General features: G+C 42.8%; 3 protein-coding genes, 2 long non-coding RNA genes, 1 other non-coding gene and 2 pseudogenes across 25 annotated transcripts; 1 reads left to right on the top strand and 7 right to left on the bottom strand.

Annotated features, from left to right (window-relative positions):
• The first annotated feature begins 10,485 nt into the window (after positions 1–10,485).
• On the top strand, positions 10,486–28,716 carry LOC135967618 (galectin-9B-like). Of its 6 annotated transcripts, none has more exons than XM_065531165.2 (11): positions 10,486–10,581; positions 17,679–17,770; positions 19,726–19,927; positions 21,374–21,484; positions 22,658–22,753; positions 24,439–24,474; positions 24,990–25,040; positions 25,675–25,716; positions 26,172–26,260; positions 26,412–26,574; positions 28,017–28,716. In XM_065531165.2, exons 1-11 carry the CDS (start codon positions 10,543–10,545, stop codon positions 28,161–28,163), a joined length of 1,068 nt encoding a protein of 355 aa, XP_065387237.1. In that variant the 5' UTR covers positions 10,486–10,542; the 3' UTR covers positions 28,164–28,716. The 6 variants fall into 6 exon arrangements, with proteins under 6 accessions (XP_065387237.1, XP_065387239.1, XP_065387240.1 ...); XM_065531167.1 differs by lacking the exon at positions 28,017–28,716 and adding an exon at positions 26,942–27,932; XM_065531168.2 differs by lacking the exon at positions 17,679–17,770.
• Positions 28,717–28,742: 26 nt separating this feature from the next.
• On the bottom strand, positions 28,743–43,412 carry LOC135967813 (nitric oxide synthase, inducible-like; annotated as a pseudogene).
• Positions 43,413–46,114: 2,702 nt separating this feature from the next.
• On the bottom strand, positions 46,115–49,927 carry LOC102136545 (TBC1 domain family member 3B-like; annotated as a pseudogene).
• Positions 49,928–60,421: 10,494 nt separating this feature from the next.
• On the bottom strand, positions 60,422–62,191 carry LOC141408774 (uncharacterized). Its single transcript, XR_012425487.1, has 2 exons — positions 62,063–62,191; positions 60,422–61,661 (listed from the first exon to the last, which is right to left on the bottom strand). It is a non-coding gene; the product is annotated as an uncharacterized lncRNA (long non-coding RNA).
• A 12,391-nt stretch (positions 62,192–74,582) lies between these two features.
• LOC135967617 (uncharacterized) lies at positions 74,583–81,894 on the bottom strand. 2 transcript variants are annotated; one of them, XR_010581767.2, is made up of 4 exons: positions 80,185–80,722; positions 79,961–80,104; positions 75,585–76,002; positions 74,583–74,701 (listed from the first exon to the last, which is right to left on the bottom strand). It is a non-coding gene; the product is annotated as an uncharacterized lncRNA (long non-coding RNA). The 2 variants fall into 2 exon arrangements; XR_012425486.1 differs by lacking the exon at positions 74,583–74,701 and having other exon boundaries at positions 75,420–76,002; positions 80,185–81,894.
• A 1,693-nt stretch (positions 81,895–83,587) lies between these two features.
• On the bottom strand, positions 83,588–136,372 carry GOSR1 (golgi SNAP receptor complex member 1). Of its 14 annotated transcripts, none has more exons than XM_065531163.1 (9): positions 136,288–136,372; positions 132,492–132,612; positions 129,460–129,547; positions 129,013–129,120; positions 123,830–123,921; positions 120,636–120,710; positions 99,225–99,254; positions 90,122–90,204; positions 83,588–87,868 (listed from the first exon to the last, which is right to left on the bottom strand). In XM_065531163.1, the coding sequence occupies exons 3-9, from the start codon at positions 129,502–129,504 to the stop codon at positions 87,744–87,746; spliced, it is 558 nt and encodes a 185-aa protein (XP_065387235.1). In that variant the 5' UTR covers positions 129,505–129,547; positions 132,492–132,612; positions 136,288–136,372; the 3' UTR covers positions 83,588–87,743. The 14 variants fall into 14 exon arrangements, with proteins under 14 accessions (XP_065387235.1, XP_065387236.1, XP_015293623.1 ...); XM_065531164.1 differs by having other exon boundaries at positions 132,498–132,612; XM_015438137.3 differs by having other exon boundaries at positions 136,303–136,372.
• Positions 136,373–145,590: 9,218 nt separating this feature from the next.
• Positions 145,591–242,965, bottom strand: CPD (carboxypeptidase D). Its single transcript, XM_005583339.4, has 21 exons — positions 242,155–242,965; positions 236,389–236,636; positions 193,997–194,139; positions 193,146–193,315; positions 191,959–192,308; positions 191,285–191,476; positions 187,106–187,273; positions 182,762–182,871; positions 175,635–175,737; positions 175,004–175,146; positions 173,662–173,831; positions 171,643–171,966; positions 169,135–169,330; positions 166,746–166,881; positions 162,789–162,920; positions 161,889–161,984; positions 161,717–161,781; positions 157,273–157,404; positions 156,516–156,701; positions 156,110–156,209; positions 145,591–149,665 (listed from the first exon to the last, which is right to left on the bottom strand). The coding sequence occupies exons 1-21, from the start codon at positions 242,898–242,900 to the stop codon at positions 149,439–149,441; spliced, it is 4,137 nt and encodes a 1,378-aa protein (XP_005583396.2). The 5' UTR covers positions 242,901–242,965; the 3' UTR covers positions 145,591–149,438.
• An 18,748-nt stretch (positions 242,966–261,713) lies between these two features.
• LOC123569581 (U6 spliceosomal RNA) lies at positions 261,714–261,817 on the bottom strand. The gene has a single exon (XR_006693403.1). It is a non-coding gene; the product is annotated as a U6 spliceosomal RNA (small nuclear RNA).
• Between the last annotated feature and the right edge of the window lie 4,903 nt (positions 261,818–266,720).

Here is a 266,720-nt window from a genome sequence, read left to right as displayed (position 1 = left end):
ATAACTCAGAGAGCGCCCACTCTGTGCCGGTCACTGACTTAAGTGCCTCACAAGCATTAGCTCTTTTAATCCTCACAACAACGTTATGAAATAGGCTCTGTGATGAGCTCCATTTTACAGATGAGGAAACTGAGGCTTGGAGATTTAAAGTAACTTGCCTGATTTCACTCAGCTGCCGTCCCTCTTTTCTCCCCCCAGAACACTGACTACATTTCCTTCATAGCGTGTTAGTGTATTTAATAATTTTCATAACCACCAGCTCTAATGATGTATGGTGGGAAAGGTCAATGCCCTCTTGGTCTGTGGTCCCCACAGCCAAGCTCAAGGCGTGGCACCCAGCAGGTACTCAGTAAATGCTGTGACTAAAGCACTGGTCTGTGTTTCTTCAAAGAAGCTCTTTCTTCTTGCATTAAAATCTTCTTGGCTCAGAAGTGGACTCATGGAAAGGGCTACGAGGCGTGGGCCGCAGCGTCCTCCCCTTGTGTGGGGCCCCTCTAGCAATGCGCACAGATGGTCATCTAGTTTTGTAAAGTAAGATATTATTTTTTGACTAGGCACGGTGGCTCATGCCTGTAATCCAAGCCTTTGGCAGGCCAAAGTGGGAGGATCGTTTGAGCCCAGGAGTTTGAGACCAGCCTGGACAACATGAGGAAACCCTGTCTCTACAAAAAATACAAAACTTAATTGGGCGTGGTGGTGTGCACCTGTAGTACCAGCTATTCAGGAGGCTGACGTGGGAGTCCTGGAGGTGGAGGCTGCAGTAAGCAGAGATCATGCCACTGCTCTCCAGCCTGGGTGACAGAGCGAGCCTCTGTTTCAAAAAAAAAAAAAAAAAAAAAAAAGAAATTATTTTTCTTAAAGATGCCCCCTATATTTGTAATCTTTAGGGCCCACAAACCCAAGATCTGTGTGATAGGCTTGTTGAAAATGCAGATTTCAGCTGGGCATGGTTCACGTTTATAATCTCAGCACTTTAAGAGGCCAAGGTAGGAGGATCACTTGATCCCAGGGGTTTAAGACCAGCCTGAGCAACATAGCAAGACTCTGTCTCTACAAAAAAGTAAAAAATTAGCTGGGCATGGTGGTGCATGTCGCTGGTCCCAGCTACTTGGGAGGCCAAGGTGGGAGCATCACTTGAGCATGGGAGGTCCAGGCTGCAGTGAGCCATGATTGAGCCACTGCACTCCAGCCTGGGCAACAGACCCAGACCCTGTCTCAAAGAAAGAAAAAGAGAATGCACATTTCTAGCCCTACCCCCAAACACCCATATCTTGGAAGATTCTTGTCTTACCAAAGTCTGAGCACCACTATGCTAAATGTTTCTTCCCTACCCCAGTGATTTTTCTATTTGCTTTAGGGTTCAAAAGAGAGTCATCGCAGTGGTGGGGTCTCTCTTTGCCTGGAAACCAGCTGATGGTTTCATCTCTCTCTTTGCCTGGAAACCAGCTGATGCTGTAAGAGGGGTTTCCTGAGCTCTCTGAATAACTTCAATTTGTTCTTTTTGGGCCAAGCCCTGTGCTGCCTGGTCCTGCTGATGAGAGTTTGGCTAGAGGGAGGGGTGGGGAAGGGCCTGGGTTGGGGGGCCAGCTGGGGGTAGCCTGCGGCCCTGAACCCTAATCCTCCTCACTGTCCCTTCTCTGCTTCATGGAGGTGTTCTTGCTCTTTCTCCTTTCTAGCCAAGCCTCCTCCCTCCTCTTATGTGTTCTCATCCAGATCAGTTTCCATTCCCGCTGGTGGAAAGCAGCCTCGGGCAGGGCCACTGCGCAAGAAAGGCGGGCCTGGGTGTGAAAGGAGCTGGGCACATTCCTCAGCCCCGGGCTCAAAACTCCCTGAGCCTAGTACAAACACATCCCATCCTCCCATCCCACCACATACCACCATATATCTCTCCAACTCCCTGAGCCCAGTACAAACACCACGTGGAAAGTCTCCGATAAGGGGACAGCCGTTCAAGGTTACTGAAAGCGCGGGAGCCAAAAGAATTTCTTTGTTCCCCTGCAACTTTCGGGCTATAAAAAGCAAACACTCGCATTGTTCGGGGCCCTCTTATATACTGTGGAATGGAGGGACCAAGTTCAAACTTGTAGTAAAGATCCTTGCCGCTTGGCTTTGACACTGGACTCTGGTGGTCTTCTTTGGGAAACAAACGGTCTGGGCATAACAGGTGCAGGCGGGGCTCCGGGAGTCACCCCCCAACGCCCGGCTGCCCTTCATTGTCCTCTGCATGAGGCTGCTGCCGCAGCCCACGTGAGCCTTTGCCAAGGAGGGATTTAGAGACGTGGGCAGAAGAGCTGGAAGAGGGACTTCTTCAGTAAGGCAGCGGGCCGGTTTGGCTGATGGAAGATGTTTCCCGGAAGCCTGTTCACGCTCCACCCTGAAGGTCCCAGGGCCGTGAGAGTCGGCCGGGCCGCCCAGGCGGTCCCCTCCAGGCTGCAGGATGATCCAGGAACTTGTTTTCCTCAGCACTGTGTAGTTTTCAGCTTAAAAGTTCTGTGCATGTTTTGTGAGATTTATAGCTAAGTATTTAATTTTTCGAGTGATTATATAAACCACATAGTAGTTTTAATTTTAGTGTCTACTTGTTTGTTGTTACTATATAGAAATACAATCGATTTTCATATATTGTTGTTACATTCTGTGCGCTTCGAAACTCACTAGTTTTGGAAGCTGTTTTTTGTTTTTAGATTCCTTAAAATTTTATATATGGGCAATCATGTCATTTAAAAATAGGAACAGTTTGCTAATAATCAACCTGTATGCCTTTTATGTTAAGAAAATCCCTAAATACTGGGATTACAGGCGGTGAGCCACCACGCCCAACCAGAAACTTTCTTTTTGGTTATTTCAAATGAACTTGACTTTTACTGTAATTATACCTAATCTAAAGTATTTGTAAACAATTGTTTAGAACTTCTCTTTGTCATGGACCTTTGAGTTTATTCTTTGGATCACATAATAAAACTTTTTTTTTGTCTTTAAAGTTCTAAATCTCTGTATGCACTTTGCCTTTCTTAATTAAACATAATCCAAAGTAAGCTGTGACTTATTTATTTATTTATTTATTTAAGACAGGGTCTCACTTTGTCACCCAAACTGTGGCATGATCTCGGCTGACTGCAGCCCCAACCTCCCAGGCTCAAGAAATCTTCCCACCCCACTAGGCCTCCCGCGTAGCTGGGACTACAGGCATGCACCACCACACCTAGCTAGTTTTTGTATTTTCTGTAGAGACAGGGTTTCTCCATGTTGCTCATGCTGGTCTCGAACTCCTGGCCTCAATCTGTTCTCCTGCATCGGCCTCTCACAGTGTTGGGATCACAGGTGTGATTTTGCCACCATCCCCGGTTTATTTTTTTTTCAACAGGCAGAGTTTGTCACGGAAGCCTCCCGCCTCAGCTTCCCAAAGTGCTGGGAATACAGGTGGAAGCCACTGCACCCGTCCAGCTAGGATTCTTTGGTAGTGTACAGGATTATACACTAACACCAGAATGGATCTGATTTTCAGTTTTGCTTGAAATGTGATGCAAAGGTGTCAGCCTGCTGATAAGTTAACACTGTCAGGATGAATCTTCTACAGAAATAATTGCTTTTTTCTCCAGTATTTAGTGCTGAAAGATATTAATGGTAATATATTTCTGGTTTAATATAAATTAAGCATGTTTTCTAGTTGTGCATGAATGCTGGCTGGCAACTTATAAGTTTTGACAGTTGTTTAAATATGTAATGTTAATCTTAGGTTTTAAAAAAGTAAAACTTATAAAGGAAAATAAAAAGAATCTCAAGATCCCCAAACTCCTTATGCTAAAGAGAAAGTTAAGCCTAGAAGTTGTGCCACACAACACTGCCATCCTTTTGCCAAGTGCAAAGCTGCCACTTCACAGCCTTATGTGAAAGCACGAAGCATTAACCAGACCCCTACAGGATGCAAAACGCCTCAGGCAGCTCCAGATGTCTGCCCCACAAATCAGTCACACTTAAGTTTTTGACTGCCTCAAAAACTTTCAAGATGTATATCCGCCCATAAAATGAGGGCATGTTGATTGTAACTTTAGGTCTGCAATCTAAATATAGCTCCTAAAACCAACGTTGCTCCTTTCTACACAGATAATGTTGATTCCAAGCTTATCTTTCCAGGTGCAGAACAAAGCAAAGATGAGATTAATCATTATTCCACCTACCCGGAGACATCTGCACAATTAATTCTTTCTTTACTCCCTTTTTTTCCTTCAGAAGTTCACCTTATCTTATGTAAAATGCAGATCTACTGGGTACTAACTAATGTCTCACAAGACTGTAACTATTCCTTGTCTCACTACCTACCTGCCCCTCATTCTACATGCCTTCCCCATGCCACTCCCCTCACCTTTTTTTTTTTTTTTTTTTTCCGAAATAGAGTTTCTCTCTTGTTGTCCAAGCTGGAGTGCAATGGTGTGATCTTGCCTTACTGCAACCTCCGCCTCCTGGGTTCAAGTGATTCTCCTGCCTCAGCCTCCCGAGCAGCTGGGATTATAGGCATGCACCACCACGCCCATCTAATTTTGTATTTTTATCAGACACGAGGTTTCTTCATGTTGGTCAGGCTGGTCTCCAACTCCCGACCTCAGGTGATCTGCCTGCCTCGGCCTCCCAAAGTGCTGGGATTACAGGCGTGAGCCACCGCTCCTGGCCATGCCTTCCCCTTTTTAAGGATATGTATAAATACTAAATCTCCTTAAAACCTCTTCAGAGAATCCCTGCCACACACTCTTTCTGTGCCTTGTGTATTTCCTGGGCACTTCCTCAAGCTTGGACTCAATACACTTTGGCTGATGGAGACTCTTACCTCAGCCTGTCATTTTTTTTTGTTGAGCAAGCTGATAAACTGCTGTTTATTATTTACTTTAAAGAAAAAGAAAACAAATATGAATGTGTTTGGCACATTCAAAAAAATTTAAGAACTGCTTTTGAAAGACACTGTTGAAAAAATGAAAAGATAGTCACAGGCTGAGAGAAAATATATGAAAATCAGATTTCTGATAAAGTGCTTGCATCTGTCAAGTCTTGTTAAATACCGACAAAAAGAAAAAAGAAAAAAAGAAAAGTACTCTCATCCAAAATATGTAAATTACTCTCAAAACCAAATAATGAGAAAACCATCTAAGTTTATAAATGGGCAACATGTTGGAACAGACAATGCAAAAAAAAAAGAAGAGACACAGGCATAAATAACCAACTGAATAGATGTTCAACATCATCACTCTTTAAGGAAATGCAAATTAAAACCATTAATGAGACACCACTACACAACTATTAGAATGTCTAAAATGAAGACATTTCACTCTGGCTTGAGAGGCTGATAATGAGGTTCTGCCTAAGTCCTGTCACCCAGAATTATCTGATATACCTTAGGGATGCACCCTGAGACTGGGTGATTTACAAAGAAAAGAGTTTTATTTTGGTTCACAGTTCCAGAGGCTGGGAAGTCCAAGATTGGGCAGCACATCTGGTCAGCTTCTGGTGAGGGCCTTTGACCCGTGTCCTAACATGGCAGAGAAGCAGAAGGGAAAGCAAGCGTGTGCCAGAGAGAGAGGACGAAATAGGCTCACCTACTTTATAACAACCCACTCTCAGGAGAGCTAATCCATTCTCTCGATAACTCACCCAGAGGAAGTCATTCATCCATCCTAACAACCCAGTCACCTCTTAAATGACCCTGCCTCCAAACACCATCATGTTGGCAAGTAAATTTCAACATGAGTTTTGGTGGCACAAACCACATTCAAATCATAGCACATGTCCAGCAGAGAGACCAGCCTGTCCTGAACACCCTGAAGGAAGTGCCTGGGGTAAGGCCCTGTGGGGCAGCAGGGAACAGAACAAACCTGGCAGTGGCAGATTCTCAGTCTGGTTCATAGAGACCATCATACTTACATTAAATTTTTTTTTCTTTTTATTGAGACGAAGTCTCACTCTTGTTCCCCAGGCTGGAGTACAACGGCATGATCTCGGCTCACTGAAACCTCCACCTCCCAGGTTCAAATGATTCTCCTGCATCAGTCTCCCAAGTAACTGGGATTATAGGCACTTACCACCATGCCCGGCTAATTTTTGTACTTTTAGTAGAGACTGGGTTTCACCATGTTGGCCAGGCTGGTCTCGAACTCCTGACCTCAGGTGATTTGCCTGCCTCGGCCTCCCAAAGTGCTGGAATTACAGGCATGAGCCACCGTGCCCAGTCACCTTTTTAAAAGTTTTAAGTGCAGGCAGGTGCAGTGGTTCATGCCTGTAAATCCTAGCATTTTGGGAGGCCAAGGTGGGCAGATCACTTGAGCTCAGGAGTTTGAAACCAGCCTGGGCAAGAGGGCGAAACCCTATCTCTATCAGAAGTACAAAAAATTAGCCAAACGTGGTGGCATGCGCCTGTGGTCACAGCTACTCAGGAGGCTGAGGTGGGAGGATGGTTTGAGCCCAAGGGTGGTGAGAAGGGGTGGGGGGGCGTGGAGGTTTCAGTGAGCTGAGATTGCACTACTACACTCTGGCCTGGGTGACAGACTCCATCTAAAAAAAAAAATTAATTGTGGTAAAACACACATAATATAAAATGTACCACATTAACCAGTTTTAGGTACACAGTTCAGTGGTATTAAGTACATTCACGCTGTTATACAATTATCACTACCATCCATCCACAAAACTCTTTTCATCTTGTGAAACCAGAACTCTATACGCTTTAAACGGTAAGTCTTCATTTCCCCTCCTACCAGCCGATAGCCACCATTCTACTTTCTTCTGTTGATTATGGCCACTCTAGGTATCTCAGACAAGTGAAATCATACAGTGCTTGTTCTTTTTTTTTTTTTTTTTTTTTTTTTTTTTGTGGAACAGAGTCTCACTTTGTTGCCCAAGCTGGAGTGCAGTGGTGCGATCTTGGTTCACTGCAACCTCTGCCTCCCAGGTTCAAGCGGTTCTCCTGCCACAGTCTCCCGAGTAGCTGGGACTACAGACATGTGTCACCATGCCCGGCTACTTTTTGCATTTTTAATAGAGATGGGGTTTCACCATGTTGGCCAGGCTGGTCTCGAACACCTGACTTCAGGTGATTTTCCCACCTTGGCCTCCCAAAGTGCTGAGATTACAGGCATGAGCCACCACACCCGGCCTACAGTGCTTGTTCTTTTATGACTGTTTTATTTCACTTAATGTTCTCAAGGACCATCCATGTTGTGGCATGTGCCAGAATTTCCGTCCTTTTAGGGCTGAATCGTATGTCTGGCCCACGTTTTTTTGACCACTCATCTGTTGACGGAGACGTGTTGCTTTCACCTCTTGGCTGTTGTGGATGGTGCTGCTACAAATACGGGTGTTCACACGTCTCTTTGAGTTCCTGCATTTGGTTATTTGGGGGAGATACCCAGAAGTGGAATTGCTGGATCATACAGTAATTCTATGATGAGGTTTTTGAGGAACAGTCATGCTGTTTTCACAGGGCTCCAGTTTACTCACATTCTAGCGAACAGTTGTTGTTTTCTGGATTTTTTTTTTTAATCATAGGCATCCTAATGAGTGTGAGGTGACAGACTCCCTCAGTCTACAGGGCAGAGAACAGAGAGCCGCCGAGAAGGGTCTGCGACTTCAAATGCTAGAGCTCTGAGAAGGAACATTCCCAAGGGCTGCTTCTGGTCTCCTGAAGACCAGAGCTAACCACTGGGAATGGACTGTGGTGACTGAAGGGAGCCAGCACTGTGCCTCGAAGTGCCTCCCTACTGTGTTGATTAGTCTAAAAACACGTCAGCCTTTGGGTATGACCGCGGCCCCTCCAGACAGGGCGTGGAGCACAGGGCCCTCCTTTATGGGCTGGACTCCCTAGTGGGCTGCTTACCTGTGACTCACCTCCCAGGCTCAAGCTAATGCTAAGGTGCTGATTTGCTGGAACGCTGAGCTGTGCCTGTGTCTCCTTGGGCTCTGGGAGAGTTTTTCTTTTAGCAGTATTGTACGGAGATATTGTCTAGGTAGAGGAAAATGTAGATCCTGGTATTCTGTGTGAGTTTTGTTTTGTTTTATTTTGTTTTGAGACAGGATCTTGCTCTGTCACTCAACCTGCAGTGCAGTGGTGCCATCATAGCTCACTGTGGCCTCAACCTCCCAGGCTTAAGCAATTCTCCTGCCTCAGCCTCCCTGTAGCTGGGACTACATGCACCACCATGCCTCACTAATTTTTTTGATTTTTAGTAGAGAGAAGGTCTTGGGATATGGAACAACTGCAACTGTCATTCATAGCAGACTTGAGTGTAAAATAATCCAAGCTGGTCTCAAACTCCTGGGCTCAAGCAATCCTCCTGCCTCAGCCTCCCAATGTGCTGAATTACAGGTGTCAGCCACTGCACCTGCCTCAGCCTGTTGTTAATGGATGTAAACACCTGTGCGACCACCACCCAGAACCAGATCCAGTACATTTCCCGCCTCTCGAAGACTCCTTCGTGCCCCTCCCAGTCAGAGACCCCCAAGGGTGACGCCATTCTGGCCTGTTGTTCAACTTGACTCGAATGGAATTCTCACAGTGCGTGTCTGTTTGGATCTGGCTGCTTCTGCTCAGTTGCGAGGCCCATTGATGTTTCCTGTGGCCTGGCTCCTTATTATTACTGAGGGCCACTCTGTTGTGTGAAAACCACAATTCATTTCTCCCTTCTCCTTTGGTGAACAATTTGCATTGTTTCCAGCCTGGGGCTACGGTGAGTAAAGCTTTTAAAAACAGACAAATATGTTTTCCTTTCTCTTAGCTAACTTTTTAGAAGTAGAAAAGCCAAAACCTAGAAGTAGATATTTGACTGTATTACAACTCGCCAAGCAGTTTTTCTTTCTTTTTATTTTTTTATTTTTTGAGACAGAGTCTTGCTGTCTTACCCAGGCTAGAGTGCAGTGGCATGATGAGGGTTCACTGCAGCCTTGACCTCCTGGACTCAAGTGAGCCTCCCACCTCAGCCTCCCACATAGCTGGGACCACAGGTGAGCACCACCACACCTGGCTAATTTGCGTTTTAAATTATATGTACAGACAGGGTCTTCCTATCTTGACCAGGCTGGTATCAACCTCCTGGACTCAAGTGATCCTCCCACTTCAGCCTCCCAAAGTGCTGGGATTACAGGCGTGAGCCACCACGCCCTGCCTGGTTTTCTAAGTTGGATTATTTTACACACCAGTCTGCTATGAATGAGAGTCCAGTTGTTCCATATCCCAAGCAATTGGCAATTGCCTACAAATGATGTGGCATGATGAAATTGTTCCTGGTGTCCATGGCATCCGAGAGGACTGCAAAGAATTTCCCTTCCTTTCTCTCCTTTCTGTTCCCCCTGTATTATCTACTCCTTAAATTGGTCAAATTCTATTTAATCCAGAACATAATGGAGATGGAAAGTGCAGATGACACACATGGCCTCAGTCTATGGAAGCATCTCAAAGGAATTCGTCTGCAAATTCTAGTGCATCTAGGCAGAGCACAGGAAGGGAGGCGCAGACTCACGTGTGGCCCTGGGGCACCTGCCATCCCCTTCAGCCTGTACAGCCCTTACCCGCCCAGCCCCAGCTTGAGTTCTAGGCCTTCTCACCAGCACATCACTGGGACCTGGTGAACTTCAGGTCAGTTTATTTCATGGCTCCCTCCCCCCTCTGCAGCCTATCCTGTTATTCTCTGTTTCGGCCAATTATTTCCCCTAACTAGGTGCTGAAGCCAAATAAAGGCAGTTCATGCCATATGTCCCTTTCCAGCCCCATGTCACTTGAAATGTTCTCTTATGTCCAAGACTTCTCTCCCCATCCTAAAGTGCAGAAAATAAAGATAGAGAAGAGCAGGAGAAGAAAGAGGGATTCACTGAGAGGGAGGATCAGAAGCTCCTGGGCACCCCATACTCTAGAATAAAAATCTTCATTATGGTGTTTTTCTTGCAAAATATTCCCCTCTACGTAATTATGTTTTTACATGAATAATATAAATTTAAAGAGGAGAAACACTTTTTGAAGAGTCTGAGAATCTTCATATAGCTCAGGCTACCACGAATTAGCTGTGCGACCTGGGGCATGCCCTTTAGACTCTGAGCCTCAGCTTCTCTATATGTAAAATGGGTTGCAGCCGCCCTTCCCCACCAGCACCCCGTGCACAGGCAACGCCCAGCCCCATTATTTTCTGGACTCCGTGGCCAAGCGTGCTCAGGACACACAGCCACATTCTTCTGGGCAGTGTCATCTGGCAACTCGCTGTCATGTCAGTGTGGTCAAGCACTGTAGACCTCTATGAACCAAATATGCTTCAGGCTCGGATTGAGCACAGGAGAGGGAGGAGGGAAAGGTCACTGGGACTGGGAGTGCCCACTTCCCTCTGTGAGCGTCACTGCAGTTCACCCAGCACCCTACCTTGCTCTCTCTGGACCCGCTTCCTCTTGCTGCTGGCTCCTCCCTGTTGAATAACAGCCAAGTTGCTTTGGTTTCTATTTCTGCATCAAGTCATTCCCACTGCAAAGGACTTCCTGGCAGGTGTGAAAGGCAGCGGTGGCCACAGAGGCGGTGGAGAGATGGCCTTCAGCTGTTCCCAGGCTCCCTACCTGAACCCAGTGAGTTCCGGGGCCGTGGGCACAGGGCTGCCTCAGCCAGGGGGACAGAGCCTTGGGGCTCTGAGGAAGCAACTCCTGGGTGGCAGGGGATGGGGTGGGGGCAGGCCAAAGAGAACACAAGCAGGGCAGAAATGTCAGCGGAGGTCATCCTGGCACACCTGTGCCACGCTGAGCTCGCTCATGCCTGGAGGGATGCTCGTCCCCACGAGTCATGAGGTTGACAGTGTTGACTGAGCTGTCCCGTCCTGTCCTGTGTGCTCAGGGGGAGACATGTAGAGCGGGATGGTTCATGTAAAGAGGAAGCAAGCATGTTTCTGGGACAGTAAGGACACTATCCGGCATGGTAGTTAAGGGTGCTTACTGAGAAGATGGCCTCCCTGGGTCCAACCATTTACTGGCTAGTGGTCTCTGGGCCTCAGTTTCCATATCTGTAAAGTGGGAATAATACTTGAGCCCCCCATTCCCAGGGTTGGGCTATGGATTAAGGAGGTAGTGTGTCTAGTGTGTTTGAATGGTGCCTGGAACACTGTCAGAGCTTTGGGAGTGTTTCGTGTTATTGGGAGTCCGGGGGCAGCAGGGAAGGCCTCCTGAGGAGGTGTCTGTGCTCTGAAGGGTGAGGCAGAGTTAACCAGGCATGGGCATGTGAGGGCATCAGCAGAGGGGCAGTGTCAGAGGTGAGAGGGGCGAGGACTGTCCCTGCAGTGTGGGGTCAGAGGGCTGCAGGTGCCTTGCTGAAAGCCTGTGAGATTTATGAGTCCCCTTCATACAGAGAAAATGTCAGGCTCAGGGAGGCGAAGGCCAGTTGCCAAATGTCCCCAGATGGGAGTGGCAGCGCCAAGAGCCCAGGAACCTTCAGGGGTCACTGTGTCCTCGGCCGGGTCCTGTCATAGGATCTCACCCCGCCTTGGCAAAGAGCTTCCCGAGGGGCTGGAGAGGGTGGGCTGATGGGCCCTTCCTGGGTGGGGAGGCAGGGTGCTGAGGGCAGGGAAGCTGCCAGGGCCCACCTCAGCAGAGGTCAGGGTCGAGCTTGGGTGCCCTCTGGTGACATTGAATCCAGAATGAGGCTGCCTAGGTTCTGGTCTGCAGGGCTCGGCTCTGCTTTCTAAACTCCAGAGGAAGAGTGGAGAAAGGAGGCCTGTTTCCTCCTGGCTGTCACCAATGACCCCTCAGCCACCCTGTGGAGGCCCCTGAGGTAGGACCTGCACGGAGAGAGTGGGGGAAGCCGGAACAGGCTGCCGGTGCTGCGCGGGCCTCAGGGTCAGCGTGTGCCACCTTGGACTTGTCACCCCATCTCTGGTTTTCTGTCAGAGAGGGGATCCCAGAGTTTCTTCCAGGTTCTGACATATCATTCTGGTAACTGGTTTTTACTTTCTAGTCTTTGGATTCAGAAGGAAAATCCTCCTATGGACATTAGAGAGTTTCCGAGAGTTAAAGCAGGGCCTTGGAGCCCAGACAAGAAAGACGGTCAGTGCAGCCCCCGTGGGTGTCCAGAGCACCCCTCTACCCCACAGGGCTCCCCTGGGTTAGGACACTTAAGCCTCACTCGGTGACCCCTCTGGCAATCGGAGCCACGCTTCCTCCACGTGCCGACAGTGGGGGAAGGTCACGGGGTTCGCTGTCCTGCTGAGGAGGGCTGAGTGCCAATGAGGGCCTGGCTTGGAAGCCTCACTCCCACTTCTTTTCTGGTCTCATGTAGCTCAGCCTCTTTGGAGGGCCGTGGGGAAGCTAGAACCACCTGCTGTGTGGCCCAGGAAGCACTGGGAGAGCCAGGAATAAGGACGTTCCCAGCTTCCTCATGAGAGGAAGCCTGTGTGGTGGTTAGAAGTGTGGGTGCTGGGGTTCAAATCCCAGCTCTGTTGCTGACCAGCTGTGTAGCTTTAGGCAAGTGACTGAACTTTTCTATGCCTCAGTTTCCTCATCTGTAAAAGTGGCCGGGGTTGCCGTGAGGATAAATGTTCCTGGTCGCGCCCAGAGCCCTCACGGACACACATGGATCCAGATGCCACAGCTGCCTTAGCTGGCCAACCTCAAAACAACACATTTGTTCTTACAGTGTTGGAGGTCAGAAGGCTAAAATCAAAGAGTCATGAAAGGTGGCCAGCAGGACAGTGGAGCCTTTGAGACCACGGGGCACCTTCGCTAACAGCCACGTACTGGCTCCTGCTGGCGGGCAGTCTTGGCCAGCCAGGCTGAGCTCCCTACTGGCGGGGCCGAGCCTGGGTGTCCTCTGGTGATGCAGAGTACAGAACAAAGCTGCCCACATTCTGGTCCACAGGACTCAGTTCTGCTTTCTAGACTTCCAGATAAGAAGAAGAGGGAAAGTCCCCGGTCTCTGGGCACAACCAGGAACAGAGAGCAAGTTCTGACTCAGCAGAGGAATCGATTCATTCCATGCAAAGAGCTGCACTGTTAAAGGCTGGCACGAGCCGGGGCTCAGCACACGGCATCGCACCCAGTCCTCTCAGAACTCTGCCAGGTAGTGTTACTGTCCTACCATTCAGAGGAGGGAACTGGGGCACAGGCAGGTTAAGCGACTTGGCCAATGTCAGAATTGCCAGTGTACAGAGCTGGGAGGCGAGCCCAGGCCTGTGGGACCATAAATCCAGTGTGAAAATCCATCCTCCTGCACCCTATGGAACAAAAGTAGGTCCAGTTGTTTTCCTGGGTTTCCTGGACACACAGATCTAAATTCCACAGCAGCCTTGGCTGGCCAATCTTAAAACAACAAATTTATACTCTTAATGATTCTGGAGGTCAGATGTTAAAATCAGCGTGTCAGCAAGGTTGTTTCCTTCTGGAGGCTCCAGGGGAGAATCTGTTTCTTTTCCTTTTCCAGCTTCTAGAGGCTGCCTGCATGCCTTGGCTTATGGCCCCTTCTGCCATCTTTAAAACCAGGAGCTTTGTCCAGGCGCAGTGGCTCATGCCTGTAATCCCAGCACTTTGGGAAGCCGAGGCAGGAGGATCTCTAGCCCAGGACCTGGAGACCAGCCTGGGCAGCAAAGTGAGACCATGACTCTACAAAGAATAGACAAAAATTAGCCAGGCGTGGTGGTGCATGCCTGTAGTCCCAGCTACCTGGGAGGCTGAGGTGGGAGGATCATGTGAGCCTGGGGAAGTGGAGGCTACAGTGAGCTGAGACCAGCCACTGTACTCCAGCCTGCATAACAGAATGAGATCCTGTCTCAAAAAAAAAAAAACACAAAACAAACAAACAAAAAAAACCCAAAACCAGCTTCTTGCTTCTGTTGTCACATCTCCTACCTCTGACTTTGCACTCCAGCCTGCATAACAGAATGCACTGCAATCCAGCCTGCATAACAGAATGAGATCCTGTCTCAAAAAAAAAAACACAAAACAAACAAACAAAAAAAACCACTGCACTCCAGCCTGCATAACAGAATGAGATCCTGTCTCAAAAAAAAAAAAAACACAAAACAAACAACCAAAAAAACCCCAATACCAGCTTCTTGCTTCTGTTGTCACATCTCCTACCTCTGACTTTGATCCTCCTGCTCCTTTTTATAGGACCTTTGTGATTACATTGGGACCACCTGTAAAATCAGGACAATCTCCCCATGTCAAAATTATTAATTTAATCACATCTGCAAAGGTCCTTCTACAACATATTCACAGTTTCCGGGGATTCAAATGGGGATGTTTCTGGGGGGAGGCCCACTGATAACCAGTGTTACAAGTTTCTTGTAAAATCTTCCAGAGATATTTTATCTATAAATAAATAAATCCAAGTCCATAGCCTTCCCCCACCCACTTTTTATACAAATGGCATCATTCCATATCGGTGCTCAGTTTTCCTCTTTTTCTTTTTCTTTTCTGTCCTCTTTTTCTTTTCTTTTGAAGGCTACACAGAACCTGTTATATTATATGGAAATACCCCAATTTATTTCACCTTTTTACTGTTGAAAGGCTTTTTGGCTCTTTCCAATGCTTTGCTTTATAATCCTTTGTGTTATAATGCTGCAATGAATAACCTTGTTTGTAGGATAATATTCAATTTAAAATCTCATTTTTCAGGCCAGGCATGGTGGTTCATGCCTGAAAATCCTGGCCCTTTGGGAGGCCAAGACAGAAGGTTCACTTGAGACCAGGTGTTCAAGACCAGCCCTGGCAACGTATCGAGATCCGCTCTTTTCACAAAAATTTGAAAATTAGTGGGGCATGGCATGGTGGCATGTACTTATTTGGTCTCACGTATTTGGGTGGCTGAGGTGGGAGGATTACTTGAGCACAGGAGGCAGAGGCTGCAGTGAACCGTGATCAACCCCTCACCGCACTCCAGCCTGGGCAACAGAGTGAGAACCATCTCAAAATAAAATAAAATTTTAAAAAAGTCTTGTTTTTCAGAATTTGGGGGTGCCATTTAAGACATTTTGAAACCTCACAGAACTTTTTTGGGGAACTTGTTGCCTTGGAGATTAACCTGCCCTGTCCCGCCCCCATGATCTATACTTGCTCTTTCTCCCTCCTGGCTTCCTTAGTTAAGCCTTGTGTGTACTTGCGAGCCCGTGTCCATCACACTCTGCCTTCAATTCTAGACGCTGTGGTGTGAATACGCTTAAGTGGAGGCCGCATGCTTCCCAGGAGGGTATTTTCAGCGTTGTCTCTCATGATAGTATGAAAGGCTCTGGAGAGAATCACAGGCCTCCACAAACAGACAAGGGGAAAAATCTTCCACAGACATGTTTCAGGGACAACAGGCTTCCCGATCCTAGGTCATGCTGGTCCATACCTGGATCAGGCTGACTCTCCTTCCCCCACACTGCGGGTGTAGACAGGGACAAGAAAGAGAAGTCAGAGACACAGAGAAGCTGTGCTTTGCTTGAGGTCACTAAAGTACTTAATGGCAGAGTTCAGAGCTGACCTGAGGGGCAACAAAAGACACCCCCTCAAATCCATGGGGAGCAGAGTCTGTCTGAGTCAGATCCCAGATTTCCTGGGGCTTTCACGGAGCCAGGTGTGTACACTGAGCGAGGACGGGTTTCCCAGGGTTCTGTGTGGTCACACAACTCAACAATACAGACCAGAAAGCAGTGGCCAGTAGGCTGAATTTGGCTGGTGGGTGTTTTCTGTTTGGCCTTCACAGTGTTTCTTCTAACTTGTTATTATAGGAAATTCAAACATGCAGAGGGAATTGTACCATCAACAACACACACCCATCACTCTGCTCCAACAACGATCAACTCAGGCCTATCTTGCTTCATCCTATACCCTCCCTCACTTACTTCCCTTCCCACCTTCAGATATGTGGAAGCAAATCCAGAGATACCATTCCATTGCAAATATTTCACTGTGTATCTCTATAATATGGGAATTTGGGGAGTTTCATTTGAGACAGGGTCTCCCTTTGTTGCGCAGGCTGGAGTGCAGTGGTGCAATCGTGGTTCACTGCAGCCTCGACCTCCCAGGCTCAAGTGATCCTCCCACCTCAGCCTCCCAAGTAACTGTGGTTAAAGGTGTTCACCACCACATCTGGCTAAATTTTTAAATTTTTGTAGAGATGGGGGTCCCACTATGTTGCCCAGGCTGGCCTCAAACTCCTGGGCTCAAATGATTGTTTTGCCTTGGGATTATGGATGTGAGTCACTGTGCCCAGCCAGGAACTTTTACATAATCCTTTTTGACAAAAATTTTCCCCCAAGAAATTAGAAAGTTTTACAAAAAAAAAAAAAAATCCAGGTTTCTGTCTTCTCTTAAAAATTTGGAAGCTCTGCCAATCCTGGGCCCGGATGATAATCATTGGTTAGCGCTGAGTAGATGTTGACTTTTCAGGCGAGGGGTGTGACGTCTACTTTGCCACAGTTCCCACCACTCCCTACCTGGCCATCTGACTCATAACACGTCACCTGCCTGGCTCCTTTAGGCATTTAATTTGGGTAGGAAATTGACCTAAAGGAGATATTAGAGAAGACATTAAAAACTTGAAGAATGTGAAAATCAGCCAGGAGATAGAACTGTGCTTTAATGCGGGTTATAGAACCACACTGGATATGAGGCATTTCGGAATAAACTTTGAAAACTGGAAGTACCAGTTTGTGAATTTTGCTCAGAGAGATCAAGGTGGGGGGTGGGTGACAGTGGAGAAGCATCTCCTATGTGCCAGTCTCTTCCATCACAGGCCTTTTCTCACGAAATCATCAGTCACATGCAGTAGGAGAAATACCTTCCCATTTTACAGATGAGGAAACTGAGGCAAAGACAGGTGAAGTAGGCTTCCCAAGGCCACTCAGGTCATGAGCAGCAGAGCTAGGATTCAGACCTGACTCTGAAGTGATGCATCCTCACCATGGCCCATCGCTCCTTTAAAGAACCCCGGAAGAGAGAATTTGACAAAGTGGTAGCCCGTGGGGCCTGGGATGGGTGGGGAAACTACACTAGAGCTTGGGACTGCTGAGGGCCTGAGGGAAGGAATGGGGAGCCCGGGGGCAGAAGTAGAGGAGGCGGCTGCCCCATGGCTGCAGAGGGCATCTGGGAACAGACTCTGCTGAAGGTGGCCAGGAGGGCAAAGGTGATGGTGGCCATCGTTATATGGTGGTGGTGGGGAGAGGGACATGCCTTCTTCTTGTCCCTCTCAGGTGACCCTCTCGGTGGAACCTGCGGACCCTTGATGGGTCCCTTTGGCCCCTTGAGCCTCCTGAGTCCCCAGCCAAGGCCCTGGGCACTTTGCTGGGAGCTTGGCAGGAGGTCCGGCAGCCCCCATTACTACCTAGTTCCTTACCAGCCCGGGGTGTCCGCCTGCCTCTTCCCTGCCTGGAAGGAAGGCCTTCAGCCTGGTGCGTTCCTGATGCAGCCTCCACCGCCTCTCAGACTCTCACACAAGCTCAGCTCCCTGTCGCGTCCTCTCAGGGCCAGGCTTCTCCTTATCACAAGCTTAGACTGTCTGAGTAACTAATTGGATTTGTGTCTGCCTCCACACAGGACCCTAAGACCCCTGGGGGTGAGACTCCGTATATACTGGTCATAGCCGCACCCCATCCCCTTGCATGGCGCTGTCACACCCAGGCCGGCCACTGACTAGAGCTGGAGGGGAGAAAATGGGAGGCCGGCCACCTGACTGATGGCCCCACACCTTCTCCCTGCAGGCCGTCCCCTTTTCTGGGACTATCCAAGGGGGTCTCCAGGACGGACTTCAGATCACTGTCAATGGAACTGTTCTCAGCTCCAGTGGAAGCAGGTGTGTGTGTGTAATGGATGGAAACGTTTCACTCCAGCCTCGTCCCTTAGTAAACCACTGGGCCTGTGAGCCTGGGTTAGTTCAGACAACAACATCCAAGCTCACGTGCCTGGCTCAGGGGAGGCCCAATGCGTCCCTAACCCATGCTGCCGGGCACCACTCCGCAGGCACAACCTGCAGCCAGGGGTGCCATTAACCTGGACTCCGGGATGAATGGGGCCCTGGGAGCTGGCGGTCTAAGGAGGGAGTGGGATGGTCAGAGTTGGAGGATTATGTTCTAGGTTGAACCTTGCACACTGTGACTAAGAGTTACAAAAATCAAACCTCTTCCATTTCCCATACTGCTCTCATCCACTCTGAAGCTCTCCTTCTGCTAACGTGAAAATACTGAAAACTGACATTCAAAGTAATTTGGTCTCTTTTGATTTCAAGGCCTTTTCTGGAAACTACTAAGTCAATTCAAAATACTAACATTGTATCAGGGCAGTTTCCCACCCCCTCCTCCCTCCCAAGGTGGGCTGTCTGGGAACAGAGACGAGCTCACATGGCTTCTCAGGGGCTGGGAAGGCTCTAGACCCTCACGCAGGCCTCGCTGACCCCTGCCGAGGAACCCCGACCAGGGGGCACAGGGGTGTGCAGCTCTCTCCTGTCTTGGTGGGACACCACGGGTGGCTGCCTGCTGAAGTCTGCAGGGCCCACAGAAGAGCCTCTGGTCTCATGGCTCGCTCTCCGAGGTCCCAGGGGACCTCTCCTTAAGACCTTCTGGGCCTCACAGATCTCAGTTCAACCTCAGCTCGGCCACCTAGATTCTTGGTGACCTCCTCTGCCATTGCCATGCTGCTGTGGGACTTCTCTGAGAGCCTGCAGTGCCCCCAGGAGATGCCAAGGGCAGGGAGACCCCGATCCCCATGAACCCTGCAACGAGGGGAATCAGGACCATACCTCTGATCTTCCACCCCTTCCTCTCTCCCTCTCCCTCCGCCTCCCCCACCTCCCAGCACCAGGAGGGCTTCCCACTCCCATCCTGTGGAACAGAGACAGATCCTACCTCAGAGGGCGCTCTCCTCTCAGGAGCTTTCTGCCTCTCCTTTCCTTGGGGCAGGAATTTCCAAAGGACTACAGGGGTGAAGCTGAAGGACTCCAAAGGAAAAATGCATGCAGAGATATTTCTAATGCAATCTTCTCCATTTATTCATTTAATTAATTAATTGTTTTCTTTTGAGACAAGGACTCTTTTCTTTCACCCAGGCTGGAGTGCAGTGGTACGATCATAGCTCACTGCAGCCTCGAATTCCTGGGCTCAAGAGATCCTCGCATCTCAGCGCCCCAAGCAGCTGGGACTATAGGCATGCATCATGATGCCTAGCTAATTTTATATATATATATTTTATATATATTTTTTTAAGTAGAGATGAGATCTCACTCTGTTGCTCAGGCTGGTCTTCCACTCCTGGGCTCAAGTGATCTGCCTGCCTCAGCCTCCCAAAGTGTGGTGATTACAGGCGTAAGCCACTGCGCCCGGACCCAATTTCACATGCTCTTTACATTTGTTCTCTTCTTTTCTACTTAGTCAGGCAAGTGCTGGCCTCCAACAAGTGTCCACTGGCACGGAAGGCTGTCTCTTCTAGGAGTGCTTAACAACTTCCATCTTTGGTACCAATTGGTAATCACTTTCCAAGACCTATGCTTCTTGTTTGCTGATGCCAGCACTTTTCCTTAACCATTTTCTACTTATTTTTAGAAAATCATGCTGTAAAGGCAAAATGCAATAATTGCACAAAAACACATTGGATCCAAATTAGAGAAACAAAAAGGATGCCAACCAAGCAGTCTCTGCCAGGCAGGTTCTATGCAAGATCCCAGACAAATGCAGGGCAGAGGCACCGAGGCCCTCCTGTGCCTATCCCTGGCAATAAACCATGCCACAGAAGACTATTTGCTTTCCCTGGGCCTAGGTTTGCTGTGAACTTTCAGACCGGCTTCAGTGGAAACGACATTGCCTTCCACTTCAACCCTCGGTTTGAAGACGGAGGGTACGTGGTGTGCAACACGAGGCAGAAAAGAAGATGGGGGCCTGAGGAGAGGAAGATGCACATGCCCCTCCAGAAGGGGATGCCCTTTGACCTCTGCTTCCTGGTGCAGAGCTCGGATTTCAAGGTGAGCAGGAATCCCCTCCCCACCTCTCACCCACAGGACTCCCAGCCCTATCAGGTGAATGACCTTTAAGTAATCACTTTGACATTCAGCCAGAGTGACACCATTACACAGATAACAAGACCATTTCCTTGTAAGGTGTTACCCATGGCTGCGTAGTCTCCTTCTGCACCTTCACCTGAATCTACAGGTGCGCCTGCTGCTTCTTTTACTCTGAAAATAAGAACTAGGGGAGTCATCACGTTGCTGTTTGGTGTTGTGTGTCTTTGAATTCCAAGCTCATTCCATTCCTCTGCTGTCACCATTCCTCCTCTCCAGATCCCTGGTAACATTTATTTTTCAGCGACATTGTTCCAGCCTTTATCCAGGGTCTATTAAGGGTATAGTTTTGTAAGCACATTGCAAATTACCTTTGCAAGCAGAGTAGGTCTCTGGGCTTGAGAAGCTGGTGGGTCAGTCAGTCTGAGTATGCTTATCTGAGATAAGGATGTTCCCATCCACTCAGTATGCAACCTGAGGTCACTTCTCCTCTGTTCCCCATGAGTATTTTATGCATATTTAAATAATACCCCTGCAGTCATAAAAAGGAATGAGATCATGTCCTTTGCAGGAACATGGAAGGAGCTGGAAGCCATTGCAGGAGCAGAAAACCAAACACCGCATGTTCTCACTGATAAGTAGGAGCTGAATGACGAGAACACATGGACACAACGGGGGAAACAACACACACTGGGGCCTGGTCAGGGAAGGAGAGCATCAGGAAGATTAGCTAATGGATGCTGGGCTTGATACCTAGGTGATGGGTTGATCTGTGCAGCAAACCACCATGGCACCCGTTTACCTAGTTAGCAAACCTGCATATCCTATACTCGTACCCTGGAACTTAAAATAAAAGTTGAAGGGGCTGGGCATGGCAGCTCACCCCTATGATCCAAGCACTTTGGGAGCCTGAGGAGGATGGATCACTTGAGGTCAGGAGTTCAAGACCATCCTGGCCAACATGGTGAAACCCTGTCTCTACTAAAAATACAAAAATTAGCTGGGCATGGTGGTGGGCGCCTGTAATCCCAGCTACTCGGGAGGCTGAGGCAGGAGAATTACTTGAACCACTGCACTCCAGCCTGGGTGACAGAGTGACATTCTGTCTCAAAAAAAAAAAAGAAAAAGTTGAAGGATAAATAAATAATAAATAAATGAAGCCCCAGGTGAGCTAAGACTAGAAAGACAAACCTACTGCAGTAAATGACCAGAAGAACGAAAACCCAACCACTGGAGCCCAGTAGAGACTCGGGTTGATGCCCTTCGGGTCACACACGTTCCTGTAACTGGCCCCACAGTGAGGCCCAGACTCAGGTCTTCATTTTCTAGAAGGAGGGTCCAGGAATGCAGGGGGGGGTCCCCATCCCGGTCTGGGGCGCCTGCCCCGGAACACGTGCTCTCCTGTGGCAGGTGATGGTGAACGGGAGCCTCTTCGTGCAGTACTTCCACCGCGTGCCCTTCCACCGTGTGGACACCATCTCCGTCAATGGCGCTGTGCAGCTGTCCTACATCAGCTTCCAGGTCAGACTGTCCACCTGTACCGGTCCCCGGGGCTGGGATGCAGGGCCCACGTAGCTGTGCCTAGGCCCTGCTGGGTGGACCCAAGCCAGTCTCCTACCCAGGTGACTCTGGGGACAACCTCTGCTTCCCTGTCCCAGTGCCTGCCCGCCCCTTCTCCTCTGTCACTCTGCCCCTCCTTCTGTGTCACTGTCTCTGTCCAGAACATCTGCCTTGGTCTCCCAGGCTCCTCGGCTGCCCCTTTCTCTTCATCCCTCAATTTCCATCCTGGTTAGGAGGCCATGTTGTTCTAGAAAGAGCCCAGGCTCAGGAACCAAACTGAATCCAGTTCAGATTCCCAGCTCTGCCATTCATCCTCTGTGGGATCTTAGACAAGCGACTTTGCCTCTCTCAGCCTCGGTTTCCTCATCTGTAGAATGAGCATGGTCATTGCCTGCCCCCCGTGGGTGGTTGTGTGGTTCAGTGAGGAGACAGATATCAGAGGTCACACAATGGCCCCCTGGGCCCACACCAGGGTCTGTTTGACCTCTGTGTTTTAAAGACTTTGAATGTGTTGCCAACATCTGAAAGGTCAGGAGAGCCGGGTACCGTGGTGGAGGTCTGCAATCCTGGCTACCCAAGAGGCTGAGGCGGGAGAATCGCTTGAGCCCAGGAATTAGTTCTGCCTGGGCAACACAGCAAGACCCCATCTCTAAAAACTTCTAGTTTGAATAACAAAATAAAATAAATAAAACTAAAGAAGGTCAGGAGATACCAATACCACATGAAAAACGGGAAGATGAGGGTATGCTGGGCCCACATTCCCACAGGGCACCAGCAGCTGGATGGGAGCTGCTGTTACCCTTTTGGCATTCAAGGGAGCTCCCTGAGATGAGCGAAGTGTGCACTAGGCCCTCAGCAAATCTGGGCTCCTCACCCTTTGGTCTTCATCTCTCATTCCCTCCTTCCCTGACTTTCTCCCTTACTGGTGGGAGGGAAGAGCTGGAGGGAGACTGCCCCCCTGTGCTGCTCACGGGAGCCTGGCCTTTTCCCCTCCCGCCTCGGCATGGCCCTAACCCCCTTGCCACATCCCCCTGCCTGCCTGGTCTCTCCCTCTTGCCCCTGCCTCTGCCTTTCAGCTTCTCCTTGGCTCTATTAATGCTTTTCCTCACCAGCCGGTGCCTTTTGTTTTAACAGAACCCCCGCACAGTCCCTGTTCAGCCCGCCTTCTCCATGGTGCCGTTCTCCCAGCCTGTCTGTTTCCCACCCAGGCCCAGGGGGCGCAGACAAAAAGTGAGTTCGACACAGAGGCCCTGGGTGGCTGAGCAGACAGCAGGAAGGACCCAGGGTCTGAGAGGCCGGCCCCAGCCAGCAGGACACCAGGGCCTACGGGCACCATCGTGCCCACTCAAGAGTTCCCTGTCTCTGTCCGCTGGGCACCCAGAGCTGGGGCCCTGGGAGTCACCCTGGATTCTTCACTCCCCCTTCTTTATGTCTCTCCAAGGCACCAATGTCTCTCCCTCCCAAAGTCACCAACGTGGCCCAGGCCTCTGGGATTCCTCACCATGACGACAGGGGTCCAGTTCCCCACCCCCCACATCCAACCACTGCCACAGTGACCTTCTTATAAGCAAATCTGATCACACCCTCTCCCTGCTTAAAAATCTTAACAGCCCCAAGCCCTTCAAATAAAGCCCAAATTCCCCAGCAGGGCATACAGATTCCTCCCGAGTCTGGCCCCAGTCAACCTCCCTGCCTCACCCCCAACCCACGAAGCTCACGCAGCCTCCACGGCTCACGCGAGGCCCTCTCGGGCCACCATGCTTTTGCATATGCTGTCCCTGGTCCCGGAAGCACCCTCTGCCAGCCTGTCCCCAGCACACGCCTAATTGCCCTTCCATGCTCTGCCTAAGTGTCTCTCCTCTGGGAGTCCTCCCTGCCCAGAATATTGTTGGACGCTCCTGCCATGTCCCCATGGAGTCTGTACATATCTGTGCCATGCCAGTTCACAGCACCCCATTGTAACTGTGTTTGTGTGTCTGTCCCCGTCACTCCACCCCCATCTCCCTATGTCCATGAGGCCCCAGAGGGCTAGGACCATGGCTTATTCATTTGCAGAGTGCCTGGCACTCAGTAGGGGCTCAGTGAATGAATGAATATGGAATGTGGTTCGCACAGCCAGGAAGAATGGGATACCAGCCAGGGCAAGAACAGTCTACTGGGTGGGGCAGGATCCAGGACAAGTAGGCGAGCAGCCCTTCCTCTGGCCACTCAAGCAGTGGGGACTGGGAGGAGGGGCGCTTTGTCTACGCAGTCTTCCTATGGCCCATCACGGTACAGACAGGGCACTTGCCTCCTGCCACGCTGACTTCAGGACTGGTCGAGCCCCGGGGAACTTTTGCAGGGCAGCCCAACTTCGGCCCTGGTCCTGGCGCTGGGGAGGATAGAAAGTGTGCTGGATACAGTCAGACAGAACTGGCTGCCGTTTTGGATTTGGTCCCTTCCACCTGGGTGAGCTTGGGCAAGTTGCTTAATCTTTCTGAGCCTCACTGCCTCACCAGGAACACAGGAGCTGAGGCTGCTTCCCTCATTGGAAAGCACTGAAGCCCAGGAATCGACCCACAGCAGGCCTTCAACAAATACCCCTTCTCACCTTACGGGTGAGATATGGCACTGGAAGTAACGCTCTTAGCTGTGGGAGCTACAGAAAGCAGTGAGGTCTCTATCAAACCCAGCCTCCTCTCTCTCGGGAGGAACCAATGGGGATACCCTACCCCCCAACCCCAAAGCCCTGTGCACCTGGGGGTAAAAATCTGGGGGCCACGGGCTCAGGAAGGCTTGCTTGGGAGCAAGAGGGAGGCGGGTGTGTCTGGGGAGGCATTTCTGAGCACAAGAGCCTCCCTGGAGTTCTGCCATTGTCTCTTCCCGTTCTCTGGTGCCCGCCATAACCACCGTTCTGACTCTCCTCACCCCTCCAGCCTCCCGGCGTGCGGCCCGCCAACCCGGCTCCCATTGTAAGTCTCTTGCTTTCTTTTTGGATCCTCTTCATTTTGGCTCTTCTGGGCTCATGGAGGAGGCGGGGCCAGGCATTGGGCCTCTCCCATTGGGAGTGGGGAGGGCAGAGGCCAGGCCCTTGACCGTCTGCCCGGCCTGGCGAGGTGGGGGGTTGGATGTGGTTGGCTGGCCGTGATGAAACAACCTGAGTTGCCAGCCTGTGGGCAGCCACGGAAGACCGTGTCCCACATTCCCTTCTCCCACCTGCAAAGGGAGGCTAGGCTGAGAGACGTTTCCCTGAGAGGAAAGATGGGCCAGAGCCACCAGCGTCCCCATCTGTCTTCTCCAGGGTTCTAACCTTTGCCCTCCCTCATCCCCTTGAGAGAAGAAACAGCTGGACCCACCCTCTGTGGGGTCTGTGGGGCCATTGGGCTGATTACGCCCCCTGGAGGTGCCTGCCGTGTGGCGCCCTCTGGTGGGAGCTGGTGGTCTTCACATGGGAGAGCCTGGGTGAGACCTGGTTTCTTTCCTCCAGACCCAGACAGTCATCCACACGGTGCAGAGCGCCCCTGGACAGATGTTCTCTGTAAGTCTACAAGTTCTGGCCAGTTCACAGCTGCACAGTGTCCTCCTTCACCAAGAACTAAACTCCCTAGAGCCCCAGAGTCAGGAAGAAAGCGGTTTAGCAAGGAGGATGGGGACATCTGGGGCTGAGTCCTTGGCTCAGGTGACATGTGGCTAAAGCTGTTCTTGGGACAGCAGAGATTCTGCAAGAAGCAGGATTTATCCAGTGGTGGAAAAGGCAGGTCCCCTAGAGACCGGGAGGGAAACTGGTCCACCTGTCACCAAGTGGGGAGTGCAGTGGCCCCAGCACCCGGATGTGAGGTTCCTGGCCCTGCATCCTACGTTCCCCGGATGTCACTCCTGATCAAAGGCTTAAGCTCTTCTCCTGCTGGTGCAAATCAGGCCGGGAGTTTAGCGTTAGTGGGGCTGCCTGTGGAGAGGTTGAGGGGCAGGTGACCGTGGTGGGGTCCGGGAACACGGCAGGAAGTTCCAGGAAGGCTAACATGAAAAGGGAGGTGGATGGGAGAGTCCAAGGGCCAAAGCCTCACGAGGTCAGCCTCACAGTGGAGGCCCCTCTGGAATGCGTGGGTGCGCGTGGGTGAGTGCTCGTGCACACATGTGCTCTCCCATTGAATTTCCTGGTTTCTTTTCAACAGACTCCCGCCCTCCCACCTGTGATGTACCCCCACCCCGCCTATGTAAGTGGCTTCTCAGGGAGGGCGAAGGTTCTGTTTGTGGTGGGCAGGCTGGGGGTGAAGAGCCGCTGCAGGGGTATCCACTGGCCTTGAAAAATGAAAAGCGGTCCTTTGGTAAGCTGAAGGGCTTCAAAGCATCCCAGCGAAGTAGAAGACTGTAGAGAGGAGCTTTCAACCTTAAAACTGTCATGTCAATGTGAGCACATTGCATGGCCCTCCCTTTTCATCCCACGAGTCTTGTTGTGTTTGGCCAAAGTTCCTTTTGTGACACTAATCTAAGCCCATGAATTTGAGGAGCGCTGGAAAGTTTTCCTTTGGCTTTTAGGGAACCAAGTAAAGCTATTGCGGGCTTCCTCTCAGCTGACAGCCCAGAGTCATGGGAACTGGTACAGTCCTCCCCTTCCGTGTGGCAGCTGCCCTGGCTGCCACTGGCTGCTCTGTCCCCCTTCTTCCCACAGCCAATGCCTTTTGTCACCACCATTCCGGGAGGACTGTATCCATCCAAGTCCATCATCCTGTCGGGCACTGTCCTGCCCAGTGCTCAGAGGTAAGGCAAGGGCTCCAGTGACCTCTGGGAAGAGAGAGCCTTTCAAGGTCATTCCAGCCATTCCCCTGGCTTCGGGCAGGCTGCAGATGACAGGGAGGAAATGGGGCTCAGAACTCAGAGGATAAAGCTTCAGGTGGGCCGCCCACCCCAGGTTCCACATCAACCTGTGCTCTGGGAGCCACATCGCCTTCCACCTGAACCCCCGTTTTGATGAGAACGCTGTGGTCCGCAACACCCAGATCAACAACTGTTGGGGGTCTGAGGAGCGAAGTCTGCCCCGAAAAATGCCCTTCGTCCGAGGCCAGAGCTTCTCGGTGAGGCACCGCAGTCTGGAGCTCGGAGAGGCTCCTGTGGGTGCACAGGGGGAGGGGTAAAGGAGGTCTGGGGTGCCTTGAACAGGATGGGGGCAGATGCCTCTGGGATGAGGGCCCAGAAGAAGAGAAGGTGGCCAACAAATTATTATTATTATTATTATTATCATTATTATTATTATTATTACTATCCCACATGAAGGAAGTGTTGGGATCTGCTTTTTCAGATGAGGAAAGAAACTCACAAGTGCAGGTTACTTGCTTGTGGTCACACAGCCAGTAAGTGTCAAATCAGATCCAAGAAGGAGGTGTTTTTCATTTCTTCACTTATTCATTCAACAATGATTTTCCTGTGGCCCGCTTTGTGCAGGAAGCAGCCCGCGTGCTGGGGACGCAGTCATGAAGCAGGCAGACCGGGTCCTGCCTCCAGGGGGTTTACAGTTTAGGTGGGGAAGGAACGAGGAAAGTAAAGCATGGACAGATTGTCACAGATAACGACAGTGCCACACACAAAGCAAAACAGAGCGATGAGATAGAGCGAGCCTGGGAGGGGCAGCGAGGGCCAACGTGCAGAGGCACGGGTGTGGCCTGTCCAGGAACAGCAGGCAGGCGTGTCCGCCCTGACTACACATTCAAACCACCCAGGGAGCTTACAAAGGAAATATCAGCGCTGGGGCCCCAGCCCAGGCCAGCGAGGCGGTCAGCTGGGCATTCGCATTTTAAAAATATGCCTTAAGTGATTATACTCTGCAATCAGGGTTGAAAACGGCTGATGTAGGGCTTTGCAGCCATGGAAAGGAGCTTGGATTTTAACACAGTGAAAAGCCACAAAGGAGTGTTTCAAGCCAGGGAGCAACATTCTTTGATTTGTGGACAGCTGTGTGACCTCGGGCAAGTGACTTAACTACTCTGTGCTTCAGTTTCCTCATCTGCAAAACGGAGCTAAAAATCATGAATTTCCTAGAGTTGTAAGAATGGAATGAGACAGTATCTGTAGCATGCGTAGGACAGCGCCTGGCACATGGCGTGTGTGATAGGAGTGTTAGCTATTGCGAAGGGAAGGAGGTTTTAACATTTGTACGCTGACTGCCTCATGGAGAAGGCATTGGGGTGGAAAAGACCAGTTAGGAGGCTGATGCTGCAGGAGCCCAGGCCCGGAGCACTCCTGTGTGCTGGGCCCGAGGGATGCAGACAGCACAGGCCACCGCTCCTGTCCCTGATGGGGTGGGAACAGTATTGTAGGCCAGGGAACAGTACAAGGGAAGGAGCACGCACAGCCTGTTTAGTGAAGCGTCGTCACTCAGTGGGGATGGAGCGCAGGTGAGGGGCTTATTAACATCTGAGGAGGGAAGGAGGGAGGGAGGGAAGGAGGGAGGGAAACAGGGGGCTGCAGTGTGAGTGGAGGACTTCCCAAGTGTAGTGCAAACGGCATGATCTCTGCACAGGTGTGGATCTTGTGTGACACGCACTGCCTCAAGGTGGCCGTGGATGGTCAGCACCTGTTTGAATATTACCATCGCCTGAGGAACCTGCCCGCCATCAACAAACTGGAAGTGGGGGGCGACATCCAGCTGACCCACGTGCAGACATAGGCGGCTCCCTGGCCCTGGGGCTGGGGCTGGGGTGGGGGGCAGTCTGGGTCTTCTCATCATCCTCACGTCCCAGGCCCAGCCTTTCCAACGCTGCCTGGGATCTGGGCTTTAATGCAGAGGCCATGTCCTCGTCTGGTCCTGCTTCTGGCTACGGCCACCCTGGAACGGAGAAGGCAGCTGACCGGGATTGCCTTCCTCAGCCGCGGCAGCACCTGGGGCTCCAGCTGCCCAAATCCTACCATCCCAGGAGGCAGGCACAGCCAGGGAGAGGGAGGAGTGGGCAGTGAAGATGAAGGCCCATGCTCAGTCCCCTCCCATCCCCCACGCGGCTCCACCCCAGTCCCAAGCCACCAGCTGTCTACTCCTGGTGGGAGGTGGCCTCCTCAGCCCCTCCTCTCTGACCTTTAACCTCACTCTCACCTTGCACCCTGCACCAACCCTTCACCCCCTCCTGGAAAGCAGGCCTGATGGCATCCCACTGGCCTCCACCAACTGACCAGAGTGTTCTCTTCAGGGGACTGGCTCCTTTCCCAGTGTCCTTAAAATAAAGAAATGAAAATGCTTGTTGGCACATTTATGTGGGTTGACCGTGGCTTCTTTAATTCATTTGGAGACATTTTGGAGTCTGTGGAATTGGGCAGGGGTGCTGCTGAGAGGAGTGGGACGGGAGAGCATGGACTCCCTTTGGGCAGGGGGTCCTGACCTCCCACCTCCTCCCAGAGGGTCCCTCACAAATCCCACGAGGGTGTTGGAGAAAGCAGGCTGGGGCTCCAGACTTTTAGGCAGGAGTCTCGGACACAGGAAAGGCGGTAACGAGGGACCCCAGGAAACAGCTCCATGCTTCCGAGATTGGGGAGGGGCTGGGGCAGAGCCTGTGAGGGCCACAGCAGGGCCAGAGCTGGCTCCTCAGACCTGGCATCCCAGTGGGAGGAGGTGGCTTGGGGGAAGGGTGTTAGGAGAAGCCAACCCAAAGCACCGTCTGGGTGTGTGTTCCACTGTGGGTCTCCCTGGCATTAGGGGTTAGGGCTTGCGTGGGAAAAGTGGTTCTGTGTCCATGTGTGGGGTTCTGTCAGCCACTGGGCCACCGCCAGGCAGCCCAGCTCTGCGTCCACGTGATGCCAACACATCCTGCTCAGCCCAGCAAGAATCCAGTTCCTCAGGCCCCAGCGTAGTCCTCAGAGCAGTGGCACCAGCAGCACCCAGGAGCTTGTTGGAAACGCAGCATCCTGCACCCCGCCCAGCCTGCGAGATCAGAGTCTCCGTTTTCACAGGACTCCAGACGAGGCGCGCACATTAAAGCTGGGAAGCCCTGGTCCGGAGTGGACTCCTGGCCGTGTTGCTGAGATGCACGGCTGTCACGCAGGGCACGTCTGGAGCCTGAAGTTGGCACTGCACCTTCTCCTGCCACCTGAGACGCTGCTGCTAGAAGGAGGAGGGGAGAGGGAGGGTCCCGGGCGAGGGCGCCCCGGAGGCACAGGCCAAACCCCAGCTGGGAGCCACACGTTGCCAGGACCCCAGCAGCCACCGCTGAGCTCCTTCCTTGGTTCTGACCAGGAGAGGGAAATGGGCCCAGTCTCTTGAGAAGCTTTCCCTGGCTGTCTCCAAACCCAGGAGGGTCCCTAGTCCCTCAGGCGAGAATGCTGTGACCCACACTTGCCTCAATACCCTGCCTTCCCAGGGGCCACATCTGTACTGGCCAAAGTTGCATGAGACAGATGGCCCCAGAGCAAAACGCTTTCTAAGACAGTGTCCAGAAAGAATCTCAAGACCTTCCCTGAAGCTCTGGCCTCACACGAGATTCCCACTCTCACCAGACCCCATGTCAGATTCTTTGTGTGGGAGACAGGCCTGTGCCCTCCACCCTACCACAGGTCTTTGGACCAGCACGAAGCTCCATCTGCTGCTGTCACACCTGGCAGCCATTTCAGAGGAGCCATGGCCTGCCTGGGGTGTCCCTCTGTGGGGGATCTGTCCAGGCTGTGACACCCACCAGCTCCCCACTCTATATAACTCAGGGCCACGTTCCCTACAAAACATCCCACCCCACACACACACATACAGTGTGATTAAAGTAAAATTCCATCATATAAATATCTCCATCAAGGAACCATACAGGGAAGGCCCAAGTAGCCGTTGGGAACAGACTAGGGTGTTAGTTTTTTAAACAGAGGCATAAATAATTGTACCCAAGGCAGTTAAACACACAGTGGCACAACAGCACCTCCTGGTGGTCACTTGAAGTGGTGCACTCAGCAGCGGGTTCCATCTTTCACCCACTTGCCAGGTCTAGCATTGAAGATTTCGTCTCCAAGGGACCAGGGAGGCCCCAGCTTGAGAGAGGAGGCTCCGATCAATCCAGGGTGCTACTTGGTAGGAGGTCAAGTAAAGGGCTTGATGGGGAACGAGATGAGAAATAAGACATGACGCTGGGGGATATCACTTTCCTCCATCTCCCCAGGCCCTGTGACCTCAGATAATGCAGAGCTGGCTCCTTGGTTAAGTTCTGTGCCGGCAGTTTTAACCCCTCCTGTGGGCCGTCAGAGGGCTGACATCTGCAGGCTCCAGGGCTGCGCTGCCGCCTTGTCCGCTTGTAGGTAAATACAGCACCAAAGGTATCTTCATGAAAGCACTTCTGGCTCTTTTAGGTGGAAACAGAGACCAACGTGTCAAGTCCAGGCTGGGATGAGCCCCTGGGGCTGCCCAGCTTCCCTGTCACATGGACCTTCATGAGCCATCTGTCTTCCCAACTGTCATACTTAGATTGTGCTGGAATCTGGTTTAGAGCCTAACCCCGCTCAGCACCTGCTCTGGAGCGGGCCCTCTAACCATCTCCAAAGCTTTACTTGGCATTCCCATGTCCTGCCCAGCGCTCACCCCCCACCCAAGAAGTGTGAACTCCAGGAAGTGTGAGCTCTGAGATAAATACGTTTGGGAAACGCTATGTCCTTGCTTTGCTCCGAGCCTTGAAGGGTCCCGACGCACAGCAGCAGGTTGAAGCCTCCCAGAAGCCTTGTAGTAAAGCAACGTGCTTGCCTTGGCTTAACTAAGCCTGTCCCAGGCTATTGGACCTTGGAACTTTTTGATGCCAAATATCTACTGACCCATTCAACCCATTTGGGGAAATGCCTGTTATCTCCTCACTGTCCTTCCAACACGCCAGCTTAACTCCTACCCCTGGGCCTTTGTACCTGCTGCCCCCTCCAGAACAGCCCCGAGTGTTTCCTTCAGTGTCCACGGGGCTCCTACTTGCTATCTCGGGTTTATTCTCAGACGCCGCCTTCCAGCTCTGCCTTCCCTGACCACCCTATTTACAATTACACTCCCCAGCGTTTCCTGGGCTGTTTCCTGCTGTTTTTCTCTGAAGCACTACACCTTTTCCTTGTTTGGGTTTGTCAGCCCCAGAAGAATGTAAAGAATTTTTGCCTGTTTCATTTACTGCTCTATCCCTGCCACATAGTAGGTGCTCAATAAACGTTCAGTTGAACATATGAATGTGTCTTAGGGAGAGTATGGAAGTGACAGTCACAGGCTTTGGAACCACAGAGAGGCAGACTGAACTCTAGGCTCTCACTGCTGTGGACCCCGTAGGCCTCCTTCCCTCTGTAAAACAGGGTGCTTCCCTCATAAAGTCCTCGGCAGGACTGAATGAAATGTCACATGAAAATCCCTGGCAAGCAGCATGCCCCGTGGAAACCCTTGATAAATATCACTATTATCTTCATCAGTGAAATGCAAGCCCTTGCTGCCGCGGGGATGAAGGTGAGCAGACGCCGGCCTGGGTGTGAATAAGAAGTGTGAGGTTCACAGGAGGCTGACGGGGGGCAGCCTTGCTCTCCCCTGTGCTCACAGCCTTGCTTTGGCCACACAGATACTTTCTGAAAGGGGGTTTGGGGAGAGGCCAAGGAGACTCTCCTGCCCCCATTCCACAGACGGCAAAATGGAACCCATTCTCCTGACTTCCCAAAGCTGCGACCAGTCCGGGATGTGCAGCGGGGCCTTCTGACAGCCCACCCAGCTCAGATCTCAGCCACTGCTAAGATTCTCTTGGGGTCCAGAACTTTTCTAGGCCTGACTGCCCTGGGTCTACCGGCCACCCCTGGTCCTGGCTCCAATGGCCTGTGCCCTTGGCCAGGACCCTCAGCCCACACACCCCCTATTAAACCTTGAGCTGAAAGAAATAGTCCTTGATCTGCTCCTCACTCAAGTTCAGCTTGGCAGCCACCAGCTGCTTCAGGGTGTGGGCCACATCCCAGGCCATGCGCACATCCCCACAAACATAGAGGTGGCCCGGCTCCTCATGGAGCACACGGAGCACCTCGCTGGCCAGCTGCTGCCGCAGGCTGTCCTGAACATAGACCTGAAACCAGAGGAAGTGGTGGGTCCAGTCCCCAGCTGCTGGGGACAAGGCTTGCAGACAGGCCTGCTGGCCTCAGGGAGGCGGGGAGAGGGCACTCAGGGCTGTGGAGTGAGTCCCCTCCCAGCCAGGACCTTGCACGGGGCCAGGCTCAGGATGAGGAGGAGCACAGATGCCCAGGGGGCTGGGCTGGGAGTAGAGAGATAAATGCTGGACACAGTCCTGCCCTTAAGGGGCTGACCATCCAGTAGGGCTCCCAGACTGTCTCTGAATTTGCTTCAAAGAGGCATTAATAAAGGCAGTCCCCCTGCCCAGGGCTCTGCCTACACCCTGGAAAAGGGAGCCTCTCAATACAGATTGTCCATCAGGTCCCTGCAGGGTACAGATCCTGGGCTCCCCAGTGAGAAGATCCAGGAGTCAGTCGGGAACTCTCTGCTCCGGCTCCACACAGGATGCCCACTGGCCCCAGCACTGGGCACAGAGCACTGGGCCCGGGAAGTGCCCTGATGGGACAGATGTGTGAGGGCTGAGAGTCTATTCTGACTACCCCAGGCTCAGGGGGCAACGCGGCCTGGGGGCAGCAGAGCCCGTCTGAGGGCCATGGTGGAAGCATCCGCCGCCCTCCAGCCTTGCTGGGTTTGAGCGTAGCCAACCTGGACCACCTCTCCCCAGGCAGTCGCGTGTCCCAGGGGGCCTGCTGACCACCTTCAGCAGGCTGAGCTATGGGCTTAACCCGCGTGTGACCTAGGTTAGTCCTGAACCTCTCCGGCCTTGTCGCTTCTACTGGAAGAGAGAGCATAATGCTCTTCACAGCATCACTCTGATGGTTGTGAACTACCCGCACTTCAGAGCTCAGGAGCTCAAGGCTCAGGGAGGCGAGGGGCCTGTGGGGACCCAGGGCTCACCCTGGAGCCTGTGTGTGTAACGCTTCACCTGCTTCGAGGCTGCATTTACCTTGGGCTTGCCAGGCAGGCGGGAGTAGGCTGTGTGCACCGCATGCAGCACCCCTTCTGGGCAATCTCCAGCATCTCCTCGCGGGAGAGCGGTCCTCATCTGGGCGGCGGCACCGGAACACCAGGGTCATGCGGCCTCCCCGCACTCCTGCAGGAGTCCCGGGCTGTTGTTATCATGTCGGCCACCAGAGGGCGACACGGCTCCAAGCCGAACTGGAATTCGCGCTTCACTCCCACAAGTATCCCAGCTAGTTAACAGCATTGTCCCCACTTTACAGATGAGGAAACTGAGGCCCAGGGCATTCCGATCACTCATCCATAGTCACAAAACTCAAAGCACAGATGCAGGATTCCCTCAGCCCATCGGAGGTCAAAAGCAGGGACTTTCCCGTTACTTCCACTCCCGGGAGAAGGAGCCGCGGCTGCAATGCCTGAGACGGGAAGGCGGCCATTCTAACCCACAGAGGCCTGCACAGGGAGACAAACTTGGGAGTCCTTCCCTCCAGAAAGGTCCAGGGGCCGTTTATGGGGCTGCGGTTCTGCCCCTAGGCAGGCGCTGCCCCCTGGTGCCCCTCCCACCTGGGAAGCCTCCAGCCTTATCCTTGTGCTGGGAGTCATGGAGCTGCTGCTGCCAGAAACTGCGGAAGGGGGCGATGCCTGTGCCAGGCCCGACGAGGATGCAAGGATGGGAGGGGTCCTCGGGGAGGTGGAAGCCGCGAGTGCTGAAGAGGACAGGAGAAGAGGGGGCCAGCCCTCAGACGCTCCGGGCCCACACACACACAGGATGGCTGGGGAGCTGGGCCTGTGGGGGGCGGTCGTGAGCTGGTGGAGAGGACAAGCAGCTGCTATTTGATTTCCCACGTCCTGCAGGCTGCTTCACCTCTGTCCAGCCACCAGCACCTCCCCCAGGTCCTTCTGAAAAAGGGCCAAGCTCACTGGACTCTGGGCCCCTCCATCACTGCTGTCATCGCTGTCCCTGCTAGAGACAGCCACAGCGGTGTGACCCCAGTGTCTTCTTTATGGGCCAAGGGACCCTGAGCAGCACCTAAACCCCAGATCTCCCCCTTTCCTCCCGGAACCCCAGGGATCGGCGGCCCCACAGGGGACAGAGCGGAAGCGGTGCTTACTTCCGCAGAAAGCAGGGCACTGGGTCTCGGGGCTTCAGTCTGTTGAGCCATGTGCTGCAGACGCCGTGGTGCAGGGGACCCTGGCCATCCGCAACGATAACACAAAGTGACCAACGTCCCCCACTGCCCATGCGCAAACTGTACCAGCTGCTCCGCCCACACCACGGCCTCCTTGGACGCCCCCACTCAGGCACTCTCAGGACCCAATGAGCGGCTGTTTGTCCTCCTGGTTCTGAGCGCCACCCTCTGAGAGCACAGAGCTGAGGAAGGTTGAAAGGGACTTAGAGAGGCTGCAAGCTGCTCCTTCTGCCAATGCGGAAACCGAGTCCCGGAGAGGAAAAGTGACTTGGACAAGGTCACTCAGGTCGTGGTGGAATCAGGTGGACAGCTCAGGTTTCCTGACTCCTACTCCAGTGCTCCTTCCAAAGACTTTCTCCAGGAACACCCGCAGCTCACCTCTGAGCTCCACTGACAGCAGCATGAAGTGACCCCTCGGGGTGGCCACTGCTGTGTGCGCTCATGAGCGTGGCCCTTGCTGGCAGCAACCCTGGGTGGTGGATGAGCTCCGTGCATTTCAGCCTGCTCTGGGCCTCGCTTTCCTCCTCAGTGGCCCCTCCTGGGTTTGTAGAAACCCAGGAGGTTTCTCTGGGTTCTGTTCCCCTTACAGTGGCCCAGCACTTGAAGGAGGCCTCCCACCAACTGCAGAGGTCCCCCTGGTTTTCCTCGGGATTGAATCTTGCTCTCACAGGACATGTCGGCCTCTCCTCTCCTGGTCTGGGTGGGTGTTCTCTAGCAGGGCAAACAGTCTCTGGCCAGTTTTTAGAAACCATGTTCTTGCTTCCTAGAGGACAGAGGACTCAGAAGTGTGGGCAGCTCCCAGCTTTGCCAACCCAGGCAACTCTCAGTTACAGAGGGCAGGGCAGGGGGCAGAGGCCAGTGGTGGAGCCGAGACCACCTGGATGAGATGTTTGCCTCCCCCTCTATGGCAGCATCACCCCCCCTTCGCTGCCCTCTGTGACCCTGACCTTTCTTCTTGGCTTCTGCACAATGAGAATCATCTAATTATTCCTAAACCCATCTCTCCACTGCTGCCTCTAGATGCTCCCTGAGGGCAGGGCTGATGTCTGTTGTATTTCCACACCTGCCCCAGTGCCGGGCATGAGGAGGTGTGAAATAAACCATCACTGAATGAGCTCAGTGAGGGAATGAACAATCAATACAGAATCTCCCCTGCGTTCAGGCTGCACGATCAGGAAGACTGAGGACCACTGGGCTCTCACCAAGGGTTGGGTGCTCTCCACGTCTGATCTCATTAAATTGTCCCGAGTAGTGGGACAGTGGAGTGGTAGAGGACTTGGACTCAGCAGTTGGACTACCCAGGTCCGAATCTCAGCTCTCCACTTACTAACAGTGTGACTTTCTGTGCCACCTGTAAAATGCACACAGTGCCTACCCCACATGGTAACTGATCATATATGCACAAAAGGCTTGGTTTAGTGCCTGGGTCCTAGAGATCTCTCCCACACACCTATTACTGTTGACAACTCCGGGCTGTGGGTGTTCCCTCCCTCCTTGAACTGATGAGGGAGCTGAAGCTGAGTGGCTGCTCCAGAGCCTCTGCCCCGGGCTCTCCTCGGGTGTGGGACATGAGCACGGCCACAGTCAGGTGGATCTCCGTGGGCATGTGATCCCGGGAGGAGCTGATGGAGTAGAACCTGGGCTTCAGAATGGGGAGCTGGGAGACCAGGAAGCCAGCAGACACCCGCAGGGAGGGGAACTCCTCCAGCACCTCCAGGAACGTGGGGCTGTTGGTGAACTTCCACTTGCTGTACTCTGAGGGCTGAAAGCCAAGGGTGATGTGAGTGACTCGGGGCGCCTGCCCCATTTTGGGGGAAAGGCTGTCACAACCCAGTATTCATTCACTCACTCAACAAACAAGTCCATGTGCCAGGCACTGTCCAGGGTGCTGAGACTACCAAGCTTGCGAAGAAATAGTTCCTGTCCTGGTGAAACTCAGTCCAGTACATTTATCTAACTTGTGTTACCTCCACTCTCAGCAACTCATGGGGAGGGGTCAAATATGTAATGTAATTTATTTGGGGCAAGGCTATGGAACCAATCAGACCTGGGTTCAAATCTTTGCTGGATGCTCTCACTAGCTATGGAATCTCATCCCAATTACTTACCTTTTGTGAAACAAGGATAGTATTGCCTACCTCGTGGGGATGTTATGGGAATTAAACCAGAAAACATGTACCAAGTTAGTACAATGCAGCCACAAAATAATGGTGATGGAGGTAGTTGGAATCAAGATAATTAGCTATAATGATGATGATAATAATGACAAGCAGTGCCTTTTGCAAAGACCTGGAACCAGATAGTTACAGGAGAGTTAATGCATTCTCTCATTAACTTATTAATTCAGCTGTCCGTCTGTCACTCTGTTCATAATGCCCATTTATCCATTCATCCACACCATCCATCCCCCAATACATCTTAAGTGACAACTTTATTCCAGTTTTGGGGAAAGCAAAGACAGATAACGATGGCTCCCCTTTCTAGCTAATATTCAAGGCAGTGCACTCTGGCTGCATCCTGCAGACACTTGGAAAAACTCAGTTCACTCAACACAACTGTGTCCTAGACATGGGCCAGCGGATGATGCCTGGCTTCCCACCAGCCTTTGACAGGTCTCACTTTGGGAAACTGGGTGGATCCCTCTTGGAAGTTAAAGCCCAGCTCTGAGCTCCAGCCCCCCACATGCTGGGACCCCCCACATACCCCCACTGCCCACCAGCCCTGATCTTCACCTGGCACAGGGCCTCCAGCCTCTGTCTCTCAGTCGCTTCTGTGGCCACCTGGGCCAGCTTTTGGAGCAGCAGCTGGGTTGGGGGGGTGGTGATATCCAGGAAGTAGGTGAGGGCCTGGCTGAGTGAGCAGGGGGGGCAGCCTCTTGTCACTGAACCGGTAGCTGCCTGGACGGGGAAGGAAGGTGTCAGGATGGAAAAGAGGCCCCATTCGGGATTCTCGGTAGGTAGTGAGGCCCCCAGGGCAGACACCCCCTGTTCTCCAGCTGCAGGGGAAAGGAGGCTCTGAAGTCCTGGCTCTATGAGCAAAAGGCAAGAAGGAGGTGGCGCATGGAGAAAGGACTGCCAGGGAAGGCTGAACACCAGCCCCCCAAGGGGCACTAAGTTGGCATGGTCCTGATGAACTAACCATGTCCTTCCCTGGCCCAGACCTGAACTTTAGCAAGACACCCACTGGCGATATCTACAGACTCACAGTGACTAAATCCACCAAAGACTAATGGATACCTCACAGGCCAGTTGTTCACTCAAAGAAAAGCCCATGACTACAGTCCCCTGGGTGCTGTACCAGGAGGTGCTGGGTGAGCAGAAGATGAGCCCAAAGGGAAGTCCCAGGGGGCAGCATGCAGGGCAGTCACAGCACAGACCCTGGGGCCAGCAGACACGGGTTCAAACCCTGGCTCCCCACTTCCTAGGCGACTGAAGCCTCTGGGCCTTGGGTTCCCTCCGTGTGAAACAGATCTGATACCAAAACCTATCTTGCTGGGTTGGCATGAGCACTGAATCAAACCGTGCACATAATAGCTGGTGCTGTGCCTGGTACACAGATGCTTTCTAAATATTAGGTAAAAATATGAGCATGACATTATCTCCTCTGGAACAGAGGCATAATGAACCACATCCATCACCCTACAGTCACAAGGACATCTGTCTCATTGTCCCCATGTCTCAGGTTCTCTCAATTTCTCCTGGACAGTGGGGAGCACTGCCAGGCTCTGCCTCTCTGATCCCACTTTCTTTTTTATTTTTTGAGACAGAGTCTCTGTTGCCCAGGCTGGAGTGCAGTGGTGCAATCTCAGCTCAGTGTAACCTCTGCCCCCCGGCTTCAAGCAATTCTCCTGCCTCAGCCTCCCGAGGGGCAGGGATTACAGGCGTGCACCCCATGCCTGACTAATTTATTTTGTATTTTTAGTAGAGATGGGGTTTTGCCCTGTTGGCTAGGCTTGTCTCGAACTCCTAACCTCAAGTGATCCACCTGTCTCGGCCTCCCAAAGTGCTGGGATTACAAGTGTGAGCCACCATGCCTGGCTTATCCCACTTTCTGACTTTGGCCACTGTATTTAAGGGGATACACTGGCGGTGTCATTATCACTGGGGAAACTAAGGCCAGGGAGTCATGCCTTAAGGGCTGGGACTGTTTCCTCGGCTGCTTTCTCATAAGCTTTCGCGGCCCACCCTCTCAGCATGAAGGACAGGGATGGCTGTCGCTGGCAGGCCCAGGCCCAGGCCCAGCCCCTCAGCCAGGTGGGGTGGCCGGAGGATGCCACGCAGCACTGGCTCCCTGGCCCAGGGCTCACCGCTCTCATCCAGGGCCTCCAGGCGCACTGTCTGGTGGGGTGCGGGGCCGTCCACCACTCGCTCCAGGATGCCTTGGACCAGGGTGGGCTGGTTGCCTGGGCAAACCCCGAGGTGCTCACCCAGCCGTAGTTCAGGCCTTGGCCATCCCCACAAGAAAGTTCCACCAGGGGAAGGAAAATGAAGCCTCAGGTGGATTGGGCACCATGGCTCACACCTGTAATCCCAGCACTTTGGGAGGCCGAGGCGGACAGATCACCTGAGGTCAGCAGTTCAAGACCAGCCTGGTCAACAAAGTGAAACCCCTTCTGTAATAAAAATATAAAAATTAGCCGGGCGTGGAGGCGGGCGCCTGTAATCACAGCTACTCGGGAAGCTGAGGCAGGAGAATGGCTTGAGCCCAGGAGGCAGAGGTTGCAGTGAGCCAAGATCATACCATTGCACTCCAGCCTGGGCGACTGAGTGAGACTCTGTGTCCAAAAAAAAAAAAAAAAGAAGAAGAAGAGGAAGCCACCTCAGGTGACTGCAGGATTTCCTCCAGGGCTCCCTGATGGGCAGGTGAGATTCCCCAGGAAATGTGCCCTCCTTTCATTTTCCTGGCTGGTTCCACAAGCCTGGGCCACCACCCTGAGCATGCGATGAGGGATCCCCACAGGCAGGGGTGCTTAAGGGGCCCCAGGAGCTTCCCTCTGGGGAGGAGAGGGGCCCACCCCTTCCCAGCAGCCCTCTGAGCCCCCGAGTGCTTGGCCACAGCCTCTGCCTAAAGAAAGCATCCCCCTTGGAGACACGTGGACATCAGAAGAAACCTTTCCTTGTTGCCAGGACAAACCCTGTTCTTATTAGAACCAAGGCCAGTTTTCCTAATGCATGCAGGGAGGACCGCACAGATCAATGAAACCTGCAGATAATACACAAGGCTCGTTTCCCAGAGCTGGGAAATTTCCTTCCCTGCCAACACTTTTCCTGAAAGTTCTTCAGAATGAGTCAAACAGTTTAAGTCTGTCTTGCACTCTCCTTTTAGTGAAAGAGTTCAATGAGGAAGGAGAGGAAGTGGAGCAGGTGCTTAGTGTCCAAGCTGGAAAAGTGGCCGTGGTTAACCAAGAGTAGATGTAGAAGCACAGGCGGCCGCGGGTCCAGGTGAGCCCGTTCTACGATGGCATGGCTGCTGATGCCAGCAGAGGCTCCTCTCCTCTCCCTTCAAAGACTGACTTCTTCTGGTCTTTCATTCATTAGAATAAAATCGACAGAGCACCACCTGAGAAGCCCTGCACTTTCCCTTACCTGGATGGCGGACTCTGTAGATTCCCCCGAGATTTGAGCCTCATGGTGAACACGTTCTTGGCGTGCATGCTGCTGAGGGCTGCGAAGAACACAGAGACGGTCAACTGGCAAAGTGGCTCTTGAGCGTGGGTGGGAGAAGCCCCCACATGTCTGAGTCAGTGACACCTGGACACTACACTTGCGGCATCCTGCTGAGGTGGCTATTGGGGGTTTCTTTCCTTTCCTTTTATTCCACTGTTTCTGAATCACAAATAAAGATCCGTGATCTGATACAGGGCAGCCGTGTTGCTTCTAGGTGTTGGGAAATTCAATTTAGGAACCTAAAAATGGAGAGTCCCAGGACATCTCCATGGCTTGGGACCCACAGGAGAGCATCGTTGACATTGGGGATATCTTAAACATGTAGAAACCTTCAGGACTATCTTAGTCAGGGCACAGGGCACAGCACCCCGGGGTGCAGAGCGGAGAGTTCACCACTACAGCCTGGAATCACCTCTGTGACGCCTTCTTCACGACCCTTGGCTGCCTTTGCGGCTGGAAGACTGGGGCTCAGACCCCAACATGGCCATAGCCTAGCAACAAGCTTCACCTCCCTGAACTGCAATTTCTCCATCTGTGCCTTTCTCCCAGGAGTGTCCAGGCTCATGAACACTCCTCTCCTTGACATAGGTCTCCTTGACCATGGGCTCAGGGCTCAAACCACAACATGAACAAGCCCTATGTCCTGAAATAAGCAGGTCCCTTTGCTGAGGTCCAAAGGCTGTGAGTCCTGCACGAGCCTGAAGTGGTGCAGGTCCCTGGTCACACTGGAGGTGTAGAGCTTGGGGATCTGAATGTGCTGTTTGCCTTGGACATCAAACATCTCATGGGCTGCCTGGAAGAAGCTAGAGCAGATGGGGGTTAATGGTTCCCTAAATGATGGGGCCAACCGAGTCACTAAAGAGCTAAGGAGACACTGAGTGGATCCAAAGTGGACCCACCACTGTGTGGTGCCTATTCCCAGGCTCTCTATGGCTGAAACACACAGTAGTTAAGAGGTGTCCTAGGTAGTCAGTGGGGGATAGACTTTAACCAGAAGCTCCCTAAGGGCATGGGGGTACCTGTGCCACCTTCTCCCCCAGAGTTGTGTGCACAGGCTGGGGGGCTGAGGGAGAGCAGCAGTGACCTGAGCCCTCAGGCCCATGGCCCTGGCCCATGTCTGGGACCACATCTACAGGACCAGGGGCAGAGGTCGTGGCACCCAGGATGCCCAGCACAGATGTCCTAGGCATGAATGCACCCTGTCATGTCCCTGCTGTGGGGCAGCTCTGGCTGGGAACTGACCTTGAAGGTTTGCACGGCCCAGCTGCAGAAGGCATCCTCCTGCCCACTGAGCTCATCCTCTTCCCCCGTCGGGGTGAGCTGAGAGGCCCCCAGGTGGGAGCTTCTGGTTGAGGTCAGGAGTAAAGGCTCAGAACTGAGGGCACTTGCTGGAGCTGAAGTCAAACACAGCATACCTGCCCCAGGACACACAGAGACTGGTGTCCCACGTAAGCAGCACCTGGCACCCAGCACCCAGCACCCAGCACCAACAGCCTGGAGGGCCAGCCCCAGACTCTTCCTCTCCAGCTGGAGCATGGAGCTGGACCTCCTTCTGGTCCTCTTGATCCCCCAGCCTTGTCACCAACTCCTATGACCACCTCATGCTTGGCCTGCAGACCTGTGAGAGGGACTGGGTTTCTGTGGCTTGACCCGTGATACACTCCGAGGGCAAAGCTCTGAGCCAGGATCCCTCTGTGCCTGGTCAGCTCTGAGGAGACCCCGTATGCACACCCAGTTCCATCCCCTGAATTTGGGTACACAGGGAAGGGCTAGGACGTGTAGGAGGAAGGAAGAAGCTTTACCTGAATTTGTTGGTGAGCAGTTTTAACACGAAGAGGGATTTCTTCAGTTTCTAGATAGAAAGGGAACGACAGTGTTCTCAGACCAGGATGAAAAAACAAAATAACAACCGAAAAAACACTGCTTTTTCCCTTCTTCTGGAAAACTGGCCACAGCAGGCAGGAGATGGCTCCTGGCCCACAATGAAAGTTGGTTTACATATGGGGCCACCTGGCCAAGAACCTGGTTGTCAGCTGACAAGTTTAGCTTGTCTCTCACCCCAGCTAAACTATAGCAACTCGTGTGGGCCCTGCCCCTTGGTGGGAGACCAAGAACAGCCTGGCCTCCTCCCATCCAGCCCTGGCAGAGGGGTCCTGCCTTATAGCAGGGCATCTCCAGAGGGCCTCCTAATGGGCCGTGATTCTCTTCTGGTTTGGAACCTGGTAGAAGCAACAGCAATTGGTCCTATAGTCTCTGAAATAAGGCTGGCTCTCCAGGAACCCAAGACAATCCCAGGAGGTGTGTGACCCAGCAGAACTAGCGTCAAATCCCATGGTGAGTATTACTCCCTTTTCATAATTTATTTTTTAGTTATTCCCCTTCAATTACATTTTCATTCTTCTGAGCACTGGAGAGACAGTCTTGAATTGGTGCTAATAGACCTTTAATACCTCTCTTATTGCCTGTCACTCTTTTTAAAAAACAAAGAAAGAGCAGGCCTTGGTTAGGGAATAGCATCTAACTACAATTCATTAATTTCATGTTGTTTTCATTGAATTTATATTTTGCTGGCTTTCCATTTGTGAGAGTGATACAAGTTTCCTTTAAACATGAATTCATAAATACAAACAGGTAGGCCATTCAGAGAAATATATAAAATATGTCATAGGAAAGATGATACTCCCATATGGCAATAATTATGACAAATGACCTGAGTGACCCAGAGTGACCTGAGCACTGACTCCCAAACGCCCTCCGTAGGACGTCCTGCATCCCCCAGACCCTTTCCTGGGTCCTCCTGCACCATAACACTCCCTAGACCATCCAGACCTCAGGCCACTCACCTCTCTGTTGCCAGAGCAGTCTCCGTTCCCGAACGTGCTGGTCACCACCAACAGCAGCTGCTCCTCCTCCAGGCAGCTCAGCCCGTACTCATCCATGCAGAGAATCTGGACTGTACCCAGGTGGACACAAGCCCTCAGCTCCCAGTAGACACTCTGGGCTTCCTCCCACACCTCCCCCCGGCCGGGGCTCCTGTGCTCATCTGTCTCTCCCAGTGCCCAGCACAGGCGTGGCACAGAGGAAGTGAATGGACCGATTTGAACACATCATCCTCGATTCTCCTTCCCCGCTCAAGCCCTGCAGCTAACCCATCAGCGAGTCCTGGAGACTCTGCCTCCAAAATACTGCCTATCCCATGTCCAAACGCCTCTCACCACGTCCACTGCTACTTGCAATTGTGTGTGTAGAAACATTTCCACAAAATTGGAATGAGCAGGTCACAGCGGCGCCTGGAGGGAATGGCCGGGGAAATGTGCCCTCGCCTTGCTGTTCTATCCGGGCACACCCAGCTGAGGATGGGGGACCTGCCACCACTCTCCTGGCAGTTCCGGACTCCTGGGAGCCGGCAGGGGAGGACCCAAGAGTGTTTTCAACGACCTGGCTGACCTGGTCATCAGTCACTCCCACCTTGGCCTAGGCCTCTACATGGCACAGATCACAGCTCATTCCAACCTGGCATTACACTGGCCTGTGCCGTGTCCTCAGGGTCACATCCATCTCCCAGAAGCCGTGCAACCCTGGAAAACCCATCAACCTGTCTAACAGTCAGGTTCCTCCTCTGTGCATTAACAATGACATTGACGCCTGCTTTGCAGGGCGCTGGGAGGGTAGAGGGAGGTGTACGCTGGGGAGCTCCCCAAGGGCAAGGCCCTGCGTCACTCACTGTCAGAGCCTCAGAGCCTCAGATCCTGGCACTGGCCCAGAATGTGGCCACCATTCGGTAAGAGTTGGATTTGATCCATTAGTGCTGAAGGCAGGGGCTAGAGCTTAGACAGACCCCCTGTGTCCTGTCTTCTTTATCTGCAGCTTACACATCCTTGTCCCTTTCACATGCACCCTGCAGAGCAGGTGTTCACTGAGCTTCAACGAAATGCAGTAAGAGCAGCTAATGGATATTGAGGCCTGGATCCACTGTCAAAGTGTTTCTCAAACTGTGCTCTGTGGAACACCATGGAAAACATTTACTGTATAAGTTTGAAAATCCCAAGAGCTGGGCATGGTGGCTCATGCCTGTAATCCCAGCACTTTGGGAGGCTAAGGTGGGCAGATCATAAGGTCAGGAGATGGAGACCATCCTGGCCAAACTGATGAAACCCCATCTCTACTAAAATACAAAAATTCAAAAATTAGCCAGGCGTGGTGGCAAGCGCCTGTAGTCCCAGCTACTCCGGAGGCTGAGGCAGGACAATTGCTTGAACCCGGGAGGCAGAAGTTGCAGTGAGCCGAGATCCTGCCACTGTACTCTAGCCTAGGCTAGAGCAAAACTTCCGTCTAAAAAATAAAGAAAGAAAAGAAAATCCATGCCCACAGGTCTCTCCTTGTGTACGAGCAATCAGCTCTACCATTCAGCCCAGGTGTGTGTTTGCTGGACCATCTGGAGGAAGCTGAGGAGACATGAGCTGAAGGCAAAGGGTGAGTCCGAGGTGGGATCTTGGGACAGACATGAGAAGTTAGGCAAAAATGGGTGAAATCAAATACATTTCACCATATTAATATAATTACAGCCTTAATAACCTTAGATAACAGTTCACATTATTATTTAGTTAATAGGATTGTACCCACGTTAAATTTCTTAATTTTTTTAAGAGATAAAGTCTCACTCTGTCACACAGGCTGGAGTGCAGTGGTGCAGTCATGGCTCACCGCTTCCTGGAACTCAGGGGCTCCAGCAGTCCTGCCTCAGCCTCCTCACTAGGTGGGACCACAGGCACACGCCACCATGCCTGGCTAATTTCTTTGACTTTTCTCTAGAGCCAGGGTCCACCTGTGTTTCCCAGGCTGGTCTCAGACTTCTAGGCTCAAGTGAACCTGAACCTCCTGCCTCGACCTCTCAGATTGCTGGGATTACAGGTGTGAGCTACCACACCTGGCCTAAATTTCTTATGTGCCATGGTACTACAAAACGTCATTATTAGGGGCAGCTGGATGGAAGGTGTAGGAGGTCACTATGGTGCCTTTTCAAATTTTCTGTATATCTAAAACCATTTCAACAGGAAACATTTATTTAAAACATGGAGGTGGTTATCCTTCCATGAGTGTGAAGTACAAAGGCAGGCTCATGGTGTCGTCAGAATTCAGAACTCTGGTAGCGGGACTTGGGGTGCTGCGAGGGGCTGGGCATGGTTGGCTTTGTGATCTGTGTGTTCCATCTGTGAATGTCTTTTGAGCTGCACACATTCAGAAGAGCCACGGACCCAGCAGCTCTGTTTGAAATAGTGGGGGAACCAAGGGCCCCCTACATCCACGTCCGTCGGGAGCCGGGGCATCGAGTTCCACTCCAGGAATCTCCAGGAACCCTGAGGTCCTCCCTGAGCCAGGGCCGGGCTGGGCACACCCTGAGTGCCCACAGGGTAGGTGTCTTCCCGGACAGCCCCACCAGGACAGGGTGTCGAAGGACCAGGTGCCCGTGGCGGGGAAGCTGACCAAATGTGCCGCTGGAACCGGGCTGGTGGGCCAGGAAGGGTCTGCCTGTCCCCTTGCAGAGGGTCTTCCTGCCATGTGAAGCCTGCACAGGCCTGGCTGCTGAGGACCCTTGCTCGGGTTTGGCTGAAAGGAAAACAGACGTGGTCAGGGTGAGCCTGACCCCCGGGCTGGGGAAGCAGGGCACTGCAGGGCAAGGAGGGTCCCTGAGCCGGGGTCTCCCTGTGCCCCCTTACCTGGTCATTCAACATCTGGAGAAGCCAGCCGAATGAGGAACCCTGTGCGCATAGACCTTCCTTGTTGTGAAAGGAGGAACAGAGGTGCTCAGGGACCCCTGGGCTGCCCTAAAAACCTCCCTCCCTCTTCCACAGTCAGCCCTTCTGGAAGGAAGGAAAGAAGGAAAGTTTCCTTCTGCAGAAAGCTGCTTTTTGACTTGTTTCTGAAGCTGGGGAGGGTCACCAGAGCCGAGCTCACCTGTGGTGCCTATGTCACCGTCCATGCTCAGGATGTGCACCTGTCCACCTCACCCACCCGCCAAAGCGGGGCTTGACGTTCCCTCCAGCTGGAGACCTGGGCCACTGACATGGCCTGGCCTGTTTGTTGTACTCTGGCTGAGCGTACCTGGAATTTTCTGGGGTTTTTCGCCTTGATTTCCTGAATGTTCAGGAGGACTGACCACACCTGCGTCCGGACGTTCATGGGAATGCCCTAATACACTCGCTTCATCAGCTGTGGGCAGAAAATGATCTGGTGTCACAGGCCCTGCGACAACCCCAGTGAGAACCAGAGCCTGAGGATTCTGGAAATCTTTGGTTTTGGCCCCATGATTCCTCAGTAGAGGTGACGTCAAGCTGGGACAGGGTCTCCCTTCCCAGGATTGAAAGAGTGGATGGGCACTCAGAGTCGGAACTCTGACCCGGATTCCTTCGGGTCACCAGGAGGCTTCCCTAACCCTGAGCTCCGGGTGGCCCTAGCCCTAGATACAGATTCCCTTCCAGCAAGGTGATGCTTGCATGAACAGGCAGCAAAGCTGGCGACCAGGCCTGTAGTCCTCTGGGTGAGGACAGTGTGCCACCCACCCTCTGAGAGGCTGACGGTGCCAGGCCACAGCCATGGGTGCCTGTCCCCTGTCTGCAGAGAGTGATTCTGGGGGCCTCTCCCTCCACACATGACCTTTTTACTGTTCTTATATGTCTCCCATTGTCCCAGCATTTTCATCCACTTGCTCACGCGTCTCATCTCCCGCCTCATTTGCTGTCAAATGAGGAATGTTGGAGTTAGCGGAGCTGCCAGGCTTCCCAGAGCCGCCCGTGGGTGCTGGGTCTTGGGCTCTGAAGTCCCGGTGGGACCCAGCTGGAGGGAGCCGGGGAAGGGCAGACCCTAAGGGCTGAGAGCCTTTGAGCAAATGAGCGCCAGTGGGCTGGCTTTGGGTGCCCTGGACATGCCATCCTCAGGCCACAGACATACCAGTCGTAAGTCAGACCCCAGCCTCTAGGTGGTGACCTGACACAAGTGGGCAGCCACCCCCAAGCCACAAATGTGATTCTCACTTTGGAATTTCATCAAACTGCAAGAGATACAGCAACCTGGGGTCAGGTCCAGCAGGGACTGCTGCCCCTCCCAGTGACAGCGTGTTGCCCTCACCCGCCGCTGCCTAGGCCAGCTGCCTCCTCCGCCTCATCAATGACCCCCTGGGTCCCCCTGTCACTGGACCAGTCCCCCAAGCATCAGGCTCTTACCTTCACCTCCCGGGCGCTGACAGGGGGCAGCTTTGTCTCACTGTAAGGCAACCCAGGCAGAGCTGAGGATCTGCACAGAGCCTGGAGCCATCCAGGTCAGGGAGCCGACCCCCAGAAAGGACTGGCTCTGTCCCCATCCAGCTCAGGGCTCAGCCCGGGAGAAGGCACAGGGAAGGGAGGACAAGGGTCTTCCTGTGGGGCTGACTCCCAGGAGGGGTCAGGACCTGGGAGTAGAGGAAGTGCAGGGCCAGCCTGGGCGGGGTTACTGGGGCCCCTGGTGTGGGGGTCAGTCAGGCTGCACAATGGGGCTGCCCGTCCTGGACTGGAGGTGGTGCTTTCTGCTGGAGCTGAGAAAAGTCAGCCCTGAGATGGGATGGGGGCCGCCCAGGGTGGGTGACCGGGCCCTGACAGGAGTCCCTCAGGGAGTGACCATGTGATGTTGACCCACCAGGTTCTAGGGAGGCTACCCTGAGACCTGCCAAGTGCACCCAGGGTGCACCCGGGGCCCATCCCACCTGACATTCCCAAGGCCCTCGCAGGGTATGACCTCCCAGCGTCCACCTGCCTCTCCCTGCACCTGAGCCACACACCTTACATTTCAGAAGTGGCACGGCTCATAAGCTTCCTCCCACCCTACCTCCCTGGGATCCTCTGTCTCCCCATCCTATAATCCCTGAGGGATGGGCTCTAGGCTGGGCTTCTTTTTGGTTTTTATTTTTTATTTTATTTTATTTTTATTTTTTTGAAATGGAGTCTCCCTCTGTCACCCAGGCTGGAGTGCAGTAGCATGATCTCGGTTCACTGTAAGCTCCGCCTCCAGGGTTCACGGCATTCCCCTGCCTCATCCTCCTGAGTAGCTGGGACTACAGGTGCCCGCCACCACACCCGGCTAATTTTTTGTATTTTTAGTAGAGACAGAGTTTCACCATGTTAGCCAGGATGGTCTCGATCTCCTGACCTTGTGATCTGCCTGCCTCGGCCTCCCAAAGTGCTGAGATTACAGGCATGAGCGACCACAGCCGGCCCTAGGCTCTTCTTACCTGGCCCCAGATCCCTTCCCAGCACCAGACCCAGGGTCATTAGCCTCAAGATCTGCTGCCTCCCTGGCCTCTCAGTGAAATGCCCAGAACGAGGGCCCTGCCCATCTTCTCCCCCATTTCCCTAAGGCCACAGCCCCCACTGTCCCCATGCCTTTCCTGCTTCCCCATGGGGACAGTGAGGGCTGTAGCTGTAGGGAAATGGGGGAGAACAGGGGCAGGTGGGCCCTCAGAGACCAGAGACCTGCTGGACAATAGGCCCGAGGCTGGGCCAGGCATCCCCTCACCCTGTGGCCACAACCCTTGGATCTCACTGGGGTTGTCTCCAAGTAGACATGGCCAGACCCTCAGGCTGCCCCGCTCCTCTTGTGCTGACTTGGAGACAGAACTGCTGAGAGTCCAGGGGCCTGACCTAGCCCAGTCTCCATTCCCACCCGCTCCCTAGATGGGCCCGGCAATGCTGGCCTAACAGCAACCTCAGGCTGGACCTGCAGGGGAGCCAGGGAGGAGTTCTGACCCTGGAAAGGAGGTTGGCCCGACCTGGGGAGACATGTCCTGCCTCAGAATGGCCTTCCTAAAAGCAAACCCATCCCTGCGCTGAGGCAGGTGATTTAGGGGCTGAGGGGAGCACAGAGGACTCACTGCAGAATCCCAAAGTGATCAATATTGTTGTAGATTCCAACAGGCTCAGGCCCCATGTCCTCTGGCAGCCCAGCTCGGTGTCCCTGTAACCCAGAGGCAACCTTGGTGAGTGGTCCAAGGTAAAGGGTGCAAGGGCCTGTGGGTAGTGGCCACCCGTGCCCACCCTGTGCTCCTAGGGAGTCCAGGACCCTTTGACCAGGGTGCATTGGAAGAGGCCTCCTTCCAAGGAGCAGACTGACCTGTACCTTCTCATAGTTCATAATGATGTCCTCTCGCTCCTCCAAAGTATCTGCGTCCTCTACCATGTCCATCCCGTGAGACAAAAACGTCTAAAGGTTACACTGTACCTGAGAACTTCGGCGAACACCTGAATTGCTCCTGCCCAGCTCCCAGATGCTGCCTGGCTGTGTAACCGCCATTCCACCACTGCCCTCAGGTGAAAAGGGGCCAGACCCAGTGGCCCACACCTGCACAGGTCTCTGGAGTCTCAAGCCCCAGCAGGGGTGGGCATCTTCCCAAGGACTTGAGGACAGTGCGACCTGGACAGAGAGTCCTGTTGTCCCCAAATGCCATGAAATGGGCACACACCTGCCCTGGCAGTTTCAATGGTGTCCACCTGCCAAGGGTGAAGGGTCCGTGATGGGCTATTCCAGGGATGTGGAGGGAGACTGGGGAGAGGGCCCAGAGGTCTCTGTACGATCGGCCTCCTGGGATGCTCAGGGACCACAGAGATGTCCAGTTTCCTACGGGGAACAAGATCTGTCCTGAGTACTCCGTTCTGCTCCACTCATCACTTGGGCTACCGTGGCCCTTCAGTCTGAACAGTGAAGCCACTTTAGGAACAACACGTTTAGGGGATGAAAATAAGCTACTGTCTCCAAAGCACTCTCTGTGCTCGTGGAAACCACATCTCTCGGGGAGGGTCTGTGGACTCCACCATTCTGAGCTGTCCCTACAGGAGGGGGCCTCATTGTCCTGGGTCACTGAGGAAGAACAGTGGGTCCTTGGTCCTGGGGAACACCTAGATACATCGTCCCTCCTGGGAACACTTGGGGCAAAAGGATGGCAAGGCCTGGATAGGACCAGACAGAGAAAGAAATACTTGGGGACAACCCCAGTTCCTGGACCCCTTTGAACAGGATGGAAGATAGTCTCCCTTCAGCCAGCTCTCCAGGGCTCCTTCATTTTCCACAGCTGCTCAAAGGCAGAAGGCTCCCCATGCCACTCCCAGACAGGCGACCATGTGTGTCCAGTGGGTCTCACAGGGACCATCAGGACCCAGCTTAGGCCCCAGACGTGTTCTGAGGACCCTCCCCTCATTCCCACCCACAGTGGATCCATCCCAGTGGCTCCGCCAGGGCCAGGCTCTGCCCCCTCGGGATCAGAAACCTTGGACAGATTTGGGATCTAGGGCAGGGAGACCACAGAGTTCACGCCTTAAGTCCAGCCCTGCACAGGGCAGGGCTGAGAGCAAAACCCAGGGTCATGTCAGGATTCCCGGGTCGATACCGCCTCTGACACCAGATGTCTCAGTTGTCAAATGGGTACATTTGGGAACAGCATCTACCCTATGGAGGCACCATGAGGACGAAAGAGACAATCGTCTACACAGGCAGTGCAGAATGGGTGCCCGGTGAGTGCTCGGGATGACGCTCCTCAGCAGGTGCCCAGAAGCCAACACAGCCCACCCCGTAGCCATTGTCCCCAAGTCAGCATGGAGGGAAGAGAGCAGGTCACACTCACCTGATTCTGATGAATCAGCTGGCCTGTGTTACGCCTCTCAGGGAGAAAACCTTTGAGTCCACAGAGCTGCTCCAGATACCACTGTGTGTGTGTAGCTGCTGTAGAACACAGAGGCAGGCCGGAGATCGGACGGGTGCTAAGCACCAGAGACATTCTGAGGTCGTGGCATGCATCACAATGGGGCCTTGGCTGGGTCAGCAGGGCCCAGAGTCAGCATCCTCCACTGCCTGAGGCATCAACATGCCTGCCTACAGTGTGTATGTGCACACATGTATGTGGGTAAACACGTCTGTGCATGCGTGTATTGCTTCTCTTGCCATGCTTGGCTGCCCCACTCATGTGCACCCAGTTCCTCATCACTGTCGCCCCCAGGGCCCAGGGCCAGAATCAGATCATCCATGGGTGCTCCCTGACCTCAGCCCTCCCCGCCCAGGGTGGTCCTGAGACACACGTCTGCTGCTGTTGAATCTCAGAATAAAAGTGCTAATACTATTACCTAATGCTCTTTTTAGTATCTCTAATGGTCTTTTCAAAATACTATCACTAGTGGTATCTCTTTTTCTATTTCTGATATTTTAACTGGGTATTTCTCTCCATGACCCTTGGTTATTCCAGCTAGAGGATCCTGCGGGGAAAGTGCCCGGCACACAGTAGGGCCTCACTCTTCTAGACATGTTTTCTAAAGTCTGGCTCATCTGTCCTTCTACCCAGGGCCTAGGGGCTGCCAAATTCCAGGGAACAGAAAAAGCTTGGGATGAAAAGAACATTTAAGGGGAGGGCTTTGACCTGGGCTGAGTCTGCCTGTGCCATCCAATCCTACAGCCTCAAATCCTAAGACAGAGCGTCCAGATGCCCCAGTCTAGGGCCCTCCTGATCAACACCTGTTTCCCTGTACTCATTAGCAACCTCACCCACCCTACTCTCAAAGCACACTTGGCCCTCATATCCGGAAGCTCTGCATCTGTGGATTTAGCTAAAAGCAGATGGAAAATATTCAGAAACGAAATTGGATGCTTATGATTCCACTGAACATGTGCAGACTTTGTTCTTGTCATCATTCCCTAAACAATACAATATCACAACAATTTATGTAGCATCTGCATTGTATTACATATCATCAATAATCTAGAAATGGTCTAATGTATACGGGAGGATGTGCATAGGTTATATGTAATTACTCAGCCATGTTATATCAGAGACTTGAGCATCCATGGATTTTGGCATCCCAGGCGACCCTAGAACTAATCATCCATGGATACCAAGGGACAATTGTATAAACTCACTCAGGAAGGCTGCTCATTGGAGGAAGGGCCCCGTTCAGGACAGACAGGGGCATCCTCCCTAGACTACTGTCCATTCATCCACCCATTCACCCATTGGCCCCCCACTCTAGGACTGTCCCAATGACAGCCCGAGCAAGTGGAGACAAGAAAAAATACCAGCTCACGTTGTTCAGCTTTGAGGTCTTGGAAGAAGTTGCACCAGTGTGAGAATAGGGGGTCAGTATGAGAATAGGGGGTCAGTTTCCTACAGGATCCAGAGAGCATATCAGGCAGCCTCGGGGTGAGGAAAGGAGCGCGGCCTCTCCAGCAGCCGCACAGGCCTGCAGTAGGATGGGGCTGGGGTTGACCATGTGGATCACTTGGGCCTCATGAGGGGAAATGAAAGACCAGGGGCAGAGGAGAAGCATGGGGGCAGTTGGTGGCCTAAGGAGAAGGTGCTTCAGGGAAGGGGTCTGTATTAGTTTGTTTTCACACTGCGATAAAGAAATACTTGAGACTGGGTAATTTATAAAGGAAAGAGGTTTAATTCACTCGCAGTTCAGGGAACTTACAATCGTGGCAGAAGGCAAAGGGGAAGCGGTACCTTCTTCACAAGGCGGCAGGAGGGAGTGAGTGGAGAACCCCTTCTCAAAGAGAATAAAACCTTTGACCACTGCTCTTCCTTAGTGGATTTTGTTTGTCTTCTGATGAACTGTGATGTCTTGTATATCATTTTCCTAGGCTCAAGGATCCAACAAAAGCTGATGCTTCTTTTGGGGAGGCTCTGCAGTGTCTTCTTCTCACCTGGCTCCCCGGGAAGCTTGTAAACTTGGTTTGCACCTTAAGCAGCCAGGTACACGCTGGGGCTCTGCTTCTCTCTTTCACTAAGAGAGAGAGCCAAGAAAGGGACTGAAGCGTGCTCTGTAGAGAAGACACGGGTGCAAATGCCAGGAGAACGAGGGGCCTGAGTTGTCTTCATTCCCCTTAAAAACACGCATTCCCTCCCATGCCACCTTAGTGAGGACATGAAGCACAGTGAGTGTGTGTGTCTGTGAGTGTATGTGTGCAGGTATATGCACGTGTATACATTTATGTGTATGTGTGTGCATGTGTATGTGTGTATGCATGTGTACATGTCTGTATGCATATGTGCATGTGTGTGTGGTGCAGGGATATGAGGTGGACCAGATGTGGGAGCGCAGCTCCAGCTCCAAGCTGCATGTCTCTCTGTTAGAATGGTTTAGATTCCCTGGACCACAGCAAGATAATGTTTTCATGTGAATCCATTTTTCTTAGCATTGAAACCCATATTTTTAGCAGCATGTAAACCTTAAGTTGCTTAACTATTCTTAGAAGCATTTACACCAGTGGTCCCCAACCTTTCTGGTCCCAGAGACCAGTTTCATGGAAGACAACTTTTCCACGAACCAGGGAGAAGGGGAAGGGATGATGCGGAGATGATTCAAGCCCATTACATTTATTGTGTGCTTTATTTCTATTATTATTTCACTGTAACATATAACGAAACAATTACACAACTCACCATAATATAGAATCAGTGGAAGCCCTGAGCTTGTTTTCCTGTAACTACATGGTCCCATCTGGGGGTGACGGGAGACAGTCACAGATCATCAGGCATGAGGTTCTCATAAGGAGCATGCAGTCTAGATCCCTCGCATGTGCAGTTCACAGTAGGGTTCATGCTCCTATGAGAATCTAACGGCACCGCTCATCTCACACGAGGCAGAGCTCATGCCATAATGGAGCTCAATGTGAGGGATGGGGAGCAGCTGTTTCTACAGATGAAGCTTTGCTTGCTGGCTGGCTGCTCACCTCCTGCTGTGCAGCCTGGTTCCAAACAGGAGGGAACCCCTGATTTATCCAGTAAGATAAATCCATTATGTAAGTTGACATTATTCACCCTGCACCACCCAAATTATCTTGCATACCTACACCCCATACCTACGCCCACCCAAGGGTCCCGTAGTGCACTTTGGGAGCTGGAGACAGTCAGCCTGGAGCTCCATTGCACACTCCATCTCTCCACCATCTGTGGGCTAACAGGCTGCGTTAGTTTCCTAGGGCTGTTTCACAGGACCACAGACTGGGTACCCTCAACAACAGAATGTTACTGTCTCACAGTCCTGGAGGCCATGAGTCCAAGATCAAGGTGTCAGCAGGGTGGGTCCCTCTGAGGCTGTGCAGGAAGGCTCTGTTCCAGGCCCATCTCCTAGCATGTTGGTGGCCGTCTTCTCCTTATGACTCTTCATTAAGGGTGATTACATTGAGGGCTCAGAAGAGAAGGGCTGGACAGAATGTTGGAGCATATGGAGGGGGTCGGGCATGGTGACTCACACCTGAAATCTTAGCACTTTGGGAGGCCGAGGCGGGAGGACTGCTTGAGGCCAAGAGTTCAAGACCAACCTGGCCAAGATAGCAAGACCAAGTCTCAAAAAAAAAAAAAAAAAAAAAAAAAAAAAAAAAAAAAGAATATGGAAAGGAAAGGTCATTCTGATGAAGTCTCAGACTCAGATGGAAATAAAGAAGAGGTAAATGGAAACTGGAGGAAAGGTGAGTGATGCTTGCCATAAAGTGGCAAAGCACTAGTGTTTAGTGGCAGGCAAAACTTGTGAGTGATGAAACTGAAATTTGTCAGAAGAAATATCTAAGCAAACAAAGTACTGAAGGAGCAGTTTGATTCTTTTGAAGGTTTATAGGAAAATGAAAGAAAAGAGGAATGATTTAGAGACAGAACTTATAATCAAAAGAGAAGCAGAACTTACAAGATTCGGGAAATTTTTAGCCTTCTCAGTCTGTCCATATTGAACAGATAAGAAAGTGTGTTTGGGAGAGAACACGTGGATGTGGGTCAGGAGGCCTGTGTAGATCAGGGCTGGGCTCCTCACAAGGACAATGGAAGAGCGACCCTGAAGGTATTTTGTAGATCACTCAGGCTTCACTCTCATCACAGGTCCATGGTGCCAGGGCACTGACGGGAGTACGGTTTCCAAGGTGGGCCCTGGGGAACTTGGGACTTGCTGCCCAGCACTCCCTGAAGCCACTGGTTCCCACATTGTGCTGTGGTGCTTTCCTTGGCTGCTCCAACTGTTGCTCAATGGGCCCTGGTGGAGTGGGGAACATGATGTCACCCCTCCAGAGGGTACAGACAGAAAACTCTTCAGCAGCATCCACATGGTGCTCATTCTGCAGGTGCGCAGAGTGCAATAGCTGTGGGACATGGCTGCCTCCACCTACATTTCAAAGTATGTCCCAGAAAGCCTTGGGGTCAGGCAGAGAACTGCCACAGGGGAGGGACACCACAGAATGTCCCTACTAGGGCAATGCCCAGCAGAGCCGTGGGGAGGAGGCTAGCCCCAAGATTCCAGGATGGTAGAGCCAGCAGTGTGCAAGGCCACCCTGGGAGAGCCTCAGGCATCAAACTCCAACATGTAAGAGCTGCTGCCTGGGCTGCACCCAGCAAAGCCATGGAGGAAGGGCCACCTGAAGCCCTGGGCCGCCCAACCACATCCTAGTATATCTGGAACATGGGCCATGGAGTCAAGGAAGGTTCTCAAGTTTTAAGATTAAATGTTCTTTTCCCTGTTGGATTTTGGACTCACTTGGGACAACCACCACCAAAACCACCAAAAGCTGAAAGCAAAAAACACAAAATAAACACCTTAACCCTATCCCTCCATTTAATGCAATTCAGGACTCCCACCAAGAAGAATTTCTCCATTTCTCAGCAAAGCTATAGGGCTGGTATTCAAACCCACCTATAAGCGATGCTATTTCCTTTCCTTAGGTAATTATTTTCCCAGAACTCTTTGAAAAACAATTAAAATATTTTTGACCAAAAAATTAAACACACAAAGAAGACCATCTAGGCCTTTGCAGCATGTACCTCCAAACTCTTCCAGCCTCTACTCATCCACTTCCACATTTTTGCATATTTTTTAGAGCAGCATTCCACTTCCTGGTATCAAAAATCTATACGAGTTTGCTAGGGCTACCGTAACAATATACCACAGATGGAGGTCTCAAATAACAGAAATATTCTTTCTCACAGTTCCGGATCCCAGAAGTCCAAGACGAAGGTATCAGCAGAATTGGCTTCTTCTAAGGCCTGGCTCCTTGGCTTGTAAGTGGCCACCCTCCTGTCTGTGCCTCCATGCGGTCTTCGGTCGGCGTCTGGGTCCTCATCTCCTCTCTTTATAAGAACACCAGACAGATTGGATGAGGGCTCACCCATATGACCTCATTTCCCCTTAATTACACCTTTAAAGGCCCCATCTCCAAACACAATCCTATTCTGAGGCACTTGGGGTTAGGACTTCAACATATCAGTTTGGGGGTGGGGGACACAATTCAGCCCGTAACACCCGACTTCTGTGCCTCCAAAACTGCTGAGGCAGAAGAAACGATGGGGTGGTTCGCCACGGTCCCTTCAAAGCTTCTGCCCAGAAATGGCACCTGTGACTTCTGCTCCACTTCACTGCTAACAGCAGGTAACATGGTTCATTTCAAAGGGACAGGGAGGTGCTCTCCTACCATGGATTTAAATATAAGACCTCAAACTATAAAAATCCTAGAAGAAAACCTAGGAAATATCCTTCTCTACATCAGCCTTGCCAAAGAATTTTTGGCTAAGTCTCCAAAAGCAACTGCAACAAAAATAAAAAGTGACAAGTGGGACCTAAGTAAATTATGTTGTAAATCAATAAATGTGTTTGACTTATTGAATCAGTAAATGTGTATTTATTGATTATAAATTTTATACACTTTATATCTATAATAAAGAGTGTCTGCATAGCAAAAGAAACCATCAACAGAGTAAACAGACAGCCTACACCACAGTAGAAAATATTCACAAGCTAGGCACCCAACAAAGGTCTAATATCCAAATCTATAAAAAACTTAAACAAATCCAAAGGCAAAAAAAAAAACTCCAAATAACCCCACTACAAAATGGGCAAAAGACATGAAAAGACACTTCTCTAAAGAAGACATACAAGTGGACAACAAGCATATGAAAAAATGCTCATCATCACTAATCATTAGACAAATGCAAATCAAAACCACATGAGATACCATCTCACACTAGACAGAATGGCTGCTATTGAAAAGCCAAAAAACAACAGGCACTGGTGAAACCATGGAGCAAAGGCAATGCTTACACACTGCTGGTGGGAATGTAAATTAGTTCAGCCACTGTGGAAAGCAGTTTGGAGCTTTCTCAAAGAACAGAGCTAACATTTCACCCAGAAGTACTATTACTGGGTATATAACCAAAGGAATATAGATCATTATACCAAAAAGATGCATGCACTCATACATTTATCGCCACACTATTCTCTATAGGGAAGACATGGAACCAACCTAGGTGTCCATCAATGATTGAGTAGATGAGAAAAATGTGGTACATATACGCTGTGGAATACTACATCACCACAGAAAATAATGAAGTCATGTCCTTCTCAGCAACATGGATGCAGCGGGAGGCCATAATGCTACATGAATTAAGACAAGAACATAATACTAAATACCACATGTTCTCAAGTGGGAGAGTGAGAGCTAAACACTGAGCCCATGTGGTCAAAAACATGGGAAAATTGGACACTGCAGACTACTGGAAGGGGGAGGCTACGGGATGAAAATCTACTGGGTACTAGGCTCACTACCTAGATCCAATATACTCATGTAACAATCCTACACCTGTACCCCCCTCTATCTAAAATAAAAGCCGAAATTTAAAACAATATTGCTAAAAACGCTAAAAAATTTTTCAGCGAGTTGTAATCTTTTTGTTGGCAGAGGGTCTTGCCTCAATGTTTATGGCTGTTGACAGGTCAGAATGATGACTGCTGAAGGTGGGTGTGTGCTGTGGCAATTTCTTAAAATAAAACAACAATGAAGTCTGCTGCATCCATTGACTCTTCCTTTGATGAAAGATTTCCCTGTAGCATGTGACGCTATTTGATAGCATTTTTCCTACAGTAGAACACCTTTCAAAAGTGGAGTCAATCCTTCCAAACTCTGCCACTGCTTTATCAACTAAGTTCATGTAATATTCTAAGTCTATGGTTATCATGTGGACAGTGTTCACAGCATCTTCACCACAACTAGTTTCTATCTCAAGAAACCACTTTCTTTGCTCATCTGTAAGAGGCAACTCCTCATCAGTTCCAGTTTTCTCATGAGATTGCAGCAATACAGTCACATCTTCAGGCTCCACATCTAATTCTAGTTCTCTTGCTATTTCCATCACATTTGCAGTTACTTCTTCTACTGATGTCTTGAATCCTTTGTCATCCATGAGAATTGGAATCAACTTCTTCCAAACTACTGTTAATGTTGACATTTTGACCTCTTCCTACGAATCCTGAACGTCATGAATGCCATCTAGAATACTGCTTCTTTCCAGAAGATTTCAATTTACTTTGCTCAGGTCCATCAGAGAAACCACTATCTATGGCAATATCAGCTTCCTTGTGTACCTTTATCAGAGTTCTTCGGTAACCAGGTGGATTATCAATGAGCAGGAATATTTTGAAAGGTATAACTACATCTCCCAAGCAGTGGGTCCCAACAGTGAGCTTAAACTATTCTGCAAACCATGCTGTTAACAGAAATGCTGTCATTCCAGGCTTTGTTGTTGCAAACAGCACAGACAGAGTAGATTCAGCTTCATTCCTAAGGGCCCCGGTAGTTTTAGAATGGTAAGTGAACACTGGATTCCAATTCTAGTCACCAGCTGCGTGCACTCCTGAAACGAGGGTCAGCTTGTCCTTTGAAGTTCTGAAGCCAGGGCTTGACTTCTCCTATCCAGTTGTGGGAATCCTAGACGGCAGCTTCTCCCAGTAGAAGGCTGTTTGGTTTACATAAAAATCTGTTGCTTAGTGTAGTGCCACCTTCATCAGTGATCCTAGCTAGATCTTCTGGATAAGTTGCTGCAGCTTCTGCATCAGCACTTGCTGCTTCTCCTTGCACTTTTATGTTATGGAGACAGCTTCTTTCCTTAAACCCCATGAACCAAAATCTGCTAGCTTTAGACTTTTCTTCTGAAGCTTCCTCACCTCTCTCCGTCTTCATAGAATTGAATAGAGGTAGGGTCTTTCTCTGGATTAGGCTTTGGCTTAAGGAAATGTTGTAGATTGGTTAATCTTCTATCTAGACCACTCAAACGTCCTCCAATATTAGCAATAAGGTGGTTTCACTTTCTTGTCATTTATGGGTTCACCAGGGTGGCATTTGTAATTTCCTTCAAGAGCTTTCCCTTTACATTCACAACTTAGTGACCTGGTACAAGGGGCCCAACTTTTGGCCTATCTCGGCTATAGACATGCCTTCCTCACTATCCTTAGTCATTTCTAGTTTTTGATTTAAAGTGAGGTATGTTGGCCGGGCGCGGTGGCTCAAGCCTGTAATCCCAGCACTTTGGGAGGCCGAGACGGGCGGATCACGAGGTCAGGAGATCGAGACCATCCTGGCTAACACCGTGAAACCCCATCTCTACTAAAAATACAAAAAACTAGCCGGGCGAGGTGGCGGGCGCCTGTAGTCCCAGCTACTCCGGAGGCTGAGGCAGGAGAATGGCGTAAACCCAGGAGGCGGAGCTTGCAGTGAGCTGAGATCCGGCCACTGCACTCCAGCCCGGGCTACAGAGCAAGACTCCGTCTCAAAAAAAAAAAAAAAAAAAAAAAAAAATAAAGTGAGGTATGTGCAACTCTTTCTTTCATTTGAACACTGAGTGGCCATTGCAGGTTGTTAAGTGACCAGATTTCAATATTGTTGTGTCTCAAGGAAGAGGGAGGGCCAAGGAAAATGGGAGAGATGGGGGAATGGCTGGTTGGAGGGGCAATCAGACACAACATTTATCAATGAAGTTTGCTATCTTAGATGGGCACAGTTCATGGAGCTCCAAAGCAGAGACAACTGTAACATCAAAGGTCATCAATCAATCACAGATCACCATAACAGATAGAACAACAATGAAAATGCCTGAAATATCGTGAGAAGATCCAAAATGTGACTCAGAGGCACGCAGCACATGCTGTTGGAAAAATGGCGTTGATGAACTTGCTCGAGGCAGGGTTGCTACACTATCAATTTGCAAATTGTGTTTTTAATATTTGGAAAGCACAAGAGATCACAGCACAATATAACAAGGCATGCCAGGAATTGTTAAACTGCATTGTTAGGGACCAATGACAAGAAAAAATGGTCTTACATGTTCAGTACAAATGCAACCATTATTTTAAAAAATATTCTCCATCCACGATAGGTTGAATCCAGGGATGTGGACCCCCAACTGTACATGATTTCGGCAAATGCATTTGAGTCTCTAGCGACAGAATTCTGTATTTTGTTCTTTCTTATTATTTTAATGACTCATTTTAGCAGAGTTCCTAATATTGCCTCTCTGCAAGTCTATAACCCTTCATAGGCCAATCTTACCCAGGAACCCAGATGCAATACAGGCAAACAAATAAACAAACAAACAAAAAACAAATGGAATCACAATGCAGAAAAGGACCCACTTGGATATAGCTCAAAAATGCAAACTTGGCTGAAGTAGACATTTTTGTAATGCAAAAATGTTGTATTAAAATGTCTATACATACAATGTGATTCCAATAAAAATCATGTGTTATTTCTGAAACTTAACACAATAACTGTAATATTTATATGTTGAAGAAAAGCCAAAGCACCTGAAAAGAACAAATTGGATGAGTATGTCTTATCAAATAGTAGGCTGTGTTAGGTATAAATTAATGAATGGAGTAGAATGGACAGTTCCAATAGTAACATTTGTATACAGGAATTTGATTAACATCAACATTGTAGATTAGTGGGAAAGAATGAGTTTTTCCATAAACTGTGCTGGCATAACTGATTATCCAGATGGAAAGAAATGAAATTGCACCTCTACAACATGCTACATAATGACTCCTAAACATTCCACGATGAATGGAGAAGGTAAATTTCCAGGGCCAAGGGAAAGCGACAGGAGTACATGGGTGATTTCTCTAAGGAATGTGACTGCAGTGTACAGATCATTCTCATAGGGTCCCTAAAGGTAAGGACAGTGCCTCAGGCTAATGAGATACTCAGGTAGAAAACTCAGAGGCAAAAAGAAAAACACAGCAACTGAGATCCAAAAAAAGGCAAGACTCAGGAGGAAAATGTTCATAGTAATGATGGCCTAAGGTCTTCGAGGACCAGCATAATTGAGCTCAGAGAGTGATATTGTTCTCTATGCAGCCAGGCTTCAGATAGTCATAGGGAAGGTCTAGCTTCTCATTTCGGGCACGATTTCCCTTTCCAGGTTGTCCAGATCTGTTTGAAATTGTCTCAGCACAGCTTTGGGCTCAGGGCCTAAGACATATTCTTCTTTCTGATGCTCAAGGGGGTACCTGGGGCAGAAAGAGGATGAATGAGCTCCTAGTTCCAAGACACAGGGACCCAGAATCCAGCCCTGCACCCTGACATCTCCTTTGTAGTCTCAGAGGTCCCCTTTCACCACGTCCACCTGCCGCCAGCTCAGAAGCCACATGATGCCCATTTGAACATAGGACTGCCAGACATCAGGGAGTGACCTCATCACTGTGGGCCTTGTCACATCTTCCTTGGTGGTGGGTGAGGGCATCCTCACTGAGCATGGGCCATTAGGGATCAAGGCATACCAGTCAAGCTACAAGAGGAACCTGAATTCACCCTGAACCTTGATGTGTGGACACTAGTCTCCAGCTGTCTCTTCCAGAACCCCCAGTCCAGACACCTGCCCTGACGGATGCAGGCTTTTGTTTATCCACACCTGGCCCTCGTTGATGGCTGCATGCTGGGCAGTGCACATGAAGATGCACACGGCGAGGAAATGGCAGAGCTGAGCCCGAGACTGGAAGGAGGCAGGGAAACCTAGGAGACAAATGAGCCAACTTTACAGTCCACAGCCCCAGAAGGGATATGAAAATAAATCCTCATGTCCTGGGACATCCAAGCCTTAGAATTAATGAGTGTTTAGGCCAGGTACGGTAGCTCACGCCTGTAATCCCAGCACTTTGGGAGGCTGAGGCAGGCAGATCACGAGGTCAGGAGATAGACACCATCCTGGCCAACATGGTGAACACCGTCTCTACTAAAAACAAAAATACAAAAAATTAATTGGGCGTGGTGGTGGGCACCTGCAGTCCCAGCTACTCGGGAGGCTGAGACAGGAGAATGGCGTGAACCTGGGAGGCGGAGCTTGCAGTGAGTCGACATCGCGCCACTGCACTCCAGCCTGGGCGACAGAGCGAGAAAAAAAAAAAAAGAATTAACGTGTGTTTATTCATGCATTCAAAAAGTATACAACTGCTATGTACCAGGCACTCTCCAGGCATTGGGAATATGTTGGTATATAAAAGTAACAAAACTTCCTGCCCTCTCAGAATTTAGATTCTAATAGAGAAGAAAGAGCATACATAGAATCATTAAAAATTAAAATTACACATAGTATGTTAGGGATAAGAATAGAAATAAAGCAGCAAAAGGAGGTATGAACAGTCAGAGAGGATCGCTGGTAATTTCATTAAGGGAGCAAGCCTCAATGACAATCATCTGCAAAGCAGGGAGTGCTGTGGTTGGAGCACAGGCTGTGGCATCAGCTCTGGGTACAGTCCTGGCCCTGCTGCTGCCCAGCTGCATCCTCTTGGACCTGTTGCTCACTCTTTGTGAGCCTCAACATTTGCCTCTGAAAGTGGGGATAATATTAATTACCTTATACATCAGATGATGATATAAAGCCCCTTAGTACATTATAGCTATGATTATTATGGTAGATTTTGAAGGATGAGGAAATCTGAGAGGCTGTGTGGTGGTCAAATGTTCCCTGTTAAAAAATAGTTTAAAATGAGGGAATAATAGGAGACAAAAGGAAAATGGGCAAAATGATTTTAAAAGGGTCCGCACAAAAGAAAACGTCCATGTGGCTACTCAGCCTAGGAAAAGGTGCTCAGATCATAGAGAGAATGCCAGTTCAACTCACAACATGATAATGCAGCATATTCACCACAACAGCTAAAATGAAAAAGACAGAAAATGCCAAATATGGTTGGGCGCAGTGGCTTACGCCTTTAATCCTAGCACTTTGGGAGGCTGAGATGGGTGGATCACTTGAGGTCAGGAGTTCAAAACCAGCCTGGCCAACGTGGTGAAACCCCATCTCTACTAAAAATACAAAACAATTAGCCAGGCATGGTGGCGGGCACCTGTTATCCCAGCTACTCAGGAGGCTGAGGGAGGAGAATTGGTTGAACCTGGAAGGTGGAGGTTGCAGTGAGCTGAGTTCATGCCACCGCACTCTAGCCTGGGTGACAGGGTGAGTCTCCGCCTCAAAAAACAAAACAAAACAAAACAAAACAAAAAACAAGAACAGAAAAGAAAATGCCAAGTATTTGTGAAGCAACTGTAACTCATACTCTTCTGGAAAAAGTGGAAATTGCTGGAACTACTGAAACTTGTCAGTAACTACTAACAGTGTATATGCACATAACCTATAATCTACCAATTCCACTTCTAAGTATATACCCAACAGAAATGCACATACAGCAGTGTTCATAGCTGCACTGACGTTGTTAGCCTCCAACTGGAAACAACCTAAATGTCCATCAATAGCAGGAAAAAAAATAAATTGTGCCATATTTACATAATGGGATACTTTACAAAATGAAAATGAAGAACTGTCTGCAACAATGTAGGTAAATCTTAAACATACTGCTTAGAAAATGAAATCAGGCACAGGTAAGTGCTTTTATTTGCATTTATGTGAAATTAAAAAGTAACCTACACTGTTAGAAATCAGGACAGTGGTTACCGTTGGATCCAAAAGACTAGGAGAAAATACAAGGAGCTTCCTGGAAAGCTGGTAATACTGTGTTGCTCGATATGAGTGCTAATCACATAGGTTTGTAACCTTAGGAAAAATATATCAAGTTGTACACTTAGATTTACACAAGTTTTCTGTAAGTTTGTTTTATTTCAGTGAAATCTGTCTCTGACACCCAAAGTAATTAAGAACACATAAGTGAGGGCGGTTCCAAGACGGCCGAATAGGAACAGCCCCAGCCTCCAGCTACCAGCATTAGTGACACAGAACACGGGTGATTTCTGCCTTTTCAACTGAGGTACCGGGTTCATCTCACTGGCGCGTGTCAGACAGTGGGTGCACGACAGTGGGTGCAGCCCACTGAGCGAGAGATGAAGCAGGGTGAGGCATTGCCTCACTTGGGAAGCACAAGGGGGAAGGGAATTCCCTTTCCTAGACAAGGGAAACCATGACACACAACACCTGGAAAATCGGGTCACTCCTACCCTAATACTGCGCTTTACCAAGGGTCTTAGCAAATGGCACACCAAGAGATTATATACTGCGCCTGGCTCAGAAGGTCCCACACCCACGGAGCCTCCCTCATTGCTAGCACAGCAGTGTGAAATCTAACTGCAAGGTGGTAGCGAGGTTGGGGGAGGGGCGCCTGCCGTTGCTGAGGCTTGAGTAGGTAAACAAAGCGGCTGCAAAGCTAGAACTGGGTGGAGCCCACCACAGCTCAAGGAGGCCTGCCTGCCTCTGTAGACTCCACCTCTGGGGGCAGGGCATAGCCAAACAAAAGGCAGCAGAAACCTCTGCAGATTTAAATGTCCCTGTCTGACAGCTTTGAAGAGAGGAGTGGTTCTCCCAGCACGGAGTTTGAGATCTAAGAACGGACAGACTGTCTGCTCAAGTGGGTCCCTGACCCCGGAATAGCCTAACTGGGAGACACCCTCACTAGGGGCAGACTGACACCTCACACCTCACGCGGCCGGGTACCCCTCTAAGACGAAGCTTCCAGAGGACCGATCAGGCAGCAACATTTGCTGCTCAGCAATATTCACTCTTCTGCAGCCTCTACTGCTGATACCCAGGCAAACAGGGTCTGGAGTGGACCTCCAGCAAACTCCAACAGACCTGCAGCTGAAGGTCCTGACTGTTAGAAGGAAAACTAACAAACAGAAAGGACATCCACACCAAAAACCCATCTGTACGTCACCATCATCAAAGACCAAAGATAGATAAAACCACAAAGATGGGGAAAAAACAGAGCAGAAAAGCTGAAAATTCTAAAAATCAGAGCACCTCTCCCCCTCCAAAGGAACGCAGCTTTTCACCAGCAAAGGAACAAAGCTGGATGGAGAATGACTTTGACGAGTTGAGAGAAGAAGTCTTCAGACGATCAAACTGCTTCGAGCTAAAGCAGGAAGTTCGAACCCATTGCAAAGAAGCTAAAAACCTTGAAAAAAGATTAGACGAATGGCTAACTAGAATAACCAATGTAGAGAAGTCCTTAAACGACCTGATAGAGCTAAAAACCATGGCACGAGAACTACATGACAAACGCACAAGCTTCAGTAACCGATTCAATCAACTGGAAGAAAGGGTATCAGTGATTGAAGATCAAATGAATGAAACGAAGCAAGAAGAGAAGTTTAAAGAAAAAAGAGTAAAAAGAAACGAACAAAGCCTCCAAGAAATATGGGATTATGTGAAAACACCAAATCTGCGTCTGATTGGTGTACCTGAAAGTGACGGGGAGAATGGTACCAACTTGGAAAACACTCTTCAGGATATTATCCAGGAGAACTTCCCCAACCTAGCAAGGCAGGGCAACATTCAAATTCAGGAAATACAGAGAACACCACAAAGATACTCCTCGAGAAGAGAAACTCCAAGACACATAATTGTCAGATTCACCAAAGTTGAAATGAAGGAAAAAAATGTTAAGGGCAGCCAGACAGAAAGGTCGGATTACCCACAAAGAGAAGCCCATCAGACTAACAGCAGATCTCTCGGCAGAAACTCTACAAGCCAGAAGACAGTGGGGGACAATATTCAACATTCTTAAAAAAAAGAATTTTCATCCCAGAATTTCATATCCAGCCAAACTAAGTTTCATAAGTGAAGGACAAATAAAATCCTTTACAGACAAGTAAATGCTGAGAGATTTTGTCACCACCAGGCCTGCCCTGCAAGAGCTCCTGAAGGAAGCACTAAAGGAACAACCGGTACTAGCCATTGCAAAACATGCCAAAATGTAAGACCATTGATGTTAGGAAGAAACTGCATCCACCAACGAGCAAAATAACCAGCTAACATCATAATGACAGGATCAAGTTCACACATAACAATATTAACCTTAAATGTAAATGGGCTAAATGCTCCAATTAAAAGACACAGACTGGCGGGGCGCGGTGGCTCAAGCCTGTAATCCCAGCACTTTGGGAGGCCGAGACGGGCGGATCACAAGGTCAGGAGATCAAGACCATCCTGGCTAACATGGTGAACCCCGTCTCTACTAAAAAAATACGAAAAATTAGCTGGGCGTGGTGGCGGGCACCTGTAGTCCCAGCTATTCCGGAGGCTGAGCCAGGAGCATGGAATGAACCTGGGAGGCGGAGCTTGCAGTGAGCCGAGATCACGCCACTGCACTCCAGACTGGGCGACAGAGCAAGACTCCTTCTCAAAAAAAAAAAAAAAAAAAAAAAAAGACACAGACTGGCAAATTGGATAAAGAGTCAAGACCCAAGTGTGCTGTATTCAGGAGACCCATCTCATGTGCACAGACACACATAGGCTCAAAACAAAGAGAATGAGGAAGATCTACCAAGCAAATGGAAAACAAAAAAAGGCAGGGGTTGCAATCCTAGTCTCTGATAAAACAGACTTTAAACCACCAAGATCAAAAGAGACAAAGAAGGCCATTACATAATGGTAAAGGGATCAATTCAACAAGAAGAGTTAACTATCCTAAATATACATGCACCCAATACAGGAGCACTCAGATTCATAAAGCAAGTCTTTAGAGACCTAGAAAGAGACTTAGACTCCCACACAATAATAATGGGTGACTTTAACATCCCAATATCAACATTAGATAGATCAACGAGACAGAAAGTTAACAAGGATATCCAGGAATTGAACTCAGCTCTGCACCAAGCAGACCTAGCAGACATCTACAGAGCTCTCCACTCCAAAAAAACAAAATATACATTCTTCTCAGCACCACATCTCACTTATTCCAAAATTGACCACATAGTTGGAAGTAAAGCATTCCTCAGCAAATGTAAAAGAAGAGAAATTATTACAAACTGTCTCTCAGACCACAGTGCAATCAAACTAGAACTCAGGATTAAGAAACTGAATCAAAACCGCACAAATACATGGAAACTGAAGAACTTGCTCCTGAATGACTACTGGGCACATAACAAAATGAAGGCAGAAATAAAGATGGTCTTTGAAACCAATGAGAAAAAAGACACAACATACCAGAATCTCTGGGACACATTTAAAGCAGTGTGTAGAGGGAAATTTATATAGCACTAAATGCCCACAAGAGAAAGTGGGAAAGATCTAAAATTAACACCCTAACATCACAATTAAAAGAACTAGAGAAGCAAGAGCAAACACATTCAAAAGCTAGCAGAAGGCAAGAAATAACTAAGATCAGAGCAGAACTGAAGGAGATAGAGACACAAAAAAACCCTTCAAAAAATCAATGAATCCAGGAGTTGGTTTTTTGAAAAGATCAACAAAATTGATAGACCGCTAGCAAGACTAATAAAGAAGAAAAGAGAGAAGAATCAAATAGATTCAATAAAAAATGATAAAGGGGATATCACTACCAACCCCACAGAAATACAAACTACCATCAGAGAATACTATAAACACCTCTACGCAAATAAACCAGAAAACCTAGAAGAATTGGATAAATTCCTGGACACATACACTCTCCCAAGACTAAACCATGAAGAAGTTGAATACCTGAATAGACCAATAACAGGCTCTGAAATTGAGGCAATAATTAATAGCCTACCAACCAAAAAAAGTCCAGGACTAGATGAATCCACAGTCAAATTCTACCAAAGGTACAAGGAGGAGCTGGTACCATTCCTCCTGAAACTACTACAATCAATAGAAAAAGAGGGAATCCTCCCTACCTCATTTTGAGGGCAACATCATCCTGATACTAAAGCCTGGCAGAGACACAACAAAAAAAAGAGAATTTTAGACCAATATCCCTGATGAACATCTATGCAAAAATCCTCAATAAAATACCGGCAAACAATTCAGCAGCACATCAAAAAGCTTATCCACCATGATCAAGTAGGCTTCATCCCTGGGATGCAAGGCTGGTTCAATATACACAAATCAATAAATGTAATCCAGCATATAAATAGAACCAAAGACAAAAACCACATGATTATCTCAACAGATGCAGAAAAGGCCTTTGACAAAATTCAACAGCCCTTCATGCTAAAAATTCTCAATAAATTCGGTATTGATAGAACGTATCTGAAAATAATAAGAGCTATTTATGACAAACCCACAGCCAATATCATACTGAATGGACAAAAACTGGAAGCATTCCCTTTGAAAACTGGCACAAGACAGGGATGCCCTCTCTCACCACTCCTATTCAACATAGTGTTGGAAGTTCTGGCCAGGACAAACAGGCAGGAGAAAGAAATAAATAAAGTGTATTCAATTAGGAAAAGAGGAAGTCAAATTGTCCCTATTTGCAGATGACATGATTGTACATTTAGAAAACCCCATCGTCTCAGCCCAAAATCTCCTTAAGCTGATAAGCAACTTCAGCAGTCTTGTCTCAGCCCAAAATCTCCTTAAGCTGATAAGCAACTTCAGCAAAGTCTCAGGATACAAAATCAATGTGCAAAAATCACAAACATTCTTATACACTAATAACAGATAAACAGAGAGCCAAATCATGAGTGAACTCCCATTCACAATTGCTTCAAAGGGAATAAAATACCTAGGAATCCAACTTACAAGGGATGTGAAGGACTTCTTCAAGGAGAACTACAAACCACTGCTCAAGGAAATAAAAGAGGACACAAACAAATGGAAGAACATTCCATGCTCATGGACAGGAAGAATCAATATTGTGAAAATGGCCATACTGCCCATGGTAATTTATAGATTTAATGCCATCCCCATTAAGCTACCAATGACTTTCTTCACAGACTTGGAGAAAACTAAAGTTCATACGGAACCAAAAAAGAGCCCGCATTTCCAAGTCAATCCTAAGCCAAAAGAACAAAGCTGGAGGCATCACGCTACCTGACTTCAAACTATACTACAAGGCTACAGTAACCAAAACAGCATGATACTGGTACCAAAACAGAGATATAGACCAATGGAACAGAACAGAGCCCTCAGAAATAATACCACACATCTACAACCATCTGATCTTTGACAAACCTGACAAAAACAAGAAATGGGAAAAGGATTCCCTATTTAATAAGTGGTGTTGGGAAAACTGGCTAGCCATAAGTAGAAAGCTGAAACTGGAACCCTTCCTTACACCTTATACAAAAATTAATTCAAGATGGATTAGAGACTAATGTTAGACCTAAAACCATAAAAACCCTAGAAGAAAACCTAGGCAATACCATTCAGGCCATAGGCATGGGCCAGGACTTCATGTCTAAAATACCAAAAGCAATGGCAACAAAAGCCAAAATGGACAAATGGGATCTAATTAAACTAAAGAGCCTCTGCACAGCAAAAAAAAACCACCATCAGAGTGAACAGGCAACCTACAGAATGGGAGAAAATTTTTGCAATCTATGCATCTGACAAAGGGCTAATATCCAGAATCTACAAAGAACTCAAATTTACAAGAAAAAAACAACCCCATCAAAAAGTGGGCAAAGGATATGAACAGACACTTCTCAAAAGAAGACATTTATGCAGCCAACAAACACATGAAAAAATGCTCATCATCACTGACCATCAGAGAAATGCAAATCAAAACCACAATGCGATACCATCTCACACCAGTTAGAATGGCAATCATTAAAAAGTCAGGAAACAACAGGTGCTGGAGAGGATGTGGAGAAATAGGAACACTTTTACACTGTTGGTGGGACTGTAAACTAGTTCAACTATTGTGGAAGATAGTGTGGCGATTCCTCAAGGATTTAGAACTAGAAATACCATTTGACCCAGCCATCCCATTACTGGGTATATACCCAAAGGATTATAAATCATGCTGCTGTAAAGACACATGCACACATATGTTTATTGAAGCACTATTCACAATAGCAAAGACTTGGAACCAACCCAAATGTCCATCAATGACAGACTGGATTAAGAAAATGTGGCACATATACACCATAGAATACTGTGCAGCCATAAAAAAGGATGAGCTCATGTCCTTTGTAGGGACACAGATGCAGCTGGAAACCATCATTCTCAGCAAACTATCGCAAGAACAGAAATCCAAACACCGCATGTTCTCACTCATAGATGGGAATTGAACAATGAGAACATTTGGACACAGGAAGTGGAACATCACTTCCTGTGGGTGCAGGGAAGGGGTGCAGGGAAGGGGAGGGATTGCATTAGGAGATATACCTAATGTAAATGATGAGTTAATGGGTGTAGCACACCAACATGGCACATGTATACCTACGTAACAAACCTGCACGTTGTGCACATGTACCCTAGAACATAACATAAAGTATAATAAATTTAAAAAAAAAAATACAAAAGCATGCCTCCTATTCCCAGGAGGTTTTAGGCAGTGGTTTTAGGTATCTGGATTATAATGTAGAGAAATAGAGAGGTCCTAGACTCATGTCAAAGACAGTAAGGAAACTGGAAATCAGCTATTCCATTCCCCTCAATTTACATGTGAGATTTGCCTCAGAGAATTTAATGACTTCCATCATGTGGCAGGGCCTGGGCTCTGCTATTCCACATGCTTATTGGGGAGGTAGTTTTTGTAGAGTGGGGCATATGATAGCAATCATCTTACGCCGACTGTACTACCCACACTTCAACAATGTCACGTTCATTATTTATTTGGTCTCAAAAATCTGAATGTGTGTGGTGGGGGCATGTATTACATCCATTTTAGATATAAGGAAACCAGAACTCAGAGATTAAATAGCTTGCTCAAGGTCACTTAGTCAAAAAGAGGACCATCCTAGTCCTTAAAAGAAAAATTTTAAATCTCAATAAACAACACTCATTCCTAGTTGAAAATGAACAATGTAGAGAAAGATAAGTCCTATAGAACGCGCATGAACCAAGATCCCTCAAGTGATAAGTGAGAAATATTAGCCACTTTGCTCTTTACTATTCAAAACACTGATCCTTGCCGTTATAGACTGGAAGGTCTACCTTATTAATCATATGTATATTGTAGTGGCTTATATTGGTTTGTATTTTAGATGATAGACACAAAGGAAAGAAATCTGAGTAAAATATAGTAAAATTGGGTAGCAATTTTTCATTTAAAGGATCATCACCTAAGTGCTACCATTTGAAATCCCATGCAATTTTGTAATTCATGTGTCAGGACTGTGCCATTACTGTTACCTAGATTTCATTGGAATTGCTGGTTTCACAGATACTTTCTAAGTGTCTTTGATATCATTTACTTCCTTCTTCTACCCCTATCAATGGAAGCTGAGAGACGTACATATGTATTTGCTTTCAAATTTCCTCGAATAAGTCTGACATGCATGCTCTGTTAAATACTCCTTTTAAATGACAGTATTTGTTTAGTAAAATATTACAGTAAAATAAAAATAATTGTTCCATGGTTAAATACATTTGGATTGAATATAGCAGGGATGAAAAAACCACTTGGCTGATGCTGGGACAATTTGCCAGCCATAGGCAGAAGATTGAAACTGATCTCTTCCTTATACCATATACAAAAATTTACTCAAGACGAATTAAAGACTTAAATGTAAAATCCCAAACTATAACAACCCTGGAAGATAACCTAGGCAATACCATTCTGGACATAGGAATGGGCAAAGATTTCATGATGAAGACACCAAAGCAATTGCAACAAAAGTAAAAATTGACAAACAGGATCTAATTAAACTAAAGAGCCTCTGCATGGCAAAAGAAACTATTAATAGAGTGAACAGACAACCTACAGAATGGGAGAAAATTTTTGCAAACTACGCATCTGACAAAGATCTAATGCCTAGCATCTACAAGGAACTTAAATTTATAAGTAAAAAGCAACCCCATTAAAAAGTGGGCAAAGGACATGAACAGACACTTTTCAAAATAAGACAAAACATGCAGCCAACAATCATATGAAAAAAAGCTCAACATCAATGATCATTAGAGTAATGCAAATCGAAACTACAATGAGATACCATCTCACACCAGTCAGAATGGCTATTATTAAAAAGTCAAAAAATAACAGATGGTGGCAAGGTTGTGGAGAAAAAAAGAAAGCTTATACACTGTGGAAGACAGTGCAGCAATTCCTCAAAGACCTAACAAAAGAAATACCATTTGACCCAGCAACCCCATTGCTGGGTATATACCCAAAGGAATATAAATCTTTCCATCATAAAGACACATGCATGCCTATGTTCACTGCAGCTCTATTCACAATAGCAAAGACATGGAATCATCCTAAATGCGTATCAATGGTAGACTGAATAAAGAAAATGTGGTACAGATACACCACGGACTACTATGCAGCTGTAAAAAAGAACAAGATCACGTCCTTTCCAGGAACATGAATGGAGATGGAGGCCACAATCCTTAGCAAACTAATGCAGGAACAAAAAAAACAAATACTTATAAGTGGGAGCTAAATGACAAGAACACATGGACACATAGAGGGGAACAATAGACACTGGGGCCTACAGGAAGGCAGAGGGTGGGAGGAGGGAGAGGATCAGGAAAAATAACTAATGGGCGCTAGACTTAATACCTGGGTGACAAAATCATCTGTACAACAAACCCCTGTGACAAAAGTTTACCTATATAACAAACCTGCATGTGTACCCCTGAACTTAAAATGAAAGTTAAATTTCATCACATTGCTTTTTCCTCAGGTGATGAGAGAATGGTGAGGTAAAAAGAGTATTAAATATGGCACAAGAGAAATGAGGAATGAGAGGTTAAAGCTTATATGTAAATATGTATTGTACATTCTCTAATGTGGCTATTTCATGAGGAGATGAGAGCCAAGGAGAGAAATAATGTTCTTTTGGGGCACGGGTTGCCTAAAAGAAAGAACCTAGAAAACTCGAGAAAGTGGCTGGACGCGGTGGCACATGCCTGTAACTTCTAGCACTTGGGAAGCCAAGGCGGGTGGATCACGAGGTCAGGAGTTCCAGACCAGCCTGGCCAAGATGGTGAAACCCCATCTCTACTAAAAATATAAAAATTACAGGCGGATGCCTGTAATCCCAGCTACTCGGAAGGCTGAGGCAGAAGAATCGCTTGAACCCGGGTGGAGGTTGCAGTGAGCCAAGATCATGCCATGCCACTCTAGCCTGGGCAACAGAGCAAGACTCTATCTCAGAAATAAATAAAAATAATAAAATTTTAAAAAATCTGGAGAAAGTTTGGTTCTTGAAGGACCCAAAGGGTGGGGTGGGATAGGTAGGGTGGTGTAGCCCCAGGTCCTCCAGGGCGAGACTCCCCTTTAAGGCAGGGGGTTTATTGATATGGGTATCCCCAGGGCCTGGCCAGTGGGTGTTTGCATTTTTCCACAGAGGCAAAGGGTGGGACTCAAGGTGTTGCTCTGAAGGATGAAGGGAGAGGAGCTGAAGGATGACTTGAAACAATCCCGGCTGGCCCATGTGTGTGAGAGAGAGGAAAACAAACCTGGGAAGGGCCCAAGAAGGGCTAGTTCTTCTGCATCAATAAAAATGCAGTGGGCAGGGACAAAAGGTAGCAACTAGATCCTAGGGAAGGGGCTGACCCAAAGAAACTGACCCAAGCATCAGGGCATTGAGTTCAGGTTGAAGCCAAAGCATATACAGCTGGCCCTGCACTGCCGTGGGGGTGCAGCAGGCCTGGGCCCTTCATGTGTGCTGGACAGTAGCAGGCAGGAGGCGAAGGGAGGGAAAGCCAAGGTGGGTCACTCTGGGCTTTGGAAGGGAAAATCTCCCTGTTTGCATCCTTAGGTAAAAAGCAAACGTGAAGTGAGAACATGAGCTCCAGCAGGGACTGGCAGACCCTCTCATGGCTGTGGCTCCAGCCTTGTTGGGCCCGAGGATATGGCAGCTCAGGGGCATCTGTGACTGGGGTGGGGTGGGGGTAGGGGTTGATGGCCAGGGTCTCCGAGGAGGACGGTCCTCAGGTCTCTAGAACTATCCTGAGTCTGGGGAGGTGGGAATGGGATGCAGATGCTTTCCTGGGTGGAGGGAGGGGGGTGTGATGAGAGGCTGGGGTCCTGTCCCCAGAAGGGCAGCACTGGGAAGGGTCCCTGGCAGAGTCTCCTAGGAGCTCCAGTCTCTGAGACGGATCTTAACTCAGTCCTGGTCCTGGCACAGCCCCACCTCCATGATCTCCTGATGCCAGGCCTGCAGCTCAGCATCCACCCTCACCATATCATCCCTTTGGTAGAAGAGGTGGACGATCTCCACACACCTGCCCAGGGGAGAAGGCACCTGAGCCTCAGAGAGCAGGAGGCCCGGCTTCTGACCTGTCCTCCTCTTTCTGTGACATCTGCCCAACGCTTTCAGTGTATCTGGAGAGACCTCACAAGACATGCCTTCAGGACATCCCCAACCCTCTAAACACATTAGTGTCTCGTGGAAGGAGATGTGGGTCCTTAGTTCCAGGAATTCCCACAGTTGCTGCCATGCTTCCTCACAAAATCCTGTTTTGTCCCAGACCTCTGTCTCCCCCGACAGCTCCCCTCACCTCCTCTCTCTGCCCCATCCCAGTCTCCTCATTTTCAGAACCACCCACTGTGTCCTCACTCTTCCTCGTCTCTCCCCATGATTGAGTTCTCTGCTCCTCCTGTCTGGACCTTCTCATTTTCACTTTGCTTTTTGCCCCATGCTGGCCTCAGGCCAGAGCTCCCCTCCTCCCCACCATGCCCCACTTCTCAGCTCCCCCTCACCCACCGGGCAATAATCTCCCAGGGCCTAAAGCATCATGGTCATGGAGAGCACATGGGAGTCCCAGCAGGCCATGGGCAGCCAGGTCATCAGGACGACAGAGGGAGCAGCAGGTCAGCTGAGCCGCTGCCTGATGGAACAACTGCACATGGCCCCCTCCACCTGTGCTCACTGCCTGGGACACAAGAGATGACAGGTCTTGAGGGACGGAGGCACAGCTGGAGAATGAGGACATATATAAAGGGGGTTCACAGATGGGGTTTTCATATTTAAAGTCATGGCTATAAAAGGGATAGGGCTCAGGGGCTTAAGGTTCAGGACGTTCACACAGGTTGGTCTGGGAGATCTTGAAGCTGGCAGGACAGAGATTGTTGGATGATTAGGTGGCCTCGTAGCAAATACTCCACCTTCGGAGATACGTTGGGGTCAGGTCCAGGTGTTGGTTTCCATGATGTAGTAGATAAGGGGGATCAGGAGCTGGCAAGGAGGAGATTGGAGGGGTGGTTGGTGGAGACCATGCTTGGCTCTTTCCTGGTAGGGCCCGTCACATAGCACGGAGTCTTCTCCTCTCGATGCTTTCCTCACTGCTGTTGCCTTGACAGGCTGGTCTCCTGCTGCCCTGACACTCACGCTCCCGCTCGCTCACGCTCTCCGACTTCCCTGTGCGTCGTGCCCTGGAGTCAGACTGACCTGGATTTGAGTCCATGCTCACCTCTAGCTTTGATATTGGCAATGTAATAAACTCTCTGAATGTTGATCTCCTTATCTGTCAGTGGGAGGTGATAACCAGGTCTCTTATTTCAGGCACTGTGGTGATGTTTATGTCTGTGATGTAGAGAGAGCATTTTTAGCACAGTGCCTCAGGTACACAAGTCCTCAAATAGCAGCTGTCATCATTACCTCTATTATTTCCACCTTGAGTACAGGTGCCCTTTAAGAATCAGCCCCTCAACTTTTGATTTTTTTTATACCTCCTCTATCATTCACACCCTTATAGCTTAAACTAGCCTCTGCTTATTTTCAAAGCTGTTCCTCCAATCTCTGATCATCCCACTCTTATTGTTTATATTGAAGTGGTGTTGAGTATGGTGCCTTCAGTCAGAATTCGTGGAGCAAAGCCAAGCTATTCTCACCAAATCTTCCCTGGCCCCAGTTAGATACTATTAGGTTTCCTCTTTCCTGCTTTTCTTTGACCTTTAAAAAAGGGGTCCCTGATTCTCATATTCATTTCTTTTATTCCTAACCTATTTGGTGCCAAACATGGTGGCTCACACCTATAATCCCAGTACTTTGGGAAGCCAAGGCAGAGGATCACTTGAGGCCAGAAGTTCGAGACCAGCCTAGGGAACACAGCAAGCCTCTGTCCCTAATTAAAGTTAAAAATTAGCCAGGTACACAGGTGTAGTGGTGTATGCCTATAGACTAAGCTACTCAGGAGACTGAGGCAGGAGGATCCCTTGAGCCCAGGAAACTGAAGCTGCAGTGAGCTGTGATTGTGCCACTTCACTCCAGCCTAGGTGACAGAGCAATACCCTGTCTCTAAAAATACAAAAAAAGAACTATTTTGTCTTCATTTTCAACTGGTTCATATGCAGGGTTTATGCTGTTGGCATCTATCTAAGGTCTTTAATGCCAGACACACGGGACCGGCCCAAAGAATACTCTTGAGGCAAAGATATCAAAGCAGCTCGCATTGGCTTGAACCTGGAAAACTCCATGGAAAGATGGTGAATGTCACAGAAAACCCAAAGTCCAGATGAGGTGGGCAGATACCCAAGGAAAGCAACTAATAAAAACAACATGGAGTGAGTTGGCTGAAGGTAAAAAAAATAAATAAAAAATAACAACAACATACCCAAGGATAAACAATAACAACATATTGCTACATAGTAATAGGAAGAACTCACACATCTCTCCAACTCATCCTGAGTCACGCTGTCTGTCCTGTCATTTAATCCCTTAACAACCTCACAATGTAAATTCTGTTATCTCCATTCAGAGATGAGGACCCTGAAACACATACCTGTTAAGGACTGAGGACTCGGACTCCAACAGTCTGAGTCCACAGCCTGCACAGGTAACTTATATTTGCAGGCTTAGCCCTCCTTTGTGTCTTGACAACAACTCAGCTGTCTGCCATGGGAGGAAATGGTTATGTGAGGGAGACGGGTGTACAGGGGGCTGAACTAGTGAAGAGGGATTCTGAGCTGTGAGGGTGGCCTTAACCTATTCAACCTGGGCATCGGATGGTGAGGCAAAGACAGCATGAAGGCAATCAAATCTAAGATTCCATATTACTGCCTGTCTTATCTATGTTCTCTCAGACCCAGAGGCACCACAACTAGTAACAGCCAGATTTGGGGGTGGAGGTGGTGACCAGCAGCAGAAACACAATCCAGCTGTCCTGCCTGCCAGGCGCTCACTTGCATCTCTTGCCAACTCTTCGAACTCCATGCCTCTAAAACAGAACACCTCATCTTTGTCCCCCAAACTGCCTCCCTCTCCTGACTTTACTGTTTCTGACAACTGCTCTGGTTCATAAGCTTATATCATTTTGCTCCCTTTTCCTATATATAAAATGTCATAAAGATTTTGAAAACATGTTTAAGCAAGCCCAAGTTTTATTATGCTGCTTTCTGCCTGGCAATAGATACTAGACTCACTGTTTTATAAAATGTCAGTATTTCTAGGGAAGTACAACATGCCCCCTGTAGGCTCCTAGGTGATAAGGAGCTTCCATCTCCAACAGAAGTTCTCCATTCCATCTTGGACACAGGCATGCTGCAGCTACTCTTCCCCCATCACCACGTATTTGATTTTTCTCTTCCATCCACCTGTCACTGCCATGCTAATGTCTTTATCTACCTCTCTCCTTGGTCAGGTATGAGAAACCCGCTGGGCTGCTCGCCTTGCCCTTTGGTCTTCTACCTAAAGACTCCCCACTAGTGGTGGAACATTCTCCATAGATACTATAGTGATTACAGCTATTTCTCTTCATCTCAAACTCTGTTTCCAGATTGTGTTAGTCTGTTCTGCATCACTACGGAGGGATTATCTGAGACTGAATAATTTACTAAGAAAAGAGGTTTAAGTGCCTCCTGGTTCTGCAGACTGTATAGGAAGCATGTTGGCATCTGCTTAGCTTCTAGTGAGGCTTCAGGAAACTTTCAATCATGGTGGAGGGTGAAGGGGGAGTACAGCAGGCATGTCACATGGAGAGAGGGAGCAGGAGAGCAGGAGCAAGAGAGAGAGGGGAGGCACCATACTCGAACAACCAGATCTTGTGTGAACTCAGAGTGAGAACTCACTCGTTATTGGGAGGACAGCATGAAGCCATGATCCAAACACCTTCCACCAGGCCCCACATCCAACATTAGGGATTACACTTCAACAAGAGAATGGGAGGGACAGACATCCAAACCGTGTCACAGATACTGTTTTCTGGTTTTTTCTCACATGTACTGCCTGTCTTTCATGATAAATGATAAATCTCCCAGTGCAGACGCAACACTTTTGCTTATTATTTTTGTTTTCCTACTCTACTCGAGACCCATTGCTAGAGAATTTCAGAGAACCACCCTACAACATGTACTGGATAAATGCTAAGTGACTTGACCTAATGGGATACCTGGGATCTCTTTAATATTTCTAACAACTGCCTGTGAGTCTATAATTAGTTTACATTAAATTAATTTAGACATTAAAAATACAATCATAAGGCTGAAGGCCCTGGCTCAATTATCTGTCTCCTCCTCTTGCCTCCATTTACAAATTGCCATGAAGATTCTTTGCTGCAATATCATATGGATGTTTGTGAAATTTCAAGCAGCTCTGTTTACATGTTGTCCCAGGTGCCTTAGATTTCTTAAAAACTAGGCAGCTGTTGGGTTGTTGCTTTGGGACATGGAGAGTGGTAGAGCTTGTACCTTGAAGACAGGGTGCAAACGTGGGAGGCACATTATGGTGACGACAGCAATGACTTCAGCTACCAGATGAGTGTTCAGCAAATAGTATCGGAGCTTGTGCAGTTGGAATCTGAGTTTCAGATCCAGGATTTGGCCAGGAGCCAGGCAAGCAGAGGATCTGAGGGCAGGAACAGTATTGGGGTGGGAGAGCTGAAGCTGGGAGGCGGGAGCCAGAAGGAGGAAGAATTAAGCATTTATTCACCTCTCCCCCATATGGATGACGCTATGCTGGTGTTCTGGGGGAAACATATGGCTAATGTAAGATTATTGCCTTCCAAGTAGTAGGAAGAATGAAGACCCCTCCAACCTGCCTCTCACTATCTGTGGTGCCCTGTGAATGCAATGATAGGTTAAGTGCAGGAGAGAATGGTAGAAGGAAGCCAAGTAAGGTTAACAGTGCTTTGGGAGAAATGTCATGAGGGTCTGAGTCAGGACAGCAGAATGAGAAGGAGAAGCTGGATGTATGAGAACTGACAATTCCTGTCCACTCACTGTGTGAACAATAGGAGTGAAAAAAAATCATAAAAACCAAAAGGAGAAAACATGTTCAAGAGGGAATATTCAGTAGATTCAAAGGTCACAAAGAGGTTGAGTAGCCTCAGGATGAGAACAAAGAGATGCCGTTATGACTCTCAGAAGGTAGTTCCAGGTGAGGAAGGTCAGGAAAAGACAGCAAGCAATCACTGGGTGACTGAACACAAGGTAGACCCGCTCAGTGGGGGTAGCTTTGGGAGCCAAGAGCCAGGAGGCTGGGTCCCTGGGAGCAGAGGTTAAAATGAACAGAGCAAAGAGTTGGCAGGGAGGTCCAGGGCCCTCACCTGGATGACCATGGGTAGCAGCTTCCCAGAAGGCTCCATCTTCACCATGACGAGGGCTGCAGCCTGGTACTGCTTCCCTCTTTGGATCACATTGGCTGGAATTCCATCCAGCAGGATGAAGTTAGCCTGAAACAGGGACCTGTTCTGTGGAAAGGAAGAATGCATGGATGGTTAGAGTTCAAAGACTACACCTGGAGGGACAGGGCAAAGGGCAAGACACTTACACTCAATCTAGCTTCTTGCCATCATCTTCCATCAGTACCTGTGTTCTAGTGGCAGAGCTGAAGGAAGCATCCAGAGCATCAGGTCCAAGTCCTCTCATTTCACGGTGAGGAAAGAGGCCCAATGAGGGGAATCTTCTCCAGGGGCATGCAGCTTTTTTGTGATGAAGGGAGTTTTAGGACCAGTCCTGTCCAATCCACACATACTAAGCTCTCCTCTTGCCAAAGTGTCCAGGCTTCTTTCTCCTTTACATCCCATTGTCTGCTACCCAGTATGACTGTAACCAGCCTTGTGATTTTTTCCTTACATACTTAATCATCTCCAGCACAGGACCCTGTACCAAGGTGCAGTGGGTTACTGCAGCCTCCCTTCCTCTGACTCCTATTTGGTCTCTTCCCTTCACCACCTCTCCTTGCCACAGTCAAGGAGAGAACCATGGAGGGTAGGAGGTGACATCTGGAGTTCTTTCTCCAAGTGTACCCAAAGTTCGTCCATCCCAGAGGCCAGCACCAGCCTGGAGGGCAGACAGGTGGAGCAGTACTAAAATATTAACAGGACTGAAATAAGTGGAGGGAAATATCATGACATGAACCGAAAGAGTCAACATTGTTAATGATGTTCATTCTCCTCCAATTGATCTACATATTTAGTATAATACCAATCAAAATCTGGCAAGTTTTTCTTGGAAGCTGACAAAGTAATTCTGTAATTTATATAAAAATGCAAAAGACCAAGAATAGCCAAGACAACCTTGAGGAAACAGAACAAACCCGCAGGACCTGTACTACCTGGTATCAGGACTTATTGTAAAATTACAGTAATTAAGATAGAGTGGTATTTTCTCAAGGGTAGAGAAACAGACCAATGGAAAAGAAATGAAACATCCAGAAAAAGACTCCCACCTAGACAATTGCTTCACTCATGACAAAGCTGGTGCTCCAGTGCAGTGAAGAAAGGATGACCTTGTCAAATGGTGCTGGATCAACTGCATATCCATATAGAAAAATGAATCTTGACCCCTGCCTCAAATCATATATAGCAATCAGTTGCAGAATATTTGTAGCTCTAAATTGAAAAGCAAAATAATACAGCTTCTAGGAAAAAACAAAAAACTTGGGAGAATATCTTCATGGCATTGGAGGCAGGCAGATTCCTTAACAAGATATAAAAACACTAGCCACGAAGGAAAAAAATGGATAAATTGAGTTACATTAAAATTAAGAACTTCATCAAAACCACCATTAAAAAGTAGAATAAGGCAGGGCATGGTGGCTCATGCCTGTAATCCCAGCACTTTGGAAAGCCGAGGTGGGCGGGACCAGCCTGACCAACATGGTAAAATCCCATCTCTACCAAAAATACAAAAATCAGCTGGGTGTGGTGGCCCGCACCTGTAATTCCAGCTACTTGGGAGGCTGAGGCATGAGAATCGCTTGAACCCAGGAGATAGAGGTTGCAGTAAGCTGAGATCACGCCACTGCACTCCAGCCTGGGTGACAGAGCAAGACTCCATCTCAAAAAAAAAAAGAAAAAAGAAAGTATGGCTGGGTGCAGTGGCTCATGCTTGTAATCCCAACACTTTGGGAGGCTGAGGCAGGCGGATCATTTGAGGTCAGGAGTTCGAAAGCAGCCTGGCCAACATGGTGAAAACCAATCTCTGCTGAAAACACAAAAAAATTAGCTGGACGAGGTGGCACACGCCTGTAATCCCAGCTACTGGGGAGGCTGAAGCAGGAAAAATTGCTTGAATTCGGGAGGCGGAGGTTGCAGTGAGCCAAGATCACACCACTGTACTCCAGCCTGGGTGATAGAGTGAGACTGTCTCAAAAAAAAAAAAAAAAAAGAGGAAAGAAAGTAAACGACAAGTCACAGAATGGGATGGTATATTTGCAACGTATTTATCCAACAAAGGAAAAATTAACTGGAAAAACAGTCCGATTAATCAATATGCAAACATCTGAAGGGATATTACATAAAGAAAGATATCCTAATAGCTAGTGAGTATGTAAAAATGCCCAACTTCATTAGCCATCAGGGAAATGCAAATTTCGACTGGCATCATTAAGTGTTGCTGAGGATGTGAAGGAAATGGAATATTCACACATTACTGGTAGGCATAGGCATTGGCACAATTGCTTTGGAAAACTGTCTTGACAACGTATCTTAAAACTGAGTATGTGCATCACCTACAATCCAACAATCTTATTCCTAGGTATAATCAACAGAAAAGTGTACATGTGTGTCCCAAAACCCATGTTTGAGAATGTCCAGAGCAGCACAATTTGTAACAGTTCCCAACTAAAAATAAAAGCAATCGGTCTAGAATGGAATGACTAAATAGAATGTGTGTACCTGTAGAGCGTGACACTCAAGGATAGTGGTTCTCCACCTTTGGTGTGCATCAGAGCCGCTTGGAGGCTGGTTAAACTGATTGCTGGGTTCCATCTGTCTATCTACAGAGAACCTAACTTACATTTCCCCTCTTAGTTGCCTTTATCAAAGGTAAGGATGTCTGCTGATCACCTCTTGAATGTTCTCCTCTACCACATCAGCAAGAGGGAACGAAAGAGGCTAAAGAGGCCCGGTTTCTCACTATTAGGACAAACCCAAAGATCTCTCTTATGTCAGGTCAGTCCTGCACCCCTGGCTTTGCTGAGATGCTTATGAGCATTTCCTCACATAACCCTGACAATATAATCAGGGTACAATTATGGTAGCCATCCTTATCACCATTTTATAGAGGAGGAATTGACACACTGGCTGGATTAATCGCAAAGTTCTAAAATTAGACAGTGGTGCTGGTTGCACAACTAATGTACTAAAGCCCAGCAGTATACTATTTTTTAAAAATTAATTTATTTTTGAGACAGGGTCTCTGTCACCCAGGCTGGAGTACAGTGGCACAATCATTGCTTACTGCAGCCTTCACCTCCTGGGCTCATGATCCTCCCACCTCAGCCTCCCGAGTAGCTGGGACTATAGGTGCACACCACCATGAATGGCTAATTTTAGTTTTTGTAGAGACAAGTTCTTTGCTATGTTGCCCAGGCTGGTCTTGAACTCCTGGTCTCAAGCAATCCTCCTGCCTCGGCCTCTCAAACTGCTGGGATTACAGGTGTGAGCCACTGCACCCAGCCAAATTCTACAATTTTAGATTCCCGTCATGCCTCCTGAAGTTTCAAGTTGATAAGAGATTCCCCTTCACTTCTAGGGCTAAAATACTAGTGGACTGTTCATATGATGGTTTCTGAATGACACGTGACAGCTTTTCAGCACCTGTATTATTTCATCCTGGGTTTCAGGACATCATGAGAAACACTTATCAACACCAAAGATATCATAATCTCTATCCCCAAACTACCTTGATGGTTACTGTTTCAATATAAACAACCACAAATGCAATCATTTAGATTTCTAATTTATTATTAAATTACATACCAAAGCTTCTTCTATACAGTCAGAAAATGCACATTTAGATGAGAACAAAAATTAAGTACAAATACAATAAAATTGGTTCCAAGAAGCTATTTTAAAAGCAAAAACTTACAAAGTGCATTTGGAAAATAATAGGTTTTAAAAATCTGTATTGGCATTTTTTCAAGAGGAAACATCTTCCATCACAGGAAAGTCTAGTTGGAATTGATTTTCCTCCTCCTTAAGAGCTAACAGGGTGGGAATGGATGCAAACACTTGATATTAAAGTGAGCTCTCAGGTACAGAGAAAACGAGAAAGATCCCTCAAGACCATGCATGGTTCAGCTTTGGGCTTCTTATCCACTAAACTCCTCAAAATTTACTTGCTCCTCCCTCAGTTTCTTTTTGCCTACAAAACCTAAGAGTACGCAGGTTTATAAAGGAAGAAACAAGATTAGTTTATTAAGACCGTGATGAAAAGTTCTGCATCTTTTTGGAGACCAGGGTAAACAACCCTTAACCTAACAGGAGAGTGGAACACAATGATTCTAACTTTCTGAGCAGAATCCATTTGTTCTTTAGTTACATTTGCCATAAAATTCACTGTAACACTAGACATGGCCAGTTATTCCCAACAACTTAAATCTTCCAAGTTAGAAAACTCAATCCATTTCCAAAAATCGTACCTGACAAATGATCAAATGAGGTATCAGAAACCAAAAGGCTAGTCCAGTTCTTTAAAGTCATTTTCATCAGGTTGAGATCACTAACAGTGAAACAGAAAATTAATAGTGGGAATGCAAACCCAAGGTGCCTGAATTCCATAGAGGCCAAGAGCCACTGCATCGAAAGGCTCAGTATCTTTTACTATTCGGATGTATTCACACTCAGTATGAAAGAGCTAAAGTATTATTTGGTTCCGGGTATAAGGATTTTGCCCTCATGGTATCTCCTCTCATCACCTGTCTCCATTTTCTTTCATGCCTGATCTGAGTACCAGGCAGTACAGAAAAAGACAGGGGAATCATAGAGAAGGAAAGCCCCTTTCTAAAATGAGAGAGAGAAAAGGTGAGCAATGCAGATTACAGGGAGTCCTCCAGCATCATTAATAAGAATTGACAAGAATGTAGAGATTGCCAGGATAGATGAGCTAAAGCACTTGGATCTGAGTTTGAACTTGAGTGGTGAATTCATTAAACATTTTTACTAGAGTCATCAGTACACATTAAAACAAAATGTCAGAAATACGTCTTTTGGAATTTCCTGCCTTTTCATTGCCATGTCTTTTTTCTTTTCTTTTCTTTTTTTTTTTTTTGAAACAGGGTCTTACTCTGTCATCCAGGCTGCAGTGCAGTGGTGCAATCATGGCTCACTGAAGGCTTGAACTCCTGGGCTCAAGTGATCCTCTGGCCTCAGCCTCAGTAGCTGTGAGCTAGGACACAGGCACTCCCCATCATGCCAGGCTAATCTTTTAATTTTTTTTGTAGAGACAGAGTCTTGCTATGTTGACCAGGCTGGTCTCAAACTCCTGGCCTCAAACGATCCGCCTGCCTTGGCCTCCCAAAGTGCTAAGATTACAGGCGTGAGTCACTGCACCCAGCCCTATTGTCATGGTTTTTCCTATTTTTTCAGTGAAATGAAAAGTTTTGAGTGGTTACTTAAAAGGATCAAAAAGGAAAGATTCATTATAGTAAGACAATAGTTGAGGGGGCATAACTTCCCCTAAGAGGCAACATATGGATCCAGAAGTAAAAAATTCCTTCTGACCTCCTGGCTGAGACTAGCATTAACAAGTAACTAACTGTTAGCCTCTGAATCTGGCAACTGGTCCATCAGGAGGACAGCAAAAAAGGAGAGAAAGCCAAGGTGGTTCAACAAAAAAGTTAAATGACATGGAGCTAAAAGAGCTCAAATCCCTTCATGGGATCCACATGGAGCCCCTTCCTGTGGACACACACCTCTCTTCCCTTGCTGGAGGTTTCTTTCTGCAAAGAAACCCTAAGAGGAAAAAGCACTGGCCTAGCTGTCTACATGTGGCCCTTGGTCATCTCACTATGGGCTGCTGCATGGGGAGGTTAGTCAGACCTATCTGACACCAACATCTACACCAAGCCTTTAACTTCCTTGGAAGAACCGGTTTATTTTTAAAAAGAAAATAACCAACTTAATTCCATTACTTCACATAAGCAAAACCCTAATGGAAAGGCCCATCAGCCATCAACCTGGTTTGTTTGCTTGGCTGCAGTGAGCTAGACTAGCTTGTGTCCCAGTTCACTCTCACACAATCAGCTTTAATGAATGCAACAAAGAATCAGACCAGTAAAAAAGACTGGTAGTATAATTAAATAAATAACTTTATTTATGATACTTCAGATTTTATAAATGTCAACTACATAGCAAAGCCCCATAAATTCTAACCGAGACACAACCACCAATCAAGGCCCTTTGAAAAATCAAAGATAATAAAGTGTCAGGGGAGAAAAGTTTTGTTCTCCCAACAGAGAATTTAATCCATGAACTTACTTCCCTGATCCTTTAAGGTTCACAATGGGAAAACTTTTCTTTTAAGGGTACCCTGAATCGATGAACAGTCAATCAACCCATATTTAGAAAAATAAACCCCATAGTTAAGAAAAATATATCAAATGCCCTTCACACCCATAATGTAACAAAACTTTGACACCAAAATGAAAAACTTCTCAGTCTCTGTACCAAACCAGGTGTTAGTCCACCCATGAGCAAGTTCACCTGAATAACAGCATCTATATACCATGATGTAGCTGAGAACTACATGCTGATATCCTTTTATTCCCTGTGGCTCGGACTGAAGCCAATACTATGAATACCACAGTGAATTCCAATAGTGAAGAGCAGCAGTGTAGATGCTGGAAGTCTACAAACCAGGCTGTAGTTCAGTAAGACAAGTCATGAATTTACAGAAACTAAGAAATGGTTAACTCAGAAATAATTCTGGTGGCTGGTTTAAAATCTGTCACTGTCCAGGGATGGTAACAGAACACAGGGGCAGAGACAGATTCTGCCACATGCACCCTCAACAGTGAAACCATTCTCCAGATGTTGGGAAATGCTTACCAGATTTGGAATGAACAGATTTTCACAGAACACGGGACTCCTGGTACATCAGGCAGTAGTCCTTAAACTTTTGCCCATACATTGTGGAGCATTTACAAATGGAATTCTCTGGACAGTGAGCCCTCAATGCCTTTTTATATGTGGCTTTTTGAATAGATCACATTAGAAACTGAGCAGTTCCCTTCCTCAGTTACCAGTGTCACTGCTGGTATGATGAGGAGCAGTGGGCGCACTGACGGACACTGGCGATTCGTTTCTTTTATCCTAGTGGAACTGAGATTTCACTTCTTTTCAGTAGAAAATATTAATCCAAGGGAAGAATTTTTTAAAAATGGAAACAATGACTGGTGCCTTAAATACGAGACTGTCATTCTTGATGTTTTTCCAGCAATACAATTAACCCCAGTGTACTTGTAATTTAAAAGAAAAAAAAAGACAGTTTTACAGTGATCTCCATTTCAGACAACCTCAAACGTGCTGAAGTTGGTCCAACAGCATCTCAAAGAATCTATGAAAAACAGAATTTTCCTGAAATATCAACAGAGTTGAGGAGACAGAGTAGAAATCTATAGCACAGATTATCGAGAAAGAACTTGCGATTTCTCATTATGAGTGTAAAATAAGAGGACAAGAATTATTTTTATTCACAATCCAATCTGGTGGCTAAAAGAAAAGCAGTCTTTGGATGTAGAAACCTGGTTTTCTAAAGAGCCCAGCTGTAAGACTCGGCTTGTTATCAGGCTTCAACACTATCACGGAAACACAGAAAACTCTGTTTTTGATTGGTTTACTTGCCTCCTAGGAGACAAAAGCAACTGAAAACCTTTTTGGTGTTTTTTAATTAAAAACAGAAAAATGTGTTAGAAAAGACAGCACAGAAAAACTGTGGCTTCAGCTCAACCTGACCATGTCACAGAGTCCATCACTGTCAGCCTTGCATTCATCCTGCTGGTCAGGCTAATTATCAAGACAGTCAACTTCTCCCTCAGACGTTTCCTTATTCCAGACCAGGGCGTGAAAGTGGTGGTTGTCAAGAGTCCCTGCAGATGTCCCATCAATGGAACGCATACAGCAGCAACAGGATGGTACAGATCCCAATAACACCCCCTAGGATGAGCGAGTCCCGCCGCTTCCTCAGGTTGATCCTCTGGATCAGGCTGTTTACAGCAGGAAAACGATCTTTGGGAAATCTTTATTAAGGTCATATTTGGAAGAAGCCTCTCCGGCAAAAGTCGCAGGAATCACAAAAATAGAGATCAGCAGTGTCTAGAAACAGTGATGAAAGGCATAGGGGAAGAAACTCATACCAAGGGAATCTTTAGCAGATGCACTTGCCCAAACTGGGAATGTGCTGCGGCTCAAGGCCCCTAATCAATACATATCTCCCAGTCTTGTGTGTAACACAAATAAGAATAATAACACAGAGGGAGAAGAAAAGGATGATAACAGTTCCCAAGCACTGAGGGTTTACTGCCAGGCTGCAGGACAGGGTGGGAGCCAGCGTGGCCAGGAATGGAGGAGCTCTGGCAGGGAGGCACAGTTAGAGCCAGCTCCCATCGCCACCACCGTCCATTTCCCTCCCTTTCCTCATTTTCATTCTCTGTCTCTTTTTTCCTCTTCTCTTAGGAGACTGGGGAGTTCTGCCTGAGTGTTTGAAGATACCTGATCCTTTCCTGCCTTGGATTCAGGCAATTCGTGGGAACCAACCCTAGGGTCTATATAATCAGACACTGGTGAATTATTAACATTTTCAAAGTTACTTCGCAGCAGAAGGCAGATACAGGAGGAAAGTGAACTAAACTTTAGCCCTGACTAACCCACACCCATTTTGTTTGATTTTTTTTTTTTTTCTAAACACACACTCTTTTGGAATAACTGTGAAATTCCTGTGTGACTAATTTGTATGAGGTGCTATGCTAGGTTCCGGTATACTACTTTGTCTTAAGAGAACTTAGTGTTGGGCTGGGCAAGGTGGCTCACACCTATAATCCCAGCACTTTGGGAGGCCGAGGCTGAACGATTGCTTGAGCCTAGGAGTTTGAGACTCACCTGGGCAACATGGTGAAACCCCGTCCCTATAAAATATACAAAAATTAGCCAGGCGTGGTGGCACACGTCTGTAGTCCCAGCTACTCGGAAGGCTGAGGCAGGAGGATTGCATGAACCTGGGAGATTGGAGGTCGCAGTGAGCTGAGATCGTGCCACTGTACTCAGCCTGGATGGGTAACAGGGTGAGACTCTGTCTCAAAAAAAAAAAAAAAAGAGAGAAAGAACTTATGGGAGAGATGCGTACAGAGTAGCAGAGAAGAGGTCACAAAGAAGACTGGTGGTAAATTCTAATGAACAATTGAGAAAGGCTTTAGTGTTTTAAATCACCAGCTATCTGACTCACACTTCTATTCCAAAGTTTCAAAAGTTTCACTAAATACAAACTCTTATATTCACTAATTAGCTTTTGCTCTGGCTGGCAATCGAGTTCACAGTTTAGTAGAATGAGATAATGTCTATAACAGCACTCTGTAAATTTTATAGCCCTATCTAAAATGTGATTTTGGACATGTGGTTTTATACTCAGGGTGACACGGGAAGAACAAAATTCACAGCAGACTGGGGAATAACGGCACACATCAGGATAGTCTTTTCCTTAGGCAAAGACATATCAAACTAAAAGTGACCTTAAATTATCTAGGACTACAAGATACTCAGCTTTTGAAAATTCTAGGTACCTTCCCCTTTGGCAGTTGGGAAGGAAAGCTTTTTTTGCCTAGAAGGCTTGTCTTTTCAGAGGTTCGCTGAATCAAATGACTCAGAGTGTCAGGCTTTTCTGGTTCCCTAGTGGGTTTCTGGGAAGTAGTAATAATCCTATTTAAAATGGAAAACTGAAACATGTTAAAGTAGAGGTTACAACAAACAAGTGGAGAATGTATCCCAGAATTCAGCCTGTATAAACTCTGTCAGTAGCTACAGCTCATCTGCACGGGTGGCTGTCTCCTTCCTTCCCCGTTCCAAGCATCTGCCACTGACTTATCTCTAAATGGGAAAAATAACAAAGAAAAGGCATATAATTTATCATGTTTAGGTAAGAATAATGTATACTGTGGAGTTCTAACATGAATTTAAAAGCTTTCTAAAATGTGAAAGAATTTGGTGAATAATTTTTAAATTCACATTTATAATTTTTAAATTCACATTTATAATTTTTTTCTTCTACATCTAGTAGTAAGAAACTTCTGAGGTGCAGTCTTTTAGGAACAGTACTAAAGAGCATAAACTTTCACAAAGTAGGAATGCACAGTATATTCATATTATGCAATTACTGATAGGCTCTACTGCTACTGAGTGATGGCAACCTGCCCCCTATAAAAAGCACACACAGACACTTCTCCCCTCTACCCTCAAAACACAGAAACTGCGAACATTTAAAAAGGATACTGGCCAAAGTGTTCATTTTGCTGTGAATTGACTTCAACATTCCTCTCTGTGAAGTCATATTTTCTTTTGTTGCCATAGCAATGCTGCAAGGGGAAAAAGAGATGACAAATAACCATTTAAGATTATCCTGCCTGGAACCATCATGCCCTTAAAAGTGAAAGAAAACTACAGTGAACAACATCATCTTAGAAAGCACTGTGCCAGAAAATAAGGGGAAAAAAATCACTTCCCAAGCCACTTTCCCACTGTGCTTTTTCCAAATGACTCCACTCTTCTGGTATCTTTTTATACAAGGCAGTAGGCCACTTCCTATGTTTGCTTCAAAATAACAAACAAGATAAGACATAAACAGACAAATCACATATTACAAACGCTTCTTAAAATTTAAAGTTTAAAAACTTTAAAAAGTTTAAAAAGAATTTAAAAAGAGACCAGCTACTAAAATATCTTTAATCAGGAAAAACTGTTGAAAGGGAATTATAAAAATAGAAAAGAAATATAAAATATCATAAAATATGCATATACAACCAGCCCTTAATTTATGAAGAGATTAGGTTCCAAAATTCTACTTGAGAACCAACTAGGCATGCATGCAACATTATGCTGAGTTTCCAAGATGGCTGACAAAGGTCACAGATTCATTAAACGTGGCTAAAACAGCTGGGTGTGGTGGCTCATGTCTGTAATCCCAGCACTTTGGGAGAGCGAGGTGGGAGGATCACTTGAGCCCAAAAGTTCGAGACCATCCTGGGCAATGTGGTGAAATCCCATCTCTACCAAAATACAAAAATTAGCTAGACATGGTGGTGTGTGCCTGTAGTCCCAGCTACTAGGGAGGCTGAGGTAAGAGGATCAATTGAGCCCAGGAGGGGGAGGCTAGAGCAAGCTGTGATGGAGCCACGGCACTCTAGCCTGAATAACGGAGCAAGACCCTGTCTCAAAAAAAAGAAAAGATTAAGAGAAAAGAAAAAGTCATTTTTGTAGAACACAGTCTCTTCCATGTGACTATCTTGATGTCCTGTTTAAAAGACACTTGAGTTAATATCCTTTTTGGGGGTGGCAGGGGGCAGACAGGGTCCTGCTCTGTCACCTAGACTGGAGCCCAGTGGTGTGATTGTGGCTACTGCAGCCTTGACTTCCTGGGCTCAAGCAATCCTCCCACCTCAGCCTCCTGAGTAGCTGGGACTACAGGCATGTGCCATCATGGCTGGCTAATTTTTTTTTTTTTTTTAAATTTTTAAATTATCTGTAGAGATAGGGTCTCCCTATGTTGCCCACACTGGTCTCAAAACTCCTGGGCTCAAGCTATCCTCCTACCTCCGCCTACCAAAGTGCTGGAGTTATAGGTGTAAGCCACCAAGCCTGGCCCTAAGTTAATATCATTTTGCTATCACTTCCAGGATTATTCATTTCCCATAGTCTTATCTCTCTGGACATTAGTCATAGAGGGCAGGGTCAGTATCCACTTTGATATGTAACACACAGAGAGTGCTTTGCATGTTGACATTATAAATAGCAACAGAAAATGAAATGCTATTGAGCAATTTTGAAAATTTTTTTAAAAAAAATCAAGAGATTGAGATTTGGGGAAGATGATGGTGAGAGTATAAGTTCCTGACTTGACCTTTGGCCCATTTCCTCCATAGAGTAGCACAAGAACAAAAGCAGACACACTGGGGAGGGTCCATCTGAGGCCCCAAGTTCCCTTGAGATCTCCAGGGAAGAAAGCCAGGTGGAAGGCTATACTCTCTCAAGTGAAGAGAGAACCAGGGAACTGACAGCAGGGAAGCTTAGATTTTTCTTCAAGGCAAAAATCTTTCTTGAGGCAAAGACCTAGGGCTTCATTACTTCCTGAGGAACCCAGACAGTGGAAGACAATGGATCTGCATATACAGGGGTTGCAGTGAAACTGCTCCCAGGCACTGCAGCTGGGAAAGGACTGCTACATGCAGCCACAAAGACGACAAGCAGAGAGCCGAGAGTCTTGTAGCTTGTGTGATGCCCAGCCCCTAAGGGGAAGAGCTGCTGGGCTTTGCCCAGTGATGGATGCATCACTACCTGGTATGACACTGCTTAAGAGGCTCTCATAGCTGGACCTATCTGGGAGCTGAGTGAACACATTTTTGGCCAGGTGAGGTCTCACAGAGTAAACCACCATGCATCTTACTGAAGGGAAATCCTAGAGGTAGTATTCTAAACAAATGACACATGAATCAAAACTTGAATTGCAAGATTTGAGATGGCAAAAGAGAAACAAAATTGGGTAAGGAGATATACACAGGTTGAGCATCCCTAATCTGAAAATCAGAAATCCCCAAGACTTCTGATCCCAAGTATTTTGGATAAGCGACATTCAATCTGTAAAAGAATATTTATTGAAAAACTTTTGGAATAGTAAAAAACGAACAACAGCAGCAAAAAGACCTCCCCAAAAAAATCCCCCAAAATTGGAAGGAACATTCAAACAGTATGTTGTGTAAGATACATAACTGTCACTTAACACAAGTTACTTCAGAGGTTAAGAATGGAGGGGTACTACCAGGAGACTGACTTTTCCTTCATCCATTTTAGTATTATTTAAGTTGTTACGATAAGAATATTTTGATAATATATAAATGTACTTTGATAATGTATAAATGTCTAATAAAAATGAAAAGAACATTAGAAAAATCCTATCTGAGAGATTAAGAAATGTTAATAACAAGTGAAGGTACACACACACACACACACACACACACACACACACACAATTAACATGGACATGCTAGGATTTAGATCACTTTCAACTGAAATCACAGGCAGTGATTATACAATATTTAGTTATTTAAAAAAATGAGTTAGGGCCAGGCGCGGTGGCTCATGCCTGTAATCCCAGCACTTTGGGAAGCTGAGGCAGGTGGATAACTTGAGGCCAAGGAGTCCAAGACCAGCCTGGCCAACATAGTGAAACCTTGTCTCTACTAAAAATACAAAAATTAGTCAGGCATGGTGGTGAGTGCCTGTAATCCCAGCTACTGGGAGGTTGAGGGCAGAGAATCACTTGAAGCTCAGGAGACGGAGGTTGTAGTGAGCCGAGATCGTGACACTGCACTCCAGCTTGGGTAACAGCGCAGACTCGGTCTCAAACAAAACAAAACAAACAGTAGTATTTCTATTAACTTGAAGGGATGTTTATAACATATTGAGTGATTAAAGCAAGCCACAGAATGTATAGAATATGAATCCTCTAATATTTTCAGAAACAAACATCTTTGGAGATGTTAGTATGACAGTGAAAAAGGTATCAGAAAGTTACACAACTGTCAGTTAATGCAAATTGCTTCAGGGGTTAAGAATGGAGGGGTACTACCAGGAGATTGACTTTTTCTTTATCCATTTTAGTATTATTTAAGTTGTTACAATAAGAACACTATACTTCTATAATATACAATATACAAGTGTCTAATAGGCACTCCAGCCTGGGCCAGAGTGAGACTCCGTCTCAAAAAAAAAAAAAAGAAAAAGAAAAAGGAAAAGAACATTAGAAAAATTCCACTTAAGAAATGTTAAATAACATTTGAAGCTACATACACACACACACACACACACACACACACACAATTAATATGGACATACTAGGATTTGGATCACTTTCAACTGAAATCACAGGCAGTATCTCTGCAAATTTAGAAAATGAAAAGTCCTAGAGAATATTACAGTTCTTCCGGGGTCCTGATTTCCCATGTGTTCTAATGCTGACAATCCCACCTTCCCAATACTTTTAGGCCTATTCCAGAAAAATATCTGTTCATGTGGAAATATTATGGTCTGGTCTTTTTAAATGACATTTCAGAATAAAGAAATGTAATTGGGTAAAACCAAAACAAACATACAAACAAACAAAAAAAACACATTAGCAGCTCCAAATCCACCACTGTGATTCACCTCAATAAAATTACGAGTCAAGCAATGATTTTAAAAAGTTTTCCACAGATCTTGGAAAAGGTCAAGAATTGAAGGGATCAGTCTCTCTGAGGGAAGAACTGTGGAGTAGGGTTAAAAATGGAGATTTGGGCCGGGCACGGTGGCTCACGCCTGTAATCCCAGCACTTTGGGAGGCCGAGGCGGGCGGATCACAAGGTCAGCAGATTGAGACCATCCTGGCTAACACGGTGAAACCCCATCTCTACTAAAAAATACAAAAAATTAGCCAGGTGTGGTGGCGGGCGCCTGTAGTCCCAGCTACTTGGGAGGCTGAAGCAGGAGAATGGCGTGAACCTGGGAGGCGGAGCTTGCAGTGAGCAGAGATGGCGCCACTACACTCTAGCCTGGTCCACAGAGCAAGCCACCGTCTCATGAAAAAAAAAAGATTTGTAGAAATTTGCACAACGAGCTGCCATACCCCACAATTGCCTTCCCTAACCCATGCAGCTAGGTGGCTGTCCCCAGTCCAGCAGAAGACCTAGCCCAGGAGAAGAGACATAGAGGTCTAGCAATTTGAGGTCCCCAGTGAAACAGCCAGGTCCGCCTAATCATGCACGGTGAGGCCTAACACTCAACAAGGGTCACCATCCTGTGCTCACAGGATGAGCTTCCCAACACACATTCTTTTCACAACATGGAGAAACACCATATCTACAGAAAAATAAAAAATAAAAAAAAAAAATTGCTGGGCATGGTGGTGTGTGCCAGTAGTCCTGGCTATTCAGAATGCTAAGGTGGGAGGATTGCTTGAGCCCAGGAGGTCAAGGCTGCAGTGAGCCATGATCATGCCACTGCACTCCAGTCTGGGTAATAGCAATGAGTGATTGGAAGCTCATCCTCTTTTGGAGTCACACCCTTAAATATGAAGGAACAGCCAATACTCACCAGATGTGTGAGGAGATAACATAAAAGACAGAGTTCAAATAAAACCACCCAGCAAACAGAAAAGTGAGGCTGAGCAAACAGGGGCAATAAACGAAGCTCAAGAAACTCTAAAATAAAATTATATTTAATGTTTTTAGAGAGATAAAAGATTATTACATCCACAACGCATACACATAAATGTGTGTATCTGTCTCTCAGGAAAGAGCTCATGTAAATTAAATGAAGAGCTGATATAAAAATGTAATAGAAGAATTGGAAGGAGAAATTCAGTAAATCTCCCAGAATGTTAAACAAAAAGATCAATAGAAAACAGAGAAAAGGTAAGAAAGGATCAATTCACAAGGCTCAACACTTAACCTTTTTAATATTTTTTTGAATGAAACAACAGAGAAAGAAGAGTGAAGAAAATGATAAAGAATGTAAGACAATTTCCAAGAACTGAAGATGAGTTTCCAGATTGTAAGAGTTCACTCAATGTCCAGAGCATTGGACTGGAAAAGATGCATGCCACTGTGTCCAGCCTGGACTTTAGAAGCAATTCTGGAAACAATGCCTTTAAAAATTTCAAAATTATTTCCAACTCAGAATTCTATCTTGGTTAAGTTAAATAATGAATCAAGAATATGAGCAGAATAAAGACATTTTGGATGTGGGCAGTCCAAAACAATTTACCTCCTGTTCTTTCTCAGGAAGTTACTAAGGACGTGGTTCAGCATAATAAGGGAATAAAGTAAGAAAGTGGAGGCACTAATCCCAAGAAGTAGGTAATCCAATAGAGGAAATTATTTTAGGATAATGGAGGAAGGACATCTAGGACCATAGCAATGTTGGAGGTGTAGAGAATCACCAGTCAAGATTAGAGCAGAAGGAGGGAGCAATGTCAACCGCACAATACACTGAATTTTTGATCCCCAAATGAAAGGAACACAAAAGAGCTTAACAAACAACTTCCTTTGCATCATTTAGTTCTTATTCATAATTTTTCAGTTTGAGAGATTATGACAAAATATGATACACTGAAAATGTGGTTGTTTTGTAAAAAAATTTATAAGGTATTACAAGTAGATACTATAGTCTTGTATAAAGTAACAGCTTTCAAACCTACACTGGCCCATATATCAATCTTTGAATGATATATGCCTCTGTTTGTTATTATATATTATTATTTTTTTGAGACAGGGTCTCACTGTGCCATGCAGGTGGGGCTGCAGTAGCACCATCACGGCAGCCTTGACCTCATGCATGCAAGTGCTCCTCCTGCCTCAGCCTCCCAAGTGGCTGGCTTACAGATGTGCACCACCATGCCTGGCTTTTTAAAAACAACTTTGTAAAGATGGGGTCTCACTATGTTGCTCCGGCTGATCTCGAGTTTCTGGCCTCAAGCAGTCCTCCCGCCTCAGCCTCTCAAAGTGTTAGGATTATAGGCGTGGGCCACCATGCTGGGCCTGCTTCTGTTTTTTAAACTGGAACTATCACCATTTCCTGTATACTTTGACTCACAAGTGGACAGAGGTTAAAAATAATTTCTGCAAAGGACTTTGTATTCCTTTGGGAATAGATATCATCACTATACATTATGTTAACTTGTTGAAGAAGCATGATTTCCAGTACCACAAAGTATATCTAGACATACTTTCCCATCTCATTTCATGACTTACAGTCAAGCAGAACGAAATCTAGGCTGTTATTTCAAGGGTCAAATAGTTAGAAGCAAAATATAAGCTCTAAATAATATATAATGCTTTTAAAATGATAAATCATTGATATGCTTATGGGAACTTCAACTTTCTTACCTCTTACCTATTCTGTGAACTGAACTCAGTCACGTTTTTTTCAACAACAGATAATACAAGTCATACATTTAAAGGTTAGAAATAAATATATAAATATTAAAAATGCTAGCTCTTTTCAATAACTTGTTGTCAAAGTCTATATTCAGTTACTCACATAGTTTTAAAATGTATCTCTAAAAGGAAAAGGTGAATTTTTCCATATGGAATATGCAAAAATATTACTTGACACAAATTTTACATTCTTCATAAGAAATCATAACTAGCTTTATACTCAGTGAAACTTTTCTTGTAATGCCTATCACATTTTGAAGCAAGGGAAAATACTGAAATAAAAGACCTTCTAATAACAAGTTTTTTAACTAGCAAAATAATGGTAACAATTCAATGGTTCTCAATTGTTCCTTTTCTTTTTTGTCCTATGAGGTACCCCAAGTTTTATACTCATATTATCAGCCCTTAAATAGGCCAGTGCTGAAGTGGAAGCTTAATTAAGGCAGCCTGGCCCTAGAAGAGAAGGCAGAAAGAAAGGGAAATAAAGAAAAAAAGAAAAAGGATTATTGGGAAACTTTAAGTAAATAATTCCTGGCAAAATGTGATCAGATCTCATGTGCTGATGAAAAGGAAAAAGTTACAAGGAAGATACTTCAGTCAACATTAGGCAATTCTGTGAAAACTTTCTTCAAGTGGAAGGCTCAGCACATACAATTTAAACAAAAATTCAAGACACAATAATGGCTTATTGTTATAAAAGATTATAATGTATTAAGATTATTAATGATGGAAAATATTCTAATCCATTGAATAAAGAATCCATGAAGCCATACAAAAGAAACAGATATTTAGGAAAATGAAAAATACTTAGGAGTGAAGAGGATCAATACATCTTAAACTTTGTAGAAGTTGGGTAAAGGGTATATAGGACTTCTTTGCACTACTGAAATTTTTCTGAAATCTGAAATGATATCAAAATAAAAAGCTAAAAAAGAAAGGAGTGGTATTAATAATATAGTTACCATTTACAAATTACCTAGTATTAGATCAGGCATTTTCTTCACATTATCCTTAACGGTCTTACAGGTAAGTATTATCATCAATACTGTATTTTTAAACAGATAAGAAAATGAAAGTTCCAAGAAGTTAAAGTAAATTATCTAAAGAACAGAGATCTAAGATCTAATAAACAGCACAGGCAGGTTCCAAGCCAAATCAGACCCGAAACCTTGTATTCTTTCTACAATGTGGTAAATATAGCAGTGGTTTAGATAGAGCTCTGTTTCTAGAGTTAGACTAAGACTGAAGGATCTGAATCCTTAATACTATTTACTAGTCATGTGACCACAGACTAATTACTTAATTTCTTTTTTGTTTTGGAAATAGTTCCTAATGATTCATGTCTATCTAATGGGTTATTGAGAAAATTAAATAAAATAATGCAGGCAAAGTACTTTTAGCACAGGCCCAATATCCGTGGTCAGAATACAATTGTGGCTGGGTGCGGCGGCTCACACCTGTAATCCCTGCACTTTAGGAGGCCAAGGCGGGCAGATCACCTGAGGTCAGGAGTTCGAGACCAGACTGGCCAACATGATGAAACCCTGTCACTACTAAAACTACAAAAAATTAGCCGGGCATGGTGGCACACACCTGAAATCCCAGCTACTCAGGAGCCTGAGGCAGGAGAATCACTTGAACCTGGGAGGCGAGGGATGCAGTGAGCCGAGATGGCACCACTGCATTCCAGCCTGGGCAACAAGAGTGAAACTCTATCTTAAAAAAAAAAATATATATATATATATATATACACACACACACACACACACACATATACAAACACACACACACACATTTGTTATTGTCATGTACTTTGATTTACCTTTCCTGAAAACCAATGCTTTACATATTGGTGAATTCTAGAGCACAGAGACTGTATCTAGTTAATGTTCTTTTTTACTGTCATAAAATAGATATTTTAAAATTCATCAAACCTAGAAAGCTAAGTAGTTCAAAACAACAAATAAACGTCCCTTAACTTAAGCAAGAAACTAGTTCAAGGTTATTACAGATACTATGAACTATTACTGCAGATTTTTTGCAGGTGCTATAACAGAAAAGTCTATATGAATGGCATAAAATTATTTATCAAATTATGCTTAAAATCGCTTTCCTTTAAAAAGTGAGAATAAAAAGATTGAGATTGAAAATATTAAATATAAATTAATTGGAAAAATTAACTTAAGCAAAACAACTTAAAGTAACTATAGAAATATACTTGGGTGTCAAACATCTCTTACAAGGGAAGGACACAGTAAAAATTTAATCTTTAAGGAGGATAAATGAACTTTAACTCTGATCTGTTCATTAAAATGTTTTTTATTTAATTCTAAAACAGCTGTAACACTGTTCATTAAATTTATGTGCAAACAAACAAAAACCAACAAAGCAAAACAAAAACTTATTCCTACCTTATTGTCTCTTCTATCAGACGATCTGAGCTGCAAATAAAAAGAAAATTCAAATTCTGAATTTACTAAATGAACACTTAAAACCTGTATTAATTTTTCTACATCTATAGATAAACTTTTTAGTCATTTATGTATACAGAATGTCTAGCTTTTTGAAAGCATCTGGGGAAAATTCTGGACTCTAATTTTTTTTTTTTTTTTTTTTTTTTTTAAAGACAAGAGTCTCGCTCTGTTGCCTGGGCTGGAATGCAGTGGTGTAATCTCAACTCACTGCAACCTCCGCCTCCTGGGTTCAAGTAATTCTCCTGCCTCAGCCTCCCAAGTAGCTGGGATTACAGGCGCCTGCCACCATGCCTGGCTAATTTTTGTATTTGTAGTAGAGATGGGGGTTTCCATGTTGGCCAGGCTGGTCTCAAACTCCTGACCTCAGGTAATCTGCCCAACTCGGCCTCCCAAAGGGCTGAGATTACAGATGTGATCCACCATGGCTGGCCTGGACTTTGAAATAAATTTAATTTCATTCGCATACAATATATATAATTTCCATCTTATGAGCAGGCATGGTGGCTCATGCCGGTAATTCCAGCACTTTGGGAGGCCAGTGCAGGTGGATCATTTGAGGGCAGGAGTTCGAGACCAGCCTGGCCAACATGGTGAAACCCTGTCTCTATCAAAAATACAAAAATTAGCTGGGTATGCTAATGTGTGCCTGTAGTCCCAGCTATTCAATAGGCTGAGGCACAAGAACTGCTTGAACCTGGGAGGCATAGGTTGCAGTGAGCCGAGACCATCGTGCCACTGCACTCCAGCCTGGGCCATAGAACGAGACTCTGTCTCAAAAAAACTCCAAACAAATAATTTCTATCTTACTTTTGCTAGCTTAAATCGATTTTTTCCACAGAGATACCTGATAATTAAAGTTGGAACAGTTTTAATGACAGCATAAAGAAATGAACTTTCTCTTTAAATAGCTCAAAGTTGTCACTATCATCTATTCAGAACTTAAGAATTAGAACCAACTTGTTGAGATCGGATAGGCAAATATAATTCTGATGTCTGTAAATAGTAAATATTTACACCTTAATGTTTATTTCTTTTTTGGGAAACAGGTTTGTTTTTTTTTTTTTTTTTTTTTGAAACTAAAACAAATTTCAGACTTTAGAATTCAAGAATATTAATAAAGATACCAAATACACCTTTCATCTGTAAATTGTTTCCCTTTATGCAGCACACATTGGAAAGAAAGAAACAAACAAAGCCATTTTAGGGATAAATGAATAGGTAAAGTTTGGTGAAGGGCTCGCTTTACAGCAGAAGTAGGAAAACAAACTTCCAGACATCTGTATCCACTTGGCATAGAGTAAGGTACACAGTAGGCACTCAAATAAATATTTGCATGTATTTTTCCAACTACTTATTTCCAAAATAATTTCTAAGTTCATGCTACAAAGCAGTAAGTCAAGGTTTCATTATAAAGTAGTGGACTAGGTCATCTAAATTATTGCATATATTAGGGAACAAACGAGCTTTAAAAAGTCATAAATACCAGCCGGGCGCAGTGGCACACGCCTGTAATCTCAGAGCTTTGGGAGGCCAAGGCAGGTGGACCATGAGGTCAGCAGTTCTTGACCAGCCTGGCCAACACAGTGAAACCCCGTCTCTACTGAAAATACAAAAATTAACTGGGGGTGATGGTAGGTGCTTTTAATCCTAGCTACTTGGGAGGCTGAGGCAGGAGAATCGCTTGAACCCGGGAGGCGGAGGTTGCATTGAGCCGAGATTGCGCCACTGCACTCCAGACTGGGCGACAAGCTAGACTACGTCTCGGGGCGGGGGAGGCAGGGAAGTCATAAATAGCATATATAAATCCTGTTATTAAAAATTTCAAAAATTACAAAGATGGTAGTGAAAGACAGACTATGTGGCTATTTAAATGCTGAATCTACCACTTACTAGTTATTCGACACAAGGCAAGTTTCTCCGTGCCCCAGTTTTCTCATCTGTAAACTGGCAAGGATCATAAAACCTACTTGTTCAAATAAAGGGGTTTGTAAAGATAGTGATTGGATCAATACCTCGCATATAGTAAGTGTCAAGTATTTTTTGCTATTAGTTTCTCAATAACTACAGATGGTAAATCTAAGCATAAAATTGATATAAATTTCCAGATAAACTCACTATTCTGATGAAATCTACGATTACTAAGTATGCACTTACTCTTCTAACAAACACATATAGAAGCACCCCTGGAGGGTATTGGGTCAGAAGGTGGCTACAAAGATATGGCACTAACCTGCCAAGATCTTACAATGAAGACTGACAAGACACATGCCAAAAGGCATCTGGTGAACTGGTCACAAGGTCACAACAGAGAAAGACCCTGTCTCAAAACAAAACAAAAAAACTCCACACATACACAACATTTATTAAGTTCACCCTCTTCTATCAGTGAGGTTGTAAACAATTACAAGAGTAACATCAAGGATCACTGATCACCATAACAGATAAGATAATAATGAAAACATCTAAAATACTGTTACCAAAATGTAACACAGAGACATGAAGTGAGCATATGCTGTTAGAAAAACGGCAAGACTTGCTTGACACAGGATTGTCACCAACCTTCCATTTGTAAAAAATAATATCTGCAAAGTGCAATAAAGCAAAGCACAATAAAATCTGGTAGGCCCCGTACATGACATTTCTTTGTATTATTACTGTTTTTCCTTGTAGAGATGGGGTCTCACCGTCACCCAGGCTCGAGTGCAGTGGCACCATCACAGCTCCCTGCAACTTTGAACTCCTGAGCTTCAAGCGATCCTCCTGCCTCAGCCTCCCAAGTAACTGGAATCACAGGCATAAGCCACCACACCTAGCCTCTCTGTATTATTTCTTAAAACTGCATGCATGCAAATCTATAATTAACTCAAAACAAAAAGTTAAACATTTATAAAGTGACCAATGTATCAAATGACAATAACAAAAACCCAATTCCAATTTAGATTGACTACAAAGCTACATACCTTAAGTAGTATATAACTGTGAAGCAGCATTTAAAAAAACAGATAACCAGTCTATTTCTAATTAAATAAACTCAATGTATCAGCCTAGAAAGAAATATAAAATTACAAAGCCAAGCATTTCACGCAAATTGTCAGAAAGTCAGGCCGGTACACTTCATCATTTCCACTATCTGCTTTCTGTAATTCTCTTGTATCTATTCTCAATCATACAGGTCAGAACTAAATTAACTAATAAACTAGCTTAACTACTAAACTTTAGTTGGAAAATAAACTCATTATAATTTGTACTCAATGTTCCTGAGGAACTGGAGTTGAAATGGATGCTAAGGAACAACTTTCTGTGTCATTATATATAAAGAAAATTCTTTGAAGTTGTTCGTGGCACACAGATAGAATCCTTATTCTATGTAATGAGACTCGCTTTTTGTACTCATTACGTAATGAGTACATATGTTTTATGTATACTTTCTGAAAATGTCATTTTGACCAATTTAAATCACATTTTACATGTAATAAAACCATTTTCTATTTACATGAATCAAATAAAGTCTCATAAAGCAAACACTTGCGCCCCCACTTATTTCCCACTTTTTGCACAAAATTGGATTTTCATAGAATAGGTTTTCTTAAAAGGATAAAAGGTCACTGAAATTGGTCATTTTATGTATTTGAGACTGACAACTATCCCCATATTACAGTAATTTTATAGCAATACTGGAACTGCAAGTCAAAGAAAAGAGTGTTTGCTGGATTCACTCGAAAATGAAACCAACTGGCTGGGCACAGTGGCTCACGCCTGTAATCCCAGCACTTTGGGAGGCTGAGGCAGATGGATCACCTGAGGTCAGGAGTTCGAGACCAGCCTGGCCAACATGGTGAAACCTCGTCTCTACTAAAAATACAAAAATTAGCTGGGTGTGGTGGCGGGTGCCTACAATCCCAGCTACTCAGGAGGCTGAGGCAGGAGAATCCTTGAACCTGGGAGGCAGAGGTTGCAGTGACCCAAGATCACGCCATTGTCCTACAGGCTGGGTGAACGAGCGAGACCCCGACATCAAAAAAAAAAAAAAAAAAAAGAAAACTGAAAGCAACCTAAAGAAAATGAAAATTATAATCCCAAATATGCTACCCTATAGAAGAAGGGGTTTTTCTTCCCTTTAAGTCCCCTTACACATCAGTCACCTTTATTAAGTCCTAAAATATCCTCTAAAACATATTTCAAAATATAACATACATGAGTCCGCAGGAGTCCTGCTCACAGAAGGGATCTTTAACTTACAGAAAGACGATGCTGACACCAGCTTAACCATGCATTTAGCATACCAGTTACAGTGAATCACACAGGAATTCCACACACATTCCCTACCCACTGTCATCCTTAGTTTATATGGTAGCATCAACAGAGAAAAGCCAGTGATTCCTAAATGTCTTTTCAAATTGCCCAGTCTCCGGGTCTTTACTCATTTGGCTAAGACCAAATAAAGTAAACAAACACCATTCATTAAAACCTTTCTTGGACAGTGTGGACACAACATCAGAGTGACTCCATGCAGATGGCATCATCTGGTTAAAATCAAACTTAAACTTATTTTCCTTTGGGGTAAAAAATATATAATCAAGTAGAATTATCCTTCTTAAGCAAGTACTTGATAACAGCCCAGAGATATTCTATAAAGTCATCTAGAGCCTGTAATTAAGAAACAAATTTCCATTTGTCTCAAGACCAATTTAAAGTAACTGAAAACAATAAGCTACATTTCACTACCAGTTATCATACTGAGGAATCACTAAAGCCATATTTAAATAATTCTCTTTTTAAAAAATAACTTATTTTCCCCAACACACACACTACAAAAGGCACACATTTCAAGAGCAAACATGCGATTTCATGCATATATACTAAAGCAATTTAAACCAACAAAATGTAAGAACTTGGCGAAATCACTTAGATAGTATCTTCCTCTTTTAAAATGGTAGGAAAGTAATAAGCAAATAAGTAAGCAACTAAATGAGAAAACAAATAAGCAAGTACATAATAATAATGAATAATAAATAAAAATTTAAAAATCGATCCCTTTGCAAGCTGCAATAATTGATGAGGTTGTCACGAACCAATCAGACCATTTACATCAAGCATTGTGGTGAGACAGTCTTTCACTTACAGTTAACCAGAGAGATCCTTAAGATCTAGGTCTTACTTATTTCTACATTTCTTATTTAATCTCTTAAATTATGTTAATTGAATACAATTAAGCTGCAGTGGAATACATTTATACTGTTTTAGTGCTAAGAGCTTTTTATTTTACAGAGAACATTCGGAAAATACAGGAAAACAAAGATGAAAGTGGAAACCAGCTATAACCTCTTTCATTAACACTGATGCGGTGGCATATTTCCTTTCAGTCTGGGTAGACGAAGGAATATCTTTATTTGCTTTGTTCATGGGTTGTTTAGCACAAACATTTTCATAATCACAGCAAGTTACCGGGAGACAGAAAGTGAAGCACCTGACAGATTCCTGCTCAGTTCAAGGAGAAAATAAAAAAATAAAAGCTAAGTCATTAGCAGTGAGATCCTGGAAAATCACTTTTTCCTTTTTAAAAAATGAACAGAATTATTGTTGGAACAGTTTTAGACATATAGAAATATTCAGTAGAAAGCACACACTATAAACCCATTCTCCTCCACTTGTGATTAGTGTGGCACATGTGTTACAACTGATCACTCAGTACTGATACATTACTAGCTAAACGCCATGCTTAGAGTTAACTCTGCATTGCATGGTGGTGGGGGTTTTGTCATGGATCCATCCTTGCAGTATCACACAGAAGAGTTTTACTGCCCTAAGTATCCTGTGCTTCACCTATTCATTTTTCCTCCCTTTCCCATCCTCAACCCCTGAGAATTGCTGATCTTTTTACTGTCTCTATAATTTTGCCTTGTCCAGAATGTCATATAGTTAAAATCATACAGTATGTAGCCCTCATAGATAGGCTGCTTTTATATATTTAAAGTTCCCCCATGTCTTTTCCGGGCTTGATAGCTTATTTCTTTGTATGGCTGAATAATATTCCACTGCATGGATGTACAACCATTTGTTTATCCATTCACTTACTTAAGACATCTTGATTGCTTACAACTTTTGGCGATTATGAATGAAGCTTCTGTAAAACGTTCATGTACAGGTTTTTGTGTAGACAAAAGTTTTCAATTCATTTAGGAAAATCACTAGGAATATGACTGCTAGAATGTATGGTAAGACCATATTTAGCTTTTTAAGAAAATTGCCAGGATGGGCACAGTGGCTCATGCCTGTAATCCCAGAATTTTGGGAGGCTGAGGTGGGTGGATCACAAGGTCAGGAGTTCAAGACCAGCTTGGCCAAGATGGTGAAACCCCGTCTCTACTAAAAATACAAAAATTAGCCGGGTGTGGTGGCACACACCTGTAATCCCAGCTATTTGGGAGGCTGAGGCAGAGAACTGCTTAAACACGGGAGGCGGAGGATGCAGTGAACCAAGATCGCGCCACTGCACTCCAGCCTGGGCGACAGAGCGATACTCCGTCTCAGAAAAAAAAAAAAGAAAAAGAAAATTGCCAAACTCTCTTCCAATGTGGCTATACCATTTTGCATTCAAACCAGCAATGAGTGAGAATTCCTGTTACTCCACTTCCTTCAGTGTTCCTTTTAATGTTGTCAGTGTTTTGGATTTTAGCCATTCTAACAGTTGTGCAGCGGTATCTCACTGTTGTTTTAATTTGCAGTACCGTAATGATACTTAATTACATTAAGTATCTTTTCATAAGCTTAATTTATTGTCTATATATCTTCTTTGGTTAAGATGGCTGTTCAGATCTTTTTTCCACTTTTAAATTGTTGAATTTTCAGAGTTCTTTGTATATTTTCATACAAGACCTTGTTCCTGTATTGGAAGATTTACGGTTGTTAAGATGGCAATTCTCTGCAAATGGATCTCTAGATTCAACATAATCTTATTTGAAATTTCAGCAGGCTTTTAAACAATCTGATATTAAAATTTATATGGAAGTACAAAGGACCCAGGGCAGTCAAAATAACTTTGAAGATACAGAATAAAGTTAGAAGACTTACACACTACCTCATTTCAAAACTTATTATAAAGCTACGGTAATCGGAATGCAACTGGCCTAAGGATGGATCCATAGGTCAATGGAACGAACAAAGTTCAGAAATAAACTAGCAAGTGTCCAGTGAATTCTCTACAAAGATGTCAACATCTTTGAACAGATTAAACAGAGGAAAGCAGAGTCTTTTCAACAAGTGGTACTGAAACAATGGAATATTCATGCGTTTAAAAAAAAATGAATCCCAACCCTTAACTTACACCACACAAAAAAGTGAAGCCAAAGTGGATTATAAACCTAATGTTAAAGCTAAAACTGTATGGAGAGGGCGCCAAGATGGCCGAATAGGAACAGCTCCAGTCTGCAGCTCCCAGCGTGAACGACGGAGAAGACAGGTGATTTCTGCATTTCCAACTGAGGTACCGGTTTCATCTCACTGGGGCTTGCCAGACAAGTGGGTGCATCCCACGGAGCAGGGCGGAGCATCGCCTCACCCAGGAAGTGCGAGGGGTTGGGGAGTTCCCTTTCCTAGCAAAGGGAAGCCGTGACAGACTGCACCTGGAAAATCGGGACACTCCCATCCTAATACTGCGCTCTTCCAACAGCCTTAGCAAACAGCACACCAGGAGGGTCCCACACCCACCGAGCCTCGCTCACTGCTAGCACAGCAGTCTGAGATCGAACTGCAAGACGGCAGCCAGGCTGGGGGAGGGGCATAAACCATTGCTGAGGCTTTAGTAGGTAAACAAAGTGGCCTGGAATCTCAAACTGGGTGGAGCCCACCACAGCTCAAGGAGGCCTGCCTGCCTCTGTAGACTCCACCTCTAGGGGTAGGGCATAGCTGAACAAAAGGCAGCAGAAACTTCTGCAGACTTAAACGTCCCTGTCTGACAGCTCTGAAGGGAGTAGTGGTTCTCCCAGCACAGAGTTTGAGATCTGAGAACTGACAGACTGCCTCCTCAGGTGGGTCCCTGACCCCTAAGTAGCCTAACTGGGAGGCACCTCCCAGTACCTCAGAAGGCCAGGTGCCCCTCTGAGACGAAGCTTCCAAACGAAGGATTAGGTAGCAATATTTGCTGTTCTGGAGCCTCCGCTGGTGATACCCAGGCAAACAGGGTCTGGAGTGGACCTCCAGCAAACTCCAACAGACCTGCAGCTGGGGGTCATGACTGTTAGAAGGAAAACTAACAAACAGAAAGGACATCCACACCAAAACCCCATCTGTACGTCACCATCATTAAAGACCAAAGGTAGATAAAACCACAAAGATGGGGAGAAACCAGAGCAGGAAAGCTGAAACTTGTGAAAATCAGAGCGCCTCTTCGCCTCCGAAGGAACACAGCTCCTCGCCAGCAACAGAACAAAGCTAGACGGGGAACGACTTTGACGAGTCGAGAGAAGAAGGCTTCAGACGATTGGTAATAACAAACTTCTCCAAGCTAAAGGAGGATGTTCAAACCCATCACAAACAAACTAAAAACCTTGAAAAAGGAGTAGATGAATAGCTAACTAGAATAAATAGTGTAGAGAAGTCCTTAAATGACCTGATGGAGCTGAAAACCATGGCACGAGAACTATGTGACGCATGCACAAGCTTCAGTAGCAGATTTGATCAAATGGAAGAAAGGGTATCAGTGATTGAAGAGCAAATGAATGAAATTAAGCGAGAAGAGAAGTTTAGAGAAAAAAGAGTAAAAAGAAACGAACAGTCTCCAAGAAACATGGGACTACATGAAAAGACCAAATCTATGTCTGATTGGTGTACCTGAAAGTGACGGGGAGAATGGAACCAAGTTGGAAAACACTCTTCAGGATATTATCCAGGAGAACTTCCCCAACCTAGCAGGGAGGCCAACATTCAAATTCAGGAAATACAGAGACCACCACAAAGATACTCCTCGAGAAGAGAAACTCCAAGACACATAATTGTCAGATTCTCCAAAGTTGAAACAAAGGAAAAAATGTTAAGGGCAGCCAGAGAGAAAGGTCAGGTTACCCACAAAGAGAAGCCCATCAGACTAACAGCAGATTTCTCGGCAGAAACTCTACAAGCCAGAAGAGAGTGGGGGACAATATTCAACATTCTTGAAGAAAAGAATTTTCAACCCACAATTTCATATCCAGCCAAACTAAGCTTCATAAGTTATGGAGAAATAAAATACTGTATAGACAAACAAATGCTGAGAGATTTTGTCACCACCAGGCCTGCCTTACAAGAGCTCCTAAAGGAAGCACTAAACATGGAAAGGAACAACCGGTACCAGCCACTGCAAAAACATGCCAAATAAGACCATCGATACTAGGAAGAAACTGCATCAACTAATGAGCAAAATAACCAGCTAACATCGTAATGACAGGATCAAATTCACACATAACAACATTAACCTTAAATGTAAATGGGCTAAATGCTCCAATTAAAAGACACAGACTGGCAAATTGGATAAAGAGTCAAGACCCATCAGTGTGCTGTATTCAGGAGACCCAACTCACGTGCAGAGACACACATAGGCTCAAAATAAAGGGATGGAGGAAAATCTATGGAAGCAAATGGAAAATCTAAGCAAATGGAAAACAACAAAAAAGTAGGGGTTGCAATCCTAGTCTCTGATAAAACAGACTTTAAACCAACAAAGATCAAAAGAGACAAAGAAGGCCATTACATAATAGTAAAGCGATCAATTCAACAAGATGAGCTAACTGTCCTACATATATATGCATCCAATACAGGAGCACCCAGATTCATAAAGCAAGTCCTTAGAGACCTAAAAAGGGACTTAGACTCCCACACAATAATAATGGTGACTTTTACACCCCAATCTCAACATTAGATCAACGAGACAGAAAGTTAACAAGGATATCCAGGCCGGGCGCGGTGGCTCAAGCCTGTAATCCCAGCACTTTGGGAGGCCGAGACGGGCGGATCACGAGGTCAGGAGATCGAGACCATCCTGGCGAACACGGTGAAACCCCGTCTCTACTAAAAAATACAAAAAACTAGCCGGGCGAGGCGGCGGGCGCCTGTAGTCCCAGCTACTCGGGAGGCTGAGGCAGGAGAATGGCGTAAACCCGGGGGGCGGAGCTTGCAGTGAGCTGAGATCCGGCCACTGCACTCCAGCTCGGGCGACAGAGCCAGACTCCGTCTCAAAAAAAAAAAAAAAAAAAAAAAAAAGGATATCCAGGAATTGGGAACTCAGCTTTGCACCAAGCGGATCTAATAGACATCTACAGAACTCTCCACCACAAAACAACAAAATATACATTCTTCTCAGCACCACATCTCACTTATTCCAAAACTGACCACATAGCTGGAAGTAAAGCACTCCTCAGCAAATGTAAAAGAACAGAAATTGTAACAAACTGTCTCTCAGACCACAGGGCAGTCAAACTAGAACTCAGGATTAAGAAACTCACTCAAAAGAGCTCAAATACATGGAAACTGAAAAACCTGCTCCTGAATGACTACTGGGTACATAACGAAATGAAGGCAGAAATAAAGATGGTCTTTGAAACCAATGAGAACAAAGACACAACATACCAGAATCTCTGGGACACATTTAAAGCAGTGTGTAGAGGGAAATTTATAGCACTAAATACCCACAAGAGAAAGCAGGAAAGATCTGAAATTGACACCCTAACATCACAATTAAAAGAACTAGAGAAGCAAGAGCAAACACATTCAAAAGCTAGCAGAAGGCAAGAAATAACTAAGATCTGAGCAGAACTGAAGGAGATAGAGACACAAAAAACCCTCCAAAAAGATCAATGAATCCAGCAGCTGGTTTTCTGAAAAGATCAACAAAATTGATAGACTGCTAGCAAGACTAACAAATAAGAAAAGAGAGAAGAATCAAATAGACGCAATAAAAAATGATAAAAGGGATATCACCACCAATCCCACAGAAACTACCATCAGAGAATACTACAAACACCTCTATGCAAATAAACTAGAAAACCTAGAAGAAATGGATAAATTCCTGGACACATACACCCTACCAAGACTAAACCAGGAAGAAGTTGAATCCCTGAATAGAACAACAACAGGTTCTGAAACTGAGGCAATAATAGCTTACCAACCAAATAAAGTCCAGGACCAGAGGGATTCACAGCCAAATTCTACCACAGGTACAAGGAGGAGCTGGTACCATTCCTTCTGAAACTATTCCCATCAATAGAAAAAGAGGGAATCATCCCTAATTCATTTTATGAGGCCAACATCATGCTGATACCAAAGCCTGGCAGAGACACAACAACAAAAAAGAGAATTTTAGACCAATATCCCCGATGAACATCGATGCAAAAATCCTCAATAAAATACTGGCAAACTGAATCCAGCAGCACATCAAAAAGCTTCTCCACCACGATCAAGCTGGCTTCATCCCTGGGATGCAAGGCTGGTTCAACATATGCAAACCAATAAATATAATCCATCATATAAACAGAACCAAAGAAAAAAACCACATGATTATCTCAACAGATGCAGAAAAGGCCTTTGACAAAATTCAACAGCCCTTCATGCTAAAAGCTCTCAATAAACTAGGTACTGATGGGACGTATCTCAAAATAATAAGAGCTATTTATGACAAACCCACAGCCAATATCATACTGAATGGGCAAAAATTGGAAGCATTCCCTTTGAAAACTGGCACAAGACAGGGATGCCCTCTCTCACCACTCCTATTCAACATAGTGTTGGAAGTTCTGGCCACGGCAATCAGGCAAGAGAAAGAAATAAAGGGTATTCAATTAGGAAAAGAGGAAGTCAAATTGTCCCTGTTTGCAGATGACATGATTGTATATTTAGAAAACCCCATCATCTCAGCCCGAAAGCTCCTTAAGCTGATAAGCAACTTCAGCAAAGTCTCAGGATACAAAATCAATGTGCAAAACTCACAAGCATTCTTATACACCAATAACAGACAAACAGAGAGCCAAATCATGGGTGAACTCCCATACACAATTGCTTCAAAGAGAATAAAATACCTAGGAATCCAACTTACAAGGGATGTAAAGGACCTCTTCAAGGAGAACTACAAACCACTGCTCAAGGAAATAAAAGAGGACACAAACAAATGGAAGAACATTCCATGCTCATGGATAGGAAGAATCAATATTGTGAAAATGGCCATACTGCCCAAGGTAATTTATAGATTCAATGCTATCCCCATCAAGCTACCAATGACTTTCTTCACAGAATTGGAAAAAACTACTTTAAAGTTCATATGGAACCAAAAAAGAGGCTGCATTGCCAAGATAATCCTAAGCCAAAAGAACAAAGCTGGAGGCATCACACTACCTGACTTCAAACTATACTACAAGGCTACAGTAACCAAAACAGCATGGTACTGGTACCAAAACAGAGATATACACCAATGGATCAGTATAGAGCCCTCGGAAATAATGCCACACATCTATAACCATCTGATCTTTGACAAACCTGACAAAAACAAGAAATGGGGAAAGGATTCCCTATTCAATAAATGGTGCTGGGAAAACTGGCTAGCCATATGTAGAAAGCTGAAACTGGATCCCTTCCTTACACCTTATACAAAATCAGTTCAAGATGGATTAAATACTTAAATGTTAGACCTAAAACCACAAAAATCCTAGAAGAAAACCTAGGCAATACCATTCAGGCCACAGGCATACGCAAGGACTTCAAGACTAAAACACCAAAAGCAATGGCAACAAAAGTCAAAATAGACAAATAGGATCTAATTAAACCAAAGAGCTTCTGCACAGCAAAAGAAACTACCATCAGACTGAACAGGCAATCTACAGAACGGGAGAAAATTTTTACAATCTACACATCTGACAAAGGGCTAATATCCAGAATCTACAAAGAACTTAAACAAATTTACAAGAAAAAATCAAACAACCCCATCAAAAAGTGGGCAAAGGATATAAACAGATACTTCTCAAAAGAAGACATTTATGCAGCCAACAGACACATGAAAAAATGCTCATCATCACTGGTCATCAGAGAAATGCAAATCAAAACCACGATGAGATACCATCTCACACCAGTTAGAATGGCAGTCATTAAAACGTCAGGAAACAACAGGTGCTGGAGAGGATGTGGAGAAATAGGAACACTTTTACACTGTTGGTGGGACTGTAAACTAGTTCAACCATTGTGGAAGGCAGTGTGGCGATTCCTCAAGGATCTAGAACTAGAAATACCATTTGACCCAGCCATCCCATTACTGGGCATATACCCAAAGGATTATAAATCATGCTGTTATAAAGACACATGCACACATATGCTTATTGCGGCACTATTCACAATAGCAAAGACTTGGAACCAACCCAAATGTCCATCAATGATAGACTGGATTAAGAAAATGTGGCACATATATACCATGGAATACTATGCAGCCACAAGAAAGGATGAGTTCATGTCCCTTATAGGGACATGGATGAAGCTGGAAACCATCATTCTCAGCAAACTATCGCAAGGACAGAAAACCAAACACCGCATGTTCTCACTCATAGGTGGGAACTGAACAATGAGAACACATGGATATGGTGGGGAACATCACACACCGGGCCTGCCGGGGAGTTGGGGGAGAGGGGAGGAACAGCATTAGGAGATATACCTAATGTAAATGATGAGTTAACAGGTACAGCACACCAACATGGCACATGTATACATATGTAACAAACCTGCACAGTGTGCACATGTACCCTAGAACTTAAACTAAAGAAAAAAAAAAGCTAAAACTGTATAATGCTTCAGGTTTAAAAACAAACAAACAAAAAAGCTAAAACTACAACTCCTGAAAGAAAACAAAAGAAAAAAATTTGTAACCTTAGGACAGCCAAGAAATCTTAAATAGACCAAAAATACATGAATCCGAAAGAAAAAACTGATCAACCAGACTTCATCAAAATTAAAAACCTCTGCTCTTTTGAAAGTCACCAGATGAAAATGAAAAGGAAGTCACAGGCTCAAAGAAAATACTTGCAAAACCTTTATCTGACAAAGGACTTACGTCCAGAGTACACAAAGAACCCTTTTAACACAATAGAAAAAGGCCCACAACAAAAGGCAAAAAGACTTGAACAGACCCCTCACTAAAGAAGATAAACAAATGTCATAATAACCTGTGAGTTGTGAATAATAAAAAAGAAGATACGCAAATGGCTAACAAGCACTTGAAAGAAGGCTTAACATCACCAGTCCTTACAGAAATAGAAATCAAAATGACAAGAAAAACCCTTACACTTCTACTAAAATGGCTACAAAAGAAAGGCGTGTTGGCAAGGACTTAAAGCAATTTGAACTCTCACGCGTGACTGACAGAAATGCAAAAATGGTATAACCACTTTGGAAAAGTTTGACACTTTCTTATAAATTGGAACACATACTTACCATACAACTCAACAATACAACTCCTAGTATTTACTCAAGAGGAATGAGAACGGCCGGGTATGGTGGCTCACGCCTGTAATCCCAGCACTTTGGGAGGCCAAGGCGGGTGGATCACGAGGTCAGGAAATCGAGACCATCCTGGCTAACATGGTGAAATCCCCTCTCTACGAAAAATACAAAAAATTAGCTGGGCTTGGTGGCGGGAGCCTGTAGTCCCAGCTACTCGGGAGGCTGGGGCAGAAGAATGGCGTGAACCTGGGAGGCGGAGGTTGCAGTGAGCCAAGATTGTACCACTGCACTCCAGCCTGGGTGACAGAGCGAGACTCCATCTCAAAAAAAAAAAAAAGAAAAACAAAAAGGAATGAGAACATATGACCACACAAAGTTTTGTTTATGAATGTTCATAATAATTTTGTTTGTAATAGCCAAAAACTGAAAATAACCCAAATGTGCAACATGGTTGAATGGATAAAGAAATTGTGATATATCATACAATGGAAGTCATTCTGCTATAGAAAGAAATCAATTACTGACATTTAAGAAAAACAACGAATCTCAGAAACACTATGCTAGGTGAAGTAAGTGCAGACTGTATGAATTCATTTGTATAAAATTCTGGAAAAGGTAAGACTCATCTATAGTGACAGAAAGCCAGTAAGCAGCTGCCCATGACTGGAGGACAGGGACTGACTCCAAAGGGGCATAAGGATCTTTTCTGAGGTGATAGAAATATTCTCTGTCTTGACCATGGTGTCAGTTAAGGGTCTATACATTTGTTAAAACGTACCAAACTGTAAACTTAAAATGGATACATTTTTACTGTAAGTACGTTCTACCTCAGTAAATCTGATTTATGAGGAAAAAGAATGGCAGCCTCGGCTGACCCCCATGACCCTCAGAGCCCCCCCACTGCTCACTTTCTTTTGCCCCATGTGTCCTCTTCAGGTGCATGAGTGAGGCCTATAACCTGGGAGAGGGTTTGGACTTGGAGTGAATGCACGACGTTTCAAAATAGATCCATTTAATAATGTATCAAGAATGATACGGATTTAAGAAGAGAAGATAGGAAGGCATGGTCATGAGGTCTGAGTTTCAACTCTTCAATCTTTTTCTATCTCTACTTGGAGAACACCTACTCATTCCTCAAGAATCAAATCAAATGTCTGACTTCTCTAAAGCCCTTTCAGAAGCTTCGGAGGTTAATGACTCCCTTTTATGTGCTCCTCTAGGGTGCGCACAAACCTTTGCACATCATAATAAAGCACTTATTACTTCGCACTGAAACTACCGATTCACATTTCTTTTCTGCTCCTCACCCCCTCTGGCTGAGCTCACTAAGGACAGGGATGATGCCACTGTGCTATCTCCAGCACCCAGCACAATACTTTCCACAACACAGATGCTCAACAAACACTCGTTTAAACAACCAAAACTGGTACCAACAAATTACATGTGCATCCAGACACGCACATGAAGAAACAGGTGGAATGCAACTGAAATTTTATTATCTCCGTCTAAAAAAAGAGAAGATTTTGAATAAATAAAGTATTCATTATACTGATATATAAGACTAATGACTAATAAGAGTAATTTTAAAATAGAGTTGTTTTTTTTTTTTTTTTGAGATGGAGTATTGCTCTGTCACCCATGCTGGCATGGCGTAGCGCGATCTCAGCTCACTGCAACTTCTGCCTCCCAGGTTCAAGCAATTCTCCTGCCTCAGCCTCCTGAGTAGCTGGGATTATAGGCGCCTGCCACCACGCCTGTCTTATTTTTGTATTTTTGGTAGAGATGGGGTTTCACCAGGTTGGCCAGGGTGGTCTTGAACTCCTGACTTCAAGTGATCCGCCCACCTTGGCCTCCCAAAGTTTGGGAATTACAGGCGTCAGCCACTGCACCTGGCCATACATTGAGTTTCAATAGACAATCAGGGTCAGGTGACATTAATCTATCTAGTCCTACATACCATTCTGACATTGACAGGTTCCACAGGGCTAGAGTCACTTAGCCCTAGGTGCACAATTCTAATGTACGAGTATACTTTTCTTTTCTAAAGCCACTATAGGAAAAATGGCTCAGTATAACTTTAGAATTCGTCTACTACATATCAAGCACTGTAATAAGTAAACATTTCACACACATCCTCTCTCATCTTTGCAACAGTCCATAAAGTAAGGGTTATATTACCCATTTAAAAGACACTGGAAAGTCGGAGGATTTAAATGACCTTACCTCAAAAGATAGAATCCACACCAGGATTTGAACCCAGGTCTCTCTGGTTTCAAAACCCTGCCCAAATAATTTCATTATACTACCAATCCAAGGAATAAAGAAACTTAAGGTATCTTAGTCAGACAAAAGTGGTAAATTAATGAGAGAAAGATGAAAAAAAATTAACCCTAGAAACCAAGAAATATACTCAGTATTATTATTATTACTTTAGAGACAGTCTTGCTATGTTACCCAGGCCCATCTCAAAGTCTTGGCCTCAAGCAATCCTCCCAACTCAGCCTCCTGAGTAGTGGGGATTACAGGCATTACAGGCATGAGCCAACGCCCCCAGCAAGAAGTCTGTATGTTCTTATCATACATGTGACTAAATGAAATTATACTCTAGGAAACCAACAAATTAGAATAATATTTTAAATATCATGACTACTGTACAACTCTGCCAAAGGTATTTTTAAAATGTCAAGGATTTTTAGGCTGATGTATTAAATGCACACAATCTGCAATTCTAGTTGTGATCAATAACATGCCCATAAATCAGAGAGTACTTCTATGAAAACAATCGCAGCCTACAAGTATGGATAAAACTCCTCAGCTTTACCTCTTAGATGGTTCTAGACAATTTCAGAATTCATGCCTCTTTCTTCAACTCTCTCATTAATCTTATCCTTGGCAGTAAAATAATCTTACCAATTGGTTTCCCTATGAAATTGTGAATGAAAATTCCCATTTCTCTTTACTAGGTCTTGTTAGCTGCCATCTCTGGGAAGGAGAAAGTGTTTTTATAGACAGGCATGTCAAGGACAAATAACGGAGCTGAAATGCAAGGGTGGATGGCAAATAAATTGCATCTTGTGAACTAACTCCAACTAATTTCTGCCTGGAGCACTGTGTTTAAAAGGATTCCTAGGCCATACCTGGAGGGACTCAGGAAAAAAACAAAAAGAAGTAAGGAAGGTAAGTGGCGAATCAGTAAAGTGTAGTGTTACAGTAGCCTAGGGTTTCAAGGAAAGGAGATTATAATATCAAGTCAGGCAGAGCAGCAGTCAAACAACATGAAGAAAAATGTCCGTGAGACTTGGCATGCAGGAGATCACCAATGTGCCTATTGACAAGTTCAGTAGTGTTGTGAGGGAAGAAGTCAATGGGCTAAAGCTGAAATGAGTAGACACAGAGACAACAGGTATAAACCAGAGATAGAGACAGTATACCGGATGGCTGAAGAGTCAAATACTTACAGAGCAAATGGGGATACAGACAAGTGTCTGACGTGTGTACTGGCCTTCTCAGGACAAATATTCTATCCCCTAACAACTATAGGAAAGGGGTAAAGAGGGATACCCCTATAGGTCAATTTATAGAAAAGGGCAAAACCTTAAACATCTCATTGAAGTAGGAGCTAAGAACCTCTGTTCAGGTGAAGAGACAGGAAGGTCAAGAGGGGGAAGGAGAAGATTTGGTAAAGTTCTTGAAGAGAATGAGAGAACTAAACAGGAGGACTAGGCAAACAAAAGGCATCGGACAAGGCTGAGCACTCAGATGAGGTTTAAAAGATTTAACAGTTACTTTAAAACAGAACCCTTTAAAAGGGTTCATCTGTATGACTAGTTGCTTTTTCTTTAGCCCTCTCATACAGAAGTAGAACAACAGACTATGGATTGGGCTGGCATTTTACCAGGGTACAGAAGGAAGACAGGGGCCCAGGAAAGGCCCAACGTTGGGAGTATTTCAGTTAATCTCCTATGAGATCCAGGCTGGATAGGGTAGGAAGGTCAGTCATAAGAAAAATACAAACTCGTGAGACTGCAGAGGCTTGGAAGGAGAAAATGCGTTGGGTGACAGTGAGATGCAGAAGATTGCTAAGGTGACGCACCTATAGATGAGAAGGTGGAGGTCCCAGCCTGGGTAAAGGGTGACTGATCTACATCTGGTGATGACTACTGGCATTAAAGGAATCCAGAAGAGATGAGGCTTTTTCTGCTTGTGTAAGTTATCTCCTTATTCAAGTTTATCTTCACCAGTGAAAACCTCTGAAAGTTGTCAACTTCATTAAGGTAAATACAGAAGACATATTCTATTCAAAATGACAAAATGCTTCTAGAGAAAAAGCACCATACGCATGGTCAGGAAATTGAATGCATGATCCTGGATAAATCATGGCATTTCAATGTTTGAGGTAATATATAGTCTGTCTGTCCTCTTTACTCCTTAATTCTCTGTCTATAAAGACAGCAACAATATAATCAGCCATATATCTTTTTTTTTTTTTTTTTTTTTTTTTTGAGATAGAGTCTCATTCTGTCACACAGGCTGGAGTGCAATGGCACGATCTTGGCTCACTGCAACCTCCACCTCCCGGGTTCCAGCAATTCTCCTGCCTCAGCCTCCCAAGTAGCTGGAATTATAGGAGCCCACCACCACACCCGGCTCATTTTTGTATTTTTAGTAGAGACGGGGTTTCACCATGTTGGCCAGAATCAGCCATATTAGACAGAGTGAGACCCCCAAGTCAAAAAAAAAAAAAAAAAAAAAAGCCTGGGCACATTGGCTCACGCCTATAATCCCAGCACTTTCAGAGGCTGAGGCAGGTGGATCTCTTGAAGTCAGGAGTTCAAAACCAGCCTGGCCACATGGTGAAACCCCATCTCTACTAAAAATACAAAAGTTAGCTGGGTGTAGTGGCAGGTGCCTGTAGTCCCAGCTACCCAGGATGCTGAGGCAGGAGAACCGCTGGAACCCGAGAGGCAGAAGGCACAGTGAGCCGAGATCACACCACGACACCCAACCTCGGCAACAGAGTGAGACTCTGTCTTAAAGAAAAAAGAAATAAAAGATTATAAAGGCAGAAATTCTTGGGGTGAGGAGAAGAACTTTAAAATACAAAATTAACTAGATACTTTTTCAAGAAGAAAAATATCAGGGAGTACTGAAAAAGAACAATTATATAAAGAAAGAGAAATTAATCTAAATAGCAACCAAAAACCCTATAAGAATGTATCAGCGGTCCATCAAAAAACAAGTAGCTACAAGCTTGACACTAATTCAAAGTCAGTATTTTCTTGTGACTGACAGACTCAGGGAAAGACAAGCCAAAAATGAAAGTTACTTTATCCACCATATAGGAAAAGAAATTTGTCATCCATAACATAAATTGCTAAAACCTAACAGCATTTATTTTTAGATAAAAAGAGTATTAAGGAGAGCTGGTAAAAACAATTCATTACAAAGTAAGTTTTGTGTGTGTATGTATGTTTAAGTCTGGCATTCATTTACAAAAACTGACTTGCTCTTTTTCCAGGCAAAAATATGTACTTTTGGAACAAGTAAAAAATTATAATAACATGAAAAAACAATATTTATGAAGAAGTGTAAGCTTAAACATAGTTCTAGCCATAAAAAGTCTGCCCTTTTGCAAAACATCAAACTTGGAAATTTGCCAATATTATAGGAAACACTTTACAAATGAGTGTGTTCCCTAATCCTGCAATTCTAATTTAGGAATTTATCGTGAGGAAATCACGATGGATACACGCAAAGGCTTTACTATGTATAATAGTAAAAACAGAACATAATCCAAAAGGCCAACATTAGGGAAATGGTTACATAACTTATGGTTTATCTTTATTATGGAATATATGCACCATTTATTTTAGAAAAACAAACAAAAAAATCAAATTACATGGGGAAAAGCTTGGACTACTGAAGAGTAAACAATGTTACAGAATTTGTAGTAATGTGTGATTTCAACTTTCTTTTTGTGTTGTTGAACTATCCGTACTTTCTAAAATGAGCACTACAAAAGGCATTTATAGCTTTTGTTATTTAAAGTTACTTCAAAAAAATCTTGCCACTTCTTCCTCAAAGCACTTAGCAAATGAAATACAAAAACACTGAAAAACTAGTTTTTCACATTATTTTGTAAACATATTTTACTAATAATTTTAATGCTATTTTATTACCTAGCAAGTATTTGTAATTTACAAAAAAAAAAATTGATTTAAGAAAAGTATTTAGAAGCTCGTGTTACCATATTGAGAGCAATGACTAAGCCCGTCTTTTCAGTCTCAACAACTCATCTAATTCATCAGGAGCTCTTATTACATTCAGTTTCATCCTGTCTGTTTCTCTCTGTAGAGAACTGGCGCACGCACTGGCCGGGTGCGGTGGTGGCTCATGCCTGTAATCCCAGCACTTTGGGAGGCGGAGGCGGGCAGATCATGAGCTCAGGAGATGGAGGCCATCCTGGCTACATGGTGAAACCCCATCTCTACCAAAAATACAAACAAATAAGCCAGGCATGGTGCCACACGCCTGTAGTCCCAGCTACTTGGGAGGCTGAGGCAGGAGAATCGCTTAAACCCGGGAGGCAGAGGCTGCAATGAGCCGACATTGAGTCACTGCACTCCAGCCTGGGCGACAGAGCGAGACTCATCTCAAAACAAACAAACAAAAATCATATTAAGGTAACAATTAAGTGATGTGAAATAGTCAACAGCATGGGATCTTTCCTAATTATGGTTGGAACAGTTGCAATTCCTTTTCTATTGAAAAGAGTCATTAGGAAAATAAAATGAATTAGCATGGACAAGGCACTTATTATAATAAACATAAAATGTTGGTTACATAAGTAAATGAATTAATAAACATGGAAAACCACATAATGCACATACATTCAATACCTACTTTCGAAGGTGGTCATGTTCTTTCAAAAATAGCTCAGTTCTTCTGTTGTTTACTCCAGACCCACTTTTATATGATCTGGAACAAAAGAGAAAATTTAAAAACATTTTTGGCAGAGAATACAAAATCAGATTAAGTGACTGACCCTAGTGATCTTGAAAGTAGAAAAATTGAGCCTCTCCACAGTTTTGAATGAACAATGAAAGTGCATAATCCTTTGCATTTCCCTCTGAAAAATGTTATTATAAGTAGATAAATATTAATGCCTCTGCCTCTCTAATTTAGGCCTCACAGTTTACAATGTTTTTCACCAAAATAACTCAACATTCTGAAACAACCCACCAAAAAAATCTTACTTTTCCTTTACCTCCTATCTCTGATATCTTCATTTTTCTCCAAGTGGAAGTAAAACTTAGGACTGATTTAGTACATAGCACACAGGGTGGGAAAGCTGTTGAAATGAAATGTTTTCTTTCACAATAATACATGTAGTCTACCATCTGAAGCCTAAGGAAAACTGAAATCAAGCTAAAGATTTGCTCATCTTGGCACACTTAAGGATAACCGTTTTGGTCTTCAGTGTATTGAAGTTGACAAAAAAATTACTCTTGGGCCGGGCGCGGTGGCTCACACCTGTAATCCCAGCACTTTGGGAGGCCGAGGCGGGTGGATCACGAGGTCAGGAGATCGAGACCATCCTGGCTAACACGGTGAAACCCTGTCTCTACTAAAATTACAAAAAATTAGCTGGGCACGGTGGCGGGCGCCTGTAGTGCCAGCTACTCGGAGGCTGAGGCGGGAGAATTGTGTGAACCTTGGAGGCAGAGCTTGCAGTGAGCAGAGATCACGCCACTGCGCTCCAGCCTGGGCGACAGAGCGAGACTCCATCTCAAAAAAAAAAACAAAAACAAAAACAAACCTACTGTTATCACTACTATCGAAAATTTAATTTTTCTGTTTTCCCCTAATAAGAAAGTATCGGGAACAATTTTTTTTTTTTGGAGACACGGTCTCACTTTCTCACTTTGTTACCCAGACTGGAGTGCAGTGGCACAATGTTGGCTCACTGCAGCCTCCTCAACCTCCCAGGTTCCAGTGATCCTCCTGCCTCAGCCCCACAAGTAGCTGGGACTACAGGAGCATACCACCATGCCTGGCTAATTTTTGCTTTTTTTTTTTTTTTTTTGAGATGAAATCTCACTCTGTCAACCAGGTTAGAGTGCAGCAGTACCATCTCGGCTGACTGCAACCTCTGCCTCTCGGGTTCAAGTGATTCTCGTGCCTCAGCCTCCTGAGTAGCTGGGATTACAGGTGCCCACCACTATGCCCAGCTAATTTTTGTATTTTTAGTAGAGACGGGGTTTCACCATGTTGGCCAAGCTGGCCTTGAATTCCTGAGCTCAAGTGATCTACCTGTCTCGGCCTCCCAAAGTGCTAGGATTACAAGCATGGGCCACCATGCCCAGCCCAAAATTTTTAAAATTCAAGTTAACTGTACAAATACTACAGTAAGACAAAAAAGAGTCCTGCTGTTAAAACTGAAATACTGGCTGAGATGCAGGGCTACTGTGCAAAGCACAGGAGAAACTACCACCCAGGAAGGCAGAATGATATAACCAAGAACACATGATGACTTCGATTTAAATCTATACTCCATCATTTCACAGTCACTTCACCTTAGACAAGTGTCTCAATACCTAGTTTTGTAAAATGAGACTGATGATTTCTATCTTAACCAAAAGATTGCTGTGAGGCCAAAAAATATAATATATTAAAAATTACGGTGTAAATTACTACATATACTTTCCTCTAGCACCTAGATTCTAAACTCCTACAGGGCCACACTGGTCTTTTCATTTCTCTCTCTTTTTTTTTTAAGACAGAGTCTTGCTCTGTCATGCAGGCTGGAGTGCAGCGACACGATCACAGCTCACTGCAACCTCCACATCCCAGGTTAAACTGATTCTCCTGCCTCAGCCTCCCAAGTGGCTGGGATTACAGGCGCCTACAACTACACCCAATTAATTTTTATATTTTTATAGAGATGGGGTTTCACCATGTTGGCCAGACTGGTCTTGAACTCCTGACCCAAGTGATCTGCCTGCCTCAGCCTCCCAAAGTGCTGGGATTAGAGGCGTGAGCCACCGTGCCTGGCCGGTCTTTTCATTTCTACCTTCTACTGTGGCTAACTCAGAGTTGGTACTGAGGAGACAGTTTAATGAATAGATGAACATATCTTTTATGGCCATTTTGCATTCCTCAAAATGTATATATAAATGGACTATACAGAAATCAAACAAAAGACTTAAATGTCCTGAAGGACTAAAAATATTACAACAGTTTTACTGCTGAAACTGTTATTGTTACAACAAAATAAAGGATCTCTAGGAAAGTGTTTCTGAGAGTACATATAATATATAGTTTATGATAAATGTGTATCATAGTTTATAAAACATATCACATAGTTTATCACAAATGAGATGATGACACATATCATTCGATAGCTCCAAACTGGAAAGTCTTCAGCTTCAATGAGATGCCCACGGGACTTTGTCAGTAGCGTTCAGTTGTGAAAAAATCTCCAAAAATGCATTTGAAATGCTAGAATAGATCATTAAAAGTGAGGTAAAGGGACAGAGGAAAAAAACAAATATTTAAAATTATAGATTGAGATCAGTATGAGAATGCTGGGAGTCCTTAAATAATTTAACATAAGGCTGTGAGTTTGTACATATTATTGTTTGTAATATATAATTGTTGGGACAAGGGAGAGGGGCAAGTGATAGGTGATAATCAGGAAGAGAAACATGGAGAGCTTCAGTTACGGATAATGTTATAATTAAAGAATTTCTTTTTTCTTTGACACATCTGCAGAGGATCATAAAAGTAACATTATAATTCTTAGGGTGGGTGGTAAGAGATGAGAGAACCATGAAGATACCATCTAAGCTGGACTTTGAATTAAGACAGGAAAGTCAAGGTTGGCAGGAGCCAATGATAGAGGAAGCATGAGATAAAAATGGAAAAGTAGATTAGGATGACGCTGTAGCAGCAATGCTCAAAAGACAGTGAAATGGGAATTGGAAACCCTGAAATCTCAACCATGGTTCTGCCACTCAATTTGCAATTAACCGTGAACATATCCTAAAGCTAAATCTGAATAAATATTCTACAAAATAATATAAAAGGCAACTTACTCAATATCTTTTCGTACTGATCCCATGAGATTCTCCCTTTCCCGTATTGCCATAAAGTTTGCTTTGGTTTTATGGAATTCATGTGTATAATCCTGTAATAAATCAACATCCAGTCTCAACAGAAGCTAATTAAGGATTTTCATCTCACTGAACCAGTTATGCATTATCATCACACTGTAAATTTGTCAAGAAAACTGCTATTTAAAAAATTAAATTAACCAAAGGTAAAAATAACTTTAAAATTACTTTGCTGAAGAGTGACCAACTTCTTTCAAATGAAAATAATTCAGTGCTAGGCAAACAGAGCCATTAAATCACTCTCCTTTGTACCTCCTAGTACTTTGTCTTATGAGAGACAATTAAGAAGAAAAAAATTCTGACATAAAATAACTTCAAATAGTCTAGGAGAAAACTTGAGAGGCTCTTTCTACTTAACAGTAAACGTAACAGAGTTTATTTTCAAAGTTCATCATTTTGGAGCTCTCACAAAAAATTTAATTCCTAAACAAAAAAGAACAGAATCAAAAGAACTGTAAGGAACAAAATAATCTTTAAACATTTTCTATTATTTTTGTACCACTGTTAAAAGATATTAAGAATATTCACTACTTTTCATAAATTCGGAGATGTAGATAAAGAAGAAAATAAAAGTCTTGTCTCCCACAGAGTCCCTGTTGACCTTTTAAAAAACAAAAGTAACACATAAACACAGAGGAGAATATTAAAAGAGCACCAAAAGAAATAAAGGTGAAACAAAGGAAAACAAACATTCTGCTCCATCCCTCATCACTGTTACCATCATTTTGCATTTTCTTCCAGGAAATTATTATTTTCTTTCTTTTGGAGACAAGAGTCTTGCTCTGTCACCCAGGCTGGAGTACAGTGGTACCATCTCAGCTCACTGAAACCTCCACCTCCCAGGTTCAAGCGATTCTAGTGCCTCGGCCTCCCTAGTACTGGGACTACAGGAGTGTGCCACTACATCCAGTTAATTTTTGTATCTTTCGTAGAGATGAAGTTTCACCATGTTGGCCAGGCTGGTCTTGAACTCCTGACCTCAAGAGTTCCACCTACTTTAGCCTCCCAAAATGCTGGGATTACAGGCGTGAGCCACTGCATCTGGCCAGAAAATATGTTTTTACATATACAAGCTTATCTATTTCTTTCACTTTGCCAAATAAGTCATAATATACATTCTGATGTACACCCTGCTTTTTGTACTTCATAAAGTATCAAGCAATCTTTCCATATTAGGAAAAAGAAAACTACATCATTCTTTTTAATAGCTGCATAGAATATTATCTTATGATTATCACAATTTAATAAATTCCCTACTGATAAACAATTTAGTTGTTTTCATTTTGTTTCCTATTAAAAATACTGCAAGATCCAGGCATGGTGGCTCATGCCTGTAATCCCAGCACTTTGGGAGGCCAAGGTGGGTGGATCACTACAGGTCAGAAGTTCGAGACCAGCCTGGCCAACATGGCGAATCCCCATCTCTACTAAAAACACAAAACTTAGCCAGTGTGGTGGCACGCACCTGTAGTCCCAGCTATTTTGCTCAGAAGGCTGAGGCAGGAGAATCACTTGAACTTGGGAGGCAGAAGTTGCAGTGAGTTGAGATCATACCACTGCACTCTAGCCTAGGCAACAGAGCGAGACTCTGTCTAAAAACAAAACAAAAAAGATACTGCCAATAAACATTCTTATATGTATTTTTTTAACTGAGCTCTTTTTTTTTTTTTTTTTTAAGTATATTTAGGCCAGGCATGGTGGCTCACACCTGAAATCCCAGCACTTTGGGAGGCCGAGGCAGGCAGATCACGAGGTCAGGAGATGGAGACCATCCTGGCTAACACAGTGAAATCCCATCTCTACTAAAAATACAAAAAATTAGCCGGGCATGCTGGCAGGCAACTGTAGTCCCAGCTACTCAGGAGGCTAAGGCAGGAGAATGGTGTGAACCCGGGAGGTGGAGGTTGCAGTAAGCCGAGACCACGCACTGCACTCCAGCCTGGGTAACATAGTGAGACTCTGTCTGAAAAAAAAAGAAAAAAAAAGTGTATTTAAAGAGTAAATGTCTATTAAGTTCAAAAGAGCTTAAAAAAAAAAAAAAAAGGAGTAAATGCCTAGCAATAGAATAATTAGATCAGGGCTGGGCACGGTGGCTCACGCCTGTAATCCCAGCACTTTGGGAGGCTGAGCTGGGTGGATCACGAGGTCAGGAGTTTGAGATCAGCTTGACCAATATGATGTAACTCCATTGCTACTAAAAATACAAAAATTAGTCGGGCGTGATGGTGCATGCCTGTAGTTCCAGCTACTCGGGAGGCCAAGGCAGAAGAATCGCTTGAACTCGGGAGGCGGGGGCTGCAGTGAGCCGAGATTGCACCACTGTACTCCAACACTCCAGCCTGGACAACAGAACGAGACTCCATCTCAAAAAAAAAAACAATAACTGGATCAAAGAATGTTACATTCATTTACATTCTGGTAGTGCTAAACTGCCTTCTAGAAACATTACATCAATTTATGTTCCCACCAGCAATATAGGAGTGCCGTTTTTTAATTTTTATTCTTGCCAATAATGGGTTATAAATGTTTCAACATTTGCTAACCTGACAGGTGAAAAATCACCTCTTTTAGATTTCTGTATTTTTATTTGGAAATACTGCTGAAACTGTTTTTATAGTTTTGGCCACTCATTTTTTGTAAGCAATTTTACACCCTTTGTCCATTTTCCTAGTGTCTTTTTCTTATTTCTATTATTTCTCTGTGTAGTAAGCAAATTAGTCATTTGTTACAGTTTCCAGTATCAAGTCTTATTTAGAAAGTCCTTTCTGCTCAAAAGTTTATAAATTTCACCTCTGCTTTATGGTTTCTTTTTCTACACTTCTTGGATCCATTTGGAATTTGTTCTGGATGTGAGGATTGAGATAGAATTTTTTTTTTTAAATCCCTGAATAATTAGGCAATGGTTATAGTTCCATTTATTTTATAATTTCTCTTTGCCGCACTGATTTTAAACAACATCTTTATCAGAAACTAAAAATTTCCATACATAATTGGGTCTACATATAAACTCTACTCTGTTTAATTGTTCTTATTTATTTAATTATTTTTCCCTCTAGTATCAAACTGTTTCAACTATTTCAGCTTTTTAACAGGTTTTAAGATCTGGGAGAACTACAAACCCTCTACCACTTATCTTCATTTTCAAGTTGTTCTTCTTGGTTGTTCTTGTATGTCTATGATTCCAAATGAACTTTGGTATCATTCTGTCATTTGTTTTTAATTAAACAAACAACAAAACAACCCTGCTGTTTCCACTGGGATGCCATGCAATTCAGACGAAAGTCTTCCCATCCAAAAACGGACTGATTCTTTCCTTTACTTAAATCTTGTTCTATGTCCCTCAGTAGAATTTTGCACATACAAGTCCTACACATTTCTTATTTAATTCATACATAAATACTTTATAGTTTCTTCCATTATATTTTCTAACAGGTTATCATTTATTTCCTATCATAGTAGGAAAACTATTTGCTTTTATGTATTCATTTTATAATCTACCATCTTACTGAATTTAATTGTTTCTAACTTTTTATCAGGTAATTTTCCTGGGTATACTAGACATAAAATTTTATCCTGCTACCTCACAGAAATTTTGCCTCTTCCTTTCCAATATTTACAACTTTTTTTTTTTTTTTTTTTTTGAGACAGTCTCACTCTGTTGCCCAGGCTGGAGTGCAGTGGCTCAATCTCGGCTCACTGCAACCTCCACCTCCTGGGTTCAAGGGTTCAAGCTATTCTCCTGCCTCAGCCTCCCAAGTAGCTGGGATAACAGGCACCCACCACCATGCCCCGCTAATTTTTGTATTTTTAGTAGAGAAGGGGTTTCACCCTGTTGGCCAGGCTAGTCTCCAACTCCGGATCTCAAATGATCCACCCACCTCAGACTTCCAAAGTGCTGGGACAAGAGGCGTGAGCCACCATGCCCAGCCTACATTTCATTTCTTTTTACTGTCTAATTGCACCATCAAGAACTTCAAAAACAATGTTATGCATTTGTAGTGATCATGGGTATCCTTGTGTTGTTTTATTCAATGGGAATGTTTTTATTGCCTGGCTTATTTTTGTACTTTAGTAGAGACGGGGTTTCGCCATGTTGGCCAGGCTGGTCTCCAACTCCTGACCTCAGGTGATCCACTCACCTCATGCCTCCCAAAGTGCTGGGATTACAGGCATGAGCCACCGCGTCTGGCCATCTATTCCTACTTTTAAAAACAGTTTTTAAAATTAGAAATAGTTGCTGACTTTTCACAGTATTAAAAATATTTGTGGCTGGGTACAGCAGCTCATGCCTGTAATTCTAGCACTTTGGAAGGCCGAGGTGGGTAGACTGCCCACACACAGGAGTTAAGAGAACAGCCTGGGCAACATAGTAAAAACCTGTGAACAGAGGAGTTACAGACCAGCCTGAGCAACACGGCAAGGACGTGTCTCTGCTAAAAAACTTTTAAAAAATTGGCCAGGTGTGGTGGCATGTGCTTGTGGTCCCAGATGCTCAGGAGGCTGAGGTAGGAGGATTGTTTGAGCTTGGGAGGTTGAGGCCGCAGTGAGCTGTGATTGCACTACTGCACTCCAGCCTGGGTGACAGAGAGACCCTATCTCAAAAAAAAAAAAAAATTGCCTTCCTATTTGTACTACTATATTTTTAACATATCCTCCATTTAAATCTTTAAGAGTTTAGTTTTATTGGTGCATAAACATTTATTGTTTTCTCAAACAATACACTGAGTATAGTAAATAAGTCATCTTCAAAGCCAGATGAAAGCACACTCTAACCCACAATGTTACTGTCTATACATGACCATTGACTAGTTCACGGTTACAGCTAGCTAGCTAGGTCTCCCAGAATGGAAGTATATTACCCAGTGATGAATATTAGTCAACTTCGCCAGGAAATAGCAAGAGCTATTAGATATTTTCAGAATTTTATAATGGTGACCAAAAAAAAAAAAAAGTAAAACAAGTCCCTCTAGCATGGCATTTATTTTCTCAGATGTTTCTCTTTGTCATTTTAAATACATGTGCATATATCCAATGCAGAGATTAAAAAAAAAAAAAAAAACCCGAACTCCTGTGATAATGAAAATGTCTCGAGCCCAATATATTACCTGCAATATGTCTCTATGCCGCTGTAATGTATGCATCAGGGCCGCATTCAAGGAGGGGACACCTGCACTGTTGGTATATTCTGCCATTTTATCGTTTACCCCTGTAAGCTAGAAATAAAGAAAAAAAAATATTTTACTAAGCACTATAAACAGCTAAAAGCAAATTATTTGCCTATATGCCCTTTTGGTTGACAGCAAAACAAAACAAAACAAAAAACAAACAAGATATCAAGTAAGAATTAAGCATTCCCCCACATAATCCATAAAGACCAAAATAACATCGTATCACCTGAGAATGGCTGTCATCAAAATTCAAGTGGTGTGGGGAGGTACACATCTTGAATGGAATGGATAATTTCATTAAACATGTCTGTCTCAATACAATCCAGGATCCTATCTAACAAGTATACAGTTATTTGCAAAACAGCCATTTAACAAAGCACTTACCCTTGCCAAAAGTTGTTCAATCTCGATCGCCATTGTCTCAAACATTCTGTCTTGGCTTGATCCATTTAAAAGAGGTGTTGTATCAGAACTAAAAAGAAGTTCAGTTAAAGAGGATCCATTACTCAAATGCAGTCCTTTAAAACATACTTAAAATAATAAGGTAATTAATATGAACCATAAAATGAATTATGGATTATGTTATATAGGGTCTGTGAGAAACAATCTTTTACATTTTTACCTCAAAGGAATTATGGTTCCTTCAACCTCAACTTTAAGTTCTCTCTTCTTTCCTTGACTCTTACCAAGAGGAAATAAGATTGAGGTTTAAATGATCCACAGATTGGATAACTAGCTAACGAATACTCAGGAACTGGCTTTACATTCAATATATACAGCCACCTGCATACTTTGGTACTAATCTTCTACATTTCCACTTACAGTATGCAGTCATCTTTTTGTTTCGTAGAATTGTGTTAAATTGCCTTTTCAAATCTGAATGGTCAAAAATCTATCTTTTTATAAGTGAAACTTATGTTTGACAGATTCAAATTCTAAACCCACCTGTCCTGAGTGTTTCTTTTGCCTTTTCTAAAACACCACTAACTTTCATCAGGTTAGGTATGTATTAGCATCCAATGAGCAGCTCAATACAGATCGGAGTTATACTGGACACAGATAAATGCCCAGGCAATGACTATGCGCTCCAATCTTACTGAAGACTTTGTCCTACCCTGTGACAGTGCCTGGGTGTGGCAAATGAAAAAGATTAAAAAATGCTCTGTAGACTACTAATATAAATCCTCCTCTACCAGATATATGAAAAAGAACAATATGCCAATAGAATTAAAGCTTCATGAAGGGAGGAAAAAACTGCTCTGTCTTATTCATTGATATATGCCTAGCACCTAGTATAGAGCCAGGCACATAGTAGATGCTCACTAAATGTTTGTTGAATGAATGAATGAGAGAGCAATCTCTACTACTGGTTATTCCATACTCCTTATATTCATATATTCATCAGGACAGTGTAAGACTAAAGGGAAATGGCCAAAAACTAATTCTTCACAATACTAGGATTCAGTTAAATTTAATTCATCTTATAGGTGGGTAATGAATGATTCATAGACCTTGAAGTTTTCAAAATACAGAAAGTTAAAAAAAAAAAAAAAAAGAAAGGAAGATTCCTGGAATAAATAATATTCTAGTTATTGCTTAGTTGACTCATTGTGACATGCTTCCAACCTGGGCATCAAACAAGACACTTTAGAATACACATCAAATCTTGATCCTCATGGCCTTAGATTTTTATTTAAAAGGGTAGTTAGGCTGAAGTAATTCTACAAAGCCAGTTTCAGTTTGTGGTAGAATTTCTTAGGAAATGTTTTCAAGATAGTTTTTCCTTTAGAGGAATAAAAAAAGTATTAGTTCGTGAAGCACACGGAACATAGAAAATGCATAGAAAGAACATTCTTCATTCTCTTGCTAAATAAAGCCAAGTCCAAAGCAATGCAATCTATTTGATGTGTTAGTAATTTATTTTGAGATCCTAGAGTCAATGTTGGCCCTGCTGCCTTTACAACCAATGAGTCCTTATGAAAAAGAAACAGTACTTTGGCTATAGTGTTGAAATTAGCTTTTTGTTCAAATGTACACAATATAGTAGGGTTTAGACTGTGGGTCTGGAGATAGACCTAGATTCAAATCCAAGCTCAGATTTTACTGTTTTTATTAGCTGACAAATATCCTACTCACTTCTAATCTTTGAAAAAGTATGTAAAATAAGTGTGGATTAACAACAACTCTGCTACCAGCAATTTTACCACTAGGTATATAGAAACATTCTGTGTAAAAATGTTCCCAGCAGTATTTATAGAAAGTGCTTACCTAACATATAATGAACACTCTATGTCAGCTATCAAAATTGTTATTATTAATTAGCAAAAATTAGAAACAATGGCCATCATCAAATGGTTAAACTGTGATACAGTCATAAAATACTACATATAAATTACAAATGAATATACCAGAGTTAAATGAATCCATTGCTGAATCTCAAAAATGTTAAAGAAAAAAAAAGTTGTAAAATAACTATACTATATATATACCATATAACATAATAGAATACGATGAATTGCTCAGGAATACAAACATGCAGTAAGAATACATTTTGATTAAGGGGTGGGAGAAAGTGGGGGGCCATAAGGGGCTTCAATGGAATGAGTAATTATCATTTTTTTAAAATGGGAGAAAGGCACTTGGGGGTCCATGATATTACTCGTTGTAACTGTCTTAAATACTGCCTAATTTAAAACAATTTTTTTTTATTTCTATTTTTTTTTAGAGACAGGGTTTCACCATGTTGCCCAGGCTAGTCTTGAACTCCTGGGCTCATGTGATCCATCCACCTCAGCCTCCTAAAGTCCTGGGATTACAGGTGTGATCCGCTGTACCTGTCTACTCCTAATATTTTCTTGAAACAAGTGGATGACTTAAAGTGAGCATAAGCTTCAAAGATAAGAACATATTTTCCATACATTTAATATGGTAATATACTAGTTTCTCCAAAAAGTACCAAAATTAAAGACTTTGATAAGGAATAACAAGGATACACAGTGCATTAGATACCCTCTAATAGAATAAACACCAGAAAAGCAGTATGTGTACTTGGTACTTGGGTAGATCCACAGGTCCATTTAGCAATTGGAAAACACAAGAAATACATACCACATGGGCAAATCAGCCACCTTTTCCCTACACTGGCTGAATTAGACACTCATATTTTTAATACAAACTTATTCTGAGGTTCTAGCAGGCTTCTCCTGACACTGTAACAATCTTTGTCTAAAGATTCCAAATAAATGCTAGTCTCAAGAATTTGGAAGAATTTTAGTAAGTCACTAAAAAATAAAACAGTCAATGACAAAACACCAAAACTTCACCAACAGACCAACTTACAGAAGTTATATATTTTAGTTTCTTTTTTAACACTTTAAAAGCATAGTTAAGGCATAAGAGACAGAATCTGGTAGTACCTATACCTGTCGCGTCTTCCATCTCGGGTACTGCTATGACTGTAACTTGTACATAGTTTGCTGAAGGAAACTAGTTTCAGGTCAAGTTCATTTTCCAGCTGTCGAGCCTGTTTCCTGAGATCTTTAACAAAATTACAACAACAAATAATTAGACATAAAAAGTAGACACAAAAATCACAAGACTATTCTGAAGAAAACAAACTATGAAAATGATCATATACTGATCTAGCTACACCCATAAAGAAAAGTGTTGGCTGGACACGATGGCTCACGCCTGTAATCCCAGCACTTTGGGAGGCCAAGGCGGGCAGATCATCTGAGGTCGGGAGTTCGAGACCAGCCTGACCAACATGGAGAAACCCCATCTCTACTAAAAATACAAAATTAGCCAGGCGTGGTGGCGCACGCCTGTAATCCCAGCTACTCAGGAGGCTGGGGCAGGAGAATCGCTGAACGCGGGAGGTGGAGGTTGCAGTGAGCTGAGATTGTGCCATTGCACTCCAGCCTGGGTGACAAAAACAAAACTATGTCTCAAAAGAAAAAAAAAAAAAGGAAAAGAAAAGTCTTAAAAGAAGGAAACCAAGGACTTGCCCAGCAAAGCAGATTAGTCACTTATAAACTTCAGAGGGGACAGGAAGGGAAGTAGTAATGGGAGATGCAACTTTGCAGCTTTACTCCAAAGATGGCTAGAAAACAAAAGTTGTTCTACCATTCCTGAAACTATTTATATAGTGATAACTAAAATTCTGTAATTCAGAGAAAAACAAGAAGAGAATACAAATCACAAATGAACTAAAACTATGGTTTATGACCAGCATTATCAACTTACCAGTTAATGTTATAAGAAAGAAGCCATTATTCTTTTGAAAGGGATTTTGCTTTTTATGTTCCAAAGCTTTATTAGGCTCATGAACTTCTTTGCATAATAGCAAAATGATTTTTTTTTTTTTTTTGAGATGGAGTCTTGTTCTGTCACCTAGGCTGGAGTGCAGTGGCATGACCTTGGCTCACTGCAGACTCCACCTCCTGGGTTCAAGCAACTCTCATGCCTCAACTATCTCCCAAGTAGCTGGGACTACAGGCACATACTACCACGCCTGGCTAATTTTTGTATTTTTAGTAAAAACAGGGTTTCACCATGTTGGCCAGGGTGGTCTTTAACTCCCGACCTCAAGTGATCCACCGACCTTGGCTTTCCAAAGTGCTGGGATTACAGGTGTGAGCCACTATGCCCAGACCAAAATGACTTCTCAATTGAACATAAAGAAAAAAGTTACCATGAAAATTGCCTTTTTCTTTCTTTTCTTCTTTTTCTTTTTTTTCTGTTATTAGAGATGAGGTCTCACAATGTTGCCCAGGCTGGTCTCGAACTCCTAAGCTCCAGTGACCCTCCCGCCTGGGCCTCCCAAAGTGCTAGAATTACAGGCATGAGACACTGCGCCTGGCCAAAAATCGCCTTTAAAAAACTTACTGAAGCCAGGCAGAGTGGCTCACGTCTGTAATCCCAGCACTTTGGGAGACCAAGACGGGTGGATCATGAGGTCAGGAGATCCAGACCATCCTGGCTAACACAGTGAAACCCTGTCTCTACTAAAAATACAAAAAATTAGCCAGGCGTGGTGACGGGTGCCTGTAGTCCCGCTACTTGGGAGGTTGAGGCAGGAGAATGGCATGAACCTGGAAGGCAGAGCTTGCAGTGAGTGGAGATTGAGCCACTGCACTCCAGCCTGGGCGACAGTGCAAGACTCCGTCTTTAAAAGAAAAAAAAAAAACTTACTGAAAGTAATTTGGAGGGCTAAAACTAACAATAAACTATATGCTACTAACAAGGTCGAATATGAGTATGACAGAAATAAGTATGTAAGTTTTAACAGCAGAAGCAAACAAGCAAGTAGAGAAATTGGTTTAGCAGTCTGGCATCTAAGGGGTTGTGTGACAGAAGCCACAGTCTGGACAACCACACACAGATACGAGTATTCTCATTCAAGGTAAGTAAAAGTTAAAATAAAAGGGCAGAAGTACCAGAGGTAATGGTGTAAGAATCTCTCTTTCAGTGATAAAGAATACAAAACATTATTTCAATACACTTTTCAACCAGAAATAGAAAGCGTAGTTAACATAGTGGAGCATATTTACCCAGAGACCAAAAGCCAGTTCGAATCTCGGCACAGCCACTTACTGACTCTAAGATGTATCAACAATCTACTTAACCTATGACCTTCAGCTTCTGGTTTTTTAAACCCCTACCTTCAGGGTTTGCCTATGTATTGGTAATCATATGCTTAAAGCAGCTGGCACAGAGTAGGTTGTCAGTAATGAGCTGCTGTAATATCATAGCACGCTGCTTCAAAAAACCACAGCCTAACGACTAGTAATAAAGATATCAGTAGCCTCTTCTACATAATTTTAAAAAGTTTTCTAGCAGCCAGGCGCGGTGGGTCATACCTGTAATCCCAACACTTTGGGAGGCAAAGGTGGGCAGATCACGAGGTCAGAAGATCAAGACCATCCTGGCCAACATGGTGAAACCCCATCTCTACTAAAAATACAAAAATTAGCCGGGTGTGGTGGTGCGCACCTGTAGTCCCAGCTACTCAAGAGGCTGAGACAGGAGAATCTCTTGAACGCAGAAGGCGGAGGCTGCAGTGAGCCGAGATCGATAGCGCCACTACACTCCAGCCTAGGCAACAGAGCGAGACTCTAGATTCTGTCTCCAAAAAATAAAATAAAATAAAATAAAAAGTTTTCTATCTAGTACACACATTTCAAATGGGCATGGTGATACACGTTTTAAACTATAAGCACGCTTTTCTGTGATTGGAATAATTGTCTTCTCCAGTAGGAAACACAAGTAAAAGCATTTAGAAAGTATGATAGGCAAATCTGGATAAATTTAGAATGAAGTTTCTCAGACCAAGGGGCTGATAGTGACAATATTGTGGTTTCTAGAGGCTTCAGTGGATAGCAATAGAAACAGGTCAAAGGAACTTGGAAAGTAGTTTCTATGCTGCAGTAAAGCAAAGAGAGAGTTGGGAGAAAAAGGTGAGCTTTCTCTGCTCTTGTTGATCACCACGGTCCAGGAATGAGTTTTACGTAAGCTCACTTTATCGGACTATATTTTCAGGAATTAAATAAATGCATTTGTCAAATCACAAGAAGGTTTTTTGGTGGGAGAAGTATAGCAAATGTAACTGCAATTCACACAGGTTCTCTCAACTTTTTCATTAAAACCGATTCTAAGACTCCAGAGCAGTATGGTAAGTCATTTTCTCTTCCTTCAAACACCCAACCCTGAAGTTCCCAGCCTGTAGTTGTCATGCGGACCCAACAGGAGACATTCTGTCTCCCATTCTCTTCATACTTCCTCCGGCGGACTGGAATGCAAGTTCCTCCTTTCTTTTCCCACTCAGATTTCCAATAGTGACCTCAACTCCACTGCGCTGACTCCTCCAGTCTCCCGGGCTCTGGATCTTCTCCCTCAACATTCGTTTCCTCTCAGAGTTCGTACCCCAAGCCCCTTCGTCCGAGTTCCATTACTCCCTCAACATAATTCTACCCAGGCGATTCAGATCCCTCTTCCTCCACATCCCCGCTCTGTCCACTCTGTCCAACCCCTGCCCCACGTCCCGCTCACAGGGGCCGGCCAGGCCAGACCCCTGCCCCAGACCGTTCGGTATCCCCAAGGCCCTGGGGCTCCCAATTAGGCAAGCCCCGCTGCTCAGCTCGGACGCTCCGGAGGTCTGGTTCTTTCCTCTGCTGTTTCTCCCAAGATCTGTCCTCACTCAGCCCCTCTCACCCTCGTGGGACGCACCCGGAGGCCTTCTCGCCCTCACCTTCCCAGTAATTGCTGGTTCCTGCCGCCATCTTTGTTGTCCAACGTCAGCCGGGATAGAGGAGCAGAGGCGATGCAGGCCAGAAAGTCACCACCGCGCCTGTTTCTGCCCCGAGCGCCAGGGCTGACGGGATGCGAGCCTCCGCGGACACTGCCACCTGCTGATCAATTCGTTATCTTACAGCTTTTAAGTAGCGACAGATAAAAAACTTCAGCTTTAGCTCCTGACACTCTCAGAATGTCTGTCTTTCATTCCCGCTTTCTGCGCCCCAAACCATCATCATCTCCCTTATCCCGGCTTATCCTTTCTCTCAGCAGGTGCCTACTTGACTGGGAGGAAAATCATCCTCAGGCAACGCCCTCAATTTCCTTCACCTTGTCTCTAATGTGTATCTTCAGCCAATTTCATCTTTTCTCATACACAGAGACCCTTTCTTCCCAGAGCCATTTCCTTCATCCTACCTCCCCGCCTGTGCTCCATCATCCACGTTCTCTAGCATATGCGCTCTTCTCCACTGGCTGCTTTCCTTGTGTCTACAGTAGTTCTAGTTCCAGCCCTCTTTCCTTGTCAGCCGCCACATCTAGAAAGAGTGAGCTAACTGCATCTACATGCTCTCGGCCTGAGCCCTCAACCTGCTAAAATCTGCTGTGCAAACCCACACTTTATAGATACATAAATTATCTGCTGGTGCTGACTTAATTCTAGTGAAGTGTAGAAACCTTAATTCCTGTAAAGTTCTTTCCCCCACTCATTTATAATATAGTTGTTTTTAAGTATTTCCTCTGCTTTCATTGAGAGAACCACATCAGTCAATGTTTTAATATTTGCTTCAAGTGTCAGGCATAAGTTAGAGAATTCAAGAGAAGAGGAAAGCTTACTTGATTTATGCATATTTTACTCTTCTTCCTTCCTAGTGTCCCAAGATTCCTTTTTTTAATCGTTTCCTTTCTGTTTCAAGAATTTCCCTCAGCCATTTTTTTTTAAAGAGTAGGTCAGCTGGTGACAAATTCTATTAGTTTTTCTTCATCTGAGAATGTCTTGATTTCGCTTCATTCTTGGGGGATCGGATATTGTTGCCAGATATAGAATGTGAAGTTGACAATTTCTTTTTTTCAGCACTTGAAAAATGTGCCAATTCCTTCTGGCCTCCATAGTTTCAGATAAGAAATTGGCTACAATTGGAATTGTTTTTCCACTGTAGCTAAAATATATTTTCTCTCTCACTGCTTTCAAGAACTGTTCTTTAGTTTTCAGAAGTTATGATGTGCCTTGGTGTAGATTTCTTTGGATTTATCCTGTTCTTGATATCCTCAGCTTCTTGATTATTACATTTATGGCTTCTGCCAAATTTGGGGGATTCTCAGCCATTGTTTCTTCCAATACTTTTCCTATCAAATACTGTTTCTCTTCTTTTTCTGGGAGTCTGATGATGTGAATGCTAGATCTTTTGTTAATGTCCCACATAGCTCTGAAGTTATGCTAATTTTTTTTTCAGTCTAGTTTCCCTCATTCGGATTTGGTACTATCTACTATTCTGTCTTCAGATTTGCTGACAGGAAAGTATGTCTTTCCTTTGTTCCCTCCATTCTGCTGTTGAGCCCATCTGTTGAGTTCATGTCAATTATTGCATTTTTCATATCTAAAACTTCTGTTCAGTTCCTCATTATATCTTCTGTTTCTTTGCTGAGACTCTTTTTATCATTTGTTCTAAGTTTGTTTGTAATTGCTCACTAAAGTATTTTTATTAGAGCTGCTTTAAAGTCCTTGTCAGATAATTCCAACATCTGTGTCATCTTGCTGTTGGGGTCTGTTGTCTTCTTTTCACTCAAGTCGAAATTTTCTGGGCTGTTGGAATGACAATTTTTATAAATTGTATCCTGATGTTTTAGGTATTTGTTATGAGATTCTGGAATTTAAGTTTTCTGTTTAAGCAGACTTGCTCTGACACATGCTGCTGGGGGGCATAGGGAAATGCTTGCTACTTCCAGGTGGGAGTGGAAGTTCCGGCTCTGCCTTGGCCTTCATTGATTCCCCAGGGAGGAGGTGCCTTGTTACTGCTCCCCATGTGGTCCCCATTGCCACCATGGCAGGGAGCCTCATTACTGCTGTTCGGTGGACAAGAAGTCCAAGTGGGTGTGGGTGGGGCGCTTCATTACAGCTGGTGAGTGTGGAAGCCTAGCCTCCTCTCTCAGCCCTTGATGGCAAGGAGTGAAGATGGGCCTCAGTTTTTTCTGTGGCATTTGTCCAGAGTGGTGAAATTATTGTCCAAAAGTATTCTGTCTTGTTAGGATACCTGTTTCCTGGTCCCTTGTCTGGAGAGAGAAGGCTTTCCATTTTCCTTTGGGCTTTTCTTGTCTGCACCCTTTGGCATTTCTAGGTTGCCAGCTTCTCCAGCACTCAATATAGGACATAGGAAACAAAAAGGAAACCCAGGGAACTCAGCTTCATGTTCTTTACATTCTGAGGTCCCTAGCTGGTCTGCCTTCTTTTTTCCACCTTTTTGAGTCTATATATATATATTAGCTGTGCTTAGTGGGAGGAATAGAAAGAAATACAACTAATCCGTCTTGTCCAGAAGTGAAATTGTCCCTTTAATTTTTAAATGTTTTAATTATCAGGCTGGATGTGGTGGTTCATGCCTGTAATCCCAGCACTTTGGGAGGCTGAGGTGGTCGGACTGCTCAAGTCCAGGAGTTTGAGGCCAGCCTGGGCAACATAGTAGGACCTCATCTCTACAAAAAATTAAAACATTAGCCAGGCGTGGTGATGTACCCTGTAGTCCCCGCCACTCAGGAGGCTGAAGTGGAAGGATTGCTTGAGTCCTGGGGGTCAAGGCTGCAGCGAGCCATCACCACACCACTGCGCTCCAGTCTGGGTGACAGAGTCAGATCTTGTCTTAAAAAACAAACAAACAAACAAACTGCTAAAATTCTTCATCTTGTCTTCTACTTTCTTGAATTCATTCATTCATCATCTTTTTTTTTTTTTTTTTTTTTTTTAAGACAAGTCTTGCTCTGTCCCCAGGCTGGAGTGCAGTGGCACAATCTCGGCTCACTGCAACCTCTGCCTCCCGGGTTCAAGAATTATCCTGCCTCAGCGTCCCGAGTAGCTGGGAATACAGGTGCCTGACACCACCCTGGCTAATTTTTGTATTTTTAGTAGAGACAGGGTTTCACCATATTAGCTGGGCTGGTCTTAAACTCCTGACCTTGTGATCTGCCTGCCTCGGCCTCCCAAAAGTGTTGGGATTACAGGTGTGAGACACTGCGCCCAGCTTTTTTTTTTTTTTTTTTTTGTGAGACGGAGTCTCGCTCGTCACCCAGGCTGGAGTACAATGGCGTGATCTCGGCTCACCGCAACCTCCACGTCCCGCGTTCAAGCGATTCTTCTGCCTCAGCTTCCTGAGTAACTGGGATTACAGGCATGCACCACCACGCCCGGCTAGTTTTGTATTTTTATTAGAGATGCGGTTTCTCCGTGTTGGTCAGGCTGGTATCGAACTGCCGACCTCAGGTGATCCGCCCACCTCGGCCTCCCAAAGTGCTGGGATTACAGGCGTGAGCCACCGCACCCGGCCCATCATCATTCTTTAAAAATTTCTGATAACTGAGAAATATGTACTTCCCATAGGATTGTTTCTATTTTTCTTGATCTTTCACAATGTAATCGTCTTTTGATAAGAACTTTTGATTGGATGCTGTATATCATAGATAAAACTTTGTATTAATCATTTGAGGATCTAGATGATGTTGTCTTTCTTCAGAAAGAATTTACTGCCTCTTCTTGCAGGCAGTTCAGGTAGGGGCAGAGCAGCTTAATCCAGTATGGAGTGGAACTAATACCAAGAGGGATTCTGTGTTTGCTAAAATTGGTCTATTTCTGATTAGCCCTTCATTCTAATGTGTAGCCATTCAGGTTTCCTAACTGGAATACTGTTTACCAGTGCCACTTCCTTGGCAGGTACTAACCTCGTATTTTCCCCCACCCAGTGATACTGCCCAAAACTTCTGTTTGGGTTCTCTGTCTCTTGCCTGGCCTTTCTTCTGTTACCTATGAATTGAAAAATGCCTGGAGGTGAAAGTTTTACCACCACACTCACCTCTCAGCAATTTTTGTTCTGGGATCTTGATCCCATAAGTCCTTCTTACATTAGTAGTTCTCCAATCCTTCAAACAGCTGTTTTTTTTTGTTTGTTTTTAAATCAAATTTAGCTTTTCTAATTGCTTTTGATGAGAAGTCTTTCCGTTTCAAGCCAATCCACTCATAGCTGAAAGTGGAACTAAATTTTATTATTTCTAATTTATCTGTAGATTCTTTTGTATTTTCCACATGTATAATCATATCATCTGCTAATAATGATAAATTCATTTCTTATCAATATTCATTCATATATGCTATTTATATTTTCATGTTTCATGGCTGAGATCTGTTCTGATAATAGAACAAAGCTAAGGTATTAAATACTTTAGTTGGTATTTTTGTTGGCATGTTCAGGGAGGAGTTGTAAGTGCTCTGATTTTGCAGTTCTCATTTGACTAGCAGGACTCTAAATTTTCCTCCTTTTCTTCTTTTCATCACCTAATTGTCTTTTGCTTCTTTTCTTTTCATCACCTAATTGTCAAAAGTGCTTCTCCTTTTTTCATTTTTTCCCTTCACTAGCTCTTTTTTTCTTTTCTTTTGAAGCTGTGTGTTTCAAAGACTGCCTCATTAAGTCACACCTGCCCCCTTTAAATTGTGCTCACTCTGAAGCCCCTTCCCTCTGGTTTCTGCTCAGATCTGCTTGGACATGTTTTTTAGATTGAGAGTTAGGTGGACCTAGTCTTTCTGGCAGTAGTTTTAGGCCAAGAACATTACTTTCTTTTTCTGGCATCCCTCTCCTGACTTCCCTGCAGTTTATCTTCATCTGCCTTCGCTCCACAGAGCCTGTGGGATGCTACTGGGGTGGGCCTGTGAGAATCCATGTTGCGATCTGCTGATTTTCCTCGTCTTACTCGGTTTGAAGTTTCAAAATTCTCTGACTTCAAATTATGCTGGGAGCGTGATTTCTGTATACTTTTTCCTTCGTGTGCTTGCACTAATGAAATATTGGGAGACAAGGTAGCTAGGCTGCCACTAAGGTTTTCAGCGACCTGGAAGTTTGCTTTCATTCTTGAAAGGTATGTTCAATACAGAATTCTATGTTGGAAGTTATATAATGTTTTCCCCAGCATTTTAAAAGTATAATTTCAATGTACTTTGGTTTCTATTGTTGAGAGTGAGTCTAATTGCTAATCTCTTTTGTCTTTGTCTTTGTTGATCTGCAATTTCACTGATCTAAGTGTGGATGTTACTTTTTCGTGCTTGGATTGAGTTTCTTTAATCTATGGGTTGCTATCTTTATCGATTTGGGGAAAGTTTTCAGTCACTGTCTCTTAGTTTCCTATGCTCTGTTCTTTCTTTTTTTTCCTCTAAAACTGTGGGTATCAAACATGTGGTATTAGTTGTATGTCAAATCCACATTTTAACCCTCTCCTTTGTATTTTCTACCTTTTGGTCTCCATGCTACGTAAGAATTTCTACAGATCTGTCTTCTAGTTAATTACTTCTCTGTGCGCAATCGGCCACGCCAATTCCATTTTAGTTTCTGTACTTTCATTTCCAGAAGTTCTGCTATTATTTTATAGATCCTGTGATAGTCTCAGGTTTATCTTTTATTTGAAAACAATAATTCTATTTTACAGTGTTCAATAATATAAACATCTGACATCCATATAAAACTTTTTCTGCTCTTCTCTTACTTGTGAAAAATTGTGAAGTCTGCTCCAACTCTAGGAGGGACACACCTTCCACTAGAGATTTCTTTTTTCTTTTTTTTTTTTTTTTTGAGATGGGGTCTTGCTCTATCGTCCAGGCTGGAGTGCAGTGGCACCATCTCGGCAAACTCCGCCTCCCAGGTTCATGCCATTCTCCTGCCTCAGCCTCCCGAGTAGCTGGGACTACAGGCGTCTGCCACCACGCCTGGCTAATTTTTTTTGTATTTTTAGTAGAGACGGGGGTTTCACCATGTTAGCCAGTATGGTCTCGATCTCCTGACCTTGTGATCCGCCCACCTTGGCCTCCCAAAGTGCTGGGATTACAGGTGTGAGCCACCTCGCCCGGCCTCCACTAGAGATTCCAATTGAACTTGGTCATCTAGAAGCAGTGCCACATATCTTGACACCTGGAGTACCCAAGCTGTGCATGGCTGCCTAGGTTCTAGACATCCTATTTCCTATGCCAGGCCCTCTTTCCAATGTGTTCCATTCACATTCTGCTAAATAGAAAACTGAGTATAATCCTTCCTCTTTTGTCCTCCCAACACTCACATCTTCCAAATCAAAACCCAGGAGTCAACTCTGTATGATCTCTGCAACTTCTCTGTAAATCTAAAATTATTATTTTTTTAAATCTAGCAGTCCTGCAGTTGAGTCATTACTGTAACTTGCCCAGTCCCTTTCTGTTTCATTCCCTCTCAACAGGATCAATGTTTTTGACTCTAGATCAAAAGCCTGTTTAGTCTTGAAAAACTCTGCTAGGAACCATATGTACATAATAAATAATAATCATCATCATAAATACTGGAATAACCTCAATTACTCGAAATTAGCAATCTAGACTTTCACCATTACTCCTTCACTTTGGCTCAACCTCAGTGGTTATCACAGAATATAATCCATGTTATCATAGCAATTTCTATTTAATCTGCACTCTGTTTCCTCCGTGTTCCGTCTTAAGTTTCTCCACTTGCTGATTTTCCAACTACAGTTTTGACTTTATCTCTGCCTCCTCATATTGCTGAATTTGAGATATCCATCTCAATATACTCCCACTTCTAATGATCGTACCTTCAGTCTTATCAAGTAATTCTCAGCCTTTTTTCCTCAGTCTTTCAGGCTGGCCTCTAAACTTCAACACCTTACTACTCCATGTAGGCCATCCTGTCTCATTCTTGCTTACCTTGTCTACATTTGTTTACACAGTAATTAGGGAAGAGGATTATTTAACCTCAACCAAAATGCCGAAGAAATAGTATGTTTGCTTTTAATATTCTACTAATGTAGGTGAAAATTGTGATATTAAAGTTAAAATTGGGGCCGGGTGTGGTGGCTCATGCCTGTAATCCCAGCACTTTGGGAGGCCAAGGTGGGAGGATCACTTGAGGTCAGGAGTTCCAGACCAGCCTGGCCAACATGGCAAAACTGTGTCTCTACTAAAAATACAAAAATTAGCTGGGCATGATGGCGCATGCCTGTAATTCCAGCACTTGGGAGGCTAAGGCAGGAGAATCGCTTGAAACTGGGAGCCAGAGGTTGCAGTGAGCTGAGATCACACCACTGCACTCCAGCCTGGGAGACAGTGAGACTCTGTCTCAAAAATATATATATATATTTATTTATATATATATATATTTGTTTTACATATATAAATATGTAAAACATATTTGTTTTACATTTGCTGAGGAGTGCTTTACTTCCAACTATGTGGTCAGTTTTGGAATAAGTGCGATGTGGTGCTGAGAAGAATGTATATTCTGTTGATTTGGGGTGGAGAGTTCTGTAGATGGCTATTAGGTCCGCTTGGTGCAGAGTTCAGTTCAATTCCTGGATATCCTTGTTAACTTTCTGTCTCATTGATCTGTCTAATGTTGACAGTGGGGTGTTAAAGTCTCCCATTATATATATTTATAAATATACTTTTGTATATATATTTGTATATATATTTGTGTGTGTGTGTATATATATATATAAAGGTAAAATTGCACTTTGTCTACTGATTTTATTGCTTTTAAGTTGTGTGTAATAACAAATGGTGTATTTATCTGAGGTTTGCAACTAACAGCATAGAATCAGTTGGTATTCTAACTATAACTAAGACTAAGACATGAAGACCCACACAATGGCACTTATTCAGAATTGAGTAGTATTAGTGTTGACCATCATGTTTACTTTGCTGAGAACAATCAGCTATTAGAAATCTGAAAAGCTGAACATAACTAGATTACTGTTTATGAAACAAACCAAAAGGGTTCTTAATTCAAGTATGAGAAAACTAAGAAAATTCAGGAAAATATTTCAAACATTGAGAGAAAAAGAACCGTTATCAATATTCACACTTCCTGTAGCAGTTAAGTAAGGCTGTTTTCACTAAAGAAGCATAAATACAACTTAATTTCATTTAAAAACAAATATGAAGCATTTTGGCATAATTAAAACTTTACTGCCATGCTTTAGACAATCTATTGAACCACATAATAAAAGTTTCTTTTTCTTTTTTTTTTTTTTTTAGTATTTGTGTCTCAGAATTTCTTCTACATTAAAAAGATCACCTATAAACAGATCTTTGTTTATACATTTGATAAAGTAACTTTCTTTCAAAGGCATAAGAAGACATCACATAAAGGAAAATTATGCTGGTTACCACGGGCATTCAATTCCGAGTCAAATATTATATTGGGAACTTTTCTAACATTATTTCATTTAATTTTCCACTGCAATCCTATCAAGCATTATTCTTTAACCAGTAGAGAAACTGAGGCTCAGAGAATGTCAAGAAAGTTGTACAAGCTCACATCAGAAGCAAGTAGCAGAGCCAAGAATCAATCACAGATTGGTCCAACTCCAAAGTCCATGCTCAAACCTCTATGCTTTATTTCCTTTACAGCAGAGACTTTTAGATGAACCAATCACTGTTGAAATATAACTTATTTCCATTTCTATTTCTCTGGTCTGGACTATGAGTTCTTTGTCAGCAGAGTCTGTTTCTTATATATCTTTGCTTTCCCAATTCCTATTAGGGTAGAAATAACACATTGTTGCTAAGTGAAAAGGGGATATTGAATTCATCCTTGCTGCGCCTATAAGTGCCAGGACACATTATTCTAACTGGGCCTCACCTGGAAAAAGGACGAAATTTTTAATGAACAAGTTTAAAATGGGTACATAAAAACCTTTCAATGACCAGGTTTTGTGTTATTGTGATATGATTGAACATATATAACAATCTAGCTGAGCTACAAACAGAAAACTGTGGCCACTATGTAATGTGATTTCAGAAACAAAGCTTTCTTTTGAGTTGATTCATAAATACAGAAACATTCCATAGGTGATACCCTGTATTCTGATCCTGGTACTATTTTTCCACTAGTATAGGCAGAAAAACTAAATAACTTTCAAACTGGACCTATAACTTTTTCTGGCCTATTGCATCTGAAAAAAGATTATGAGACAAAACACAAAGAAAGACAAACATCATAAAATAACTTTTATACAGGATTAGTAGATCTGTTTACATATAAAAAACAGAAAGGACCTCATTACAGTTAGATTTCACATAAATTACACATTGACTTTTAAAAACTACTATTCAACTTCATTTAAAGTCCCTTTTAAAAATTTCATTTTGAAGGCACAGTGCATGAAATAAACCAAAGACTGAAGCACTTGAGATGAACGGGTGTTGGGCACCTTATATAAACAGCTGTAGATTGCTCTAGAACTGGGAGTATCACTTGGAAAAATTGGAGAGGTGAAAAGCTGATTTTTAATCTGAGCATTAAAAAATACCATTATGTCATACCTCCAGAAAATCTGTAGCATGGCCAGCATAGAAGGTAATTAGTACACTCATGTTATGCCATTTATAAAAATCACAATCATACATATTTACATAATTTATATCCAACTGCCTCAAAATGGTAATCTACTTTCAAATTTCATAATGTACTCTGTCAAATCAAAATCAACCAGGACAATATTCTGAAAATCAAGTGGAATTATTAACGAATTATTGCTAAAAATAGGATAAATGGGTATTGGGAGAGATTTCTTCATGAACTAGAAATCCAAGTTCAGTTGACATTAATCAAAGACCCCAATCATCCCCCCAAAATAACTAGTTAAAACAAATCAGAAACCCAAGAGTTATCAAAAAAGTTGCTATAGAAAACCACTGAACATCAATCATAGTGGAATTTATAGTAATAACAATAAAGCAAAATTATATGGAAATGCTGGGTTGTCACTGTTAAAACAATTCCACACTATTACAGAGTTGATTGCCAATAAGCTTTTCATACAGCAGGGTCAACACCTGGCACAAGTGCATTTCTGGCAACAACAAGATAAAACTATTTAATGTTGAGAATAAATGGAAATGGAGGAGCAGGTCATGGTTACCGAGTAACCTGGTGTTAGCTCAAACACAATAAGCTCAGACATAAACACTACCTTTTATTTATTTGTCAACTCATAATTAGATTTAAATTCAATAGTCATGAATTCAGCAAATCCCATTCAAGTAAAAATTACCAAAGATTAAGCAATCAATCACACTGGGCCAAATATACAATATGTTTCCTTTCTGGAAGATGACAAAGTCCCAAAGCAAATCCTTTCAATAAGCATTGCAAGCATTCCTCACCTGGATAGGATCCCACTCACTACCCAACTGTTCAGCAAAGTGCATCAAAACCAAAGGATCTTTCCTTCTGAAATGACTTGGGCACATCTTACTGAACTACATAATCGATACAAGTACATGTACACAGGTAGACACTTTGAACATTACCTACTCAATCACTTTGCTTTTATTAAAGAGCTGGGAAGGAAGAAGTCTTGCAAACTGATCACCAGGACAAAATCCATGCCTTGTGAGTAAAGAAAGGCACAACTCAGATTTAGGCAAATTTCTTAATACTATGATACTTGCCTCCGTAACTCCAAGGAAATGGAAAGTCTCTCGGAGAAACACTGAAGAAATGTATCCCCATCCCATATGGCTTCAATGCCTTAAGCAGTTAATATGTTCTAATATTAGATTAGATCCGCAAATAAAAGACAGGGAAGGGCTGAGAATATAGTCTTAGTAGTCAGGGATCCTATACATTCACGCTTCTAGGTAACACAAGCTGGGAAAGTATTGTTTTCCAGCTAAATGCGTTATTTAAAAGTTCATTGATGGTCAAGATTTATAGCAGAATTTGGTTTTTCTTTCAGGAAGTATTACTAAAATAACTATTTGTATGTTCATTTCTTTAAAATTTTACACATGCTTAAAAGGCATGGCCTCCAGCCACTGAGATGTACAGTTAAAGACATATTTGATCCAAGAGAGAAGTAAATGTAAAAAGGTATCCTCTAGTGAAGACCAATGATAACAAAGCAAAGTCTGTCACATTAACTTTGTTTCATTTGCCGTAATGTCCCAAGCAGGGCCAGCCACTCTTAGGCCCCTTGTTGGTTTCCTGACTGTACTCTTAAAAATAAAGCTGAAAAAGAGCAACATACCACCATCCTTAAAGAAAACATATAGATTATTAGAAGAAATTAAATCATGTATACTTCATTAACTATTAGCATCCCACAAGCTCTGTTCCATGTATGAGGTGGCAGAATTTACAGTTGCTAATACCAGAATACCAGAATAGCTTCACCTTGAACCACAGATTTATCACAGATACTTACTAACAAATGACATGACCTCATTATTCTTGCTAAACAAAATCTTCTTTTATAAAGCCACTTTGAATGCATTCCTCACCAAACCTGGTTGAATGACCTAGGTAGGTGGTAAACCACTCCACCTGAAGGCTTTGGGATAACTGATACATTAATGGATATAGAATACAATTTGAGAAGATGAGAGCAAGTTTTTTGATCCCCTGATTTAGTATAAGTTCAGCAGCAACTTGGTCATTAAAACATTCAAAGGTATTAAACCGTTAGATCATTGGTAAGATGCACACTTACAAAAAGCATCATTTCCGTTGCATAAGACAGACACAATAAAATGCAAATCTTTCAGGTCTTTGCCTGATTGGCAGTGAAGATGACACTTTTACACCACAGTGTTTTATCACTCAGCAGTCATAGTTTACATTTTTTTCAAGGGAGGGAGCTATACTTAAAAACTTTCGACTGAACTTTTAGCAAAATTGGTTGATCAAAAAGAGACTGTCAAATGAAACATTAGGACAAAGAACCAAATTACTCCCAGAGGCCTATGTGAACAAGACCGGCCAAGTGATTTCAATAATAGTATGCTATTACAGGGTATAGGCTTGGGCTGGAGCATGAAGTATAGATATTTTGTGTTCAAATACAGGTTAAGAATGTGCAAGTAGGTCTCTTCCACATTTCTAGATATTTTCAGTAGAATTCAGATCTTGCAGATGGTTGGGTCATCTGAAAACCATGTGTGCAACATAGAAAAAGATTCTGATTTAGGCAATATGAAAGAATCAGGCATTCCTAGAATAAGCTAGTGCTTCACAGATATAAGCAGCAGCACCTGTGGGTTTTTACCAAGTTCAAAGATAGGCAACATGAGTTTTAGCTTCTGCTGGATCTCTCTCTCAGCTTCATTCAAGTGGGCATTTAGATCTTTCACAACAAAGTAAGTTCTCCCTTAAAATGGGCTATTTAGAAGTTTGCTAAACCTTACAAGAGAGGTAGTGAAATCCTGCTTACAGCATAGTCTACCAGTTCCGATCTAGCCTTGGAACAGGTAGAAAGCCAAATGCAGAAGCCCATTTATTCATTTCCTACTGTTATATGTGTTTAAAAATCAATTCAACCTCCATTAAACCTGAATAAGAGAAACTCCAGCTATTTAACAACTAGAGAAAAGTACTCCTCAGTAGGTTGAAAAAACCTTGAGTTTTTAAAGCTTTATGTTGATTCTGACTGCTTTCCCTGCCTTAATGTTTCTGGATTCTTTTGGCCATTTAAAACAAAGAAAAATACTAAAGCCACTAGTAAACATCTGATGTGCAAAATACAACATCCTCTAGTTGGTTTTATGCCATTATTACATAAGCTCCAAATAGCTCATCTTAAATTAAAAAGAAAAACAAAGTGGCTGTCCCATCTCTGCTGCATAAATAGAAATCAGATTTTTTTTTTAAAGGTTAAGAATACTTTAAGGAAGGGAAGTTCGAAACTGCCAGTGAAATTCACAGAGAATACAAATTTAGCAATTTAACTTCCCAAAGCTCTTTGAAGAAGCAAGAGGGTCTCTCTTCTTAATGCAGTGTTCTCCCAAGAGGAACTGTAATTTTGCTTGGTACTTATGCTGGGAGATATGCAAAATGTGTTTCTCAATGTTTGCTAGAATATAATGTTTCCTCTTCAGTGTCTGTTTCATCTTGGAACTCATGGCTTAGGAGGGACTTCTTGGAGCCGGTAGACATCATGCGAATTTCATCTTCATACTCATCATGATGCTGCCTGAGCCGATGAAAGCCATCCTTGTGTCTATTAGACTTGATTGAGCAGATGCACCAAATAATGCAAGCTGTTAGGATCAATGCCGACATAGTAGCACCTGACAAACAAAAACCATCATGTGGGTGATATTATACTTTAAGGATATTAATAAGCAGCTGCTTACAATGGAACTTTTAATAATATACCCCGCATTTATTTTATTTCTATTTCATGCACTTAAGAACAACCTTTTATTATAAAGAAGCAGTATATGTACAATATACAAAATTTAAAAATACAAACTAACAAAAGTCAAAACCAAAAACCTCCTATCTTTACATTTCCATTACCCAGAGATCATTTTTAGTTACCAGATCTTTTCTGTGTGTGATCCTCCCACCACAGCCTCCTGAGCAGTACCACAGGTGCACGCCACCACACCTGGCTAATTTTTTTTTTTTTTTTTGGTAGCGATGGGGTTTTGCCATGTTGCCCAGGCTAGTCTAGAACTCCTGACCCTCACGTGATCCACCTGCCTCGGCCTCCCAAAGCGCTGGGATTATAGGCGTGAGCCACCATGCCTGGCCCCAGATCTTTCTTTATGCATGTGCATATACATGTATTTTTTTCTTTTACCATAATGAGATTATACTGTGTCTACTGTTCTGCAACCTGCTTTTTATGACTTCTATTATACTCCTCCTTTCCAGTAAACTTTCATTTCATCCAAATCTCTTAGTTTATTTTAAATTTGTACATAAGGTTATCAAAATAAAAGTGTTAGAAACTAAAAATAATAAAAATTAAGTTCACAATAGCTCATGGGTGACAGAGCCAGATTTAAACCATGGCTGAATTCTATCTCCTGTGTTTTTAACCACTAAGTTATTTACACTTTATCTGAGACAAGATAAGAACTCTTTAAACTCACCACACAGTATCTATGATTGGGCCATGTTTCCAATATACTACTTTCTCTCAACTAAGGGTCTGTCCCACAGGAACCCTGTGATAAAACTTGGTTATTCTGCCTCAGCCAAGTTGCACTTAGAAATAAACAAAAGCTCTTTGTATCAAATAGATAGAGTACATCAGAGTATTCATTTTACCACATTTTTTTTTCTTCTTAACCTTTCAGTAATCCAAGCAATGACATGAATTAGTTCCAGTGAAAGCAAACATTTCCTCTTTCCTGGATCTTGAAAAAGCAGAACTAATGTAAGTCAAAGTCCTAGGAACTTAAAACTTTAATATAAAGCAAATCATTCATTCATTCAACAACTCTTAAGACCCACTGCGTGCTAAGCATCGTTCTGGGCTCTGAGGATGCAGGTAGATTCCTCACTCTCTCAGAGCTTATGTTTTAGTGGGAAAGATTGAATATAGACAAATAAATGAACCAATACAATGTTAGTGAGAAGTGCTATAATGAAAAAAAGCAGGATAGAGATAGTCACAGGGGTAGCTAGGGTGATCAGGGAAGACCTCTCCGTGGAGGTGACATTTGAGTATAGACCTGAAGAAACAGAAATATTGGGAACAGGACCCCAAAAGCTGGCCATAAACTGGCTCCAAAACTGGCCATAAACAAAATCTCTGCAGCACTGTGACATGTTCATCATGGCCATGACACCCATGCTGGAAGGTTGTGGGTTTACCAGAATGAGGGCAAGGAACACCTGGCCCACCCAAGGCAGAAAACCACTTAAAGGCGTTCTTAAACTACAAACAATAGCATGAGCGATCTGTGCCTTAAGGACATGCTCCTGCTGCAGATAACTAGCCCAACCCATCCCTTTATTTCGGCCGATCCCTTCATTTCCCATAAGGGATACTTTTAGTTAATCTAATATCTATAAAAACAATGCTAATGACTGGTTTGCTGTTAATAAACGTGGGTAAATCTCTGTTCGAGGCTCTCAGCTCTAAAGGCTGTGAGACCCCTGATTTCCCACTTCACACCTCTATATTTCTCTGTGTGTGTCTTTAATTCCTCTAGCACCACTGGGTTAGGGTCTTTCCGACCAAGCTGGTCTCAGCAAGTGGCGTCCATTGTGGGGGCTCGAATCCAGGTTGAAGGGTTGCTGGAGCGGCAGTTGGAGAACATGGAACTGAGAACATGGAACTAAGCTGGAGGACACCTGAGTACTCCTAAAGCAATCCCTGTGGTGAGTAAGAAGGGGAGCTCGGAAGCATTAGGGTAACAACGGGACAAGTGTGGGCTCTGGTTCATTCCACCTTGGAACTTTTTCACACTGATGAGGAGGAAGGAGAGTGTAACGAAGTAACAGAAGAGGTTACAGAGCAGGTTTGTTTGCCAGCTAAAGCTAAAGCAGCAAAGGAGGGAGAGGTTCATCCCTATCCTTCTGCACCCCCTCATTATTATTTTGAAGAAAAAGACCCTCCAGATCTTTCTTTTCCGGAGGACACTGGGTGAAAAGTAGTTGCCCCGTGACTGTGCGAGCAGCGCCTCAAGAGACTCCTCTTAGTTCTGTTCAGGCAGGAATTCAGCAAGCCAGCCGAGAGGGTGATTTAGAGGCTTGGCAGTTCCCTGTTAGAATATACCCCCCAGATCAACAGGGAAATAGTATAGCTACATTTGAGCCTTTTCCTTTTAAATTCGGGAAAGCACATTTAGTTGATTATATCAAGGCCTGTGATGGTATCAGAGATAATCTGCATAAGGCTACTCTGCTAGCACAGGCAATGGCAGGACTGAGAGTGAATAAAGGAACTCCATTTCCTGGAGCTTGTTTTAACCGTGAGAAGCATGGTCATACTAAAAAAAAAAAAAGTAGAAAAAAATCAGTGAGTCAGGCCACCAGATAGGGGAAAAAAGAAAACTGCTGAGCCCGAAGTATGTCCAAAATGTAAAAAAGGAAAACATTGTGCTAATCAGTGTCACTCTAAGTTTGATAAAGATGGGAACCCACTTTCGGGAAATGCCATAAGGGGCCCATCCCAGGCCCCATTCCAAACCAGGGCATTTCCAGCTCAGGCCATTCGCTCTTCCCTGTACCAAATCTGTGCCCGCCACAGCCGGTAGTGCCGCGGTAGATTTGTGCTGCACAAAAGCTGTGAGTCTTCTGCTGGGGAACCCTCACAAAAGGTCCCAGCAGGAGTCTGTGGACCCCTGCCAGCAGGGACGATAGGATTACTTCTAGGCAGGTCTAGTTTAAATTTAAAAGAGGTACAAATACATACAGGAGTCATTGATTCAGATATTAATGGGGAAATTCAAATTGTTATATCTACTTCTGTTCCCTGGAAAGCAGAGCCAGGAGATCATATAGCACAGCTCTTGATTGTGCCATATGTGGAAATGGGGAAAAATGAAATTAAACTAACAGGAGGATTTGGAAGCACAAATAAACAAGGCAAAGCAGCTTATTGGGTAAATCAAATTACTGATAAACGTCCTACCTTTGAAATAACTATTCAGGGAAAGAAATTTAAAGGTTTGGTAGATACAGGAGCGGACACTGCAATCATTTCTCTACAGCACTGGTCCTCCGTGTGGTCAATTCAACCCGCTCAATTTAACATAGTTGGAGTTGCTAAAGCCCCTGAAGTATATCAGAGCAGTTATATTTTGCATTGTGAAGGGCTCGATGGACACCCTGGGACTGTTTGACCAATTAAAACATCTGTACCTATAAATTTATGGGGGAGAGACTTATTACAACAACGGGGAGCACAAATTCTAATATCAGAACAATTATATAGCCCTCAAAGTCAACATACAATGCATGAAATGGGGTATGTCCCTGGTATGGGACTAGAAAAAAATTTGCAGGGTTTGAAAAAACCGCTTCAAGTGGAAAGACAAAGTTCCTGCCAAAGATTAGGATATCATTTTTTATGGCAGCCATTGTTAAGCCTCTAGAACCTATACCTTTAAAATGGTTAACAGATAAGCCAATTTGGATAGAACAATGGCCGCTAAGTAAAGAGAAACTGGAGGCTTTAGAGAAATTAGTTACTGAACAATTAGAAAATGGGCACACAGCTCCAACATTTTCCCCTTGGAATTCTCCAGGTTTTGTAATTAAGAAAAAATCAGGTAAATGGAGAATGTTAACTGACTTAAGAGTCATCAACTCAATTATACAACCTATGGGAGCATTACAGCCAGGATTGCCTTCTCCTGCTATAATCCCAAAAACTTGGCCTTTAATAGTCATAGATTTAAAAGACTGTTTCTTTACTATCCCGTTAGCTGAGCAAGACTGTGAATGTTTTGCATTTACAATTCTTGTGGTAAACAACCTGCAGCCTGCTAAGCATTTTCATTGTTTTACAGATGGGTCTAGTAATGGTAAAGCTTCTTATTCTGGATCAAAAGGTAAAGTTTCCCAGATGCCCTACAGCTCAAAAAGCAGAGCTTGTAGCTGTAACTGAGGTATTGACTGCTTTTAATATGCCTATTAATGTCATTTCTGATTCTTCATACATGGTTCATTCCACACAGTTAATTAAAAATGCTTAGTTACAATTTCATACAGATAAACAACTGATGACAAAAACAAAAAAGAGGGAGAAATAGGGATCACAGGATAGCCCATATACAACTGAATCTAGCATTATTAACTTTAAATTTTTTGAGCCTGCCCAAAGGTCAGATGTTATCAGCAGCTGAACAGCATCTACAGAAACCAGCTGCAAAGACAGAAGCAGAACAACCGGTTAAGTGGAGAGATCCAATAACAAACAGTTGGGAAATAGGTAAAATAATAACTTGGGGTAGAGGTTATGCTTGTGTTTCTCCAAGCCAAAATCAACAGCTGATTTGGATACCATCAAGACACCCGAAACCTTATCATGAGCCAGATGCTGAGGAAGAGATTCCGGGAGGATCCCGAGGACCCCCTGGTTGCAGCCATGTTGAGACTGATGCTGAGGAGGACCCCAACTGTCACGAGCAACACCTGTCAAACACAGCCACCCACCTGGGGACAGATCAAGAAGCTGTCACAGATGGTGGAAGAAAACCTGAGGAAAGCGGGACAACCAGTCACAATAAGTAATTTAATGGGTAGCTATAATAGTGGTGATCGCCATTGCTGTGAGTATTCCTTCAACAAGGGCAGACACAGAGAACAATTATACTTATTGGGCATATTTATCAATCTTGGCTGGCAATAATGCCTGGATGTAATCACTCTATGACACAGTTACACATGCTTTCTGATCTCAGTATTTACCATAATAAATCTGCTCTTATAATTGAGGCATACTGCCCTCAAAAACCTGTTTGTAAACAAAATTAAACCTGGCCAGAAAAAATGAACGTACTTGTTTAGGAAGATTGCACTGCAAAACAGGCAGAGGTGCTGTGCAGTGATTCCTATGGAATCATTATTGATTGGTCCCCTAAGGGGATGTTTAGCTTGAATTGCACCTCTCAGTCTGCATGCCATGGCCACACTATGTTCAGATGGTCTGAACAAAACGGTCAGATGGTAGAAATGATAAGAAGTATGGCAAAAGTTCATATTATCTGGAACCATGGCAGTATAGTGGCACCTCAACCTCAAATGATAAGGTTCGTTGTAGGAGCTAAACATAAGGATTTGTGGAAACTATTAATAGCTCTTAATAAGATCAAAATTTGGGAACAAATATTTAAAGCATCCTGGGCACACCTGACCTTAATGCCAGGAACTGGAGTGCTTAAAGGAGCTGCAGATAGATTAGCAGCTAGTAACCCATTAAAATGGATAAAAACGCTTGGAAGCTTTGTGATTTCAATGACGATTGTGCTTTTAATCTGTTGTCTTTGTATAGTCTGCAAATGTGGAACTTGACTCCTGCGAGAAGTAGCTCACCGTGACAAAGCTGCCTTTGCTTTGATCGATTTGCAAATAAAAGGGGGACATGTTGGGAACAGGCCCCCCAAAATCTGGCCATAAACTGGCTCCAAAACTGGCCATAAACAAAATCTCTGCAGCACTGTGACATGTTCATCATGGCCATGATGCCCACACTGGAAGGTTGTGGGTTTACCAGAATGAGGGCAAGGAACACCTGGCCCGCCCAGGGTGGAAAACCACTTAAAGGCGTTCTTAAACTACGAACAATAGCATGAGCGATCTGTGCCTTAAGGACATGCTCCTGCTGCAGATAACTAGCCCAACCCATCCCTTTATTTTGGCCCATACCTTCGTTTCCCATAAGGGATACTTTTAGTTAATCTATAGAAACAATGCTAATGACTGGCTTGTTGTTAATAAATACATGGGTAAATCTCTGTTCAAGGCTCTCAGCTCTGAAGGCTGTGAGACCCCTGATTTCCCACTTCACACCTCTATATTTCTGTGTGTGTGCGTCTTCAATTTCTCTAGCGCCACTGGGTTAGGGTCTCCCTGACCAAGCTGGTCTCGGCAGAGAAAGGCAAGCCAGGAGAACATATGGGAGAACAGAGGTCCAGGAAAATCACATTTAGATAAGGAGACATCAGAAGACAAGTGATTAGTTTCAGGATTATGGAGGTGACCCACTCTCATATTGAAATGTCAAGATTGTTTTTAACTTTTACTACTAAAAATCAAAATGTCTTTACCTGATACAGTTACCACAAGCTCCCTTGGCAAACCAAATATCCGGTTATCTGTGTCAAAGACTATCACCACAGAACTAGCTGCATCATGATGCACAAAGACCTAGAAGGGGAAAGTATAAGAATCATGACAAGTTCTGCTTAAGGTGTACTGTATCCCTGCTATATTATTAGGGCCCATATAGCAAACTAAGGAGATGATGCCTTGCCATCTAAAGTATACAAAATGCTAGAAAATTTTCCCTTTTGGTGGCAAGGGGTACAAGGATAACAAGATATCGTAATCAAGAGGCAGTCACACTTTTATTTCTTTATTCCCTTCAAGATTTCTAACTAGAGTTTCAAAATAAAACAGAAGTATTACTAAGAATAAAAATTTACATGATGCTACTCAATTTGAGTTTCTTACCTGTGAATGTTGTTGCTGGTACCCATCAGCGATGGCATTGATGTTGTGGACACCTGGCGCTAAGAGTACATGGAAATAACCTCCCTCTTTTGTGTGTACCTTTATTCCTTCATTAAGTACAATGACTGCTTTAGAGATTGGCTTTCCAGTCTTATCTTTAACAAATCCATGAACTCCCTTGTGAACCTGAAAAAATGTTTAAACTATAAATTTATGTTGTCATAATGCCAGACATTGTAGAGGCACTAGCTTGAGGCATGACCAAAACCAACCAACCGAACAAACAAAACAAAAACCACACACAAACAAGTGTCAAACTCCGTATGGCCTGCTTCTTCTCTTCCCCCCCACTCCCCCCCCCACTGACTCTAACCTTGTTTGCCATTCATTCAATGTTCAGGGTCACAGAGCTGGACATAAAAGAGAACTCTGATACTGTCACAGCCTGAAGCATTAGAACCCAACCTTCTAATGCCTTGAGTGATGTCCTTCCCACTATGGTATACTACTCCAGTAACTCTGTGATATTCAAATTAAAGAACTTGCAGCATCTTGCAAGGTCAAGTTACCTAAATTATAGCAGATTCCAGAGATGTGAATGAATGGCATCTATTTAGGAAACATAAAATAACCAAAACTCTTCTATATAAATTTAAAATAAATAATATACATTTTTGGTAAAAGACAATGTTTCGATAAAGGTTTTCACTGAACACATTCCTGGGAGTTTGCCTCTAGTTAAAAGGAAAAGACTCACCTCCACTAACATACTAAGAAGAGATCTCTTATTGTCTGCCCACAAGGAAGGGAGCTGTGCAGCACTAGGAAAGTAACAGCAGCTTGTGTATACTGTGATTTCCGGACAATGGCCATAGGTGACGCTATAATCCTAAAATATAAAGTTCAAAATCAAATGTGGGAAAATTAGTAAGTAAAAGAAAGAATGAGGCATTGTAATACAACAAATGGAGTAAATGAAAAGAAAATGTAGCTGATGTAAACAAAGAAGCTGTAAAGCATTTTATGACAAGTATAAATAAACCTCTCTGTATTATAATCAGTCACAAACTCTATGAGAGCCCTTGAGGACAGGGGCTATGTCGAATTCACTTTCCTATCTTCAGTGCTTCCCACTGTGCCTGGTAGTGCCAGTTAGATGGGGTTTATTCGGGTTTGCTGAAGAAATGAATCAATAAGTTCATGCAGAAGAGGGTCAGCTTCCCTTAAAACCCAGAAACGTCACAGTTGTTCTTGAAGCTCTGGAGATAATAATCATTAGCCCTCTGATACCCTCAACCTGGACCCCTGCTGGTAACAATACCCACTCCCTGCAATATAGCATTTATCAAATTATCTTAACTGATTAGAGATTAGTTTTCCCATAGCATAGCTCAGATCATGTCAATATTGTTATCCCTGCTCAAAACCTGTGCAGACAGGTTCAAAAACCCAACTTACCACCTTTTCCCAAAATATCTTCTTTTTCCTAACTCAGTTAATGATATTAACTCATTTTCTCACATAGCCATGAAACGTCTTGTCTTTGACTTCTCTATCTCACTATCATCCATAATTTGCTGAATCTTGTCAATTCTACCTCTCTAGAACCTCTAAAATGTCATCCTCTGACTCTACTCTCCTTGCCACTAGCATAACCTAGGCCCTCATTACTTTTTGTCTGGACAATTCCAAACCAGTCTCCCTGTACCAGTGTCTCTTCCTCCAAACTATCTTAACTGATTATTTAGAGATTAGTTTTCCCATAGCATAGCTCAGATCATGTCAATATTGTTATCCCTGCTCAAAACCTCATAGTTTCCCATTCTTATTAAAACAAAGCATTCAAAGCAACCAGTACTCTTTCCATTCTTAACCTTTTGCGGCTCTGCATTACACTCCATACTCTAACTAAATTGGACTGCCGCTATGTACTGCTTCCTCTTTCTGGAATGTTCTGCTTCACAATCTCTGCAGCCCAAATGCCATCTCCTCTACAGAGAAAAAGGCTGTATCTCTGACTACATATAATTTTTTGTGTCTTTAATTTCTCATGGCCTGTTGAGAGCTACTCTCTTCTACATCAAATCAATTAATTATGTAACACAGTTAATTCGTACAATAGGCCAGGCAATATATTTTATCACTAATATGGCAAAGTGCCTCCCAGTAGTAAGTTCTTAGTAAATAAAGGACAGAAGACAGGCAGAAATGGGAATGAAGTCAATTTTCTGGTTGCACATGTGAATAAAATGATCAGCCACCCACCCATCTGCTAACAACTCCTGCCTAATTTGAAGTGGATAGACAGTGAATTAAAATGCTGTCAGAAATTAAAGAAGACCTAAATAAATGGATGGGAGGACAATATTGTAGAGATGTCAATACTACACAAAGTGATCTATGGTTTCAACACAACCTCTAACAAAATTCCAACATCCCTTTTCTCAGAAAAAGAAAAGCCAACGCTCAAATTCAAATGGAATGACAAGGGGCCCTGAATAGCCAAAACAATCTTTAAGAACAATAAAGTTGAAGGACTCACACGTTCCAATTTTACAATTTACCACAACAAACCTACATTAATCAAAACAGTGATACTGGCATAAAGGCAAACACATAGACCAATGGAATAGAATTGAGAGTACAGAAATAAACCCACACATCTATGGTAAACTCATTTTTGACAAGGGTACCAAAACCATTCAGTGGGGAAAAAATAGTCTTTCAACAAATAGTGCTGAGACAACTGAATTTCTACATACAAACAAACGAAGCTGAACTCCTACTTCATGCCATAAAAAATAAATTGCATCAATGACCAAAATACGACAGCTTGAGCCATAATTTTTTTTTTTTTTTTGAGACAGGATCTCACTCTGTTGCCCAGACTGGAGTGCAGTGGCGAGATCTCGGCTTATCGCAATCTCTCCCTCCCAAGCCATTCTCCTGCCGCAGCCTCCCGAGTAGCTGGGATTACAGGTGCGCGGCACTACAGCCCGGCTAATGTTTGTATTTTTAGTATATGGGGTTTCACCATGTTGGCCAGGCTGGTCTTGAACTCCTGACATCAAATGATCCACCCACCTTGGCCTCCCAAAGTGCTCGGATTACAGGCCTGAGCCACCGTGCCCAGTCCATAAAACTCTTCAAAGAAAACGCAAGCATAGGTGGCATGGAGTGGGGCGGTGGTGGGGAGGGGCATGCACCCTGCCCCCCAACTCATCCCACATCTGCCCTCCAAAAAACAGAAAAAAGAAAAGAAAACATGGGGGGGGCGGGGAATCTTCATGACCTTGGATTTAGCAACAGATCCTTAGATAGGATAACAATTGCAAAAGCAACAACAAAAACAGATACATTGGATTTCATCACAATTAAAAACTCTTGTGTATCAAAGGACATAATCAAGAAATTTAAAAGGTAACCTACAGAATAGGAGAAAATACTTGCAAATCATGTATCTGATAAGAATTTCATATCTAGAATACATAGCATCCAGAATGGTTTTTGTTTGTTTATTTGTTTTTCTTGAGATGGAGTTTCGTGCTTGTTGCCCAGGCTGGAGTGCAATGGTATGATCTTGGCTCACTGAAACCTCCACCTCCCTAGTTCAAGAGATTCTCCTGCCTCAGCCTCCCAAGTAGCTGGGATTACAGGTGCCTGCCCCCACGCCCAGCGAATTTTTTTGTATTTTTAGTAGAGACGGGTTTTACCATGTTGGCCAGGCTGGTCTCGAACTCCTGACCTCAGGTGATCCTCCTGCCTCAGCCTCCCAAAGTTCTGGGATTATAGACGTGAGCCACCACCACGTTCAGCCTTTTATATTAACATATAAAGAACTCCAGCCTAGGCAACAAAAGGAGACCCTGTCTCTACAAAGAATTTAAAATAATTGGTCCAGCATGGTGGTGCATGCGGGTGGTGGTGGCTACTCCCAGAGGCTGAGGTGGGGGGATCACTTAGGCCTGGGAGGTTGAGGCTGCAATAAGCTGCGAAGGAGTCATAGCCACTGCACTCCAGCCTGAGCAACAAAGTGAGACTCTGTTAAAACAAACAAACAAACAAACAAACAAAACAACAACGAAAATAAGTGTTAGTAAGGAGAGGATATGGGAAAAATTGGAACCCTCAAACAATGCTGGTAAGGAATGTAAAATGGTGCAGCTGCTGTGGAAAACAGTTTGGTGGTTCCTCAAAAGGTGAAACATAGAATTACAACATAACCAGGTAATTCCACTCCTAGGTATCTACCCCAAAGAAGTGACAGATACTTGTAATACCAAGGCTCAAGGCAGCATGGGGTTCAAACAGATACCTGCAATACCAATGTTCATGGCAACATCATTCGCAATAGCCAAAAAGCAGAAATCCAAGTGCCCATCAATACATGAATTAACAAACAAAATGTGGTATAAACATAAATGGAATATTATTCAGCCATAAAAAGGAATGAAGTAATGATACATGCTCTAAAATGGATGAATCCTAAAAACATTTTGCTAAGTGAAAGGGTAAATATTGTATGATTCTACTTACATGAAATATATAGAATAGGCAAATAGAAAGTAGACAGGGGTTCCAGGAGTCGTGGGAGAGGGGAATAGGGAGTTACTGCTTAGTGGATACAGAGTTTCTGTCTGGGGCAAATGAAGTTTTGGAAATAGATATGGTTTTGGGGGCACAACATTTAATTAATGTCACTGAACTGTACAATTAAAAATGGTTAAAATGGCCAAAAAAAGTACTCTCGGGTTAATTTAAGGGCTAAACATGTCAAGAAAGCCATGAGCCAGATGCCATTCATTTTACAATACCAGAAAAGTCACCTATTCTTGCACTCAATGGCCGATATTCATAAACTCCACTTTTTTTTTTTTTTTTTGAGATGGAGTCTCACTCTGTTGCCCAGGCTGGAGTGCAGTAGCACGATCTCGACTAGACTCACTGCAACCTCCGCCTCCCAGGTTCAAGTGATTCTCCTGACTCAGCCTCCCAAGTAGCTGGGATTATAGGCATCTGCCACCACACCCAGCTAATTTTTATATTTTTAGTAGAAACGGGGTTTCGCATGTTGGCCAGGCTGGTCTCGAACTCCCAATCTCAGATAATCCACCTGCCTTGGCCTCCCAAAGCACTGGGATTACACGTACGACATCGTGCCTGGCCATAACTCCATTCTAACCATGTTCTAGAAAGCATACCTTCATGCTGCCCAGGTGACTATGCCATTCTGCTCCACGCATTACTCCTCCTGGAATATTCTCATCTATAAAAGCATTGAGAAATGTGGAATCAAGCAGACCTTAAGGTGAAACTCCTTTCCCCACAAAAGCAACAATAACAGCAATAACAAAAGGTATGGAAAACACTTACCTGATTTATTCGGGCAACTGGGCTGACCCATGTGCATGGATGGATGATTATTTGCATAAAGAGATGCCAGATGCTTCAGAGTCTCTTTATTTTCCACTGTAGAAAGAAAAAATTAGAAGTCGGTGGAGAAATCCAATGATTTTTTCCCCAAGTTAACTTTCATGTATACAAGTCATCTTTTTCTCCTAATAAATTTTGCACTCTGCTTAAGTATACTGTTACTATAAATAACCCTGAAAGGTTTTATTTGCCTAAGATAATCACACGAAGAAGACCAACATCCTCCTTACATTAAAAGGTTCTAATGGTGAGTTTTCATAACAGACTATTACACTAAACTACAAACTTGTTTTGATATGTCTTACTGCATTTTGGGACAACTGTAACCTAATAACAATATTCTTTGTTATTAGGATGCACTGAAAACCACCCAAACTATCTCCATATACTGCAACCCCACAGAGACTAAACCATCAACTGTTTAACTCACCATAAGATGCAACCACTTAGTCAAAGTTTAAAACAGGAGAGGACAAATCTGTACTGTTAGTGTTTGGTTACATAGGAGTTTCATGAGGCACAGAGAATGTAAAGTGTCATACTCACTTTTACATTCTCAGTATTTACAGACATAATAATTTTTCAGTAAATGGTTGTGGACTAAAGGGAACATATGGAACAAGATAGCTAGACTCAATAAAGCTGGGCTTCCATTAGATCTGAGCTCTCTTCTCCAAGTAACTGAACTGCTGATATATGTACAGTCTTCTTTGGTTGGTAATTTGCTCACAGAGTGTGCTCAAATGCTCACTATTTATAAAAATGTGGAAGGGACATTACTTAATTGGGATTTGCTACCTAAGCTTAAATAGTATATATATGAAATGACATTCTACATACCTGTCTGTACTGGCTTGTCATAAGGATATGTGACCAGCACGGAACCACCATCTAAGGCAACAGAAAGACTAAAGTCCTGTTTTTGAATCAAATTTTCAATGATGGCTTTAGTCTCAGGTTGGGAGGCATTATCTAAAAAAGAGAAAAGTCAAATATAAAATATCAAATTTTAAATCTTCGTATGAGTATCTAAGGAAATACTCTCTACTTGAATACAATCAAAATGCTAACTTAAAAATTTGCAGATAAATATTTTATTTCTCCATAAGCTACTATCTCAAGCAAGAAAGATACATTACAGAAGGTAGGTTAGTATGAGTTCTATTATGTACTTCAGGATATGTATATACTAATGACTCTAAGCAAGTTAAAGAAAAATCTTATTTAAAAAAACAAAAAGAATACGCATATCCTGCTTTACAAAATAATTTAGGGAATATATAAATAACCTATCTGATATGGTTTGGCTGTACCCCCACCCAAATCTCAACTTGAATTGCATCTCCCAGAATTCCCATGTGCTGTGGGAGGCACCCAGTGAGAGGTGACTGAATCATGGGGGCGGGTCTTTCCCATGCTATTCTTGTGATAGTGAATAAGTCTCACAAGATCTGATGGGTTTATCGGGGGTTTCCACTTTCACTTCCTTCTCATTCTCTCTTGCCACTGCCATGTAAGAAGTGCCTTTCATCCTCCGCTATGATTGTGAAACCTCCCCAGCCATGTGGGACTGTAAGTCCAATTAAATCTCCTTTTCTTCCCAGTCTCAAGTATGTCTTTATTAGCAGCGTGAAAACAGATTAATACAGTAAATTGGTACCAATAGAGTCAGGTGTTGCTGAAAATATATCCAAAAATGTGGAAGCAACTTTGGAGCTGGGTAACAGGCAGAGGTTGGAACAGTTTGTAGGGCTCCGAAGAAGACAGGGAAACGTGGGAAAGTGTAGAACTTCCTAGAGACTTGTTGAATGGCTTTGACAAAAGTGCTGATAGTGATATGACCAATAAGGTCCAGACTGAAGTGGTCTCAGATGGAGATAATGAACTTGTTGGGAACTGGAGCAAAGGTGATTCTTGTTATGTTTTAGCAAAGAGACTGGCAGCATTTTGCCCCTCATTTAGCAAAGAGACCCCAGAGATTTTTGGAACTTTGAACCTGAGAGAGACTACTTAGGGTATCTGGTGGAAGAAATTTCTAAGCAGCAAAGCATTCAAGAGGTGACATGGGTGCTGTTAAAGGCATTCAGTTTCATAAGGGAAACAAAGCATAAAAGTTTGGAAAATTTGCAGCCTGACTATGCAGAAAAGAAAAACCCATTTTCTGGGGAGAAATTCAACCCAGCTGCAGAAATTTGCATAAGTAGCAAGGAGCCTAATGTTAATGCCCAAGACCATGGGGAACATATCTCCAGGCCATGTCAGAGACCTTCCCGGCAGCCCCTTCCATCAAAGGCCTGGAGGCCCAGGAGGAAAAAGTGGTTTTGTGGGCCAGGCTCAGGGTCCCTGTGCTGGGGGCAGTCTAGGGACTTGGTGCCCTGCCTCCTAGTTGCTCCAGCTGTGACTAAATGGGGCCAAGGTACAGCTCAGGCTGCTGCTTCAGTGGATGGAAGCCCCAAGACCTGGCAGCTTCCATGTGGTGTTGAGCCTGCAGGTGCAAAAAAGCCAAGAATTTATGTTTGGGAACCTCCACCTAGATTTCAAGAGATGTATGGAAAAGCTTGGATGTCCAGGCAAAAGTTTGCCGCAGGGGCAGGCCCTTCATGGAGAACCTCTGCTAGGGCAGTGGAGAAGGGAAATGTGGGATCAGAGTCCCCACACAGAGTCCCTACTGAGGTACCACCTAATGGAGCTGTGAGAAGAAGGCCACTGTTCTCCAGACCCCAGAATGGTAGATCCACCGACAGCTTGCACTATGCCCCTGGAAAAGCCACTGACACTCAATGCCAGTTGGTGAAAGCAGCTGGGAGAGAGACTGTACCCTGTAAAGCCACAGGGGTAGAGCTGCCCAAGACCATGGGAACCTACTTCCTGCATCAGCATGACCTAGATGCAAAACATGGAGTCAAAGGAGAAAATTTTTGAACTTTTTTTTTTTTTTTTTTTTGAGACGGAGTCTCACGCTGTTGCCCAGGCTGGAGTGCAGTGGCGCGATCTCGGCTCACTGCAAGCTCCGCCTCCCGGGTTCCCGCCATTCTCCTGCCTCAGCCTCCTGAGTAGCTGGGACTACAGGCGCCCGCCACCGCGCCCGGCTAATTTTTTGTATTTTTAGTAGAGACGGGGTTTCACTGTGGTCTCGATCTCCTGACCTTGTGATCCGCCCGCCTCGGCCTCCCAAAGTGCTGGGATTACAGGCTTGAGCCACTGCGCCCGGCCCAAATTTTTGAACTTTTAAGATTTGACTGCCCTGCTTGATTTTGAACTCGTATGGGGCCTGTAGCCCCTCCGTTTTGGCCAATTTCTCCCATTTGGAATGGCTGTATTTACCCAATGCCTGTACCCCTATTTTATCTAGGAAGTAACTAACTTGCTTTTGATTTTACAGGCTCATAAGCAGAAGGGACTTGTCTCAGATGAGATATTGGACTGTGGACTTTTGAGTTAATGCTGAAATAAGACTTCGGTGGACTGTTGGGAAAGCATGATTGGTTTTGAAATGTGAGGACATGAGATGTGGGAGGGACCAGTGGCAGAATGATATGGTTTGGCTGTGTCCCCATCCAAATCTCAACTTGAATTTTATTTCCCAGAACTCCCACTTGTTGTGGGAGGGACTCAGTGGGAGGTAACTGAATCATGGGGGTGGGTCTCTCCTGTATTATTCTCGTGATGGTGAATAAGTCTTACGAGATCTGATGGGTTTATCAGATCTGCTTTTGCTTCCTTCTCATACTCTCTTGCTGCCACCATGTAAGAAGTGCCTTTCATCCTCCGCCATGATTGTGAAACCTCCCCAGCCATGTAGAGCTGTAAGTCAAATTAAAAATCCTTTTCTTCCCAGTCTTGGGTATGCCTTTATCAGCAGTGTGAAAATGGACTAATATGATATCTTTGGAAGAAAATTAGTTTCAGAAAGCTGGCTGTTCTCTGCAGCACTGTTTACAAAAGCAAAAAAGCAAGTGGCCAGAAATAAAGTAAATATCTATCGGTAGAAAATGGTTGAATAAATTAGAGTACTGTCATAGATTAATGGCATACTAGATGCCATTAAAAAAGAATGTTGAGTCTGGCACAGTGGCTAATGCCTGTAATCCCAACACTTTGGGAGGCTGAGCCAGGCAGATCACCCGAGGTCAGGAGTTCAAGACCAGCCTGACCAACATGATAAAACCTCGTCTCTACTAAAAATACAAAAATTGGCCAGGCATGGTGGCAGGTGCCTATAATCCCAGCTATTCAGGAGGCTGAGACAGGAAAATTGCTTAACCTGAGAGGCAGAGGTGAGCCAAGATCAAACCATCACACTCCAGCCTGAGCAACAGAGTGAGACTCTGTCTCAAAAAAAAAAAAAGAAGAATGTTAGAGATCTGTAAGTACTGAAATTGAAAGATGTCAATGATACACATTTAATGAAAAAGGTTATAGAATAATGTATACAGTTGGTGATCCCATTTAAGTAAATAAGAAACAGGGCTCTTCAAATCAATATACACATATATGTGTGTCATGTGTGTATACACACACATAGGAGGGGAGAGAGAATACACATCTCTACACAACTAGTGAAGAAACATCCCGATATAATGGATTGAATTTATATGAAAAATTTTAATTATTTTTGCAAATAATAATGGAGAAAAATTCAAAAAGTTTTCCGGATGTCTGTATTCATTTATACCTCATATTCATAAACCAGACAAGAAAGTACTTCATTACTCACTGACAAAATAGGATCAACCAATCTTCCAGCAAAAAGAAATTATCTCCTAAGTATTTTAATGACCTAAAAATTAGCCTTACTTGTGAAGTCTGTATCCAAATCTTTGCCACGAGCATTCGTTTGTCCTATTTTTGAAGTACAGTCTTTCTCTTGAGCTCTCTCTCGCCCATCTGGATTTAGAGAAGGGACAATCACAATCCTAGTCCTGTCAACCAACTAAAGCAGAAACAGAAATTAATGAGTTACTAGCTGTGTGTAGAATCAATGGGTACCCTCTCATGCCTCAAATGGAAAGTCTGTTGTTTATTCTACACACAGTTAACGTAAAAGGCAGAACTAAAATGAACGAAAAAATAAAAAATAAAATTTCCTTTTGCTTCAAATATATTAAAAATAAGCAAAAAACTACTGTACAGCTAATGTTCCCAGAGACCTCCCAGTGACTTAGAACAGGGGTCAGGAACCACTAACTGCCGGCCAAATTCAGTTGGTGCCTGCTATTGTATATAAAGTTTTACTGACACATAACCATGACTATTCATTTACATATGACTGCTTTTGTGCTCTAATGGCAGAGTTGAGTGAGTTCACAACACAGAGCACCTGTCCCACAAAGGAAGATAACAATTTTTGGTCGGTCTGATTTAAATGCATGTCACCTAATTACACAGGTCACTTCCGATCCTAATCATGACATCAATTCTTTCCAAATTTGTTTTGGGGAGGCAGAACTGCACTGGGCTTTGGAGTAGACATACTTGGGTTTAAATTCTAGTTTTACCAGTTTCTAGCTGCGGGACTGCCTCAGTTTCTACATTTATAAAATGGAGATAATCATTATCACATGGTTGAGGATATAATGATCTATATAATATACATGGTATATTACCTGGCACATAATATGTATTCAATAAATATCAGTTCTTTTTCCCTTTCCTAAGTCCACTATGGACAGTGCCAATTAGTGAGTGTTTTAGAAGGATGCACTCTTTTCTTCCCTTCTCTAAGGCAACCTACAACTAGGATGCTTAATCATACATGCCCAAGCCTGTGGGTCAAAGTTGTTTTGTTTGTTTTCGAGATTTCGGCCTGTTACCCAGGCTGGAATACAGTGGTGCAATCACAGATCACTGCAGTCTTGACCTACGAGGCTCAAGTGATCCTCCCACTTTAGCCTCCCAAGTAGCTAGTATTACAGGTGTGCACCTCAATGCCCAGCTAATTTTTAAAATGTTTGTAGAGACAGGGTATCACTCTGTTGCTCAGGCTGGTCTCAACCGTCTGGCATCAAGTGGTCCTCTTCTCTTTAGCCCCCTGAAGTGTTGTGATTACAGGCATGAGTCATCACACCCTGGTCAAAGTTCTTTTTTGTAATCACAGATGGCTCAAGTAGATAATACCATATTGCTTTTTCTAAAATCTCTTAGCAGCCAAGATGTCCAATAATTTTTTATGTATTACATGAAAAGGAAAACTATATTGAAAAACTAGACTTTCACTAGATTTTTCTTTTTTTTTTTTTTTTTTGAGACGGAGTCTCGCTCTGTCACCCAGGCTGGAGTGCAGTGGCCGGATCTCAGCTCACTGCAAGCTCTGCCTCCCGGGTTCACGCCATTCTCCTGCCTCAGCCTCCCGAGCAGCTGGGACTACAGGCGCCCACCACCTCGCCCGGCTAGTTTTTTTGTATTTTTTTAGTAGAGACGGGGTTTCACCGGGTTAGCCAGAATGGTCTCGATCTCCTGACCTCGTGACCTGCCCGTCTCAGCCTCCCAAAGTGCTGGGATTACAGGCTTGAGCCACCGCGCCCGGCCTAGATTTTTCAATATAGTATCCTAGTTATAAGTAATTCAGAATGGAAGTTCCTCAAGTTAGAATGTAAAAAACTGGCCAGGCTCCACGGCTCACGCCTGTAATCCCAGCACTTTGGGAGGCCAAGGCAGGATTACCTGAGGTCACGAGTTTGAGACCAGCGTGGCCAACATGGCAAAACACTGTCTCTACTAAAAATATAAAAAAAATCTGTAGTCCCAGCTACTCAGGAAGTTGAAGTGGGATAACTGCTTGAACCCAGGAGGCGGAGGTTGCAGTGAGCCAAGATCTACCATTGCACTCAAGCCTGGGTGATAGAGCAGGACTCCGTCTCAAAAAAAAAAAAAAAAAAAGTAAACAACTATGAACAAAGACTGGAAGGGTAGTGTGGCTATTAAATGACGGAGTAGGAAATTGAATGTAAATTTTTAGTATTCTTTCCTGTATGCCTCTCAAGACATACAAGGAAATATAATAGAAAGGCACTATTAACAAAGGGTATATACTACAAAGATGGTTCATTTTTAAAGAGTAAAGTTCATAATGTACTATAAGTGACTGTAAAATCTAGCAAGAAATTAAAAATTTTAAAAATGCTGCCCTGATATTAATGTTCAGCTTTTTCCTTTTAAAGCATGTCAACCCCAGCTATTCTCTTACTTGGGTAACAGCTGGGTTCTTTTTGTAGTTCAGGCAGAGAAATTCTGCCAGAGCCAAAAGCAGTTCAGTTCCAACTGGCGCATTTCCATGGATACCAGCAACAAAACGAATCTTTGGTTCTTCAGGCTCAGATACATTGGGCTTATTGGAGATTTCAAGGGACCAAATGTGACGGTATTCAGCGCTCTGTCCCAAACTTTCAAAAACCAGAAACAAAAATATCAGCAAGTAATCAAGCACTATGTTAACGTTGACTTATGGACTTTAAAAATAGAAATGAAAATAAAACACAAAAAGTTTTAAAAAGTCTTTAAAGAGTGAATCACTGTATCAGAAAACCTTAAGAAAATTAGTTTTCCTTGACCAAAGAACATCAAATAGATGATATTATCAGGTTTACGAAAGATTATGATTTAGTCTACCATCCTTCCAAATTCAGTCATTCTCATACAATCATCACAATATTTGCCCTATCTTCTTTAATCTATACTACTATTTAGTTAATATATATCTTTTGTTCTAACTCACAAATTAAATTTTTATTACAGAAATATTTATGTATGAATGCAGCTAACCTCCCTTATTTATTTATTTATATTATTATTATCATTATTATTATTATTATATTTTTAAGAGACAGGGTCTTACTATGTCACCCAAGCTGGAATGCAATGGCTTGATCATAGCTCATTGCAGCCTCAAATTCCAGGGCTTGAGTGATCCTCTGGCCTCAGTCCCCTAAGGGAGTAGTACTACAGGTTTGTGCCACCATGCCTGGATAATTTCTTTAAAAAATGTTGTAGAGACAGGGACTTGCTATATTGCTGAGGCTGGTTTCAAGTGCTTCTGGCCTCAAGTGATTCTCCCACCTCAGTCTCCCAAAGTCCCGGGATTACAGCATAAGCCACCACCCTGGCCCTCCCTTTTTAAATCTAAATTAATATTTGTAAATAAGTCATGTTACATTTTACTATAAATGCAACACCAGTTTCACAGTAAAAATAATTTGTGAGTGGGGAAAAAAATAACAATTCAATGAAAATTAAACAATGGTCAAATACTCTGCTTACCCAAGAGCTTTGAGCTTAAGGTCTGCTTTCTTTAGCATAAAGGGAGATTTACAAGAATTGGATAGAAAAAATATAATCATATTAAATTCAGAAAAATTAACAGAAACCCGATTGCTTCCTCATGATGCTATTCAATGGTACTTAGTGCCTGTTGGTGTACCACCTAAAACTCTCTTGTGCCCCACCACTGGCATGTGTGGCATATTTTGAGAAAATATTTAACTAAAAAGTGTGTCTTGAATCAGGAGGTTAAAAAAATTAAATCAACTAAGTAAACAGACAGCAAAATAATGTCCAATTTTTGTTTGTTTTAGAGACAGGATCTTACTGTCACCTAGGCTGGAGTGCAGTGGTATGATCATAGTTCAGTGTAAATTGGAGCTCCTGGCCTCAAGCGATCCTCCCACTTGGACCTCCCAAAGTGCTGGGATTACAAGTGTGAGCCACTGTGCCCAGCCTGGTTTTATTTTAAAATTAAAAAAATATGAACCCCATGGTACTAAGATTGTATGATATTAAACCTGAAATAGCCAGAAATATTCAAGAATCAGTTAAGGAAGAAAAGTAATTGGTATTGCCAAAGAAACTAACACTCTGCATCTATGAACATTATAAATCAGAATTTGAGGAACTAAGTTTTCTAATGAAATTAAAAGGACCAATGAAAAAAGACAAAGTAAAAAGGTAAAAGGCTAAATAATGTTCACGAGGTTTGCAGCAGAGAACTATAAGCTCAAGGAAAAATGTAAAGACCTTACCTACAACAGGCAACCATAGGAATGGACAAATCATAGAAATAATTTTGGAGTAACTGTAACAAAATCTAAAATGAAGCAGTGCAAGTGAGGCAAGCAACCACCAGAAAGTGAAGGTAAAGGCTATCTCAGCTATCAGTTTTCCATCAGCCAGGACTACATATTCTCCCTGGGATCCACAATCACATAAGTCCCTAAGACTTCAAGTAAGAGACTGTGAATAAAGACTAGAATTAGGATAGCAACTAAGCTTCATTTTCTAATTTAAAAAAAAAGTTACACGTAATCCCTAACAGGTGAGCTTATAGTTCTAAATTCCTCACTTGCCCCAAGCAAAATAAAACAAACTAAACAATATTGAGTCAGAGCATATTAATAGATCTGTAGCTGAGTGATGGAAAGGGTTTTGCAATCAGTCAAAATAATTATCAAGAAGAGCAATTTTACATTTCCTGGAAGCACAGGCTATCTACTTCTCATCTAACAAGTAATTCTCCTTAAAGTTCCCAAGATTCACTATTAAAAAGATCTCCAAGCAAATACCTGTTGCAAAATAAGTAAACTCCAACTCTCTGTACATTCTGTTCCCAAATATTTCTATATAAATTACAATAACTATTCAACATGGCTAATGCTGATTTTACTCTTTAAAAAAAAAAAAGACAGTAGAAAGTGACACTTACTTGGTAAGATTTGTAATATGTGGATAGTTCATTACAAGTCCTCTCAGAAACTCTGATAAGTCTTTGTAGGAATGGTATCGATAAAGAGCCAGATTTGAGGAGGAGCGTAACATGAGGCTTTCCAAACCATTCTCCGCTGAAAGGTCTTTAATTAAAGTTTCAAACTCTTTAGTAGTTGGATCACTGGCATCACTGGTGCTGGTGCTAGCCCCTTTTCCTTTCTTTGATTCACTGTTTGAATCTGCTGAGGATCGAACAAGTGTGAAGTTGACCTGAATAGCGCCTTCACTCTTGACAGTCACATTCTTGGTAACTGGATTATACCTATGACAAAGGAGACAGATCAGAACCACACTCCTGCAGCTGGAGTACCCAAACCCTGGGAAGGCAGGTGAACAGAGAACGTGAGAATCCTTGGGATAAATGTGGTGTAGCTTCCTAAAGAGACAAAATTTTAACATTGAGTAATTTATTATTTTTAATACATTAATAATACATTAATAGACATGGGTATACTACAAAATATGCATGGACTTTTTTCATAATTTTTTTTTTAAGACGGAGTCTTGCTCTGTCACCCAGGCTGGAGTGCAGTGGCACCATCTCAGTTCATTGCAACTCCGCCTCCTGGGTTCAAGTGATTCTCCTGCCTTAGCCTCCTGAGTAGCTGGGATTACAGGTGCCCACCACCATGTCTGGATAATTTGTGTATTTTTAGTAGAGACAGGATTTCAACATGTTTACAGGTGGGTCTCAAACTTCTGACCTCAAGTGATCCACCCGCCTCTGCCTCCCAAAGTGCTGGGATTACAGGCCTGAGCCACTGCACCTGGCCTAGGTTTTTAAGATTAATTATACGGCTTTAAAAGAAATTTAGTGCTTGTAGTGGATACTCCCATGTCTCCTGGAACTTAAATTCACTTGTCTTCTATCAGGGTATATGGGTGGAAAAGTTGGAGGGGTGCTAAGTTAGGACATTCTCTGCCAAACACATCCTTCTCACCCTGTTTCTCAGATCCTCTGCTGCTTTAGTTAACACTCTGCCAAAATAGAAGAATCACAGAAAAGACCTCATTACTCATTAGTGTGAGGTTCTAACCCATCCATTTATGGACCACTAGATATCTGAAAACCATTAAAAAACAAAGGCAACGACTAAAATGTTTTCATATATTTACCCTTACACTTCAATGGGTATTCAAACTAACTCTTTAGAAATAAGTTATCTAGCAGGAGGAAGGGAAAATGTCCTGTGGTAACATCTATACTTATCAAAAGATAAAAAAGAAAACTACAAGAGAAACCCTGTCTCTACTAAAAATACAAAAATTAGCTAGGTGTGGTGGCACACACCAGTAATATCAACTACTTGGGAGGCTGAGGCACAAGCATCCCCCCAGGAGGCAGAAGTTGCAGGGAGCTAAGATAGTGCCTCCAGCCTGGGTGATAGAGAGAGGCACTGCCTCAAAAAAAAAAAGTTACTAGCATGTTAAATAGACTGCATTGCTTTGGGCTTGCTTTTATTTAGCAAATAAAGAGAATGATAAATATTCTTTCTATGCATTTTCTATGTTCTTTGTGCTTCATGAACTAACACTTTTGTTACTCCTTTAAAGGAAAAACTATCTTGAACACATTTCCAATAAATTCTACTACAAATTGGAACTGACTTTGTAGAATTACTTCAGCCTTACTCTCCTTTTTAATAAAAAACCTAAGGCCATGAGGATCAGGATTTGATGTGTATTCTAAAGTGTTTTGCCTAATGTCCAGGTTGGAAGCATGTCACAATGAGTCAACTAAGCAATAACTAGAATATTTATTCCAGGAATCTTTTTTTTTTTTTTTTTCATGTACTCTATCTGCCACTAAAGGAGAGGCAAAGGTATAACTGCCCCTAAACTTCCCAGCAATCCATTCAAAGTTGCTTAACTAGAATGTTCTGGTAATAATCCTCCAGAATGGAGCCATGTTTGTCTGTCCCCCAAGCACTCTATTTCAAAGCATTCAGTCACTCACCCTCGAGCAGATGCTGTGATTTTATAAGTTCCTGGAACCAGGAGACGCCAGTAATCTCCAGTTTTGTAAGTAGTCACTGGGTGATTAATCTCAGCAACACTAATGGTGGCATTTAATATACCCCTGCCATCTGTGGCATCTAGAACAAATCCTTTGACGCCCTGATGAACCTGGATTAAGTACAAGGACACCAGATTTCAATAGTAAACATCATCATCTAATTATCTTGGGAGGTCATATTCAAAATAACAGATTGTTAACACAAATAAATGGAACAAACAGGAATTTAGGAGTTCAGAGTGAAGTTCAATGTAAATGTTCATTAAAATATTTCTGAAGGCTAATTTTTCATAGGCTTTGTTTCTCTTTATCATGAAGAATATAAATAACACTGTTTAAACATTAGCACATTCCGATGATTTCAGAATATATGACATATATTCTGTCATATATTCTGAAATCATCGGAATGTGCTAAATATAGCTGTTAATTTTCTTGGGTAGGATAGTAGCACTTACAGTATGTAGTAGCTCCTTATTTTTAGGAGATAGATGCTGAAATAATATTTAGGGGTAAAATACCATACCTGCAATTTATATTAAAATAGTTCAGTCAAAAATATGTATGTGTATGTCAGAGTGTAAATAAAATTTACATTAAAATAAAGCAAATACAACAAAATGTTAAAAATGTTAAATCTAGGTATAGGAATAATTATTGGCTAGTCATAACTTTTCTGTATATTTAAAATTTTTCAGAATAAAATGTCTTTAAATATAGTAAAAAACTCACAGACTTTATGTCACACCACTCAGGAAAAAGAAAAATGCAGAAATGTACTGGCATAAAGTATTAGTCTGATTATCCTAATTAACATTAGTGTATTTCTTATAATCTTTACCTATTGGCCACCACACATACCCAAAAAAAAGGAAATTAATCATTTCACAGTAAATCACTGGCAGTAAGAAAAAGAATAAAAACATTTACTCTACAGCCCATCTTTCTATCACTTGGCCAAGGATTAGGTGTGTATCCAATTTATGTTGGTCTTTTTTAAACACAGGGTAAAAAGTGACCACTAATCCTTAAGGGCCAAATATCACTACCTTGTTTAATCGTTTTCAACTTTTCCTCACATATACAGATAAACTCATTTCCATCCATGAATTTTCTAGATAAATATATTAAACACCTTGGAATCTACAAATTGGTTAAATATATTAAAACAAATTGAAATTTTAAAGAGTATATTCTAAAATTACTGCATAAAAACCATGTGTACACACAAACATCTTTTCACCCTTGGGAGAAATCTCATACTTTTCCCCTGAATAGTCACCTGTTTCATAAACTGGATTAGTGATCTTCGATTCTGTTCCCAAAAGTTTGGCAGCTCTTTCTCAAATGGATATTTCACACAACCTAGTTCAATAGTCACTTCAAAGCAATTTGTTTGTAAATAGTTCCAGTCCTGCATTCCTCCTAAAAGATAAAAATTAAAATTAATCACTCTGAAGAAGTTCTAAACAGCTCAGATCTCAAAAAGTAAGCAATAGTCCTAGTAAAAAGCCAAATTTATCTCTTATCAGCATTGATTGAAAAATGATAATGTGTTCATGTAAGGGCACTTTGATAACATGTTCATGTGAGGGCAAAACACCTACACCTTCATGTTTAAGAACTCAAATATAGCTTACACTCTTCTATTAGCACATGGAAGATTCTTTGTAATAGCCAGAAGTAAAATGTAATCCTTTAATCAAGTTTTAGTGCAGTATTCTTACTCAACCCTCAATGTACATCAAACACAAAAGTAGTTGAAAAGATTATTTAAATATTTTAAACTACTTAAACTATGTTTTAAAAATAATGATTATTCCTCAAAATTAAAAGATCAGTAACAAGCAGCACCATCTAGGAAAGCAGAAAGGCCATCAAGTTGTAAGGTCTTGATATAAAAGAATCTTTACCTGGGACATTATACCAACTAGCTCCATTTGTTATTCCATGAGGAAAATATTCATTAGGATACATATTCTTGCAAGGTCTACCTTGAAACATCTGGGAATTTTCCTGGAAAAACAAAAAGAATCTTTACTTGTATTTGTTTGTATCTCCATCAAAAAAAAAAATATATATATATATATATATATACTGGGAAGATACAGAAAAATAATAAAAGTGGCTTCCAACAGGGTGTGTGAGGGGTGGACGTAGGAGTAGGGTGGGGCTATGAGTAGTGAGACTTTTCAGTGTATAGCTTTTTATGCCATTTTGATTTTTCACTATCTGAACTTAATCTATTTTAAAAAATCAAAATTAAATGTGCTCTGTAAGAAAATATTGACTTCATTTATTACTCACAATTACAAGTAATATAAAACCCAGCTGAACCCCTCTCTAAAAAACATTTCTGTTCATATTCATACTTTCGTTTCATGCCTTCAAGGATCTTGAAGTCCAAAAAAGATAATACACACAGAATAAGAGTAAGCAGCTTTCCCTGACTTCTAGCAGGAATAAGATGGCCCCTCTGTGCTCTGACTGCCCTCTGTACAATTATCTTACATTACAACTACAATTGCACCTTTTTCTTCCCTAAAGACAACGTTTCCTTGAAACAGTTTGTGTGTCTGTGTCCTTAGCATCTAGCATACAGTAGGCGTCCAACTGATAACTCAATGAAGGGTAAGAAAAACTGCCATGGAGACACAAATAAACACCATTGAAAGCAAGAGGAGAGAAAGATTACATCTGATCAGAGTGGCAGGGGGAGTTTCCTAGAAGAAATTGAGCTTTGAAAGATGGTCAAAACTTCATTTATCTCTTTTTGAAAGAGAAAAAAAGTACTGAAAATGTAAAGATAAAAAGAATAATTTCTCATTTTTCTACCACAGATAATTAACCATTTAACTTTAAAATATATAAACAGGGACAGGTAAGATCACGCCTGTAATCCCAACACTTTGGGAGGTCAAGGTTGGAGAACTGCTTGAGCTCAGAAGTTCAAGAACAGCCTGGGGGATACAGTGAGACCTTGTCTCTATGGAAAAAAAAAAAAAAAGCCATGTATGGTGCTAGATGCCTGTAGAACCAGCTCCCTGGGAGGCTGAGACAGGAAAATAGCTTGACCCCGGGAGGTTGAGGCTGCAGTAAGCCATGACTGCACCACTGCACTGCAGCCTGGGTGACAAAGCAAGACTCTGTCTTAATAAAAACAAAATAAAATAAACGATCCCCTTCTAGAAACTTAATATGCCAATTAAAGGCTTATCATCTCATCACTCTTTTATCAAATAAAAACCATAATTTTAGATTACTGTAATAATTATATGCATGCTCTTTGGCTTTGGTTTTGTTTTGGTTTGAAACTGGGTCTTGTTTTGTCACCCAGCTCGGAGTGCAGTAGTGGAAACACAGCTCACTGCAGCCTCAATCTCCCCACGCTCAGGTGATCCTTCCACCTCACCCTGAGTAGCTGGGACCATAGGCGTGCACCAACACACCCAGCTAATTTTTGTATTTTTTGTAGAGATGGGGTTTGACTATGTTGCCCAGGCTGGTCTTGAACTACTGGGCTCAAGGAATCTGCCCATCTCGGCCTTCTAAATTGTTGAGATTACAGGTGTGAGCCATCACACCGGGCCTGGTATATAACTTTTAGACCTTTTTTTTTTAACTTATATACGAATGGAGAATGGATGCTTCACCCCTCAGTCTTCTTTATGTTTTCAAAATCTACCTTATTGAGATATAATTCACATTCCACACAATTGACTCCATTTAAAGTGTACAATTCAATGGTTTTTAGTATTCACAGAGTTGTATAACCACCCACCATAATAAATTTTAGGATACTTCATCACCCCAAAGGGAAACTCTGTATCTATTAGCATTCTCCATTTTTCCCCAACCTCCACTCCCTACACCCACTCCAAACCATAGGCAACTACCAATCTACCTTCTGTCTCTATGGGTTTGCCTATTCTGAACATTACATATAAACCGAATCATACATTATGTAGTCTCTTGTGACTTCTTTCACTTAGCACGTTTTTAAGGGTCATTCAAGTTGTACCATGTATCATTATTTCATTACTTTTTATGGCTGAATAATATTCCACTGTATGATTTTATATGTCTACTTATCAGTTTGTTAACCCATTCATCAGTTGATGGACATTTTGGTTGTTTCCATTTGGGGCTATTATGAATAATGCTGCTACAAATATTCATGTACAAGTTTTTGTGTGAATACATGTTTCCATTTTTCTTGGGTATATACCTAGCAGTGGAATGCTGGGTCATACTATAATTCTATATTTAATGTTTTGAAGCACTGCCAGACTGTTTTCCAAAGCAGTTATACCATTTTACACCCCACCAGCAATGTACATAAAAAGGTTTCAATTTCTCCACATCTTTGCCTGTGCATATTTTCCATTTTTTAAATTACAGTCATCCTAGTGGGTAAGAAGAGGTATTGACTTGCATTTCTCTAATGGCTAACAATATTGAGCATCTTTTCATGTGCTTGTTAGCCATTTCCTCTTCTTTAGAGAAATGTCCATTCAGATCCTTTCCCCATTTTTCACTTGGATGATATGTCTTTTTACTATTTAGCTGTAAGAGCTCTTTATATATTTTAGATATAACACCTTTATCATATGATTTACAAAAATTTTCTCTCATTCTGTGGATCATCTTTTTATTTATTTATTTTTTGGGGGCTGGGGTCTCCTTCTGCCACCCACACTGGAGTGCAGTGGCATGATCATAGCTCACGATAGCCTCTACTTCTTGGGCTCAAGCAATCCTTCGGCCTCAGCCTCCCAAGTAGCTGGGACTACAGGCACATGCCACCAAGCCCAGCTTCTATGGGCTGTCTTTTTACTTCCTGAATGTTATCTGTTATGGATTGAGTTGTGTCCTCCAAAAATATATTGAAGTCCTAACCCTCAGTACCTCAGAATGTGATCTTATTTGGAAATAAGTTCCTTACAGAGGTAATCAATTTAAAATGAGGTGATTAGCATGGGCTCTAATCCAATATGACAGTGTCCTTGTACAAAGGGGAAACTGGGATACAAAGACACGGGGAGAATGCCATGTGATGAAGAAGGGTTGGAGTGAAGGAATGCCAATGGTTGCCAACAAAGCACCAGAAACTAGGGAGAAACAAGGAAGGATTCTTCCACAGTTTCAGAGGGAGCATGGCCCTGGCAACACTGTGATTTTGGACTTCTGGCCTCCAGAACTGTGAGACAATAAATTCCTGTTGTCTTAGACAATCCAGTTTGTGGAATTTTGTTACAACAGAACAAAAAAAACAGTTTTCTTTGCAGTAAAGAAGTTTTTAATCTTGATGATGTCCAATATATCAACCTTTTCTTGTCACTTGTGCTTTTGATGTCTTATCTAGAGGAGAACCAAAGTCTCAAAAATGTATTCCTTTTTTTTTTTAGTTTTATAGTTTTAGTTCCTATATTTAGGTTTATGACCAATTTTAAGCTAATTTTGGGGTGCGGAGTGAGGAAGGTATCTAGTTTATTCTTTTGCATATAAATATCCAATTGTCCCAGCACCATTTATTTTAACAATCTATTCTTTGCCTATTGAATTGTCTTGGCATCCTTTTCTAAAAAAAAAATCAACTGACCATCAACATAAGAATTTATTCCTGGGCTCTCAGTTCTATTTCATTGATCTGTATGTCTGTCCTTATGCCAGTACCACACTGTATTAATTACTGTAGCTTTGTGGTAAGTTTGGAATTGGATGTACGAGTTCCCTAACTTTTGTCATTTATTCTTCATTTCAGAGATAATTTTGTCTTTTTCTTCCTTTTTTTTTCCTGAGTCCTATAAACTTTATTTTATTTCTCCCTGGTTTTTTGTTTCCTGGCTTCTGTTTTTATTTTTTGACTATCTGAGTTGAGGTAGTTTCTCATATCCTCAACATATATTTGGGTATGCTTAATCTGTTTAGAATGCCAACTGAACAGTTTTCTTCTGCTTCTTGATTATTTTTTGCTAATGGTAGGGTTTCCTTAGTTTCTATATGTGATATTCCATTTCTTAATTTTCTGCAATCGTTTTCCATGGACTTTATTTTCCTCGTTTATTTTTATGATATTGGGCATTTAATATCATTCCTAGCTTAATTCTAGCAAAATCCAGGAACCTCAATGTGGTTATTTATTTGTCTCGGTGGTAAGGGTGGAGCTGGAAGTCTTCTGATTTTAAGGTTCTTTTCTGTTTTGTAAAACCTTACATTTCTCCCCACTTTTTCCTTTTCCCATTCACCATTTAATTGTCAAGGAGCACTTCTTCATTTCTATCTTTGTCTTTTTTTTCCTTCTCCAGAAGCTATGAGTTTGGAAGATCTCCCTGTAACCATCCTCTCCTTTTAAACTGTGCTTATCCCGTTAAATCACACCAAATCCTTTAAGTTGTATGCATTTTGAAATCTCTTCCCTGTATTCCAGAGCTCTCATCTGCCCAGTTATTCTTTTAGTATTTTTGGATTTAGCGCATATGTGATGTATGGTGGTCACTCCAAATTACCTTCACAGCTGCCCTTCAGTGGCACCCACTTCTGTCTTCTCCATAAGTTTTTGTGGTCTGCTTTACCTCATCACAAAGCCTTGTGGTGGGGCAAAGACGGGGTAGGTGCATGATAGATCATGCTGAGATTTCTTGATTTTTAAAAAATTTACAGTTATTTTGCAGTTTCAGGATCTTTTGTGATGCCAACAGTGTGGTTTTGTGTAAAATTTGGTAGTTTTTAAGTCGTTTTATATTGTTTAAAGAAAAACCCTGGGAGATTGGTTATCATATAGCCATTATTGTCTTTGGCTGCTCAGATATCTCCCAAGACTATTTACTTTTGAGAAGTTTTGAAGAGTAAATATAAAGAAACTTGGAATGGTAGCTTCATGGGGGCTTATTAAGGTTAGTAGAAAATATTTTTAGAGGAGCTGCTTATGACCAAGGAAAAAAAAGGCTGTGAGTGAAGACTGGGGAGTTTAATTATCACCTTCCCCATTTACAACATAAGATATGAAGACATAAGATTCCAGGAGGTAGAATGCAGTGGGATCAAGAAATGGAGGAGAATATTGTTAAGACACATATAAGTAACAACTGAGAAGACAGAATCTTAGTGAACTCACATCAGATTACTCAAAGTTCTACTTCAGTTCAATGCAAAGTGATTGACTATGAATAAGAGGGATAGAGCTGGAATAGGAGGCTCAGATAGAGGATAAAGGCTCTGAATCACCATAGTGGGAACTGAGCCAGGGAGTCAAGTAGCTAAACAGGAAATATTGCCATGTAGGACTGAGGGTTCAGCTGAAGTTGTAGAGCATACATATGGACTATAGCAAATTGCCATGACTGCGTGACCACTCTGGGCTATACCTGTAATATTGGTATGGAGAAAAGAGATAATGGTAATTACTGAGGACTGGAGGGCAAAGCAGATATGTCAAAGGGGTGTACAAGATCCTTAGGAGAATCATTGAAAAGGTATGTCCATGGGTCTAGGCTACAGAGAAAGGTAAATCAAATCAAAAGGGTTAATAGTCTAAGAAAACAAAGAGAAGATAAGGAACTAGAAGCCAAAATGAAGGGGAAAAGCAGAAATCATGAGAATGAGCATAGAATGTGATGGGAATATATGCAAAATCCGACCATTTAATTTTTATTTTGATGGTTGGGACACTATCCATTCTCTTATTACTCCACGTGTGTACTTCAAAAACACATATATGTCCAAACAGAAGGCAATAATTCTCTAAGGTGAAATGAACAGCTGTACTCCTGTAGTAGAAACTGAACAATCTCACAAGATTCATTTGCAGAGAATGAGGGAATGGGAAAGGATAGAGGGCTGTGACTGGAGAGTACAGAGTTACAGTAATAATATTCATTACCTATAACCAATAATAGTACCAATACAACCAATAATAATACTAAGTCAGTAGTAACACCAAAAATTGAAACTAACAAGCCCAGTTTACAAGCCTCAACTTTTAACATGTTTCTAAGACAATTTTTATTTTTTTGAGACAGGGTCTCAGCTTTGTCACCCAGGCTAGAGTATAGTGTTGTGATCAAGCTCACTTCAACCTCAATCTCCTGGGACAGAGTGATCTTCCCACCTCAGCCTCCTAAGTAGCTGGGACAACAAATGTGTGTCACCATGACCGGCTAATTTTTTAAATTTTTATTTGTAGTACAGGCAAGCTCTTGCTATGTTGCCCAGTCTGGTCTCAAACTCCTGAGAGCTCAAGCAATCCTCCTGCCTTGCCCTACCAAAGTGCTAGGATTCCAGGCATAAGCCACCAGGCCTGGTGCTAAGAATGATTTTTAAATTAAATTTTCACACACAACACATTTTAACATTCCCGATTGTAAGAGTAATCCATGTTCATTATAGGAAGTTTGGAAAATACAGAAGTTTCTGCCTGCTTTTCCTTGCTATATGTAACTATAGGATCTTAAAGACCTTAGACTAAAGTTTGGCAATTTTTTCCTGTAAAAAACCAGACAGCAAATATTTCAGACTTTTTAGATGCAAAAGTCTTTGCTGAAACTACTCAACTTTGCCGTTTGATCACTGGATTTTTCTTCTTTAGTTTGTTAATATAGTAAATTATACTGACTTACTTTGAAATGTTGAAGGAGAAAGCAGCCACACACAATATATAAAAATATGGCTGCGGCTGTGTGTCAATATAATTTTATTTACAAAAACAGGTGGTGGGCAAGATTTGGCCCCAGAGCTATAATGCACTAAGCCCCTTTCTTGGTCTACTTTCTGGGCTTATAACTTATTTGTCAAATAAAATAAATTGACATGTATATGTTCCAGGTACTGTGCTAAAACCATAGATAAAAGGCCAATGGAGAAAGACATGCAGTGTATTCAAAAGTGAGGTGGGAAACAGGAGAAAAAGCTGTTTTTCAGAAACAGCTGTCATGCTTTCTTAACTATGGAAGCACTTGACCTGAGTCTTGAAGGACTTTAAAGCATATTTTTAAATAAAAGAATTAATTTTATAGCATTTTATATTCAAAGACAAGCCTACCTTGGAATAAGAAAGTGCTATTTGTTGAAACACAGCATCATCTGGTGATTTACTATATGTGGCAAGTCCTTGTTCATCATCATCAAAAGGGTAGTTAACCACCAAAGAACCTATAAGGGAAAAGAGGAAAATGTATCACGTTGTCTGTTTCAAGATGAATTATTAACATAAAGCTTTTCAGAATACTGCTAGAGAAGAGAAAACAATAAAATTTGCCAAGCAAAATTTCTTCAACAGAAATGAAAACTACACTAATTTCTTCAATAGAAAATCAAAGTGAAAAAGTGAGAAAATATCTTTCAAATGGCTACTTTTCTAAAGCCAAAAAAAAGATGTATAGTACTTCTACCAAACAGTCTACCTCAAAAAAATAATTAGCATCAACACAGAAAGGATTAGCAACAAAAGAAAAAGGCAGATATATAGGATTCCATTAAAATAAAAAACTTTTATGCATCAAGGACATAAGAAAGAGAAAAGACAACCTATAGAATGGGGGAAAATATTTTGCAAGCCTGTTAAGGGTCCAGTATCCAGAACATATTTTAAAACTCTTTCAACTTAACAACAAAGACAAAAACTCAATTAAAATTTGGGCAAAGGACTTGAACAGATATTTCTCCAAAGAACATAGATAAATGGCCAACAAGCTCATGAAAATATCCTCGGCATCATTAGTTATTGGAGAAATGCACACCAAAACCAAAATGAGGTACTACTTCTCACCCGCTAGGATGGCTATAATAATAAAAATAGAAAATAGTAAATGGTGGTGAGGATAGGAAGAAACTGGAACCTCATACATTGCTGGCAGGAATGTAAAATAGTCCAGCCTCGGCAATTTCTCAAAAAGCTTAACATGGAATTATCATATGACAATTTCACTCCTAGGTGCACACCCAAAAGAACTGAATACAGGGGCTGTGTACAGTAGTTCACGCCTATAATCTCAGCACTTTGGGAGGCCAAGGCAGGTGGATTGCTTGAGCCCAGGAATTCAAGATCAGTCTGGGCAACACTGGGAGATCCTGTCTCTACAAAAAATTAAAAATAAGCCAGGTGTGGTGGTGCATGCTTGCAGTTCCAGCTACTTGGGAGGCTGAGGTAGGAGGATTGCCTGAGCTCAGGAGTTTGAGGCTGCAGTGAGCCATGATCACACCACTTACATTCCAGCCTGGGTAACAGAGTGAGACTCCGTTTCAAAACAAGGGGGGCACAGGGAAAAGAAAAAAGGAACTCAAATAGATATCTGAATGCCAATGAGCATAGGAGAATTTTTCATTGTAGTCAAAAAGTCAAAACAACCCAAATGTCCATCAGTAAGTAAATGGATAAAGTAAATGTGATATTGATACATATACATGTATATATAATACACTATTATTCAACCATAGAAAGGAATGAAGTACTGATACATGTTACAACATGAGTGAACCTTGAAAACACTGTGCTAAATCAAAGAAGCCAGACACGAAAGGTCATATGCTATATGATTCCATTTCCATGAAATATCCAGAATAGGTAAATCCCCAGAGACAGAACAAAGATTGGTGGTTACCAGAGCTTGAGGGGAGAAAGGAAAGGGGAGTCACTGTTAAATGGGTGTGGGGTATCCTTTCGGGGAGATAAAAATGTTTTGGAACAAGATAGAGGGGGCAGTTACAAAACACTATGAATGCACCAAATGCTACTGGAATTATGTAAACTTCACCGCAATAAAAAAATTAGTATCAAAATTTTTGAAAATTTATGAAAAAGAATATTGCTTTACCCTATCTTCTTTCAAGATCCTTCTAAATTATAAAGTTGGCAGTGAAAGGAATCAGAACGTGCTGCCCCAGAATATGACTCTTTAGCGTATTAATTATTTAGGGCTGAAGGCAACTGAGAAACAGCAGATGCAGGAAAGGCTATCTACCCTCCCCCTTTCTGCCTAAAATTGGGCATAAATTTCACGTGAGAAAGGCACCTTCCTGGTACCATCAGAGATGGGATAATCAATGCCAAGATGAGTTGACACAAACAAACCTTAGTGAAATAACCCTCATCTTTCATTAGTTTCCCCCATATATTTCCTAGTCACTTTCCTACAATTTATCACCCTTAGAAGTCCAAACTCCTTCCTTTGTGTAGTCACTTTTCCACAAGGTATCTATCACCCTTTGTTATAAGAGCACTAAGTCCTTAACACTAACTGCTTTTCTGAGAGTTTCACGTCTTTCCTATGAACTCCCCCACCACCTGTTGCCTGTGCCACATACAAACATCAATAAAATTTGTATGCTTTTTCCTTTTAATCTGTCTTTTATCACCTTAATTCACAAGCTCCAGCTACGGAATCTATGAGGTTTTTTACTCCTGTACAGCAACAAAGAAATTGTCCTTCAAACTGCTTTGCCAAGATTTCAAACTCCATTTAAATAAGGATTTTAAGATGAGAAAACAAAGTATGTCATGGAAAGAAAAATGTCTGCACGACTAAAGATTCCTACCTCTCACCATGCCAAGGTTTGGATACCACATTTGTAAATCTGTGACTTATTTTCACCGGAATGTAACTATTATTAACTTTTTAGATTTAGCCAACATGATGTGTGATTTATTATGAGAATATTTTTAAAGCTCTAAATAGAAAGTGTCTTCTATCAAACACAGCATTAAACACATAAAATATAATAAAAGAAACAAAAAATTTATTTTTCCAACTAGGGTATAACTTCATTGTTCTTATTTGACTCTCTGAGAAGAATATATGATTACCAACTGTAGAAGTACTTTTTTCTACTATTGGCAATCTTTCAAAGCAATTTTTGGAGAATCTCACTTAACTTCCTAAATCTAAATATCCATCAGTATGTACTGTCATTCTAAAATGGCAGGCTACTCTATATGACATGAAGGCTCAACTATGATACTTCTGGATATTCCAATAAATGTTGAAACTAAATTTCTTCCCCATTGCCCCTGGTGCTAATACTTGTTACTCTTTTTTTTTTTTTTTTTTTTTTTTTTTTTTTTTAGCAGTTTTACTGATGTAATTCAAGTACCATGCAATTCACCCATTTAAAGTTGGTTATATTCACAGGGTTGTACAACCACTACCACTATCTAGTTATAGAACATTTTCATAACTCCAAAAAGAAACCCCAAAATCCACTAGCAGTCACTCCCCTATCACCTCCTACCACTATTCACTTCAGCCCAATGCAATCTTTAATCTACTTTCTGTCTCTATGGATATGCCTACTCTAAAAATTTCATAAAAATATAATCATTAACTTGATTTAAAAAAATAATAATCATGCACCATGTGGTCTCTTATGACTGGCTTTTGTCACTTAGCATAAGGTTTCAAGGATCTATGTTATAGCATGTATCAGCACTTGATTCCTTTTCGAGACAAATAATATTCATTGTAAGGGCAGACCACATTTTATTTATCCATTTATCAGATGATGGTTGTTTGGGTTGTTTCTACTTTTTTGTTATTGTGAATAATCCTGAATGAACATTCGTGTACACTGAACATTCATATACATGAGCATTGTATATTAAATGAGTGAACATTTTGTTCAAGTGAGTTTATGTGTGGACACATTTTGGTTCTCTTGGGTACCGATATCTTCACTCTTATTCACAACCTTAGTTGGACATTGTGGTGATTTTTAATCTTGACACTCATTCTATTCAACTGATCCATCCCTGCTAAATTATATGGAGGTATATGCGCTCAGGTACTACATGAGAATGTGGTCATTTTGCTGCAGTTAAGGACATACCAAGTGAAAAATAGAGAATATCAAAATCTAAATTTACATGAAAGATTTATTAAACTTCAAGGAGAAAACAGAAATAAACATTTGGATCAATTTTTATTAATGACAAAGAATAGGTTACCAAGTTCCCAGTGTGAGAGATAAATACAAAATACCTGAAGAACTATGAGAGGAAGAGGAGAGGAGAAGGAAGAGCAGAGTAGGGGGAGAGATGGGGGAGAAGGAGAGGAGAGGAGAAAAAAGACAAGAGAAGAAAGGGGAGAGGAGATAAGAGAAGGGAGAGAGAGAAGTAGTAGGTGAGAAAGGAGAGGAGAAAGGGTGGAGAGAAGAGATGGGGGTAGAAGGAGAAGAGAAGAGGAGGAAAAAAATGAGAGAAAGCAGGAGGAAAGAAACAGCCAGGACACTGGCTGAAAAAGTAATGAGAAAAGACCTTTACTGTTGTCTGCCATAAAAGCAGTAACAGGATACTCATTTTAAGAAAGCATAACACTACAAACAGATAAAATTCCACCAGGATTTCCAAATGCTCTCAACAAGAACTAATTAGTAGAATATAAAGTTGCCATACCTCCATGCAGGTTTGCTGAAAGTACAAATGGATAGGACTTCATCCAGCTCATTACAGCAATAGTTTCTGGTTGCGTAGGATCTGTGATCTGAACAAACTGGTCTGGGAAATTTCGGTTCAGGTCAAAGTTGTTGCTGTTGTTTCTGCCAATTACACTTATTGAATCTCCTGTATGATATGATAAAGGATGTGAATATAAGCCATGTTCACTTCTATTTTATTCCAACATGTACTACTTCAGATACCTTAAGGCAAATGTGAACATATCAGGCTTCACTATTATCAATCACCTATGATTATGAAACTGTCTTTGCAAAATTATTACAGTAGGACAAATCTGACATAGTTGACTCCACATTTTTTTTTTTTTTTTTTTTTGAGATGCAGTCTCAGCCACCCAGGCTAGAGTGCAGTGGCACAATCTCAGCTCACTGCAACCACCATCTCCCAGGTTCAAGCAATTCTCCCATCTCAGCCTCCCAAGTAGCTGGGATTCCAGGCACCTGCCATTATGCCTGGCTAATTTTTGTATGTTTTAGTAGAGATGGGGTTTCATCATGTTGGCCAGGCTGGTCTTGAACTCCTGACATCAGGTGACTCGCCCCCCTCAGCCTCTCAAAGTGCTAGGATTACAGGAGTGAGCCACCACGCCTGGCCAGACTCCACCTTACTTCTAACCTCCAAGCTGTCCTTGGTCATTCCTGGGCATCGGCCAAGCTAACTTTGGGAGAAATTTAGCTTACAGTTTAATTTTAAAGCAAGGATGATAATAACCTTTCCCAAAACTAAACCACCTTTGTAAAACTAATGAAAGGTCACAAGGTTGGGATTATAAGAGGGGCCTGAATTTGGCTAACATGTATGTGTAATTAAAGGATAACCAGCCATCGTTTTAGAAGTTATAAGATTTGTAACTTCCCCAACTACTCCTGTAGATAACATCACTATTGAACCTAAGATTGGCCTTCTGAGACGTTTTTCAGACTTTTGCATTTCTGACAACCAGCTGACATCACCAAGACCAGTGACTTGTAACTCAGCTGGTCCTGTGGCTCCCAACCAGAAGCTGACTCAGTACATGAGGACTGTTTTCCACATCCCTATGATTTCATCTCCAACCAATCAACCCATTCTCTAGCCCCTTGTCCATCAAACTATCTTTGAAAAACCCTAATCTCTGAGCCTTCGGGGAGACTGATTTGAGTGATAACTCCAGTTCTCCTGCGTGGCTGGCCTTGCATGAATTAAACTCTTTAATGCGATACCATGGTCTCAATGCACTGTTTTGCCTGTGTAGCAGGCAGGAAGAACCTGTAAGACATTACTTTTTTTTTTTTTTGAGATGGAGTCTCGCCTTGTTGCCCAGGCTGGAGTGCAATGGCGCAATCTTGGCTTACTGCAACCTCTGCTTCCCGGGTTCAAGCGATTTTCCTGCCTCAGCCATGCTAGTAGCTGGGATTACAAGTGTGCACCACCACACCCAGCTAATTTTTTATATCTTTAGTAGAGATGAGATTTCACCATGTTCACCAGGCTGGTCTCAAACTCCTGACCTTGTGATCCACCTGCCTCAGCCTCCCAAAGTGCTGGGATTACAGGCGTGAGCCACAGTGCCTGGCTGGGCATTACAATTAAAACACATCTTTTTCACACTGCGTGTTTAAAAACTGTATCTCTTCCAGATATTTTGAACAGAAAGGTAAAACCATTATCGTTTGATTTTTGTCCTCTGCTCATAATCTGGGAGGAAAAAAATTCCAATTAGACAAATTATATTAAAGCACTGTTTAAGTGTCACTAATCCGCATATAATGACATGATCACAATGTTGAATGGAAATTACTGATCAGAGGAGAACTCTATACTCTTTTTCCTTTTTTTTTTTTTTTTTTTTTTTTTTTGAGACAGAGTCTCACTCTGTGGCCTAGACTATAGTGCAGTGGCGCCATCTCGGCTCACTGCTACCTCCACTTCCCGGGTTCAAGCAATTCTTGTGCCTCAGCCCCCCAAGTAGCTGGAATTACAGGTATGTGCCACCACGCCCAGCTAATTTTTTGTATTTTTAGTAGAAACAGGGTTTCACCATGTTGGCCAGGCTGCTCTTGAACTCCTGGCCTCAAATGATCCACCCACCTCGACCTCCCAAAGTGCTGGGATTATCAGCGTGAGCCACTACGCCTGGCCAGGAACTCTACACTCCTCTCTGTACTTGTATAAAGCTCACTAAGACATTGTAAGAAATAGACCAAATGAAAAGAAAATTGTGATATGCTCACATTAAAGTGATCACAAAAAGGTAAAGTTAGCCAAGAACACAGCTGGAAGTTTAACCTGACGGAAGAGAAAGTTCAATTTAAGCTTAACTGTGCATATTCCATTTTAATAGCGAGTAGGAGCCTTACTATTGTCATTATAATGAGAAAAATTGCAAGACACTGAAGAAAACTGGAGGGCTTACTAGTGTAATTAGTTCCACCTTTCAGAAAGGTCTAGGGAGTATGTAGGAGAGATTTGTGGCACTGACAGAGAATGAGAACCTTAGGGGGAAAAATCTGAAATATATACATATATAAGTAAGATCTTGTGCCCATTTGTTCAAGAGAGCTTCTGGGTACTAATGACCAACTCCTGGGTACTAATGACCAACTAATGACCAACTGATCCTCCCAATGGTCAAGTCAGTGCTAGTAATAAGTCATGAGGCTCCATATTATACTGTGGTGCCTGATAGATATCATTGGCTGGAAGAAATCATGGGCTGGGAAAAGATGAACTCTCACTCCCCTAGTGTTGTTTATAAGGGTCTGCTGTCCCAGCCCATACTATAACGCCCCAGGAAAGATGGGCTTGCCCAGAGAAGGCAAAGAAATCAGGAAGTCAATAAATTAGCAAGTCTGGAACATGCACAGGGAGTAGAACTAAGAGTCAAAACAGAGTCACTGGCTCAGAGAGATATCTGGTTTGATTTTTCACTTATGAAATAAGGTTCCCAAAATAATAATTTAATAAGAACTGTAAACTCAAAATAAAATTCTAAGGCCCTGCTCAATAGGCAGGGCCTATCTGAATAGATTCCCTCCTCTTGACCAGGGCACTCCAAAGTTAACCTGAAAGACTGGTTCAGGCCATGACGGGAAATGGGGGTCAGACATGCCTCATTATGCCTCCTCTCTTTGGAAATCAGGAAAAGCCAATCAACATTTAATACCGGCCGGGCGCGGTGGCTCAAGCCTGTAATCCCAGCACTTTGGGAGGCCGAGACGGGCGGATCAGGAGGTCAGGAGATCGAGACCATCCTGGCTAACACGGTGAAACCCCGTCTCTACTAAAAAATACAAAAAACTAGCCGGGCGAGGTGGCGGGCGCCTGTAGTCCCAGCTACTCGGGAGGCTGAGGCAGGAGAATGGCGGGAACCCGGGAGGCGGAGCTTGCAGTGAGCTGAGATCCGGACACAGCACTCCAGCCTGGGCGACAGAGCGAGACTCTGTCTCAAAAAAAAAAAAAAAAAAAAAAAAAAAAACATTTAATACCAACAGAGGCCTTAAGTCTGATAAGAAACATTTACAATCTATTCTCTGTGAAGCCTGCTACCTGGAGGCTTCATCTACATGATCAAACTTTGGTAACTACAACCTCTTATCCTAACCCAGACATTCCTTTCAACTTAATAACTCTTTCAACCCTCACCCCCTTTTTGGACCAAACCAATGTATACCTTAAATGTGTTTGATTGATGTCTCATGTCTTCTTAAAATGTATAAAACCAAGCTGCACCCTGACTACTCTGAACACATGTCGTCAGGGTCTGAGGGCTGTGTCATGGGCCATAGTCACTCATATTTGGCTCAGAATAAATCCCTTCAAATATTTTACAGAGTTTGACTCTTTGTCAACAGAACTATTGCTGAAATAAAACAATTTGTAAAAGTCTTATATTCTATTTCTAGTAAATAAGAACCATTACCAAGTGGAAAACACCACTAAATATATAAATTTGATCACATAATTCCTGAACAGACCAGATCATCATATAAGAATACAAGAGCTAAAATCAATCACAAATTATAAGGAAAAAAAATAGGAAGAAATTCCGAAAGAACCAGTTCAAATTCTGTTCTACATCAAAATAATCATTCTATATGATGATCAAATGATTAAGAATTAATAGCTATTCTTTACCTTCCTGGGACTTTTCATATCCATCAGGATTCATGGATGGCATAAGGTGAATTCTAGTGCTATGAACCAAATCTGTGACTTCAGGGTCTGTTCCAAAGTTCTTACAAAGGTATTCGATGAGGTTCAACAGCAGTTCTCTTCCAACCACTTCATTTCCATGCATATTTCCAATGTACTTAAATTCTGGTTCACCTGAAAACAAAGTAATTACATGGAAGGCTTTTTTTTGTTTCTAATCATCATGGACTCTGTTTTTTTCCCCAACATATATAAATCCTGTACTAAAAATTTTTTTAAGCATGTATTTTGGCAAAGGAGGCAGAAAAAACCTTCAGAAACATCTTATAAAGCAGTTTCCTTACTAATACTTATGTCTGAGCAGGCTCAAAGCATATATATGCCATGTAATATAAATAAATAAAACACTATTAGCAGAATAAATCTAATCTATGCACATATTAAATACCATGCCTAATATGGGTTAGCAAAAGGATTTCCTCTTTTCCGGGAAAAGATTAATTACATTTTTTGTTTTTGCTTTCTTTTAATTTTAGTTAGGTTTTCTTAATGCCAGTTATACAAACTGTAGGCGACCTTTCTGGATGAAACATAGCAATATTGAATATGGCTTTGAGGGGCACTACTGAAATTATGTGTAAGACCATACCAATTACCTGGTTCATGGACACCTGGATTATCAGATATCTCCATCACATAAAGTTCTCTTGACTCTACTGATTTTCCCAATGAATAAAGCCGGGTAATGTTAGGATATTCATTGGCAAACCTTCTCAAGAAGATTTCCATATCAGGGAAATGGTGGTGGTGAAAGTCCTTCGGCTGAATTGGCTGGTAGGAGGATGATGTTCCAGAAAGAATATTAGGTATAGCAACTGTGCTAGCAGTTGCTACAGCCTCTGTCGTGTCAGGGATTACTGAAGTTACAGTTGGCCTAAGAGACAAATCCACCTCTGTGGCTGGTCCTTCTTTCACCACTATATTAGTAACAGTCAATGGCATATACCTGAAAAAAAAAAATTGGAAAAGTAAACGGTTTATAGTTAAGACATACAATGCTTTAACATTATAAAAGCACAGAAGCCTTTTCATCCTCTTATGCTTAGCGATCTATCAAAACTCAAACTAAATAGAGATGTGTAAATTTAAGAGTTTTAGGACATTATTTCACAAAGAACCCCAGATTAAACAACTATTTCTCTTACCAAATCTTCTCAAGTACCACACACTAGAATGTATACCAAAAAAATTACATTCAAAGGAAAGAACATGTTGAAAGATGCGCTGTTACTCCATTGTAACCACTGCTACAGTACTCAAACAAGGGATAAATTATACAATTCTTTGCAGTGTCTTATCAAACTGACATTCCAACTTCTTTTTCAAGCAGGAAAGTTCAAGATTAAAGGTTATCAATTAAATCCTTATCAAAGTGAGCTTCCAGAAAGCTTTCCAGGGGAGGTGGGAAACCACTCATTTAATAAATCAGAAAGCTGTTAAGACAGTTCTTCAAAAGTGTCATTTACAGAGCACTGGGTTTCTTCTACTCTGGTATTCAGTTAGCTTTAAGGCAATGCTTTACACAGCTGAATATCTTTTCACGTTTTAAAAACTGTCCTTCCTCTATTGCTACAACTATGCTTCATATCCCATTGTACTATTAGACTATGTGACAAAAAACTCCACAATAGTATTTTCTTATTACAAAAGGAGAAAAATCAGAAAATACGGAAAAATAAAAGCCACAAAAAATAAACAACATGTACTAGACTATATTTCTGTCTTAGATATAAAACAGAGACTTGACATTTTAACTAAGAGTCTACATAGTTTAAATTCTTACCCAGTTAAGACTACTGTAAGGTTATAAGTTCCAGGAACAAGTAATCGGTAGAAATCACCAAATCTGCCTGTTGTGATATTATGATTAATACCAGCCACTGAGATGGTTGCATTCTCTAAACCAGATCCTGTTATGGAATCTTTAACAAATCCTTTCACTCCAATGTGAACCTAAGAAGACAAGAATCCAAGTTCAGAGACCATGAATTTAGAAGGCAAAAGGGCACAACTTTTCTCTGCACTGATAGTAGAATTTCTAAAAAATAAAGTGACTCTTCTCTCTCCCCCAAAACATTTTCAATCCCTTGAAGTTTAAATAAAATACAGACAGAAGTATTAAATCCTTAAACTTAAGCCATGTGTCTGAACTCGACAATAGTAAGGTGCTTTTAAAAATTCCCTCTCCTCAAAGCCAGACTTCTAGTTTTCTCAAAAGGGTGTAATTGCTGGTGTATCCAATTGCTGTATTAGTCTGTGTGATGTTTAAATTAAACTGATGTCCATGGTTCATATAGTGGTAAAGGCTCACTAGCAAATATGATCACGTGACATTGTAAGACCCTGAAAGTACAAATTTGGCTAATTATTTCAGTTTGTATAAGTTAGTGTTCCAAGACAGGCAAAGGAAGCCCTATGGAGCAGAGAGCTGGGGGCAAGGGGCAGGGGAAGCAGAACTAGAATATGTTTTAATAGATTGTAACCTAATAATCTTTAAAGATAATTTATAATCTTAAGTAGTAAAAACAGATAAAGGACATCTAATACTGTATAGATTGTCATTCACATGCATCCAGATTTCTCTCTTATTTAATCCTGTTTCTATACCCCAACCTTCCAGTCATCTACTTTTACCTTTTCAATCAATGTGATCAAAGACTCACGATTGTTCTCCCATTCCTGTCGAAGCTGTGAAGCAGGTGGGTACTTGCAACAAGACAGTTCTAATGTGATCTCGAAACAGTTGGCCCACACATAATTGTAATCTTGCATACCACCTGTAACATGGAAAAAAGAAGTTTACTCTCAGAAGGAAAATAATTATACCCTCCAAAAGACTGAAGAAATTAAATCAGCCAACTCTGCATGTATAAATTTTCTTTTCTTTTCATTAAATTGTTTGAAATTGTAGAAGGCATCTGAACTATAGTGGAGGCTAAGAAGGAAGGTTAAAAGGAATATACATTGAAAAAGAACATATAGTGAAAAATACATTTAATTGATAGAATGAGCAGTTATGAAAAGTACAAAGATATCAGTTAATACCAGTAACAATAACGATAATAGCTTTGAGTGTTTATTATATACCAGACCTGTTCTAAGAGCTTTATGTGTATTAGCATTTAATCTTTACAGCAATTGTATGTACTATTTCAGATCCTACTATTTCATCCATTTTACAGATACGAAAAGTGGGGCACAAAGGGGAAAATAAGACACAATAAATTCTTTCAAAATGTGTTAAATGGAAGGTGGAACTTAAAAGGGAATAAGCATCCATGGTCTATGACCTTCACCACGTTTATACCTATATAAGCCCACACACTCATTTTGTTGACAGCCTATTACCCTATCATTCTTGTCACTTGATTTTCTCACATCTTGTTTTTAGCGGATAAAGACTAAAAAGTGAAGAAAGGAGCATGTGTAACTTCTCTGTGATCTTGCCTTGCTCTTGCAAAGCGCAAATGCAGATTTTAAGGGTCATCTTTCCTCAACCCCCAGTGCATCTCAGGTGATGTCACATAGGACCCTTCAGATCAGGAGGGAGAATAACTTCCCTTTCACTGACAGCACCAAAAGATATGCTTCCATCATAGATTCTTCTGCCACTTACTGGATGAGAACCCTTTGGCATTAACATGGGTATTTATTTATTTATTTATTTATTTATTTATTTATATACAAAGTGAATGTTAGCTGACCACAAAAGACCCTTCCAACCCTTGCATTCTATGATGTTTAAAAACACATGCTGATTTGAGCCGGGCACAATGGCCCATGCCTGTAATCCTAGCACTTTGTGAGGTGGAGAAGGGCAGATTGCCTGAGTTCAGGAGTTCGAGACTAGCCTGGGCAACATGGTGAAATCCTGTCTCTACTAAAAATACAAAAAATTAGCTGGGTGTGGTGGCACACGCCTGTAGTCCCAGCTACTGGGGAGGCTGAGGCAGAAGAATTGCTTGAACCCAGGAGGCAGAGGTTGCAATTAGCAGAGATAGTGCTACTGCACTCCAGCCTGGACAACAGAGTGAGACTCCGTCTCCAAAACAAAAACAAAAACAGGCTGATTTGATTATAAGAGAAAAGGCAGGGAGAGAATGTGAAAAACAGACAATTCTGAAACCTGGTTCTGGAGAAAGGTCAATGTCATAGTTTTAAGCACAGCTTATTAGGAGTTCATCAAAGAACAGGGGCTTATAAAACATTGAAGAAAAGCAAACAATATAGCAAAAATAACAAAACTTTGACAGAAATAAAATCGTAGCAATATTATTGGAGCCTAAACTCTTTTTTTTTTTTAATTTATTTATTATTATTATACTTTAAGTTGTAGGGTACATGTGCATAACGTGCAAGTTTGTTACATATGTATACTTGTGCCATGTTGGTGTGCTGCACCCATCAACTCATCATTTACATCAGGTATAACTCCCAATGCAATCCCTCCCCCCTCCCCCCTCCCCATGATAGGCCCCGGTGTGTGATGTTCCCCTTCCTGAGTCCAAGTGTTCTCATTGTTCAGTTCCCACCTATGAGTGAGAACACACGGTGTTTGGTTTTCTGTTCTTGTGATAGTTTGCTAAGAATGATGGTTTCCAGCTGCATCCATGTCCCTACAAAGGACCCAAACTCATCCTTTTTTATGGCTGCATAGTATTCCATGGTGTATATGTGCCACATTTTCTTAATCCAATCTGTCACTGATGGACATTTGGGTTGATTCCAAGTCTTTGCTATTGTGAATAGTGCTGCAATAAACATACGTGTGCATGTGTCTTTATAGCAGCATAATTTATAATCCTTTGGGTATATACCCAGTAATGGGATGGCTGGGTCATATGGTACATCTAGTTCTAGATCCTTGAGGAATCGCCATACTGTTTTCCACAATGGTTGAACTAGTTTACAATCCCACCAACAGTGTAAAAGTGTTCCTATTTCTCCACATCCTCTCCAGCACCTGTTGTTTCCTGACTTTTTAATGATTGCCATTCTAACTGGTGTGAGATGGTATCTCATTGTGGTTTTGATTTGCATTTCTCTGATGGCCAGTGATGATGAGCATTTTTTCATGTGTCTGTTGGCTGTATGAATGTCTTCTTTTGAGAAATGTCTGTTCATATCCTTTGCCCACTTTTTGATGGGGTTGTTTGTTTTTTTCTTGTAAATTTGTTTGAGTTCTTTGTAGGTTCTGGATATTAGCCCTTTGTCAGATGAGTAGATTGCAAAAATTTTCTCCCATTCTGTAGGTTGCCTGTTCACTCTGATGGTAGTTTCTTTTGCAGTGCAGAAGCTCTTTAGTTTAATGAGATCCCATTTGTCAATTTTGGCTTTTGCTGCCGTTGCTTTTGGTGTTTTAGACATGAAGTCTTTGCCCATGCCTATGTCCTGAATGGTACTACCTAGGTTTTCCTCTAGGATTTTTATGGTATTAGGTCTAACATTTAAGTCTCTAATCCATCTTGAATTAATTTTCGTATAAGGAGTAAGGAAAGGATCCAGTTTCAGCTTTCTACTTATGGCTAGCCAATTTTCCCAGCACCATTTATTAAATAGGGAATCCTTTCCCCATTTCTTGTTTCTCTGAGGTTTGTCAAAGATCAAATGGCTGTAGATGTGTGGTATTATTTCTGAGGACTCTGTTCTGTTCCATTGGTCTATATCTCTGTTTTGGTACCAGTACCATGCTGTTTTGGTTACTGTAGCCTTGTAGTATAGTTTGAAGTCAGGTAGCGTGATGCCTCCAGCTTTGTTCTTTTGACTTAGGATTGTCTTGGAGATGCGGGCTCTTTTTTGGTTCCATATGAACTTTAAAGCAGTTTTTTCCAATTCTGTGAAGAAACTCATTGGTAGCTTGATGGGGATGGCATTGAATCTATAAATTACCTTGGGCAGTATGGCCATTTTCACAATATTGATTCTTCCTATCCATGAGCATGGTATGTTCTTCCATTTGTTTGTGTCCTCTTTTATTTCCTTGAGCAGTGGTTTGTAGTTCTCCTTGAAGAGGTCCTTTACATCCCTTGTCAGTTGGATTCCTAGGTATTTTATTCTCCTTGAAGCAATTGTGAATGGAAGTTCATTCCTGATTTGGCTCTCTGTTTGTCTGTTATTGGTGTATAAGAATGCTTGTGATTTTTGCACATTAATTTTGTATCCTGAGACTTTGCTGAAGTTGCTTATCAGCTTAAGGAGATTTTGGGCTGAGATAATGGGGTTTTCTAAATATACAATCATGTCATCTGCAAACAGGGACAATTTGACTTCTTCTTTTCCTAACTGAATACCCTTTATTTCTTCCTCTTGCCTAATTGCCCTAGCCAGAACTTCCAACACTATGTTGAATAGGAGTGGTGAGAGAGGGCATCCCTGTCTTGTGCCAGTTTTCAAAGGGAATTTTTCCAGTTTTTGCCCATTCAGTATGATATTGGCTGTGGGTTTGTCATAAATAGCTCTTATTATTTTGAGGTACGTTCCATCAATACCGAATTTATTGAGTGTTTTTAGCATGAAGGGCTGTTGAATTTTGTCAAAAGCCTTTTCTGCATCTATTGAGATAATCATGTGGTTCTTGTCTTTGGTTCTGTTTATATGTTGGATTATGTTTATTGATTTACGTATGTTGAACCAGCCTTGCATCCCAGGGATGAAGCCCACTTGATCATGGTGGATAAGCTTTTTGATGTGTTGCTGAATCCGGTTTGCCAGTATTTTATTGAGGATTTTTGCATCGATGTTCATCAGGGATATTGGTCTAAAATTCTCTTTTTTTGTTGTGTCTCTGCCAGGCTTTGGTATCAGGATGATGTTGGCCTCATAAAATGAGTTAGGGAGGATTCCCTCTTTTTCTATTGATTGGAATAGTTTCAGAAGGAATGGTACCAACTCCTCCTTGTACCTCTGGTAGAATTCAGCTGTGAATCCATCTGGTCCTGGACTTTCTTTGGTTGGTAGGCTATTAATTATTGCCTCAATTTCAGAGCCTGCTATTGGTCTATTCAGGGATTCAACTTCTTCCTGGTTTAGTCTTGGAAGAGTGTAAGTGTCCAGGAAATTATCCATTTCTTCTAGATTTTCCAGTTTATTTGCGTAGAGGTGTTTATAGTATTCTCTGATGGTAGTTTGTATTTCTGTGGGGTCAGTGGTGATATCCCCTTTATCATTTTTAATTGCGTCTATTTGATTCTTCTCTCTTTTCTTCTTTATTAGTCTTGCTAGTGGTCTGTCAATTTTGTTGATCTTTTCAAAAAACCAACTCCTGGATTCATTGATTTTTTGGAGGGTTTTTTGTGTCTCTATCTCCTTCAGTTCTGCTCTGATCTTAGTTATTTCTTGCCTTCTGCTAGCTTTCGAATGAGTTTGCTCTTGCTTTTCTAGTTCTTTTAATTGCGATGTTAGAGTGTCAATTTTAGATCTTTCCTGCTTTCTCTTGTGGGCATTTAGTGCTATAAATTTCCCTCTACACACTGCTTTAAATGTGTCCCAGAGATTCTGGTATGTTGTATCTTTGTTCTCATTGGTTTCAAAGAACATCTTTATTTCTGCCTTCATTTCGTTATGTACCCAGTAGTCATTCAGGAGCAGGTTGTTCAGTTTCCATGTAGTTGAGCGGTTTTGATTGAGTTTCTTAGTCCTGAGTTCTAGTTTGATTGCACTGTGGTCTGAGAGACAGTTTGTTACAATTTCTGTTCTTGTACATTTGCTGAGGAGTGCTTTATTTCCAATTACGTGGTCAGTTTTGGAGTAAGTACGATGTGATGCTGAGAAGAATGTATATTCTGTTGATTTGGGGTGGAGAGTTCTATAGATGTCTATTAGGTCTGCTTGCTGCAGAGATGAGTTCAATTCCTGGATATCCTTGTTAACTTTCTGTCTCGTTGATCTGTCTAATGTTGACAGTGGAGTGTTGAAGTCTCCCATTATTATTGTATGGGAGTCTAAGTCTCTTTGTAAGTCTCTAAGGACTTGCTTTATGAATCTGGGTGCTCCTGCATTGGGTGCATATATATTTAGGATAGTTAGCTCTTCCTGTTGAATTGATCCCTTTACCATTATGTAATGGCCTTCTTTGTCTCTTTTGATCTTTGATGGTTTAAAGTCTGTTTTATCAGAGACTAGGATTGCAACCCCCACTTTTTTTTGTTCTCCATTTGCTTGGTAAATCTTCCTCCATCTCTTTATTTTTAGCCTATGTATGTCTCTGTGTGTGAGATGGGTCTCCTGAATACAGCAGACTGATGGGTCTTGACTCTTTATCCAGTTTGCCAGTCTGTGTCTTTTAATTGGAGCATTTAGTCCATTTACATTTAAGGTTAAGATTGTTATGTGTGAACTTGATCCTGCCATTATGATATTAACTGGTTATTTTGCTCGTTAGTTGATGCAGTTTCTCCCTAGCCTCGATGGTCTTTACATCTTGGCATGTTTTTGCAATGGCTGGTACCGGTTGTTCCTTTCCATGTTTAGTGCTTCCTTCAGGGTCTCTTGTAAGGCAGGCCTAGTGGTGACAAAATCTCTAAGCATTTGCTTATCTGTAAAGGATTTTATTTCTCCTTCACTGATGAAACTTAGTTTGGCTGGATATGAAATTCTGGGTTGAAAATTCTTTTCTTTAAGAATGTTGAATATTGGCCCCCACTCTCTTCTGGCTTGGAGAGTTTCTGCTGAGAGATCTGCTGTTAGTCTGATGGGCTTCCCTTTGTGGGTAACCCGACCTTTCTCTCTGGCTGCCCTTAAGATTTTTTCCTTCATTTCAACTTTGGTGAATCTGGCAATTATGTGTCTTGGAGTTTCTCTTCTCGAGGAGTATCTTTGTGGCGTTCTCTGTATTTCCTGGATTTGAATGTTGGCCTGCCCTACTAGGTTGGGGAAGTTCTCCTGGATGATATCCTGAAGAGTGTTTTCCAACTTGGTTCTATTTTCCCCCTCACTTTCAGGCACCCCAATCAGACGTAGATTTGGTCTTTTTACATAATCCCATACTTCTTGCAGGCTTTGTTCATTTCTTTTTCTTCTTTTTTCTTTTGGTTTCTCTTCTCGCTTCATTTCATTCATTTAATCCTCAATCGCTCATACTCTTTCTTCCAGTTGATCGAGTCGGTTACTGAAGCTTGTGCATTTGTCATGTATTTCTCGTGTCATGGTTTTCATCTCTTTCATTTCGTTTAGGACCTTCTCTGCATTAATTACTCTAGCCATCAATTCTTCCACTTTTTTTTCAAGATTTTTAGTTTCTTTGCGCTGGGTATGTAATTCCTCCTTTAGCTCTGAGAAATTTGATGGACTGAAGCCTTCTTCTCTCATCTCGTCAAAGTCATTCTCCATCCAGCTTTGATCCGTTGCTGGCGATGAGCTGCGCTCCTTTGCCGGGGGAGATGCGCTCTTATTTTTTGAATTTCCAGCTTTTCTGCCCTGCTTTTTCCCCATCTTTGTGGTTTTATCTGCCTCTGGTCTTTGATGATGGTGATGTACTGACGGGGTTTTGGTGTAGGTGTCCTTCCTGTTTGATAGTTTTCCTTCTAACAGTCAGGACCCTCAGCTGTAGGTCTGTTGGAGATTGCTTGAGGTCCACTCCAGACCGTTTGCTGGGTATCAGCAGCAGAGGCTGCAGAAGATAGAATATTTCTGAACAGCAAGTGTACCTGTCTGATTCTTGCTTTGGAAGCTTCCTCTCAGGGGTGTACTCCACCCTGTGAGGTGTGGGGTGTCAGACTGCCCCTAGTGGGGGATGTCTCCCAGTTAGGCTACTCAGGGGTCAGGGACCCACTTGAGCAGGGAGTCTGTCCCTTCTCAGATCTCAACCTCCGTGTTGGGAGATCCACTGCTCTCTTCAAAGCTGTCAGACAGAGTCGTTTGCGTCTGCAGAGGTTTCTGTTCCATTTGTTATTGTTTACTGTGCCCTGTCCCCAGAGGTGGAGTCTACAGAGACAGGCAGGTTTCCTTGAGCTGCTGTGAGCTCCACCCAGTTCGAGCTTCCCAGCAGCTTTGTTTACCTACTTAAGCATCAGCAATGGCGGGCGCCCCTCCCCCAGCCTCGCTGCTGCCTTGCCGGTAGATCACAGACTGCTGCGCTAGCAATGAGGGAGGCTCCGTGGGTGTGGGACCCTCCCGGCCAGGTGTGGGATATGATCTCCTGGTGTGCCTGTTTGCTTAAAGCGCAGTATTGGGGTGGGAGTTACCTGATTTTCCAGGTGTTGTGTGTCTCAGTTCCCCTGGCTAGGAAAAGGGATTCCCTTCCCCCTTGTGCTTCCCAGGTGAGGCAATGCCTCGCCCTGCTTCAGCTCTCGCTGGTCGGGCTGCAGCAGCTGACCAGCACCGATCGTCCGGCACTCCCCAGTGAGATGAACCCAGTACCTCAGTTGAAAATGCAGAAATCACCGGTCTTCTGTGTCGCTCGCGCTGGGAGTTGGAGACTGGAGCTGTTCCTATTCGGCCATCTTGCTCCGCCCCGGAGCCTAAACTCTTAACCTCATTTTTGCTGAAGTTTTATTACGTGCTTTGAAACACATCTAGTTCTTGAAATATGCACACCTTACCTAACGCAGTATGCTCCATTTCACTGGCATATTTATAGGATAGATACCGGTAAGACAAAAAAGTTAGGTTAAGTGTAAAGCATCAAAAACCTCTAAAGAAGAAATTGGGCAAAGAACCTTTAAAAATCCAGCACTCCATGAACTCTAACCAATGCCATTTTGAGTAAGTACAAAGAAGAAAACTGAACACAATCCTCAAGTTAACCAAGCAGGATCACAAGGATGCTGGTGACGTGACATCTCATCTCAGGAGATGATCTGATTATATTCATGTTCATCCATGTTAATTCAGCACTTACAAATAATAGTGTTTGTTTCTAATCAGAGGAGGGGACAACCACATCCATAAATAATTAAATATGACAGTAGAGGAGAGTGGTGAATGTTGTATAGCAATGTAAATGCACTTAATGACAGGGAATTGTACCCTTAAAAATAGTTACAATGGTAAATTTTATATTATGTGTACTTTACCACAATTTAAAAAATGATAACAGGCTGGGTGAGGTGGCTCATGCCTGTAATCCTAACACTTTGAGAGGCTGAGGGCAGTACCTAAAATAGTGCCTAGCATATAGTAGGTGCTCAATAAATATTTTGGGAGGCTGGGCAGATTTCTTGAGCTCAGGAGGTCGAGACCAGCCTAGGCAACACAGCAAAACCCCATCTCTACAAAAAATACAAAAAAATTAGCTGGGCATGGTGCTACATGCCTGTCATCACAGCTACTCAGGAGGTTGAGGTGTGAGGATTGCTTAAGCTCAGGAGGTCAAGGCTGCAGTGAGCCAAGATTGCACCACTGCACTCCAGTCTGGGTAACAAAGTAAGATCCTATCTTGGAAAAAAAAGAAAAAATGAAAAAAAAATGATATTAATAATAGAGATATTATGGGTCTATGCCACTAATTTCAATTTTGGAGTTGAGGGAAGATCTGTAAAGGCTTCTCGGGGAGGCAGTTTTTTAGTTAGATCTTAAAGACAAAACTATGAGTCAGCCAAAGAGATGTGGGGGTTCAGGAGCACTGTAGTCAGGGGAAATGGCTTTGTAAAGGTGGAGGCTGCTGGTGTATGCTGACCACCAGTTATGAGGCTGATAAGGCCACAGAATGAGGGCAGGAGCACAGAGCTGCAGGGGTGTCTTGAATGGTGAGGCTGGAAAGGTAACTGGGGTCTAAAGGAGGCTGAGGATAAAGGTTTCCATGGCTTTCTAAGGCATAAAAAAAATGACATTTCATCTGTTAGTTTTGAATAGAAAAGTAGCATGATGAATAGAAGATAGTACGGTCTGGAAAACTGTGCGGGATTGGAAGCAAAAAGCCCAGTCAGGCAGTTTCTTACAATGATCCAAGTAAAAAGTAATTAGGCCTAAAATGTTGTGGTGGCAACTGTGTGGAAGAAAAGGGAAAGATGTGAGATAAGATACTGACAGGATCTGATAGATAGTGGGAGTTGAGAGAAAGAAAGGAATCAAAGAGGACCTCTGGCCTGATCAATCAGGCTAATGATGATGCCATTAACAGAGAAAAAATAAGGTCTGCAAGAGTAACTGAGCAGAAAGGGGCATGTTGAATTCGAGGTATCTGTAGAATATTTAGACAGAAATACCCAAGAAGTAATTCAAAAAGACAGGTCTGGAGCTTGGGGAGAAGAGTAGTCCTTTTCAAGAAATGATCATTTAAGAATAGGAAGCTCGGCCGGGCGTGGTGGCTCACGCCTGTAATCCCAGCACTTTGGGAGGCCGAGGTGGGCGGATCACAAGGTCAGGAGATCAAGACCATGGTGAAACCCCGTCTCTACTAAAAATAGAAAAAATTAGCCGGGCGCAGGGGCGGGCGCCTGTAGTCCCAGCTACTCGGGAGGCTGAGGCAGGAGAATGGCGTGAACCCGGGAGGCGGAGCTTGCAGTGAGCCGAGATTGCACCACTGCACTCCAGCCTGGGCGACAGAGCGAGACTCCGTCTCAAAAAAAAAAAAAAAAAAAAAAAAAAGAATAGGAAGCTCAGTTTTCATTCAGCAAATATTTATTGAGCACCTACTATATGCCAGGCATATATGCCAGGCACCTATTCTAGGTGCTTGGGATACGGCGATGAACAAAACAGACAAGGTCCCTGCTTTCTCATAACATTCTTTTAAAGTTTAAAAACTTTAAATTCTAAAATATAAAAAACTTATAAAATTATTATATAGGGGAATCAGACAGTAAACAAATATAAATAAGAAAAATATCAGATAGTGAGAAGTGCTATGCAGAATTTTGTTTGTTTGTTTTAGAGACTGAGTCTCGCTCTGACGCCAGGCTGGAGTACAGTGGCATGATCTTGGCTCACTGCAACCTCCACCTCCCAGATTCAAGCAATTCTCCTGCCTCAACCTCCTGAGTAGCTAGGACTACAGGCTCACGCCACCACACCCAGATAATTTTTTGTATTTTTAGTAGAGATGAGGTTTCACCATGTTGGCCAGGATGGTCTCCATCTCTTGACCTCGTGATACACCTGCCTCAGCCTCCCAAAGTGCTGGGATTACAGGCGTGAGCCACCACACCCAGCCTAGAAATTTAAGTACAGTGACATGATGTAGCTAGTGATTGGTGGCAACTAGAGACTAGGTAGTCACAAAAAGGCTTCATGAGGAAGTAATATTAAGTCAAGATCTGAAAAAACAAGATGCAGCCAGCCTGGTAAAAGTCAGCGGGAAAAACATTCCAAAGGCAGGGGAAAAGTTTGGCGAGTGTAAGGAATAGAAAGAAAGCTACTGTGGCTGGACAATAACAGACAAGGGAAGAATGGCACAAGATGAGGTTGAGGGATTCTGGCAAAACAAGATCATAAACAGCTTTGGCAGCTAGGGTAAGAAGTTGGGGATCTTATTCTAAGTGCAGTAGGAACCACAGGAGGGATTTGGTTTTTGTTTTATTGCACTAAAGAACACACAATACAAAATTCATCATATTAACCATTTTTACATGTACAGTACAATCGTGTTAACTATATTCACATTGTTGTGCAATAGAGCTCTAGAACATTTTCATCTCGCAAAAAATGAAGCTCCATATCCATTATAAACAACTCCCTTTTGCCACTCTCCCCAGCTCCTGGCAACCACCTTTCTACTTTCTGTTTCTAAGACTTTGACTACTTGAGATACTTCATATAACTGAAATCATGCAGTATTTTGTCTTTTTGGCTTATTTCACTTAGCATAATATCCCTAAGGTTCAGCGATGTTATAGCATATGATAGGATTTCCTTCTTTTTTAAGGCTGAATAAGATTCCATTTTTTGAATATACAAACTTTTCTTTATCCACTCATCTGTCAACTGACATTTAGTTGTTTCCACCTCTTGGTAATTGTGAATAATGCTGCAATGAATATGGGTATGTGATGATTCATGATGTAGAGCATCTTTTCAATGTTTGTTGGCCATGTGTATATCTTCTTTAGAGAAATGTCCATTTAAGTCCTTTGCCCATTTTTAAATTAGATTATTTGTTTTTTATTGTTATGTTGTAGGAGTTCTTTGCATGTTCTGGATATTTGAGGGGGTTAACATATTATTAGGGCAAAAATATTTTTTCCTTTCTGTAGGCTGCCTTTTCACTCTGTTGTTTCATGTTTGACAATATTTCACACTGATTTGTGAGTCAGAACATTCATTCACAATGTTTGCTGTGCAGAACACTGGCAGGTTTTGCACAGAGGTGTGATACAATTGGAATTATCTTCATTCTGTCAAGATCATTCTGACTGCTGGATGGAAAATGACTGTAGGGGGGCAAATGGGGAAGCATGGAGATGAATTAGAAGATAATGGTGACTTGGACTAGGCTGGTGGTAGTGGAGACAAAGAGGACAGGTCTGGATATAGAAGGAAGAAATCAAGGACGACTTCTAGATTTTAGGCTTCAGAAATCAGGGAGATAGTAGTACCATTTACTGAAAAGATGAAAAAGAACAAAGGCAACAGAGGTGGCATCCCTAAGGTTCTGCCTTTGGTCCTCTTCTCTTACTACTTATCTCCTTGGTATAATGAAACTCATACAGTCCTGTGGTTTTAAACATGATCTACAGGGTAACGACTCTCAAATTTCTGTCTCCAGCCTGGACTTCTTCCCAGATTCCAGACTTGTACATCCAACTGCCTATTCAAAATCTTTACTTGTATATCACAAACTTAACATATCCAAAACTGAACTACTCATCTTCTCCAAACCTGCTCCACCCACAGTCTTTCCCCACTGCAGTTAATGGCACTTTCATCCTTCTATTAAATAGTTGCTCAGGCAAAAAGCCTTGGATTCACATTTTATATCCAAAGTGTCAGAAAACCATGCTGACTCTAACTTCAAAATATATTCAGAATCAAAAAATTTATCCTTATCTCCATTGCTGTGGCCCTGTACAAGCCACTGCCATTTCTCTGCATGTATTTCTGTAATCACTCTTTTTTTGTTGTTGAGACAGTCTCGCTCTGTCACCCAGGCTGGAGTGCAGTGGTACAATCTCGGCTCACTGCAAGCTCTGCCTCCCGGGTTCACACCATTCTCTTGCCTCAGCCTCCCGAGTAGCTGGGACTACAGGCGCCCACCACCATGCCCGGCTAATTTTTTGTATTTTTAGTAGAGACAGGGTTTCACCATGTTGGCCAGGATGGTCTCGATCTCCTGACCTCATGATCCGCCTGCCTCAGCCTCCCAAAGTGCTGGAATTACAGGCATGAGCCACTGTGCCAGGCCTCTGTAATCACTCTTAAGAGGTTCCCCTGTTCCTGCCCTTGCCCTTTTCCTCAACAGAGATGCCATAGTAATTCTGTTAAATTGCAAATCAGAAGTTATTTCTCTTTTCAAACCAGTTCAGAGACTCCCTGTATTTCACTCAGACTAAAGGCCAAAGTCTTTTCAGTGGCCTAAGGCCCTGTATGATTTGACCCCCATCACCCAGCCTTCCTTCCTAAACCTCCTTTTATACTCTCCCCATCATTGGCTCTGCACCAGACACACGGCCTCCTTGCTGTTCACTGGATACTCTTAAGTACCTCCTGACTTTGCTCTACTTGTTCCCTTTGCTGGAATGCTCTTCCCCCAGATATCCTTACTACTTGACTAACTCCCTCCACTCCAGCTCTTCACTCCAGTTTCAACCTGACAATGAAGTCAGGTCATCCTGACCTCCCCATTTGAAGTTGCTACTTACATCTCTCCATCACCATCCCCAAGCCCATCCCACCAGCACTCCCAGTTCCTCTTACCCTTTTTCTACCTTGTTGCTTTTTCTACAACACTTAACAATTCACCTATGATGTTTATTATTTACTGCCTGTTTCTCCCTGCCAGATTATAAACAACACAAAGGCAAAGATCTTTGTTATGCCCATCGATGGACATTCCAAGCACTAAAACAGTACCTGCCACATAGTAGCCCTTCAATAAATATATGTTAAATGAATAAAAGGAGGTTGGAGCAATGGGAAATTAAGATGTTTGTTTTCAATGCATTAAGTTTGAAATGCCCATTGAATATCCATATGGGGATGTCAAACAGACTTTGTCTTCTCAGAATATTTGCAGGTTTATAACTACCATAAGCCTAGTAACTTGGTCTTAACCTTGTTTCCTAGGGCAAGGCAATCTTTTAGCTTTCCCTTATTCACCTTGAGTCTGGCAGGAAATGGGTAAGATGCTGATTTTCCTATCCCTAGCAAGTCATATTTAGTCATTAGGTGATATTAGTCACCTTTAGTCACTGCTGACCTATAATCATCTTTGGTAACTTTCACTTGTACATATACACGTAAACACACACGTGTATTCATTGTACATAATATTTATTGAAAATCTTTTCCAATTTTTACTACTACATTGGTCACAATACAATGGTCGTTGTGTGTAAGGCATTATACTAAGATTATTGGGAATTATAAACAAGAGATTACTTCCATCCAGAGTTTAGAGTCTTGGTAAGGAAGCAAAACAGAGAACACATAAAAATAACAATTTCAGTTGCTTCCAAGATGGCCAAATAGGAACAGCTCTGGTCTGCAGCAACCAGTGAGATCGACAAGATTGACACAGAAGAGGGGTAGATTTCTGCATTTCCAGCTGAGGTACCTGGTTCATCTCATCGGGACTAGTTGAACAGTGGATGCAGCCCAGGGAGGGCGAGCCGAAGCAGGGAGGGGTGTTGCCTTACCCGGGAAGTGCAAGGGGTTGGGGGATTTCCCTTTCCTAGCCAAGGGAAGCTGTGACAGACTGTACCTGGAAAAACAGTACTCTTTCGCACAAATACTGCACTTTTCCCATGGTCTTAGCAACGGAAAACCAGGAGATTACCTCCTGTGCCTGGCTCAGCGGGTCCCACGCCCACGGAGCCTTGCTCACTGCTACTGCAGCAGTCTGAGATTAACCTGCGAGGCTGCAGCCTCACAGGGGAAGGGGTGTCTGCCATTGCTGAGGCTTGAGTAGGTAAACAAAGCGGCCGGGAAGCTCGAACTGAGCAGAGCCCACCGCAGCTCAGCAAGGCCTACTGCCTCTATAGATTCCACCTCTGTGGGCAGGGCACAGCTGAAAAAAAGGCAGCAGACAACCTCTGCAGATTTAAACGTCTCTGACTGACAGCTCTGAAGAGAGCAGTGGTTCTCCCAGCATGGCATTCAAGCTCTGAGAACAAACAGAGTGCCTCTTCAAGTGGGTCCCTGATTCCCGTGTAGCCTGACTGGGAGACACCTCCCAGTAGGGGCCAACAGACACCTCATACAGTTGGTGCCCCTCTGGGATGAAGCTTCCAGAGGAAGGATCAGGCAGCAATATTTGCTGTTCTGTAATACTTGCTGTTCTGCAGCCTCCACTGGTGACACCTAGGCAAACAGGGTCTGGAGTGGACCTCCAGCAAATTCCAACAGACCTGCAGCTGAGGGGCCTGTTAGAAGGAAAACTAACAAACAGGAAGGAATAGCATCAACATCAGCAAAAAGGATATCCACACCAAAACCCCATCTGTAGGTCACCAACATCAAAGACCAAAGGTAGATAAAACCACAAAGATAGGGAGAAACCAGACCTGAAAAGCTAAAAATTCCAAAAACCAGAGCACCTCTTCTCCTGCAAAGGATCACAGCCCCTTGCCAGCAACAGAACAAAACTGGATGGAGAACGACTTTGCCTAGTTGACAGTAGTAGGCTTCTGAAGGTCAGTAATAACAAACCCATTGCAAGGAAGCTAAAAACCTCAAAAAAAGGTTAGACGAATGGCTAACTAGAATAAACAGTGTAGAGAAGACCTTAAATGACCTGACAGAGCTGAAAACCACAGCACAAGAACTTCATGACACATGCACAAGCTTCAACAGCTGATTTGATCAAGTGGAAAAAAGGGTATCAGTGATTGAAGATCAAATTAATTAAATAAAGTGAGAAGACAAGATTAGAGAAAAAAGAGTAAAAAGAAACGAACAAAGCCTCCAAGAAATATGGGACTATGGAAAAAGACCAAATCTACATTTGACTGGTGTACCTGAAAGTGACGGGGAGAATGAAACCAAGTTAGAAAACACTCTTCAGGATATTATCCAGGAGAACTTCCGCAACCTAGCAAGGCAGGCCAATATTCAAATTCAGGAAATACAGAGAACACCACAAAGATACTCCTCAAGAAGAGCAATCCCAAGACACATAACTGTCAGATTCATCAAGGTTGAAATGAAGGAAAACATGTTAAGGGCAGCCAGAGAGAACGGTCAGGTTACCCACAAAGGAAAGCCCATGAGACTAACAGCAGATCTCTCATCAGAAACCCTACAAGCCAGAAGAGAGTGGGGGCCAATATTCAACATTCTTAAAAAAAAGAATTTTCAATCCAGAATTTCATATCCAGCCAAACTAACCTTTAAGTGAAGGACAAATAAAATCCTTTACAGACAAGTAAATGCTGAGAGATTTTGTCACCACCAGGCCTGCCTTACAAGAGCTCCTAAAGGAAGCACTAAACATGGAAAGGAACAACCGGTACCAGCCACTGCAAAAACATGCCAAATTGCAAAAACCATTGATGCTATGAAGAAACTGCATCAATTAACAGGCAAAATAACCAGGTAACATCATAATGACAGGATCAAATTCACACATAACAATATTAACCTTAAATGTAAATGTGCTAAATGCTCCAATTAAAAGACACAGACTGGCAAATTGGATAAAGAGTCAAGACCCATCAGTGTGCTGTATTCAGGAGACCCATCTCACATGCAGAGACACACAGAGGCTCAAAATAAAGGGATGGAGGAAGATATACCAAGCAAATGGAAAACAAAAAAAGGCAAGGGTTGCAATCCTAGTCTCTGATAAAACAGACTTTAAACCAACAAAGATCAAAAGAGACAAAGAAGGCCATTACATAATGGTAAAGGGATCAATTCACCAAGAAGAGCTAACTATCCTAAATATATATGCACCCAACACAGGAGCACCCAGATTCATAAAGCAAGTCCTCAGAGACCTACAAAGAGACTTAGACTCCCACACAATAATAATGGAAGAGTTTAACACCCCACTGTCAATATTAGACAGATCAACGAGACAGAAGGTTAACAAGGATATCCAGGACTTGAACTCAGCTCTGCACCAAGTGAACCTAATAGACATCTACAGAACTCTCCACCCCAAATGAACAGAACATACATTCTTCTCAGCATCACATCCCACTTATTCGAAAATTGACCACATAATTGGAAGTAAAACACTTCTCAACAAATGTAAAAGAACAGAAATCACAACAAACTGTCTCTCAGGCCACAGTGCAATCAAATTAGAATTCAGGATTAAGAAACTCACTCAAAACTGCACAAATACATGGAAACTGAACAACCAGCCCCTGAATGACTACTGGGTACATAATGAAATGAAAGAAGAAATAAAGATGGTCTTTGAAACCAATGAGAAAAAAGACACAACATACCAGAATCTCTGGGACACATTTAAAGCAGTGTGTAGAGGGAAATTTATATAGCACTAAATGCCCACAAGAGAAAGTGGGAAAGATCTAAAATTAACACCCTAACATCACAATTAAAAGAACTAGAGAAGCAAGAGCAAACACATTCAAAAGCTAGCAGAAGGCAAGAAATAACTAAGATCAGAGCAGAACTGAAGGAGATAGAGACACAAAAAACCCTTCAAAAAATCAATGAATCCAGGAGCTGGTTTTTTGAAAAGATCAACAAAATTGAGAGACTGCTAGCAAGACTAATAAAGAAGAAAAGAGAGAAGAATCAAATAGACGCAATAAAAAATGATAAAGGGGATACCATCACCGATCCCACAGAAATACAAACTACCATCAAAGAATACTATAAACCCCTCTACACAAATACACTAGAAAATCTAGAAGAAATGGATAAATTTCTGGACATATACACATACACCCTACCAAGACTAAACCAGGAAGAAGTTGAATCTCTGAATAGACCAATAACAGGTTGTGAAATTGACGCAATAATTGCCTACCAACCAAATAAAGTCCGTGACCAGAGGGATTCACAGCCGAATTCTGCCAGAGGTACAAAGAGGAGCTGGTACCATTCCTTCTGAAACTATTCCAATCAGTAGAAAAAAAGGGAATCCTTCCTAACTCATTTTATGATGCCAGCATCATCCTGATACCAAAGCCTGGCAGAGACGCAACAAAAAAGAGAATTTTATACCAATATCTCTAATGAACGTCGATGCAAAAATCCTCAATAAAATAATGGAAAACTGAATCCAGCAAGCACATCAAAAAGCTTATCTACTACGACCAAGTCAGCTTCATCCCTGGGATGCAAGGCTAGTTCAACATATGCAAATCAATAAGCATAACCCATCACATAAACAGAACCAATGACAAAAACCACATGATTATCTCAATAGACACAGAAAAGGCCTTTGACAAAATTCAACAGCCCTTCATGCTAAAAACTCTCAATAAACTAGGTATTGATGGAATGTATCTCAAAATAATAAGACTTATTTATGACAAACTCAACAGCCAATATCATACTGAATGGGCAAAAATTGAAAGCATTCTCTTTGAAAACCAGCACAAGACAAGGATGCCCCCTCTCACCACTCCTATTCAACATAGTGTTGGAAGTTCTGGCCAGGGCAATCAGGCAAGAGAAAGAAAGGGTATTCAATTAGAAAAAGAGGAAGTCAAATTGTCCCTGTTTGCAGATGGCATGATTGTATATTGTATATTTAGAAAACCCAAACTCAGCCCAAAGTCTCCTTAAGCTGATAAGCAACTTTAGCAAACTCTCAGGATACAAAATTAATGTGCAAAACTCACAAGCATTCCTATACACCAATAACAGACAAACAGAGAGCCAAATCATGAGTGAACTCCCATTCACAATTGCTACAAAGCGAATAAGATACCTAGGAATCCAACTTACAAGGGATGTGAAAGACCTCTTCAAGGAGAACTACAAACCACTGCTCAAGGAAATAAAAGAGGACACAAACAAATGGAAGAACATTCCATGCTCATGGATAGGAAGAATCAATATCATGGAAATGGCCATTACAGCCCAAAGTAATTTACAGATTCAATGCCATCCCCATCAAGTTACCAATGACTTTCTTCACACAATTGGAAAAAACTACTTTAAAATTCATATGGAACCAAAAAAGAGGCCGCATTGCCAAGACAATCCTAAGCAAAAAGAACAGAGCTGGAGGCATCACACTACCTGACTTCAAACTATACTACAAAGCTACAGTAACCAGAACAGCATGGTACTGGTACCAAAACAGATATATAGACCAATGGAACAGAACAGAGGCCTCAGAAATAACACCACACATCTACAACCATCTGATCTTTGACAAACCTGATAAAAACAAGAAATGGGGAAAGGATTCCCTATTCAATAAATGGTGCTGCCAAAACTGGCTAGCCATATGTAGAAAGCTGAAACTGGATCCCTTCCTTACACCTTATACAAAAATTAACTCAAGATGTTTTAAAGACTTAAATGTAAGACCTAAAACCATAAAAACACTAGAAGAAAACCTAAGCAATACCATTCAGGACATAAGCATGGACAAAGACTTCATGACTAAAACACCAAAAGCAATGGCAACAAAAGCCAAAATAGACAAATGGGATCTAATTAAACTAAAGAGTTTCTTCTGCACAGCAAAAGAAACTACCATCAGAGTGAACAGGCAACCTACAGAATGAGAGAAAATTTTTGCAATCTATGCATCTGACAAAGGGCTAATATCCAGAATCTACAAAGAACTTAAATTTACAAGAAAAAAACAAACAACCCCATCAAAAAGTGGGCAAAGGAAATGAACAGACACTTCTCAAAAGAAGACATTTATGCAGTCAACAGACACATGAAAAAATGCTCATCATCACTGGTCATCAGAGAAATGCAAATCAAAACCACAATGAGATACCATCTCACACCAGTTAGAATGGTAATCATTAAAAAGTCAGGAAACAACAGATATTGGAGAGGATGTAGAGAAGCAGGAAAGCTTTTACACTGTTGGTGGGAGTGTAAATTAGTTCAACCATTGTGGAAGACAGTGTGGCGATTCCTCAAGGATCTAGAACTAGAAATACCACTTGACCCAGCCATCCTATACTGGGTATATATCCAAAGGATTATAAATCATGATACTATAAAGACACATGCACATGTATGTTTATTGCGGCACTATTCTTTTTTTTTTTTTTTTTTTGAGACGGAGTCTCGCTGTGTCACCCAGGCTGGAGTGCAGTGGCGCGATCTCAGCTCACTGCAAGCTCCGCCTCCCGGGTTTACGCCATTCTCCTGCCTCAGCCTCCGAGTAGCTGGGACTACAGGCGCCCGCCACCACGCCCGGCTAGTTTTTTGGATTTTTAGTAGAGACGGGGTTTCACCATGTTAGCCAGGATGGTCTCGATCTCCAGACCTCGTGATCCACCCGCCTCGGCCTCCCAAAGTGCTGGGATTACAGGGTTGAGCCACCGCGCCCGGCCTGCGGCACTATTCTCAATAGCAAAGACTTCGAACCAACCCAAATGTCCATCAATGATAGACTGGATTAAGAAAATGTGGCACATATATACCAGGGAATACAATGCAGCCATAAAAAAGGATGAGTTCATGTCTTTTGCAGGGACATGGATGAAGCTGGAAACTATCACATTCTCAGCAAACTATCACAAGGACAAAAAAAACAAACACCACATGTTCTCACTCATAGGTAAGAACTGAACAATGAGAATACATGGACACAGGGCAGGGAATATCATACACCAGGGCCTGTCAGCGGATGGGGGACTGGGGGAGGGATAGCATTAGGAGAAATACCTAATGTAAATGATGAGTTGATGGGTGCAGCAAACCAATGTGACACATGTATACCATGTAACAAACCTGCACATTGTGCACATGTACCCTAGAACTTAAAGTATAATAAAAAAAAAAAAAAGAAAAGAAAAAGAAAAAATAATAATAACAATTTCAGCACCATATAAATGTAAACTAATCTAAGGGGTTTTTTTGCATATGTAAAATTTAATAGCTGTGTTAATTTGCAAACACAGCCAACTCACACTTTCATTATGCCAGAAGGCAATGACGTAGAGTAACACTATAATCCCCAGGCTTGAATCCTAGCATTCTTTTGTCTATCCCTTAATTGTCCTATTTTAGTAGCAATTTAAGAAATACTAGCTAAGACCCAGCAAGAAGATCACGTAACATTTTAGAGTGTTACCTAATCAGGTTTTTAAAAGTAACTTTAATAGGACTATAACTTGCCAATTCCATCTAATGACACATACAAATATATCCCCCAGGCAGCAAGTAGGGAGGAAGGACAGAAATCATTTTAAAATAAGACTTAATTCGAAGAGAAGAAAATACAATTAGCATCCTTAGTCTGACAGAGCATACAATGCAAATATTGACTTTTTAATACATAGCTCTACAAACAATCACTAAAAGTCAGATTAAGGGGACAAGCCTCTTTTATTTTAGGTCTTATAGATTTGATTTTAATATTAGCTTCACAGTGTAGAATCTAACGGAAATAGAAAATAATCAGTTAAATCCTGACATATATTCCCCAAATTTTTCTTTGATAAGACCATATTTAAGTTAAATAAAATCATGTTAAATGATACTGGAAATAAAAAGATGACTACTTAAAAACAACATAAAAATCAATATTTTTTTCTGTATTTCAGCAATAGTCAGCAAATGTAATTTTTAAAAAGCTCCCAGCAACAAAATCCACAAAATGTTTAGGATGAAGTATAACAAAATGCATAATATAAATCAATATTATAAAATGTTACTGAGGGATGTAGGAGATTTTAGTAAAGCGTTATCATGACTCTAGATAAGAGGCTTATACAAATATCAAATTCCCCCAAATTAATTTATAAATATTATGAAAACATAGATTTTTTTGTTGCAACTGGACATAATGATCTAGAAGTTAAACTGTACCAGTAACTTTGTGAATTTCTGAGAAATGGCTGAGAATATTCCCAAAAAAATTAAAAAATAAGAGTGGTAAGAGGGAACCTGCATTGCCATATTACTAAAGTACATATAATAAAACTAGACTTACTAAACCAGTTCATTTCATGAAAATAAAGAGACCAACGGGACAACATAGAAATCACAGTAACTGAAACAAAAGCATTTGGAATATGATCAAGATATTTAAAAACCAATGGGGGAAAAATTAGGAACTCTTACATGGATAAAACTGGTTGACTAGGTTAACGAGGTGGCAAAAAATACTGGTGGAATTTTACATCATATTGTGAAAGGTATGCCAAACTCAACTCAATTCACTATGCCAAAAGAAAAAAATTAAGCTGAAAGCTGACTCATGCAAGAAGCTGCCTTTCCTTTGCTCCTAACCAGATAGCTACAGATAAAGGGGTAGATATCTCCACAGGTAGCTCTTTCATGTTCACCTTATCTTATGAGAAGTGCTCATTTACTGAGCATGAGATGAATATATAATTGACTTTGCCCCCAACTGCTCCTTTTCTCTTGCAATATGTGGATGCCCATACCTTTCCTCTTTCCCCTCCAGTTCACTTTTCCCCTTTAAATAATGAAGCCCTCAAAAATCATCTTTGGAGAAAGGCAAAGACCACAGACTGTTTCTGTGACTGTGTTTATGTCTTCCAGGCATGTCCTTAACCTTGGCAAAATAAAGTTCTAAATTGATTGAGACCCATCTTAGAGATAGATACTTTTTGGTTTACAGTATCGTACCAAGTAAACTCTTTAATGCATATGGAATTTAACATAAATATGAAGCCATTAACAAAACCAGCAGCCAACATAAATGTTTTTACTCTCTCAGAATAGGGAAAGCCCTTCTAAGTATGACAACAAAGTAGTATAAAACCATGATAGGAATAGATTAATAGATTTAACTATCTAAAAGATTTAACTACCTAACAGATTCGACTACTGAAAAGCTAGCAAAACATCTGTTGGCCAAAAAGCTGTCATAAGAAATTTTAAAGAAAATGAAAGATGAAGCATCTTTCATTAAAAAGAAAGAAAAAAAAAGATGACAAAGGATTACAGAACATTTCTGGGTGAATATTTAGTAATATGAATATAAAATCTTTAAAATAGGTATGACCTCAACACAGAAATTCCTTTTCTAGAAATTTATTCCAAGATAATAGCTATAAGGATGAGGACTATAGTATTCAAATTGAAAGAGCATAAAACTGGAAGCAATCTAAATGTTCAAAAATGAAGGACCAGTTTAGTAAATTATGATATAAAATGGGCTACTATGCAGCCATTTAAATTACCGCAGACATACATTTATTGTCACGATATTTGCCATGCATCAAAAAAGGTTATAAAATGGAATACACAAGGCAAATATTTTTGCATGATACTTTAAATTTTATTCTTCTTTGAAGCATACAGAGCTTCTTAAATAATTTCCTTTCACTTAAGTATTAAGTAAATGATTCAAAACAATTTTGACAATCTTTCTAGTTAACATGGTGCTTTAAAGCTTTTTTAAAAGTCAAGTTTACAGAGGTATAATAATTTATATGCTATAAAATTCATCCTATTTACATGTACAGTGCAACGTATACAATCACATTAACTACCACTACAATAAAAATACAGAACATTTCTATGTCCCAGAAAGCTCCCAGACCCTGGGCGACCAGTAATCTAATTTCTTTCCCTATATTTCTGCCTTCTCTAGAATGTCGTATAAATAAAATCATATAGTATATAGCTTTTTGCATTAGGCTTCTTTCACTTAGCATAATGCTTTTGAGACTCCTCCATATTGTTCATATATAAATTGTCCATTATATTACTAAGTATTCTACTGAATAAAAGTAGTTCAATTTGCTTATCTGTTCACCATGTGGTGGTTATTTCAGTTGTTTCTTGTTTTTTGGTGATTAAAGATGTGCATAGATTTAATGTGGGCATATGTTTTTCTATCTTTTGGGTAAATATCTAGAGGTGGCACAGATGGATCTTATAGTAAGTTTAATTTTGCAAGAAATTGTTTTCCAAAGTGGTTGCACCATGTTCATATTACCACCAGCAATGTATCCCTGTTTTAGTTGTTCTGCATCATCACCTAACAAGTTGCTCATGCAACTGGAAAGTCTTTTAAATTTTAAGCATTCTAGTGGAAGTGGGGTGGCATCTAACTGTGGTTTTAATTTGTATTTCGCTGATAACAAATGATATTGCACATCCTTTCTTTCCCATGAAAGACGATCTTTCAAGTCTTTATCTTCTATACTGGAAGCCAGAGACTTTAATGAGATGGCAGATATGAGGGAATGTGGGAAAGGGATCCCATAAAATTGTCTATGACCACCTGGATCATCTCTAAACTGCACATGTACAGGTCTGACCTTAAACAGCACACCAAAAGCACTGAGAACTGAACTACAAAACAGGTTACTGCCCAGCACCCAGACTGGCCCCTGAGTGGTGCACGTACAGTATGGATATGAACAGCACTATAAAGGCTTTGAAAACTGAACTGACATTGGAATCATAGCTTACATAAGGTGAATCAAAACTTGCAGCTGAACCTAACTGGGTCATTCCCTGATAGCACAGACAGACAACTATTATTATTTTTATTTTATTTTTTTGAGACGGAGTTTTGCTATTATTGCCTAGGCGGGAGTGCAATGGCACGATCTCGGCTCACCACAACCTCCGCCTCCCAGGTTCAAGCGACTCTCCTGCCTCAGCCTCTTGAGTAGCTGGGATTACAGGCATGCGCCACCATGCCCAGCTAATTTTGTATTTTTAGTAGAGATGGGGTTTCTCCATGTTGGTTAGGCTGGTCTTGAATTCTTGACCTCAGGTGACCCACCCGCCTCAGCCTCCCAAAGTGCTGGGATTACAGGTGTGAGCCACTGCGCCCAGCCAACAAGTATTATTTTTTAATAGGACTTAAACAAGACCCAGATCTCATAGCATAAGATTCAAAATGTTCAGGACATAATCCAGAATTATTTGACATTCAAAGAACCAGTAAAAGCTCAATAAATTATAAAGAAAAAAAGTCAACAGACACCATCCAAGATGACCCAGATGCTGGAATTATCAGACTAACCTTAAAACAGTTATTATAACCATGTTCCAAGGAAGTAAGGTTTTTGTTTTGTTTTGGTTTGGTTTGGTTTTTTTTGAGACAGAGTCTCGCTCTGTCGCCCAATTGAGTGCAGTGGCACGATCTTGGTTCACTGCAACCTCTGCCTGTCAGGTTCAAGCAATTCTCGTCCCTCAGCCTTCTGAGTAGCTGGGATTACAGGTGTGCGCCACCAAGTCCGGCTAATTTTTGTATTTTTAGTAGAGACAGGGTTTCACCATGTTGGCCAGGCTGGTCTCTAACTCCTGACCTCAAGTAATCCACCCACCTTGGCCTCTTGAATTGCTGGGATTACAGGTATGAACCATCATGCCCAGCATCCCAAGGAAGTAAGATTAAACAATCTTAAAGTAAAAGAAAGATACCAAACACACAAAAAAGAAAAAAGCAGAAATTTCAGAATTTCAGAAAAATACAATAACTCAATTAAAAAAATAAACTGAATGGGTTTAATGGAAGAATGGAAATGACAGGAAAAAGTGAGTTATCTTGAAGATGGGTAAGTAGGAATTGCCTTATGAATAACAGAGAAAGAAGAAAAAAAGATCTGAAAAGAAGAAACACAAAATTTTAAGAACAATACCAAAAGGCCTAACACTGTCATCACTGGAGTCTCAGGAGAGAAAATAATATGGTGCCATGCTATTAAAAAAAAAAAAAAGTTGAAATAATGGCTAGAAACATCATAAATTTGGCAAAAGACAAAAACTTACATTTCAAGAAGCTCAGCAAATCTCAAACACGATTAAGTGCAAAAAAATCTATGCATGGGTATTTTATAATCAAACTGCTGAAAACCAAAGAGAAAAAGTCAGATGGGCACAATGGCTCATGCCTATAATCTCAATACTTTGGGAGACTGAGGCACGTGGATCACTTGAGCCCAGGAGTTTGAGACCAGCTGGGGCAACATGTTGAAAACCTGTCTCTACAAAAAATACAAAAAAACAAGCCAGGTGTGGTGACGCGTGCCTGTAGTCCCAGCTGCTTAGGAGGCTGAGGCAAGAAAATAGCTTGAGCCCGGGAGGCAGAGGTTGCAGTGAGCCATGACCGCACCACTGCACTCCAGCCTGGGTAACAGAGCCAAACTCTGTCTCACAATAATAATAACAGGAAGAGGAAGAGGAGGAAGAGGAAGAAGAACAAGAAGAGAAAGAAGAAGAGGAGGAAGAAGAGGAAGAAGAGGAGGAGGAAGAAGAGGAAGAAAAAGAGGAGGAAGAACAAGAGGAGGAGGAACACAAAGAGGAAGAGGAGGAAGAAGAACAAGAGGAAGAGGAGGAAAAAGAGGAAGAGGAAGAAGAGGAGGAAGAGGAAGGAAGGAAGAGAAGAAAGAGGAGGAAGAGAAGGAGGAACAGAAGTAGCAGAAGTAGCAGCAGTAGCAGCAGCAGCAGCAATAAAATAAAGTCTTGAAAGTGGCCATAGAGACATGATGTGTGTACAAAGGGGAAGAAAAATTCAAATGACTGAATTTCTCAGCAGAAGCCGTGGAGACCAGAAGGCAACGGCACAAAATTATTAAAGCACTCTAAAAAACAAACAGCAAAGACAAACTACCAATCCACAACCCAGAGTTTTATATCCAATAAAAATGTCCTTCAAGAATGATGGCAAGGCCAGGCACAGTGGCTCACGCATGTAATCCCAGCACTTTGGGAGGCCGAGACGGTAGATCATGAGGTCAGGAGATTGAGACCATCCTGGCTAACACAGTGAAACCCCGTCTCTACTAAAAATACAAAAAAAAAAAAAAATGAGGCAGGTCCCGTGGTGGCCGGCGCCTGTAGTCCCAGCTACTCGGGAGGCTGAGGCAGGAGAATGGCGTGAACCCGTGAGGTGGAGTTTGCAGTGAGCCAAGATCGCACCACTCCACTCCAGCCTGAGTGACAGAGCGAGACTCCATCTCAAAAAAAAAAAAAAAAAAAAAGAATGATGGCAAAATACACATTCTCAGAGATGGAAAACTAAGAGAATCCATTATAAGCAGACTTGCTTTAAAAGAAACGCTAAAGAAGGTTCTTCAGGCAGAAGAGAAATTATACCACAGAGAAACTTAGAACTTCAGGAATGAATGAAAAGCAACAGAAATGGTAAATACAATCATCTATTTTTCTCCCCTTAAGTCCCTTAGACTGTGTTTGACAGTTGAAAATAAAAATTATAACATTGTCTAGTGGGGTTTTCAATGCAGCATATATATATATAAGTTAAGTACAACATAAAAGGGGAGGATAAAGGGTATGGTGGGTAGGTTTGCACATTTCTCTTGAAGTAAAATATTAATTTTAGGTAAAACTGTGAAAAGTTAAGTACGTAAACTGCATTTACTAGAGCAACTAAACAGATATAGTTTAAAAACACAATCCAATAGAAGGCAGGAAAAGGGAAGCAGTGGGATTAAAATGAGAGAGGCAAACTGAAAAATAATTAGAAAGTAGACCTAAATCCAAACATACCAATAATTATATTCAGTGTAAATGGTGCAACCACACCAACTAAAAGACAGGAATTGTAAAACTGAGTTTAAAAACAAGACCCAACTCTATGCCGTCTATGCAATTACAAGAAACACACTTTATTTACTTATTTTTTATTTATTTATTTTTTGAGACAGAGTCTCACTCTGTTACCCAGGTTGGAGTACAGTGGTACGATCTCGGCTCATCATAACCTCTGCCTCCCAGGTTCCTAAGCACTTCCTGCCTCAGCCTCTTGAGTAGCTGGGATTACAAGTGCCTGCCACCACATCCAGCTAATTTTTGTATTTTTAGTAGAGACAGGGTTTCACCATTTTGGCCAGGCTGGTCTCGAACTCCTGACCTCAAGTGATCCACCTGCCTCAGCCTCCCAAAGTGCTGGGATTACAGACATGAGCCACCGCATCAGGTCAGAAACTCACTTTAAATATAATGGTACAGGTAAGTTAAAAGAATGGAAAAAAATATACCATACACACACACAAATCAAAAGAAAGATGGAGTAGCTATATGACTATCAGGTAAAACAGACTTCAGAGCAAGGAAATATGCCAGAGATAAAGTGGGACATTACATAATGATAAAAGGGTAGATTCACCAAAAAGACATAATTCTAGCTGTGCATGCAATGATCAGAACTTTGAAATATATGAAACAAAAATTTATAGAACTAAAAGGAAAAATGGGTAAATCCACAATTTTGGTTGCAGATTTCAACATTCTTCTCTCAGTAATCAGCAGAAAAGACAATCAGCAAAGAATAGACAAAAATGTAATAACACTATCAACTAACTAGATCCGTAAATGATATTTATACGATACCCCACCCAACAATGGCAGAATACACATGCTTTTCAAGTACACATGGAACATACATCAAGTCAGATCATATCCTAGGTCAAACTTAACATATTTAAAAGAACTAAATCATACAAAGGGTGTTCTCTGACCACGATGGAATTACAATGAAATCAATAACATAAATATATTATAAAAGATTTATCTCTGTCTTGATACAATCTCATAAAAGTAAAGCATGTTTCCTCTGAGTCTATAATAATGACCTCTTTTCAGAGGGCAATTAATGAAGTGTGATGTCTACCTTTATCTTCTTTAAACTCGTAAATGTCAGAAGAGTAGCAAACTAATTTTTATTTCATAAGACAAAAAAGATAAACTATCCTAGCATTAGAATATCAAAACGTCTTTATTCACCAACTTCAAGTTTTGGTTTAGGAATTTGTTTTAATTATTTTAAAACATGGAACTGAATGGGGACATTAAGTTATGAATAATTCAAGAATTTTTTGTAAGATGTCACAGATAGGCATTATTTGCCATCTATGTTAAACTTAACATTTATTTTTCTGAAACCAAATATCAAAGACTATATAAGTAATCCTAACTAAGTAGCTGGTTCAGGTTTGTTGTCTTAATTTTTTTTTTTTTCCTCAACACAAAAACTACTTACCCAAAGCTAGAGTTCACCTGAACAGGGAGCAGCCACTGATCTGTAGATAGGCCTGACATTAATACTGCCAGATTCGGTTAATATTTTTGCTTATCTTTTTAAGTTGGTATGTCATTTGGCTCAACAAAGATAAAAGGAGAAATGTCAGGTTTCAGAATATCTTTATTCAGCCAAAGCAAATTTTAATTTTGGAAGTAAAACATTCAGTTATAGGCACACCTCAAAGCAATAAAGCACTTTAATAGTATAAATGATCTGCAATTTATCCTACTTATTAACAATTATAAATAAGCAAGTTTCTATTATTCTATTTATATTATTAGTGTCTCAGGGGGTTATATAAACCAATGATCTTCAATTTGTTTGCTAATACTAAAATAACTGAAAAAATATGCAACACTTCACAAATGTTTAAGTTGGTATTCACAAGTTTTCATCTTAAGTTTAAATAGTTGTAAACAAAGGAATATCCTGCACAATGTACATTTTTCTTCTTTTTTTTTTTTTTTTTTTTTTTTTGTAGAGACAGTGTCTCACTATTTTGCCCACGCTGGCCTCGAACTCCTGGGCAAAAAGCAATCCTCCCACCTTGGCCTCCTAAAGTGCTGGAATTATACTGTATGAACCACTGCACCAGGTCCAATTTTTTTAAAATAAAACTTTTATATTATTATTTTAAATATATCCAAATAAAAATGCCAGAGATTTGATTTCTAGAAATACCTATTTAAAAGCTGCCTGAACATGCGTCTTTAAGGAATTTTATATCTTCCTTTTTTTTTTTTTTTTTTTTGAGACAAGAGTCTTGCTGTGTCACCCAGGCTGCATTGGAGTGGTGCAGTCACAGCTCACTGCAGCCTTGCCCTCCAGGCTCAAGTTATCCTCCCACTTCAGCCTTCTGAGTAGACAGGACTACAGATGTGCACCACCATGCCCGGCTAATTTTTTATTTTTACTTTTTGTAGAGACATATCTCACTATGTTGCTCAGGCTGGTCTTGAAATCCTCAGCTCAACTAATCCCTCTGCATCGGCCTCCCAAAGTGCTGGGATTACAGGCGTGAGCCACCATAGCCAGTCACATCTTCCCTTTTTCTCTTTGAACTTTTTTTCCATTCCACTTCCTCCACAGAATGCTATTTGAATGTGATACACCTGCATGCTTGAAAGTCTTTCGCCAATCATTCTACAACACTTCAATTGGAAATTTTTCTTAATTTCCAGTGACTATAATGCTCTAAGTATTAAATCTGTGTCCTCTAAATTGAATTATTACAATAGTCACTAGCACATAATTTATCAAAAAGGCATAGTTTTATTACAAATTTTGGTAAATAATAAAATAATAAATATAAGAAATAATTACTGAAAATATATGAAAATATATCTTTCAAAGAAAAATTGGGGGTGATGCTTTTATGGTACCATTTAACCATTAAAGTAATCACCAAATTGTCCCTTTTGTTTTAGTGCCCTGGAAGTTTGTAAAACTCTGAGGCAAAACACCATAATGTGATTCAGATGGGTAGAAAAGTATGCCTGTCTTCGGTCAATTGGGAGAAGAGAATATGAGATAGAACCTTCACAGCAAGTATCTTTCTCAGGCAGATTAATTTTAGGAAATAATAGGTATGAAAATTGAGATCTAAAAATTAATTCTTTTTCTGAGACAGGGCCTTGCTTCATCGCCCTGCTAGAGTACAGCAGCATGATCACAGCTCACTGCAGCCTCAAACTCTTGGGCTCAAGAGATCTTCTCACCTCAGCTTCCCAAATAGCTGGGACTACAGGTGCACACCACCATGCCTGGCTAATTTTTTTTTTTTTTTTTTTTTTTTTGTAGAGATAGGGTCTTGCTTTGTTGCCCAGGCTGGCCTCAAACTCTTGGCATCAATCGATCCCCCTCCCTGGCCTCCCAAAATGTTGGGATTACAGGCGTGAGCCACTACACCCAGCCATGGAAATTAACTTCCTTAAAACTATCCAAACTAACTGGTCTCCCCCTCTCCCCATATGTACCTCAGCTTGAAAACCACTGACTTAAGAGTATTTCTTCCACTCAAAGGGGGAATTGATAAAAAGTCAAAGGTATACAATTTGCTTTTAAACCTACCTTTTAATGCACTTTTCTATGCTCAGAAAAAAACTGAATACAATGTACAATGAAACCTACCATTCCTGGCCAGGCATAGTGGCTCATGCTTATAATCCCAACACTTTGGGAGGCTGAGGTGGACAGATCACTTGAGGTCAGGAATTCGAGACCAGCCTGGCCAGCATGGTGAAATCCTGTCTCTATCAAAAAATACTAACAAAAATTAGCCGGGCCTGGTAGCACATGCCTGTAGTCCTAGCTACTGAGGAGGCTGAGGGAGCAAAATCCTGTCGAAAGAGAAGAAAGGAAGAAAGGAAGAGGAAAGGAAAGAAAGAAACCTACTATTCATTTACCAGTATCAAAGAACAAGACTCAAAGTGTAACCATTAGGAATCTGCCTAGTACTACCGCAAATTGTGATCAATACCAATGCTAATTGTTATGGGTAGCTAAATCTTCTGATCAAGTGATCTACTCATATCCATTAAACTCAATCGATTTGTAGCACAACAATCTTCATATGTTTAAAGATACTCAATCCATCTTTATTAGGAAACAAGTCTCTTATCACTGTTTTCACTACAGAAAATCTAGCTTTAAAGGGAGGGCAGACTAATAAATTCAATCTTTCATTCAAAGATACTAAAGATTCACTTTTCTGTCTCAAACAGAAAGCCAATAGAAAAAATAGAGTCAATGCTTCAGTGTTAAGAAACACAGCAAGTTTTTTTGTTTTGTTTTTTTTACTTGCCTCTGCAGGCCAACTATAAAGTATCACACTGCATTCCACAAGAACCCTATTAATCTTTTACAGGAAAACTACAACGTGTTTTTTTAAAATAGGAAAAGCATTTTAAAGTCTAGGAATATAGATAGACAATTTCTACCCTATATTTCAATTTTGAGCTTAATGATATTACTTTATTAAAACTACTTTGAAGGATAGTGAGAAATTCTCTCACGACTTTGAATTTCCTGAACAATTTTTTATAGGCAATAAGTGAGTTATTAAGTGATAATTTTGTACTTTCTGAGATATTTTTAAAAGCTAATGAGCATAATGTTCGTAAAAAAATTAAGGTAGAAAATCTGGGCCAAATGAATGGAAAAATCAGAGGTTGCCCTTAAAAAATTTCCCCAAATTCTGAATTTTTAAATTCAAGTTCACATTGATCAAATCTTAACTAACTGAACCTGGTCTTTGTATTCTGAGCAACCTATCCTGTGAAAATCTATTTCCGTCACCACTCCCACTGAATATATATTTGCTAATGATATGATTCTACAGAGTTAAACTAAATTACACAGTCCTGCATCTGTTTTCATTTTTGTCTAACTTGGTTAAGACTGTCTCCCACACAGCTCTTTGAATTGTATTTTCCCTTTTTTTTTTAAATGTACTTTCCCATTCTCTACCACCTGAGTTAAACAGGAAACAAGGAAAAGAAAAAAAGTACATCCAATTTATACACATTAGATCTAAAGACCGGGGGCCAAATCCTAAAGGAGTGTTAGGTTCTCTTCATGTAGGGCTATTATCACGTTACAAAGTACACAACTGTACTCCTCCTAAAGGTCAGTCTTTATATTAGGTTATGCTTCAGTTTACTAAAGCCAACTCATGACTCCAAGCAAATATACTGTTTTGGAGTATTGTTTTACCTTTTTGCTTTCCTTTTAAATTAGGCAGCACTCAGATTTTAAAAGAGAAAATAAAGGGAAGAAAAAGCCTCAACCAGCTCTTTAATGTGCAAGACCAAAAGCACTTTACTAATGTACATTTGATTATCAACTGGACCTTTAAAATATGATCAGGCTGAGAATTAATATCTGAATTGTTGGCATACCTTAAGGGAAACATCCCAGTACGAAATGTATTCACTTTGGAGGTTAAAAAAAAAAAAAGCACACATCTGTTCATTTATATATATATGTTCTGGTTGAACTTCTAGCTCCATGCAATTAATTATGCCAGAAAACACTATCAATTCAATTTTCAAAATCATGTACACTGCCATATGCTTTCCAAATGTCTCAAAACTCCTAAATCTCTTTCTCATCTTGACCTCTCTCCCAAGCTGTAGAAACTATTTCCTAACTGCCCATTGGGTACTTGTGACTAGTACATCAAGTACTAATGTTTCCAGTTTTCACTCCTCTTTCACCTGAACACACACACACACGTTCACTTGCTTGCTCTCTCTCTCCCAATCCCCACCATCCAATTAGTTTTTCCCACTCCCATTTCTTCTAATCCAGGCTCAAAGTTGTATCTTTGATATACTCTCCTTGACATTCTGTTCTGCCATTTAAACAATGGTCAATTCTGCAATTCTTCTTGCATAATTTCTTATATATGTATCTTATATTCCCTTTTCATTCCCCTACATGCCCTCTAGGTAAAGCCCTTATCTCCAAAGAGACTTCATTCCAGATGACTGTAAACACCTCTCTAGTTTTCCCTCATCTAGGACTCTTTCCTGCCAATACATTTTGCACAAAGATAACTCCAAAACGAATAGCACTACACTGTTCTTATCATCAAATAATTCACACACTGACAGGAAACAAAAAACTATTAACAATATAAGTAGGTAAGTATTATACTGATGATACTATATAAACAAAAAGCTCTCAAAGGCAGGATAGTGACAGTTATTACAGGAGATGTTTCAGAAGAGGTTACAGATAAACTGGTGAAAAGCATTTCAGACAGAGAATAGCCTAACATGTGAAGGTTCACATTTGGGAAAGCCAAGTAGTCTGGTGGCAGAGGAGAGGTAGGAGCTGAGGCTAAACTTACAGGCTTGAGTCAGACTGTGGGATCTTCGCTCCCATGCTAAGAAGTATTAGACTTGATCCTATGAACCCTGTATTATAAGCTTTTTTTTTTTTTTTTTTTTTGACACAGGTCTTGCCCTGTCAAAAAAAAAAAAAAAAAAAAAAGGCTGGAGTGCAGTGGCACAATCATAGCTCACTGCAGCCTCACATTCCTGGGCTCAAACTATCCTGCTGCCTCAGCCTCCCAAGTAGTTGTGACTACAGAAGTGCACCACCATGCCCTGCTAATTTTTGTATTTTTTTAGAGATGAGGTCTCACCACATTGCCCAGGTTGGTCTTAAACTCCCAGCCTCAAGCGATCCTCCTACTTCAGCCTCCCAAAAGTGCTGGGATTACAAGTGCGCTCCAATGCTCCTCCAATTTTACCTGTGTATCTTTGTTGTTTAGTTTTTAATATATAATCTTAAAAACAAAGTAACACAAGCGCTAACAGAACCAGATGCATCTTCCCTAAGTGTGACAGCTGGTTTCTTAGTCATCCATACCTCAAATTAATAAAAAGGCTCTGCAGGAAAATTAGATATAAGGACAGTATTCTGTACCTGTTTATTAGGTCAGATTGGTTTATTTATGTTATTCAAATCCACTGTATCCTTATTCACATTTTTGTGATCTAACAGTTATGATCTTTATGACCTAACAGTTCTGAAAGAGGCCTATTTTAAACTTCCTACTATATTTATGGATTTGTCTGTTTCTTAATATCAGATGTTGTATTTTTACATTTATACACTGTTCATCTTATTCCTTTTTGTTTTAGATTACAATTTTCTGGTGTTATATGGGTTAATTCATAATACCCTATTTAATGACACAGAAAATACTCCTCAAAAATAAGCTTTCTGGTCCATTTCTGGACCAAATCTAAACTTTCAACAGCATTGTTGAAAACAGGCGCGTAATTATTTTCCCCATGCTCTTCCTTTTCCATCAACAATCTACTTCCAGTCAAACATACTTCAATATTTAAAGCACATTGCTACTGCTCAGTCTGACCTTCAAGAAGTTGATATTCACACAAAAAACTGAATTGGTTACATTATATGCTTTCTGGCCACATTTCATAACTCTGTCCATTGTATAAAAGGAGAGGGAAGAAAGTTTGATAAACCCACAGAACAGTTTCTTCTTCTTCCAGAGGAGAAAACAATCATAATTACTAGTTTGAAAAGGCTCAGCCTCAAGTTTATAGTGGCTTAAGAAGACAAATATAAAGCTTTATGGCAGCTGTCCTAACTAATCATAGAATCCATAGGCTCACATGAGCAATACATAGGCCTGACAACTATATTTCTGACCAATTTCCTAACTCAATACTCATTCATAATTTAGGGAAGGCAATCTAAAAGTAGAACATCTAAGATAAATATCTGTGGCTTAGTCCTCACTGGAAATAAGTGAAACATATAAACAAGTTGGGAGGAAAAACCCAAATAATAAGTTATTACACATAACTTGTAAGATGTTTTGTTTCTACTTAGAATTTGAAAATAAATGATCACTCTACCACAGAGTGATCAAGAATAGTGTTTTTTCAAACTGCAGGTCATCATCCATTAGTGGGTTGAGAGATATATTAGTGGGTTCAGACGTATTTTTAAAAGAATGATATAGAACAAACTAAAAGAAATAATACCAGAATGTATAGTAAAAGCACTGTTCCATGAAATTGTTTTTTTATGTACACATATATATATATATGAAATGTACATAAACAACTAAAAGGTATTTCATACTATAGGTTACAAGTAAGAAAAAAAAGTTCAAATAATAATGATCTAGGATCTACCAGTAAGGCAAGTTTATTTTCTCAGAGTAGGAGCAAAACTAGGAAGCACATTTTTATAAATTTCTATAAGATTATCTAAAGAGCTAAGATTTTAGGCCGGGCGCAGTGGCTCATGCTTGTAATCCTAGCACTTTGGGAGGCCGAGGCAAGCAGATCACCTGAGGTCAGGAGTTCAAGACCAGCCTGGTCAACATGGTGAAACCCCATCTCTACTAAAAATACAAAAATTAGCCAGGTGTAGTGGTGCGTGCCTGTAATCCCAGCTAACTGGGAGGCTGAGGCAGGAGAATCGCTGCAACCTGGGAGGCAGAGGCTGCAGTGAGCTGAGATCACGCCACTGCACTCCAGCCTGGGTGACAGAGTGAGACACTGTCTCCAAAAAAAAAAAAGATTATCTAAAGATCAAATAGCTATGTATTTATATTTCGGATGGCAAAAATTCATTTATTCCAAAAAGACTACTGTTTATCTTCTATATACCAGGCATGGTTCTGTGTGCTAGAAATAGAAAATGGAATAAAACAAAGTCCCTACCTTCAAGAGTAAGTTTAAACTCTAGTAGAGATAAGTAGCCATGGCACCAGATGCTAGTAAAGTGCTTTACACACATTCTCACTTGAGCCTCCTAATCTTGTGAGTAGATAGTATTTATTCTACTTTTATATAAGTGGGAATTGAGGCCTAGAGAAATTCATTAACTTGTCCAATATTATTTCTCTCTCTCACCCATACCCGCCCGCCCCCCCGCCCGGCCACACACACACATACACACAGCTAGTCAAGGTAGAGCTGTGATTTCCAACCTAAGGCAACGGGATTCCAAAGCTCTCTCTTTGCCACTACACTGCATTGCCTTCTACTGTTCTTCTATCTGCAAGAAAATAAAATGTAACATGTTCTGCCCAAGAAAACTTCTAAAAGTTACATAAAACTATGATCTTTGATCAAATAATTTCAATTATAAGTTGCCTGCCCTTCCTTAAATTGTATAAGTTGAAAGAAGGCAATTCTTTTTTGTCTCTTTGTTTTCTTGGAGACAGGGTCTCATTATTTTGCCCAGGCTGGGCTTGAACTCAAGATCCTCCCACCTTGGCCCTCCCAAGTATCTGCGACTACAAGCACATGCCATGGCCTAAAAGTTGACCTAAAACTACAGTTCAGTTTTTATTAAATCTGCTTTAGAATAAACATGCTAAAACATTGTATGATTTTTACAATGTCTTCAACACTGTGAAGAAAGGTAGGCAAATGGCATACAAATCAGCGTGCTGTGATTAAAAAAAAAAAAAAAAAATGGCAGCCGGGCGCGGTAGCTCAGGTGAGTAATCCCAGCACTTTGGAAGGCCAAGGCAGGTGGATCACTTGAGGTCAGGAATTCAAGACCAGCTTGACCAACATGGGAAAACCCTGTTTCTACTAAAAATACAAAAATTAGCTGGGCATGGGGGTACATGCCCATAACCTCAGCTACTCGGGAGGCTGAGGCACTAGAATCTCTTGAACCCAAGAGGCAGAGGTTGCAGTGAGCTGAGATTGTGCCATTGCACTCCATCCTGGGTAACAAGAGTGAAACTCCATCTCAAAAAAAAAAAAAAGGCATCCTGCTCCATGAACAAGTCCAGAGTAGGTCTCACAATAACAAGCCTTTGGAAGGGGATGTGGCTATTCATTAGCCTTATTAGGATAGCCATTTCCTAAATGGATCCTGGAGGTTTGTGAGACATGTTGAGCGAAGCAAGGCTCACCCATATAGGCAGCTAGATATGCTAGGTCAGCCCTGGCAATGAAGGCAAAGGCACTAGGGCCCAAATCACCCCTCATTCCACACTACTAATACACTGTCTGATTCCTCAGAGCAGGAGTTGTTTCTGTTTTGCTCTCACTGTATACCTATCACCTAATAACAGTGTATGTGGCATGGCAGGAACTCAGTAAATATTTGCTATATGAATAAATTATATTGCACAAGTTAGTTCCTCTCTCAGGCCTTGATTTTCTCTAAAACAAAACGGTTGGACTAAATCAATATATTCACTTTCAGCTCTAAAGGTCTATACTTCTTTAAGCTAGAATTCCTAAACATATCACATAGAGCATCAGTAAAATTACTCGACTGAGCATGTGGCTCCTGTTTATAATCCCAGCACTTGGCCAAGGGGGGCGGATCACTTGAGGCCAGGAATTCAGGACCAGCCTGATCAACATGGTAAAACCCTGTCTCTACTAAAAATGCAAAAAATTAGCCGGCATAGTGGCACACACCTGCAATCCCAGCTGCTCAAGAGGCTGAGGCACGAGAATCATTTGAACCCAGGAGGCAGAGGCTGTAGTGACCTGAGACCACGGCTGCACTCCAGCCTGGGCAAGAGAGCAAGACTCTGTCTCAAAAAAAAAACAAAAATTACTCCAGGACATCCGGGTTTTTTGAGTACATGCCTAGTCACAAGATTTTACAACATCTTACTCGCTAAACACAATGAATTCACTCTGTTGAAACTAAAACCATCACAGCCTCCTCTTCAAGGGGAAACTGCTCAATATTTGCTGAGGTATGAAGAGAAATAAGCTAGTTATTGTAGAAATAACAAGGACATATCTGACCATTCTGCTGAAACAAGAGAAAAATTGATGCTCATAAAAATAAAAATGACAGCAGCATAATGTAGCTTCTTCAGATGTTTGAATAATCAGAAAAATCTGATCATAACTAGCTTCACCAAATGATCTCTGGCCTTAACACCAAAGTACGCCTACTTTTTGTAGAGGCAGGATATTTATTTTTTAAGTATGAGATAGATTTACCTTCCTCAATTGTCAGTTAGAAATTACTTTCTAACCTTTTACAACTTTTTCCAAAAAGGCAAAGTTGAGTACTTATTTACCCCATTATTTTAAGTAACATCATCTCAAATGAATGCAGCAACTTGACTAGATTACAAAACCACCAGGTCACAAAGTTAGGTTTTGTTAAATATATTTACTAAGGACTGAAATGTAAAAATTACACATTAAAGTAAGTCCGTTATCTATAAAAAAAACTTTTAATGATTTTCAAATCACCTCTAATTGTTATGGGGAGAAGGTTTGACTTCTAAATAGTATGTCAAACCTCTTTTTGAATGATTCTGATATTCAAGAAACACTGGCAGAAACTATAGGAGGATCAGAAAACTCTAGAAAGTGATAGCAGCAGCAGGCTGGAGGGTGCAGGAAGCAGGCGGACAGCCACCCCTTCTGCTGCCACCCCACACAGCCCGCTGCCCTGGGGGTTGCCGTAATGGGGTCAGGCCCAGAGCAGCACAGCAGGGGAGTAATGTAGTCAGGCATAGAAGGACCCCTATGTGGAGCTGGGGCCGTGCCTCGGGGGCAGGGCAGAAGGCGGGAGCGGCTCCAGCTTTGGGGACCTGGCCAGAAGTGCAGCCATTGCGCCCACCCCACTGAGGGTCCCAGGTTCCTGGGCTCGGGAGGAGGCTCTGCACTGGCCACTTGGGGCCAAGTCCCCGGTGTCCACCCCACGTGGGGTGACCTCCCAGCCTGACACTCCTGACAGCCAGGCCCAAGGCCCGCAACCAGCTCCGGGCCACCCCCTAGCCGCAGGGCAACAGGGAAGCTTACAGCAATGTTGCCCCTGGCCCAGTCACTGGCCCAGGTCCAGTGAGGATTAGGAGTACCCCCCTCAAGGCCCCCAGGGGGCATGGCTGGGGCTGCATACTCCACTAAGTCGGCGGGAGCTGGGAGCTGGGAGCTGGCAGCAGCTGCATCCCCCGACCTCCTAGGACCCCCTTACCCTTGCAGGCTTGCAGATGCCTGCTCCTGATGCCTGGCCTCTCCCCATTCCTGCATCTGCTCCTATCTCGGCGTGGGGTTGGAGCTGAGGCAGTGCACTGTCACAGCCCAGAGGGGTATGCACATGCTTGGGCCCTGCTGCCTGGGCCCCCACCCCCGGACTGGGCACTGACAAGTGTGGAAGAGGGAACCAAGGTTGTGGACTGAAGGCGACTCAGCACTGGCTTGCAGGTGCCCCTTGGCATGAGCAGCCGGGATGCCATGGAAGGCAGCAGGAGGTAGACCAGCTCCTGGGTAGAAGGGAGGGGGTCCCTGGTGAGGCCCCACCTTCAGGCCAGGCAGGGCCTGAAGGCTAGGGGCCAGGCTGCCAGTCCCACGGACTGGAGTGGGGACTTGTGGTGCCTTTTCCAGGCTGCCCGTGGTGCCCATGAACCAACTTCCTCCTCTCTGAGGTCCATAAAAGCACTGGGCTCAGCCAGAGCAAGGCAGAGGATGGAGAGATGATGGGACAATCAGAGGGTAGCTCCTCTCTGCTGAAAGCTGAACACTCATCAGGATGACCTGCCTGTAGAGAGGAACCACCCACTCCAGGGCCTCCTTTGTGCTGAGGGCTGAACACTTGACTGGGTGACCGGCCTACAGAGAGGAGTTGCCCACTGCAGGTCTCCTCTGAGCTCAATAAAGCTCCTCTTTGTCTTGCTCACCCTCCACTTGTCTGCATACCTCATTCTTCCTGGATGTAGGACAAGAACTTGGGCAAAGGTACCACAAGGCACAGAAGTTTCCAGCCAGAAAAGCAACACCCCAAAGATCCCATAACAAAAGTATTAAGTTTTCAAACTTATGACCCATTTTGGGTACACATGGCTTGATATAAAAAGTAAAAGAGTAATTCAAAGGTTTAAATACACATCAAGAGACATGTCATAAGACACTTTATAATGTGACTGCCAATAAAAAGGTAAGGAAGACCTAAGGCATTTCATCATGGGCAGACTCCTAGAAAAGAAACAATTTACACTGATGACATTTCCATTGGTTGATTTGTTCTTTCTAAGTTCCCTCTACATCTACATCTGTGCATAAAAACAAAAACGTTATTATTCAAAGTATACCTAAAGTTTAAAAACAGTAATAGCTGTTTTCATAGCATTTAAAGAGAAAAGATAAACAGTTCAAGCTTGTATTAACAATTCTTGCCAGGCATGGTAGCTCATGCATGTAATCCCAGCACTTTGGGAGGCTGAGGTGGGTGGATCACTTGAGGTCAGGAGTTCGAGACCAGCCTGGCCAACATGATGAAACCCCATCTTTACTAAAAATACAAAAACTTAGCTGGGCATGGTGGCAGGCACCTGTAATTCCAGCTACTTAGAAGGCTGAGGCCGGAGAATCACTTGAACCCAGGAGGCAGAGGTTACAGTGAGCCAAGATCATGCCACCGTACTCCAGCCTGGGCAAGAAGAGCGAAACTCCATCTGAAACAAACAAATAAACAAACAATTCTTAAAAAAATAACATTTCATAAGAAATTGGAACCTTTATATATTGCTGGTGGGAATATAAATGGTATATATACTATGGAAAATAGTCTGTCAAACCTAAACATAGAATTACCATTTGACCCAGCAATTCTACTCCTCGGCATATATCCAGAAGAATTGAAAATAAGGACTCAAACAGATACCTGAACACCAACGTTCATTACACATTATTCCCAGTAGCCAAGATGGAAACAATTCAGTGCTCATCAACAGATGGATAAACAAAATGTATTATAACATATACATTCAGGGAATATTATTAAGCCATAAAAATAAATAAATTTCTGATATCTGCTACAAAATGGATCACCCTTAAGAACATTATGTTAAGAAAAATAAGCCAGATGCAAAAGGAAGAATACTGTATAACTCCAGTTATATAAAATATCTAAAATGGGCAAATTCACAGAGATAGAAAGTAGATTAGAGGTTACCAATGGCTAGGGGTAAGGGATAGAGATGGAAGTGGGAATTATTATCTAATGCTTACAGAGTTTCTGTTTGGGATGATGAAGAAGTTTTAGAAATAGTGGTGATGGTTGCACAACATTGTGAAAATTAGCGCCACTGAGCTCTACACTTAAAAATGTTTAAACAGTTAAACTGGCAAATTTCATGTTATATATATGTTTTACCACAATAAAAATAAAAAATCAGCATTCCATGATCACCTCACAGATTAAAATACAAAAGGAAAATGTGCCTTTATGTAAAATGGAGAGATTTGGGCTGGGTGAAGTGGCTCACATCTATAATCCCAGCACATTGGGAGGTTGAGGTAGGAGGATCGCTTGAGGTCAGGAGTTTGAGATCAGCCTCGGCAACACAGCGATACCCCATCTCTACAAAAAATGTAAAAATTAGCTGGCATGGTGGCATACATCTATAGTTCCAGCTACTCAGGAGATTGAGGCAGGAGTATCGCTTGAGCCCAGGAGCTTGAGATTACAGTGAGCTACGATTATACTACTGCCCTGCAGCCTGGGTAACAGAGTGAGACCCTATCTCTTTAAAAATTGTATTTTTTAAATTTAAATGGAGAGACCTGGTTGGTGGTGGTCACCATGTTAACCAAGCTGTCCAACTCGGCTTCTTACAGCTTGATGTTATAGGTCTCCTGATATGATGTGCAACATGATCTATATAAGCATCTTGCTAGGAAATCTGACCTAATCTTATCATGAAGAAAGTGACAATCTAGATTATGGAATTTTTCCATAGAACTATTAGCATGGTCTCTTTACAAGAGCCAAATGCAATGCTTGAACTTTGATTGGATCCTAGATCTGGTGAAAAAAGGGCTACCAAGGCTACTTTGGACATAATGGGGGAAATCTGAGTTACGGACAGCATATGATATGATAATATTAAATTATCATTGATTTCTCAGTTATAGTAATAGTCTACAGTTAAACAGGAAAATGTCCCTGTACTTGGGAAATACATACTGAGGAACTTACAGGAAAAGTGTTGTGAAATCTGCAACCTACTTTTGGATGGTTTGGCAAAAGATTGTGTGATTGTATGTGTGTATGTGTGTGTGCATGCTCATGCATGTGCATGTAGAGAGAGTGAAAATGTGGGACAGGGAGAGGCAAGGCATCTGGGATAAGATAACAGTGGTGAATTTAAATGAAGGACAGATAGGTCTTCAGGTAGTCCTTCAATTTTGTTGTAGGTTTGACATTTTCAAAATAAGAAGAAATAATATTTTTTAAAGTTAAATTTCTACAAATTTTCTTCTTTTCTGCTCAGAATATACATAAGAAATCTCAACGAACAAGGGGGAAAATGTAGCAAACTCAATGCTTTGCATACCTTCCACATCATACCAATGTGCGCCATTTGTGATTCCATCTTTGAAAGTCTCATCTTCATCTCCTAGACAGTGAGGCTCACCAGTTTTCATTATGGGGTGGTTTGAAGCATAAGCTTTTGCCAAGTATTTAAAGACTTCATCATCTGAGGTTTTGCTATAGATTCCAGTGGCCTTATGTTCTGGAGAATCATCAAAAGGATAGCTTGCTACCACTGAGCCACCATGCAGATTTCCAGAAAGCACAAACCTTTGAAAATACAACCAAATTACGTATCACTAAAAAAAGGACACAAAACACCATGCATTAAAAAATTCCACAAAATCTTTTAGAAATAAACTCCAATATCTCTCTTGGAGACCTAGAAAACAATTCTATCAGTTGTTATCTGTTATAAGGAGACTAACAACAACAAAAAAAGAAAATGGAAAGAAAGTATTATCAATTTAAGATTTCAAAGAGTTTTAACAATTCAGGTTAACCTAAAGTAACTTCAAAGAGTTTTCCTTCATTGAAAACACAGCTGGATAACACAGTATAAATTAGTATTTCAGGAAATGTCTTACTTAGGGAACTCCAAATTCATGTATTAGGTTGAACTATATGAGCTTTGAGCTTGCCAGTATTCACCCTTTTCTGTTTGGTAGCTATGTTGCCAGGCCTCCCAAAGTGCTGGGATTAGAGGCACGAGCCACTGTACCTGGCCCTCACCCATTTTTTGACCCACAAAAATGACAATTTCATATAGTTCAGCCTACGACTTGTATTTCATAATATGTAAATTTCATAGAAAACATGGCTGGTATATATAAATATTCATTGTATGTATGTTAGCTTAATAACTTTTATGCTTTTTACATTTACCATCCAAAGAGAATTTTTAAGATAGGGAATCTAATTTTTAAAAGGATATTTTGTGTTTCACTCCAGTTTCACAATATACTAAATTCACATTTTCAAGAGAGAAGCCATAGTTGAGGAGATTCAGGAAAAAACAAAGAAAATAACCTGATTCAGTGAGCTGCTTACAGAGAAAAACAATACACCATATCAAAGACTAGTCCTCCATTGCATCACTGTAGAAGCAGCTCTTTCAAGGCCCAATGTTTCTGATTGGGCCATTAAAAAAATAAACTGACGTGGAGACAAGGCTGCTCCTATAAAAGAAACATTTTTTTTTAATGCTGCTACTTTTAAGCGAACCCTACAATTTGGTCAAACTTATCTATATAGAAATACTGAAGAATTCCTTTTATGGTAAAAGCTAAACGCTAAAGGCAAAAAAAAAAAAAAAAAAAAGCTTAAGTCCTATTTAAGCATCTTTCCCTTATATAACAGCTTAAACCATTACTATCAGTAGAGATTAAATACTTTTCTATTTCCATTCTAAATTGGATTTTCTTGCTTCTGCCTTTCTGTTGTTGAAATTAACTGACCTACAGAAACTCTAAAGGGGGTTGATATATAACATTTCTCTATATGCTTGAAAAAAAAATAAACCTATCATGTCTAATTTGAAAGATTATTTTAAGCATGATGAGTAGTATTATCCCAGAGAAGATCAAACAATGAAAATTACTTGTAACACAAAATCTGTTCATCAGAAGATAGATCGTTGCCAATAAGGACAGTGATTAAACACTAGCATGGACTATGAAAAGAAACTAGCTAAAAACTAATATAATTCTAATTAGCACCCTTCCAGATACCAGAGAAGAATGCCATTTGGTGTAGTGGCAATGGCACAGACAGACAAATATGGGTAAGAACATTTCGTCTCGCAGATCTGTTGCTCACCAGTAATATAACGTAATCAGAAGTTACTGCCTTTAAATTCACTGAACCTCAGTTTTCCTCTCATTTGTCAAATGGGGATTAATGCTACCTATTTCCCAGAGTTGTTATGAAAATTAAGATAACACACATGAAACGTAATCTGGCATAAAGACCGCTTTACAGCCCCTGCTCAACAAATGTTCATTTCTTTGGAGATATCTAGCATCCTGTTTAGGGAAACACTGCCTTACAAACTATCATTCTACTCCCCACTTCCACTGCCAGTCCTTGTAAGAGAATGATACACAAACAAAAACTAAGAAAATATTCTAACTTTCTGATTCCACTCTACCCACCTCTCCTCTATAGCTAAGGTATTAACAATTTACTCTCTGGTTTGTAATTCTAAAATAATTTTTAAATATTTTTCCCCCACTGACTTTGGGAAAGTTATAAGAAGGCTGGGGCAGCTCAGGTAATCCATTCAGCAACAAACATTTCTTGAGTGTCAACTATTTGCCAAACGACATTCCAGGGATAGATACATCTGTGAACGAAACAAACAAACAAATGCCCTCTGGGCATTCATATTCTAGTAAAATAGAATGGATAACTAAATATTCTAAATAAGTAAAGCATGCTACTTTAATTATATATTTTAATTAAAACTTTAAAATCCAAGATTCTCTACAAAATGCTGTTTTTCATTTTGTTCAACATTTCATGCAACACTTCTCAGAAATATTGTCAAAAATGGCCTAACCAAATACTTTTGAACAATGAAATATTTGCAATCTACTTGAGTAATAAAATTCACTTCGATTTTCCTTACTGTAATTACACAGTTTTGAAAGTACCAATGCCACTCTTATAATGAAGATTTCAAGAGAAAGTGACACCTACTACAATGGCTGTAAGATTATGCTTTGAGTTTTTGTCAAATCAACTTTGCAAATCAACTCCAATCTTATTTGAAAGGTACTTTATGGTTTCCATTCAAATGAATTCTCTCAAATGTTTTTCATACTTGACTTCAGTATCACATATCATTCCTTGCATAAGATTTAAAGTAGCTGGTAAATATAGATTTACAAATTAGTTTATAAATATTAAACAGTTAATCTCTAAATTAACTCTATTACGCTATTCAGGTAACCCCATAGATAACTTGAAAAAAATTAAAATAACTTAATATCTAACAAACTAAATTTCAAAGATTCAGAAAATCATAGATATGTGTACATAAGCCCCCTGAAAAAAGAATCTGCAGCCACTCTCAACATTGTGATAATGCTTTTCACAAACACATTCAAATATCATTTATATGCTAATCTCCTGTGAAAATCTAAGCAGGTATATTCACTTAAAGAAGTAGCCAGGTGCGGTGGCTCAAGCCTGTAATCCCAGCACTTTGGGAGGCCGAGGTGGGTGGATCACGAGGTCAGGAGATCGAGACCATCCTGGCTAACACTGTGAAACCCCATCTCTACTAAAAATACAAAAAAATTAGTCGGGCACGGTGGCGTGCGCCTGTAGTCCCAGCTACTCGGGAGGCTGAGGCAGGAGAATGGCTTGAACCCGGGAGGTGGAGCTTGCAGTGAGCCGAGATCGTGCCACTGCACTCCAGCCTGGGTGACAGAGCAAGACTCCGTCTCAAAAAAAATGAAAAAAAAAAAAATCAAGAAGTATAGTGTGAAAAAAATATAGGTGTCAACTATAAAATCTTCATTTGAATGATATAGTTAATTTTTGGTATATTTTCTTAAGTATTTGTCTCAACATCTATTGGATGAAATATAAAGTGAAACAAAGAAAATAAACTTCATTTTCCTAAGCTGGAGGAAATTAAGCCTTAAAATTTTACATTTTCAAAATAACAACAAAAATCTAATTCGAATATAGCTGAGTGAATAGGGTATCAAGAAATTACTCAAATGGTTTACCTCACAAAATACACTGAAAAGGGTAGTTTTCCCATATAGACTAATGTTTGAGTTTTTAAAAACATCCTATCCATAAAGCTGACGCTATATTTAGGTATCAATATCAAATTGTGTGTGTGCTTGTGTTTTCAATTTTATTCACATATCAGTGTCCTTTGTTATTGGTTAATAGCACAGAGTACTCATTTTGAGTGAATTTTTGAAGACTGAGTTAGGATGGATATACTCTTCACCATGTATGATCACCTACTTTCCCTTTTGATTAATTAGAGTTACATGTTTGAAGAACAGATATGATTAGGATAGTCCACAGCCACAGACCAAAATGACTCTGTATAGCCTCAAGGCGACTCGCACCAAGAGAAAGCTTATTTTCATATTTGGTCACAGCACAACTAACACTGAAAAGAAAAATCCAAGCACAGAATTTACATCCCTGCAAGGATCACAGCATTTTAAAGGTGCAAGAACAGAGCATTTTAAACATTTAAGCAATGCAAACAGTGCATTTGATGTATCATCTCCAAAAAGCCCTGGCCATCACAGCTCTGTCAATAAGTGTATGTCAAAGTCATATTTCTTATGCAGATGTTCAGAGGTCATGACACGATCGTACTTAAAAAAAAAATCCTCCCAGAAAGTCGATGTGAAATTATATATCTATAAGAGAGCTTATCAAGAGGAGTAAAGTAAAAGATAGAAGATGAAAAGACTCAGGAACTGTCCTAACGCCCACGAATTTTCTAGATCTTCTATATATGACTGAAGTCTTGTAGGAGAAATGATTCCAAGTCCCGCAGGTAAACTTCTTTATCTTAGCAGTCCCTCAGAAACCTTCTTTTAATCAAGATGGAATGATTAGCTATTGCTGCAAAAGCCTTATGAAGAGAGAAAAATGGGGAAAAGCTGATGCTTAAAAAGGGGAAGAGATGCCTGCTCACTTCAGACACTATGCCATCTGGAGTGAGTTCCCTCTTCTTTCATTCCTCTCCTTTCTGCTGAAAATCCTGCCCATCTCTGGAGATAGCTCAAGCTCTACCTCTTCCCCAGAGATGGTCCGTGTTATTGCAGCCCACACACATCTTGCCAGTGGGAACAATTCCTGTAAAGTTTAACTGTGTGCATCAACATACCTCATAAACATTTATAACATTCTCTTGTTTTATACTAATTTCTTGAGGTCCTCATTCTTCTACTTTGTAACTGTTTAAACCTCGCGCAATGATTAATAACACTTAAAGTGTGTATTAAAAGCGTGACAATTAGTCATTCTGCACAGGCTAATAAGGTGCACAAATGGCATCACAAACCCTTTAGAGTCTAAAATGAAGCGGCTCACAGATCTGTGCAAGTTCTCCAGCTAAGTCCATATCTTCTTAAGCTGAGTCAGAGGTAAAAATTAGAGAAAAACCAGTTTCTCTCAAACAGGCAAGGGGAAGATCCTGGGAATATCCTCTGCCATTTTTGGGCTCCAGTCTCCCTCCGTGGCTAAAAGGACTATCGGGAATCAGATTGCCTAATTCTAAGTCCCAACCACACTCCTATGTAAATCAGTTAACCAATCTGACCCTCAATTTCCCCATATGCAAAACTGATGGTGTCTATGACATCAGGTTGTGGCCAAAATAAAGTGAGATACTGCAGTCACAGAAAAAATTAGCATAGCGCCGATAACATTAGGCACTTTTGATAGAAGATAACAACATTGACAGCTTATCTATCAAATGTGTGAGCTGACCTAGGTTATCCTTAAGATCTCTTCTCGCTCACATTCTATGCCCCTGTGAGAAGAGGGACCAGAATGTCAGAAAGGAGTGTCCCCTCCAGCCATCCCTTGAACAAATGACAGTCTCTAGGAGGCAATTCTTTGACGATTAGCAGGACGGGAGGCTACGCGGCCTGGGCCCTGTCTCCGTTACAGGGTGTCTCCCTTCACCTTCACCACCGCCACCCCTTATGCCAGCATTGTCTGAGCGCCTACTGGGTGCCGGAACCAGCCTCGGCCCTTGGAGGCTCACACGGACGGGGAGGGGGCAGGCAACACTCACTTGTTCCTGCGGATCCACTCGATGAGGGCGCGCACCTCGGGCACCTCGTCCAAGGCGGGGGGCTCGCCGGTGCTAAACTGGTCAGGAAAGCTGCGGTTGAGGTCGCGGCCGCGACTGTTGTCGCGGCCGCTGGCCCCTGGCGGGCCGCCGTCACCGAGGCCACAGTCGCCCTCGCGGGCGCGCTCGAAGCCATCGGGGTTGAGGCTAGGCAGCAGGTACACGTCGGTGGTGTTGAGCAGGCGGACCAGGCGCGGGTCCCCGCGGCGGTAGCCAGCCGCCAGCTCGCGGGCCAGGTAGATCAGCACCTGGCGCGACACAGTCTCGTCGCCGTGCATGTTGCCCACCAGTTTCACCTGGGGCCGGCCGGGCACCAGCGGCCCCGCAGCGTCCGGCCCGGCAGCGTCGGGCCCCGCGTCGCCCTCAGGGATTAGCGACCCCAGGCCGGCCGTGAGGCGCAGCACCCACAGCGGCCGGCCCTCCACCGAGCGACCGATGCTAAAGAGGCGGGCCAGGCCGGGGGGCCCCGCGGCCGCCGCCTCCCTCAGCGCAGAGCCCAACTCCTCTTCGTGGTAGTAGCGGTCGAACTGGCCCTCAGCCGCCTCGGCGCCCGCGCTCGTCGTTGTCGTCGTCGCCTCCGCCTTCTTGATGTGAGCCGCCCGGGCCGAGCTCCTCAGCAGCAGCAGGCACAGGAGCAACGGGAGCCGCCCCAGCCGCCAGGGCGGCCGCTCCTCCCGGCCGCTCGCCATCTTCCAGCACCGCCGCTAACCCAGGCTCCGCTCCTGCGGCTCCGCGCTCCAGGCGGCCGGGGCCCGCCGGATCCCCTCCGCGCCTAGCAACCCCATCCCGCCCTCCGGCCGCAACCAATCGCGGACGGGTCTGCTGGAGCGTCACCACCAGGGGGCGGGGCTTCCCTTAAAGCAGCCGATTCTCTCTGGGCGGGCCTGCCTTCCTACCGTCTGGGACGAGTTTGGTCACCCTCTTCCCTCGCCAAGGTTTTTCTTCTCTTCTGCGCCTCCTTGTTTCGTCTTCTGCGTGTGCTCCGCTTCTCACTCAGTCTCTTCTTTATGGCTTCTCCCCTAAATTATCACACATTTTTCTCTGAGAACTCCTGCTAGTTCCCTTCCCATCTTTGTTGCTGCCTTTCTCAGCTGCGCTTTAACGCTTAGAACCGAGAATGGAAAGAATCAAAAGGTTCGAAAGAATCATAAGACTCGAAAAAATCAATAGGTTCGAAAGAATCTTCGTTCGGACAGTCAAAGCCTTGGCCCAGTCTCCTAGACGCCTTCTCTCCGCATCCGTCCCGCCTCCGCTGGAGCCCCGCTGTCCACGTGCGGTTGCACGGGACGCCTCGTGAGGAGTAAGGCTCGCACCTCACTAGGCGGGTGCATTCATTTTTAGAGTTGCTGCCTGGAAAGGTGTCCCATTTATGTCTAGCGGAAATGTGCTACGTAGTAGGCTCCCTTTGTGTTAATGTTGTCTATTTCTTAGGCATCACGTCACGTTGTTTTATTGCAAATAGGTCCCTGTGTGTGCTGGCCTCGGCCCTCATTAGGCAGATTTCATTTCACAGCTCCCCGGCCCACTTCTCACACCTCTTCGGAGCAAGTTGTATATTTAACTGTGCCCTGGAATGACATATTTCAAAACAGCAGGTTTGACATTTCTGGAAACACTTGCTTGGCACTCCTGAACTCCTCAGTGTTCAGCCAAAGATGGCAATTACAGCGTTTCATCAAGTCTAGAGAAGAGGTCTTTTAAATCGGCCTTTATAGGCTTTAGTTTCTTTAGCTTAAAAACGCAAAACTTTATCCCTTAATCGAATGCGAATTTCTACCCATCTAACAACATAATCGCAATAACTGGTATTTCCTTCTTTCAGAGCCAGCTATTTCAGGGCCCCTTCCCTGAACTATGACTGAACCCTACTTTAACTAATAGAGTTCATTCATTCCTCAAGTATTTATTGAGCAACTTTTATGTCAAAGCTAGATGCTGAGAAACAATTCATTCTTCTGCCCAGTCAAGAGACTCAGTGTAGTTTGTGATAAATGCTACAACAGAGGGGTACGGGTGAGGGAAATATCTGAACTTGAGGAGGAGGAAAGGAGGAGAGAAACAATGGAGGATGGGAAGAGTCCCAGGCAGGAGGAGAAGCAAGCAAAGAAAGCTGCAGGATCTGAGAACAAGTGCCTCTTGTTCTGGGAATTGCTTGCAGGGTCAGGATTACTGGTGTGAAGGGGCTCACAGGCCAGTCTTCAGGGAGCACATTTGATCAGGAAGGCCATGGAGAACCATGGACGGGTTTTAAGTTAGTTTAGAAAAATCCCTCTGACAGTAACACGGAAAACTGAATGGGAGGCCTAAGACTTGAGGCTGAGAGACCTGGAAGGAAGCTGCAATCCACGAAGACATGATGAGACTCTGAATGAGGGCAGTGCCAGTGGAAGTGGAAAGAAGGAAATGGATCCAAAAGACCTTCGGAAAGGAAAGTGGACAGGATCTGGAGACAGAGAGGATTGTAGGCTGACTTCAAGTTACAGCCTAAGCAACTTGCAGGTATTCACTGAGGTACAGCCCAGGAGAAAGCACAGGTTTAGGTAAAGATGATTAATTTAGTATTCTGCCATGAGAGCGAGCACCATCACTCTGGTCCTGTGAACGGCTCTTCTCCTCCATGCCCCATTTGATCTAGTCTACATCATGCACAGCAGCTGCAACTCATCAGAAACAAAGCCACAACTCTGTACAGAGAGACCTCCCACCATCCCTGGGAGTGCTCAACTACTACCCTATGCACTTTTACAGTAATCCAAGTGAAAGAAGCCCCAGAGGACATGTTAATCTCTAATCGAATATTTCCTTTTCTACCACGTTCACTCTCCTTTGAAACCTCTTCCAGCTTCTTCACTCCTGCAGTCTCGCCTAGTGAGACAGGCTGAAATGTAAATAAACAAGCGTGAGGGTAATGAGATAATATGGGAATGTAACTTGAGCCGGTGCCCTCCGAGGCCTCTTTCGGTTCTGCAGCCTTCTTCCTCAGCAGGTACACAGTTGTACACAGTTGCTTATGGTTAGAAGTGAAACCCAAAGCTCTGGACCTCAGTCACTGCTCACTGGAAGGGTAAAGGAGGGCTGAGGGCAGTCTTTGTGTTTACCCACAGCTGAATACCTCCAACTGCGTCTGAGAAGTCTTGATCCTTGTGACAGGTGTTTCTTTCCTCTTTCCCCAAGGAAAAGGTATGGCCTTGTAAGTGGAAGGGACCTGGGAAAGGCTTGAAGGTAAAAAGGTTTCCTGTTCACAGAAGCAGAGTGGCAATGACTTGGATTTTTTTTTTTTTTAATTTTTGTATTTGACACATGATAATTGTACATATTTATGGGATACATGTGATATTTTGATACATGCATACAATACATGATGATCAAACCAGGGCATTCTGGATAGCCATCACCTCAAACATTTAGCTAGAAGACATTTGAAATATTTCTAGCGTCAAGAAATGACCAACAGTTGACCTGGATTTTTTAAAACAGGGCAGAAGCTTTTAGATGACCAGCCTAATTCAAGAACCATTTTCTTTACAAGATTCGTAGGTAATTAAAGCATAGCATAGACCAGGAACTTGTAAATGTCTCATTGTCCGGCACAAACACCTGCAGACTTACAAATTCAATTTGACAAATGTTTGTGGAGCACCCAATCTTGCGAAAGGTCTATTGTGCCAGGTACAGGAGGATTGGAAAATGAATGAAGGAGATGTCTCCCCTCCCAGAGGACAGAATCTAGGAAGGGACAGAACATAGATACAACAAAGGACTAGATGTGTCTGCGGGACAAGAGCTACATAACAGGCACTGTGCAAAACCCTTTATATTGGTTGACTCATTTCATCTTCACAACAGTCCTATGAGGCTGGTGCTATTATCATTCCCATTTCAAAGATAAAGAGAGGAGACATGAGGTCACACAGCTGGCAAGCCACAGATCCAAGACTCAAACCTGGGGAGTGTGACTTCAGAGTCTGTGTGCTTAACTTCTGTAATAAAACTGTTTCTAGATAGTGAGCTTTAAAAACGAAAAACAAAAACCTGTTTTTGGAACACACACACAAAAGCCATCATAATGAAGAGTTACATCCCTCGGTGGATCAAGCCTGTAATCCCAGTACTTTGGGAGGCCGAGGCTGGTAGATCACCTGAGGTCATGAGTTCAAGACTAGCCTGGTCAACATGGTGAAACCCCGTCTCTACTAAAAATACAAAAATAAGTAAGTAAAAGAAATTAAAATAAAAATAATGAAGAGTCAGAGAAAATTTCACCAATACTGCTTGATCATGCTCTTCAACATCAGAACCAAGTTCAAATCCTGGATCAGTCCTTTTTCCATCGTTTTAGCCAGGGCAAGTTATTTCATTTCTCTGAAAATTAAAAGAGATAATACGTACATAACATTTAATATAATACTTGGCATATAACAAGTGTTCAGAAATCACCGTTGTTTTTATTGTTTTTAATAAGAGAAATTCTCAAATGGTAAAAATGGAGAAAAGAGCACTCCAGGCAGAGAGAGCAGCAACGATAGATGCACACAGAGGGATTTCATGACTGGTGACTGGAATACAAGATGTGTTAGGAGGAGCAGCAGAAGCCATGCCTGCAAAGACTAGGTGTAGATGAAGGCTTTGAATGCCATGCTAACGGGGTTTTGCTTCATTCCAAAGCAAATGGAAAACTTACAGAGCTGTTTGTCAGGAGGAATGGTGTGGATCCCACCTGTGTTTTAGCAAGAGAATTCCAGGAACCATGTGGGCAAAGCTAAGGGATAGCTGCCATCCAGGCAAGAGCCAATTCTGGCAAGCTCAGTGAGGATTAAAAAGAAGATAAATTAGAGATGTTTAGTTTGTTGGATTGACAAGATTTAGCAACTGCATGGGTAAAAGAGAAGATGAAGTAAAAGATGACTTCATGAGCTAGTGAGGGTGACCAGGTAGGTGGCCTTGCCATTATCCAAGACAAAGAAGACAGGAGAAAAGATGCTAAATGGAGGGGCTTGGAGTACGTGGGAAAAGAGATTAGGTATTGAGTTTGGGAACTTTTAGGTTTGAGATGCCTGTGTGAAATCCAGTGGCAGATATGTCTAGGTAATGGGAATGGCTTTGTTGTTGTTGTGTTTGTGTTTAAGACAAGGTCTCACCCTTTTGCTCAGGCTGGAGTGCAGTGGCACGATCACCACTCACTGCAGCCTCGACCTCTCAGGCTCAAGCGATCCTCTTGCCTCAGCCTCCACAGTAGTTGGGACTACAGGGACATGCTACCACATCTGGCTAATTTTTGTATTTTTTGTAGAGACAGGTGTAAGGTACATGGATGAGCTTTGGTCAAGAAATAGGCCAAGGTGGATATCCAGGCTTGCATGACTCGGTGAGTTTGGCACGCAAGGGCACCCCTCCACTTGCTATGTAACCTGTTTGTGTAAATTCAGACATGGCCCTGAGCCAGTGTTGTCTGTAAAAGGTATAACTGCTCTGTTGACACTGTGCACAACAGACATGGCTCTTGGGGCTCGGCTTGGCGCAACATGGCTTAACATGGTGGGCACGCTGGCACCCAGCGAAAGAAAGAGAGAGAGAACCAGAGCTGTCCATCCTGCAGACAGACAGAGGGGAGCCACAGCATAGCTCGCACCAGAGCCCAGAGAAAGAAAGAGTTAAGCTGCTGACCCTGAAGGCAAGGCAGAGTCAGCTGTGCAACTGTATTGTGAGGGTGGCAGGAGCCGCAGAGCCAGAGCAGACGGCTGAGATAAAGGTGGACAGTATGAGAAAGCTGTTGATGAGAGCTGCTGCTGAATAAAATCATCTTTCACCTGCCTATAGCCCCCCAAGTGTTCTTTCTGCCCATCTGCCCCCTGCCCTTGGATTCAGCATGGGCTGGACCCAGACCCCAGGATCTGACAACAGGGTTTCACCATGTTGCCCAGGCTGGTCTCAAACTCCTGGAATTAAGCAATCTGCCTGCCTCAGCCTCCCAAAGTGCTGGGAATACAGGTACAAGCCACCGCTCCAGGTCTTTGTTTTTTAAACATGGGAGAACTTACAGGTTGTTTGTATACTGATAGGGATGATCTAGTAAAGAGGGAAAATGTGATGACCCATTAGAGAGAAGGGAGAATTGCTGGAGCCATGCTTTTGGGTATGAGTAATTGGGAAAGGATAGTATATCTAATATACCAGTGGAGGGATGGGTCTTAGGTAGAAATACAGACACTTCAGTAGTCACAAATGGGAAAGCAGAATATATGGGCATAGGTACAATTAAGTGGGTAGGTGAGGTATTGGGAGAAAGTTCTCTGCTGATTGCTTTTATTTTCTTAATGAAATGGAAAGCAAGGCCACTAGCTGAGAGTAAGGATGTTGGAGTAGGTGTTGGAGGTTTGAGAAAAGAGAGGAAGATGTGAAATAATCATCTCAAAGAGTGGGAGAGAGCAATGGAGGGTAAGAACAGTTTCCAGCCACTGACACTTAATAGAGCCCAGCAGTTTTCTAACATGTCATCTGGACCTGAAAGCTAATGAGCCATAGAACAGAAGGTTTTTGGCTTTGTTTAGTTCATTTATTTGTTGAGGAGGCTGTCTGTCTGAGTCCATGGAAAATGTAGTTACAGTCCAGTGAATTGGGCTCTGAAAATCCAGTGGCCACCTCGAGGGCATGGGAGGCTCCTGAGAAGATGAACATAGAGAAGGAAGAAGAGAGATGGCACCACTGAAAACCTCCACTTCGATTTGCTCCATGCCTGTGCCCGCCTAGTGTTGACTCACCTTGACAAGTGACCACTCGCTCTGGATCACCTCTGCAAGAGAAAGTCAAATCCTAGCAACTTACAGCCCAATAAATATTGGTAAGAGATGAAGTCATCTCAGAACCCAAAAGGCAACCATCTGAAAGCAAATTTGGAATTTGAAATGTAAATATCATATCAATCACAGTGTGCGTAATACTGTCACTTTATATTTCTGTGTGCCTTCAGGTATGCTGTCTCACTCAATGCTCCCAACTCTGAAGAGTATCAAGACAGCCTGGAAAGGTTCTAGTTTTAAGCTCCACCAGCTCAAGCAAGTCAAATAGCAGGACATGGAACAGCTGGGAACTTAAGCTGTGAGCAAAACCAGGGTTCCTGCCATCTCATGCTGGGGTTTAGTGCACTTAACTCACTCTAGGGCATATGTACATTGTGCGCACATCTAACAAACAATAAGAAAAAGTGAGAGAATGAAAGTAACAACCAAACTTAAAACAGATGTAGGGCCTGGCACGGTGGCTCGTGCCTATAATGCCAGCACTTTGTGAGGTCAAGGCAGGTGGATCACCTGAAGTCAGGTGTTCAAGACCAGCCTGGCCAACATGATGAAACCCTGTCTCTACCGAAAATACAAAAAAATTAGCTGGGCATGGTGGCTGGCATTTGTAATCCCAGTTACTTGGGAGACTGAGGCAGGAGAATCGTTTGAACCTGGGAGGCGGAGGTTGCAGTGAGCCGAGATTGCGCCACTGCACTCCAGCCTGGGTGACAAGAGCAAGACTCTGTCTCAAGAAACAAACAAACACAACAACAACAACAACAACAACAAAAATCAGATGTACATGTTGGTTTAAAACTGCAGAAAGAATATGTAAGTAATTTTAAAGGTTTACTAACCATTAACAAAAATAAAATGCAATATGCAGGTGACCAGTAATGTGGTTAGTACCTGCGGAAGAAGAAAGTGAAGAATTAATTGAGGGCCATAGAGATACATTAACTGTTCTTTTTTGTTGTTGTTGTTATTGTTGTTTTGAGATGGAGTTTTGCTCTGTCACCCAGGCTGGAGTGCAGTGGCACAGTTTTGGCTCACAGCAACCTCCACCTCCTGGGTTCAAGCAATTCTCCCACCTCAGCCTCACAAGTAGCTGGGACTACAGGCACACGCCACCACACCCAGCTAATTTTTGTATTTTTTTGGTAGAGACGTGGTTTCACAATGTTGGCCAGGCTGGTCTCGAGCTCCTGGCCTTGAGTGATTCGCCTGCCTTGGCCTCCCAAAGTGCTGGGATTACAGGCGTGAGCTACCACCCAGCCAGAGACACATTAACTTACAGAAGAATTAGAGGAACTGACAAGAAGCTGTCCCTAGAAGACAAGAATGATGGAAACACGAAATGGCATCCAATTAGTATTTTCATAAATTTGCTAATGTGTTATAAGCAGCAAAATAATAATAATAAAAGAATGATTTTCTGAACCGGAATTTTTTTTAATAAAGTCTCAAAATGGGCAAATTAAGGGAATTTTCAAGAGAACCTTTGGCCATATCAGTTCTTACAAGTGCTGTTGGTTTTCTGCCCAGATTCTCTCTACAAGGCTCATGCACCCATCTCCTAGCTGATGCTTTCTTACATCTGCATCTTCTTGGGAAGATTTCCCTTGGCTGACAGGAGCTGCTTTGCCCAGAAATGCCTAAGAAATTACACACACTGCCTCCACCCCACCTCTTTCCAGGGTCATCCTACTGGTATATAGGTCCCCTTGCCTCTGGATGAGACAAACTTTGGAGCATTTTATGCTCCAGACAGAGCTTTCTGCAGAATCAGGCTGAGGTAAGAGTTCTTTTTTTCATTCTTGCTTAGCATCTTCTTCTGATCTGCTTCCCTTAATCCCTTTCAGGTTTCTCCCAAGGGCACTCCTTCAATAAATCACTTGTGTAAGCATCCGTGTCTCAGACTATGCTTTTAGGAACCTGCCTTAGGACAGCCAGGCAAGATATCACTCCATAGTACTTCCCTCTATAGGTTAGATGGAACACATTTTGCTTTCTTGGCATTATGTTTTCTTGTTTGTTTTGGTTTAGGTGTGGGGGGTTGTTATTTAGGGTGAGGGGTGGACTCTTTTTTTTCATCAAAGTCTCACTCTTATCACCCAGGCTGGGAGTGCAGTGGCATGAACACGACTCACTGTAACTTCAACCTCCTGAGCTCAAGCAATCCTCCTGCCTCAGCCTCCCTTGTAGCTGGGACCACAGGTGTGCGCCACCATGCCTGGCTAATTTTTTTCATTTTTTGTAGAGACTGGGTCTCACTTTGTTGCCCCAACTGGTCTCAAACTCCTGGGCTCACACAGTCCTCCTATCTCAACCTCCCAAAGTGCTGGGATTACAGGCATGAGCCACTATGCTTGGCCTGGTGTAGCGTTCTTGTTTTGTTTAATTTTGTTTGTTTAACAGAGTTTTCTCTTACTTCCTTGGTGTTTCATCTTTCTAAGCCAAAGAATAATAAAAGATATTTACTGAAATTTCTTTTAAAATTTGGCCGAGGTTAGGTAGGACTATTCTATTTTAAATTTTAGTTAGGCCTGTTTCTAGGGCATCGATTATGCTGTTTCCCAATCATGAGAGCTTGATAGTAATTTTGATCTGTATTTCCAAAAGACTCTCTATTAGCCAGCACTGAATAAACAGTAATTCTATTATCATGAGGCAGGGAAGGAGCAAAGCAGGTATCAGATACTTTCAGTTGTATGAGTCAGAAAACCTGACTCATTCTAGCTTAAATAATAAATGGAATTTATTGGCTCATGTAACTGAGAAGTCCAAAGGAGAAGTCTGGATTTGGGCATAGCTTTATCCTGTGCCCATTTTGGCTAAATGGGCACAAAACACCTGGTTTCTTTTTGTCCCGTGGCCCTGCCTTCTACAATGTTCACTTCATTCTAAGTCTGACTCCCCTGGTGATTCCACGAGGGCTGCCAGAAGCTCCCAATGCTACACGCATTCTCATTCATAGTTCAGCAAGAAAACAGAGGATGTTCTTCTCCTTCAAAATTGCCAAGCATAACTCAGATTGGAACTGCTTAGGTCACCTGCCTACTCCTGAACCAATTGCTATGGCCAGGGAGATGGAATATGCTGATCGACTTAGTTTAGGATATGAGCTCTATTGCTGGTGCTGGGAATTGAATCTGATTCCCATGAACTACATGGATTCCCAGATAGAAATCAGGGCCTTTGGCAAAGGGGACATACCAATAAACACCAACCTGCTTCATCAAACAAGCAAAGGCAACAGAATATTGTATTCACTCAGCATTTATGAGCGTGCCCTGTCCTGGGCTGGGGAGCACATAACTACGTATGAGACAGAAGGAAGAAGAGAGAGAGGAAAAAGAGGAAATGCAGCGCAATACGTGACAATGTGGACAAAGTGTTGCTAACCAATACCAACATGGCACTTCAGAGTTTATGCTTTTCATACAGTTTGTCTCACTAACCCCCACAATTGGGAAAGGAAACTTTGTCCTTATTTTTGGTTGTCCAGTGTCTGAACTCCCTCTCTTCATCTGGGGAACCCTCCACCTTAGGAGTTGTGGTGGAAGGCAGGGCCTTCTCCCACTCTGCAGGCTGAAAATAATAGGTGCTTGCTCTCATAGGACATAAGATACATAGTCTAGCTTTAACCAAGCAAACAAACCTGTGACAGACTTTGAATTGGGAGCTAGTGACACAAAGAAACAGAGGCAGTGGATAATTCTTTCTAACTGTGGTGGGGGAGATGGCAGCAATATATAGCTTCTGGGGCGACAGAGCAAACAGAACACCCCGCCCCCAGCGCCAGTGGTGCTGGCAGGACAAGCTGCAGCAGCTAGTACTTGGTGACAGTAGAGTGGTCTCCTAAGTTCTGCTGCTTGCTTTGTGGCATTCTTCCTTTCTGTTTGTAACCCCTGATTTCCCAACTGTCTTAGCAATTCTGTGAACCAGCCAATATCCTTTTAATAAATTCATTTTCAAGCAGACTCAGTTCCTATGGCTGCAACTTATGGAAATATAACTCTTTCAGGTCAATATTATCATAATTTTACAGGTAAGGATACAGGCTCTGAGACATTAGGTTACTGGTGCCCAGGACCACACTATCTTCCAACTGCAAACCCCATCGTTTGTTCAGTATATGTGTCATTCTTAGGTGAAGAGTAACTGGAAAAGTTTCCTTCATTCCTAAAACATTTCCTTCCCTCCGCATTTGTTTAGTGCCTAAAATGCACCGTTAGAGAGGGGTTCTCTGAATCTAAAAGGCTTTTCCCTCAATTAAAAGGCAAACATCAAGGAATCTTGAGATCAGCTGACCCTTAAGGAATGGGGAGAAAGAGTGGGAATTCTTACCTTAGAGAGGATTTGTTTGACAGGCTTCTTGGAGAGCAAAGGCCAGTGAGAATGAATTGCAGATGAGAGAGAAAAACACTGAAAGAGGAGAAGTCGGGTTGCCAAAGCCAATGGTACCTGTGTGACTGGGGCAAAAAAAAACAGAACTTGCCCCCACATTTCTAAAGAGAATCTTTGATTTAACTGCTTGGCCACCTGGATAAACAGTGGCATTCTAAGTAGGGAGAGGCAGAGGGGAAATGAGATTGCATGACGCTAATTGTTCTCAGCCCTGGCTGCCCTTTTGTTTTTCTTGTTTTGTTTTGTGTTTTGAGATGAAGTCTCGCTCCATCGTGCAGGCTGCAGTACAGTGGCATGATCTTGGCTCACTGCAACTTCCCCCTCCCAGGTTCAAGTGATTCTCCTGTCTCAGCCTCCAGAGTAGCTGGGATTACAGGAGTGCACCCCTAGCTAATTTTTGTATTTTTAGTGGAGATGGGGTTTCACCATGTTGGTCAGGCTGGTCTCAAACTCCTGACCTCAGGTGATCTGCCCACCTTGACCTCCCAAAGTACTGAGATTACAGGCGTGAGCCACCGCGCCCAGCCCTGGCTACCCTTTTGAATAGCCCAGGGGGCCTTTAAAATATACTGGAAGAGGGCCAGGGGAGGAGACTCATGCCTATAATCCCAGCACCTTGGAAGGCTGAGGTGAAAGGATTGTTTGAACTCAGGAGTTCAAGACCAGCCCGAGCAACTACTAAGACCCTGCCTCTGTTTTTTTGTTTTTGTTTTTTTTTTGTTTTTAATATATTAAAAATAACAAAATATGCTGGTGCAGGGGGGACTGGGGGAATGGCTGCTTAATGGGTGCAGGGTTTCCTTTTGGGTAGTGACAATTTTAGGGAACTAGATAGAACCAATAGTTGTACAACCTTGTGAATATAGTAAATGCCACTGCATCCTTGACCTCCTCGGCTCAAGCAATCCTCCCACCTCAGCCTCCCAAGTAGCTGGGACTACAGGCACACACCATATGCCTGGCTAATTTTTGTATTTTTTGTGGAGACAGGTTTTCGCCATGTTGCCCGTGGCTGGTCTCAAACTCCTGGGCTCAAGAGATCAGCCCACCTCAGCCTCCCAAAGTGCGGGGATTATAGGCATGAGACACCGTGCCCGGCCGATTGTGCACTTTAAAATCATTAATTTTCTGTTGTGTGAATTTTGCCTCAATTAAAAAAAAATATTGGCATCCCCTGAGAGGGAAGAGGGTGATAATGAGCTTATATGAGGGTGGAAGCAGCTCTTGAGAAGTGTGCGACTTTAGTAGAGTGATGGTGCACTCTATAATGAGCTCAGGAACTTTCTCCTAGATGCCCTCAAGATCACTTCAGGTGAATAATGAATGGTGAAGATTTACGTGCTTTACTTTTCAAGGCTTTTATAGGAGTTGGACTTTGATTTCTTTTGGATGTGAATCTGGGCTGAGACAGGGCAATATAGCTTAGTTTCACCAGGGTTCTACCTTATACTTATTTTACCGGTTAGACCAAGGCTGGCCCTAGATTCTAGCAACAAATTTGAGTGGGACCAAATACTCTCTTGCTCACAGGTAGTATGGTGTGCCAGATCTGAAAACATCCTCCAAGCAAGAAACAGCAAGAAATTGGGATGGTCCACTCTTGCATAAAGGGCCTAGGGCATGACTCCCATCCCCAGCCAGAAAAATGTTCAGCTACCAGGAAAGCCCTGGCAGCCAGCAATTTCAGCCTCTAATTTTGATGAAAACACTTGCCAAGACTGAATTGCCACAAACAAAGCACATTTACACCCAACCAGCTGTATTCCATCTTAAGAGTACAAGCTGAAGCTCCAGAAGGTGAAGAGATTGATGCTATTCATGGGAACAATCTGCAGCCATCTCTCTGTTATAGGTCTGGGTGAAAAAAATGGTACAAGGGAAATTATAGTGCTGGAGAAAGCAGCTGCCCAAATACTGCAAGCCCGCATACAAACCAAAGCTCCCTGGGAAACCCTAAGCGTGAGGGACACAGAACAGGAGAGCGGGTCTACAAAAGACCTTCATAAGAAAAAATTAGTAGCTCAAGGGAAACACTCAAGGAAAGGAAAGAACAATGAAGCCACATAAAAGAGGGTGAACTGATATAACCAAAGATAAGACAAAAGTGGTAGAAATTATAGCAAATCTGAAGCCGATGTTCCAGGCAAGTTCTCTAATGGTGCTTTCCAATGCCACCCTGCTCCCCATTCCCTATCTTTGTCCTTTTCCCAGTACTTGGTTCTGCTCTGCAAGCTCTTTCATCCATTTATTAGTTAATTCAACAAACCTTGATTAAGCGTGGTCTTTATGCCAGTACAAGGCTGCAGGCACGCAGAAGTGAAGAAAACACAATTAAGGCCAGATAAAGAAGAGCCTTGCCGGGCGCGGTGGCTCGCACCTGTAATCCCAGCACTTTGGGAGGCTGAGGCGGCCGATAACTTGAGGCCAGGAGTTCGAGACCAGCCTGGCCAATGGGGAGAAATCCTGTCTCTACTAAAAATACAAAAATTAGCTGGGCATGGTGACATACGCCTGTAGTCCCAGCTACTCAGGTGGCTGAGGCAGGACAATCGCTTGAGCCCGGGAGGCAGAGGTTGCAGTGGACTGAGATTATGCCACTGCTCTTCAGCCTGGGCGACAGAGCAAGACTCTGTCTCAAAAAAAAAAAAAAAAAAAAAAAAAGAGAGAGAGAGAGAGCCTTAGAGAACTTAAGCACTAAAAAGATGAGAGTCTCCCTGTCCCAAAAGAAAACTCAAAATTAAATTTGATTTTTCAAAATGACATAAACCTTGCATGTTTTTGATTTTTCATAATAACATAAATCTTGCATGTATGCTAACATTAAAATAGCTTCTTTCTAGATGTGGGGATTACAAAATTCAGATTTTATTAATTAAAGATGAGTGTTTCTCTCACTGTCACTCTCATCCTGGTGTTCCTGCTTTGCTAGTGCCTTCAGGGATGACCCAGCTATAAACATTTCCTCTGCCTTTGAAAAGGCGAGGACTCAGGGGAGGACGATTCTTAACTTTCTGGCTACTGTGGCTGCTCTTCTCTTTCCCAATTTCTGGTAGCCAGTGTGTTGGTTAATGAATGGAAGGATGTTGGGGTGGCAACAGGGGGAGGAATTGGTATTCTTGAAAAAGGATCGGCCTATTTGCTGACAAAATTGTTGGGCTATTATGTCAGCTGTGGTAGCTGTGCTTCAAGACATGGAGAATAGTCAGGCACGGTGGCTCACTCCTGTAATCCTAGCACTTTGGGAGGTTGAGGTTGGTGGATCACTTGAGCCCAGGAGTCCCAGACGCCCAGGCAACATAGTAAAACCCAGTCTCTACAAAAAAAAAAAAAAAAAAAAAAAAAAAAAAAATTAACAGGGTGTGGTGGAATGCACCTAGTCCCAGCTACCCTAGAGGCTGAGGTAGGAAGATTGCTTGAGCCCAGGGGGTCAAGGCTGTGATGAGCCGTGATTGTGCCACTGCACTCCAGCCTGGGCAACAGAGAGAGACCCTGTCTCAACACACACACACACACGATGTGGGGAAGATTTTGAAAGCACCAAAGGAACAGAATGGATTCCATCTTGGGGTGAATTAAATCAGTTCACTTTTTTTTTTTTTTTTTTTTTTTGAGACAGAGTCTTACTCTGTCGCCCAGGCTGGAGTGCAGTGGTGCGATCTTGGCTAGCTGCAACCTCTGCCTTCCAGGCTCAAGCGATTCTGGTACCTCAGCCTCCTGAGTTGTGTGTGCCACCATGCCCAGCTAATTTTTATATTTTCAGTAGAGATGGGTTTTCACCATGTTGGCCAGGCTGGTCTTGAACTCCTGACCTCAGGTGATCCACCTGCCTCGGCCTCCTAAAGTGCTAGGATTACAGGCATGAGCCACTGCACCTGGCCCCAAAAGGAGAGCTATTTTTGAAACTAAAAATATAAGGACATAGTTTCAGGATAAAGAAGAGTTCTTGGGCCTTACGTGGTGGCTCACACCTGTAATCCCAGCACTTTGGGAGGTTGAGACAGGCAAATCACGAGGTCAGGAGTTCAAGACCAGCCTGACCAACATAGTGAAACCCCGTCTCTACTAAAAATACAAAAAAAAGAAGCACTTTGCAAGGCCAAGGGAAGTGGGCAGATTGCTGGAGCCCAGGAACTTGAGACCAGCCTGGGCAACATGGCAAAACACCGTTTCTACAAAAAATACAAAAAAAAAAAAAAAAATTAGCCAGGCATGGTGGCCCATGCCTACAGTTCCAGCCACCTGGGAGGCTGGGGTGGGAGAATCACCTGAGCCCCGGAAGTTGAGGCTGCAGTGAGCCATGATTGCGCCATTGCACTCCAGTCTGGGCAACAGAGTGAGACCCTATGTCAAAAAAAAAAAAAAAAAAAGAGTTCCTTTTTTACTAAATGAAATTTAGACCAAATGAAATTTTACCAAATGAAATAATGTTCTCCTACATTATTCTTATTTTTTAAATTTCATGACAGATTAATAATAATGAAAAAATTATTTCCATATCATCACCAATTTGGAGACCAGAATTTGGAACCACTACCAGTAGATAGCACAAAATGGGTTGATAGGACAACCAGGGATAAAAATCCTGAGCCCATTGAAACATTATTCTGACCTATATGACATTTCTTCTGTCCTGAAAGCATGCTTGCACTCAGGTATAGATGAATAGCATGCAGAAATATTTCATAGACAGTTACTGGAAGACTGAAGACCAAAAAGGCCTCTCCACCAGAGGATGAGTGACAGCTGAGGAAACATCGTGTTCTCAGCCTGACACATTCAGATAGTGCACTTGTGGCTCCCCTGCACTTATGTTCTTATTTGTGTGCCTTTAATGGGTCACCAGTTTCACCAGCAATAGCTCTTGCAATTGTGGCTTACCAGGGGCCAGGAAATGAAGCCACCCAAGCGTGACGCATCCAGGAGGCTGAGTCTGTGTAGGTGGTGACAAGGTGAGAAGAAAATGTGACAAGTGTGAAACCACAAGGAAATTCAGAGTTGGTTCCAAGGCTTAACCTTTGCATGAAGTTCCAGAAAGTTTTGGGAGTCTACACAGTGACTAAGCTTCATGTGCCTTCTTAGGCAGCAGTGAGGAAAGAAGTGAATGGGTGTTGCAAACTGAGGTGATCTAGGAGTTCTCAGGGTTTACTTGCAGTCTACCCACTTCCTGTTTTTGTTTTTTTTTTGAGACGGAGTCTCCTGCTGTCGCCCAGGCTGGAGTGCAGTGGCCGGATCTCAGCTCACTGCAAGCTCCGCCTCCCGGGTTTACGCCATTCTCCTGCCTCAGCCTCCAGAGTAGCTGGGACTACAGGCGCCCGCCACCTCGCCCGGCTAGTTTTTTGTATTTTTTAGTAGAGACGGGGTTTCACCGTGTTAGCCAGGATGGTCTCGATCTCCTGACCTCGTGATCCGCCCGTCTCGGCCTCCCAAAGTGCTGGGATTACAGGCTTGAGCCACCGCGCCCGGCTTTTTTTTTTTTTTTTAAGAGAAAGAGACAAGGTATTGCTCTGTCATCCAGGCTGGAGTGTAGTGCTGTGATTATAGCTCACTGCAGCCTGAAACTCCTTGGCTCAAGTGATCCTCTTACCTTCACCTCTCAAAGTGCTGGGGTTACAGGTGTGAACCACCGCACCCAGTGTCACACTTCATATTCTTTTTTTTTTTAGACGGAGTCTCGCTCTGTCTCCAGGCTGGAGTGCAGTGGCACGATCTCAGCTCACTGCAGCCTCCACCTCCTGGGTTCAAGTGATTCTCCTGCCTCAGCCTCCCAAGTAGCTGGGCTACAGGCGTGCACCACCACATGCAGCTAATTTTTGTATTTTTAGCATAGACGGGGTTTCACCATGTTGGCCAGGATGGTCTTGATCTCTTGATCTTGTGATCCACATGCCTCGGCCTCCCAAAGTGCTGGGATTACAGGCGTGAGCCACTGCGCCCAGCCACACTTCATATTCTTTAAGTAGCATTAAAATGCTTTAATAAATCAGCATGAAAAAGTTTCTGAATGATACATCCAAAATTATTTATGTATTAGAAAAGCAAGACAGTTGAAAGGAATCAGTGTCATGTGATTAATGTGATACTCCTAGTATCTGTATACATATACATCAAATAATGCTTTAAATATATTTTCTATGTCATTTCCCCACAGGTAATTATCTGTAATATCGGGGGAAACCTATGTTAGGGCACATTTTTTAAAAAATCACATACTTTCAGAAAAAATGGCAAATAAGTACAAAAAACCTTTTCACTCTGCATGGGTAGTCCCTCTACATACTGCTCAAGGTTTCACACTGTGCCAGCCTATGCTCCCATATGGATGCCCCTCTCATTTTGCTTGAGCTCTGATACCATCAACAGGTCACCCTCATGCACGGATACCTTCCTCATTTGGCTCAGACTCTGACACTCTGCGTGGAGCCACCACTACTACCATACGTGGACACCTGTCTCACCCTGCGCAGGCTCCCACTCCTTGCACTCAAGCAGCCCTCCAACATAGGTACCCTGCTTAGATTCTGACACCCCATGCTGGGCTGCACCCTGGAGTGGATGATGCCCTCTTAGGCTCTGACATCCTGTACTGGGTCACACCACCACCCGGATGTCCACCTCACTTTGTTTGGCAGTTCTGCTTCCTTATTCACATATGTAGGTCCTGTTTTGTAATATCTATAATTGTTTTGCCTTATTTCTAGATTTATATAGATTCAGACTTCATGATTAGCCTTATTAAATCTTTCCCATTTTCTAGTTTTTCATTCGGAAATGTCTTTTTTTTTCTTTTATTCTTTTGAGACAGAGTCTTTCTCTGTTGCCCAGGCTGGAGTACAGTGGTACAATCTCAGCTCACTGCAACCTCCACCTCCTGGGCTCAAGCAATTCTCCTGCCTCAACCTCCTGAGTAGTTGGGATTACAGGCACGTGCCACTGCGCCCAGTTAATTTTTGTATTTTAATAGAGACGGGGTTTCACCTACGTTGGCCAGGCTGGTCACGAACTCCTGACCTTAGGTGATCTACCCACCTTGGCCCCCCAAAGTGCTAGGATTACAGGCTTGAGCCACCGCACCCAGCCTAGAAATGTCTTAATTGGCTAGACTTTATCATCAGGTAGCTTTTTCAACCAGTGTTTATATATGTTTTACCTGAAGTAAGCCTTTGTCATTTGAGACTATTTTTTGATGACCTTATACACAAGTGGAAATTTAGCTGGGTATAAAATTCTTGGGTCACACTCGTTTCTCCTTAGAACTCTGTAAACATTGTTCTATCATCTTTTGGCATGGACTATTATTGTCAATGAGTTTGAGCTCAGGTTTACATCATCCTATTATAAGTGGCTTGTGTTTTCTGCCTAGATACCCATAAGATTATTCACTTAGTTCATGAGTTTAGTCACTTCATGTAGCTGTGTCACATTTCTATTCCTCTGTGCTGGTTTTTACTACAACACAGTGTATCTTTTAAATCTGTAGCTTCTGTTCTTCATTTCAGGAAAGTATACTTTTTTCTATGAATATTATTCTCCACTTTGCTCTGCTCTCTGCCTAAAAGACACCAAGTATAAATATGGTGGATTTCTGTTGTGCTTTATGAATGTATATAATATCTGTGACTGAAAAATTCTATGTAGATGTAAGGATAATATTATTACAGTTTTGATCCAAATATGAGAATTTTAATATTCTTTCTCAGTCTAGGTCTCAGATACTAAAAACTTTGTGAATGATCTTTATTTTTTGGTGTATGTGTGAGCGCACACATGTGAATATGTAGAATAGGATACAGTAGGCTAAGATCACAGACAATATAGTGGTCAATTTATTTTCCAAGAGTTATAGTGAATAGACAATAATTAGAACTATTTTTTATTTAATGCTTAACTATACAAGGCAAGGACATAAGCACTTTTCATATATTTGCTCATTTAATTCTCACAATAACTATATAAAATAAGTGTTATGATGCCATCATTTAACAATAAGGGGACTAAACCTTAGAAGTGTTAAAAAAAATCTCCAGAGTTTCATTGCTACAAAATGGTAGAGTGGGTTTGGAACCTGAGTTTCCCAAAGCAATGGCCACATATTAATCCACTGTATTCTCTCTCTTATTTGTCTTCTGCTACAGTTGGAAGTCCTGAGGGGAAAAGCAAGTTGTGGATGCCTCCAAAAGGTATTCATATTTTAAGAAGTCAAAGCTGTTGGTTTCCATGAAGGCATGTTATCTTTACGGTAATGGACGTTAGATTGCAAAACATATGAACTCTAAAAAGGAAGTTTTAGCCATTGTCATCTTTAAAAAAAAACACACACACACAAAAGGCTTCACGAATTTGCATGTCATCCCTGTACAGGGGCCGTGATAATTTCTGTATCATTCCAATTTTAGTGTATGTGCTGCTGAAGCCAGCACCAATTTCTTTTTTTCAACTGGTCCATAGGTCCTTTCACTTAACATTCCCAAAGGCACTAAAGTTCAACATGTTTAAAACAAAATTCATTGTTTTATTCCTCAATAACTTTGTATTTCTCTCAATTCAGTTACTGACACTTCCCTCTCCCCTGCTTTCTATGCGTCATTGGTTGTCAACATTTATTACTTCTGTCTTCTCATTATCTCATTCCATTGAATCTGTTCCTTTCCATTCAAAATGTCACCACCTTAATTCAGCCTCTTATTAACACCGGCCTGAAATATTGTATTGCAGAAGTAACTGACTAGTCTTCTATCCTCTCATCTTTTTGTTCTTTCTCTTCTTTTATCTCATACATAGGCTCAGACCTGTCTTCCTACAGCAGTGGTCTCCAAACCCTTTTGAAAACACTCCCTATCAATACAAATGCTTGAGCATGAATCTCTAGTATATTCATTTTAATTTATTGTATTGTATTTTTGAGATCGAGTCTAACGCTGTCCCCCAGGCTGGAGTGTACTACCACGATCATGGCTCATTGCACCCTTGACATCCCCAGGTTCAGGTTATCCTCGGGCCTTAGCCTCCTGTGTAGCTGAGACTATAGGCATGTGCCACCACACTCAGCTAATTTTTGTATTTTTATTTTAGGGAGGGGTCTCAACATGTTGCCCAGGTTGGTCTCAAACTCCTGGGCTCAAGCAATCTGCCCACCTTGGCCTCCCAAAGTGCTGGGATTACAGGCATGAGCTACCATGCCCAGCCCAATTTATTTATTTCTAAACGATGTCCACCTATGACTATGTATATATTGCATATATACATGTGTATTATATATTTATATATTGCATATATTAATATACATGTATATTATATATTATTTCTAAATGATGTCCACCTATAACATATATGTATAAAATGTACACAAGTATAGAAATTAAAAGGAGATGAAGAAGAAATGAATATTTTTAATTTAAATTTTCATCTTATATATTTGAGGTACAAAAACATTTTTGTTCTCCCTATAATTGAGTAAATTCCACTGTTTTTAAAAAAAAATTGGCTTAACAATTTGTGATGAAATGATTCACAAGCATGTTTCTAACTTTAGTTTATTTTGAAAATAGGTTTTAATTGCCACCATAGCTGAGAAATATATTCGCAAATTTACACAATGCCAAATGCACCACAAACACATTGCTAAATCCTAATATTCATTTCTATCCAGCAACTATGCAAAGTTTTTTTGAAATTCAGCCAATAAATCAACTGATGTCCAAGAGTTATTTCTGCAAGCTAATTGAAAAGTATTGTAAACCTATGTCTGGAATATTAATAGATTAAAAGACCGTTTCCAAGTTTTTGTAAAGCATGCAGATATAAATGTTTCATAAGTAATGATAAAGTTATATCATTTTCAGGAGTAAAAAAACATTGTAGTGATTGTGAATGGGAGCTCACTCATGATTTGGCTCTCTGTTATTGGTGTATAGGAACGCCTGTGACTTGCTGAAGTTGCTTATCAGCTTAAGGAGATTTTGGGCTGAGACGATGGGGTTTTCTAAATATACAATCATGTCATCTGCAAACAGATACAATTTGACTTCCAGGCATCCATTTTCAAAGTGGTTTCTTAACAAAAAAGAGTTCCTTTGCAAGAGCCGTTACTTTTCTATTCTTTTCTTTACTTCTTGAGACAAACTCTCTCTGTCACCCAGGCTGGAGTGCAGTAGCCCGATCATAGCTGGAGCTGTGTGTGATCGTAGCTCGGCTGCTGCACTCACACTGTAACCTCAAACTCCTGGGCTCAAGTGATCCTCCTGCCTCAGCTTCCTAAGTAACTGGGACTACAGGCGCATAACACCAGGCCCAGCTAATTTTTAATTTTTTTGTAGAGATGAGTTCTTACTATGTTGCCTGGGCTGGTCTCAAACTCCTGGACTCAGGCGATCCTCCTGCCTTGGCCCCCCAAAACAGTGACTTTTCATTCACTGTTAAACACCATTTTTTCCTTAAAGATCCTAATTAAATGTCTTTATTATTTTAATTGTATTATTATTATTAATTAGTTGATTGATTATTGTAATATCTCCTGGTAGCACAGTTTTGAAATTCATTTGTCATAACGGAAAAGGTCAGCAATTTTTGAACACTAGTCTTTTTGTAAGAGAAATATTGTGCAGTTCACAGTTCATCTTTTTAAATTGACAATTCTTTTAAGTCCTTTACCCCACAATGGCCCATAATCCTGTTTGATACAATTGATTCTGATGGTCACTCTTCAACTCACTTTACAGTATTATAAAGATTCTGTGTGATTTATTAACATCGGGCTCTAACCAACTGAGCTAACCTGCCACCCAAGATTCTACTATCTAAAGTTTGAAGGTCTTGTTTTTTTGTTTTTTGTTTTTTTAATAAAAATAGCCTAATGACACCCTGCAGCACACAAATTCCTCTTGGGAGATCTCCCTTACCATTTATAACACTTGACTCATGTTCAGACAAATGTGGCTTCCAGCATCACTTGATACACTGGGTATCAGTAACGTTTAATTATTTTAAAGATAAATAAATATAAATTCTAATTTGTTTTCTGCAGCCCAGGGCAGCCAGCCCCTAATGAATTCCAGGAATTAGCACACACCCCGCTTTGGAGACCACTGTTATAAAGCATCGCTCTGATCCTTTTACTCTTTTGCCAGTAAACCCTTGTTATCCATTGCCCATTTATCCATTGATAAAGCCCATGCTCTCTTTTCCTCAATAACATGGTTGCCCCCAGCCCCCTGCTGCCTTCTCACTGGCACAGGTGAGCCCTTTGTAACAGCCACACTTGAGGCTTGGAGACTGGCCCCACTTCTGAACTTTGAGGGACTGACATTGGCAGCTCACTGTTGAACCTGAGCCAGTCCGTCTTTCTGCTGTGTGCAGTTTGATTTTAGCATCTTAGTTCCCAGTTACGGGTTTCCTGCCTTGTACCCTCATTCTCCAGTGCTTGGGTTTGAGTACCAGACTGAATAATGATAATAATAATAGCAAAGACTAGAGAGCTTACTTGCCTACCATTGTTCTGAATGCTTTACATATATCAATTTATTGAATCCTCATAACTCTACAAAATAATACTATTCATAGCCCCATTTTACAGAAGATGAAACTGAGACACAGAGGTTACATAACTTCACCAAAGTCACTAACTATAAGTGGTGGAGATGAGTGGGTTTGACTCTAGGCAGCCTAACTTAAGAGCCTGTAACACCTGGCTGTTCTGGCCTGCCTCATGTCAACTTGCCATGGCTGATTATGGTAGGGCTGGAGAGGTATTTCTAAGCCTGTCAGCCAACAGCATCTCTAGCTTTTGGCCAAAAGCATGGCCAAGTTCAATGTGATGCAGTGCTGCTTTGGGGTGGATCAGATACTCAACGTAAAAAACACTGCACTGGTTGGGAGCTGACGTATGAAAGATGACTGGGAGCTGTAGGTGGTTCAAAAGTTAGGGTAAAAAAGAGAGACTGGGACTGATTCCAAGGAAAAGGACCTGGTAGCCAAGAAGTAGACTGACAGAGGATATGAACATTAGCCACTAATTATTAATACTTATTATGTCCCAAATGCTGTCCTATTTGCCTTATGTTCATTGTCCCTTTTACTCTCACAATGACCCTGTGAAAGTGTGTCACCATTTTCTAGACAAAGAAACTGAAGCCAGGCATGGGTTCATGCCTGTAATCCCAGCACTTTGGGAGGCTGAGGCAGGTGGATCACTTGAGGTTAGGAATTCGAGACCAGCCTGGTCAACATGGTGAAACCTCGTCTCTACTAAAAATACAGAAATTAGCTGGGCATGGTGGCAGGTGCCTGTAATCCCAGCTACTCGGGAGGCTAAGGCAGGAGAATCACTTGAGCCCGGCAGGCGGAGGTTTCAGTGAGCCAAGATCGCCCCACTGCACTCCAGTCTGGGTGATACAGCAAGACTCTATCTCAAAAGAAAAGAAAAGAAAAAAGAAAAAGAAAAAGAAAAAAGAAAAGAAAAAGAAACTGAAGCTCAGAAAAATCTAAGTAATTTTCCTAAGCTCACATAATCAAATCAAGTGGTTCCGCGAGGATCTGAACCTTAGTATATCTGAATTATGCTTGGTGTGGAAAGGTGCTACAGTCATCAGCCCCTATAGAATTTCCATTAGTTTGTCCAAAGCCACTGATATGGTTTGGCTGTGCCCCCACCCAAATCTCAATTTAAATTTAAATCTCCCAGAATTCCCATGTGTTGGGGGAGGGGTCCAGTGGGAGGTAATTGAATCATGGGGGCCAGTCTTTCCCCTGCTAGTCTCGTAATAGTGAATAAGTCTCACAAGATCTGATGGGTTTATCAGGGGTTTCCGATTTTGCTTCCTCCTCATTTTCTCTTGCTGCCACCATGTAAGAAGTGCCTTTTGCCTCCCACCATAATTCTGAGGCCTCCCCAGTTATGTGGAACTGTAAGTCCAATTAAACCTCTTTTTCTTCCCAGTATCGGGTATGTCTTTATCAGCAGCATGAAAACATACTAATGTAGTCACCCTAAATAAATATACAATTTAAGGAAAAGCAGTGTGTTAACTCTTAAACACAACTTCAGCACAAGACCTCCTTCCAACTACACTGCTGCATACTTAAACTGCCCTAGGCTTGTTCTAAAGGTGGCCTCTTAATGATAGATCTCTATACCTCCTCATCACTGAGAAGATCAAAGGGTAAGAAAGACAAGGGTGAAAATACATCTGCACTCTTCTTCCTCCAACTCCAATTGAGAGCAAGAGACACGAAGAATCAGGAATTGGTTATGGTGCCTAGTGGTGGCAGTGGTGGCAGAAACATCCATTTCTAGGGGCAACTTGAGTTTCTACAATGGAGCAGTAT

Source organism: Macaca fascicularis, chromosome 16, assembly GCF_037993035.2.
Source record: "Macaca fascicularis isolate 582-1 chromosome 16, T2T-MFA8v1.1".
NCBI classification, from domain to species: Eukaryota; Metazoa; Chordata; class Mammalia; order Primates; family Cercopithecidae; genus Macaca; species Macaca fascicularis.
Note: the sequence above shows the minus strand (reverse complement) of the source record. Positions and strands in the feature narration are given on the sequence as shown.

Bases quoted from the DNA above. Each gene is read 5' to 3' on its own strand.
- LOC135967618 (XM_065531165.2), top strand. From the start codon at position 10,543: ATGGCCTTCAGCTGTTCCCAGGCTCCCTACCTGAACCCA. The intron at 19,928-21,373 runs GTGAGCAGGAAT...CTCCTGTGGCAG, and splicing joins TGCAGAGCTCGGATTTCAAG to GTGATGGTGAACGGGAGCCT. The intron at 24,475-24,989 runs GTAAGTCTCTTG...TCTTTCCTCCAG, and splicing joins CCGCCAACCCGGCTCCCATT to ACCCAGACAGTCATCCACAC.
- GOSR1 (XM_005583341.4), bottom strand. From the start codon at position 136,355: ATGGCGGCAGGAACCAGCAATTACTGGGAAG. The intron at 129,121-129,459 runs GTAAGTGCTTTG...CTTTATTTCTAG, and splicing joins TTGAACAACTTTTGGCAAGG to CTTACAGGGGTAAACGATAA. The intron at 123,922-129,012 runs GTAATATATTGG...GATTTATTACAG, and splicing joins GGCATAGAGACATATTGCAG to GATTATACACATGAATTCCA.
- CPD (XM_005583339.4), bottom strand. From the start codon at position 242,900: ATGGCGAGCGGCCGGGAGGAGCGGCCGCCCTGGCGGCTGGGGCGGCTC. The intron at 173,832-175,003 runs GTGACTATTCAG...TACTTAATCCAG, and splicing joins TAATCCAGTTTATGAAACAG to GTTCATCAGGGCGTCAAAGG. The intron at 166,882-169,134 runs GTAAGAGAATAG...TTTCTGCTTTAG, and splicing joins AGAACCCAGCTGTTACCCAA to TTGGTTGACAGGACTAGGAT.